This window comes from Ovis aries, chromosome 16 (genome assembly GCF_016772045.2).
Source record: "Ovis aries strain OAR_USU_Benz2616 breed Rambouillet chromosome 16, ARS-UI_Ramb_v3.0, whole genome shotgun sequence".
NCBI lineage: Eukaryota > Metazoa > Chordata > Mammalia > Artiodactyla > Bovidae > Ovis > Ovis aries.
Window position 1 is genome coordinate 3,578,331 of NC_056069.1, and position 262,925 is coordinate 3,841,255.

General features: G+C 46.9%; 1 long non-coding RNA gene across 3 annotated transcripts; it reads right to left on the reverse strand.

The window, feature by feature from the left end:
* Positions 1-123,526: 123,526 nt before the first annotated feature.
* On the reverse strand, positions 123,527-241,608 carry LOC121816785 (uncharacterized). 3 transcript variants are annotated; one of them, XR_006056474.2, is made up of 6 exons: positions 241,209-241,608; positions 201,048-201,220; positions 195,197-195,461; positions 149,194-149,449; positions 145,095-145,240; positions 123,527-126,627 (listed from the first exon to the last, which is right to left on the reverse strand). It is a non-coding gene; the product is annotated as an uncharacterized LOC121816785 (long non-coding RNA). The 3 variants fall into 3 exon arrangements; XR_009596705.1 differs by lacking the exon at positions 201,048-201,220 and having other exon boundaries at positions 149,247-149,449; positions 241,209-241,603; XR_006056475.2 differs by lacking the exon at positions 201,048-201,220 and having other exon boundaries at positions 241,209-241,603.
* Between the last annotated feature and the right edge of the window lie 21,317 nt (positions 241,609-262,925).

A 262,925-nucleotide genomic window follows, 5' to 3' on the forward strand; every position in this document is an offset into this window, starting at 1 on the left:
CCTCCGGCCTCAGTGTGTGTGAAACAACAAATCAGGAGAAATTTGACTTGACCCAAGCAGGGAAATTTCCATCCATCACAAGAGGAAAATGTTGGTGCAGCAGGGAGAGGCCCCGGGCTGGGGACAGCCCGAGGGGGCGGGGACAGGGCAGGGGGCCCAATGCGGGCTCTCGGAGGCTCCAGGGTGGGTGGGAGACACCCACGGGCTCCGGCAGCATCAGCTCCGGGGCAGCCATCAGCCGCCTGTCTCTCCCAGAGCACTGCCCCGGCCTCTTGGTGGATTCCTCTGGGGGCCTTGCCAGCCCCCTGGATGAAAGGCCCCCTCGCGGCCTCGCTCTTCCTGCCCCACCACAGGGAGCTCCCGGGCAGCCTGTTTCTTTCCTCCTCCTTGTGCACACTGTCCCACAGTCTCAAACATAAGACCTCCCTTCTAAAGCCTGACTCCTGGGCACAGCCATGGGGCTCTTTCCCAGGCCCCCAGGGGAACGTCTCATGCTTGGCTGGGAGCATCACCCTCTGGAGTCATTTTCTATGTTTCTGTGCCCCTGAGCTCACCCACCCCTGGGCTTCCCTGGTGGCTCAGACAGTAAAGAATCCGCCTGCAATGCGGAAGACCTGGGTTTGATCCCTGAGTTGGCAAGATCCCCTGGAGGAGGGCATGGCAACCCACTCCAGTATCCTTGTCTGGAGAATCCCACGGACAGAGGAGCCTGGCGGGCTACAGTCCATGGGATTGCAAAGAGTCGGACACGACTGAGGGACTAAGCGCTGAGCCCACCCCAGGCTGACTGTTCCACACAGGCCAGGCCAGGCTCTTGCAGATGCCTGTATCACCACGTGCCGACTCTACGGGGGCAGGAATCTTGCTTTATCACCCATGCTCAGCACACAGCAGGTGCTCACATTTCTCACTGGAGAAGTCCCTTGCTGCCTTGAATGGGGGTTGGCAGATGCTCAGTGGTCTCCTGTCGGCTCAGGACCTGAAAGCTTGTTGCAGCTTATGGACAGAAGATGGGATGTCAGGGCTTGAACACTAGTTCCTTCTGTTGATTGGACTTTCTGGCTCTGACTGCCTGCTCCAGGCCAGAAATCCAGCTTAGCTATAATGCTCAGCTTCAACTTATAGGCTGGCCCATTGTCTGAGTCCAGACTGCCCCCTGGGTGAATGCCCCACACTTGGGCCCCTAGTCAACTGGCCTACATCACTCTGTAGATCAATGGACGGGCTCTCCATGAATGCAGCTTTGGGGTGCTCCTGAACTTCTAAAGTCAGACATACAATAGTCACCACCCCTCCCGTACACACACCTGACCCCTCCATCTACCCACCTCTCTCCCTTTCCACAAAAAGTTCCCTCTTGACTTGAGGGCAGAACATTGTCTGAAGAGGGGAGGGGATAGTATGGAAATCAGGCACTGGAGAAGTGGGATGAGGGTGGCTCGGAGGACTTGCTCCATCGGCTTCTGAGGCTGGGAGACTCTAAACACGTCTTTCCTCAGAGGCTGCAGTATAAACGGCATGTCCAGAGACCTGGATTCTGGTCCCAGTGTTGCCATCAACTTGCTGTGTGACCTAGAAGAGGTCTTCTTCCCTCTCTGAGTCTCTATTTTTGTGTTTTTGAAAAACACTTGCTGTAGTTACTAATTATTGGTAGATTTTTTTATGCCAGCCATCGGCAGAGCTCTGTTTGTCCTCTCAACAGCACTGCATTCGTTATAGGAAATGTTGCTACTCCCTCTCTTCAGCTGTGGAACTCAGCACACAAGGTGACTTACTCGAGATCACACACTGACAAGACATAGGGGCCGAATGTGGTGCCCGACGCACAGCCATGCCATGCCATGTGGAGGGGGCTGGAGAACATCACCCCATGACCACGCATCTCTGACCTGCTTGTCAAGTCCATTTCTAGGCCTCCTCCAGGGAGCCACCCAGGCCTTGTTGAGTGGCTTCGAGGCCCCTCTTCCCCGTTCTTGCAGAGGCTCTGTGCTGACCTCCACCCCATCTCCACTGGATCCACCATTTCCTGGTGACCTGTCTTCCTGCTGGAGCCAGCAGGGGATAGCACCGGTGCTAGGGGATGTAGTGTTTTCCAAGAGAATCCATCCTATGGAATGGGGTGGGCTAGATCTCAAGGATGCGGGAGGAGGGAGCTAAGAATGGCTTACCTTCAAGTTGAAGAGAGCAAGACGTAGTTGAGGTTGAAGAGAGGGAGCAAGGTAAGGGACTCAGCAGCTGTGCCTCCCTCTGAGGACTTTGATCAGGGCCCACCCTCACTCTTCCACCTCCCCACTGAGTCCTGGTGTCTGGTCCATCAGTAGCACTCCATGAGAATCAATTTTAAATACTCCTTTCCTCTGCACTTCAAAATTATCTTCAGTAATGATTATATAATAATCAGTTCAGTTCAGTTCAGTCGCTCAGTCATGTCCGACTTTGTGACCCCATGAATCGCAGCACACCAGGCCTCCCTGTCCATCACCAACTCCCGGAGTTCACTCAGACTCACGTCCAAGGAATCCGTGATGCCATCCAGCCATCTCATCCTCTGTCGTCCCCTTCTCCTCCTGCCCCCAATCCCTCCCAGCATCAGAGTCTTTTCCAATGAGTCAACTCTTCGCATGAGGTGGCCAAAGTACTGGAGTTTCAGCTTTAGCATCAGTCCTTCCAAAGAAATCCCAGGGCTGATCTCCTTTAGGATGGACTGGTTGGATCTCCTTGCAGTCCAAGGGACTCTCAAGAGTCTTCTCCAACACCACAGTTCAAAAGCATCAATTCTTCAGCACTCAGCCGTCTTCACAGTCCAACTCTGCCATCCATACATGACCACAGGAAAAACCATAGCCTTGACTAGACGGATCTTAGTCGGCAAAGTAATGTCTCTGCTTTTCAATATGCTATCTAGGTTGGTCATAACTTTCTTTCCAAGCTGTTGTTTTAGTTCTGTTTTGATCACTAGCAAAAATAAATTTTGCTTTTAAAAGCAGTATATGAATTCAGTAACAAATTCTTGTGTGAATTAAAATTTCCACTTAGATAAAAAAAATTTACATCTCACCATTTTCCCTCAGTTTCATGTTTTCACTGTTAAATTAATTTTTATTGGAATACAGCTGCTTTATAATGTTGTGTTCATTTCTGCTGTACAGCAAAGTGAATCAGCTATATATTTGCACATGCTGGTGATTTAGTCAGTAAGTCATGTCCGACTCTTGCAACACCATGAACTGTAGCCCGCTAGTCCCCTCTGTCCATGGGACTTCCCAGGCAAGAATACTGGAGTGAGTCGCTGTTTTCTTCTCCAGGGGATCTTCCCCACCCAGGGAACAACAAACCCCAGTCTGCAGCATGGCAGGCGGTCTCTTGCTTTGAGGACATATTCTTTACTGACTGAGCTGCCAGCAAAGCCCATGTTTACAAATATTGGTGGCACTATTAGTAAAGAACTGCCTGCCAATGCAAAAGACCTCAGAGATGCAGGTTCGATCCCTGGGTTGGGAAGATCCCCAGAGAAGGGCATGGCAACCCTCTCCAGTCCTGGAGGAACCCATGGACAGAGGAGCCTGGCAGGCTGTAGTCCACGGGGTCACATGGAATTGGACAAGACTGACATGACTAATCGTGCACGCATGCCTGTTTTTTGGGATTCCTTCCCATCTAGGTCACTTCGGAGCATCAACTAGAGTTCCCTGGGCTACACAGTAGATTCCCATTAGTTATCTGTTTTATGGTGTAAAGGGCAAATGTATGGATACCAAGGGGAAAGTGGGGGTGAAAGGAATTGGGAGACTGAGCTCTACATATGCACCGTGTACACACATTTACACTATTGATACTGTATATAGAATAGATAACTCATGTATTAATTTCGGGTGCTAACCGGTCACGCAGGATGATAGAGTTGGAGCAGCTCATATTCTGTTTTTTCCCCTTTATAATTCATCTCTGCTCTCACTATTTAAACACAGGAATATACAGTGTCATGGGGGATGGAGACATGGGCTGTTCCTGAAAGGAGTCTGAATGATTCTGAAAATTTAGGTCTTAGTTTCAAAATGAACCCATGTATATTAACAGCTACATCAGGGGTGTTTTCCAAACCAACATCCCTTTAGTACACGTTAAGTCACTTCAGTCGTGTCTGACTCTCTGCGACCCCGTGGACTGCAGCCCACCAGGCTCCTCTGTCCAAGGGATTCTCCAGGCAAGAATACTGGAGTGGGTTGCCATGCCCTCCTCCAGGGGATCTTCCCGACCCAAGGATAGAACCCATGTCTTCTACCTGCATTGGCAGGCAGTTTCTTTACCACCTGAGAAGCCCATGGAGAACAGAGTGCAAATGAAAGGATCAGGGTTAAAAATGTGCTAGTATGATGCTTACCTCATGTTTACTTATTGTTAAAACTCCACAGTGACTGAAACAATTGTTTTGAACTAACACAAACAAAATTTTCTGTTTTTGAGGGAGCAGTGTTTTATCAGGGACACTGTTGAGAATTGCCCACATGTGGTGATAATAAAAAGCAGATTGACTTGTCAATTTTATTACTGCTTTTCAATTCCCTAGAGAAAATGGACCCCCTTATTTTCTGCATCCTACTAGATGTCCCTGAATCATTTTTGGTCTGCTGCTGCCTCAGCCAAAACTCTGAGTTTCCACACAGTCCCAGCACTAGGGGCCTTGTACCACGACCTTTACACTTCCCAAGAGAACTGACCAGATTCTCTGGGTCAAATGTCCCTCAGTTTGGGTTTGTGTGATATTTTCTCAAGATTGTACTTAGGCTTGCATTTTTGGCAAGAACACCCAGGGATGATTTTGGAGTCATTACTGGTGATGCTGGTCTCATTCTCTCTTTTCTTCATTTTCTTTTCCCCCCTGGTTCTTATTTTATAATGGAGTGCAATTGATTAACAATGTTGTGTTAGTTTCAGGGGTACAAAAAAGTAATTCAGCAATACACATACAGGTATCTATTCTTTTTCAAATTTATTTGAAATTGCTAATTAATTTGGAAAACCCACAGTGACCACAGGACTGGAAAAGGTCAGTTTTCATTCCAATCCCAAAGAAAGGCAATGCCAAAGAATGTTCCAACTACCACACAATTGCACTCATCTCACATGCTAGCAAAGTAATGCTCAAAATTCTCTAAGTGAGGCTTCAACAGTATGTGAACCAAGAAATTTCCAGTGTTCAAGCTGGGTTTAGAAAAGGCAGAGGAACCAGAGGTCAAATTGCCAACATCTGCTGGATCATGGAAAAGCCAGAGAATTGCAGCAATTTATCTACTTCTGCTTAATGACTATGCCAAAGCCTTTGACTGTGTGGATCACAACAAACTGTGGAAAATTCTTCAAGAGATGGAAATACCAGACCGCCTAACCTGCCTCCTGAGAAATCTGTATTCAGGTCAAGAACCAACAGTTAGAACCTGAAATGGAACAATGGACTGGTTCCAAATTGAGAAAGGAGTACGTCAAGGCTGTATATTGTCACCCTGATTATTTAACTTATATGCAGAGTACGTCATGCGGAATGCCAGACTGGATGAAGCACAAGCTGGAATCAAGATTGTCGGGAGAAATATCAATAACCTCAGATATGCAGATGACACCACCCTTATGGCAGAAAGTGAAGAGGAACTAAAGAGCCTCTTGATGAAAGTGAAAGAGGAGAGTGAAAAAGCTGGCTTAAAACTCAACAATTAAAAAACAAAGATCATGGCATCCAGTCCTATCACTTCATGCAAATAGATGGGGAAACAATGGAAACAGTGACAGACTTAACTTTTTTGGCCTCCAAAATCCCTGCAGATTGTGACTGCAACCCTGAAATTAAAAGACACTTGTTCCTTGGAAGAAAAGTTATGACCAACCTAGACAGCATATTGAAAAGCAGAGACATAACTTTGCTGACAAAGGTCTGTCTAGTCAAGGCTATGGTTTTTCCTGTGGTCATGTATGGATGTGAGAGTTAGATCATAAAGAAAGTTGAGCGCAGAAGAATTGATGCTTTTGAACTGTGGTGTTGGAGAAGACTCTTGAGAGTCCCTTGGACTGCAAGGAGATCTAACCAGTCCATCCTAAAGGAAATCAGTTCTGAATATTCATTAGATGGACTGGTGCTGAAGCTAAAATTCCAATAATTTGGCCACCTGATGCAAAGAAATGACTCACTGGAAAAGATCCTGATGCTGGAAAAGACTGAAGGAAGGAGGAGAAGGGAACATCAGAGGATGACATGGTTGGATGGCATCACTGACTTGATGGACATGAGTTTGAGGAAGCTCTGGGAGCTGGTGATGGACAGGGAAGCCTGGCATGCTGCATTCCATGGGGTTGCAAAGTCAGACATGACTGAGTGACTAACACACACACACACACACACACACACACACACACACACACACACATCACTCTAATAGCGGAAAGTGAACAGGAACTAATGAGCCTCTAGATGAGGGTCAAAGAAGAGACTGAAAAGCTGGCTTGAAACTCAACATTCAAAAAGCTAAGATCATGGCATCCAGTCCTACCCCTTCATGGCAAGTAGAAGGGGAAAAAGAGGAAGCAATGACAGATTTCATTTTCTTGGGCAAAAAATCATTGAGGCTGGTGACTTGCAGCCATGAAATTAAAAGACACTTTACATCTGTATCTCCTTTGCTGTGCATAAAGAGTCTTTTCATTTCATGGCTGCAGTGGGAGAAGGAAAGGGATGATCTGAGAGAACAGGGGTGAAACATGTGCCTTACCATGTGTAGAATGGATGACCAGTGTGAGCCTGATGCGTGGAGGAGGGTACCCAGGGCCCATGCTCTGCGACAACCTAGAGGGGTGGGGTGGGGGAGAGGGGTGGGGTGGGGGAGGGAGGTGGCAGGGGGTTCAGGGTGAGTGGGACACATGTATACCCATGGCTGATTCAGGCTGATGTATGACAAAAAGCACCACAACATTGTAAATTAATTATCCTTCAATTAAAATTTTCTTTAAAAGTTAAAAAACAACAACAAAAAATATGCTTGCTCCTTGGAAGAAAAGCTATGACAAACCTAGACAGCATATGAAAAAGTAGAGACATCACTTTGCTGACAAAGGCCCATATAGTCAAAGATATGATTTTTCTCGGCAGTCATCTACCGATATGAGAGCTGGACCATAAAGAAGTCTGAGAGCCAAAAATGGTGCTGGAGAAGACTCTTGAGAGTCCCTCAGACTGCAAGGAGATCAAACCAGTCAAGATGGTTGCTAAAGCTGAAGCTCCAATACTTTGGCCACCTGATGCAAAGAGCCAGCTCATTGGAAAAGACCCTGATGCTGGGAAAGATTGAGGGCAGGAGGAGGAGGGGACAACAGAGGACGAAATGGTTGGATGGCATCACTAATTCAACGAACCTGAGTTTGAGTAAACTCAGGGTGATAGTGAAGGACAGGAAAGCCTGGTGTGCTGCAGTTCATGGGGTCGCAGACGGAGCAAGTGAACGGCAATGACAGAATATGCTCCCTTTCTCTATCTGCACTTGCCTTTATTGCCTTCATCATTTCTCTTCCGTGTTATCAGGCAACTCAATTAACTATTTGGCATGAACATTCCTTGACTGTAGATTACATAATGCCTCCAAGTTATTTTTTTCTTAAATTCAGTTTTATAATTTATTTATAAATTCTCTGATTTTGTACACTTGAAAGGTATCAATCACTCACATAACAAAATGAAAGTAATGCTCAGCTCTTGTATGAGCAGATTTTAACAAGTTATCATGTTCCAGTTGATGTGTTTGACTGGTAATAAAGTATCATGTGTGATATAATCACTTCACTACGAAACAGCTCAATCTAGACAGGGTGATCATACTGTGAGTCTCCTAGCAGTCTCCTGGGAAGTGGGGATAATTAGCACGAAGCCACACCTTCAGTCAACCCTCCTCCCCAAGCCCAGCCTGTCACACTCCAGTCACACTTGGCTGGAAGGTCTTCAATCCCATCAGGCTTCCTCAAATTTTCCTGCCTCAACACTTGCCTAACTGCTGCCTTAACTAGAAAATTCCAACTCATGTCAAGAACCTGCTCAGCTGTCATTTATCTGTAATAGGGACAGAATTTGAGGTCCTGCTCCAGGACTGTTGGAGAGAGACTATGCTCCTCATTCTCTTTCCCAAAAGGGCTCCTTCTCATTTTCCAGGATTTTTCATCTTGCATGTCTTGTCAATCAAGAAGCCTTCCCTAACGCCCAAGTCCCAGTCTAAGGGCTCCGCTTGCGCTTTTTGTTTCCCTTCTCCTGTAGAGTCGCTGCCTATTTTCCAGTCTATTCCCACACTAGGCTGGAGAATTTCTTGCGGCAGAGACCATGTCTTTCTTGTTCACTTCTGGGCCTCTAGATCTTAGCCTAGTGTTTGACACATGAGAAGGTTGAATACGTCTGTTTTGAAAAGATAAATCCATGTCATTAATGCACATAATGATGCAATGCTTATCAAAGTGATTCTTTAAGCCTTAGTTTCTATACCTACAGAATGGTGAGAATCACATAGATCATCTTTGTAAAATGCTTGCCAGTGTGGCCAGTGTTGTGTAAGTGCTTAATAAATGGTGATGATGATTGTTATTACTCAGGAATTCCCAATAAGCTTCATTCTGCTGCAAAGCTGTCTCTGAAACGTAACTTGAGAAAGTAAGTAATAAAAGACAATAAGCATAAAATTAAGTGTCTTTGAAAATATGATCACTAATAAATATCTAGGGTTACAGGTTCACAAGCTTTGGTCAGTGGACAATTCATTATTTTGGAGAAAATAAACACTCTAGTAATGTTCTAGACACCCCATTGTGAAGAGATACTAAAAAGCTCATTCAGAAAAAGCCTTATTGAGAGTGGTCTTGGTTAGTGTCACAAAGCAGTTGTGGAAATTGAAGAACTCAAGAACTTTCATCATTTCTGAGAGACAGCTGGCTTCTTAAATCTGAACTAAGCTCTTAGTGGAAGTGCGTGGTTAAGTGAAAAGTTCATATCATGGCCCATGCCTTAAACTGTCTAATGTTGCCCCATTGCATTAAGAGAAAGCCTAGCTCTCCATCACGGCCCTTCAGAGCCTACTGATGATGCCCCTGCCCTCTTCTCCGATTAATCTCCTAACATGCCTTCTGTGCAGAAGGGATGTGCTTACCGCTAACATATCAGTTGGATTCCCCCTGGCCTCAGGGCCTGTGCGCTTGTCTTTGTGTTTTATTCCTGTCATTGCTGTCTTACCTTCCGTGTCAACTCTTCAAGGGAAACTCCAGCTTGCCCTAAGTACATCCATTTCAGACCCTCTTTTTATTACTTTTTGCATTCATCACCATCTAAAATAATACTATTATGTGAGCATTTGTTTACTGTCTTTCAGTGAGCAAAGATACATTTTGCGTCTTACTCACCTGTGTCTCTAGCACCTATAGCAATGTCTAACATACAGCTGATGCTCAGGAGATATTTGTTGACAACTGTTGCTTTTGGATGCTTTGACAGCCTCGGGTGAATTTTTCCCTGAGGAACTTGACCACCAGACTAATTCTGATCAGAGTACTCCAAGCTCATTGAAGGTATGGAAATTAAACAATGATAATAGCAATGGCCAGTGAACAATTGTTTGTTTTTATTTCCTCTTATTCTGGAAAGTAGTTGTGATAGACTAGTACTCACAGTAGAAAAATCATGAGCTAACTCTCAGGATTAGAAAAAGCTCCATTGAAACAGGAGGCTAATGTGGGAGAAAGTGAAAGGTATTCATATTTGGGACATGAATTCTGAAAAGCCACCTACAGCAATGTAACTGTAAATGTGTTCTTGAACTTCCTAGCAGCTAGAGCAAAAAGGGAAACTCAAATATTTATGTAATTCTCCATGACCAATGAAGAAAAAGCATCCCTTTTCTGTCAAGAGAATCAAAACTTTTCCTGGTGCAGAATTCTTATGAAAATTTGTCACCTGGGGCAGGTGACAAAACCACTGAGGAATAAAAGTGGACGATACCTTCAAACCAGGGCTTCCCAGGTGGCGCTACTGGTAAAGAACCCGCCTGCCAGTGCAGGAGACATAAAGAGACCTGGGTTCAGTCCCTGCATCGGAAAGATCCCCTGGAGGAGGGCATGGCAACCCACTCCAGTATTCTTGCCTCGAGAACCCCATGGACAGAGGAGCCTGGCGGGCTATAGACTACAGGGTCGCAAAGAGTTGGACACAACTGAGGTGACTTAGCTCACATGCATACCTTTAGACCACATCCTTTCTGTCTACTCAATGACTGATTGATTCCATTAGATCATTTCTTACAAAGCCTGGACACGAGGCACGACATTCAAGTGCGTTCCTGCAGTGAAACAACGGCGGTTGATTCCATTTTAATGGCACGAGCTTTGAAACCCTGTGCTGCTCTTCCCCTTTCTGAGCCTTGGCTTTCTCAGCTGAAATGTGGGAGACATGATGTTCATTCTGAACAGTGTTAGCACGTCACTGGAGAGCAAAAGAACAAGCCTATCGGTTTTCTAATTCAGCTGTTAGACTGTTATCGGAAGAAGAGCAGTGGAGACATATTCTTCCTGAATTTTGTCCAGGAGATGGGCAAACTTTTGATGAATCCGCGGGAGACTTGCCTCCTGTTGGCTAATTTCCTGGAATGCTGTTGGGGAATAGCAGCTGCAGGAAGACAAGGCTTGATTTCCCAGGGTGGGATGGTGAGGGAGGTCTCCCTTGGACATGGAGAAGAGAGGGTAATTATGTTTCATCTTCTTTTAGAGCGGATTGCTGCTGTGGGCCTGCCCACCTGGGGTCTGAGAGCCCTGGCAACTCCAAGACCAACTGTCATTTTCCCAAGTGAGAGGGTATCTTTAGCAAGCACTCCTGGAAAACTGTCACTCACACTTGGCCTGGCCCCACACAGGATCCCGGAGGAAGAGACAGAATTGGAGCAGGGACATCATCTTGTCTATTTGCCAATGTCCCAATTTCTCCAACCCTGGTTGCTTGAAGGTCTGTGTCTAGTGTTCAGGGCAGGTCAGCATCCCACCAGGTGGGGATCGTTTCCATGGCCCCAGCCCAGGCAAAGCCTTGGATTACAGGGCAGTAAAGGGACAGGCAGAGAAACACACATCTGTTAAGTGGCCACCATACACCATGTCCATTTCGACATTATTTCATCTAACTCCTCACATCAAGCCAAGAAGCTGGCCTTGCCTCCAGATGAGAAAATTGTGATTCAGAGAAGCAAAGAGGCTTGTTTGGAGACACATAGCCAGCAAGTGGTGAAGCTAGGATTTGAACCCAACTTGGAGACGCTAAAGACCTGTGCTGTTTTGCAGACGGGAGTGGAGAAGGAAGAGGGACGGAAGGCGGAGAAACAGGAAGAGGGCAAGTGAGAGCAAAAGGAAGAGGACGCTGAGGTGGGGCTGGAGGAGAGGAGAGGACACTATGGGAGGAGGGGATGCTGGAGCAGGAAGAGAAGGCAGGAGAGAGAGCAGCTGAGATGGAAGAAAAGGGGAGCAGAGCCAGGGATGGGTGTGCATCTGTCTTGCTGCTGCAACAAGCCACCACAAACTCAGTGATTAAACCAAGACAAATGCATTCTCTTACAGTGGTGGAGTCAGAAGTCTGACGTAAGAGTGAAGGTGGCCGCAGAGCTGGTCCCTTCTGGGGGCTCCCTGGGGAGCTCTGCTTCCCTGATTTTCCCAGCCTCTAGGGGTGCCAGTATTCTTGGCTTGTAGCCTCCTACCCCCATTTTCAAAGCTCTGGTCTGTGTCCAGCTTCATGTGACCTTCCCTGACTCCAACTCTCCAGCCTTCTGCTGCCCTCTTACAAGGAACCTTGTGATCATATCAGGCCCACCCAGATAACATGGGGTAATCAACCCGTCTCTAGGAGGTGCACTTAATCCTATCTGCCATATAAAGAAATCTTCACCGATTCTGGGGCTTACAGTGTGACTGAAGGAAGAAGAGGAAGATGGGGGTGGATAGAAGTTATAGGACGATGTGATGGTGGAGATGAAAGGAGAGGAGAGGGGCTGGAGGAGGATCTCAAGCCGATTCTTTCCCTCTCGGGGCCCCGGTTTGCTGCTCTGTGAGATGGGGATAACCACAGCCTGTACTCCCAGGGGTTGGGAGGACCCTATAGAGTTGTGCCATCTGGGTGCTCAGCCACGTTCTCCCCTTACCTCTCTGTCTGCCCACCTACTGCCTTCCAGGGTGCTACACCAGAATCCCCACTGTCTTGGTTCCCTTTGGAAGCCTGACCTGCCCCCGGCCCCCGCCCCCAGCCGACCGGGGACTAATACGTTGCAGCTTTAGCTTGCAGACCGCCTGAGCCTCCTGGCTCCTCTGCCCTGCTCATTCCCGGCCCAGCCCCACCCGTCACCTCCAATCACTCCAATACAAAGCATTCCGCCAGATCCATCTCAGCGGCCTCTCCCTGCCCTTGAATGCCAGCGCCTGGCTGTGAGCTCAGACCTGCGGGGATGGCTGCATGTGAACCCCAAGGGCAATTGCTCACCACCCCCTCTCCCTCAGTGGCCTTGGGGGGTTTGAAACACACCAGCCTATGCACAACACCCTCTCCTGACCATCAGCGTTCACCATTCCTCCTCCCTCCCGGTCACAGGAGAAAACCGCCATGGACATTAGCCATCAAGGATTTCCCAGAACATCACTGTTTCTTCATGGTGAGGGGACTGACACTTGTTGAGTATCTCTGCAAACCAGATCCTTTGCAGACATCAGCTCAGATAATCCTCAGAACACCCCAGGGAAGTGAGATGGCTAACGCACAGAGCAGGCATGCATCTCTCTGAAGGCACACAACCGTCTTCCTCCCTTGTCTCACCCACTATCTCTCTACCCACCCATTAGCATGGAGCGCTTTCCATGGCCAGGCACTTTATGGATGATGTACTGGGTTATGTCCCCCCGCCAAAAGAGTCCTAAACCCTGGTGCCTGTGAGGGTGATTTTATTTGGAAATAGTCTGCAGACATAATCAAGTTAAGATGAGGTCACACTAGATCAGAGTGGCCTCTACCTCCTGCTCCCCACCACTCACAGATCTGTGAACCCAGATGTGCACCAGAGTTGCCAGGGAAGCTGACTGAAATATTGGTTCCAGGACCTCACTCTGAAGATTGCAGTGCGGTTGGTCTGGGCTGGGGCCCCATGTGCTGCATTTAATAGCATCCATGGTCTTCTCTAGTGGCTCAGACAGTAAAGAATCTGCCTTTCAATGTCAACCTTAGTTCGATCCCTGGGTTCGGAAAATTCCCTGGAGAAGTGAGTGGCCATCCACTCCAGTCTTCTCGCCTGGAGAATCTCATGGACAGAGGAGCCTGGCAGGCCACAGTCCATGGGGTCGCGAAGAGTCAGACACAACTGAGCGACTAACACTTTCACTTTCGTGGGACTTCTCAAGCAGCCATATTAGGGAAATGTCACTTCTCACCACGTTCCTCCTCAGGGGTCTGTGAGTTGGGTCGTTTGGTCACAAGGAGGGAGAGACGTGGATGGGGTGGGAAGGTAGGTTGGGGTGGCAGTGGGGGGTGGCCAGGGACACGCAGGCCTGCTGTCTCCCGTCTCACAGGATCCCACTCATCTCAGCTCTACCCTGATCCCACCTCAGCACTCCAGGCCCCCAGCCTTCTGCCTTCTGGGGCCTTCTGATGGCCCTGAACTCTAGATCCAGAAGTTGTTCAGGAGGCATCTCATTCAGCCCCCATCCCCATCTTTCCCCACCGGGGCCCTAAGAGTGAGGGTTCTTACCCCACAACACATGGCCATCCCTGACAAAACTTGCTTTAAATCCAGCCCCCCTACCAACTCCCAGAACAGGAAGCCTCCACAGGCAGAAGTCAGCCCAACAAGGAGCAGACGAGGGGCCTCAGGAGGGGTGAGCAGACAAGGTGAGGGCCTGGAGGGGTGTCCACGTGCTCTGAGCATGCGGCACCCCTGCCCCGCCAGGTGCGTCCATTTCACGGACGCGCAGACAAAGCCTCAGAGGGGAGAAGAGGGAGACGGTCACTTGCCCGGGCTCTACAAGCTCGAAAGTGACTGAGTTGGGACGTGAACCCCCTTCTGCTTGCCTTTCAAGTCCCACACCTTCTCCATCTTGCCCGTTCACCTCTCCAGCCCTTCAGCCCCGTTCCCAGACCCCACCCTCCCAAATATGAAACTTATTTGCAAAGCAAGTGTTCAGCCATTGGCAGGAGGCACAGGCCTCGGAGCTCAGCTGAGCTCACCAAGAGGCATCCAGTGGGTGTTGGCAGCAGCCCCCTCTTTCCCCCCCGGCCACCATACTTCAAGAGAAATTGAAGCCACATGTTTGGAGGCCGTAAGCTGATTGCTAGACGGATGTCCCAAATAAACAGCAAAGAAGGACCTGTCACTTGGCCTCACCTTTTATCTCTGACCCATGCTCCAGCCCTCCAGAGCCTGCGACTGCCAACCCCTCTCCAAGCTTCCCCCACCCCAAGAGCTGAGGGTCACTAAGCTCTGCCTGGCTGGGAAGGGGTTCAGCAGAAGGCGGCAGGTGCAAGGGCCGAGAAAAGACAGGTTCTCCTAGGCCTTGGGGTGGGTGGCTGGGAAGAGAGCCAGCGGGGGGAAGGCTGTTCTGCAGCTGGCCTTGACCCCCTCCCACGGCCTGCAGAGTCTAGGGTCAAGCTCCCACTTGGCCCGTCAGCCCCAGCCAGTCAGGCTCAGTCCGCGACCCTCAGCCCCTCCTCTGCAGGTGGGGGTGTCTCCCAGCCCTCAGCTCTTCAGGTCCTGGAGGTTCAGGCGGCTTCTGCCAGCCGGTGGGCAGGGGCTGAGCGTGCAAAGCAGGCCCGTCTGAGAAACCCAGGTTGGGTGGGGAGGGGGGAGGGGCACCGCTGGGCCACACGGGCTGAGGGCTCGGGGTTACCAGAGCCGAGGCAACACACGTGTGTTTCAAATTTTCTTTCATGTCTTCTCAGGGCCTGCTTGCTTCCATCCCTCCCCCAGCCTCCGTGTTCTGGGCTATAATCTGTTTGGATGGGGCACAGCAGACGCACGTGGGCTGGGGGTGGGGCGCAGTGGGGGTGGGACTCACTCGGGGGTTTTGTTACCTCCCGCTGCCTGCAGACCCTCTGAGGGGCAGGGGCACTGGGATGTTAGCTCTGGAGCTCCAGCTGCAACCTGGACTCACATCCTGGCTCTGGTCCTAGCTGGTTGAGCGAACTTAGCTGTATTTTTTGACCTCTCTGGGCCTCAGTGGACTCATCTAATAAATGGGGCCTCGATGCATATTCTGACTGTGAAGCGTAAATAAAACAAGCTGACAGAGGGCAAAGCACAGACAGCCGGTCTGCTGGCACGAGTTCCCTTGCCCTTTGCGGGAGTGGGGAAGGGACAGGAAACAGGGCCCCCGGTGTGGAGACTGCGAGGCCATCAGCTCAGTATCACTCAGGCCTGAACAGGAGGGCACGCTGTCTGCAATGCCCGGCTGTCCCCTGCGTCTGCAGGTAGCACTGAGAGAGCAGGGGGCATGTGAGTCCTCAGGTGCAGCCCCTCACCCCTACTCCACCCAGAGCTGCTTTCCGCCCCATGTGGCCACACGCCCACCCAGGCCTGTCCTGCCCTGACTGTGGGCAGCTGCCGCCCCCGACACCCAGCGTCTGACGGGACACAGCTGAGCTGCTGGCTCCCATCTCAGGGACACCTCCATTTAGGGTGTGAGAAGCACAATGTCCTTCCTGTCCCCTCAACCTGGGGATATCGCTACAGATGGGGCCAATTTGCCTCCCAGGTTCCAGGCCACTCATTCTGAACCTGTTTAAGATCACAGGATCCCTGAGAATCAGATGAGAACTCTGCTCCCTGCTGCTGGGAAAGATACTCCCACAAAGCTCTTCCCACCCCATCAGGGGCTCCCTAGTGCCCTCAGAGCCTCTAAGTCAGGGAGATTCCTGCTTGGGGAATGAACCCCATTCCCCCCAGAAAGTCAGCCCTCAGTTTGAGAATCCCTGCTCTGAGCCCTTTCTCAGGAGAGACTCCAACAAGGAGGGGTCAGGAGTTCTGATGGGCAATGCCCAGGAAGGGCCGACCCACAGTCATCCCGCCCAGCAGCTGCCCTCCTGTCTGAAGGCCTCCCCTCCCCACACTTCAGGGACATCTCTGCTTCCCACATCAGAGCTAGAGGATGTGGGGAGCTCTGCGGGCCCTTTCCACCCTCGCCTGATGTTCGGGAGCACCGAGGCTCAGGGAGGCTGGCTGGGTCAGCTGAGGGCACAGGGCGTCCTCCCAGCTCACGCTCGGGTCTCGCTGTCTGAGGCCCAGGGCACACGGTGGGCAGGGGCAGGGGCCCGGCCGGCAGGGGGTCAGCCGGGCCGCAGGGACTGGGGCCAGGGGGGTGGGGGGTAGCCTCCACCCTCTCCCCACCCCTTGGCTTTTGTTTGCAACTGATGGAAAGTGGCAACTCAGAAAGCAGAGGTTTCTGGCTTTGCCAGATCATAGCTGGGAGAACAGATGGCCAATTCATCCCACCAAACTTGGCACCTCAAACAAAGGAAACAATATGTGTTTGGTTCCCTAATCTTTTCCTCAGGTTCCCAGGCAGGTGACTGGAAAGTCTGATGACAAGAAAGCGTCAACTCACTTCTCTTAGGACGCAAACCACAAACCCAGCCTGGCCATTGTTCCGCCGGCTCCCCGCCCCATCCCTCTCCCTCCTCCCTCCTCCCTCTCCGGCACTGCCAGGCCTCTCAACAGCAGCTCTGAGTCTCCCCCAGAACCAGTCCTCTGTGCAAGTGGGCTGGGGGGCACCATTTCTCCGAGCCTCACACCCTTTCTCTCTCTCTCACAGCAGCCCTACTATCAGCCCATTTACAGATGAGAAAACTGAGGCCCTGAGGGGTTAATTGACAGGCCTCGTGCTCTAGAAGTGGTAGAGCCAAGCATGGTCACAGCAGCTGCTGTGCTTTGAGCTTCTCCTGGGGCCAGGGTAGTGCCCCACTTTCTAGATTGCGGAGAGGGGGCATGGCCTGGGCTCTGGGGAGCTGGGCATGGAGACACTTCTGAGGAGAAGTCTGAAGAGGTGGCCCAGGTCTCTCGTGGAGTTCTGGAGTTGGGGAGCTAGGGGGTTCCATGGAAAGTCTTAGGGACACACCCCTACAGCTATGGGTAACTGCGCACCTACTGTGTGTCTGGCATTTGGTAGGTACTTCACATGAGCTTCCCCTAATGGGCTCTGTTTCATGTGAACAATTGTCCCGGTTTTATAGATGAAAAATCAAGAGGCAGAGAGAAACGATTTGCCAGAGCCATACACGCAGTTAAATGCCAGAGCTAGGACTCTTTCCACTGCCTCAGCTGTTTCTCTTTGCCCTCCACCCTCGCCCCAGCCCCAGCCGCAGGGCGGGTGTTAACGAGGCCGGCCTGGGAGAGGCAGGGGAAGGCCCTCGGTCCACAGGTGCCGGCAGGTCTTCCTGCGGTGGCCAGACCCAGGCCTGGCGCCACTCTGCCCCTGCCGTCTACTCTCCCCCACGTGGGGTGGCGGCTGATACCCCTCTGGGGTGGGGTGGGGGCCCCTGCACGTGTCTGGGCCCTGCCTGCCAAGACCCCGCCCTGGAGACCCAGAGTCTGTCTTTCTGGGATGGCAGTGTTCCCATCCTGGACTCTCTGGGCGGGGCAGCTGGGGCTCGGGCGGTCGCAGGGCTAGCTTGGAGGGCCGGGGAGCTGAGAGGCGGGGGGGTGGTGAGTGTGAGCCCCGGGCCGGGCGACCTGGTCTCCTCTGGACTTTTTCTCTCTCTGTGCAGGCTGGTTGGATCTTTGACTCTTCCTTCTCTGCCTCTAGGTGACTCAGGGGTCAAAGAGTTTGTGGTGTGATGGGAAGAGCCAGGAGGGGAAAGCCGGAGACTGAGTTTTGGCCCCGACTCTCCTGGGGAAGGCTGGGACGTCCTCTTCCCTCTGCGGGCTGCAAGCTGGTGACACGCCCGCCACACACAGTTCAGGGCCCAGCAGGCCCCTTAGGCCCTGGTGTCCGGCCATCCCAGAGCAGTGAGGAGCTCGGGAGACAACATTTGTCTGTTTTCTCCATTGAGAGAGCACCTGAAGAGCAGCTCCGGGCTCTCAGTGGAAAGGGATTTAAAGAGGAAAATAAATAAAGTGTGAAAGTGCGTCTTACTGACAAGCTCAAGCCCTGCTGGCTTTGCCTCTGTTCCTGCCCTGCCTCTCCATCCCCTCGGTGACTTGGGAGCTGTTTCTCCACACTGAGCCCCTTCTCACACAGTCCTCCTCTTCAATCTTCTGCTCAGGAAAGCCTGCTTCAGAATGGGGGCAGGGTCAGGGGAGATTCCAAACGAGAAGGTTGTCAACCACAAGAGGACCCCAGAAAGTGACTGAGTTCCTACCAAATGCGTCAGCAGCACAGCACCACGTTCCCTCCACCACCAGCACCCCCTCCTCCATCGCCACCATCCCCATCACCCCCTCCTCCATCGCCACCATCCCCACCATCCCCACCATCACCCCCTCCTCCATCACCACCATCCCCACCATCCCCACCATCACCCCCTCCTCCATCGCCACCATCGCCACCATCCCCACCATCACCCCCTCCTCCATCGCCACCATCCCCACCATCCCCACCATCACCCCCTCCTCCATCACCACCATCCCCACCATCCCCACCATCACCCCCTCCTCCATCGCCACCATCCCCATCACCCCCTCCTCCATCACCACCATCTCCACCATCCCCACCATCTCCACATCCCCACAACCGCCATGACCACCATCACTGCCAACAGCACCACCATCACCACCATTCACTCCACTACCATCACCCCCTCCACCACCACCATCACCACCTCTTCCATCGTCACTATCATCACCACCACCATCCCCACCACCACCATCTCCACATCCCCACCATCACCATTCCACAATCTCCACCATCTCCATTCCACCATCCCCACCATCCCCATCACCACCATCACCACCGTCTCCACCATCCCCACCATCACTACCATCCCCACCATCACCATCGTCTCCACCATCCCCACCATCTCCACCAACCCCACCATCCCCGTCACCCCAGTCACCACCATCTCCCCCATCTCCCCCATCTCCCCCATCACCACCATCACCACCATCTCCACCATCCCCACCATCTCCACCATCTCCACTGTCTCCACCATCCCCACCATCTCCACCATCCCCATCTCCACCATCTCCACATCCCCACCATCTCCACCAGCACCACCACCATCTCCACCATCTCCACATCCCCACCATCTCCACCACCACCACCATCTCCACCATCCCCACCATCTCCACCACCACCATCCCCATCACCACCATCTCCACATCCCCACCATCTCCACCAGCACCACCACCATCTCCACCATCCCCACCATCTCCACATCCCCACCATCTCCATCACCACCATCTCCACCATCTCCACATCCCCACCATCTCCATTCCACCATCTCCACATCCCCACCATCTCCACCACCACCACCATCCCCATCCCCACCATCTCCACCATCTCCACCATCCCCACCATCCCCATCCCCACCATCCCCACCATCTCCACATCCCCACCATCTCCACCAGCACCACCACCATCTCCACCATCCCCACCATCTCCACATCCCCACCATCTCCACCACCACCAGCATCTCCACATCCCCACAACCGTCTTCTAATACTATCACATTGAGTGAGTGAGTGAAAGTTGCTCAGTCATGTTTCACTCTTTGCGACTATATAGCCCATGGAATTCTTCAGGCCAGAATACTGGACTGGGTAGCCTTTCCCTTCTCCAGGGGATCTTCCCAACCCAGGGACTGAACCCAGGTCTCCTGCATTGCAGGTAGATTCTTTACCAGCTGAGCCACCAGGAACCTACTATCACATTGGGCAGTAGTATTTCAACATGGGAATTTGGGTTAGGGGAGACACAAACATTTAGAGCATAGCACGAGAAGACACAGAGACATTACTTTGCCAACAAAGGTCTGTCTAGTCAAGGCTATGGTTTTTCCAGTAGTCATGTATGGATCAGAGAAGGCAGTGGCACCCCACTCTACTACTCTTGCCTGGAGAATCCCATGGATGGAGGAGCCTGGTAGGCTGTAGTCCATGGGGTCATTAAAGAGTCAGACACGACTGAGTGACTTTACTTTCAATTTTCACTTTCCTGCATTGGAGAAGGAAATGGCAACCCACTCCAGTGTTCTCGCCTGGAGAATCTCAGGGAGAGGGGAGCCTGGTGGGCTGCTGTCTATGGGGTTGCACAGAATCAGCCACGACTGAAGTGACTGAGCAGCAGCAGCAGCATGTATGCATGTGAGAGTTGGACTGTAAAGAAAGCTGAGTGCTGAAAAATTGATGGTGGTGGAGAAGACTCTTGAGAGTCCCTTGGACTGCAAGGAGATCCAACCAGTCTATCCTAAAGGAGATCAGTCCTGAGTATTCATTGGAAGGACTGATATTAAAGCTGAAATTCCAATACTTTGGCCACCTGATGAGAAGAGCTGACTCATTTGAAAAGACCCTGATGCTGGGAAAGATTGAAGGCGGGAGGAGAAGGGGACGACAGAGGGTGAGATGGCTGGATGGCATCACCGACTCGATGGCCATGAGCTTGAGTAAACTCTGGGAGTTGCTGATGGACAGGGAGGACTGGCGTGCTGTGGTCCATGGGGTCACAAAGAGCCGGACACGACTGAGCAACTGAACTGAACTGAACTAGAAGACAACACAGATTTATTATGCGATAGTTCTGGAAGTCAGAACTTTAGATGTGCCTAAGTGGGCTAAATTTAAGGGGTAAGCAGGGCCATATTCCTTGGTAGGAGGTAGGAGTCTCTAGGGGAGAATCCATTGCCTTTCCTCATTCAGCTTCTAGAGGTTGCCCACGCTTCTTGTCTTGTGGGCCCCTTCTTCCATCATGAAAGCAAGCAATAGCCAGTAAGGTTTTCTTATGCTGCATCACTCTGAATCTCACCCCTATTTCCCTCTTTGGCTATAAGGATGCTGTGGGTATACTGGCCCACTCAGGTCACCTAGGATAATCTATCTCAGGGTGGGCTGACTGTCAACTTTAACTAACTCTTGCCATAAAACATAACATACGCACATTTTCCAGAAATGTGGATACGGGCATCTCTGTGGGCCCGTCTCCAGAACTATTACCCCTACCCCACTTCTATCAGCATCACCACCACGCTCACCACAAGTGTCTTCAACGTCACCATCATCCCCACCCCACTTCCACTGCCACCACCGTCACCATCACCAGCATCCCCCACAACCACCACCTCACTTCTACTGTTTAAGATCCCAGCTCAAATGTCACTTCCTTACAGAGGTCTTCTCAGACCACTCTAACTAAAGTAAGGCCTCCTAGAGATTCATTTTGATATAAATACACCTTGTTGCTATTTAGTCAGTCATGTCTGACCCTCTGTGACCCCATCGACTATAGCCCACCAGGCTCCTCTGTCCAGGAGGAGATCCTGGAATTCCAGGCAAGAATTCTGGAATTCTCCAGGCGAGAATACTGAAGTGGGTTGCCATTTCCTTCTCAAGGCGATCTTCCTGACCCAGGGATCGAAACTGTGTCTCCTGCATTGGCAGGGGGAGTCTTTACTGCTGAGCCACCAGGAAAGCCCCGTGCATCTAATAAACCTTAAGAACAAACGAAGAACTACTCTGAACAAAGAAGAAAGAAAAAAAATCCACAGATCATATTACAGAAAGGAAAACCCTTTCAGTAACTGATGCAAAGAAAAGATTAAGCTATCGGAACAGAGAGAAGATGTAAACAACGTGATTTTACAGAACTTGCGCTAATAGACACTTGCCGAACGTTGTTGGCAACAACAATGGCACGCTCACTCTTTTCAAGAATATGACTTCCTTCGGAGTCTTGATATTGACGTGTCAGTAGCCAACTAACTGGACTTCACTCAAACTGCCAACTGTCAGCCTTTTGCCGGGCGGTGCTGTGGTCCTCAGTTCAGAAGGACTTGAGTGTGTCCTGCGCATGCGTGCTACCAGGCTGAGTCCCGGATGCGGCAGCCGTTCCCACAGACCGCGGGGGCCTCCGTCTCTCATCCTTTCCTTCCTGGGATCCACTCCACTCCCTGAGAGTTCTGAATGCCCCAAGTGCCTTCTTCCCTGGTTCCCTCCACCGGAAAGAAGAGGAAATTTCTGTTGACGCTTCAGTCTTTCTGTGCTTCCAGCAGGACTGCTGATGCTGTCAGAGTCACGCTGCAAACACGATATCCCAACCAACCAGACAAAAAATCTGAGCCTTCCACCAAGCCATACATTCCCTCCAAGTATCAATTCTCTTCCAAAATCTGCCTGCTTTGGCTTATTGATTTTTTTTCTTTCTTTTTTTTTTTTTGGTATTTTGTCCAGAGTTTAACTGAACCAAGTCCAAGAACACTGTGATTCCAGCATGTTCAGAGCAGAAATTCCCTGGAGGGGAAATTTTTTATGTGCTAGTTTTATACAAGCTTATGTAGGTTGGACTCCTCAAGTATCATTGAACACTGTCAGACCTTATCCTCTCAGACTCTTGCACACACTCAGGAGAACAGCAGCCCAAGCTGGCATATATCTTATTGGATACATACTCTACCACGTGTGAAATAGCTAGCTAGTGGGAACCTGCTATGTAGCGCAGGAAGTTCACTTTGGTGCTCTGTGACGACCTAGAGGGGTAGGATGAGGGGTGGGTGTGAGGGAGGCCAAAGAGGAAGGGGACGCGTGCACACACACAGCTGGTTCACCTCACTGTGGGCAGAAACTGACACGACACTGTAAAGCAGTAGCAAGCCACTGACAAATAAATAAAGGCCTCCTCCTGCCCCTCTCCCGTCACGCAAACACAGACAGGGACGGTAACTCCTTGAGGGCAGGGACTTCATCCACTTTGTTCCCTGCTTCATTCAGTGCTGGGTGCAGAGGAGGCAGTCAATAACGATACACAGAACAAACACACGAATGAGCAAACGGATGGATGTATTTGAGCCAAGAGTAAGGGATTTGACCAGTCCTGAGTGCCAAGGAGGGCTTCCCTGGTGGCTCAAACGGTAAAGAATCTGCCTGCAATGCAGGAGACCCAGGTTCAAGCCCTGGGTCATGAAGACCCCCTGGAGAAGCAAATGGCAACCCACTCTAGTATTCTTGCCTGGAGGATTCCGTGGACAGAGGTGCTTGGCAGGCTACAATCCACGGGGTTGCGAAGATTCAGACACAGCTGAGTAACTGACTTCCACTTTCACTTTTGAGTGCCAAGAAAGGTGTTGCTAAAAGGGTAACATGTCACACTACTGTATATGAAGTAGATAACCGATATGGGCCTACTGTACAGCACAGAGAATTATACTCAATATTTTATAATAACCTGTAAAGGAAAAGAATCTGAGAAAAAATGTACATATGTGTAACTGAGTCACTTCGCTATTATGCCTGAAAGGAACACAGCATTGTAAATCAACTATACTTCACTGAAAAAGTTAAAATTGAAGAATAAAATAACAGGTGACTTCAGAGCTGAAATTTGGTAGTGGAGTAGGGGTCAGCGAAGTGATCGAAGAGCTGCAGGAGCAAAGCTGGACTCCGGCAGGAAAGTTGTGCATTCTGAAGACTAACCGCTAGCAGGCTAGGGAGGCTGCAGGCCAGGGTGCAGAGGAACACAGGTGAGATGCGACTGGGGCAGCAGGCGAGGCCTGAAGTCTGTCAGGAACGATGCTCTGCATTCTCAGAGGGATGGTAGCTTCTGCAGAGTGGTAACGTTTGCGATCAGACATCCATTTCCAGGCGATCCCTCTGGCTTAACGATGAAGAATGGATTGTTAGGGGTTTGGGGACAAGGAGTATGTGGCACCTACTTACGACCTGCTGTTGCCGTCCAGCAGTGGAGGGTGGAGATGGTTCTAACTGGGACTGGAGTGGTGGGTGTGGAGATGGAGAGAGGAGGACATAGTTGGGCTCTGTAAGAGTTAAAATTCCAAAGTTCTTGGGGATGGCTTAGCTTTGGGAGTGAGGAGAAGGGTGGTGCCGAGGATGCTGCCTAGCTTCTGCTTCCACGGATGGATGGCGGTGACACTGCCTCATGAGGACAAGAGCATCTTCGCGTTTAGCATTTTTAATAGCAATAGGTAACAAAAGCAATAACATACTCCAGTAATGTATTATAACTATACTATTATTATAACATATGTATTATATATTGTAATATATATCTATATTTTATCTTTCCATTATATTAATGATATCATTATATTATACTGATTATTAATTACATTAATATAATCAATATTTTTAGTATTATATTGGATTGTTTAATTATATTAAGTCATATCAATATAATATAATTATACTATATAATACATGTTAGGCACTCCGTCATGTCCGACTCTTTGCAGCTGGAGTGGGTAGCCAATACCTTTTCCAGGGAATCTTCTCAACTCATGGATTGAACTTGGGTCTTCAGTGTTGAGGCAGATTCTTTACCATCTGAGTCACCAGGGAAGCCCAATATAATACATATTATTATATAATAGACAATTTATATATTTATACATATAATGTTTATTATATTATAATATAATTTATATTATATATTATGAAAGTGAAGTTGCTCAGTCGTGTCTGACTCTTTGCAACCCGTGGACTGTAGCCCAATATATAATTATATATTATAATTATATGTAAATAATTATAATATTTATAAATAATATAATTTATATTATAATATATAATTTATATAATATATAAAATATAAATTATATATTATATTTATAATTTAAATGTATATTATATATACTAATATATAATTTACATATTATATATACACAAGTTCCCTGTCATGTCTGACTCTTTGCAACCCCATGTGCTGTAGCCTGCCAGGCTCCTCTGTCCATTGGAGTTTTCCAGGCAAGAATACTGGAGTGGGTTGCCATTTCCTTCTCCAGGGGATCTTCCCAACCCAGGAGTCAAACCCAGGTCTCTTGTGAGACCACCACCCAGGAGGCAGTGAATTAAGGATTCACACCCAGGTCTTCAGGATTTCAAAGTCTGTGGATGGACGTGCATATGGGTGGGAGGATAAACAGACACAGATGGACAGAGAATTGAGCAGATGAACAGGTGATTGAATAGTTAGATGTTCAAAGAAATGGATGATTAGGTGGTTGAGTAATGGATGGTTGGATGGATGAATGTTTACATGGGTGAATGGATGGGCAAATATGTAATGGATGGATAAATAGATGAGGAACAGGTGGATAGATGGATGGATAGATAGGTGAATTGGGGTAGATTGTTTAAAATTGGCAGGCAGATTCTTTACCACTAGTACCACCTGGGAAGATAGTATGTATTGTATTATACCTAGGTAGTGACTTAGTTTGGGTTCTTCGGAAGTCAAATCTTGGGACAGGCTTTCAGATGCAAGAAACTCACTTGGGAGGTAGAATAGCAAAGCAGGGAAGTAAGACAGGGGAGAGAAGGCAACCAGTGAAGGGCACATTATCAAGCAAGGTATCACTGTGTGAAAATGGAGCTTGACCCTGCTGGGGGAGGGGGAACTCTGGGACCCAGGAAGAATTCTTACCTCAGAGTCATCCTACCCAGCAAGGAGGAAGCGGGGCTATTTATACACCAGCTCTGTCTAGTCATTGGTTGGAGGCTGTCCTCAAGGGGTGTTGATTCCCCATTACCTCCGCCCTTCCACATGTAGGGACAGATAAGGCTCAGTGGCAAGAAAAGCCCTCAGGCAAAAAGGTTTAGGTTCTGGCAGCTGGAGGCCAGACTTGTGTGCACTGAAATGGCCAGGACTTGGTGACGTGGGAAGGGAACAGACAGCATCTGTGACTGGCAGGAGGTGGTGAAATAAGGATTCACACCCAGGTCTTCAGGATTTCAAAGTCTGTGGATGGATGTGCATATGGGTGGGTGGATAAATAGACACAGATGGACAGAGTTGAACAGATGAGCAGGTGATTGAATAGTTAGATGTTCAAAGAAATGGATGGTTAGGTGGTTGAGGAATGGATGGTTGGATGGATGAATGTTTACATGGTTGAATGGATGGGCAAATATGTAATGGATGCATAAATAGATGAGGAACGGGTGGATAGATGGATGGAGAGACAGGTGAAAAAATTAGTGTATGGGCAAATTTGGGTAGATTGTTTAAAATTGTGTCTGTGACTGAATGGATGGATAGAAAGATAAGTATATGGCAGGGTGAATGACCAGGTTTGGGAAAAGAGAGGGGCTATGACTTAGCAGAGCCTCAACAGTGGGCTTGGTTGAAGTGAGCTCAGCTAATATCACCACCATGACCCCTCCCACTGCTCCGGGAGGTCCCCAGTCTCTAAGTCTTAGAGGCCTCCCAGCTGTGGGCTCATACAGATGACCAAGCACACTAGGGAAGAAGTGAAAGGAGCAGGGCACACCCAGCATGGCAGCAGCAGAGAGTGTGGGTCAGGGGAAGCCTGCAAGATGGAACTGGAGGAATGGGTTGGAGCCCCGTGGGCCTTGTACCTAGAACAGGACTGCTTTGCCCGGAGCTGGCTGGGTGCCTGCCCAGGAGACCGCGTCAGAGGCCTGAGTCTGGCCACCCTGCCGTGTGGGTCGGGGCTGGACATGTTTGTCCCGCCACCCAAACAAGGCAATGGTTGCAGAAGGGAGGACGGCTCTCCCAGTGGGAGCAGCACTGGCTGCAACAGCTAGGGAAAGAGGTTGATATCAGGACAGGGAGTCCCTCCATCCTGGCAGAGCCGAGAGGAACCCAGGGACACCGGCTCCAGCCCAAGCACAGCTGATGGGCCCTGCTTTGCCAAGTTTCACTGCCTGGAGCACATTTTTATGACTGAGGAATAATGAGGGGCAGGCATCCTAGCCCTGGCCTTTCCCTGGTGCAGCCTCTGTGTGTGCGTCGGGGTGGGGGAGGTGGGGAGAAGTGCCTGCGCACACATACGCGTGGTTTGCATGAGTGGACATGGATGCCATCAGTGGGTCTCTACGTGGGCTTGTCTGCGTGTATATCAGGGTTGAGTCTACACCCCGGGACATTTGGCATTTCTGGGTGTGAGTGTATGAACAGGCTTGTGTGTATATGTGGATATGTTTGAAAGTAGGTAGACATGTTTACAGGGATGTGAGTGTGTTTGTGTGCATGTTGTTGCTTGTGTGTATACTTGCACATGGAGGAGCATATTGGCATTTGCATGAGCATATGTGGGTGCAAAGATATTCACATCTGTGTGTTTGTGTTTACACTTGCTGTTTGCGTGTGTGAGAACTTATGTGTATGGGTGTGGGGTGTGTGTGCATGCAAGTAGGCCTGAGGACCCACCAGGGAATGAACGTCGTGGAATAAAGGACCCCCCATCGTTGGCCACAGCCCTGTCTTTTACCATCCTCCTCCCCAACCTCATCCCTTCAGACAAATTTCAGAAGCTAATCAGTTAGTAGTTTTGGAAACATTTTAGGCTATTTCAGGCCTCAATTTTGCAGGTGCTACCTGGAAAGCCATCTTCTTCCTTTCCCCTTGCTAAAACTCTTGTTCATCTTCCAGGTCCTGGTTCCATGTCTTCTGTGCTATCTTCCTGGTCACGTTAGACTCCATCCTCTGGGTCCCCTGCTGCCTCTCAGACATCCTATTCATATGGCCTTACTCCTTGAAGGGACTGGGAGTTCCTTGAGGGTAGAGTTTTTGCCTAATTCCTTCCTGGTTCCCCGGGGTCTGGAATAGGACTTATCATGCAATGGGATGGCTGGATGAATGGGTAGATGGATAGACAGATGGATGAATAGACAGGCAGATGGCTGGATCGATGGACAAGCAGATGGAGAGATAGATGTGTGGATGGATGATGGGTGAACAGGTGGGTGGAGGGGTGAGTAAGTGCTAAACCCAGCACTTGCACTCCCCAATCCTGGATTCTGAAGCAGAGGTCTGTGCTTGTAGAGCAAGGTTGCAGCCTTTGGGCTGGCCTGCTTGCTCCTCTCTCCGCTCTGGCTCTCAGGAGGGCTGGCTCCAGACTGGCCACCTACCTTCCGGAGGAGCAGATTAGGCCTGAAGAGGCATTGCTGAGTGGCTTAAGTTAGCCCCTGTTTGTGCTCGGGGCTTTCAAAGGCTGGAAAGACGGCAGAGGAGGGGGCTGACTTCAGGCCCCACTGCTAAGTGGGCAGGGATTGTGTGCCTTCAGGCCTTGATGGCAGGCGGCTTAGGGCAGGGCCCTAGGAGTTTTGAGACAGGAAAATGGTGTTTTGTCTTGTTAATGCATTCACATGGCTTTGAACTGGAGAGTAGTCAGGTGTCCCCAGACAGCCGCTTTTGAGCTGGTCTAGGGTGGGGGCAGGGCCTAGCCAGGCCCCGGATTACAGAGGCCTTCCCAGGGGAAGGCGGCCTTTGATGGGGCCGGGTCTGTTGTCCGGAGTCTGCTTTGCTGGTGGCTGGAGCCCCTAATGAGGGGAATGGCTGTTCTGAGGCATTCCCCTGGTCCCCCTTGGGCAGCAGGCGGAGGCCTCCTTTGATGTCAGAGTCCTTAAGCCAAGTGGGGACTAATTGCCACAAGGTACAGAATATTCTGGTTGTTTGAGGGGTCTGCAACTTGCTCACAATGCCGCAGCCACCCTGGGGTGGGGGATGGAGGCAGACACTCTCTTGATGTGGGGGTGGGTTCTTTCTTTCTTTCTTTCATGCACACAGACCTAACACAGAATGGGAAACACACTATACTGCTACCGCACACACACACACACACACACACACTTTACTGTAACTGTGTAAACAGTATTATGTTTGAAAACATGTTTGTTTGTTTTTTTTTAATCAAAAAGCCAGTTTGGTGGGAGTGTTAAGGGCAAAGAGAAAAAGAAAGCAGACTCTGGTAGGCCAGTCGCGGAGAGGTCAGGATCCAAGCCCGTCTAGCCACCTGGTAGCTGGGGCAGGCCTCCGAAACTCACTGGACCCCAGCACCGTCCTCCGACAAAGGCAAGACTACGCCTGACACCAGTAGGTGCTTCTGGGTGTTCTTCCTGTCTTTCAACAGCTAAGGTGCCTGAGTTCTTAAGACAGTTCACTAACACAAGGCATCTGTTTTCCTGGCTGGAAAGGAGAGCCTGGTCAGCAGACGTCAGTTAAATCACTCTCATTTGATCAAAGAACAGGTCAAGGATGGTTTCCTTCCATTTTTAATGTTTGTGCCCACATGGTTTTCATCTCAAAGGAAGATGGCCTTCTCCCTGTATTATGCTCACTCATATTCAACCCTCACTTTGACCTTTCAATAGAATCTGGAATTATTGTGTTTCTACACTGTACCAGGCACAGGGCTAGGTGATCTATCATCTCTAATCTTCATGCTGACACTTTTTGAGATTAATAATTCCATTAGACAGATAGGGAACCCCAGACTCACAAAGACAATGACTAACCTGAAATCATCCTATGTTTGGATGGGAGAACCAGCTTTCTGGTCAACCTGGCTTCAAAGCCCAAACCCTCTCAAGCCTGTCCCAGCTGAATGTTCTGAACAAGCTTCCCAGAGCTTCATTTTCCCCATCTGGTCAATAGGAATAATGACAGTACGCACTGCTGGAATGCAGAGCCATTTAAATGAGATAAGCCCTTCCAAAGACCCTAGTGAGTGCCTGATGTAAGTGTGCGTGACAGGCGCTCAGTACATCTGCTGTGTCCCTCCACACCAACACACACACACACACACACACACACACACACACACACACACAGAGTCCCTCCAGTCTCTCGAAGCTGGAGAAAGAGCAGGTTTGGGCAAAGGGGACACAGTGTCCATCACAGTTGTTCTTGCAGTTCATGACACCCCTTTCCATGTGGTTCTAGTCTGGCTTTCTGGCCCCTGGAGATGGGTCCTCCCCTGCCCCTTCGGCGGCTGGCAGAACCCGCCCTGAGCAGCATCCTGGTGAAGGACAGAGGAGGGCCTGCCCCTCTGGCTGCTTCCCCGGTAAGCAGCTGAAAAGCAGGAGCAAGGCTCTCATGCCAGGTCAAGAGGAGCGGGTGGGGAGCCAAGGGTGCCGCGGGTGCCCCCTCCCGTTCTTCCAAGGCTGGAGGCCAGTGCAAGAGATCGTCCCTCACCTACATCCTTTTGCACAGTGAATATTTCCCACCCCCTGTAATCTGGATACAGTGACCCCCAGTTACACTTGAAAGGAGGCGTGACTTGGTACAGTTGGTAAGAGGCTGAATGGAGCCTGGTACCCAGCCTCGGCTGACTTAGCTCTCTAGACCAGGCCTCAGTCCTAAAAGTGGCTGAGAATGAACCTCAGGCGTGGCCTGCAGTCATTGCTGACTGAGATGGGCCCTTAGGGCCCCAGCCTAGAGGAGATGCCCCTTCCAAAGACCTGTCCTGAGACAGATGCCTCAGCTGGCCCAGGGCACATGGTCGCAGCCCTCCGCTCACCCACAGCTGCCCGCATCTGCCCCAGTCGCTCCAGTCCTGGAGAGGGGGAGCTGGGGTCTTCCCGAGCTTGAGACACGGGAGAGGGAAGTTCAGGAAACTCTGACACACTTCCTTTCTTCTTTTAAAAAACCAATGTGGAAATGACTTTATGGTTTCATAACAATACATGATAAATATACCGTTTTATTAGTGTTGAAAATAGTCCCCAAATGACCACTGTCCCCGGTGTCACTGAAGGGTACACACGCGCTGGGCGGTGGGGGTTGCCTCTCCCCACTTAACACGCCTTGGACATCTTTCCATACCCCCATCCCCATCACAATTTTAAATGAATGCTCACATAACATTCCCAAGGACTGTCATGGTTTCTTGAAACAGTTCCCCACTGTTGAGCATTATAGGTCATTGCCCACATGGCGTGGCGAGACATTGACCCACCGGTGCAGCTCCCCCCAAGCCTCGGTTCTGAGAAGTGGCCTTGCGGGGTTGAACACAGGCATTTGAGACACTTCTGATAGCCGCACTATCTGCCGGGGAGATCTGTAATTACACACCACTGAAGTGTCCCGAGAGCCATCCCTTCTCCCTGGGGCCCACATTAAGTTTGAACAATCACATTTTCATCTTTGGTGATCTCACAGGTAAGAGTAGTATTTATACTTTGCTTCCATATGAATGTCTTTGCTGCCTGAGTTTTCTTCATTCATTCACTCACTCAGGAAAAATGTATTGGGTGTCTAGCCTATGCTTTGTTGCTGTTATTCAGTTGCTAAGCCCTGTCCGACTCTTTGTGACCCCATCGACTGCTGCACGCCAGGCTCCTCTGTCCTTCACTATCGCCTGGAGTTTGCTCAAATTCATGTCCATTGAGTTGGTGATGCTGTCTGACCATCTCATCCTCTGCTGCCCCCTTCTTCTTTTGCTCTCAGTCTTTCCCAGCATCAGGGTCTTTTCTAATAAGTCGACTCTTCCCATCAGGTGACCAAAGTATTGGAATTCAGCATCAGTCCTTCCAATGAATATTCAAAGTTGATTTCCTTTAGGATTGACTGGTTGATCTTCTTGCTGTCCAACGGAGTCTCAAGAGATATTTCCAGCACCACAGTTCGAAAGCATGAATTCTTTGGTGCACAACCCTCTTTGTGTTCCAACCTCACATCAATACATGACTACTGGAAAAATCAAGGCTTTGACTATACCAACCGTTGTCAGCAGACTGCTGTCTCTGCTTTTTAATACACTGTCTGGGTTTGTCATAGCTTTCCTTCCAAGGAGCAAATGTCTTAAAATTTCATGGCTGCAGTCACTGTCCACAGTGATTTTGAAGCCCGAGAAAATAAAATCTGTCACTGCTTCTACTTTTTCCCCTTCTATTTGCCGTGAAGTGAGGGCACTGGATGCCATGATCTTGGTTTTCTGAATGTTGAGTTTCAACCCAGCTTTTTCACTCTTCTCTTTCACCCTCCAGAGGCTCTTTAATTCTTCTTCATTTTCTGCCATAGAGTGGTATCATCTACATATCTGGGTTGTTGATATTAATATCTCTCCCAGCAATCTTGATTCTAGCTTGTGCTTCATCCAGCCCAGCATTTCTCATGATGTACTCTGCATTTAAGTTAAATAAGCAGGGTGACAATATACAGCTTTGTTGTACTCCTTTCCCAATTTTGAACCAGTCAGTTGTTTCATGTCTGGTTCTAACTGTTGCTTCTTGACCCTTGCAGGGCAGAGGACATATTTTTAAGCAGAAAATCAAACAGATAATCTCTGCTTTTCAGCTGTATTCAGTGTTATGAGTGGTGGCTGGGGGATATGGGCTCGTGGGGGTGATGTGCCCTCCATAGTCTCGAGTGAATTTGACTCTCCTTGATATGGAAAACAATCCTTCTCAATCTTACATAAAGAGCTCCATAAATGCAGTGACTTTTTACCACACTCCCTAACCCTTCTAACCAGATTTCTCCTTGACCCCTTCCACAAACATATTTAGAGTGACTCTTGCTAAGGAGGAAAGGTGCAAGAGGTTAGCATTTCTCTGGTGAGAAAGTGTAGACGTCAGTCATCGGAGGCCTACTCTGCATGCCATTTTCTCCAAAAAGGCTCTCTGGGCTCTCCAAGATAACATCCTCTCCTTTGATAAGGATAGTGACGTAATCAAGGATGTAGTCAGGGTTTTCCCCTCCACAATAGCTGGTCAGGATTGGTCCCCTGTACCCCCAAGAGCACCAGCCCTGGGATGTGGCATGGGGCAGGCAGGTGCTGTTATGTACATATTGTTTAAGCATCTTCTAAAATTGGGAGCATCTTTCCATGACAATTGAGCATTTTCTGGGTGTTTGCTTGGATCTTCATTATGTCCACTTCACAGAGAAGGGCCAGGGGCCTGCCCAAGTTCCCAAAAGCAGGATGGACTCCCGGGCAGGACCCCCACATCATGGCCAGATTCAAACCCCACTCTTTCTTCCTTTTCTGAACTAAAACTCCTATGGGTCCCGAACTTTTCAGACACTGGAGCTTCTAGAAAGGGGTCTTATCAGGGGTGCCCTGGCCTGAAGCTTATTGGTGCGCCCAATCACAAACTGAAGCCCAGAGTTCAGCTTTGCAGATAGGCATCTGGGCAGCGCCCACAGATGGTTCTAGTTGTGACCGGCCATGGGCCAGGCTTGCCTTCCCTGCTGGCTGATGTCATGAGCTCATTAGAGCAGTGGGGTTTATTGTACGAGGCAACTGTCCAAACAATAAATTAAGCTGCACAATTTAGCACTTAATTATCCTCTCTCTCGTCTACTTCACTCTTGTTCCCTGGGTGTCTGTCTGGGCCCTCCAGCTAGATGGTAAAATCTTCCCGCGGCCTCACACCCCGCAGTCAATCCATCACGAAGCCCCGCCAGTGCCATCCCGGGAACATCTTTCAAATACTTTCCCTTCTTCACATCCCCACGGCCTTGACCTCACCAGCCCTCACTCTCTCTGCTGGATCATTGCCACGCTGATTCTTCCCACTTCAGTTCCCCTCTCTGCTCTGCCCAAGTGATATGAAAAGCTATAGAGAAAGAAGGACCGAGTTAGAACCAGGTGTCTTGAGTCTCAGTCCAGCAGAGCCAGGCCGGTCCAGTTAGACCCCTACCAGCGCCCATGCCCCTCTCCCTCCTCCTGGGACCCACTGCTTCCATTCTCCTCAGCCCTCCTGGGGCCAGGGTCTCTGCTCTCGATGAAGACCCAGAGGGCCCCCATCTGTCTGTTCTAGCTCAGCTCCCACCAAACATTTGCTACTGAATTAACAAGTGAATAAGCGCCGGGAAAGTAACCTGCCTCTCTTTATGCCCAGAGGCACCTGAAGGAATGGCTAGGTACCCATCTCAGCCCTTTCTGCCCACAGTCATCTCAGAGCCATCCTATGCGGTCAGGGTCACCCCACCCATTTTACAAATGAGGACACTGAGGTTCATAGAGGGGAAAAGATTTGCCCAAAGCTCTGCAGTTAGAAAGCAATTCTCAGCCACCCTAGGAAATAAAACATTCCCCATGTTATGTTTTTTTTTTTTTTAAGAGAGGATGTTTTCCTTCTGGTGTGTAAACAGGAGAAGGGCTCCTCGAGAACGCCGTTGTAAATATCATCACTTCTCCTCTGGGCCCTGTCAGCTTATGTTACTTTGTTTATCAACATCCCACAAGGGGTGGATCCAAGAATATGTCCTCAAGTGGGACACCAAAGAAGATGTGTGCTTATGGGGCAGGGGGTGGGGTGGGGTTGGGGGTTAGGCAGGAGGGCTTTCCGAACTCAAAGTGCCTGGCTGGGCAGGAGTTGGGAGCAGGGTCCAGGCTCGGGGTAGGGTGGGGCCGGCCCTGCCCATAATCTCCCTCCAGGGTAGAGCAGCAGGTTGGAGCTCCACGGCATGTCCCTCATTTCCATAAGGGGGAGCCTGTGCACAGGAGATTTCCTCTCAGCTAGAGGGGCCTCGGCATCCAGGGACCAGCTCTGGGAAATGGCCATCCGGGTGGCACTGCAGGCGCCTGCCCTGAGCACTGTATCCTGCCCTGGGTGGGGTTGGGGGATGCAGCCACAAGCATGTATACAGGCTGCCCCCTCCTCATTCATCCACCCAAGGAACCCAGGAAAACGAGGGGCAAGGCCCCACATGGAAAGAACACGGATTTGGAGCCAGACAGGACTGGGTCCAGACTAGCTGCATGATCTTAGGTTGCTCATCTCTCCTGGACCTCAGTTTCCTGATCTGTAAAATGGGAACAATTCCCACTTTAGGAGTTATATAGAGCAGCAACTACACAGCTTACAGCACCATACATGCTTAAAAATGAAAGGAATATTACTGGATTATTTATGCAGGTACTCATTGCCATCCTTGCCCTCCCAGGAATCTCTGCTTGTTATTCCCCAACCAAACCTTGGTGGTGATTTACACAGAGTGTAGCCTCCCTGAGACTAGACAGAGACAAGCCCTGCAGAAAGGCATCCAGGGCTTGTATTTGCAAATGCAAAACCAAGTGCTTCTCTGAACAGAAATGATGACAAAGCAAAAATGTTAAAGACTATTTTAGAAAGAGGAGAGGGAAAGAGGGCAGTTTCCGTAGCTTACTTTCTCACCAGATTCGGCAACCAGTTTCTCTTCATTCTGAGCGGAAACCTCCTGGTCCACACAGATGTTTTGGTGGGCTTGTAATCCCAGAGACTCCACCAGGTGCTGTTTTATTCCCAACTTGCTGTGGTCTTTGGTCTGACTCACTCCATCTCCGTTCATTTGGCTCCTGCCAGAAAGCAAAGCACATATTTCACGGTCTCCTCTCCCTGGGAGAAGGAATTTCTCCATCAGCCTTCCTCTGCACGCACTCACGAAGCTGTATTTGGGGCAGAAAGATGGGATGGCAAACAGTCTGCTGCCCTTTGGCTGCCTTCTTAAAATTCTTTTCTTCCCCCGGAATGAAACTAGCAGTTTCTCCCTGATTATCAAAGTAATACATGTGCATTACAAGAAATGGAGCAGTTCTGAAAAATTCAAAGGACAAAAATCAACCAGAAAAAAAAAAATCACTGGTGTGCTGCGATTCATGGGGTCGTAGAGTCGACACGACTGAGCGACTGAACTGAACTGAGCTGAACATTTTGATTTGTATTTTCAGATTTAGTTTATCCATGCACGTACCAACCTATTTACAAGGGAATCTTACAGGATACATTGTTTTTTATTCTGATTTTTTATGTCTACCTATGTGGTTTTACCTGCTTGTTGCAAATGGCTCTGTACCATTTTCTTGTATGGACAGAACACAGTTCCTTTAACTATTCCCCTATTGTTGAACACTTCGGTTATTTCTTTCTGTTTCTTCTTTTTCTGTTAACTTTCAGTTCAGTTCAGTTCAGTTGCTCAGTCGTGTCCGACTCTTTGCGACCCCATGAATTGCAGCAGGCCAGGCCTCCCTGTCCATCACCAACTCCCGGAGTTCACTCAAACTCACGTCCATCGAGTTGGTGATGCCTTCCAGCCATCTCATCCTCTGTTGTCCCCTTCTCCTCCTGCCCTCGATCCCTCCCAGCATCAGAGTCTTTTCCAATGAGTCAACTCTTCACATGAGGTGGCCAAAGTACTGGAGTGTTAACTTTAGCTGGAAATAATTCTACGTTCATAGGAAGTTGCAAAGACTATGTATGCCCAGTTTCCCCAATGGTTACGTAATAATTACACAATACCAAAATTAGGATATTGATATTGGTACAATCTGTGTGCAGTTCTTTATCATCACCTGCACAGATCTGTGCAGCCACCACCATTGCCAAGATCCAGAACTCTGCCATCACGCGATCCTTCGTAGTCAAACCCAGCTCTCTCATCTGCCTACTCTGTGAACCCTGGCAACCACTAATCTGTTCTCCATCTCTATACTTTTGCCATTTTGAGAATGCTTTACACACACACACACACACACACACACACACACACACATATATATACATTTTTCCACTCAGCATAATGCCCTTGAGATCCATTCAAGTTACTGCTTATATAAATTTTTCCCTCATATAGCTGAGCCGTATTCCATAGCATGGGTAAACCACACCTATTCACCATTTATCTATTTTAGGGCATTATTGTTGTATCTATTTTTTTCACTATTACAAATATAACTGCTATGAATATTCTTATAGAGGTTTTGTGTGGACATATTTTCATTTCCTGGAATAAATGGACATAGTACAATCACTGAGTTATTTGGTAAGTGAATGTTGAGTTTTTTTAAAAGATACTGCTAAACTATTTTCCAGAATGACTGGACCATTTTACATTTCTACCAGCGATGTTATGAGAGCTCTAGCTTCTCTCAGACATCACCAGCATTTGATATCATCCTCATTTGAAATTCTGCCTGTTGTGATAAGTATGCAGTGATATCTTACAGGGTTTTCCTGGTGGCTCAGATAGTAAAGAATCTGCCTGCAGTGCAGGAGACCCGGTCAATCCCTGGGTCGGGAAGAGTCCCTGGAGAAGGGAATGGCTACCCACTTCAGTATTCTTGCCTGGGGAAATCCACGGAGAGAGGAGACTGGCAGGCTACAGTCCATAGGGTCGCAAAGAATCAGACATTTTAATTTCTATTTTCCTGATGGCTCATGATGGAGACATCTTTTCATGGGTTTATTTGCCATCCATATGTCTTCTTTGGTGAAATGTCCCTTTATGTCTTTTGACTATTTTCTTATCAGATTATTTGTGACTGTTGAATTTTGGGTATATATATATATATATACACACACACATATCTGGTATCTATTAGGTATATTAGAATATATCTATTCTAGATATAAGTCCTTTGTCAGATATGTGGTTTGCAAATATTTTCTCCTAGTCTGTAATTTATCATCCTTCGTGGCAGATCGAAAGTTTTTCATTTTGATGAGGTCTAATTGATTGACTTTTTTTTCTTCTTTTCTACTGCAAGCTTTTGGTGTCATGTGTAAGAACTCTTCAACAAACCCCTGGTCCCAGAGATTATTTATGCTGTTTCTTTTAAAAAACATTCCTGTGTTAGAATAATGTTCTTCTAGAAGATGTATTTACCCAAATCCCCAGAATCTGTGCAGACATCACCTTACATGGCAAAGAGAACTTTGTTGATGTGATGAAGCTAAAAGTCTTTAGGGGGAGATTACCCAACTATCCAGATGGGCCCATTTTAATCACGGGGGTCCTTACATGGGAAAGAGTGAGCCAGGCAAGTTGGAGGGGGCATGAATATGGAAGCAGTCGCTGGAGAGATGATACTTCTGGCTAGAAGGGCGGTCTCTCTAAGCTGGAAGGAGCAAGGCCACAGACTCTTAGAGGCTCCAGAAAGAATGTAGCGTGCCGAACTCGTGCTGTTTTAAGCCATGAAGCCTGTGATAATTTGTTACAGCAGCAAGAGGAAGCTAATGCATACTCTCTGCTAAATATCCTTATACATAAATTTTGCATACCTTCCCAACTGTTTCCTTAGGATCATATCCTAGAATGCAGATTGGTGAGTCAAAGGGCATGTACTCATCCATGTGCGTGCTAAGTTGCTTTAGTCGTGTCTGACTCTGTGAGGCCCCATGACTGTAACGCGCCAGGCTCCTCTGTCCATGGGATTCTCCAGGTAAGAATGCTGGAGTAGGTTGCCATGCCCTCCTCCAGGGGATCTTCCCCGCCCAGGGATCAAACTCGTGTCTCGTGTACGTCCTGCACTGGCAGGCAGGTTCTTTGCCTTTAGCACCCCATTCACACCTCATCACTAGCTTTTAACTAATTACCCGTGTTCATCATTAGCTTTTAAGGATTCTCATTTTCTTGCTTCAGTAAATACTGGCTCTTACTAATATAAAACACATATTTGGAATTGCCTTGATTCTCGTGTGTGTGTGTGTGTGTGTGTGTAGGGGGAAAAGGAAAGAGGAGTAAGAAGGGGTAAATGTTTCTTCCCTAATCATCCAGACTTGTCCAGTCCAACACGGTAGCCACTAGCCAAGTGTGGTTCTTAAGCATTCAAAACATGGCTGCTTTCACTGAGATATGCTGTACGTATAAAATACACACTGGATTTTATAGTCTCTGGTACCAAGAAGAGAAAGAAAGATTCTTTAAAGATCTAGATGTAATGGATTTTGAAGACTCATTGCTTTTTCCTTCAGCTACTAACATTTGTTGAATTTGAAGACATTATGGGGTCTCCATCATGAAGCCTTTTAATCACAAGTAACTAAAAAATTTGTCATTAATATTTATGGTACAAAAAAGAATTGTTTATCACCAAAACAAAGAAGAGCCAGACCGAGTTCAGAAACACTGACTCAAAGAATGGTCATCAACACCAGGGTTCCTCTCTGTAAAAGTCAAGTGATTCAACAACTACATTATTAATATGTTTTATAAAGAGAAAAGATTTCTGTACGGTAACATGGAGTCTCACTTATGCCCTATGAAGTTAATGCAGACTAAAACTTCACTAATTAAGATTATACTAGAATTAATGAAAAATATGAATTAAGGGCTAATTTTTAAAAGAGAGAGAGAAAGAAAGAAGGAGGGAGGAAGAGAGGCAGGAAGGGTGGTAGAAGGGAGAGAAAGAGGGAGGGAGGAGGGAGAGAAGAGAAAGAAAGTAAAAGAAATCTCGAAAGTGATGTTCTGTATTGATTACACACTGAAATCATAGTATCTAGATAGAAATGAAGTTAAGTGCAATATATTAATAAAATTAGTTTTATTTGGTTCTCTTTACGTTTTCTAAACAAATGTGGCTACTAGAAAATTTTAAATTACATATGTGGCTTGTGTTTGTGGCTCATCCTGTTTCTACTGGCCAGCATGGATCCAAACCCTCGCAGCCACAGCCCTTTTTGATCAGCGGTGGGTGATGACAGTGGAGTGGGCAGGGCTGGGGGCTCAGGTCTCAGCCACCACAGGAGGGTCGGCTGAGCCCTGTGGTCCTGGTCTCAACAGCCAGTGCTCAGCCACAGACCCCACAGTGTGGTGGGGAAAACTTGGGGTCAGAGAGAACTTGGTTTGAGTCCCAGCTTCTTCCTTCAGAATCTTATTGTGTAACACTTGGAGCCTTCTCCGCTTCAGTTTCCTCATCCACAACATGGGAAAATAACTCTGTAATGTATGGAGACCCGTCCCTTATTCGACCAGCTTTAGGCTCCCCTACAGTGTGGTTCAGATTGTAAAGAATCCATCTGTAAGGCAGGAGGTGTGGATTTGATCCTTGGGTTGGGAAGATCCCACTCCAGCATTCTTGCCTGGAGAATCCCAGGGACAGAGGAGGCTGGGCTACAGTCCATGGGGTCGAGAAGAGGTGGACATGACTCAGTTACTAACACTTTCGCTTTCATTGTGTGCCAGGCACTGTTCTAGGCTCTGGCAATACAGCAGCACACACCCCAGAAGGAGCCCAGCATGGTGTGCTGACACTCAGGGAGTCCTCTTTCCTGCCTCTCTACTGCTAAAAACAATGTTCTGATGGAACAGGACATCCTGCTCACCACTTCTTATGAGCTCATTGGTTCCCTGAATTGGAGTAACAGCCCTCGGCATGGACGTGAAGTATCTTAGCCATCACTTTGTAACTTTGAGAAATTCCTTGCTTGATGAATGATAAAATGTGGTATATATACACAATGCAATATTACTCAATCATAAAAAGAATGAAATAACACCACTCGCAACAATATGAGTAGACCTAGCTATTATTATAATAATAATATAAATATTATTATGTTTCTGACTTAAGCCAAGTAAGTCAGAGACTGACAAATATCATCTGATATCACTTAGATGTGGAATCTAAAATATAACATAAATGAACAGATCTATAAAACAGAAACAGACTCAGCAGACATGGAGAATAGACAAGGGAGGTGGGGTGGGGGAGGGAAGGATTGGGAGTTTGGGGTTAGGGGATGAAAACTATTATATAGAAGATGGATAAACAACAAGATCCTGCTGTGCGGATGGGGAACAATAGTCAATATCCTGTGATAAACCATAATGGAAAAGAATATGAAAAGGAATATGTATATGTATAACTGAATCACTTTGCTGTACAGCAGAAATTAACACAATATTGCAAATAAACTATGTCAATAAAATTTTAAAAAATAAGTTCCCTGCTCTGTTCCTCATTTCCCCATCTATAAAAATGGGGATACTTACATTACTTTCCTCGTAGAGTTGCTGGGAGCATGAAGGAGGCAATATATATAGAGAGCACCACTTCCGGACCTCTGTAGATGTTCAAAGTAGTGGCTGCTAGTAGTAGGAAAAGGACTCATGTTATTATTTTCTTTGCCTTAGAATTTCAAGGATTTCAGGGCACTCCTAAGAGAAATGACCCAGAAACGAAAAGAAACATTTGGAAAGACTGCTCTTGATATGTCCTTGGGCCTTTATCCAGGTGACAAATACTAATATGTTCCTGGACATTTTGTAGTTTGTGTCAAGAAGAGCTGCCTAATCTTGGTCACTCTAAGAAGCTCAGCTTTTTTCTCTGGCTGAAAAGTGTTCCCGCTGCTGGCTACCAACCCAGGCTTCATCCCCCTGTTTCTGATGCTGTTGGTGCCCCTCCCTAGTCCCCAGGGCCCACCTCCACTGCAAACATCTGCAGTCTTCTGCCTGAGGGTTTTGTCCCAATCTATGGACTTCAAGAGATGGGAACACCAGACCACCTGACCTGCCTCTTGAGAAACCTGTATGCAGGTCAGGAAGCAACAGTGAGAACTAGACATGGAACAACAGACTGGTTCCAAATAGGAAAAGGAGTACGTCAAGGCTGTATATTGTCACCCCGCTTATTTAACTTCTATGCAGAGTACATCATGAGAAACGCTGGACTGGAAGAAGCACAAGCTGGAATCAAGATTGCCGGGAGAAATATCAATCACCTCAGATATGCAGATGACACCACCCTTATGGCAGAAAGTGTAGAGGAACAAAAAAGCCTCCTGATGAAAATGAAAGAGGAGAGTAAAAACGTTGGCTTAAAGCTCAACATTCAGAAAATGAAGATCATGGCATCTGGTCCCATCACTTCATGGGAAATAGATGGGGAAACAGTGTCAGACTTTATTTTTGGGGTCTCTAAAATCACTGCAGATGGTGGCTGCAGCCATGAAATTAAAAGACGCTTACTCCTTGGAAGAAAAGTTATGACCAACCTAGATAGCATATTGAAAAGCAGAGACATTACTTTGCCAACAAAGGTCCGTCTAGTCAAGGCTATGGTTTTTCCTGTGGTCATGTATGGATGTGAGAGTTGGACTGTGAAGAAGGCTGAGCGCTGAAGAATCGATGCTTTTGAACTGTGGTGTTGGAGAAGACTCTTGAGAGTCCCTTGGACTGCGAGGAGATCCAACCAGTCCATTCTGAAGGATATCAGTCCTGGGATTTCTTTGGAAGGAATGATGCTAAAGCTGAAACTCCAGTACTTTGGCCACCTCATGGGAAGAGTTGACATATTGGAAAAGACTCTGATGCTGGGAGGGATTGGGGCAGGAGGAGAAGGGGACGACCAAGGATGAGGTGGCTTGATGGCATCACTGACTCGATGGATGTGAGTTTGAGTGAACTCTGGGAGATGGTGATGGACAGGGAGGCCTGGCGTGCTGCAGTTCATGGGGTCGCAAAGAGTCGGACACGACTGACCGACTGAACTGAACTGAACTGATGGACTTCCCTGGGGGTTCAGATGGTAAAGCATCTGTCTACAATGCAGGAGACCCGGGTTCAATCCCTGGGTTGGGAAGATCCCCTGGAGAAGGAAAGGGCAATCCACTCCAGTCCTCTTGCCTGGAAAATCCCATGGACAGAGGAGCCTGGTAGGCTACAGTCCATGGGGTTGCAAAGAGTTGGACACGACCGAGTGACCTCACTTACTTACTTACTTACAGGAACTTGCTAGATTGATGCTCAGGGCCAGCCAGAGTGCTTAGTTCATGGCACTGGAGGTAGCCCTGAACCAGTGGGGAAGTGGATGCTGATGGAAGAATAGCTTCCTCAGTCAGGCTACCCTCAGACACATTCTGCACTGTCCTGCAGGTTTCCCGGTGGATTAAGGTCCAGGTCCTTACAGTGGCTACTGGCCTAATAAAGCACCTGCATTGCCATCTTCCATCTGTGCCCCACTTCCTCATCCTTCTGCTGACGTTTCCCTAGCAGTTCAAATTCTGCTTCTAGAAGAACCCAACAGAGATACCCTTCTTTTCAAGAAGAACCTATTTGGAATCAGTTATTTCCCCTCCTAGCGAGTCCTATCCCTTGAGGATGTTGACAGTCCTGTTTCATGCTAGCCTCATGGTCCTTGATGATAATCGGTTCAGACTGGTCAGATAATGGAGCTCTGGACAGCTCTACGTGAGGGCAGGCTTGCTGCTAGCCATAGTTTCCTCCCTCCGAAACGCTGAGCTGCAGGAGAGGACCAGTCCTCTGATGGTTGTTTCTATGCCAGGGACCGCTGCTGCTGTCTTGTTTTCACTCTGGGAATGAAGAATGGAGCTGTCAGTACAGACAGCAAAGCAGAGTCTTTGGAAGAATGTGTGCTTCTGATGACAACATCGAAGCATTGACTCAACCCACCTGAAAACCACTGAGCCTCTGAAATTCCTCTTACATGAGGTCAGGAATTTTAAGGAGATTTAAAGCCACTCTACAATTTGGGTTGGGGATTTTGTTATTTGTATCCCTAATGAAAGAATCCAAACTGCTCAGTTAATCTTAATACAATTCAGAAAGTTAGCAATTATTATTGACATCCCTACTTTGTAGATGAGCAAACAAAAGCATGCAAATTAGATGCAGATGAGAGCCCTCTCCAGATGTGGGAGGTCTTCTTGTATGTCCATACAAGGACTACATGCTTGAGAAATAGCAGGTGTTACAAATGGGAGGTCAAGTTCATGGGTTCTGTGTCAATTCCCTTTGGAAAGGGGAAGATCCTTTCACAAAGTAACAGTCCATTTCCTACTTTAAGAAATAAAATCATTAGTGAAGGCACAGCCCAGCTATCCTCCTCATTTCATACCTGAGGAACCTGAGGCTCGGAGAGGGCCAGTCTCAAGGTCTGAGGGCCAGACCTTGAGACTTGCTCAAGGTCTCATAGTTAGGCAGGTGAAACTTCAATCTTTGGTTTATCCCGGGCCTTTTCCCACCAATCCAGGCTGCTCCTACAGAGTCAGTCTGCTTTAGGCTGGAATGAGGGAATATTGTAAGAGTGCTTTACAGACAGGAATGATGCTCATCCCTCAGTTTGCCTGCCATTGTCCTCCCCTTGCTCAACCTCCATCCCACCCAACCCAGATTTAGCCAGTGCTAGTGAGCACATCACAGCCCCCACTCCCAGTCCACATTCTCTCCTTTCAGAGCCAAAAGTCCTGAGGCCATCTCCCAGAATGCTAGGTTCCCATGTGTTCCCCACCAATTAAAAAACCTACTATTTTAGAGACACTTTATTTTTGTTGTTGGTTGTCTATAATGTTTCCTATTGCTTCTTTGGCTCTTTTATTAGTAGGAACAGCAAGAAAGAGGAAAGGAAAAACCATTATTACCATCTGTAAAAAACAGGGCTGTTCTGATGCTTCCACAAGATAAAGCCTAGCGGAGAGCTTTCTCATCAGATCTGTATGGTACTATGCAATTTTTAAAGATAAAACTTGTAAGATGCTGTACTTTGGGTTGGTACCTTTTGATACCATTAGATATGAGCAAGTGGCTTGGCTTTCTCTGCTCTGTAGCCTAATTTGGAGAGGGCTTGGCTTCCCAGGTAGAGCTAGTCGTAAAGAACCCGCCTGCCCATGCAGGAGACACAAGAGATGCAGGTTCGATCCCTGGGTTGGGAAGATTCCCTGGAGGAAGGCATGACAACCCACTCCAGTATTCTTGCCCAGAGAATCCCATGGACAGAGGAGCCTAGTGAGCTACGGTCCAGAGGGTTGCAAAGCATTGGCCACGACTGAAGTGATTGAGCATGTCTGTGTTCCATGCAGGCAAACCCCCACCAATCCCGATCGATCTTACCAGAACTCTAGTATCACAGTTTTCTCCAATAGTCCAGGAGGATGTTCTTCTAGGCAAATGCAGGGAAAGTCCATCATTTCACACGGTCATTCATTTAGGACCATCAATGGTACAGCAAGTCGGAAACTAGTCAGCTCAGCCAACAGTTCCCCTCTCCTGGGGACTACTTCCTGAAGGGCTACTTGATACTGGGATGCCAGCAGGAAGCTTGGGGTTCCTGCCTTTAATGTGCTCATGCTCAGTTGGTAAGTCATGTCTGACTCTTTGCAGTCTCATGGACTGGTACCCACCAGGCTCCTCTGTCCATGGGATTCTCCAGGCAAGAATACTGGAGCGGGTTGCCATTTCATCCTCCAGAGGATCCTTCTGACCCAGGGATCGATCCCGGGTCTCCTGCGACTCCTGCATCGGCAGGCAGATTCTTTACCACCGAGCCACCTGGAAAACCATACCTGATTTTAAACCCAATTCAAATTTAAGAAGCAGGTAAATGGCGAAGGGATACGGAATGGGTTGAATGTCTGATACCCCTAAAAAATGATAGGCCCATGGTCTGTGAACCTGTGAGTGTGATCTTAATCAGGAAAAAGATCTTTGCAAATGTAGTTAAGTTAATGATCTCAAGAGGAGTGCCACTTGGATTACCCAGATGGCTTTAAATTCAACACCAGGAATCCTTGTAAGAGAAAGACAGAGGGAGATTCGAGCCTCACGGAGAAGTGGGCAGAGCGACTGCTTTGGAAAGAACAAACCCCAGCATAGGTGTTTGCTACACTTCTCGAAGGCTTAGCTATTTTGAGGTCAGGACTTTGTTTCCCACACTAGGCCTCAGCCCTACATAGCAGAGCCCGCTGTGTGGCTTTGAACACGATGGTTGCCTTCTCTGAACCTGTTTCTTCCACTGTTATAGCAGGACGACCATGGTGCCCACCAGCCAGGGCCCTGATGAGGATTCAGGAGAGAGATGGCATCAGAGTTTGGACAGCTCACAGGCCACTTCAGGACACAGACATTTTTGATTTGTCCCAAACAATTTCTTTTTCAAAACTTTGAATTTGTTACCAACCTTCAAGCACCAGGAGACTCCACACAAAAATCCCATGTGCTCTTGAGAAGTCAAAAAACTGCCAACTGAATGTCACCGTGAAATAATTGGCTGGCGCTGCCTCACAGCTGGCCTGGCAAGGACGCCTCAGTTCCCCGCATCCTCACCCCTCACTGTTATAACTGTGGGCTCCCTGCTTCATTCATTCCTCTCACCTGAATGGCCTCTGCGGGCAGCTGATTTGTAACCTCAGTGCATGGAGAGTTTCTTATAAACGGTTTGTTAATCTCATTTCTGTTTCGCAAAAGAGAAATCCCAAGCCAGCATTCTCTTTCAGGATCGTGTCTCCGGTAGGGAGAGGGACTGATGAAAACCTCTGTCAGACAGAATTTTTTACTTAATAGAATTTGTTGTAACCAGATCAGCAATCTCCTTTAATCCCAGTCCTCTGACTTGTGGAAATCTCTTTGTTACCCAGAACTAGATACAAATGATGGTACTTGTTAAAACCAGGCATGCTGGTGGAGAGAGACCTGCATTTAGACTTGTTTGTGCCAAGATTTTGATGTTCCAGTCCTTCTCTGGTTTAATAGTTAAGTAAACATTCATTTTGGATTCTGGTTCAAACCAGTTCAAAAGGCACTTTTAGGAAAAAACAACACCTTTCGTTTGCATTTTGTCACCAAAACTAGTTGTGATTTTCTTGGACTTTAAGGTTTAGAAAGTGACTCCAGTTTACGGAATCAGGCTCAAAATTTGGCTCTGCCTCCTTCTAGCTGTGTGACTTCAGGCTGTCATTTAACCTCTCTGAACCTCCATTGCCTCATCTTTAAGAGAATCAGAGTAATAACACTCCTGTCACAGGGTCGCCATAGGTATGTAAGATGACGTGTGTTAAGCTTGTAGCACAGGAGTCATAACAGAGGAGACGATTATTATTATTACAATTGACTATGTGGTTGCCTTTCTTATAGCTTGGGAAATAGAAATACAGCTTGTGAAGATTTTATTGTTCACACATTTCTGCAGAATCCTACCTTGATCTGCAAACCTCAGAAGTAATAATGATGAGCTTGATCGTAATTATAAAGGCCAATCTTTATTGGATATTTCTAGACCAGACAGAATTCTCCTCCTTCTCCCCTTCTTGTCTCTCTCCCCTTCTCTATCAATATCTTTGTCACTGCCGTGTTACTTGTACATCAACTAATGTGATATCTAGAAAGTCTAGAATGAGAAAATATTCTTCAAGCCTACAATTTGCACATCACCTCATATACTTTCTAAACGTGGGTGCCACCTGTCTGGACTCAGATCCAGAGTTGGTACATGGGGAGGGCTGTTGGCATACGGAGGAGCCAGCTCACGAGTCCTCAGCTGTTTCTCACATCGCAAGAGGTTTAGCCTTCCTAGGACCTGGTGCTAAACTCAGTCACTACAACAACCAAAACTGCCTTCCCCTGTAATTAAATGTCTTCAGAGGAGTTTGCAGAGAAGGCAATGGCACCCCACTCCAGTACTCTTGCCTGGAAAATCCCATGGGCGGGGGAGCCTGGTGGGCTGCAGTCCATGGGGTCTCGGAGTCAGACATGACTGAGCGACTTCCCTTTCACTTTTCACTTTCATGCATTGGAGAAGGAAATGGCAACCCACTCCAGTGTTCTTGCCTGGAGAACCCCAGGGACTGGGGAGCCTGGTGGGCTGCCGTCTATGGGGTCGCACAGAGTCGGACACGACTGAAGCGACTCAGCAGCAGCAGCAGCAGTAGAGGAGCTTGAGAACCACCTGATGGGAATATTCAAGCTCTCCTAGGCATGCAAATTTGGGCCAGACCCTCTATGTATCTCTCTGAATTTTCTGACCTTGGGGGGGACTAAGAGGGAGGGTATATGGGAAGAGCCTGGCATGACCCTGGCGTAGAGCAAGTGCCCGGTGCCTGGGGTGGGGTGGGGGGGCAGGCACAGCGCAGTGTAACCCAGCATCAGCAGGCCTGGGCTCCCTGCTTCCTACTGATGGTGTCTCTAAATGACAGGCCACGGTGGGGAGGTGGTTCAAACCCCTCCAGATTTCGCTCACTGTAATTGGAAGTCACTGTGGAACGAAGTCCAGTATTTAATTTGGCCTGTGTTTGACAGATCCTGTGTGCACCGCTAAGAGAGCACACACAGGGCCCGTGATACAGGGGGGATTCTTGGCCTGGACTCAGGGCAGATTGGTGGAGAAAATGTCACATTCAGTTAAGGCTGATTGGCCCTGACAGTTGTCTGGGTGAAGTTTATAAGGTACATCTAATCTGGATGCATCTGGTCATAAAAATGCAAAACAAGCCATTCCCACCCAAGTTCTGACTCCAGATGTGGGTTGATTTTCGGTGATTGACACCATATTTTTTGCAGCTGTCCCACATTTCAAATCTTTTTCTATTTAAAATATATTCATCATAATTATGGAATGCAATAAACAAACTTCAGCCTGATGACAAGCATTAAATATAAGAATGTTTCAGCTTAAAATAAATGCCATGATTTCTCAGCCCAGGATGGAGTGTTCTCCAAAGGAGCCCTGACCTTGTCACCATGAACCAGACAGAGTTATTTTCTCTCCAGTATTGACTGATATTTGGAGGCAGGCAGGGGGAGAAAAATCAAAAAAGCTATTTATATCAGATAGAAAAATGTGCGTTACCATCAGAAAGTCACCGTTGTAAGACAAAGGGGAAGAAAAGCTGGATTCAACATAATCGTGTTCGAGGACTCCCCGTTGTGCAAGCTCTCTGCAAGACAGGGTAGAGCAGGGCAGCAGCTACACCCCCTGGGGCCAGGTCCCGGGAGAGCAGCTGAGCTCCCACACTCCACACACACCCTGCTGCCTTGAGCACTGCTGTGTCACCGACCTCTCAGGGCCTCCATTTCCTCATCTAGGAAATGAAAGACAATCATAGTACTTAATTCATAGTGCAGTTATGAGAATTAAGTGAATAAAGCGTTTAGAATGATGCCTGGCATACAGCAAATACATGGTAATAGGTATCAGCAGACCTCTTCCCCAGCTCTCCTAAGGGAGAAACCCAAGGTCACCTGACTTGCACAAGGTCACAGACAGCACACGGAAAAAAGCTGGGATACAAACCCTGGGAAGTAGGTTTCATGACAAAACGTGCCTACAGAGGTCAGTTTTGTTTGTGTTAGTGTTTTTCTGTCTCCATTGAAAGCTTCCCCAAGTCTTCACTGAGGGCTGTTCTCCCTATTGCTGGCTACTCAGACATTCCAATCACATCCTGTTAAGCCTGGACAAAAGATCACCTTCTGTTTCTGTTCCTGGGGCTCATCTTTTATTTTTAATGCTCTTTAAGTAAGCCTGTAATTGAGATAGTTAAATAAACAAATGCTTAGGTTAATTATAGATGGGTCATCCTACGACAAGCTGTTGGCTCTTTCTAGCCACTTGTGGACTCCAGCCACGTCCAAAGGGTTCTCCCACAAACATCGAGGATAACTTGGTTCCTCGAGAAAAACGGGAACTACCGCACTTTGTGTCAACAATCTGCTCCTCTTTAAAATGAGGCCATAAGTCACAAACCCTCTGAGTTCCCAAAAAAGTGTCTGGAGCTAAATTTGTATCCTGACTCTGATGATTGTTCTCCTATTAAGCTGATGAGAGAATTAGCAGTGCCAGGGCCTTGTGGGGCTGTGCCCGCAGCTCGTGCCAAGATGGAAATGGCTCTGTGAGTTTCATTTCTGAGATGTGTGAAAGGTTTGTCCATCACTGGGCCCGTGGGCACATGTTCAGTATCAAAATAATGTGTGCCACCTCTCCCGGGAGATGGACGCTGGTCCTGGCAGGCCGTCTGTTTCCAGCAGGAATGAGAACTCTCCACCGGAAAGGGGGTGGCTGTGTCTCACTCCTCCCAGAGCCCTCTGGGTGGCCCCAGTGAAGCCTCTGAGCCTTGCTTTTCCTGCTAGATTCCTGTTTGGGGGAGGTAGTGTGGAACATTGGCAAGAACGGGCCCCTGAGACCCAGGTCCAAATAGAAACATCATTGATTGCACACTGGGTGAGCTGGGGTAAGCAGCCGAGCTGCCTTGCAGACTAGCTTGTGCAATGACTGCGCCTGACTTACTTGCAGAGCCGTCTTGGAGATTAGATGAGATAATATGGGACAAGGATTGGCTCGAAGTTGGCACTGAGGTTTGACCTATGGGGTCAAGAAGGTGCTTAACATGGTGCCCGGAACTGGGAAGTTTGCTTTTCCCTCTGTCGTCAGAGTGGCAAATAGGCTGTACCTCCCGTTTCGATGTCAATCGATTGGAGATGCCTGCTTGAAGTGCAGTGATTGATTTGTGATGTCTGCCACAGACTAAGAGGAAGTAGTAAGAGCTTTCCAGGCTCAGGTATCTCCCTTCTAGAGAGTAAGCTCTGAAGCTAGGAAGTGGGTCTGAAAAATAGTCTCTTAACTTGTACATGCTATTATCACCTCCTCAGACAGGGTTTCCTGTGCCCCTCCATCTCTGGTATTAAATCCTGTGGCATTATCACCTCCATTTGATGGATGTGGAAACTGAGGTCAAAAATTAAATGCATGATGTGAGCCGCTGATAAAACAAATTAGGTTCTTTAAATTATCTGTACTATCACTCCAGAAGACTTCCGCAGCCTACCATCTCCCGCTGAAATCTTGATACACGCCAAAGAGACATGGGCCCTCTGCCCTCATGCCAACCAACCAAAGACCTTGGAAAAGTCACTTAACTTTTAAAGGCTCAGTTTGCATGCATGGGTGTCAAGTCATTTAAGTTGTGTCCGACTTTTTGTGACCCCATGGACTATAGCCCGCCAGGCTTCTCTGTTTGTGGGATTCTCCAGGCAAGAATACTGGAGTGGGTTGCCATGCCCTTCTCCAGGGAATCTTCCCAATCCAGGATTAAACTCGTGTCTCTTAAGTCTCCTGCATTGACAGGTAGGTTTTTTTTTTTACCACTAGTGCCATCTGGGAAGCCCAAGGCTCAGTTTACCTATCTGCAAAATGGACATAGTAACTATCCCTTGGAAGAAAAGCTATGACATACCTAGACAGCATATTAAAAAGCAGAGACTTGGTGGGAGGGGGGTTCATGTTTGGGAACGCATGTAAGAATTAAAGATATTAAAATTTAAAAAATAAAATAAATAAATAAATAAAAAATTAAAAAAACATAGAAAAAAAATAAAGCAGACCACCTTTTCATCCTAGCTAAAAAAAATAAAAAATAAAAAATAAAAAGCAGAGACTTTACTTTGCTGACAAAGGTCCGTATAGTCAAAGCTATGGTTTTTCCAGTAGTCATGTATAGATGTGAGGTGTGTGAAAGTTGCTCAGTCATGTCTGACTTTTTGCCACTCCATGGACTGTAGTCCGTGGAATTCTCCAGGCCAGAATACTGAAGTGGATCAGTTCAGTTCAGCTCAGTTGTTCAGCCATGTCTGACTCTTTGTGACCCCGTGGACTGCAGCACGCCAGGCTTTCCTGTCCATCATCAACTCCCATAGCTTACTCAAACTCGTGTCCATCGAGTCGGTGATGCCATCCAACCATCTCATCCTCTGTCATCCCCTTCTCCTCCCACCTTCAATCTTTCCCAGCATCAGGGTCTTTTCCAATGAGTCAGTTCTTCACATCAGGTGGCCAAAGTATTGGAGCTTCAGCTTCAGCATCAGTCCTTCCAATGATATTCAGGACTGATTTCCTTTACGATTAACTGGTTGAATAGCCTTTCCCTTCTCCAGGGGATCTTCCCAACCCAGGGATCAAACCCAGGTCTCCCAAATTGCAGGCAGATTCTTTACCAGCTGAACCACAAGAGAAGCACCAAAGTGAAAGTTGCGCAGCCATGTCCAGCTCTTTGCAATCCCAGGGACTGTACAGTCCATGGAATTCTCCCGGCCAGAATACTGGAGTGCATGGCCTTTCCTTTCTCCAGGGGATCTTCCCAACCCAGGGACTGAACCCAGGTCTCCCTCATTGCAGGCAAATTCTTTACCAGCTGAGCCACAGGGAAGCCCAAGAATGCTGGAGTGGGTAGCCTATCCCTTCTCCAGAGGATCTTCCTGACCCAGGAATCAAACCGGAGTCTCCTGCATTGCAGGTGGATTCTTTACCAACTGATCCACAAAGAAAGCCCCAATGGACGTGAGAGTTGGACCATGAAGAAGGCTGAGCACCAAAGAATTGATGCTTTCAGACTGTGGTGTTGGAGAAGACTCTGGAGAGTCCCCTGGACTGCAAGGAGACCCAACCAGTCAGTCCTAAAGGAAATCAACCCTGAACATTCATTGGAAGGACCGATGCTGAAGCTGAAGCTCCAATACTTTGGCCACCTGATGCGAAGATTCAACTCACTGAAAAATACCCTGATGCTGGGAAAGATTGAAGGCAGGAGGAGAAGGGGACGACAGAGGATGAGATGGCTGGATGGCATCACCAGCTCAATGGACACGAGTTTGTGCAAACTCTGGGAGGTGATGAGGGACAGGGAAGCCTGGTGTGCTGCAGTCCATGGAGTTGCAAAGAGTCAGATATGACTGAGCGACTGAACAACAACAACTACCCCATCCTCCCAATATCAGAGGGCTGGGTAAGCATGAGGGAAACAGTGAGTATTTGGTAAATAAGGCTTGGGAAATCACTCTTCTTGCCATTATTTGTTAGAGGTGGGAAATGCTTGTTGCAGGGAGTCTTGGCAAACTTCTTTCTGGGGCCAGCAAATGGCCTGCAGACTCCCCCAGAATGCCATGTGGAGTGCTTCCATCCCGGGGGTGTCAAGGCTAGACTGACTTTGTGATGTTGGCCAAATCACTTCACCTCTCTGACCTGCAGCCTCTTTACCTGTATGATTGGATGGCTATCTTCCTGGCAAGGTTCCGTGAAGACCAGAGTCAAGTCAAAAGTCACATGGAGTGCAGAAGGCACTCAGCAAGGGCCAGGTTGCCTCTTTCTGAGGACCTGGTTGGATAACCTTGGCAGAGAATCAAGATACAGAATTTCTTTTCTTCAAAGAAATGGCAGTAAGAAATGTGTGAATATGTGTGTGTTGGCAGGGGTCGGGGAGGGGTGTGTATGTGTGCCAATTGTGTGAATGACTGTGTGTGTAGGAGGAGAGGGTTATGGAGAAATAAAATCATAGTAGGGAATAAACAACAGAACATCTTAGTGACTTGCAGATGAAAGCTTCTTTTTGCTGGATTCATTAGCCTTCTAACACCGGCTTAGCTGTGTTTGGAAAAATACTTAACTTGCCACAGGATGCCAAGTCATGACTATGTCAGAGAGTGAGTCAATTTTAGAAATCTGCATGTCCCTCTCCTAAGAGAAAATGTTCTATTGGACAAAGTGCTTGGGGCTTGTTGGTAACATCTCTTTATTCGTTCTTTGTGTGAGGATGTATGGAAGCAAATCAGGGGTTAAAGGTTTATGCAGATTCTTCTGGGAGATGGAGAGTGAGGAGGCAAAGGGAAAGAAGGAGGAAGCGAAAAGACAGACTGAAAAAATGCGAAAGAGATGGAAGCAGGGAAAATTGAGACGGGGGGCGTGAGGAGGAAGACAGAGCAGAGCGACGAGGTACAGGGAAGGGGGGCGGAGAGGAAGAGAAGGAGGCTCGAGAGTCTGACAGATGCTCAGAGCTCGGACAGACGGAGAAGCAGAGAAGAGCAGAGCGGGCCGCCCACCCCCTTTCATCTTGACTCTGCTTTGGCTCCGACAGGTTGCCATCCTCCTCTTGCAGACCGAGAAGCCTCTCGCAGGGCCCTGCCTGCCCTGCTGGCTGTAATGTTTAAATGCCCGTTTCTCAAGTGGAGCCAGATGGTGAATGTGAGCCAGCCTGCATTTGACAACCAGATGCTGGGCTCACACAAAGGGGTTCTCTGGCCTGGCTGCTGGCGGGAGCTGCCATTCGCTTCACAGACCACCATCCACTCTCCATGCCTGAGACCCAGGGACAGGCCCCATCACAGACTCGGTCACCAGGAGGGCTCCTGAGGCTGGCAGGGCCAGGCTGTAGAATCAGACAGAGCTGGGTTTGAATCATGACCCACCCCTTTCAGTGGCTCTGGGCATGTGGCTTTGAGCCTCTATTTCCTCATCTGAGAAATGGGTCTAAACCACCCCCCCAAAAAATCAGGTCTAATGAATGTGTAGAAGATTAAAGGGGAAAGAAAGTGTAAAGAACCTGGTACAGAGGAGACCAGAAGTTGTAGACTCAGGCGGAGCAGGCTGACTTCAACCTGAAAAGAGCTTCAGAGTTTTTGAATTAACAGTAAGAAAAACCAAACAAACCTAGGGGAGGACTTTCCTGGTGGTCCAGTGGTTGGGAATCCACCTGCCAATGCAGGGGACCCGGGTTAGACTCCTAGTCCAGGGAGATCCCACAGGCCAAGGAGCAACTTAGCCCATGTGCCGCGACTACTGAGCGCAAGCTCTAAAGCCCCCACGCTGCAGCTACTGAAGCCCCTACTTCCTAGAGTCTGTGCTCCAAAACAAGGAAGCCTCATATTGCTGCAACTAGAGAAAGCCTGTCACAGCAATGCCAAAAATAAATAATAAATAACATTAAAAAAATAAATCTCTGGGGAAATTAAAAAATTTAAAAAACCCCAGGAGATTTCTTTAAAAAAAAAATCCATATTACTGTTCTTTTATGAAAGAGCTTAGTACCAAAGCCTGGAAGTAGGCCTCCCTCTCTACCTCAGACTCCTACCCACTCTGTCTACCTCATCCCCCTTCCCTCAATTACAGCCCCTGAAGTCTTCGATGAATGTCCAGACTATTTCCTAGGCACCCAAGTTTTATCTGTTTGCATTTCTGCAATGGCCAACACTGTTTTTCACGGATAAAAGAAAGCAAACATCCCTGAGAGGTGAATTGTCATCTCATTTCCAGGCAAAGCTAGATGCCCAGGCTGACCCCATCACCTCCATCAACATAATCTCCATCCTCATTTCCCTGAGGGGCTGGACCCACAGGGAGAGCATCCTGACTGTCCAAGATTCCAATGAGCCGCTGCTTTTCTTTGGAAGAATATGTTTTGATTTAGTGTTTAAATAACATGGCTCTTAATCTAGTCATTATCTAGGCCTTTCCAAGAATCTAGGCATAAAGTAGGTAAAAATACATACCACTCCTCCTCACCTCAGCACCAAATGGATACATCCTGGAGCTTCCCAAGTACTGGGGACTTGCGGATCCACACTCAGAAGGATACAAGCAGCCAAGAGCAGGAAGGGGCCCGGGGCTGATGGGGGAAGTTTCCTCCCACAGGCTGAGAACTGTTGTGTCCTACAGCCAGGGACTCGGCCACCACATGCTCACTCAGAGTTTCCAACCTAGCGTGGAGAAGATAAGAGGAAAACAGCCAATGATGAGCTTCGAAAGAGACCAGCACCAGGTGCTGAGGGAGCCCTGAAAAAACACCCAACTCAGCTTGGAGGAGAGCAACTTGGCTCCTGGAGGGGTGAAGCCCAAGATAAGCCTTGAGTGATCCGTGGGATTTGGGGTGGGCAGAGGTGCAGATGAGCACTCCAGGGAGGAGATGAGAAAGATGGAGGAGGTCCGTTTGCCAGTCTGGAAAGCTTTGGGGACGCTGGAGCAAAATATGAGAATCACTGAGGAGGGATGAATGCACAGGGTCCAATAAGGAAGGCTTCGGACTGCCGTGCTGAGGGCTTGGGAGTTAAACTGGAGATGATCCCTTGGGCAGGGGGCAACCACAGATAGGTTTTTAGAACAAGAGAGGCATGAGCAGATTTACATGTTGCAGAGATGATCTTGGAGGCTGTGTGGAGGTTGCTGGAAGAGGGTGATCCTGCCTGTAGGAAAACTGCAGAGAAGACTTGTGGTGGGGGGCTGTGAGGAGGGCAGAGTGGAGGCAGGAGGTGGGGGAAATCCATGTTGCTGGAAAGCCACGAAGTCTTGGTGACAGCTGTGGAGTCCCCCAAAGTCTCTGATTTGCATAAACGCAGGGTCTCTCCAATGCTCCACCCCAACTGATGGGTGGTTAACTGAATTCATTTATCCAACAGCAAACATGTATAGATGCTGACTTTAATGAGAGCCCCAAGCTGGGTGCTAAGAGAAAGAGCGACTTCTCTTTCTATATAGACGGTTTCCGAGGGGGAAAGTCAGCATACCTCCAGTCCCAACCATGGGCAGGGTGGTTCACAGCGCAGATCCCCAGGCCCCGTCGCAGACTGTCAGAACCAGATCCTGTGTAGGTTCAGGGCAATGTGCACGCTAAGTCCTGAGGGTGGCTCACCCCAGTATGTGAGAACTCAGTCTACTGGCTTCTTGTGTGTGCGTGCCCAGTCAGGCACATCCGACTCTTCGAGACTCCCTGGACTGTAGCCCGCCAGGCTCCTCAGTCCATGGGACTGTCCAGGCAAGAATACTGAAGTGGGTTGCCACTTCCTACTCCAGCGGATCTTCCCGACCCAGGGATCGAACCCACGTCCCTTGATTCTCCTGCATTCACAGGAGCATTCTTAACCATTGCACCAAGCAGCTTTTTGTGAAAATTAAATCAGCTTGCAGTCACAGGACTGTTGGTGGCACACCCATGATTTATGGAGCAGTCCCTAGGATCAGCACTATTGGCCTGTATCCAACCATTGCAGCAAGCAGGGAGACAGTGTTACTTTCATTCCCATCTTACAGATGGGACAACTAAGAATGTGAGAGATCCGGAAGCTTGTGTGCATTGGGTAAGTCACCACTGTCCTGGACACAATAGTATCTGGTTCCCTTCCCCTTCCCTTTCACAGTAGGGGCAGGACAGGAGAGGGGCTGTGTGCAGCTATGGGCCAAGGCCAGAGGACCCCCTGAGAGAAAGTTCAAGGGCTGAAGGGGAAAGGCCACATACTCGTAGGAAATTGCAGAGAAGGGGCCACCCAGGAGGGCCTGGTAAGTTCATCGGGGCCTGCAAGCCTCAGGAGGGCTGCACAGCCTCTGCTAAGCTGTGAAATCTCAGTGGGTCGTGTTAAATCAGCCAGGCTGTGTAATTCACATGAAAGGATCACAAGCGCCGAACAGAGCTTTTTTCCCTTCTTCTTTCAAATCAGGCAGGCAAGGGGATTTGCCCATGACGAGGGATCCTAAATACCCTGAATCCTTCTGAGAGGGGGAACTGTGTCTCGGTGAGATCGAGGCTTCTTTGGCATCTTTGTGTGGAGGTACCTAGAGATGTATTTTTTAAAGCTAATAAATCATAAACCTTGTTTGAATCCCAATCCAGAACAGATGTAATACATATGGTCAGTAGACTTGGAACTGCAAATAAATATGTTTGGAGACCAAATATTTGAAAAGCAATTCTTCTTCTCCGTCTTCTCTTTCTCAAGTGCCACTGCCAAGATCGGTTCAAGGATTTGGTTCCCCCCAAAGCTGTTGCCACAGCGCTACACTCCCTCAGCGAAAGCAGAGATAGGAGAGCACCGAGGTTTTATCTTGGTTCAGGTTGATTCGTTGTGGCTGCCTGGAGTGCTGTGCTGAGAAGGGATCTCAAGCTCAGCTAGAAAGAGGGCCACGATCGACTAGCAACGTCTGTCCTAGGACCAGCAGTAGGAAGTGGAGGTTTAAGTGCCACATCGTTAGCACCCCGGTTCTGTTTTGGGGTCTGCTAGCTCTGGACTATCCGCTTCTCTAATAAGACTGTGCTTTATTTTGATTGTAGCACAGTGACAATTTTAGGGCACAAAAGAATCAGGGGCACTGGAGGGTTCTGACTACCCTTTAAATGTTAACGCCTAAGTAATATCCAAACGGTCCTCTTGCTAATTCAGCCCTCTGCCTGAAGATAGGAATCTTTAATCATCTGAAGAGTCCTGGGACACAGAGGTGACACTTTTCGCAAACAGCAGTTCTTTTGTTTATTTACCTGTGTGCTTGATTACTGCCCGCTTCTCCCCGTGGTATGAGCTTTACGAGAACCTCGACTTAGTTTGGTTCATTGGTTTATTCCTCACATCTAGCTACAAGCGCAGGACACTTAGTAGGAACTAGATAAATCTTTGCCAAATAAAGTTAATTTCTTTCTTTGCATTCCCTCTCGCATATGCTTATTTATGCCACCACCACACTGGGCTCGGCAGGGCCGGGTACATGGATCCAGATATAATAAAAGAAGTGAGAACCCTCCAGCCTGAGGAGGAAGACAAATGTATAAACTGATTATTATAAAGAAAGAAAGAAAAGAAAGTGAAATCGCTCAGCCATGTCCAATTCTTTGCAACCCCATGGACTGTAGCCTGCCAGGCTCCTTTGTCCATGAAATTTACTGGATGTATAGTATCCTGGATGCAAGCGTACTGGAGTGGGTGGCCATTTCCTTCTTCAGGGGATCTTCCTACTCTAGGGAACAAACTTGGGTCTCTCACATTGCAGGCAGACTCTTTACCATCTGAGCCACCAGCCCAATTTTTCTAAAACAGCATGAAAAAGGCAGCAATAGACGTAGGTGCTGAGACAGAGGTGACTGACATTATGGAGAGATGATGAAGTTGGAGTACAAAGAGAGATTTCATGGAGGCTTCCCATTGACCTAGGGTTTTGAAGGATGAATAGAAGTTTTCCAAACAAAATGTTTGATGTGTTCTGCTTTCTTTCATTTTTTTAAGGACGTACAAATTCTTGCCTTGTATGAGAAGGACAGTGTGATACATAATGCCTTAGTGAGAAGAGCAGTGTTCTTAAAGCGTCAGACACGTAAGTAGTTGAGTCCTGGGTCAGGTGTGTGACCTTAGGCACATCACCTGTCTTCCCTGAGCCTCAGTTTCTACACAGCAGACTGAGAATTCAGAGGGAATGGAGGCGAAATGCCTGGCACTGGCCCCAATACCCTACAGATCCTCAGGATGTGACAACTGTTCCTTAGGATGCGATTAGAAACCCATTCTTGCCCCAGTCTTTGGAGACAGACTTCGAAGCTTCCCTGGGGGCGATTCGGAGGAAGGCAGGTCTTTCTGGACCTGGTACAGTGGGATTTGGTTAAGGACATCCTTCAAGGACCTTGTTAGCAGGAGAGCCTTGTCCCCAAGGGGTCTGCAGTGAGCTTCCCTCCCCCTCCCCCCTCTCTACCCCCTGCCCTGGGGACACTGTCTTGGCGGCCTCCCTGCTCCACCCAAGGGCACGTGCAGCCTGTTTTTACAGCTTTTCACTGAGCTGAGCTGTGAGAAAATGCCAGCTTGATCCATTTTTCTTTCCTGTTCTTCAGACACGTGCAGCCAAAAACGCTGGCTCAGCAGACTGCTTCAAGTTCAGAATCTCATCATTTAAAAGACCCGCTGTCTTCAAACATAATGATAATAAAAATAACAACAATTACAGTTACCACAGATGCCAAGCTTACTCTGGGCAGGCATTTACACGCACTGTTTTGTATAAGTCTCATCAAGGCCCTGTGGCAGCTATTATTTCCTCTAAAACCATGAGCCCAAGTTCACAGACCAGGAATGACATGGCTAGAAAACCTAGGTTTTCAGTCTTCCAAACCCATACCTCCCCGTTCCCTTTAGCTGGTTTTCATTTCTTGACTGATACTTTCTCCCTTCAAAAAGATTCGAGACCACTAGTGGAAACCCAAACAGCAAAAAAGAATAAAACCAACCAAGAAAATCAGAATCAGGATAACCTGAGACAGTTAAGGAGGATGTTCCCCGCCATGGGAGGTGCCGTGTTCTAAAGGCAGCAGACTGGTCGGGTTCATCTATCGCGTCACTCAGGTCTTCTCAACCTTTAATGCTTTTTGTCTGCTTGTTCTTCCCAGGCGGCACTCGTGATGGAGAATCTGCCTGCGGTGTCAGGAGACGCAGGTTCAATCCCTGGGTCAGGAAGACCCCCTGGAGAAGGAAATGGCCATTCGGTCCAGTAGTCTCGCCTGGAGAACCCCATGGACAGAGGAGCCTGGCGGGCCACAGTCCATGGGGGTCGCGGAGTCAGACACAGCTAAGCACATGTGTGCCTGCACGTCCTACCGGCTACTGAGAAGTGCTAAGACCTGTGTTAAACATTAAGATCTCCCACTATGATTTCAGATTTGTCCCTTTTTCTTTTTGGTTTTTAGCATTTTGCTTCAAGAATTTTGTTACTCAGTGTGTGCACATTCAAAATTGTTGTGTCTCCAGTGGAATGATGCGTTTCATCCTTATGACGAAGGTATCTGGTAATGGTTCCTCCTCTAAATCCTCCACTGCTGATAACATAGTGTAGCCTGGATGGCAGGTGATTTTTTTCCATTTTTACACAATCAGCTTTTCTGGGTCCTTACAGATGGGATTCCCTGGTGGCTCAGATGGTAAAGAATCAATCTACAATGCGGGAGACCTGGGTTCGAGCCCTGGGTGAGGAAGATCCCCTGGAGGAGGGCATGGCAACCCACTTCAGTATTCTTGCCTGGAGAATCCCCATGGACAGAGGAGCTTGGTGGACTGTGTCCAGGGGGTCGCAAAGAGTCAGACATGACTGTGCGACTAAGCAGACGCACATATTTAAGATGTGTGTCTTGTAAGCAGCATATAGTTGTCTTCTTAAATCCTAGCTTGACAATCATAGTCTTTTGTTTTAATTTTATGGAGATAATAATTGATACACAGCACCACATAGGTTTTAGGTGCACAGTCAGGATCTGATGTAAGAAACGGTTCCCACAATACGCTGAGTGCGCGTTCCTTATCTCATTTAATACAAACAAGAAAAGAACAGTTTTTCCTTGTAGTGAGAACTCTTAAGGTTTACCCTCTTAACAACTTTCACATATTCAGCAGTGTCTATTACATTAACCACGCTGCACATTACATTCCGAGGGCTTGTTTATCTTGTACCTAGAAGCCTGTACATTCTGACCACCTTCATCCAGCTCCCCCCACTTCCCATAATCTTTTTAAAGGAATCTTTAGCTCATTCACCTTTAATGTCATTACCCATATGCATGCATATAGGCGCGTCACCATATTATTTATTCTCCACTTGTCCCCTCTTTTCTATAGTCTTGTTTTTGATTGATCTTTTATTATCATCATTTAAAATGTACCCTCTATTATCTCGTTAGTTACATTTCTGGTGTTCTGCAGTCCATAGGGTCACAAACAGTTGGACACATCTTAACAACTGAATGACAACAACTGTTTTTTGACGAGGGGTTCTTAGCATTTACGGTAGGCATCCTCAACTTATTTAAAGCCTAATATGTCAGTACTTTTACCATTTATGGACAATAAAATTAAGACCCTTTAACTTTAATTTATTTAAATCAAATTAAGTCTAATTTTACCCTCTTTACCGTATATGATACTGCTGTCAAAATTTTTTACATGCCTTTTAAACTCCACAAAACATCATTATTACCATTATTTTATACAAACTTCATTTAGATTTATCTGTGTATTTATTCCTTGCAGTTCAGTTCAGTTTAGCTCAGTCATTCAGTTGTGTCCAACTCCCTGCGACCCCAGGACTTCCCTGTCCATCACCAACTCCCAGGGCTTGCTGAAACTCCTGTCAATCAAGTCAGTGATGCTATCCAACCATCTCATCCTCTGTCATCCCCTTCTCATGGCTTCCATCTTTCCCAGCATCAGGGTCTTTTCCAATGAGTCAGTTCTTAGCATATAATGGCCAAAGTATTGGAGTTTCAGCTTCGGCATCAGCCCTTCCAAAGAATAGTCAGGACTGATTTCCTTTAGGACTGACTGGCTGGATCTCCTTGCAATCCAAAGGAGTCTCTCAATAGTCTCCTCCAACACCACAGTTCTAAAGCATCAATTCTTCGGCGCTCAGCTTTCTTTATAGTCCAACTCTCACACCCATACATGACTACTGGAAAAAACCATAGCCTTGACTAGATAGACCTTTGTCAGCAAAGTGATGTCTCTGCTTTTTAATATATTGTCTAGGTTGGTCATAACTTTTGTTCCAAGTAGCAAGTGTCTTTTAATTTCATGGCTGCAGTCACCATCTGGAGAGATTTTGGAGCCCAGAAAAATAAAGTGTCACTGTTTCCACTTTTTCCCCATCTATTTGCCATGAAAAGATGGGACCAATGCCATGATCTTCGTTTTCTGAATGTTGAGTTTTAAGCCAGCTTTTTCACTCTCCTCTTTCACTTTCACCAAGAGGCCCTTTAGTTCTTCACTTTCTGCCATAAGGGTGGTGTCATCTGCATATCTGAGGTTATTGATATTTTTCACGGCAATCTTGATTCCAGCTTGTGCTTCATCCAGCCCAGCGTTTCTCATGATGTACTCTACATATAAGTTAAATAAGCAGGGAGCCAATATACAGCCTTGATGTACTGCTCTTCCTATTTGGAACCAGTCTGTTGTTCCATGTGCAGTTCTAACTGTTGCTTCCTGACCTGCATACAGATTTCTCAAGAGGCAGGTCAGGTGGTCTGGTATTCCCTTCTCTTTAAGAATTTTCCACAGTTTGTGTGGTTCCCTGGTGGCTCAGACGGTAAATCGTCTGTCTACAATGTGGGAGACCTGGGTTCAATCCCTGGGTTGGGAAGATTCCCTGGAGAAGGAGACGGCAACCCACTCCAGTACTCTTGCCTAGAAAATCCCATGGATGGAGGAGCTTGGTGCAGGCTACCGTCCATGGGGTCGCAAAGAGTCGGGCACGACTGAACGGCTTCACTTCACTTCATGCAGCCAAAGCCTTTGGCTTTATCCTTTGCATTGCTTATCAATCCTTGCTGCATTTCTGTGCCTCTTTCTGGGATGATATTTCTTTTCCTTGAAAAAATCTCCTTTTACAATTTCTGTTAGTATAAATCTTTTAACAGCAAATTTTCTGTTTCTCTGGCAATGTCTTTAAGCTTCATTTTTAGAGGATATTTTCACTGGGTCTGAGTGCCATGGGCTTCCCTGGTGCCATGCTGACGGGATTTTTCTTTCAGCGCCCTCAGCATGTTATCCCATTGTCTTCTGGCTTACATCATTTCAGTTTATCTTTGTTTGCTTAAGTGTCATTTTCACTCTGCCTGATTTTATAACTTCCCATCTGTAGCTCTCATCAGTTTTCCTCTGATATAATAAGGTTTCTCTTTATATTTACGCTGCTTGGGATCTGCGGTTTGAATTTTTCCACCAGCTTTCTAAAATATTCAGTCATTTTCTCCTTAAAGATGAGTCTTTGTGCTCTCTCTACTACCCTTTTAGGACTCTAATTACATGTAGGTGAGACCTTTTCATCATATTTATGTATGTCTTATGTTCTTTTTCTGTATTCCCATTCTTTTCATCTTCATGCTTCAGTCTGGTATTTTCTATGAACCCACCTTTCGGGTCACTGAGCTTTTCTTCAGCTGTGTCTAGTCTGCTGTTAAAACCATTACCTAGCCTTAATTTTGGTAATTGTATTTTTAATTTCTAGATGTTTCCACTTGACTCTTCAGAGATTCTTGTTCTCTGGTGAAATTTTTCCCTGTGTCATTTACTTTCTTAAATATATGAATATCAATTTTTTAAACACCACGTCTGATAATTTTCATATCTGGATTACCTGTGAGTCTGTTTCTGTTACATTTTTTTTTTCTCATGGTCTTGTTATTGGTTTGCCTGATGAATTTTTATTAAATACTAGAAATACTATATAAAAATTATAGAGGCTGCAGATGATGCTATTTTCCTCTAAAGAGGATTTTCTTTACCTTCTGGTAAGTTGTTAAGTAGAAGGTCACTTTCATATAATCAGAGATTGAGATAATTCAAGGCTGACTTTAAATCTTCGTAAAGCCTGGCCTGTTTCCAGTTCACTTTTACTCCTAGGGTGTAGGTTCATATGCATCCATCTGAAAGTCAAATCAAATTAGCTCAGGAAAAAATGAATGGTTTATTGGATGAGCATTGTTACTATGGGAAGGTGGGACTGCATCTGATCCTCAAGAACGGAGAGCTGAACTTCTGCTTCTCCATCTTGCATGCCTCTCTCCCCCTGCATTCAGTTTTTACTCTCTCAGACAGGGTGTGGCTGGGGACATGGGCACTACGGACTCCCAGAGCACAGTTTCAAGATTTTCTATCTTAGAAAGACTGAGACTTGCTCCCTCTAGTCTCCAGGTCAAAAATCTCAAGTAAGAGCAATGATTGGTTCCATTTAGATCAATCATTATAGCTAGGTAGAAAGATTCCTGGGGAACACAGCCTATAACCACAAGGCCAGGTGGAGAAAGAAGCACTTCTCAAAATAATGAAAGGGGATGAGTAGTCATAAAATTATAGATGTCTAGCGCAGCTAGGCACTGTTTGATATTTTTCAGCTAAATGTGCTTTTCTTAAGGTAAAATGAAGTGAATTTCCTCTTACTGATACATACAGTATGATTATTGAAGGGTTTTCCCAGGCTTCTATCAAAAATAAACTTATCTACAGCATCTCTCGTGATAACAATCATAGTAATAACTACTATCTATACGCAGCCCAAATCTTGGTCAGGAGAGCCGTTTATACAAATCTCACGTGAACATCGGCTATCTGCTTGGAAAGAATGTATAACTATACAGATTTTCTGAGAAGATGCAGATTTAGAGGGACCTGAAGCTTACAAAATTGCCAATAAAAGTGAGGCATAAAAGTGAGCATTTATTTAGTGGAAGGAAAGCAACAACACACATTTTTTAAAAGCTGACAGATAACACGAAAATCACAAAAGTTCAGAATTTTACCTAGTATTTTTAATTAACTATGTATTACTTCTCTATAATACATTTATCCCTACATTTTTGGCTGCACATTTGATTATATATGACAAGGATGCTGGGCTTCCCTGGTGGCTCAGACGGTTGGCTCTGCCTACAATGCAGGAGATCCGGGATGAATCCCTGGGTCAGGAAGATCCCCTGAAGAAGGGAAAGGCAACCTATTCCAGTATTCTTTCCTGGAAAATTCCATGGACAGAGGAGCCTGGCAGGCTACAGTCCAAGGGGTTGCAAAAAGTTGGACATGACTGAGTAGCTAACGCTGTCACTTCACTTTCGTGGCGAGGATATAACATTATTTCCTACGGAGAGAACAGAAAGATAACCCAGTCTTCCCTCTAGCATGGTAGGCAAAATGTGTTTTTTTACTGAGAACTGAAATGTAAAAACAAGTCAATTCAGGTAAGATCATATTAGCTGTTTGTAGTGCTGCTAGAGGTTTGTACTCTACAAATTTAATAAATGATATTTCACACAGTTCCCACCAAAAGAAGAAAAAAGAATAGTGAGTTTATAATCAATACGCCACATTACTGAGCACGTTTCTAAGAAGAAAGAATTTCTATTTTAATTAGATATCTATGAAAACCAAATCTCCTGCTTAGTTTTACATGGCTGATGATTGGATGGATTTTCTGCAGACTAGCCCTTGTCGCCATATATTTCAAACTTTGCTTTTCTTCTGCTACCCACTTGCTTCTGGTGCAGAGCACTCTAAAGTGTTTGTCCCTCAGTCATGTCCGACTCTTTGCAACTCCATAGACTGTAGCCCACCAGGCTCCACCATCCATGGGATTCTCCAGGTGAGAATACTGGAGTGGGTAGCCATTCCCTGCTCCAGGGGATCTTCCTGACCCATGGTTCGAACATGGGTCTTCTGCATTGTAGGCGGATTCTTTACTAAGTCACCATGCAAAGCACTCTGGGAAACTTTCACATTTGGGAAGATGCACTCTGGCTGTGCGTCTTCATGCCGATATTCCTAGCCGTGAGAGACAGGAGTATTCACAGGGAGGCAGACACGTATTTAGAGCCCATTCATACGCTGAGATGGCCATACACAAGTGGGTTCCACTAAACTCCAGGCAAATGTAACCCACGTCGTGCTTAACTTAGCCTGATCTCCAAAATGAGCATGGCAGAGTGAGGAAGCAAGTGGGAGGAGACAGCCGTCCTTAGCCAGTAATGCCAAAGATACCTTACTCTTCTAATTTTAATAAGACATGCAAATATGTGTCCAGAGCTCCTTTCTGGTCAGAGGACCCATGTGCAAAAGGAGAGCTCTGAAACTTTAGCTTCATCAGCTCCGTATCACTGGATTGAGAAGCAACCCACTCCAGTATTCCTGCCTGGAGAATCCCATGGACAGAGGAGCATGGCAGGCTGCAGTCCATGGGGTCACAAGAGTTGGACACAACTGAAGCAGCTTAGCACGCATGTGTGTGTGTGTGTATATACATACATATGTATATATATATAATTTCCACTCTCAGATGAAGAAACGGGTTGAGAGGAAGTCATTAGTCAAAGTCATGTGGCTAAGAAATGATGACTCTGGGTAATGGCAAATGTGGTCTTTGGAAGATAGTAGAGATCTAAAGCATATTGGTTCCCTTCTCTCAATTTCCTCCCCTTCCACTGGCCTGGGAGGAAGTGGGGACACAGACATGGTAATGAGTTTGTCAAGCTCAAACTAAGAGTGAATGTCTTAGCAGCACCCAGAACCCAGGGAGCCTGGTTCCACCACTACAAACTGATATTTGTCTAGACATCAGTACAAACTAAATGGTCTTTGATGGAATCCAGAGGACTCTTGGAGGATCCACCAGGGCCACCGTGGAGAGTCAAAACTTTGGGATCCGGGCCTAAGCAACATTTCTGATCTCTCTTCTTCCTCGGCATGACTGCTGCCTCTTGTGCCAGAACGTCTCCATTTCCTGGTGGGAAGGGTCCTGGTGCATGGGTGCAGGATGCAAGACTCTCTCCACGTCACCTGCCTGTCATGTGAAGGGGAACACGTGGCCAGGAAGGGTGTGTGGGCTCTCGTACCCTGAAGACTTGGGCCTTCATCTCTTTGAAAGAGAAAATGCAGGGAAAGGCTGGAGTCAGGGAGATCACTTTCCTTTCTAAACTCTTCGTGGCATCTGTGTTTGAAAGTCAATGCTCACACATCCATTCCACCATGCCTAAGGGGTGAGCAAGAATCCAGGACAGAACCTTGAAGAGCGTCGTACCCCAGAATCATTGGAAACAGACACGCAATGCACTGTGTAGTGTTAACACGCAGGAGGTTAAGTCAAGCTCTCAAGCTCTTTGATGTATTAAATACCAGGGACTTTAACGTAATAGAACTGTAAACCTCAAATCAGAGCTAATCACACTAATTTGCTGAACTTTAAAACCAAACTGAAATGTTCATTTCTTCTTAAACTGAACCACAGATCCAAGTTGTTTTGATCTACAAATCCATCTAACAAAAGATTTGAGAGGGCTTATAAGAAATACATGCAATAAAACAAAAATCTAAGTAGATAAAAACCAGGATCGGGGGAAAAATCAAAACCAGAGGGAATATTATGACATAGATATGCAAGACCTATATAGTAATTCGAGTTCCTGAGTCCCCTGGCAGCCAAAGCAATATGGAAGATACATTAGTTACATGACATGCATCATTCCCAGAGAAAATAATTTTTAAATAGCAGTTAACTGATTTGAAACCAAACTAAATTTCAGACAGTAGGGGGGTAAATGTAACAAAATATTCTCTGATGCTTAAAGTGCTTCATTTGGTTCAAGATCCTGGTTAACAGGAATAATGGTTTCAAAAACACTAATTTCTTTCTCATTTAGTTTCTATTTTCTGCTGGCTCTCAAACTCTGCTTGCTGCTGCTGCTGCTAAGTCCCTTCAGTCATGTCCAACTCTGTGCGACCCCAGAGACGGCAGCCCACCAGGATCCCCCATCCCTGGGATTCTCCAGGCAAGAACACTGGAGTGGGTTGCCATTTCCTTCTCCAATGCATAAAAGTGAAAAGTGAAAGTGAAGTAGCTCAGTCGTGTCCAACTCCTAGAGACCCCATGGACTGCAGCCCTCTGTCCATGGGATTTGCCAGGCAAGAGTAGACATTAAAATTCCTGTTAACCCAATGTGTTCAGATTTTCCTTTTATGTATTCTTGCTTTAAGTTCTTTCAAGTTCTTGCTATATCTGTCTTGTACAGGACCTGATTGTTCTAGCAATTAAAGAATAAAACTTGCATTAACATCTCCAGGGAAAAGAGGATTCAAGAGGTTAAGTGCTGGCCTTGCACTGCAGAGTGTGGTTCCTACGCCCCAGAGGGCTCCCCTAAATTGTTCAGATAAACTGAGGAAATGTCAAGGGGGATTCTGACACTGAGTGTGACATTAATCTTTGTAGCCATTCCTCCAGATGTGCGCACATGTTCTGAGGATGCTGAACATCCAAGTTTGCTGTGGCAGCCCCTCCTCTCCAGGGATGGAGGGGGTTAGAGGAGGATGGGGGCAGGGCAGCTGGTTCAGTCCGCTTGCCTGTGTGTTCTTGAATCTTGAGCTCTTGAGAAGGTCTGTGTGCTGGCAGAGATGCTCATCTTGGTTACTTGAAATGATATGAAAAGCAATAAGAAAATGTTTAACATCTCTTGTTAAATGGAAAAGCAAATTGTAAACAATATTGGCAAGTGTGTGTGCGTGCTCACTCAGTCATGTCTGACTCTTTGCAACCCCTATAGACTCTAGCCCACCAGGCTCCTCTGTTCATGGAATTTTCCATGCAACAATAGCGGAGTGGGCTTCCATTTCCTACTCCAGGGGATCTTCCCAACCAAGGGATCAAACTCAAGTCTTCTGCATCTCCTGTGTTAGCAGGATTATTTATCACCAAGCCACCTGGGAAGTCCATTTGCAAGTGTAAAGATGGCTCTATCTATATCTACATGAAGATATAGATATAGTGAGTGTTTTCACACTTAAATGATAACAGTATATTACAAATATTATTTAAAATAATACTAGTTTTCTCTGGGTGGAAACAGTTTTACTCTTTACATTTTTCTAAGTCTCCAATAACAAATATACACTGTTTTTACAATGACAAAAAAATCCAATAGCTGTTTCTTCTATAAGACTTATACATAGTCATTTTAGGATATCCAAAATGTCTCACGTATATTTGTGGCAGAAAGCTCTCTATGCGAGTATGATGGCTCTATATTTTTTTATTCCCAGTGTCCACAGTCAGGTTGTGGCTAATATTTACTTGGGGACACAGGCACTCCAAGCAAGGGGTGCATTAATGCTTTTTAAATAGCCCCATTTTTAAGGGAGATTGGAATTTGGTCTCAGATTATCCACTTTCTCATATTGCTTCTGGGGGGCTCATATCAGTTTACAAATATCATTGAGTTCAGGAAGGAGTTTTAATACCCACTGTGTCATTGGTCCTCACCCCATCTGTCAACTGCAGAAACAAGTTAGCTTCTCTCCACGTGGCCTGCCACTCCCCAGCTCCTTCTCCATCCCCCTCTTTCTTGCTATAAGCCCTTTCCATGAATCCAGGACTTGGAAAGAAAAGCTGAGTGCAAAAAGGGCAAGAACTTTTCTTGCCAAGAAAAGAAAGCAGAGTGGGCAGCATGTGAGGGCAGCTGTGTGTATTGTGTCCAGTGTGTGTGCGTATGTGGATGTGTGTGTAAGCACGTGTGCGTGTGCAGTGTGTCTCTGTGTGTATGTGTATGCATGTGTATATATGTCTGTGGAAGTATGCGTGTAAGTATGTCTATATATCTGTTCCTGTATGGATTCATGTGCATGCTTATAAATGTGTAAAAAAGATCTGTGTGATAGAAATCCATGCGGGTAACCACTATGTCCATTTCTCCACCTCAAGGCAAAAAATAAGGTCACATATCTCTTAATGGCCAAATTAGAGCATCTTCTGAAAAAGTCCTTTTCCCCAGTGGCCCTTCTGCTATGAGCAGGTGGTCCAGGGCCTACCTGGTCCAGAAGGTAAGACCTGAGTACTATCTTCTAGAAGAGGAAATGAGGAAGTCTGACCTTGGCCTCAGCTGCAGCTGTCACCACATAGCTTTTCTGTAGAAACAGACTCTGCAGCAAAGTCTCTTGGATCCCATGTACTGTGGCAGGAACTCTCACCCACCACCCAGGAAACCAGGACTGTGTCTGGTTTTGCCTGCGGTACCCATCACTCCAGTAGCTCAGACCTGTCCAGTCAGCCTTTCTCGGTGTGGGATGGGCAGGAGTTCCAGCCTCCTGGCGGTGTGCGCCACTAGGGGTCTCTGTGCGGAAGGACGTGACACCAGTGGCTGGATCAGAAGGGGCTGTGCCCAGAAATGGCACCCTGGCCACCCTCCCCTCCCACAGTATTGTGCCCTGATTCCCAGGCTAGATCCCCTCTCTGGAGGAGGAGTTTCTCATCACATGCCCTCTCCCATCAGAAGCCTTTCCATAGCTTTGAACCTCAAAGATGAATGTCAGGGGTCTCAATCGCCTTTCTTGCAGAGACCCTCTTGGCCTATCTACAGACTTACTCATCACCTCCCACAGACCCTTGAGCACAGTGGATGGAGTAGGTGGGGAAACTGGATCCCTGGGAAAAATGAAGCCTAGGCTTCAAAAAGCTAAATAATGAGCCTCCACCCAAGTCCCAACTCAACCCCAAAGGCAAGTATCTATAAGTCTAACTTCCACATAATTCATTATAAAATTAGCGCTTTTGGTTTGAACACAAAAAAACTGTTTCTGCAGGCAACGGTACTGGTTGACAATTTTGTAAACGACAGTATTGCTTTAAAAATAATAAAATAGAATAATAAAAAAACCCACCCCCACAATAACTCCAGTACATGTATATGTGAATATCGGCCTATAATAACACTTATCATTTAATGAGCACCACGTTTGTGCCAGGCATTGTGCCAAGCCCTTCATCGGCAATGTATTCTTTTATTCTCCAAACAACCCAGTGAGTTGAAAATTCCTCCACTGCCAAAGATGAAACAGAGACTTAAAGGGGTTAAAATAATTTGTCCAAGGTCATACAGCCAAAAGTTGTATTAGTAAATCAAGCACATAAACCCGCATTATCAGATCCAAAGTGCTCATGGTGTGCCTGTGCTTTTTAATGAATAGACTTTATTTAATTCATAACCTTCATTTTTTTAAGAACAGTTGCAGATTTACAGGAAAACTGAGCAAATAGTAGAGAGAGCTCCACACTGCCCCCTCCCACCTGCGCGGTTTCCCCTCTGACACATTAGCGTCGCGCTTCCGTGATGACGAAAAAACCAACACGAGTACATTATTATGAACTAAAGTCCATAGTTTATTCTTCAGACTTTTAGAGTTTTTACCTAATGTCTTTTTCTACTCCAGGATACCACCCAGGATATCACGTAACATTTAGTCATCACGTCTCCTCAGGCTGTTCTTGGCTTTGACAGTTTCTCAGATTTCCCTTGATTTTTCTTTTTCTAATATTCATTTATTTGGCTGTGACAGGTCTTAGCTGCAGCACATGGGTTCTCTTTAGTCGCAGCATGCGGGTTCCTTCGTTGATGCAGTGTGTTGATCTGGTTCCCTGACAGGGATCAAACCCGGGCCCCTGCATCAGGAGCGTGGAGTCTTAGCCCCTGGGCCACCAGGGAAGTCCCTCACACTGTCCTTGATTTTGATGACCTGAAAGTTTTGATGATTCCTGGTCAGGGGTTTTGTTAGAAACCCCTCTATTGAAATTTGTCTGATATTTTTCTCAGGGTTAGACTGGAGTTGTAGGTCTTACAGAGAGAGACCATGGAGGTGAAGTACCATTTCCATCACGCCCTATCACAGGTGTGTGCTATCAGCATGGTTGTGGCAGCCGATGTTGGCCATGACCGCGTGGACGAAGTAGCATGCTGGCGTGATTTTGAGACCCAAGCAGAAGGGGCTCTGAGAGGTGGTATTTGCTGGTCTCTGCTCAGGGTCCTGCAAAACCTTCCAGCTGACATCATGTGTGTCCTTGGGGCAGTGTCCACACTGCTGCCTCACGGACCCCTGGATGTTAGATCCTCCACAGGCCCTCCGCAGCAGGACCAGCCCCTGTCTCCACCCTTGAGACTAGGGGGATGATCCCTGTTTGCCTCAGGTGCCCCATCACTCCCTTAATTACCACAAACATTTCAGCCTAGACACCCCAGGGGTCAAGAAGGCAGTGGCGAGGTCTTGAACTATTCTTTATTTCAGAGAGCCTCAAGACTGCCACTTAGCCCCAGACAGGGTGCCTGGGCTGTGGCCTAGAGCTGTTTCACCTCTTTATGGCTGCTTTTGTTATTTTGGGCCAATCAGGGCATCTGGCAGGCAGGTACAGCCATCTCTGATGGTTCTTACTTAATATGTGCACTTGATGGGAAAGATAAAGTCTTGCAGCCAAGTGGTACTTGGGTTTGAAGAAATAGGGTCAATTTCTCAAGGGCCCCATGTCGGTAGACAGTAGACCCTCAGGCCACATGCAGCCCATAGGCAGGACATTATTAATTTTTTAAAATAGACTTTACCTTTCAGAGAAGTCATATTTCACAGAAAAATTACGAAAAAAGTACAGAGAGTCCCCACGCACCCCCTGGCCCCTGACGCACATGGCCTCCTGCACTATCCGCACCTCCTGCCAGATTGGGATGCCACTCTGAGTGAGGCACCATTGTCACACGGAGTCCACAGTTCACAGCGCAGGTTCACTCCTGGAGCTGCACAGTCTATGGATTTGGAGAGGTGTACAGTGACATGTGTCCACCATCATAGTATCATACAGAATAGTTTCCCTGCCCTAAAAAGCCCTCTGTTCTCCACTCATCCCTCCCTCCCTCCAAAAAGCAGAGACATTACTTTACCTACAAAGGTCCATATAGGCAGCGGCCAGGAGGACCTACCCCACTCCCAAGGTCAGGGGCGGCAGCCAAGACGAGCTACCCCACCACCGAGGAGCAGTGGCTGCACGGGTGCAGGAGGGCGGAGAGGAGCTATGCCATGTTCAAGATCAGGAGGGGCGGCCAAGAGGAGCTACCCCGCATCCAAGGTGAGGGGCAGTGGCTGCGCTTTGCTGGAGCAGCCATGAAGAGATACCCCACATCCAAGGTAAGAGAAACCCAAGAAAGACAGTAGGTGTTGCAAGAGGCATCAGAGGGCAGACACACTGAAACCATACTCACAGAAAACTAGTCAATCTGATCACATGGACCACAGCCTTGTCTAACTCAATGAAACTAAGCCATGCCGTGTGGGGTCACCCAAGACGGCAGGTCAAGGTGGAGAGGTCTGACAGAATGTGGTCCACTGGAGAAGGGAATGGCAAACCACTTCAGTATTCTTGCCTTGAGAACCCCATGAACATTATGAAAAGGCAAAATGATAGGATACTGAAAGAGGAACTCCCCAGGTTGGCAGGTGCCCAATATGCTACTGCAGATCAGTGGAGAAAAAACTCCAGAAAGATGAATCAGTTCTGATGAGATGGATGAAACTGGAGCCGATTATACAGAGTGAAGTAAGCCAGAAAGAAAAACACCAATACAGTATACTAACACATATATATGGAATTTAGGAAGATGGCAATGATGACCCTGTATGCAAGACAGGGAAAGAGACACAGATGTGTATAACGGACCTTTGGACTCAGAGGGAGAGGGAGAGGGTGGGATGATTTGGGAGAATGACATTCTAACATGTATACTATCATGTAAGAATTGAATCGCCAGTCTATGTCTGACGCAGGATACAGCATGCTTGGGGCTGGTGCATGGGGATGACCCAGAGAGATGTTATGGGGAGGGAGGTGGGAGGGGGGTTCATGTTTGGGAACGCATGTAAGAATTAAAGATATTAAAATTTTAAAAAAATTTTAAAAAAAAAGAAAAATCCTAAAAAAAAAAAAAAAAAGAATGAAGGGATGGAGCCAAAGCAAAAACAATACCCAGGTGTGGATGTGACTGGTGATAGAAGCAAAGTCTGATGCTATAAAGAGCAATATTGCATAGGAACCTGGAATGTCAGGTCCATGAATCAAGGCAAATTGGAAGTGGTCAAACAGGAGATGGCAAGGGTGAACGTCGACATTCTAGGAATCAGTGAACTAAAATGGACTGGAATGGGTGAATTTAACTCAGATGACCATTATATCTACTACTGTGGGCAGGAATCCCTCAGAAGAAATGGAGCAGCCATCACAGTCAACAAAAGAGTCCAAAATGCAGTACTTGGATGCAATCTCAAAAACGACAGAATGATCTCTGTTCGTCTCCAAGGCAAACTATTCAATAGCTCAGTAATCCAACTCTATGCCCCAACCAGTAATGCTGAAGAAGCTGAACGGTTCTATGAAGACCTACAAGACCTTTTAGAACTAACACCCAAAAAGATGTCCTTTTCATTACAGGCGACCAGAATGCAAAAGGAGGAAGTCAAGAAACACCTGGGGTAACAGGCAAATTTGGCCTTGGAATGCGGAATGAAGCAGGGCAAAGACTAATAGAGTTTTGCAAAGAGAATGCCCTGGTCATAGCAAACACCCTCTTCCAACAATACAAGAGAAGACTCTACACATGGACATCACCAGATGGTCAACACCAAAATCAGATTGATTATATTCTTTGCAGACAAAGATGGAGAAACTCTATACAGTCAGCAAAAGCAAGACCAGGAGCTGACTGTGGCTCAGATCATGAACTCCTTATTACCAAATTCAGACTCAAATTGAAGAAAGTAGGGAAAACCGCTAGACCATTCAGGTATGACCTAAATCAAATCCCTTATGATTATACAGTGGAAGTGAGAAATAGATTTAAGGGCCTAGATCTGATAGATAGAGTGCCTGATGAACTATGGATGGAAGTTCATGACATTGTGCAGGAGACAGGGATCAAGACCATCCCCATGGAAAAGAAATGCAAAAAAGCAAAATGGCTGTCTGGGGAGGACTTACAAATAGCTGTGAAAAGAAGAGAGGCAAAAAGCAAAGGAGAAAAGGAAAAATATAAGCATCTGATATAAGCAGAGTTTCAAAGAATTGCAAGGAGAGATAAGAAAGCCTTCCTCAGCAATCAATGCAAAGAAATAGAGGAAAACAACAGAATGGGAAAGACTAGAGATCTCTTCAAGAAAATTAGAGATACCAAGGGAACATTTCATGCAAAGATGGGCTCCATAAAGGACAGAAATGGTCTGGACCTAACAGAAGCAGAAGATATTAAGAAGAGGTGGCAAGAATACACAGAAGAACTGTACAAAAAAGATTTTCATGACCCAGATAATTATGATGCTGTGATCACTCACCTAGAGCCACACATCCTGGAATGTGAAGTCAAGTGGGCCTTAGAAAGCATCACTATGAACAAAGCTAGTGGAGGTGATAGAATTCCAATTGAGCTGTTTCAAATCCTGGAAGATGATGCTGTGAAAGTGCTACACTCAATATGCCAGCAAATTTGGAAAACTCAGCAGTGGCCACAGGACTGGAAAAGGTCAGTTTTCATTCCAATCTCAAAGAAAGGCAATGCCAAAGAATGCTCAAACTAGCACACAATTGCACTCATCTCACATGCTAGTAAAGTAATGCTCAAAATTCTCCAAGCCAGGCTTCAGCAATACGTGAACCGTGAACTTCCAGATGTTCAAGCTGGTTTTAGAAAAGACAGAGGAACCAGAGATCAAATTGCCAACATCTGCCGGATCATGGAAAAAGCAAGAGAGTTCCAGAAAAACATCTATTTCTGCTTTATTGACTATGCCAAAGCCTTTGACTGTGTGGATCACAATAAACTGTGGAAAATTCTGAAAGAGATGGGAATACAGACCACCTGACCTGCCTCTTGAGAAACCTATATGCAGGTCAGGAAGCAACAGTTAGAACTGGACATGGAACAACAAACTGGTTCCGTACAGGAAAAGGAGTACATCAAGGCTGTATATTGTCACCCTGCTTATTTAACTTCTATGCAGAGTACATCATGAGAAACGCTGGGCTGGAAGAAGCACAAGCTGGCATTAAGATTGCTGGGAGAAATATCAGTAACCTCAGATATGCAGATGACACCACCCTTATGGCAGAAAGTGAAGAGGAACTAAAAAGCCTCTTGATGAGAGTGAAAGAGGAGAGTGAAAATGTTGGCTTAAAGCTCAGCATTCAGAAAACGAAGATCATGGCATCTGGTCCCATCACTTCGTGGGAAATAGATGGGGAAACAGTGGAAACAGTGTCAGACTTTATTTTTCTGGGCTCCAAAATCACTGCAGATGGTGACTGCAGCCATGAAATTAAAAGATGCTTACTTCTTGGAAAGAAAGTTATGACCAAACTAGATAGCATATTCAAAAGCAGAGATATTACTTTGCCAACAAAGGTCTGTCTAGTCAAGGCTATGGTTTTTCCAGTGGTCATGTACGGATGTGAGAGTTGGACTGTGAAGAAAGCTGAGCGCCAAAGAATTGATGCTTTTGAACTGTGGTGTTGGAGAAGGCTCTTGAAAGTCCCTTGGACTGCAAGGAGATCCAACCAGTTCATCCTAAAGGAGATCAGTCCTGGGATTTCTTTGGAAGGACTGATGCTAAAGCTGAAACTCTAATACTCTGGCCATCTCATGTGAAGAGTTGACTCATTGGAAAAGACTCTGATGCTGGGAGGGATTGGGGGCAGGAGGAGAAGGGGACAAGAGAGGATGAGATGGCTGGATGGCATCACTGACTCGATGGACATGAGTTGAGTGAACTCCGGGAGTTGGTGATGGACAGGGAGGCCTGGCGTGCTGCAATTCATGGGGTTGCAGAGTCGGACATGACTGAGCGACTGAACTGAACTGAACTGATGGTTTTTTCAGTAGTCACGAATGGATGTGAGTTGGACCATAAAGAAGGCTGAGGGTCAAAGAATTGATGCTTTTGAACTGTGGTGTTGGAGAAGACTCTTGAGAGTCCCTTGAGCTGTAAGGAGATCAAACCAGTCAATCTTAAAGGAAATGAACCTTGAATATTCATTGGAAGGACTGATGCTGAAGCTGAAGCTCCAAGACTTTGGCTACCTGATGGGAACAGCTGACTCACTGGAAAAAACCCTGATGCTGGGAAAGATTGGAGGTGGAAGGAGAAGCACTGACTCAATGGACATGAGTTTGAGCAAGCTTTGGGAGTTGGTGATGGACAGGGAAGCCTGGCATGCTGCAGTCCGTGGGGTTGCAAAGAGTCGGACACAACTGAGCAACTGAACTGAACTGAAACATTCATGTGCAGAATGTTTGTGGTAAAAAATGTGGGTAAATAGAAAAAAAACTGGGTAAATTACAAGGTGCACAATTCCTGGGTTGTATGGGAAGAGTATATTTAGTTTTGTAAGAAACTTCCAAACAGTCCTCCAAAGTGGCTGTATTCCCACCGGCAATGTATGAGAGTTCCCGCTGTCATGTTAGGACGATGCGACCGCACCTCTTGGCCCTGCTCTTTGTGCAGGATGAGCGTGTGACTCACACAGGGCCCATTCCAGCTGTTCCCCAGGAATTTGAAATTTGGAACTGACATGGTAGTTGTTTGGACTGCAGAGAATGGCAGCTATTGGAACAGAATCACATGAAAGGTGATGATAGGAGGAGAAGAGTCTGTGAGCTCCAAACACTGAAGCCTGCCAGGCTCCTCTGTCCATGGAATTCTCCAGACAAGAATACTGGAGTGGGTAGCCATTCCTTTCTCCAGGGGATCTTCCTGACCCAGGGATCGAACTTGGGTCTCCTGCATTCCAGGCAGATTCTTTACTCTCTGAGCCATCAGGGAAGCACCATATAGCAAGGTAACTGTACCCAATGTATTGCAGTAACCTAAATGGAAAGGAAATCCAAACAAGAAGGGATGTATGAATGCGTTTATCAGATTCACTCTGATGTACAGCAGAAACTAACGCAGTGTTGTAAAGCAACTATGTTGTTGTTTAGTGGCTAAGTTGTGTCCAGCGCTTTGCAATCCCATGGACTGTAGACCGCCAGGCTCCTCATTCCTTGGGATTTCCCAGGCAAGAATACTGGGGTAGATAACCATTTCCTTCTCCAAAAAAACCCAACTATACTCCAACAAAAATTAAGTTTAAAAACGCACTCACTCTCAAATTGTCTATGAACCGGACTCACAGGTATAGGAATCAAGATGAAACTGGCCAAGATAGCTAGGAGACCAAGAGAACAACAAAGAAAGCAGATTCTTGCAGCCAGCCGGTATGACTGGACACCACCTGGTATTCCTGTAGCCCCCTGGGATTCTCTTATTTGCCTCCCTGGGAATCTGTAAGCCCTATATTGACAGTGGCCACATCTTTTCAGGGCAAAAGCATCAGCTCTGAGAGGAGAGACAGAACCGGCAGGCAAAGACAAGAGATGTAGAGAAAGACTCCTAGCCATGCCCAGGGCCATCCCGGTATTTGGACAATAATGTCCCCCCAATCTGAGCCACGCTAAATTTGGTTAAAGGCTCCCAATACTTCTGACTTAGGCAGACCTTTCTAGCAAGAATGATCCTAAGGACAGGATATCTCTTACCATCATAGGACTTGGCACACAGTAGGCACTCAGTAGACATTTGTTGAATGACTAGATGAATGAGCAGAATCCAGCTGATAGCTTCCTGCTCCTGGGGACTGCCATCATTGGAAAGACTGGGCTTAGGAGGACTGGTGAAGAATAGGCAGAGAAGATGATGGACTTTGAGAAGCCTCCTTCGCCTAGACTCCCCACAGTTAGAGAAACTCTGCCTGTCCCAGTCAGTGAGCAGAGGCAGAGATGGCCATTGTGTGTGATGGAGAGGTGATTTCTGGGGGCAGAGGCCCTTTGCACCACTGTGCTTGGCTGGCACCTGGCACAGCGCCCAGTCCATAGTATTTGCTCACTATTAAGCAGTGAGGGCAAGAATAAGTGAGCGGGCAGCCATGAGCTCAGCCCCTCTGCATGATGAGCACGGCTTCCCATACGAGGGAGAGAGGAGCCACCTCACCCTCCAGTTGAGGGCGGCAAATTAAAAACCATTCCCACAAAGTGGGAATTAAGGGCTAAGCTCCAGTGGCTAAAGGCACAAGAAGGGACTAATTTATACTTCAACATACACTGAGAGAGGACCTTCAGTGTGGGTCTGGAGCTTAGCACCAGGGATTCAGGTATGAGTAAGATACCATCACAGTAATTATGGTCCGAGTCAGGTCCATGAATCAAGGCAGATTGGAAGTGGTCAAACAAGAGATGGCAAGGGTGAACGTCGACATTCTAGGAATCAGTGAACTAAAATGGACTGGAATGGTTGAATTTAACTCAGATGACCATTACATCTACTACTGTGGGCAGGAATCCCTCAGAAGAAATGGAGTAGCCATCATGGTCAACAAAAGAGTCCAAAATGCAGTACTTGGATGCAATCTCAAAAACGACAGAATGATCTCTGTTCGTCTCCAAGGCAAACCATTCAATATCACAGTTATCCAAGTCTATGCACCAACCAGTAATGCTGAAGAAGCGGAAGTTGAACGGTTTTATGAAGACCTACAAGACCTTTTAGAACTAACACCCAAAAAAGATGTCCTTTTCATTATAGGCGACTGGAATGCAAAAGGAGGAAGTCAAGAAACACCTGGAGTAACAGGCAAATTTGGCCTTGGAATGCGGAATGAAGCAGGGCAAAGACTAATAGAGTTTTGCCAAGAAAATGCACTGGTCATAGCAAACACCCTCTTCCAACAATACAAGAGAAGACTCTGCACGCGGACATCACCAGATGGTCAACACCAAAATCAGACTGATTATATTCTGTGCAGACAAAGATGGAGAAGCTCTATACAGTCAGCAAAAACAAGACCAGGAGCTGACTGTGGCTCAGATCATGAACTCCTTATTACCAAATTCAGACTCAAACTGAAGAAAGGGAAAACCGCTAGACCATTCAGGTATGACCTAAATCAAATCCCTTATGATTATACAGTGGAAGTGAGAAATAGATTTAAGGGATTAGATCTCATAGATAGAGTGCCTGATGAACTATGGACTGAGGTTCGTGACATTGTGCAGGAGACAGGGATCAAGACCATGCCCATGGAAAAGAAATGCAAAAAAGCAAAATGGCTGTCTGGGGAGGACTTACAAAAAGCTGTGAAAAGAAGAGAGGTGAAAAGCAAAGGAGAAAAGGAAAGATATAAGTGTCTGAATGCAGAGTTCCAAAGAATAGCAAGGAGAGACAAGAAAGCCTTCCTCAGCAATCAATGCAAAGAAATAGAGGAAAACAACAGAATGGGAAAGACTAGAGATCTCTTCAAGAAAATTAGAGATACCAAGGGAACATATCCTGCAAAGATGGGCTCGATGAAGGACAGAAATGGTATGGACCTAACAGAAGCAGAAGATATTAAGAAGAGGTGGCAAGAATACACAGAAGAACTGTACAAAAAGATCTTCACGACCCAGATAATCATGATGATGTGATCACTAGTCTAGAGCCAGACATCTTGGAAAGTGAAGTCAAGTGGGCCTTAGAAAGCATCACTATGAACAAAGCTAGTGGAGGTGATGGAATTCCAGTCGAGCTGTTTCAAATCCTGGAAGATGATGCTGTGAAAGTGCTGCACTCAATATCCCAGCACATTTGGAAAACTCAGCAGTGGCCACAGGACTGGAAAAGGTCAGTTTTCATTCCAATCTCAAAGAAAGGCAATGCCAAAGAATGCTCAAACTATCGCACAATTGCACTCATCTCACATGCTAATAAATAATGCTCAAAATTCTCCAAGCCAGGCTTCAGCAATAGGTGAACCGTGAACTCCCTGATATTCAAGCTGGTTTTAGAAAAGGCAGAGGAACCAGAGATCAAATTGCCAACATCCGCTGGATCGAGGAAAAAGCAAGAGAGTTCCAGAAAAACATCTATTTCTGCTTCATTGACTATGCCAAAGCCTTTGACTGTGTGGATCATAATAAACTGTGGAAAATTCTGAAAGAGATGGGAATACCAGACCACCTGACCTGTCTCTTGAGAAACCTATATGCAGGTCAGGAAGCAACAGTTAGAACTGGACATGGAACAACAGACTGGTGCCAAATAGGAAAAGGAGTACGTCAAGGCTGTATATTGTCACCCTGCTTATTTAACTTCTATGCAGAGTACATCATGAGAAACGCTGGACTGGAAGAAACACAAGGTGGAATCAAGATTGCTGGGAGAAATATCAATAACCTCAGATATGCAGATGACACCACCCTTATGGCAGAAAGTGAAGAGGAGCTAAAAAGCCTCTTGATGAGAGTGAAAGAGGAGAGTGAAAAAGTTGGCTTAAAGCTCAACATTCAGAAAACGAAGATCATGGCATCTGGTCCCATCACTTCATGGGAAATAGATGGGAAACAGTGGAAACAGTGTCAGACTTTATTTTTTGGAGCTCCAAAATCACTGCAGATGGTGATTGCAGTCATGAAATTAAAAGATGCTTACTCCTTGGAAGAAAAGTTATGACCAACCTAGATAGTATATTCAAAAGCAGAGACATTACTTTGTCGACAAAGGTCTGTCTAGTCAAGGCTATGGTTTTTCCTGTGGTCATGTATGGATGTGAGAGTTGGACTGTGAAGAAAGCTGAGCGCCGAAGAATTGATGCTTTAGAACTGTGGTGTTGGAGAAGACTCTTGAGAGTCCCTTGGACTGCAAGGAGATCCAACCAGTCCATTCTAAAGGAGATCAGTCCTGGGATTTCTTTGGAAGGAATGATGCTGAGGCTGAAACTCCAGTACTCTGGCCACCTCATGAGAAGAGTTGACACATTGGAAAAGACTCTGATGCTGGGAGGGATTGGGGGCAGGAGGAGAAGGGGACGACAGAGGATGAGATGGCTGGATGGCATCACGGATTCCTTGGACGTGAGTCTGAGTGAACTCCGGGAGTTGGTGATGGACAGGGAGGCCTGGCATGCTGCAGTTCATGGGATCGCAAAGAGTCGGACATGACTGAGCAACTGAACTGAACTGAGGAGAGTCCCATAAAAAGACTCATATAGTCATTTGTTCATTCATTCAGGATACCTCACCAGACTCCTGCTATGTGTAGGGAGGATGCTAGAGGCATGATAAGGAGCTAGGGTGGCTCCCTCCTCTTCCAATCATGGAAAAATCCCTCTTCCTCTCTGGGCCTCAGTTTCTCCATCTGTAAAAATCAGGTGATAAGAACGAATCTTCCAAGGATGATTCCATTTATGACTATTAAGAGATACCCATGGGTAGAGTTCAGCACAAATCTATTCCTCAATTTCCTCACCTCTGAAAATGGATTTATAGCAAACAGCACATACTCCATTGCATTTCTGAGAAACTTAAAGAATAAATGTAAATTTCTCAGGTCCGTGCCTGGCCCCCAGTCAACACTCCCTAGCCAAGAGCCTCAATCATTATCATTTTGGCACCTGTCTGTGCCGCTCCATTCGCCAAGCACTGAGCTAGGCCTCCTGGAGGGGAGCGTGCAAGACTCTCCAGTACTCGCTCTCTAAGAGTGGAGAGCGTGGAAGGAAGGAATTCAAATCCAGAGCAAGTAGGTGCATCTGGGCGCCTGCTGGGGGACAGAGCTGCACAGGAGCAAGAAAGGAGGAATGGAGGGGGGAGCCCTGGATGGGAGGCGAGCGAGTAGGGGATCAAAGGATGTCTCTGCCTGGGGGAGGGCCTGGGCCCCGCACCCCTCTCTTCCAGGAGCCCGTGGTGACTGGCTCTGGGCTGGGGGTGCCGAAAAGTGGCCTTGCGGGTAAGTCCTTCCAGCTGCGGACAGGTAATCCCTGGCCTTCGAGCAGGAGAGATGATACCCCCCGAGGGCCAGGCCTGGTCCCGCTCAGGATGCTTTCCCTGCGAAAATGCTCAGCAGCCCTGGCGCTTAGGAGTGCTCAGGTCCAGTATGAATCACTCCTTTTTGAACTTGTCTAAATGTGTTTATAAAATAAAGCTGCGGCCCAGGGCTGCTCCGGGCGGAGTGGGAAGGTAATATGTTTTTAATTGGAGAGATTGGGGGAAGGAGGCAGCGGGCCAGGGTGAGCTCAGCCCGCATGCATGCGGTTGGGCGGAGAACAATGTACGTTCACATTCCTGGACTACACGGACCGGCTCGGTGGGCAGTCCTCACGGCATCTCAGGCCATCGCGCACACACGCAGTGCGAGGTTAGCCAGGAGCCTGCGGCCAGCCTGGGACCGGGGAGCCAGAAACCCTGGGAGCGATGTCAGCTGGGTCAGAGCAGGGGTCGCCAGCTTCAGTTCACCGCAAGCCAGGCGGGAACTGGGAACCGGCAACCTGGGCGCACTGTTTGAGCAGACTTGGTGGATTGCAAGTCCGTAGCTCTTGCAAACCGGCCAGTCACCATTCGACTCTCCCTCCCCTATCACCAGATCTAATGATTTCTTGAGAGAAACCAGAAATCATATGTGGATGTGAAATCTCATTTTCAGTGTTGGCTTTATTTGGTTTTATTCTATTTTCTTACTTTGGCTTCGTGGGCCAAATAAAACAGATGTGAAGACCGTATCCTGCAGTTGCCCAGCGAAACCCCATCTTGAGACAGTGTTGTGAACCTCACTTTGTCATTTACTGGTCATTGTGACTTTAGGAAAGACACTTAGCTTCTCTGAGCTTTGGTTTCTACAACTAGAAATCCAGTATTCTAATACTACTTTTCCCAACTTTTCAAATGGTTTCCAAGTTGAGGATAAAGAAGGAAGGAAGCGATATTCACCAGGTAGCTGCTGGCATGGTGCTAAGTGATTTATGTATTTTTATTGTTGTTATTCTTTTTTTTTTTTTCAATCATCACCATGATTGTCTAGGTTAGGTATCATTCCCATTCTACAGATGAGGAAATAGAAACTTGAAGAGCTGAAACTGGAATGTTAACCAGTATTTCCAACTTTGAGAACTTGAAATCATCCTCCAAATTTAACAAACACTTGTCGTGATAAGAATGGGGAAACTGAGTCAAGAGTTAACAGTGCCCAGCCATGCCTAGTGAAGGTACCAACTATTTGGGATCTTAGCTCAGTAATAAAAATTCACCTATTCAACAGCAACATTTCTTTACAAAGTGAAATAGGCAGAGCTGTCAGGGTATAATGAAGGAAGTACTCCCCAAGCGCTTCAGTTAAGAACTTTCCAAAGGAATCTGTGACAATATATAGGAAAAGATTTGTACTCTCTAAAAGACGTATATGCTTTTACCAGTAATTCATCTTGAAGGACTCAAACCTAAAGAAATAAAAGAGCTGTGGGCAAAGATTTTCAAAAAAAGGATTCACAGAGACTTCCCTGGTGGTCCAGCAGTTAGGACTATACACTCCCAACACAGGAGCTCAGGTGTGATCCCTGGTCAGGGAACGGGATCCCACATGCCACCATTAAGACTTCTTAAGCCACGACTAAAGATCCTGCACGCCACAATGAAGATGGAAGATCTCAAGGGCCAAAACTGACTGGGTGAAGTCAAATAAATAAATTAATTTAAAAAAAAAGGAATTCACAGAAAATCAAATGTTCATCAACAATGAAATAGTTAAGTTTTATAATACCCATCCCAAGGAATATTATGTAGCCTTGAAAGATACATGTTTATGGAGAATATACAATAACATGAGAGAATGCTTATGATATGAACTTAAAACAAAATAGAATGAAAAATTAAGTAAAAAAAATATATATTATAACCAAAGAAATGCAAAGAAAAAAGACAAGAAGGAAATTCACTCCAGTGTTACTTATCTGGGTAAAGGGATTTTAATTTAATTTCCTTCTTTCTTTTTTCTGAAACTTTTAGATTTTCTCTAATGAGCGCTGAAGAATTGCTTTTGAACTGTGGTGTTGGAGAAGACTCTTGAGAGTCCCTTGGACTGCAAGGAGATCCAACCAGTCCATCCTAAAGGAAATCAGTCCTGAATGCTGAAGCTGAAACTCCAATACTTTGGCCACCTGATGCGAAGAACTGACTCTGATGCTGGAAAAGATTGAAGGCGGGAGGAGGAGGGGACAACAGAGGATGAAATGGTTGGATGGCACCACCGACTCAGTGGACATGAATCTGAGTAAACTCTGGGAGTTGGCGATGGACAGGGAGGCCTGGCGTGCTGCAGTCCATGGTGTTGCAAAGAGTCGGACACAACTGAGTGACTGAACTGAACTAATGAGCATATTGGATTTTATATTTAGAAAAGTATATAGTTTCAGGATGGAATGGGCCTCATCTCATCCAGTCTGGGAAGTACATAGGTCTGGAGCCAGGTATCACATTTATTTTAAAAATAAAAACCCAGAAAGAAACTCTAGAGAGAGAAATACCACAACATAAAGTGGTTATTACTGACTGATAGGATTACGGGTGATTTTTTTTTCTCTACTTCTTTATATTTCTATGTGTTTTTCAAACACTCTATGTTCAGATTTCTTTGAAATTGGCAATCAAAGAGACAAACCATAAAATACTCGCTTGCATTGACAACTGTTCCAAGCAGGGAGATATTCTTGGCAGGAGAGCTATACCAGAATCCAGAACTGCTCTATCTCCATTCTGGGCTTTGTACCTGTGCCCCCAGCCACCACCACCACCAATTCTGAAAGTTTTAAATCCTTTAAGTATCAATTTAAACCTAAAGAAGTATGAAATCTGGATTCTTTTGTAGCTTACAAAGAAATGACTTGACTCAAACTGTTCTTGAAATCCGTTTTCTACCGCTCTGCCAAGTTAAAATGGCCTGCTGCTGCTGCTGCTGCTGCTGCTGCTGCTGCTGCTGCTGCTGCTGCTGCTAAGTCACTTCAGTCGCTTCAGTCGTGTCCGACTCTGTGCGACCCCATAGACGGCAGCCCACCATGCTCCCCCATCCCTGGGATTCTCCAGGCAAGAACGATGGAGTGGGTTGCCATTTCCTTCTCCAATGCATGAAAGTGAAAGATGAAAGTGAAGTCGCTCAGTCATGTCCGACTCTTAGTGACCCCGTGGACTGTAACCCACCAGGCTCCTCTGTCCATGGGATTTTCCAGGCAAGAGTACTGGAGTGGGGTGCCATTGCCTTCTTCTAAAATGGCCTAGGGTGGATTATATTTAACTGAGGCAAACGGGGCTGTAATCAGGACCCTGACCTAGAGGATACGTTTCTCTGACGCAGCTCAGAGATCCAAACTTTCCACGCTTTGAGGAAGTTCCTTGCTTCCTGTATCCACCTTTTCAGGGAGCTGACCACTCTTCTGGCTTGGAAGGCCACAGCCTTGCTGAGCATCCTTGCTAAGAGGGAAGACCTTCCCATTCTCTGGTCAGAACTGCCTGGGATCCCTTGTGGGATTTACCACCCATGTTCTCTGAGATCCCCCAGGCTTTACCATCCAGAAGACCTGGAGTTGAATCCTATATGGACTTGAGCTGGTTGTTGAACATCCCTCAGGCTTCTTCCTACATCTACAGGTGGGAAAATAACATTGACTTGACCCAGTTGTTCAGAGGACCAAGCAGACACCTTGTCATAAACGCCTCGAACACAAACTATATCACCCTCCTTGCCTCTCCAGCATCTTCCTTCTTTTCCTGACTCAGGAGACTTTACTAGCCTGCTTTCAAGCACACATCTTTGGTGAATTTCAGCATGTCCGCAAATCCTCATAATTGTGCCACATAGGGCCACCCAACAACAACAACAACATTGGACCTCTACGGGAGTCACCTGGGAGAGGGCAGCACTAGCTCTTAATTCAGGCCCAGCCACGTGGCACACCTGGATCTGTTTTAAGGACTGCATTTCACATCGTCCTCAGCACGGGCAGTCCTGTGAACCAGGAGTTATAACCATCAGTTCCATTTTGCGTGCGTGCCTGTGCGTTCAGTCATGTCCGATGCTTTGTGACCCCGTGGAATGTAGCCCACCAGGCTTGCGGCATTCTCCAGGCAAAAACACTGGAGCGGTTGGCATTTCCTCCTCCAGGGGGTCTTCCTGACCCAGGGACTGAACCCACGTCTCTTGTGTCTCCTGCATTGGCAGGTGGGTTCTTTATCAGCTGAGCCCCCAGGGACGCCCCAGTTCCGCTGAACAGGATGCTGAAGCACAGCCAGTGACGTGGCCAGAGCCGCAGGCCTCCCGGCGGGGCTTCGTGTTTGTTCACGTTTCCCACCTTGTTTCTGTTTAGTCCTCCTTCCCTTCCCTTCACTGAGGATCTTCCAGGTTCACAAAAACAGAAATCTTCCTAAAACAGGAACACAAAATAAATCAGTCTCTATTCCAGGCCAGATCACCCCATTTATTTAGACTTGAGTAAGTTCTTGATTGCTATTCCTGGAACCAATCTTTCTAAAAGCCAGATAATATGAATTTCATATTTACCAAGACACCAATGGTTATTGGTCAATGGAATGGTGCCAACCTCTCTGGGGAGTTTCTAGGTCCTCTTTAATGTCCTTTTCTACTTTGGGAACTCTTGAACATTTCAAGGTTTTCTGTTTGTTTGTTTTTAAGCTGATCATCTATACCTTAATTTCAAGAAAACAAGCACATTTTAAATTAACAACTAGAAGGCAAGTTCATGAATAACCAGAGGAAGTGAAGAAAAAATAACGATCACCGTAGTGTGTGATCTTGGGCAAATTACTTAAACCTCAGTTTTCCTCATCTGTAATATAGGGGTAATAATTTCTATCTCATAGGGATGTGTGATGACTCATTCTAGTGCCATAAGTTGTGCAAAGCACAGAGACCTCTCCTATACAGTAAATGTTTAATTATGCACAACAATAATCTCTTTAATTAGGAGGAAATACCCACAGCCTTGCCTGCCTTCCTATAACTTATGGTATCTTTGCTTTTTGGCCTGGAAAAGAGAGAAGCAGCTCAAGAAGGGAGAGAAGGAAACTTGCAAGTGTAAATGAGGCTCCCTCCTCTTGCAAATTATAAACCTTTTGTATCATACCACAGGCTGAAATGCATTCCAGATGTACTGAAGAATGGAATATTTTTTAAAAAATCAAACCATAGAGGGGGAAAGATTTGAATATTTATCAGACCTCTAGGGAGAAAAGGCTGGTTAAACTTAGATGCATCAGAAAAGATCACAAAGAAAGAGATGGACAGAATTGACTACAGAAAAATGTAGCACATCTGTACATAAAAAAGGACAGGAAAATGTATGCAGTCAAAATGCCTGGCAAAGGCATCATATCTCTATTATATAAAGAGCTCATACTGTATGTATGTATATATGTACGGAGAGAGACGAGGAAGTTAGCCAGACCCTACTAGACAAATGAAAAAAGAATTCAAATAAATAATTCACAAAGGAATAAGTATATTTGAGGATAAAAGGGAGAAAGCAATTTCATTGGCAATCCAATAAATTTGTTACCACTTTTCTGTCTTCAAAGAGAACTGATTTTAAAAATGATAATAATGCCTAGTGTTAAAGAGGGTGAAGTGAAATTGGTACTCTTGCACAAAAATAAGAATGTAAATCAGCCTAAACCTTTTGAAAAAAGACATCGCATCAGGTGTTGTAAAAAATTATCTACCATACGGTTTGGGAAAAACTGGAGAAAAATGACACTGGACCCCCACCTTAAAGCACGTGAAAAGGTGGATTCCAGGTGGACTAAATACCTAAATATGAAAGGAATTACAGACGATGTAGAAGATAGTTTTATCCTGTCACTTGTTAGCTGTGTGGCCTTGGGCAGGGCTATTTTGCCACTCTGAGTCCCAGTTTCTCTTCCATTAAATCAGGGATCTAATACCCACCATACAAAGTAATGTATTAAAGCCCTTGGCACAGGTAGGTGTCTCTGACAAAAGCAGTAGATTCTTCCTGTTCTCCTGGGCGCACAACTAGATTCCCTTGCCTGGCCTCTCTTGCACTGGTATCACTGGTATGTTCGTGTGAGTGAGTCCTGGCCTCTAGAAGGTGAGTAACGATGGCGAGCGCACGTCCAGGTCCCATGCGTAACCCTATAGATCGTCTTTCCCTATGCACGGGGCGAATGGAGGGGCTCTGGGGCCGTAGATCTTCCACGGAGGATGTGCAACAAGAGACAAGGATCCTGGGTCCCTGAATCACCACCTGGAAGGCTGTTTGGCCAAGAACTGCTGATGAGACTTCACTGCACCAGATATAAATTTCTACTAGGTTAAGTCACTGGGATTTAGAGTTTCTCTTCTATCGCAGCTAGCGATGCCTACCCTAACTGACACAGAACTCAGTGATTATCACGCCAGTTGACCAACAGATTTTACTTCTGGGAATCTAGTGGTCGAGGCTCATTAAATCTGGTTCCTGGTGCAGCTCCTGGTGGGCAGCAGTGAGGTTTAATCCAGCCCCTAATTTAAAGTGCATGTGGGAGGGTTTCCAGAGAAGTGGCTAATAGAAAAATCAGGTCTGTTGGTTGACTTAAGGTCTTGCTCTAAATTGTTTAAGTTGGGTTTTTGCACTCTGAGGTTGGGATTGGCTGGAGTGTTTTGACTAGACTAGACTAGAGCTCAAAAAATATTCCAAGGATAAGCCAAAATAAAAGTAGAAAGGGGAAATATGGAAGTAATCAGATTGCCTTTATCAGCTGATAATAGTCTGTCCCAAGGCACACTGCCAAAGATTGTTAACCCTGGCCAGCCACTCACACACTCCAGGTGATCGGCCAAGACAGGGACCTGTGCCAGCTAGCCAGAGGGCAGGCGCAGCTCCGGGGCACCGAGACGCAGATAATTCCTCTGACTCAGTGCCTCCAGCCTCAATCCCCAAGATAAAACCTGGCTAAAACTCCAGTACTTTGGCCACCTCATGCGAAGAGTTGACTCATTGGAAAAGACTCTGATGCTGGGAGGGATTGGGGGCAGGAGGAGAAGGGGACGACCGAGGGTGAGATGGCTGGATGGCATCACAGACTCGAGGCACGTGAGTCTGAGTGACCTCCGGGAGTTGGTGATGGACAGGGAGGCCTGGCATGCTGCGATTCATGGGATAGCCAAGAGTCGGACACGACTGAGCGACTAAACTGAACTGAACACTGAGATGTGTGTATCGGTAGGCGTGTGTTTGTATATGTGTGTGTGTCCAACCACCTTCCTGAGGAAACCGTCTTATTGTATAACCGTCTTTACTCATTCTTGAAGGTAACTCTCTGCCGCGCGGCGTCTTCGTGGCTGTGCAGGCTTCGTCTGGTTGCTCTGAGCAGCGCTCCCCGTTGCAGCAGCTTCTCCTGCTGCAGAGCTCAGGCCTAGGACGGGCGGGCTTTAGCAGATGAGGCGCATGGGTACTGCTGCTCTGAAGCATGTGGTGTCTTCCCTGCCTGGGAGTCAAGACCTGTGTCCCCTTCATTAGCAGACAGACTCTTAACCACGGGACCACCAGGGAAATCCAGGAGACCATTTTAAATGTGGGGAAATCTTTATGCAAAAGACTGTCTAAGGCAGTATTATTTCCCCAGTGAAAAACTTCCAGAGCAACTGAAGGGCCTGCGGCAGGCACCCATCCAAGAGCCATTCTGGCCTCTTCCTCAGAAAACAGTATCCCGACGGTGCTCTGCTTCCAAAAGTGAGTCTGGGTCATTCTAAGCCAGTTTCGGCTCTTCCATTTCTTCTTTTCGGTGATTGATCTAGGACTGGACATAAGATTCTGGCCAAGGAGATGTAAGGAAAAGTTTGCTAAGGGCTTTTCAGAAAGACAAAAGGCAGAGGCACTCAGCCTTTCCTTGCACACCTCCATCCGCTTTGCACTTTGGGCCCTGCTGATGACGGTGTCATTCCTGGAGATGCTGGGCCTTGCCCTGCCGTGCTGTTATCACTCTGATCTCATGCTCTGGCTCTGACAGTCTCCTTGTCTGTGAGCTCCTTGAGGTCAGGCGCCTCTCCTGATTCATTTCTGAGCCCCCAGTGCCTGGCATAGAGTCTGACACCATGAGCTGATGGGTCAACCAGATGGATTAATAAATGCATTAACAGAGAGCCAACAAGTATGGTATTCAGTGTCATGCAAAGCAAGGAAAGACTGGGGAGCTCTCACAAGTTGGAGGAAACCAAGGCAATATGATGAGTAAGTGCAACATGGTGTCTTGGATGGGAGCCTGCAAGAGAAAGAGGACCCTAGGGAGAAAACTAGCGAAATTCAAATAAAGTCAACGCACTGTGAGTAGCTTTGTTTACAGGACATGTCAACAATCTTAGTTGAGATAAATGTTATGAAAGATGTTAACCTTAGGGGAAGCTGGGTAGAGGATTTCTGGGGACTCTCTTACTATCTTGACAGCTCTTTTGTAAACTTAAAGTTATTTCAAAATAAAAACCTAAATGCCTAAATGCTGAGGAAGGACAGAAGCTAGGATTATCTAGGGATTTTCTAAATTGGTGAATTAGCTAGGGCTTGAGAGAAGATAAAGAAACTTAGGATCAGGAACCCACAGGGAACAAATATATAATCAGGACCCAGTGGAAGGAATGTACCAGTTTTGCTGAGTTTTGACAAGCCCTCTTGTCTCACCATCTGTAAAATGGGTGAAAACCTACATGTCGGATGGGGAGTAGGTTTGATAGCTACATAGGTCTAGCTAGGACTGCCTGAAACCCCCAGGCCCAATGCTGGAGCAGTTTAGAACTTTCTGGGGTTTCTGCACATTTTCAGAGGTTTGAAGTCTTGTCATCTGCTGCCTTCTTGGCGTCCACACTCTGTGCATATGTGTGTGGCCTGAGAGCATCATCGGGCTGCTGACTTCGTCATGCGCACACACATATATACACACGTAAGTTTAGAGGAGCATCTGAATATTTGGGAATTGCAGGGTGGAGAGACACCCAACACAGCAGAACCTTCCCTTCTCTTGCTGACTCATGTCCTCACCCCTCTCCTCTCCTTCCCCTCCACTCCCCGCCTCTCCCCTCACCTCCCACCCCCACCCCCACCCCCACCCCCGACTCTGATGGGCAACCAAGCTCTCCTCTCAGAAGCACCCCGCCCTCCCCAGGACCCTCAGCATCCTACCTCCTTTGATTCAGTCAATGTTAAAACATAATTCTCTTCTTAGGAGGAATTTTGATACCAGCTATTAAAATACCATCTGCTTTCACTCCTTGGTAAATCTAAAGCCAGGGCTGTCTCCCCTTGGACTTAAGACAGCTGCGGCTTTGATCCACTGTGTCTAGACAACCTTGTGGGTCAGAATCAGTTGGAAGAAACCTGGCAAGGTAATTATGTGCTAATAACAAAGCCCTGGTATTTCACAGGATTTGAGTTAAAAATCAGAGGACTTAGTTTCTCCAAGGTTAGCCCTTGGACAATGTTATCCCTCCTCATTTGCATGCTAATGTGCTGTCTTGAGCGCGAGGGAGGGGATGAAAAGTGGGAGTCCCCCATGGGACCACGCGTGGGAGGATGCGCGTGTGTGGCCCCCGTGGAACAGGTGCACCAGGACAAGCGCCAGTTGAGGACTGCTGGGTCAGAGGATCTACTGAGATCTCTACAAATCACAAAATGCTTCAGCAAAGCTAGTGACAGAGGTTCACATATGCCTTGGAAAATAATGATGAGGTTCGTATATACGCTGGAAGAGCCCTTCACGGTGAGCTGATCTAGTGTTCACCACTGTCCTTTTACAGCCAAGGAAATTGAGGTCCATAGAGGGAAGTGACATGCCATGAGCTAATGACAGCCCTCAGCACCTTGCATCCTCTCCTTATACCTAGAGACATTCAAGTGAAAATGGGGCAGCTGACGGCTGTGGGGAGAGCTCAGTGGCTGGCCCCTAAATTTCCCCGTAAATTTCTAGGAATGTTGGGAGAAGAGCACCGTTCTTGGTCACACAGGGACAGCATTGCCCTGCCACACTTTTGCTTTCTCCTCTCATGAGAGTGTGTCTTTAAAAACATTATTAGGCTGCATCAGCTCTTAGTTGTGTCATGCAGGCACTCTAGTTATGGCACGAAGGCTTAGCTGCTTCACGGCATGTGGGATCTTACTTCCCCGACCAGGGATTGAACCCACGTCCTCTGTGTTGCAAGGCAGATTCTTAACCATCAGACCACCGGGGAAGTACCTGTGTCTTATCTGACAATTCTCGGGAGCAATAGAACCAAACACATGGAGTCAGCTAAGCCCCAGGTGGGAAAGGATGCTGTATGCTGGGACGCACTGGGATCTTGGCCATGTGGCGTCTGCTGCCGGACCTTGGCCCAGCGAGTGGGTCGGAGCAGGTCCTGCTTTCCTCGTCTGTAAACCTGAGACACTCTTGCAAGCGCTGATGTGAAAAGTGAGTCTCTCCAGCACACAGTAGGTGCTTCCTTAGACTCTCCACTGTTTGCCTCAGCCCAGAGCTCACAACTTGGCTATTTATGAGACGGGAGCCTTGCAGCTCGTTCTTCCACTTCCATAGCTGTATAAGCCGCTTTTCTTCCTTCCTTCTCCTCCCTCCAAAATCCCATAAGAAGTGAAGTCACCACAGGCCTTCTGTGCCCAGCACAAGTGTCCAGGGTAGGAGGAAGGGCACATGAATGAGTTGGATTCTTTCTTTTGTGAGAGAAGCCCACTCTGGACTACTATATTCATCTCTTGAAGCACACCCCTTCTCCCCCAAACTAACATTTAAACATCATGCCTTTCAATCCTTTGGCAGTTCATTGATATGTTAAATAGTGGTGCAACTTAGAATCAATGGCATTTTTTAGTCTATGAAGCATGGTACCTGAAGCAACCCAGGGGATGGGTTGGGTCCTGTGACTAAGCCATGGGAAGGAGCAATCACCAGGAAACACAAGGAACTTCAGGACTTTCTCTCTGTCTCCTTCCTCACTCCCTCTCACCCTCCCCAGTCCACTCCCCACTTCCCCCTTCTCCATGCCCTCTCTCCCTCACGCCTCTACTGCCCCAGCTTATGTTGGCTTCCTTCCCTCAGATCAGCTCCCCCCATAAAGCTGCAAGCATGGCCCAGGCAGTTTCAGGCTTACAGAAAAGACAGCTCTTTCCCCATCATCTCCATTAAGAAAAGTCACAGCAAGGGGCCCTGATTTGGTCACTTGCACATCCCTGGACAAATCATTTCTGAGCTTTGGCCACAGCTCAGCTTGGAAAGCGGGATGTGATAAGTGCCAGCCTCCATCAGACCCGTATGGCCAAGACTGGGTTTGAGGGCTATTCTTCTGGGCAGACCACACAAAAGAAACCAACTCTCTCAAGGCCTGGATCCACCTGCTCTATGGCAAGCAGGAGTCTGGTCCAAGAACTCCTGGTACTTTGCCTTTTGCCCTTCACCATAAAGAAGGCTGAACGCCGAAAAATTGATGCTTTCAAATTGTGGTGCTAGAGAAGACTCTTGAGAATCCTTTTGGACTGCAAAGAGATCAAGCTAGTCAGTCCTAAGGGAAATCAACCCTGAATGTTCCTGGGAAGGACTGATACTGATGATGAAGCTGCAATGCTTTGGCCACCTGATGTGAAGAGCTGACTCACTGGAAAAGACCCTGATGCTGGGAAAGATTGAAGGCAGGAGGAGAAGGGGGGTGACAGAGGATGAGATGGTTGGATGGCATTATCGACTCAATGGACATGAGTTTAAGCAAACTCTGGGAGTTGGTGATGGACAGGGAAGCATGGCGTGCTGCAGCCCATGAGGTGACAAAGAGTCGGACACGACTTGGTGACTGAAAAGCCAAGGCAACTTGGCCACTGCTGCTTTAAAACTCACTATGTCATTATTGTTATGAATCACTATGGCCCCCGTTTAGACTATTCACATACACAGGACCAGCACATGCTCCTCCGTCTGAGATGGAGGTCTCCTAATGCGATGGGCACTCACTATATTATGCTAGAAATTACTAACAGCTGATATTTACTGAGCACTTGCAATGGGTCAGGCACAGTTCGAGTATTTTGCTCATATTTAACCATTTAACCCTCAAGCCCACCCAATTGGGTAGATGCTGTTATGATTCCCATTTTGCAAGTAAGGCAACTGAGGCATGGGGAAGTTGAGTAGCTTGCAGTGGAGTAGCTTGAATTCAGAGGGGTATAGCTGGACTCTAGCATCCGTGCTTTCCACCACCACAGTGCCCTAGGGGGAAAGGGCTGAAGTGAAGCCCTGCAGGCCTATCGTTAATTCAGACACTTGCTGGATTCAAACTCCAAATGGCTACCCAGGTGACAGGACAGCAGGGGCTTGGAATCCTCAGAGTTTGTTTTTATCTTTGATAATAATCCTGGTTGGCACTGGTTTAAGAGTTTAAATTACAATCTCAGTTTTATTGTAAACAACTCATTCTGCAGCTGAGGAAACAGATGTTCAGAGAGGACAAGTAACTTGCCTAGAGACACACAGCTGGGAAAGTGGGGAGTCAAGGTTGTAACCCAGGCCTGCCTGAGTCCAGCACCTGAGCTCCAACCATGCACTTCTCCCCAGATCTAGGAACCCTCAGTCTGAGTCTGGAGTGAGGGTGTGGGGGTGCTGGTCCTTAGAAGAGCCTTTGGGAGGGTAGACTGTCTTCTGCCCACATTCCCATGCCCATTCCCAGCTTGTGAACTGCCGTGGCCTCAGGGGAGGGCTGAAAGGAGCTGTCCGTTTCCTCCCGTGCTCCTAGACCTGTCCCAGCCGGAGTCTCCAGGTGTCCAGCAACAATGCTGCCAGCACTTAGGGCAACTGTTGGGGATGCCCAGCAACAATGCTGCCAGTGCTTAGGGCAACTGTTGGGGATGCCCAGCAACAATGCTGCCAGCGCTTAGGGCAACTGTTGGGGATGCTCGTGTGCACACCGGTCCCTGGACTGTGCCACTGCCAAGACTTGTCTGTGATTTCCATAGGATTGCCTCCACGGGACCCGCACGTAATAGTCATCATAGCTACCACTTAGGAAATGCCTCACAGAGGCCAGGCACTGACTGAAGGAAATTCCCTCCTTCTTTCCAGTGACCCTTTATAATGAGCGTTCAGGAAATTGAGACTCAAGGAGGTAGAGTGGCCGAAGCTGCACGGTCAGTGGGTGGCAGAGCCAGAACTTGAACCTGAGTCTGATTGACTTCAAAATCCATGACTATAATTGCCAAGTTTATGCTGCTTCTCATCGCAGGCCAAGACAACAGAGATCCTGAAGGTACAGTCCTTATTCCCAAGAAGCTCCGAGTCCAGGAGCAGAGACACGTGAATGTACCTGAATTGCAGTTGGGTGAGGGTGGGGACGATGGATGCGAACGCTGGCCCTGAGGTTGCACAGGAGAGGGAGCTGTCATCATGGGTGATGCACCCTTTGTGACTCATGGCAAGTGACGGGAGTCCTGCTCAAACTGGCAGTGGTGGGCAGAGAGTAGCTGGCTCATATTTTAGATAAGCTCAGGGAATGGCTTCGAGCAAGGCTTGATCCAGCAACTAAAGACACCTGACAGGAATCTCTCCCCAGCTTCGGTCTGCGCTTCTTTGGCCTTGACTTTAGCTTGAACTTTAGTCTTTGTTTGACTTTAGTCTTGGAATTTGGTGGTTGTGGTTATTTGTTTATTTTCTGGCTGGGCTGTATGGCATGCAGAATCTTAGTTCCCCCTCCATGGACCGAACCCACAGCCTCTGAGGTGGAAGTGCGGAGTCGACGCCACTGAACAGCCAGGGAGGTTCCTAGAACGGAGTGTCTTTGGAGTTGCTGGAGGCATGTGCTGCTGTCTTGCACAGTCAGAGGCGGAATCACTGCTTGGCTATTGGCCAGGTCTGGGCCAACCACTCACTCGTGAACCTGAAGGAGAGAGCCAGCCTCAGCACATAGCAGCGCTGGCGCTGGAGAAGGAAGAGCAGAGGCTGAGTTGGCAGATGGGCAATGCCAGCCCGAGGTAGGTCAGGCCACGGTGGCTCACTGAGAAGGACTCCTGCAGGGAGCTTGGTCCTAAGCGACGGGCAGAGGGGCGCTGAGCAGAGCTGGGACTGGGAGGAGAGGCGCATCTCCTTCCAAGGGAACAGCCTGTGTCCGATCGTGGACGCATGAACTAAGTGTCTGGCAGCGCTGGAGGCCAGAGAGCACGCGGGGGAGCAGTGGGAAATGCAGCTGCAGGGGGCCAGGCCGGGGCCTGCAGGCCTGGGGGCCACGCTCCAGAACTGAATTGCCTGTCAGCCTCCCCGGGAAGCAAGGGCCCGATAAACAAGGGCAAGGGCTCTAGGCTGGACCTCCCGCCCTACCGGGAGGGGAGACTCCATCTCAGTGTCGTCCTCTGTGAAATGGGGAGGGTATGCCACAGTCTCTGCAGGATTGAAGGCAGATCCATGATGGGCACAGAGATGGTCCGTTGGAAGTGTTCAGAAACACAAGCCACGACTGTGGACAGGTTTCAAGCATCAGAGGGGATGGAGGCCAGGAGACCAGTGGGAAGAGGTGGATGTGATGGCTCCGTTTCTGGTGAGAGACAGAACGGCTGTGGCGAGACAGAGGACACGGGGTTGATGGGAGAGGGCCAACGGAGAGAAAATTCCACTGCACTTGGCAAAGGATGTGATGTGGCGAGAAGGAAGAATGCAGGATAAAAATAAACAAGAAGACAAAAATCTATCCTTGACCTTGGATCCCTTAACTTTTTACTTTTGAACAAATAAATTTTCTCACATAAAATTCAACCATTATCCCTAGTCTTTTTTTCTTCTTCTTCTTCTTTAAATATCTCAAAAATATATCCCTGGATGACTTGATTCCCAGGTTTGAAATCTTAGAGTTTTGTTTTTAACCTGAATAAGCTTTGAATGTCCTACCTGCTCCCACTTGCTTTGTTAGGGAAAGCGCACTGACTGAAACCACCCACCCTGGTCAGGCACCATCTGCATGAGTTATTTTACGACAGGAGGTCCTGCTAAGGAACAGGGAACGAATGAGCCACCACTAACTGGAAGAATTCAGGAAGGGTCAAAAGGAGACATCACATGTCCTACCACCTCCCAGAACGCTTCTCGCTGGCATCCATGTTGGCTGAGCAATACGTGTGCCTCAAGGAAGGGCCCTGAGTCAGAATGATTGGGCAGAGATAGCCCGGAAACTAATCCCATCTCTGTGAACCCTGAGACTGCGACAACCTGGAAACTCGTCCCATCACTATGAACCTTGAGACTGCTAGCAACATGGCAGAGCAGCCCATCGGGTCCCCTCGCCCTCCTCCTCTCTGCCCGGGCGCCTCTTCCCAATGAAGTCTCTTGCTTTCTCAGCATGTGAGTCTCCTTGGACAGGTTATTTCCGAGTTCCATACAAGAGCCCCCTTTCGGGCTTAGAAGGGGTGTCTCTTCCTGCAACAGCTTCACCTGCGAAGTTTGCGCAGTTTTTTAGGTCATGAGTGTTTTTAGGGGTTTTTTTTTGTTTTTGTTTTTTTAATGTGGACCTTTTTTTAAAAAGTATTTATTGAGTTTGCTACAATATTGCTTCTTTTTTATGTTTTTTGGTTTTTTGGCTGCAAGGCATGTGAGATCTTAGCTCCCAACCAGGGATCAAACCCACACTCCCTGCATTTGAAGGTGAGGTCTTAACCATTGAATTGATAGGGACGTCCCTAGGCCATGAATGTTTTGTGCGATGGGAACTTGGGCTTGTTTAGGTGAGTTTACAAGCAATTTTATTCACCGGGATAAATCGAAATCTCAAGTGGGTTTCCAGGACTCAAGTTCTAATGAATCCTCATCATAAAATGCAAAAGAGGAAAAAAAGGAGGATGAGGAAGTGGAGGAAGTGAGAGAAAAAGAGAAACAGCAGCAGCCATTGAGAATTCAAAAAAAAAGAAAAAGAAACTTAACCAGAAAAGCCCCTGAGCCAAAGTCTTTCACAAGAGCCATTTGATGTCTAAGTGTTAATAATAATGATGCGGAGACTTTGTACTAAACTTTGTCATTTCAAAGCCATTTTTTACAATCATTAGTTAATCAGGAAGTGAATCAGAAACATATGGATCATATTTCACTGGAATCACATGATTTTAAATCAGAGGAAAACTGCTGTAGGCAAAACAGACAATAAAAAGGGCTGAAGAATTTCTAAAAATTTTTTGGTTGTTAAGGCAGATAGTTTGATAACTGGGTGAAACGTACATGGATGCAAATAGGATCAGGTTGTTCATGGAGTTTAATGAGAACATAAACCTTGGATTTCCATTACAGCACCCAACCTTCCCTGGGTGGAAACGCTAGAGGGAAGGAAGAAATAAACAGGTATATTTACCTGTCCATGTACCCAATAAATCTCAGTGAGAATTTTCCCTGGGGAACCAGCGGCTGGGTACAACAAAGCAAATGCGCCTTAGACACGCCGATGTCAAACTGGCGCACATTTCAGGGAAGGACTCATGGCCTTTCCACGCATCGCTCTCTGCTGGCGGGATGTGGGCAGTTCCCCAGACACCTGAAGCCTGGTTATTAACGACAGAGAAAAAAGAGGACTTCATGGCAGTCCGGTGGTTAAGACTCTGTGCTTCCATTGCAGAGGGCACGGCTCAATCTCGGGTTGGGAAACTAAGATCCCACATGCCACACGGCATGGCCTAATCATAATGAAAGCAATAATATCTAAGCCTATTGAACTGTTACTGTGAGCCAGGCACTGTTCAAGAACTTGACATCATTAACTCATTTCATCTCATGTTGACCCTATGTCCTCTTTTCTCCTTTACCGGAAAGGAGGGTGGCAAGTGGTCAAGTCAGTTACTCACGATTATTGATAGTCACGTGGTGAAATGTGTCTTCACACCCAGGCAGTGGTCTCTTAAGCAGTAAGCTAGACTGCCCTCCTCGGCCTGGTGGGCATCTGGGGAGCCTTCCTCCTCTTATCACCCAGCACCCAGGGGGACACTTACAGCATCCCTTGGTTGCGTTCTCCAGGGTTGCAGTGTGCTTGCGTCTCTCCTGAGGATGGGATCTCATGGAGATACCAACTCCAAGGCCCATCCTGGAAACGCCTCGTTCCTTCCAGGCCCTGGAGAACGAGCTTGCCACTGGGCGTGGCCTCCCGGCCCCCTGCACAGAGTGGTGGACAGAATAGACAGCCCACTGTGAGATAAAGGATGCAAGAAGCCAGCACCACACACCTCCCAAGAAAGCAGCTTTCTGTTCAAAGACCAGGGTCTTCCAGGGCGAACAAGGACCTGAGCACCAAGGAAGACGCGAGGAGAGCCTGCAGGCACCTGTGCACGTTGCCCCTGCTCTTCCCTCGCTCCACTCCAGCTATGCCAGCCCCTCTTCCGTCCCCCCAAGAACCAAGCACTTTCCCCCTCCCAGCCTTTGCCAAGGCTGGCCACTCGGCCTGGAAAACCCTTCCTCAAGGTCTCCGCGCCTCAGCACAGCTGAGGAAGCTCCGCCAGCCAGCCCTGACCTCACCGTCCTAGTAGGCCCCTCTACTCTCTCGCAGCCCATAGCTTCCCCTCTCATGCCCTATCCCAGTTTGTAATTGCACGTTTATTTGCTCACTGACTTGTTGATTCTTCTCCTTTCATCTCTCCCCCACAGGAAGCAGTGTCTCTTGGCACCTCCCATAAGTGTCCAATCAAACCACACCTAGCCCAGAGCTGTGTACGGAGCCTAGACCCCACAGTATGTGCTCAAGAAATACTTAAATTGAACCAAAAAGTATTGATCAGAATCCGATCTCACAGTGTTATTCTGATGAGAGAATTTCCCCTTCTTCCTTTTCTACTTCTGGCACCTCAACCCCACGGCAGCTGGACTGGATGGAGTCCTGGGAGATGCACAAAAGAGTATTTCTTTGATTTTAATTTGACAAACATGCGGCGCTGGGAACCTGGGGCACAGAACCTGGAAGCCAGGCCCTGTCTTCAGGAGGCTCCCGTCCATTGCAAAGCGAACACTGACTTCTGCCAGCTTGAGGGAGGCACCCGAGAAAACTGCAGTGGAGCTGAGATGGATGAGCAGGACCTTTCTGGGCAGAGAAGGGGCAAGGGCATCCCAGGCAGAGGGCAGAAGAAGCAGAGGCCTAGAGGTGGGAGAGAACGTGGCATATTCAGGGAACTTCTCCTGGGTTGGCATGGCTGGCATGGAAAAAAATAGCAAGAGATTAGGCTGGAGGGAGCCAAGCCACAGCCGAACCCTCAAATGTGTCAGGGTTATGCACTGGGGACCCCCTGGAAGCTTTTCATACAGAAGTGTAGTTGGGCCCCTGCCCCGGTGGAGGGGGCAAAACAGAGGGCAGGGAGGCCGAGAGCGGGTGGGTGAACAGATCTGAGGACTATTCAGAGGTAGAGCCAACTGCATGGGGCTGAGATTCCACTTTCAGGCAGAGGAAGAAGTTGTGAGAGACTCAGGAGTCCCTGCAGGAGCACTGTCTGCAAGACCCCCTTGTCCCAGGGGCACGGGGCTCCCGCTGCAGACTCTCATCTGGATAAGCATCCTCAAGGTCTGACCCCACATTCATTGGCAAGTTTCCCGCAGCACCCAGCTCCATCCTGCCCCCCACAGAATTTCTGAAAGAGTCTCTGAATGTCCAGGCCTTCTCAATTCATCAACACCAGGGCAAAGCCGCCCAGCTCTCAGCCCCAGCAATAACTCTTGGGTTCAAGGGCTGCAGGGAGGATGATGTACTGGTTGGCAGCTGAAATGGCTGTTTCCCTCACAATATCAAACCCCAGTTCACGAGGGCGAGTGGGCAGGGCTCCAACAGCAGAAAGCCGCTTTCTTGCTCTGGGTTCGGAGCCAAGATTTAATTTTTAATTTTCAAAAACATGAGTGGTCAGACCATGGCTGGAAAATTGAAACCATCCTCTGAGCACCGCAGCATCTCCCACGAGAGCCTTCCCGATCGTAGAGCACGATGGAGCTAGGAGAAGCCACTTCTCGGGTTCCTAGCTGATGAACGGTGCAGCTTGAGGTTTTCTTCCGGGGCTGTAACTGACAATACCTGCCCAGCTTCTAATTCTCGAGCTGTGTGTGACCTCAAGCAGGAGTGCAATTCTGAGCTCCTTCAAACCTTAGTTTTCTCATCTGGTAAAAGGGAGCAGGGACATATCGCCTCACAGAGCTGTTGAGAGGAGCAGAGGATGTTAGCTCTTTAGACCTTCACTTTCTTGTCATAGATTAGGTCTATAACACGGCACAGTCTGGATTTCTCTCGGTTACACTGAGCCAAGGCTTCTAATTTTGAGGACTGAAAGTTTACACCAACGATAACGGTGCCACTCTTGCCCCATACCCTCCCCTCTTTGGCTAGGTCTAAAAGGGAATGGCTACCCACTCCAGGATTCTTGCCTAGAGAACTCCATGGACAGAGGAGCTTGGTGGGCTACACTCCATGAGGTCGCACAGAGGAAGACGGGACTGAGCAACTAATACCATTGCTATTCTGTGGAAATTTTGAAAAGAGAGGGAAGCCAGGAGGCTGTGTGATCTTTAGCAAGTTTCTGAACCCTCTGGGCCTTAGTTTATTCATATGTAAAATGGGAGCATGAATCCCCACCAACCTCATCATGTGGACTGAGAAGGGAGTTATGATTACCCAGCACTCAGGGGTGAATTCTCTGGTGGAGGGATGAGCTATGCGAGAGGCTCATGGATGCTGACCATGAGATGATAAGAGGATTTCCCTCTTTTTCCCTTTCAAGAAGGAAATGGTGCTTTGTCCCCTAGAGTATGAAGATTTCCCTGGTCCATGAGAGAGAGAAGGGGTTTTGCTGTTTTCAAAATGTTAGGATTGGAGACACTAAGAACTTGCTTGTCTGAAAGGGGTTGGTTCCAAGTGAAGGGGGTGAGATTTGCAAAGATGGGTATGTGGTGGAGGGCAGTGGGCACCACATGTAGCAGACAGGGGTTTCCTGGCCCCATGAATGGCCCCGGGGGAGTACTGTCTCCAATGAGAACAACACGTGACTGGACCTTTGGAGCAGGCCCAGCTACGTGATCTGCAGGGCCCACTGCAAAGTAAAAATGCAGATCATTCATTCAAAAGTTATTCAGAATTGCAAGATGGTGACAAGAACATTAAACCCAGAGCTGGGCCCTCTGAGCACAGGGCCACGTGCAATAGCAGAGGTCAGACACCCATGAAGGTGATCTTGTCTCGCTTTGCTGTCAGAAGCCCTTGAAGTTTCCATGCCCAGATGGCCATCGAGGAAGTTAATGTCACGAGCAGAGAAGCCCTTACCCTCCATCAGACCTGGGAACTTTGGAGAAGTGAGGAAGACCTGATGCCTGGGTCTGATGTTTGCGCTGCATGAAGTTACCAGAATTCTTCATCGCTTTAGGGAAACAAAGCTCCTCCCCACTCTGTACCCCTAAAAAGCCAAGACTGACTATGCTGCCAGCCAACTGGGGATGGAGCCAGATTTAATGTGACTTAGAACAGAGAAACGTGACCATCCTTGTGTCAGAGGGCCATGTGGCATGTGGCAAACACATCGGCTGCTCGGTCTGAATTTCATTTAATCCACAGAACAGATGGGGATGCAGAGACTCGGAGAGGTTAAGTAATTTGCCCAAGTTGTAAGACCTAGTAAGTGGTGGAGCCGAGATCGGAGCCTTGCTATTTGACTTCAAGGGTCTCTGCCTCACCACTCCACCACACCCAGGACTAAGCTAGAATGGCGGTCTTCTTTAGCCCTTGTGGTGGAACTCCCCCGCCTCCCCGGTTCGTTTTTGTCTTTCACCCTCCATCCCTCAACCTCAGCCTCTGCTGTGCTTGTGGTCTTACTGCCCGCGCCTCCAGTCCTGGCTGGAAGGGGATGGAGTGACCGGAATGATCTTCCTGGCTCCCCCGCAAGTCACCCTCCCCTTGGCACCCCACATGACTGCACGAGAGGCGGAAGGCTGGCGCCATGTCACATGTGAGGAAACCGAGGCTCCAAGAGGTGAAGTCACTTGGCCAAGGTCACTCATCCAGGATTAAACCCAGATCTGGGTGATCTCAGAGTCCAGCTATGAAAGGTAGGGTACAGTTTCTGCGGCGGTCAGGGGAAGCCCAGACTTTTTTTTGTGAATTGGAGGATAATTGCTTTACAATGTTGCGTAGGTTTCTGCCGCACATCAACGTGAATCAGCCATAGGTATGCATATCACCCTCCCTCTTGAACCTCCCTCCCACCCTTCTAGGTTGTCACAGAGCACCGAAGCCCAGACTTTTTCTCATCAGCGAATACATGTTCTCTGATGTCCTACTGTGTAGGACAATTCCGTGTTCTTCTGGCCTCAGTTTCTGCGACTATAGAATGGGAAGCATTGAGCCACTTACAAGAGCACAAGCTCTACTGTCCAACTTTCCAGTTCAAATTCCAGCATTGCTGGCTGTGTGGTCTTAGGCAAGTTACTTAACCTCCCTGTGCCTCATCTGTAGAACAGAGGTGGGGATAGTTAGGTCTCTGCCTCTTAAAGTTGCAAAGTTAGATGAGACTAAAGTGTGGGAAACACTTAGCCCAGAGCCTGGCACACGCTAGGCACTGAGGAAATGTCAGATCTTCTCATGACCGTGAAAGGTGGGCTCAGATCCTTCTCAGCTGGGGCTTAAACACCCCCTGTGCCTGGAGCCTAAAAAGTGTGGGCCAGATTCCCTGCAGCCTGGGGACAAAAGTGTGGCTGGGGGGTTGGCGCTCCCCGTGCTCACTGCTCCGGCGAGGGCACTGACGGGAGGGGCAGATGACGCCCTGAACACAAGCCTGGCCAGCGAGCCGGGAGGTGTCGCCAGGGCATGAGGTAATGGAAGACGGGCTCGCGGCAAGCGCGATGGCACATGTCATGTCTCCAGTGGCGAGCAGGAGTGACTAGGCACACCAGGAGTCTCCACTGGGGGCAGCCTGGCCCCCTTCTGGCTGCTCATCACATGTGCCTTTGTGCCCACCCTCCAGCAGGGGGCCCGGGCTGGAGCTGAGCCAGAGACCCACCCCACTAGCCCTGAGCAAGTGAGCGCCTGGTGCAGGGAGGCTCCACCCCATTTCCCCATCCTGAGAGAGAGAAAGGGAAAGGAATCAAGTCAAACTAGATGGGTGGGGTACGCCAAGACTTTCTCATAGGTCTTGCTTGCAGGTGTCTGACTCCGAGCCAGACCCTTGAGGTTCAAGAGGTAAGAGGACCTTCTCTGACCCACCAGCTGTCTGGGGCATGGAGGGTAGACAGACCTCGCAAAGTGTAGTGATGCTGTTGGTGGTGATTTGGAGGGAAGGGAATAGCAACCCACTCCAGTATTCTTGCCTGGAGAATTTCATGGACAGCGAAGCCTGGAGGGCTACAGTCCATGGGGTCCAAGAGTCAGACATGACTGAGCGACTAACACACAAAGAGAGAAAAAAGCAACCAACAGGAGGAGAGTCACAGAGGGCTTCTCAGAGGAAATGACTCCTGAGCTGGGTCTTATAGGGTGAGTAGTCGGCCAGGCAATCAGTCACAGGCTGAGTGTTCCAGGTGGAGGGCACTGTATCAGCAAAGGCAGGCAGGCATGAAACAGTGCCTACTTCCCAGTCATCTACAAGCGCTAGCTGCAAAGGACACAAGAAGGTGAGAGATGGGTGATAAGGAAGTTTGCAGGGGCCACGGAGATGTTACTTATTGGAAGCTTCCAGACATAGAGGCATCACCTTTCTGGTGCCCATTTTACAGATGAGGAATCTGAGGCTCAGGAAGGTACCGCAATTTCTCCAAGACTAACTAATAGTAAGTCGGGCATCTTAGACTGGAACCCAAATTCACCCGGTCTAAAGCTTAAGGTCTTAACTACCCTGCCCACCTCTTAAAACCCTGGGGACCCTCAAAAGCCATGGTAAGGAGTCTGGATTTTACCCTGAGAGCTGTGGGCACCTGTGGAGCCTTCAAGCAGGAGAATGAGATGGTTACATTTGCAGTTAGCAGGGCCACCATGGGATAGAGCAGAGAATGAACACGAACCATCCAGATGGCGCTAATTCAGAAAATCAAGCCAGCCCAGTGTCTACCAACCCTGGTAAACGGGGATTCCCAGGAGGCAACATCCACTTAGAGAACCCTCAGTCACCTACCTGAGCCACGCACTCACATCCAACGACCATCCCCGCATTCATTCACCGCCTCCCTCCTGGCCTCAGAGACAGTGTCTAACAAATCAGACACCTGAGAACAGTTTCAAGCAGTTTCCAGTTGCTGCTGCTGCTGCTGCTGCTAAGTCACTTCAGTCGTGTCCGACTCTGTGCGACCCCATAGACAGCAGCCCACCAGGCTCCCCTGTCCTTGAGATTCTCCAGGCAAGAACACTGGAGTGGGTTGCCATTTCCTTCTCCAGTGCATGAAAGTGAAAAGTGAAAGTGAAGCTGCTCAGTTGTGTCCAACTCTTAGCGACCCCATGGACTGCAGCCCACCAGGCTCCTCCATCCATGGGATTTTCCAGGCAAGAGCACTGGAGTGGGGTGCCATTTCCTTCTCCATTCCAGTTGTTAGGTCTGGGCACTTGTGTTGTCTTAAGAACTGAAGAAAAGTGAGTCAGTTCAGGAGTCTTGAGCTGAGTCAGTCTCAGTCTGAGAAGATGGACTTGTCCACTCCCTGCTGTTTGGCCCCTGCCAGGCTCAATTTTGGTCTCTCCCAGGCTCCTCCAGCACCTAAACCTTCATCCCTCTGAGTTTGCATGCCCGCTTCTCCCGCCAGGCTGGGTCTTACTGATTCTGTGTCTAAAGCCGGGCACATGGCTGGCGCTCAGCGTCTGCTGAGCTAATTACTGAATGAATGACCTGACGGCCAGCTCAGATGGAAGGATGCCCAAGTTAGGACTGTGGGTATGGAGGCCGCCTGGTTCAGCGTGGAGGGACTGCACGTGTGCTCAGTCGCTTCATTCGTGTCTGACTCTGTGCAACCCCGTGGACTGTAGCCCGCCAGGCTCCTCTGTCCATGGGGATTCTCCAGGTGAGAACGCTGGAGAGGGTTGCCATGCCCTCCTCCAGGTGGTCTTCCTGAGCCAGGGATCGAAGCAGCTTCTCTTATGTCTCCTGTATTGGCAGGCGGGCTCTTTACCACTGGGACTGGCCACGCCTACAGGTGAGGGAGACATGCCGGGACAAGGTGGCACCTCACTTCTTGGGTGTCTCCTCGCTCCTGGGGCGCTGCTTACTGCCATCCTGCAGGGGTCACAGAGTGTCAGCTGCCTTGCTGGTCTGAAGTAGGCACCTGCTAACCCAGGCCGTTGGTCCCTATCACAAGGGACCCATAATCTTGCCCTCCTTCATCTTGGGAGGCAGGGGGAGCAGAGGATACCCAGGGCTACTTATTCCTAGAAATGCTGGGGGTACTCAGTGCTTGAAGTGAAAAGAGTGAATTTTTCCATATTAGCAAGATGGTGAGGAATTAAGATCTGTCAGCATCTCTGATGTGCCAAACACTTTACATACCTTGCTCCTAATCTTCACACCGGCCTTATAGATGGATACTGACCTTCCCCCATTTTACAGATGAGAAGACTAAGGCTCCGAGCAGCAAAGTGGCAGGTCCCAGGCAACACGCTGAACTGATGGTCTAGCGGGTTTGGACGAGGTCCTGCCTGGCCTGCCAGTGTTGCCAGGGGGCACTTCACCTGGCTGGCCCCTGACCCTCGTGCCCCGTACCCCTTCCCCACCACAGGACAGGGGCTCCTGGGCTTTCCCACCCACTCAGGGCTCATGCGGCCCCGTCTTCGTTATGGCTGCCAAGTGCTGCGACCTGATTCGAATCTGGGGTTCTCTCCACTGCAGACCAGCAAAGGTTTTCATTGGAATGCCCCTCAGATTTCCAGACTTTGAAGATGTTTCAACAACGCAGTAAAAGGCAGGTCTTTGCCACAACAAAAGGCAGAAATATCACCGAGGAGTAAACAGAATTCCTTGGCCTCTTCAGAGCATGTGTCAACATCTCCTTTTCTTCTCCTTTCCTCTGTTTTTCTTTTCTTTTCTTTTCTGCAGATTCAAAGCCTGCTGGGGAGGGTGCCTTCCTGGCACTGATGGGGTGGGCCACGGGCTGCCCCAAGCTCAGTATCACTGCCTCAGAACAGATGCTGGGGCTTTGGTAAACTGAGAAAGCGTAAACTGCTGTGAGATGCTTTCCTGACGACAATTACCCACATGGAAAAGCCATTCACAGTCCCAGCCCCCTCGCCCTGCCCCCTGGCACACACATGTGGCGTGCCGCGGCTCCAGAAACAGGCCTTCCCAGAATGAAAATGTATGTGACAAGCACAAAACGGCTTGATTTCAACTGATGGCTGGAAATTAAATGGATTTGAAATGTACATGCTTAAAAACAATTTCGGCCGAAAGCATACCCATTTAATATTGCGTCTCTAAATGAGACCTCGCTCCCCAGGCAGGCTTGTAACGTGATGAAAACCAGCAGTCAGACCCCACCTGAGACCCCCACTCACCAAGGACACGATACCCAGGGGCAGGGTATGTATGTGAGTGTGTGTGAGCGTGTGAGCCCGTGAGTACGTGTACGAGTGCATGGTGGCATGAGTCCATGTGTCAATGTGTGTGTGACGTTGTGTGTGTGTGTTTGTGTGTCTGAAGGGATAGAATGGGGAGCAAGGCACTGCCCTTCCACATTTTTTCAAGTCAGCAAGTGTCATCTGAATTCACACCTTGAGCCTGAACAAGGGAGAGGGCAGGAGAGTGTCGGCCACTCAGAGCTTGCAGGCCGTTTGAGACACTGCAACCAAGTCAAGAAAACAGAGCAAGTCAAGACCATTTTCAGGTGCTGAACTAGAAAGGGGACGGGGAAATTAACTGATTAGCCTTAGACTGAACACTGGTGTGGAATCGTGAAGAACAGACGAGCTCCGAAACAAGTGAGCTGGATCCATCTCTATGAGTTCTTGACCGTGGGATCTAGAGCAAATCGCTTATCAAACCTGAGTCTTCTTGCTGATAAAATGTTTCTAACAGAAGGTGTTGGGTTCATGCCATGCATTCTAAACTAATGTTCATGTTATAATCCTTTTCTCTGGATGGCACCGATGGGGCAGATGTCATCTGCCCTCTTTTGGGGGGCCACACCACATTGTGTGGGATCTTCCCCAACCAGGGATTGAACCTGTGCCCCCTGCATTTGGACAGAGATTGAACCTGTGCCCCCTGCATCTGGAGCACAGTATCTTAACTGCGGGACCACCAGGGAAGTCCCGTCTGCCCATTTTAAGTTTCCCAGTTTAAATTTATTCATTTTAATTGGAGAAGAATTGCTTTGCAATATTGTGTTGGCTTCTGTCACACATCAAAATGAACCAGCCATAGGCACACGTACGTCCCCTTGCTCTCGAACTCCACTTCCATCTCCTGCCCCATCCTACCCATCTAGGTTATCACAGAGCACCAGATTTGAGCTCCCTGCCTCATACAGCGAATCTCCACTTCCATCTGCCCATTTTAGAGATGAGAAAACCAAGGCCTCCCAGCCGCACAGTGACAGAGTCAACTCTGGAACCCAGAACCATCCGGCTTCACAGTCCACCCTGTCACCTCCCCTGCTGAGGCTCTGACCTCCAGAAACACTGGTTTCAGCGACAGGAAAGCCAATTCAATGGGCAGGAAGGAGAGGCGTAGCAGAGGGGAAGAGCTTTCCCAGAGAAGAACACCATGGACCCAGACACCCAAAAGGACCTCTTTTTCAGGGTGAGGGAGGTGACTAGTCCTTCTCTGCAGAATCTGAGAAAGGTCCTGAGGTTTGAGTGGTAACCAAGACACAACACTGGGCCCTATAAAATACCATTTCATCCTGACCATATCTTCTCCCGGACCAGGGATTGTTCAGTAGCATCTGTTGGCCCCTTCCCAAGAAGAGAGGCTTCAGTTCACGGTTAGAAGTCATTACCTTTCTAATGCTCATGTCCATCAAAAACAGAATGGGTTCCCAGGGAGGGAAGGAGGCCCCCATTAACAGCTGGCCTGGGATATTGTTGGAGACCTGAAAAGATCACAGAACATGCATCTGTTCGGTAGCTGGTACAATTAAGTGTGACATTATATAACATCTATTCCAGCAGATGGCAAACATTTATTAAGCACTGACTGTATGCTAAGACCATGTGCTGTGTACAGGGTATTCAGAATTAACATAACACAATCCTTGCCTTCAAGAAGTGCCTGTTCTAACTTAATTCTCTCTCTGCCCCTCAGCCCATTTCTGATTTTCCAGTTTGTTTTGGCAATGGACCATGGTTTCCATTATCAACTGACAAACAAGGATATTGAATCTTTGGTCTTTATGATTCTTTTAAAAAAGTCTTTCGAGAAAGGCATTTCAGGTTGCTTTAGATTGTTCTTACTAGCATGAAGCCTATTTTCTTTTCCAGCAGGGCTCCTCCGTGTCAGCACTAGTGACATCTGGGGTCTGGGGCTATATAATTCTTTGTTGTGGGCAGCGGGGGCGGGAGGAGTGTCCTGTGTTAACAGCCTCCCTGGCCTCTACCCACTGGATGTCAGTAATATCCCTCTGCCCAGTGGTAACAACCAAAATGTCTCCTCAGTCATGTCCAACTCTTTGCAACCCCATGGACCACACATAGCCCGCCAGGCTCCTCTGTCCATGGGATTCTCCAGGCAAGAATACTGGAATGGGCGGCTATGCATTCTTCCAGGGGACCTTCCCAACCCAGGGATCAAACCCGAGTCTCTTATGCCTCCCGCACTGGCTTATCCACTAGCACCAATGTCTCTAGATATTGCCAAATACCCCAGGGGACAAATGGTTCTCAGTTGAGACCAACGGTTCTAAAGGATTCTCTCCAGGAATACAAGGACCAAAATAAGATCAATTAAGGAAAGTCTGGGTCCCTGCACCCCAAGAACTTTTAATCCTATAGGGCCTACACAAAGTAATCACATGGAAAATAAAGCCTCACCAAGGACCTACAGTGCCCGAGGCCTCCAGCAAAGGAGAGAGCCCTTGTTCAAGGTCAGATAGCCTGATCATCAAATCCCCTAGAAAAACCTTGGGGTTCCAATTCCAGTCTCCTCATCAGTAAATGGTATTATCATGAGCATTGGCATGAAATAGAATTTGTGCAAAGCACAAGGTAGGGACAAAGTAGGTGTCCAGTTGATGTGACTCTCCTTTTTTTTTTCTAACCCTGTCCCCACTTTTCCAGATCCTGGGGTCAGTTGCAACAAAGGCATTCAGCCAGCCCATCTCCCCTGTCCCCATCCACACCATGCAGCAAGGTAATACGGTGTCCCCTGGAGAAGCCTGGAAAACAGTTACCTCAGTATCTCCATGTTCGCACTTACAGGGTCTGGAGGAAACCCATCACCTCCCCAAGCTTCCTGTCTTTTATTCCACTCACACAGCATCCAAAAAAAGAAAAGATGGTTCCACAAGGCCAGGCTTTGAAAGCATAAAATTAACGCAAAAAGTCCTAAACTTTAGCTAGCATGGTATTGGGCGAATTTGGAGTGCTGTTTGCACTCATTTTAAACAGCTCTTGGAGGCGTTCTGAGAAACCTGTTGGGCAGTGATTTAAGGTTTCATTAGTCACTGGATGTACACGTATTGTAGAGCTCTGAGCACCATGGTTCGTGAGCAGCTGAAAACCTGAGATCAAGTGCAGGGAGGATTCTGGCTGCCAAATTTCAGGGCAGGGGAAAAAAAAAAAAAGAAATCTGGAATGTGTTTCTACTTACTGTCCATTCCAGTAAAATGAAACGGTCTCTCCTCCAAACATGTGTTACTGCTTAGGCCAGAAACTGTATATATTGGTCTAAATCCAGAATGGTCTATGTGACATATTACTCCATATGACAAAATTACTACAACCTGCATTCTCTGTAGAAACGCCTGTTGCAACAGTATAGGATGATAATTTGTTGTACAACAAAAGTACATAATAATTTCACGTCGATGTGGGCCAGGCCTTGGGATTTTCAAAGGAAAATTTCGGGTGCATACGGACCAGTGCTGGATAGGCACTCCTCCCCAAACCCCCCACCTTCACCGCCCACCCCCAGCACACACACACACACACACACACACACACACACACACACACACACACGGCTCATATGGTGTGCGATCAGGATGGGAGAAAGTGGGGCTTTATTTATAACACACCATATTCTACTTGAAAGTGACAAGAACACACACACACACAATCAAAAACCTGAAAATAAAGCCAAATGGAAATCTGGTGTTCTCATGCGTGAGGCATCAGTGGCCAGAGCGGGTTCATCTACCACCGCGGGAGGAGAAGAAAGCCAGGCATGTTCATCTTTCAGCGCTGAGCTCTTTCGAACCCGTCCGAGGCGAAGCCACGTGCATTCCTCAAGACCCCCCAAACCACAGCCTCCTCTTTGGCCCTCGTCTGGGCTAAGGTTTCGTTACGAAGCCTGGGCCGCGTTCCAAGCCTCTCATCTGTCCCTCTAAGCGGCTCCGACAGATCCCTCCGCAGTACACGGATTCTCGTCGGGATAACGTCTTGGAGAGGAACAAGCTGGAATCTGATCCAGTCAGAGTGCGTTAGCGGGAAAGCATTTCTTTATGACACTTTTCACAAAGCAAAGATTGCAAGCCGGGGAGAAATATATGACTAGAAAAATTGAATGCAGAACATAAAACAGCTCAATTGCTAATACATTGTAGTGTGACACCGTTTTTCCTGCTGTGGAAACTTCGGTTATGGGATAACGTTAAAAGGTTCTTTTCTCTCCCCTCCCTCCGTCATTCCCGAAATTCTTTCCCTTTCTTCCTTCTTTCTCTTCCTCCCTTGCTCTTCTTCTCTTCTCTTTTTTCCCTTTCCTTCCATCTTCTTTCCCAGTGGATATATTTCCAAAGTTGCGGGTGGGGGAGGGGAGTTTTCTGGGGTGCTTTTGCAAAGCCCCCTTTTCTGAATGTTCCCCCAGAGAAACAGGACACCCAAACACCACTGATTCCTCCCACATCACTTCTGAATTTCAAACCTACTGTTCTCCCAGAAAATGAGTGGGTCTCTTCTCAACACTCTGAAAGTGTTCCTATAAAGAAAAAGATCCCATAAAAGCCCTTTATGTCTCAATTACATCAAACTCTGACTTAAAGTGCATCTGCTATCAAGGGCCATGGCTTAAGCTACCGTGGCTTAAGGAAAAAGCTGCTCTCTCCAGTCAGCCTGCAAAACTCGACCTGTCTCCTGGGTTGGGTGACCGTCGAAAATCTATCTTCTTAGGGTTTTTTGGTTCAATAAAACCTGAAACATATTTTGCCTGGCATTTTTCCTCAGGATTTTTAAACCCGTGTGCACTTTATGGCAAATGAGATCCATATGGCCCTGATTTATTGATGCTTAAGCCATTAGGATGCTGTTTTGTAAGAACACTTTGATGTCCAAGGGCCGTCGAGCTGTTCAGAGGGCTTTTTCTTCTTCACAAACAGGAAGTTTTCCCTTCTCGAGGCGTACACACAGTGAGAGGCCAGTTCCCCTAGAGTGAGTGACAGTGAGCAGGAAGTGGTTCCGGCCTGTCAGGATCTGTTTGTCCCCGTGGCCACAGGATAGCCCCCAACCCTGCCCTGGGTGTGGGCTGGGAAGGGGTCTTGTGTAAGGAGCCTCGGAGCCAGGAAGGGGCCTGGCCCTGGCGCCTGGGTCATTAATGCACTGCCCACACCCCCGGGACTCCCATCCATTTCCCAGAGTGGACTCAACATGCCTTGGCATGTTTATGGCTTTTATGGGACATCAAAATAACATGTGACAAGGACGAACAGCAAAGCAGCATGACTGGGGAGCAAAGAAGGGCGGCGTTTGCCCTCCTTTCTCCTGGACTGCTGTGGGGAGGGGGACATGGGCCTGGTTCGGGGATGGGGAGGAGTCAAGAAAGGAAGTGTGGGGCAGTCTCAGGGTGGCTCCGAGGCCACCTCCAGGGCACCTGAAGACTGCGTATTTGATGTGCTGATAGGGGACTGGCCCGCAACTGACTCAGCCCCGGCTCAGCTTCACGGCTCCCAGGGCAGGGGGAGCAAGCCAGGGATTTTCCCATCAACAAACAGGCCCGGGCTGGGAAGGCCAGCTCTGCCACCTGCCAACTTCACACTTCAGAGCCTCTGTGTGCCCCTCTATCAGCAGTAATACCCAGCCCGAAGGGTATGAGAAATCATGAAAATCACCCCCGGGTCACTCCTACCTCCGAAGGATGTTTGTCACCTGTTGGCTGTGGGAGTTTCCTTCTCCCAAGAGGCCACACTCTCCTGGTCCTCACACCAGTGTGGCCAGGGGACAGATGAATGACTCAGGCATGGCCAGGAGAATGCTTTCATCTGTGATACTGAATCCTGAGCATATGACATGGGGACAGCTGAAAGTCAACTCACTGCAGCAGCCGTGGACCTGGAGACCATTTGTTTCTGTTGTGTGGTCCTGTCCAGTGATCCAGAGACACTCTTGGTTTCCACTCCCAGTCTAATCCTAGCTCTCTAGCCACCTGTTAATTCTGGGAGAGCCCGAAGTCCTTCCAGAGAGGGTCTTTTTTGTTTAGAGGGGATTTTTATTGCTTGCAGCTAACATCCTTGTAAAGTGCAAACCCTGAAGCTCAGTCCTCGCATTTATTCTGAGGTCTGCCCTGATGAGAATCCTCATGCATGCTAGTTTCTCGTCTAAACTGATTCCGCCATCTCAGCCTCCCGCCCTTTCTGCTCCCCCTCCCCCTTGCTCCCATCACCATTTTTTCACACCTTTAGCTTGTGGCCTCTCTTCTTCTCCTCCTCATGTGCAGAGGATCCTTCCTCTGTCTGTGTCTCATGCAGGACTCACTCCAGAGATGAACACATGACCTCGACCTGGACAATCAGAGAACTGGCTTCCCCTGGACATGGTCATCGGTTGAGGAATGGCACGTGACCTGGCTTGGTAGACTGTGAGCAGATCTTATATGATATTTGCTGGAACTCTTGGGAAAGTGCAGCTTCCTTTCAGCTAGAGTTGCTAAATTACTTGGTTGCAGACCTGGAGCTTCAAGGGGCAGAGATGAATACTGCAGGGGAAGGGACTACTAAAAGTGAAGCCAACTCAAGAAAGCCATAAGAGATAAAGACAATGTCTTGGTAACATTGTTTATGCCTGGATCCAGCCATGCCTGAAACTGTCACAGCCCTGGATTTGCTCAATATTTAAGCCACTTGAAGTTGGGATTTGGTCAATTACAGTGGAGACAAAGCTGATTAATACACCATCTTACACAACTGTTCACTTGGACCCCTCCTTATCAATTCCCTTGGTTCCCTTTTCTTTCTATTGTTCCCACTTAGCAAAACCTAATCCTAGATAAATCTGACTACTGGCCTTCCTGGTTCCAGCTCTCAGGCTACAGAGAGCTGCTGGGAAAGACCACGTCAGCCACAATGGAGTCACTTCAACGTCATGATCTCCAGATTCAACCCAGATCTCAGTGATGCCTTAAAATACTGCTGGTGTCCCCTGGCGAGCTCCCTCATTCCCAGGCCAGTGCAACTGTCCCAGACATTCAACTCCTCTTCCAAACCTCATCTCCGCAGTTCCCTCCTGCACTTAGCAAATGATCTTGCCTATGTTAATTAGCTCGATCGTGGTGATCATCTCACTTCTGATGTAGACATACATCAAAAAATTAAATTGCATATAGAGAATTTTATTTTTCAATTTTGCATCTATAAAGTTAACAAAAAGACCACCAGCGACTTTCTGTCCACACACCCACACATTAGCTTCACACAATTGTACCTGCAGGCACGCTTATCCTTTCCTTCCTGGCTCCTGTCTCAGCAAGACAAGTGGGCTGTTTCTTGTCCAAATCTGACCCTTTATCCCTTCTCTCTTGGCTTTGGGATCAGACGCACGTGAGCTCAATCCCAGCTCTGCTGTAAAACCAGCCACACGTGGCGATGGTCACCCGCTCGCTGGGATCTGCGGCACTGCAGAGAACCACGCAAGCACCCAGAACGACCATGCTTACGTAATTGCAACACGACTCTTCACCGTGATGTCACACCATTATCATATGACCTGTAGGTCATGTAGCAATACGGTCCTGCTGATGTGGGAACAAGTTACACCTGTAATTCAAGTTTTTATAATTATACTGCATATTTGCAGAAGGCAATGGCACCCCACCCCAGTACTCTTGCCTGGAAAATCCCATGGACGGAGGAGCCTGGTGGGCTGCAGTCCATGGGGTCGCTAAGAGTCAGACACGACTGAGCGACTTCACTTTCACTTTTTACTTCATGCTTTGGAGAAGGAAATGGCAACCCACTCCAGGGTTCTTGCCTGGAGAATCCCAGGGACGGGGGAGCCTGGTGGGCTGCTGTCCATGGGGTCGCACAGAGTCGGACACGACTGACGCAACTTAGCAGCAGCAGCAGCGGCAGCATACCACACATTTGTGTGGGAGTTTTAGAGGGTGGAGCACAGGGTGCATAGGTTGGGGCCTGAAAGACACCAACTCCAGACTTCCACCACCAGTCTCCCTAGTTTGACTCCCTGCTGGAGAGACAGAAAACCATCCCTACGCATTACTCAAGGGCATCTCCTGAAAGGGTGTTGGGAGAAACCTAAGAAGGCACATGGCCTGAACGCCCGAACCTTACATCGCCTAGTGTCTTTCACTATGACCAGCCCTCTTTGGACGTATACCACAAGCAATATCGCAGAGGCTTGCGTGTGTGTGCACACGCCAAAGCACTTATTTCACCAACCCCCAAATGCGGTATTTCAGAGAAGATTTCACATGTGTCTTGAGCAAGCCTTTCTGAGTTTGGCTGCCTCATCTGTAGGATCAGGATGAGGGCACCCTCTCCTCCAAGGGCTGTGGGCAAGATGGGAGGAGGGGACGGACTGTAGCCCTGGAAAACCCCATGGACAGAGGAGCCTGGTGGGCTACAGTCTAAGGCTGCAAAGAGTTGGACGTGACTGGGCACACACAACCAGTCTCCTACAAGCCCATTCTGGTTTCTCATCTTTTAAGTCAAAACGAAGCAGAACTCTTCACTCAGCCCACATCCAGCTAGCACGCCGTCACCCTCTGCCCTCTGCAAGCAAAAGTGCTGAGAGCACTCACCCTGCAAGCCCTATGCCTGCATTTCCTGCGAGGCTCACTGCCACCTGGTTTCTGCCTTACCTTCTCCTGCGAGGGCCCTCCTCTGGTTTACTGAGGACCCGTGGCCAGGCCCCTATTTGTATGTAGCTCGATGGCATAAATATAAAAGAAGCTGTCAGAAGACAGGGATGTGTTGGAAGAAAAAAGCCCCAGGAAGTTCAGGGCTAGGGTCTGGTGAGCAAGATGCCCCAGGGACAAAGCTCCAGGAGGTGCTGTGCAGTTCTGCAGCCCAGACATCCCACTCTCTTAACCCCAGGCCTGGCCCTGCTTCTCAAAATAATCCAATTTTAGTTTACTTTCGATCCAAAAGGATATAAAATTCACACAAACAGTAAAAAACTGTGCAGTCACTAAGAGGAATGAAATGGATGCAAGTGCTCCCTCCAACCATCTGTTGCCGTAGAAACAGAGGTCCAGGGTTACGATACCCTCTAACATTTCAAGAGAAGTTGGAAATTTAGATTTTTGTGTGAAAGAACATGACTTTAAACGTTGGCATTCAAGTCAAATTAAAACCTGTGTGTGTGTTTCCCCCAAAACATCATTAGGCTAGATTCAACCCTCATGTTGTGGGTCATAGACCTCTGGCTTGAGCTGGCTAAAGAGATGACATTCAGGGTCAGAAAGATGTAGATGTGTGTTGGGGGTGAAGAGAGAGGGGAGAGGTAAGGACACAGAGAGCAAGGAAAGGGATATATCTGGGTCCAGGGAGAGAGATCAATCCCCCAGCTGTAGTGCCCTAGGGACAGCAAGACCCTGGTATGTGGTATGATCCTACTCTCTGAGGTGCCCGTTCTCTCTGAAGACTTCATTCCCATGTGGATTTGTTAGGGGAAACACTGACCAAAAGCACCTACCCTGGCCAGACAAGACAGTAGCCATTTGCTTGAGTTATCTTACAAAAGGAGGTCATGGCAAGGAATGCAGAACTAACAAGCTCCCACCAACCAGAAGAGTTCTAGAAAGGTCAAAAGGAGAGAGGAGACACCACGTATCCTATCAACCTCCCAGAATCCTTCACACTGGAATCCATCTTGGCTGAGTGATGTGCGCTCCACCAGGAAGGACCCTGAGTCAGAGTGATTGACCAGAGTTAACCTGGAAACTAACCCCATCACCATAAAACCCAAGACTGCAAGTCACATGGTAGAACAGTCCTCCTGGGTGCCCTTACCCTCTCACTCTCCACGCAGGAGCCCCTTCCCAGCAAAGTCTCTGTCTTTGTCAGCACATGTGTCTTCTCAGACAATTCATGGCTGAGTGTCAGACAAGAGCCCACTCTTGGGCCCTGGAAGGGGTCCCCCTTCGTGCAACAGATTGGAGAAGAACATACTGGACAGGCAATGCGTGTCTCCTGGGCAATCAGTGCGAGCTGGGGTGGTCAAGGCACCAAAACTTCTCCCTAATGTAACCCAGGGGCGGGAGAGTCCCTTTAATGACCAAAGCTGAGTTTCCTGCTAAAACATCAGGATGGCACCTTTAGATCCCATTTAAAGCTAATTGGAAAAAAAAAAATAGGAAATGCTTTGTTCTTGCCTATCTGATGTTCACCTCCTCTGTGCTTTTAAATGCACTTTTTCATTTTCGTTTACATTTAGCCTTTTAGAAATTGTTTTAAAATATTTCTTCTAATTTAAGAACTATGATTCCTTACGTCTGCTCTCGTCACCACTATATCCCCTTGGTCTACACAGCAATAGAAGCAGAACACAAGCCCCGTGTGAAAGTCTAAATGTCCTCCTTTCTAAAGAGTAAAGGGGAACAGACAAAATTTATTTTAATAACATTTTATTCAGCCCAATATACCAAAAGAAATCATTTCACTGGACAATCAATATAAAAAAACCTAAAGAGATATCTCATAGCCTCTTACTTATAAGTCTTCAAAATCCATGATTTGCGTTGTGTGTTCAGTACACACATCTCTGTGTGGACTTGTGTTTGTTGTACTGTGCTTCAAACATTATCTGATCGAGCAACCATGTGTATACCTGTCTATAGCACCTATTAATATTCCCTGACACTGAAATTCTGCAGAAAATCCTTTAGAAAATGTTGATCTCACTGTACAATCATTAGTTTTTCTTTTAAATGAATGGCCTCCCCAGCCATGTGTGAGAGTACAATTTGTGAAAGCTCTTTAAACACACTACCCCCAAAATATCCCTTTTCTCCATGGCCATCAAGGTGGAAATTCCATGGATAATTGCCTTTTGAGGGGTGAAGTCCTCTTCAGGCATTGCTTATGGAAATGAGGCTACCCTTGGGAGAGGTTTGATAACATTCATTCATTCAACAAACTTCACTCCCTGGCACTTGCCATCTGCCTCTACAAGGATTAAGTCGTGTGCTACTGCAGCTGCTGACCTGCAATAACCCCTGAATGGAGTTAGGGTGGAGGGCAGAAATGAGACATTCTGTGTTTGGACAGTTGGGGGTAGGGGATTGGTAAGAACAGGTCTTCAGATAAGATATTCTTAGGAGCCAATTCTGTCAGCCTAGTTCTTGTATCTCCTCATATAGAAAAGCACTAAAATCCTTCATGGTGACGACTGCTTCTTGCAACTAGCAGAAGCTTCACAAGACTAACAGAAAACTGCAAAAAATATGTGCATGATTACATGTACTCCCTCTCCACCAAAATCACACACTCACCTTCCCCTCTGCCTCTCTGGAGCAGTTTCTCGGAGCTATCTGAAATGCTGTCTCCCGGGATGCAGTCCTCATTTTGCCCCAAATAAAACTTGACTCACAGCTCTCATGTCGTGCATTTTTCTCCATCGGAGAAAGCTGTCAACTGATTGAATCAGGCCCATCCAGCTTACCCAGAATAATCCCCTTTATTTAAAGCCAAATGATTATGGACTTTAATCACATCTATGAAATATATTCCTAGCCTAGACTGAATAACTAGAGACTGTAGCCTAGCCAAGTTGACACATCAAAAGACCATAACAGATAGCAAACAAAAGCTCTGATTCGAAACTGGGAGGCAACTTAGAGAAGCCAAAAGACACTCACCTTCAGAATCAAGCCGACCAGGTCCCCTTCTGCAACTTCTGGCTGAGTGATGTGAGTGTGGCAGAGACTATCAAGCTCTTTAGCAAAATGTCTCCTCTTCTTCCTGGGCACATAGCTAGACTACTTTTCCCAGCTTCCCTTGCAGTTAACTTTGGCCATGTGACTGAGTTCTAGCCAATGAAATATGAGCAAAGGGTGGACGCCACTTCCTGACCTCATTCATAAACTCTCTCTGGCCCTGCTCCATGCTCTTTCCCGCCTTCTTACTGGCTGGAATAGTGATGACCTCCAGGACAGATTTGAAATTTATATGTTGAAGATGGAAGCACCTCTTTTATCCTGCATTTCTGATGACAGAGAAGACTGCCACACTGGCTTGTCACATACCCAAGACTGTTAGGTGTTCAAGAAACAACCATCAGTGTTTAAGACCATGTATGATTGGTATTGGGTCTATTTGTTATAGCAATAGTGTTATACTAACCAATACACTCTGGGCAAGTTATTAGTTTTTTTGAACCTCCTTTTTTCTCATCTCAACAACAGATGGGAATATGTTATCATAAAAATGTATATTACTGCTAGAATCTCTTTTAAGACAGAACTCCTGTTACACAATACAGAGATCCACTTCTCACATAAGCATAGGCAATTCAGGGCTGATTCAGCAGTCCATGGTTCTCCGGGAACCTAGCTTCCTTCTCCCTTGTTGCTCTGCTACCCTCAGAGTATTGCTCTGTTCTGCCAGTGCCAGACGTCTCGCCTTCACGCTTGCATGCCAGCCAGGGTGTGGAGGGCACCTTTCCTTTAAGGGCAAGATATTGACATTGCACACATGTGCTCACATCCCATTGATCAGAATGTGATCCTTCTTAGCTAAAGAAGAAGAGTGGGCCATGCTGCCTTTCTTCTGGACGATGGTGTGCTCAGCTTAAAATCAGAGGTTCTGACCCTGTGAGAGAAGGGAGAACGGACACACGAGGCGACATGAAGATCTGCACAGACGCAAAGCACTCAGCTCACGGTCTGATCAGCAGGAAGGGCTCAACAGATGGCCACATAGTTATTCAACTGACCACTGAATTTTCCAGGCTTCCTTGGCCTTCCTCTCCCCTAATCACTGAGACTCTGAACCTCCTTCCATGTGCCTTTAGCTAAGACTGTTGGCAGTGCTCTCAGGCTTTCACTAAACAAGTCACGACACACCAGGCTGGGCAGGTGCCTGCCCTGCGTCCTCCACGCTGGTGTTTGCCAGTCCAGCCTGTGGCCTGGGCCCTCATCAAGCCAGGTAGGTCCCACAGGTCTTCATGACAGAGACACCGCCTCACCACTCCCTCCTCTGAGCCCAGATGTCAGCCACATGAAGTCTAATGACCTGCAGCTGGTCCTTGGGCATCTTCGGACTCCCAGAGGCTCAAGCCTGGAAGTGATAATAATTATAACAATAATTGGTACCATTTAGTGCTGGCCAGTGACCTGGGTGCCAAATTGGGGCCTTTACAAGTGCTTATTTGCACACAGGTTGTGAATGGGGAGGCATGTTCTCCACTTTACAAGTGAGGCTCAAATAAGCCGACTTGCCCGAGTCCACACAACTAATATGTGGCTGAGGCAGAATGTGAACCCAGAGCATTCTTGCCACTTATCCCTGTTCTCTAAAACATCAGTAGTGAAGGGCTTGCCGCAAACCTTGGGAGGCTTGTCACTTGCCTCCCAGCATCCACAGCCATTTTCTCCCAAAACAGCTCTGGGTTCACTTGTGTGTATGTGAGGAGAGAGGACCACATTCTCTCCACCCGCAGACCGTACGATCTGGGCAGGTTCCCACCCCCACAGCCCCAGTGTGGAGGACCGGCCCAGGACTAAGCTCATGGGTGTGTGGCCCGCCCCCAGGGCATGGTAATTGCTTCAGGAGTGGGCTTCTGGCCCAAGTGAGGGGCCTGTGACTGGGAAGGCAGCGCTGAATCAGAGAGTGTGGGAGGCTTGGCCCGGAGGCAGCCAACTTGAGAGGCCTGCCTGCAGTATGAAGGTGATGAGCACTGGAGAGCGTTTCAAGGAGAGACAGGGAGGAGGCAGGGAAGAGGCAGAACAGGGAGCTCTGGGTGTTTCCCGGATCCTCTCGCTGAGCTGCCTGAGTTGGAGTGACCTGGGCCCAAAGCCTCAGAGGCGGGACTTGAAGCAGGTCTGGCTCCGGCCCGCACACGAGGAGAAGCATGGCGGCCACGCCACCGGGGGCTCCTCTCCAGCCCGCATCCCTCTCTCCTCCGACCCTGCCCTTTCCCATTGCCTCAACTCCACCTGGAACCCCCAGGGCAGGCTGATTTATTTATGCCCTCACGGTCTGGAGCAAATGACTAGAAACTCCTTTAAACATTCAGAGTCAGCAAAATAAAAAGACATCGCATCGCCTGCACTGTTTTGGAAGCTCTGGAATGCCCTCACTAGATTGTGAAAGTGAAAGTGTTAGTCACTCAGTCATGCTCGACTCTTTGAGACCCCGTGGACTGTAGCTCGCCAGGCTCCTCTGTCCATGAAATTCTCCAGGCAAGAACACTGGAGTGGGTTGCCATTCCCTTCTCCAGGGGAACCTCCCGACCCAAGGATTGAACCCAGGTCTCTTGCATTACAGGCAGATTCTTTACCATCTGAGTACTTAAGTATTTTCCCTATAAAATGCTGGAGGGGCCATCCTAAGCTGCTGGGGGTGTGAGGAGAGGGGCAGGAAGGTACTCACTGCAGGGTTTCCAACACATCAGTGTTTGCTATCCTTTCCTGGATGCTGGAGAGCAGAGGATGAGTGAATGCAGAAAAGATTCCTGCCCTTGAGGAGCTAACAGTCTAGGGCCTCCAGGAAAACACTGTGCCTCCTTCTGTGAACAGTTCAGAAATTACCAAAAACTACTACCTTTGTCAGCCAACCCAAGTCTAGCTTCCCGTGTTAGGGCTTTGCAATGGAAGCCTTCAGCATTAGCCAGTTATGGACTGAATAGATGCCTGTCAGGCATGTGCCTGGGTGTTCAACATCAGGGAGAATTATAAGGGACATTACCTTTCAATAAACTGTTTCATAATTGGGCGTATCATACAGAGTCTCAGGAAGAAACAGATTGTGCATTCAAAAGGGTATTAAAGGGATTTCCTGGTGGTCTAGTGGTTAAGACTCCACACTGCAAGTGCAGGGGTCATGGGATCGATCCCTGGTCGGGGAGCTAAGATTTCTGTATGTGGGTGGTGCAGCAAGTTAAGAATTATTAAATGGTGTTAGAACAGCGAAGGCAATGGCACCCCACTCCAGTATGCTTGCCTGGAAAATCCCATGGATGGAGAAGCCTGGTAGGCTGCAGTCCATGGGGTCGCTAAGAGTCGGACACAACTGAGCGACTTCACTTTCATGCATTGGAGAAGGAAATGGCAACCCACTCCAGTGTTCTTGCCTGGAGAATCCCAGGGGCGGGGGAGCCTGGTGGGCTGACATCTATGGGGTCGCACAGAGTCATACACGACTGAAGTGACTTAGCAGAACAGAGCTTAAGTATGTGGGAGCCCATAAGGGAAGTTGCTACCACTCCCAGGCCAAGGAGGCAGGGGAAGAAAGGCAGGTTGGCGGAACCCGGGGAGAACCTAGCTGTGGCTTTTCCCCGGGATGAGTCTGCCCAGAGCAATGCACCTCCTGCTTCTGTGTCTGCAGCTCAGTCTTTCCCCCTGGGCTCCAGCCCACCCCAAGCTTGACAGCTGTCTCCATCTGCATCACCCACAGGCAACACAGATTCAAACTATGAAAACCAGAACTCAAAATCTGCTCCACAGATAGATGCAGCATGCATCAGGCAAAGCAGAGGGCCCCAAAATGTGAGGGGAAAACAGAAAGCATTTCAATAGATTGTTATTTCCAAAAAAAGCAGCCGAGTGTGCAAGATGTTACTATATGGCTATTTGGGGGGGAAAAAAAACCCCTGTATTTTATGCATAGTGTGACCCTTACCTCACACCACACATAAAATACAACTCTTGTAAAAGTTTAAAAAAGTTTAATTTTTGGAAAAAAAAAAAATAACAGGAGGAAATCTTTACAAATGTGGGGTAGGTAATGATTTCTTGGATGGAATAAAAGTTATGAGCCATAAACAAAGAAGTATAAATTGACTTTATCAAAATTTAAATCTTCAAAAGACACAGTTAAGAAAATTCAAAGGCAAGCTACAGATAGGGAGCAGGCATTTTCTAAATAATTATCTGGCAAAGGGCTTGTATCCAGAATATAAAAGAACTCATACAAGCAGATAATGAGACAAATAATTCAATTTTTTTTAATGAGCAAAAGTTTTTGCTTCTCAAAAGAGGGCATATGAGTTTCCAATAAGCACATATGTTGGTCATCAGGGAAATACAAATTTAAACCCAATGAGGTATCACTTCATATCTATTGAAATGGCTAAAATTAAACAAAAAAAAAGTGTGACCCTACCAGCTGTTATTAAGGATGTGGAACAATGGAAACACTCATGCTCCACTGGAAAGATAGAATGGTACAACCACTTCAGAAGAGAGTTTGGCAGCTTCTTTAAAACACTAAGTACACCATATTTAACTATATACCATACCATATAACTTTTAAAATGTTAAACCTTACCATATGATCAAGGCATTCCAAGACAACACTAATGTATGTTCTAAAAAGGCTTGTACACGAATGTTTATGAGTCTTTTCATAATAGCCCCAAACTGAAGACAACCCAAATATCCATCAACACATGAGTGGATAAACAAATTGTGGTATATTCATACGACAGAAATACTCCCGGAAATAAACACACTACAGATAGGCAACATGATGAATCTGAGAGGTTTCATGCTAACTCAAGAAACCAGACACAAATGAATATTTTCTGAATGATTCCACTTATGTGACTTCTAAAACAGGCCAACTCATTTGTAATAACAGGTATCAGATGAGTGGTTGCCTGGGGTAGGGGGCGTAGGAGCTGAGTGAGTGGGGCACGAGGGACACTCTGTAATGATGGGAGGGTCTTGACTGGGGCTACACAAAGTGTGTACGCGCCTGACAGACATCACTGAATTGTGCGCTTAAAACATGTGCATTTATATACACGGAATTTAGGAAGACGGCAACGACGACCCTGTATGCAAGACAGGAAAAAGGACACAGCTGTGTATAACGGACTTTTGGACTCAGAGGGAGAGGGAGAGGGTGGGATGATTCGGGAGAATGGCATTCTATCATGTATACTATCATGTAAGAATTGAATCGCCAGTCCACGCAGGATACAGCATGCTTGGGGCTGGTGCATGGGGATGACCCACAGAGATGTTATGGGGAGGGACGTGGGAGGGGGGTTCATGTTTGGGAACACATGTAAGAATTAAAGATTTTAAAATTAAAAAAATTAAAAAAAGAAAGAAAGAAAGAAAAAAAAAAACGTGCATTTATTGCACGCAAGTTACAGCTCCATAAAGTTGACTTCTGGGAAATTGACAGGAAAAATCAGAATGCTGTTGGACTTCCTCAAAGGGGAGATGTTTTTGAGAAAGCGCTGTCATCTTCTCAGTGCTCAGGATCTTTTGGTCTCAATCAGGACCTGCTAGAAGTCATGATTTCCTCCCCAGCCCACAAGACTTCTTCCCCTCGGTCAGACTCTGGGGGTGTATCCCTGACGACTTCCTCTGATCCTAATCACCCATTCTGACATGTGTGTGTGTGTTTCACATCACAAAGCAATTCTCCACACCAGCCAGGTGACCTAGTTCCCCTTTCTCCCCTTTGGAATGCAAATGTGATGACTGGAGCAACAAGTAGCCGTCTCATGGCCATGAAGAGATGTTGAGGATGAGAGCACGTGCTAAGAACAGCAGAGCTAAAAGATAAAGGAGAGCCTAGGATGTTGACAGTACTGTGAATATCAGTTAACTGTGAACTGCCCACTCCTGCATTCTTTCACAATAGAGAAAAATACCTATCTTGCTTAAACCAGTTATTCTGTGTCTCTCTCACAGAGAAAGCTGAAAGCAGTTCCTACCTGCTGTAGCATCCTAAACGACCTCTGGATAAAGTTTTGGATCCTTAACATGGCTTACAAGGCTCTTCACGCTCTAATCCTCTAAATTTCCATGCATGAATGTCAGTGGGCTCATCAAATTACGTGCAAAATTGTGGAAGGAGCTGTGTGCACACATGTGTAATTGTCCCTAGAAAGAAGATACAGTTTTCACCAGATTCTTGAGGGGACCAGAGACACCTGCCCCACCCACCCGCAAATGTTTTCAACCTTGTTTTAAACAGCTCCACGTAGTATACATAATCATCTTCTTTTAACATTAGGAAGCAGATTCTGAACATTCAAGCACCTTGTAAAGTGCTATACCCTGGGCAAATAAAGGCAGAAATAGTAATGAATGAGTCTGGAGAAAACGATGCCAGGAAAGAAGCAGAATGTTTCTCATGGGTGGAAGCCAGAGCAGAGTGTCTGCACTTGCACTCTGGGCCCGGGATGCGCAGGGCCTTTCCTGAGCCCTGCTAAGTCTCTCTGCCAGTATGGTTTTCATTACCGAGGGCAATCCTTTTAATGAGTTGTCTGCCTTCAGTTATGCTTAACTATAATGTTCTCCAGCTGATTTCTCAGTAATTGAGAGGCTCTGGCTTTTGAAGTCATCTCGTCAACCTGGTTTGTTGCTTTGTTCAATTTGGGGGTTACCCTTGAGAGACGCACAGCCCCCCTATCTCCAGGGTGCCTTAGAGCATGTGTTTGGAACCTCGTTCGGTGGCCACAGGCAGGCTTAACAAGCCCAGCTGATTTCGATAACCCCCGTCTTTGCTCAGATCCAGAGGAGAGTCAGCACAACTTCTGAGCACCTGGTTTGCTAAACTATTTATGGAACCTCACAGACTCCCTTTGAAAGCGTCTTCTCAGACTCTCGGGACAACATCATGAAGGATTTTGTGTTGTGGACATTTTTCTTCCTATGTTTAGCTGCCCAGGATCTGAATCTCTTTCCTGTGTTTGGGGAACTCCTTTCATGGGAATCTCAGTGAAATGCAGAGTTCACCTCCTTCACTTTCCCAGCCTCTGTTGCAGGGAACATGACCAGGGCGCTGCCAGCCGGTCCTCCATACTGTCAGATGAGGCCTGGTGATGCCAGGCAGACGGCCGGGGGGAAACCGCTGCAGGGGGAGCAGCCAGAGTGGCAGGGGCATCTCACTTCGGCGACCAGGCCTGGTGGCCCCTGCAGGGCAGTCGAGCAGTCTGTGATATCCGGAGCTCGGTGACTAGAGTGGGAAGAGGACAGGTTCTTTGGCGGCAGGGTGGCCCAGGTTCTGGTTGCCCCTGTCTTCCCCTTCACGCTGTAGATGCGGCATGCTTCTTCCACTAGGGAATGAGCAAAACAGAAACATATGCAATACATGTTTTTTTACAATATATGAAGTGGGTTGCCTTTCCTTCTCCAGAGAATCTTCCCCACCCAGGGATCGAACCCAGGTCTCCCGCATTGTAGACAGACACTTTACCGTCTGAGCCACCAAGGAAGTCCATAATACCATATATATAGAGTCACAGAACATAAGAACCAAGGAAAAGAAAAATGTCCTGATGAAAAGGTGGTATAGAAGAGTCTGAGACTGAGGCTTAAATACAGTTCTGAGCTTCCTGGTAGCCAAAGCACAAAAGAATATAAGATTAGTTATTCACATATTTTCAGGAAGGGAGGAGGGCATACCCTTCCCTTGTGTTTCGTTAACATTGATTTTTCTAAAGGAAACTTACTTATAAAGCACCATTGAGTAATATATAAGATAATGTCTGCAGTGGTGTTTTGGTGATAAATAAATTAGTGAATTTCATATGGCTATGTATGAAACTAAAGCTCAATTCGAAGAATAAAATTCTAAGACAGGAATTCTGATGGGTAATACTGATAGAAATGGACTTTTATATACTACTAAGAAGATCACACTGAACTGTGTCTTTTGGATCTCAGGCACAGTATTGTGGTTCTTACTTGATTAAATGCTCAAAATCATTATTCCACCTTGTATCAATGAGGACCTTTTCAGGAGCAAGTGATAGAATACCGAACTCAAAAGCATTTTATCCAAAGAGAGAAGTTTTGATTCGTGCTATTGAAAAGTCCTGCCTTCAGGCACAGCTAGGTCCAGGGGTTCAAATAAGGTTAAATAAGGCTGGTTTCTTGACAACTCTCAACACTTGTTGGCTTCATTCTCAGGATTCTTGTGGTGGCAAAACAGTTCCTGCAACTTTGAACCTTTTATCTGATCTGCATCATGCCCAGGGCGAGAGAAAGCTCCCTCAGGCACAGAACTTTGCCATCAGCCTCAGGAAAAAAGAAACTATTTTCTTTCCATCATCTCAGGTTTTGTCCTGAGTATATCCTTGGGCCAACAATGATGGCGAGAGGAATGTGACACCTGCCTGGCTTCAGTCTCAATCCCGTAACCTGACTACGTATCTTGAGAGCTCCAGAAGCAGAGGAAATTGATTACGAAGAGAGAAACAGCAGTGCTTCATAACGCACGCTTTCTAAGCTCATGGACCTGCTTGGAAGAAAAGGGGCTCAATCTATAAAACCAGATTACTTCCAGAAGCCAAAGAGTTTACGAATTCCTGGCAGAATTTCATTCTTTTTTCAATGACCAAATTTATCATTATTAAATTATTGGTAGAGAAGTCGCTAATTCATTTTCTAGGTGGGAAAATTAATGCGACGGGAGGGTGACGACTCATGGCCCCTCTTCCCGTGCAGCAACAACAATCTCTTATATCTCCTATTAGTTTGAAGATATTTTATATGTTTGTGTTTTTTTTACATTAGCATCTCTGAAATTGAACTTCGTGAGAGTTATTAAGTGATCCCCCCCACCCCCGGCCCTGCAGATACTCTGGTTCTCTTTGCTCTAGGAATGAGGTAGCATGCACTTCTCCTCTTGCAAAGCCCTTTGAAGTTAGACATGCCCATGTAACTCACTTAGGTCAACAGTGGGGTCTCCAAGTAGAGGGCTTGACTAGCCAGTGCACCTTGCCATTTACCCCTGAACCTGCCAAAAGATGGTGGGAGCACATGATGAGATGGAGCCTGCACCAGCTGGGATTTGTGTCATGAGCTCAATAGTGTCCCCAATATATAAATTCATATATTGAAGTACTAACCTCCAGTACCTCAGGATGGGACTGCATTTGGAAATAGAGTCTTTAAAGAGGCTATTATATTTAAATGAGGTCATTAAGTGGGTCCTCATTCAAAATGATTGATGTCTTTATAAAAAGAGGAGATTAAGGCACAGACAGACACAGGGAGAAGGTGGTTTCTACAAACCAAGGAGAGAGGCCTCAGAAGACACCCGCTCTACCTTGATCTTGAAACTGTAGACTCCAGAACTCGCAGGAAATAAATTTCTGTTGTTGAAGTCACCTGGTCTGTGGTACTTTCTTATGACAGGCAGTCCCCTGCTAGCCAAGGTAAGCAGAGCCCTCCCATCTCCTGCATTTGACATGTGACGTGAGGAAATAAGCTTTGATTGTGAAACCCATTTGAACTCTATAGTTGTTAACACAGCACAACCTACTCTGAACCAAAAAGAATGACTGGAAGTAACAAGAAGACAGGGTACAGTTTAATAGGCAGCCCTTTTTCTTTCTTAGAGACAATACAATAATCACCTTGCAACTGATATCATTTTCTATTAACTGAAACCCAATATATTCAGCACTGGATAGTTGATAAAATATGCATATATCCATCACTCTTTTGCGTTTGCACAATTACACAGTTGCAGAAGAAATTATAATAGTGAGAGTGATAATAATAATAGTTAAACCAGTCCATTCTGAAGGTGATCAGCCCTGGGATTTCTCTGGAAGGAATGATGCTGAAGCTGAAACTCCAGTACTTTGGCCACCTCATGCGAAGAGTTGACTCGTTGGAAAAGACTCTGATGCTGGGAGGGATTGGGGGCAGGAGGAGAAGGGGACGACCGAGGATGAGATGGCTGGATGGCATCACGGACTCGAAGGGCGTGAGTCTGAGTGAACTCTGGGAGTTGGTGATGGACAGGGAGGCCTGGCGTGCTGCGATTCACGGGGTCGCAAAGAGTTGGACACGACTGAGCAACTGAACTGAACTGAACTGAACTGAATGTATTCAAGCACGTACCTTGATCACAAGGTATATCAAGCTAGAATGCTGAGCACTTTCCATACTATTTGTAACCCTCTCCAAAAATCTATGAGGTATTTTATCATCCCCATTTAAAGACTAGAAAATTTAAAGAGATAAAGTGAACACCCTCCCCTCCCCATCACCCCTCATCCCAGTAAATTAGAACCAAGGTTGGACTTTCCCGGCAGTCCAGCATTTAGAACTCTGAGCTTCCGGTGCAGTGGGCGCAGGTTTGACCCCTGTCTGCTCAGGGATCTAAGAGCCTACATGCTGTGTGGCCAAAACAAACAACTCAAGCCAAGGTCACCCCGGGACTCGGTTTCATTCCAGGAGGCTGCCCATTGGTAAAACTTTTCTTTTTATTAAGAAAACATCACTTATCTTTTATTTTACAATACGTAGTACAGTTGATAGTAATATGACTTTCATTTTTCAGTTTAGTAATTTCAGCTTTCCAATGAAATCTAGGAAGCTTTCCTCCTTTATCTGACTTTATACAACTTCAAGAATCTAGATATATGGAGTTGAATGCCACATAGAAACAAGGTGGAATTTTTTCCACCTCGTATCCATAGCTCACGATATGCCATTTTAAAAATTCTGCCTGGAAAAACAACCATTCTCTACAAACTGTGGGGATGATTTATTCAATTGTTGTTATTCGTGGCTAGGAAAAACTTAGAATGCTCAAAATAAGCAAAAACATTTCAGCAGCTGCTGCAGATGCTCGTCTCCCCAACACAAAGTTGGCCTCGGACAGCAGTGATCACGCAGAAATGCCAGCCTCACACTGAAGCCATTAGGACCTTAAAAGGAGCGTGTGCTAATGGGGGTGTCCTTGTGAAAACTCTGATTACTGGGAGAGTGCCCAAGCTAATCTTTGACCCTGAAGTTAGCCCCAATCTTGATCTCCGGGGCCCCTTGAAGGCAAGATCACCCTTTCTCATGTAACTGGAGCTGCGTGGAGCAGGGAAGGATGAGGTGTTAAGAGAGTCCTAATGAGCCATGTTACAGATGTGTAAAACAGCTGGGGGGATGATGTCACTAGACTCACCCTGCCGCCTCTGCTACTTGCTGCTGTTATTAGAAACAGACACTGGAGGAGGGCACCCAGAATATGCGCCCGTCCCTTGGCGACCACTCTCTGGTCCTAATTAGGTAGGCTGGGCCCCAGCTGCTGCGCATAAACCTCACCAGGTGACTCCAAACTGCCTAGCTCTATAATCCAGATGAGCTCTGCTCCAGCCTGCGCTAGAAAAGAGGTCATCTTCAGATTTATTGTACTTGTTACATGGTAAGCCTGACCCCTGGATAGGTGGAGAGAGGAAGGAAATTCTCAGAGAAAGGATCTGAAAAGAGTACAATTCATCACAAACTCAGAAAGTGCTCAATTAAGAGTGTGATTCTTAGAGCATCGAATGTCTGGTGATGTCAGACTCTGTCACGGCTGTAAGTTTAAGATTTGTTTTCCAAAACAAACAGGAGGAATCATCCTGTCTTGTTGCTAACTCCAAACATACATTTTTCCCCTCATTAAGGCAAAACAGGAACCATTTAAATGCTCACTATGGGCCAAGCGGTTACATGCAGTGGCTCTTTTAGCAACTTTAGGAGAGATTGCTGCGAAAAAGCTGGGCTCAGAGAGATGAAGTTGCTTATCCCAAGTCACACAGCCAGCAAGTGGTGTGGAACTTGAATCCAGGCCAGCCATTCTGCAGACCATGTTTCCTGCTTCCCCAACCACATTCATCACTCCCACATTCATCCTAGGAGAGTTTCCTGGTTATACATCACCATACAACTGTTTTTCCTTTCCTCTTCCAATAATGGTAGAGTGCCTTGTGTTGTAATAACCTTCCTGTAAATAACAATACACCCTGGATGAAACAACTACTTGAAGGCAATGGAGAGTTAACAAAAGCAGGCAGAAATAAGAGGGAAGTTGACTAGGTTCTTCTCCCAAGAATATATCTCAATTTATTTAGCCCAGAGTGGCTGCAACTCAAGCAAAAAGCCTCAGTTATACTGAATTGAAGAGTTGGAGGATGGAATTTGAGGCTGCAAGAGGGTAGGAAGCAAGCGAGAAATGCTGGAAAGGAGGGAGCCACAAAGCATGAAACTTCGAAGCTCTGCATGAACGCTGCCTCGAACTCTTATTGATTCCTGAACTGTGTGTGCTGCGGGGAGGCAGAGGCGGGGGCGGGGACTTCTGGGGGAACTGTCAGTCACTCAGTCATGTCCAGCTCTCTGTGCTCCCATGGACTGTAGCCCGCCAGGTTCCTCTGTCCATGGAATTCTCCAGGCTAGAATACTGGAGTAGGTAGCCATTCCCTTCTCCAGGGGATCTTCCTGAACCAGGGATTGAACCCAGGTCTCCTGCACTGCAGACAGATTCTTTACCATCTGAGCTACCAGGGAGGCTCCAAGATTCTCAGCAAAAAGCAACAGCTAGGAAGTCGAAGAAACTGAGCAGTTTCGTTGTTGTTTATAGCAGAGGAGCCTGGATTTCTATTTTAAACTGAACCAAATCATCTGCTTGCTGGAACAAGAATCAATAGTCTTCAAAGAATGATAACTGAATGCAGAGTCTCTACAATATATTGTTCAAAATCTTCAATCTACAATAAAAAATTTCAGACAGGCAAAGAAACAGAAAAAGTGTGATTCATAGTCAAGAAAAAATAAGTCAATAGAAACTAACTCTGAGACTATCTAAATAATCGGATTAGCAGAAGAGCACTCCTAAGCAGGTTTAATAAATATGTTCAAAGATTTTAAGGAAAACATTGTATTATTATAGAACAGCCTAGGAATTTCAGTTAAGAAACTGAAATTATACAAAAAGAAATCACACAATACACACAAAGGAAAAATATTCAAATGATGACTAACTTCTCATCAAAAACAATAACATTCAGAAGACAAATAAAAGGCAACTTTAAAGTGTTGAAAGAACAAATTATTAACATAGGATTCTGTGTTAAGTAAAAGCATTCTTCAAAAATGAAGGTAAGGACCTCCCTGGTGGTGCATTTGTTAAGAACCCACCCGCCAACGCAGGGACACCTGGTCGACCCCTGGTTCTCCAACATCCCCCGTGCTGAGGAGCAGCTCCGCCAGTGTGCCACAGCTACAGAGCCTGCGCTCCGGCGCCTGCAAGCCACAGCTACGGACCCCACGTGGCCTAGAGCACGCTCTCTTCCACAAGAAAAGCCCCTGAGTGAGAAGCCCTTGCCCTGCAACTAGAGAGCAGCCCCTACTTACTGCCTCCAGAGAGAGTCTGCAACAGCAATGAAGGCCCAGTGCAGCAATAAATACATAGATACATTTTTTTTTAATTAAGGAAACATAAAAATTTGGAGGGAGAGTATCAATAAAACTGTAGAGACTTTTGTACCAATCAGCTTGAAATACAAAAATGCTAAATTAAAACTTTTTCAAGTTGAAAAGAAATGGCATCGGATGGAAATCCAGGACCACTAGAGGGCTTGAAGAGCATCACAGATAATAAATATGTAAGGATAAAAGATTATATTTTTCTTCTTTTAATTAAAAAATGTCAGTTTAAGAAAAAATAATACACTGTAGGATTTATACTGAAGCGACTTAGCAGCAGCAGCAGCATAGGCAACATATATAATAATGACATGAAAGACGGGGTAAATTAAACTATAATCTTGAAATAAAGTGGAAAATTGAACTGAAATACATTGTATGCAAAGTTGTACAATATTATATACTCTAAACTGTCTCTGATAAGTTAAGAATGCACATTCTGATCTCCGGAACAACTGCTACGAAATACAAAGAGATGTGGCTAAAAATCCAATATAGGAAATAAAATGAGATACTAAAAACAGTATTTGACCAATGCAAGTAATACAGGAGAGGAAAAGCAGAAGAATGAAAACAGATACAAAGAATACAGAAAAAAATAATTCAAACATATTGGTAATAAGATTAAATGTTAATAGACTAGAATCTTTTTTAAGAAAAGTTTCCCTAAAGGAAAGCCTGAAGCACATATAGCTTCATCAATGAATGTTAACAATTATTTAAGGAAAAGTAATATTCATCTTTTACAAATGCTTGATTTTTAAAGTCTGCATAATTCTGACACCAAAATCTGAGAAAGATATTAAAAGAAAAGAATTTTACAGAGCAATACGTCTCATAAACATAAACACAAAAATACTAGCAAATTGAATTAAGTAATATATAAACAGACTATTAATAACAACTAACTGGAATCTATCCCAAGAATGCAAGGTTGGTTTAACATTCCGTAGGCAATAAAGTAATTAAGCATTACATTAAAAAATACAAAATTATATAGTTGATGAAGAAAAAACATTTGCAAAATTTAATACCTTATTTGATGCAGTTGTAAAACTGCAGAATAAAATCAAAGTCTTACATTAAAAAAAAAGTTTAACACCCATTTTTGCAAACATTCTTAGCAAATGAAGAATAGACAACAATTTTCTCAATCTGATGAAGGTCATCTATTAAAAAATGTATAGGTAAAATCAAACTTAATGGCAAAATATTAAACACTTAGCCCTTAAAATTATAGATGTCAACTACAAACTGGCACTTACCAAGAGCACTGCCAATGACTGAACAGCAAAGGCCTTTGCCATCTGCCTCTTTGGAGACTGAGCCCCATGCTGCTATAGCTGCTGACCTTCAACAGCCCCTGAGGGAGTGCAGGGTGGAGCGAGGTACTCTGCTCCAGGGAATCTGGTGGGATAGGTCTTCAGATAGTTGGATGTTTTTAGGAACAGATTTTATGATCTCAATCCTTGCATCTCCTCATATCTAGAGAAGCACTAAATCCCTTCATGGTGACATCAGACCTTCATGACTAAAAAAGTCAGATCAGATCAGTCACTCAGTCCTGTCTGACTCTTTGCGACTCCATGAATCGCAGCACGCCAGGCCTTCCTGTCCTTCACCAACTCCTGGAATTCACTCAAACTCACGTCCATCAAGTCGGTGATGCCATCCAGCCATCTCATCCTCTGTTGTCCCCTTCTCCTCCTGCCCCCAATCCCTCCCAGCATGAGCGTCTATTCTAACAAGTCAACTCTTTGCATGAGGTGGCCAAAGTACTCGAGTTTCAGCCTCAGAATCAGTCCTTCCAATGAACACCCAGGACTGATCTCCTTTAGGATGGACTGGTTGCAGTCCAAGGGACTCTCAAGAGTCTTCTCCAACACCACAGTTCTAAAGCATCAATTCTTCGGCATTCAGCTTACTTCACAGTCCAACACTCACATCCATACATGACCACTGGAAAAACCATAGCCTTGACTAGACGGACCTTTGTCAACAAAGTAATGTCTCTGCTTTTCAATATGCTATCTAGGTTGGTCATAACTTTTCTTCCAAGGAGTAAGTGTCTTTTAATTTCATGGCTGCAATCACCATCTGCAGTGATTTTGGAGCCCCCCAAAATTAAGTCTGACACTGTTTCCACTGTTTACCCATCTATTTGCCATGAACTGATGGGACCAGATGCCATGATCTTCATTTTCTGAATGTTGAGCTTTAAGCCAACTTTTTCGCTCTCCTCTTTCACTTTCATCAAGAGGCTTTTAGTTCCTCTTCACTTTCTGTCATAAGGGTGGTGTCATCTGCATATCTGAGGTTAGTGATATTTCTCCCAGCAATCTTGATTCCAGCTTGTGTTTCTTCCAGCCCAGCGTTTCTCATGATGTACTCTGCATAGAAGTTAAATAAGCAGGGTGACAATATACAGACTTGACGTACTCCTTTTCCTATTTGGAACCAGTCTGTTGTTCCATGTCCAGTTCTAAGTGTTGCTTCCTGACCTGAATATAGGTTTCTCAAGAGGCAGGTCAGGTGGTCTGATATTCCCATCTCTTTCAGAATTTTCCACAGTTGATTGTGATCCACACAGTCAAAGGCTTTGGCATAGTCAATAAAGCAGAAATAGATGTTTTTCTGGAATTCTCTTGCTTTTCCATGATCCAGCAGATGTTGGCAATTTGATCTCTGGTTCCTCTGCCTTTTCTAAAACCAGCTTGAACATCTGGAAGTTCACGGTTCACGTATTGCTGAAGCCTGGCTTGGAGAATTTTGAGCATTACTTTGCTAGCGTGTGAGATGAGTGCAATTGTGCAGTAGTTTGAGCATTCTTTTGCATTGCCTTTCTTTGGGATTGGAATGAAAACTGATCTTTTCCAGTCCTGCGGCCACTGCTGAGTTTTCCAAATGTGCTGGCATATTGAGTGCAGCACTTTCACAGCATCATCTTTCAGCATTTGAAATAGCTCCACTGGAATTCCATCACCTCCACTATCTTTGTTCATAGTGATGCTTCTAAGGCCCACTTGACTTCACATTCCAGGATGTCTGGCTCTAGGTGAGTGATCACATCATCGTAATTATCTTGGTTGTGAAGATCTTTTTTGTACAGTTCTTCTGTATATTCTTGCCACCTCTTCTTAATATCTTCTGCTTCTGTTAAGGCCATGCCATTTCTGTCCTTTATCGAGCCCATCTTTGCAGGATATGTTCCCTTGGTATCTCTAATTTTCTTGAAGAGATCTCTAGTCTTTCTCATTCTGTTGTTTTCCTCTATTTTTTTGCCTTGATCGCTGAGGAAGCCTTTCTTATCTTTTCTTACCCTTTACCCCTTCAGTTCAGTTCAGTCGCTCAGTCATGTCCAACTCTTTGCGACCCCATGAATCACAGCACGCCAGGCCTCCCTGTCCGTCACCAACTCCCAGAGTTCACTCAGACTCGCATCCATCGAGTCTGTGATGCCATCCAGCCATCTCATCCTCGGTCGTCCCCTTCTTCTCCTGCCCCCAATCCCTCCCAGCATCAAAGTCTTTTCCAATGAGTCAACTCTTCACATGAGGTGGCCAAAGTACTGGAGTTTCAGCTTTAGCATCATTCCTTGCAAAGAAATCCCAGGACTGATCTCCTTTAGAATGGACTGGTTGGATCTCCTTGCAGTCCAAGGGACTCTCAAGAGTCTTCTCCAACACCACAGTTCTAAAGCATCAATTCTTCAGCGCTCAGCCTTCTTCACAGTCCAACTCTCACATCCATACATGACTACTGGAAAAACCATAGCCTTGACTAGATGGACCTTAGTAGGCAAAGTAATGTCTCTGCTTTTGAATATACTATCTAGGTTGCTCATTACTTTTCTTCCAAGGAGTAAGTGTCTTTTAATTTCATGGCTGCAATCACCATCTGCAGTGATTTTGGAGCCCCAAAAAATAAAGTCTGACACTGTTTCCACTGTTTACCCATCTATTTTCCATGAAGTGATGGGACCAGATGCCCTGATCTTCGTTTTCTGAATGTTGAGCTTTAAGCCAACTTTTTCGCTCTCCTCTTTCACTCTCATCAAGAGGCTTTTTAGCTCCTCTTCACTTTCTGCCATAAATTGTGGTGTCATCTGCATATCTGAGGTTATTGATATTTCTCCCAGCAATCTTGATTCCAGCTTGTGTTTCTTCTAGCCCAGCGTTTCTCATGATGTACTCTGCATATAAATTAAACAAGCAGGGTGACAATATACAGCCTTGACGTACTCCTTTTCCTATTTGGAGCCAGTCTGTTGTTCCATGTCCGGTTCTACCTGCTGCTTCCTGGCCTGCATGCAGGCTTCTCAGGAGGCGGGGAGGGTGGTCTTCACCCCTTCCTTAGCCCCATTTGCTTTACCACTTGCTTTATCATGTGTTTCCTCTCATTCCTACTCCAAGATATTTCCTTAAACAGCTGTTGTTTAGTTACCAATTTCAGTACATTTTAAATTGATATGATAGTTTTATCTAATCCAATTTTTACCTAATATTGATAAAAAATTTTATCCAATTCTAATTTTGTCAATTTTGACTCAATAATGTGCTATGTAGAATTTTTTCTCTTTATTCCAGAATCTAATCTGGGATCAGATACTGAATTTAATTGTCATATCTTTTCATTTTTGGGGGGGCTTCCCAGGTGGAACAGAGAGAGGTAAAGAATCCACCTGCCGATGAAGGAGACTCTGGTTCAATCCCTGGGTCAGGAATATCCTCTGGAGGAGGAAATAGCAACCCATTCGTGGCTGGAGAATTCCATGCACAGAGAAGCCTGGCAGGCTACAGTCCATGGAGTTACAAAGGGTCAGACATGACTGAGTACTGCTCACTGCACAGATTCAGTCTCCTTTAATTTGGAATAAAACCTTCTGCTTACACAACATTGATATTTTTAAGGAAGTCAGTTCCTTCTTTTCTAAAATAGACTTTCCCCCTGCAATTTCCTTATAGTTAGATTCAACTTTTGTATTCCAGGTGTGATGCTGTGTCCTTCTCAGGTCATTGCATCTGAAGGCACACAACGTCCATCTAGCCCTCAAAGTCGATGTCAACTTTGACCACGGGGAGAAGGTGTTCCCCAATTGCTCTATTGTATAGTTACTATTTTTCTCTTTCAATTAATACTTATCTGTGGAGAGACATCATGCAAACTTACCACTCCTCATCAAAATCCTCTCCTAGACTTAGCATCTGTTGAGTAAGTATCCTTGCCTGAATCATCTTTGCCATGATGGTTGCAGAATGATTTTTTACCTCTAGCACTGTTCACATGAATCAGTCAGTCAACAGCATTCTGCTGCAAGTCAGAGTCCTCCTTTCTTATCTATTTATTTATTATCAGTCTGGCCTAATGCATCACTGTTTCTCCATGTCTTATGGTTAATTGTTGCTCTTAATTATCTTGCTACTCAGATTGTCCCTTATTTGACCAGCAAGAGCCCCTTCAAGCTGGCTCCAGTGCTTTGTGACTTGTCCCATTGTTTTACTTTCCAGCATATCAGAATATTTCAGGCTTATCTTGTATTCACTCTATCTCAACCGTGAAATCAGCCATTTCTCTGAGGATCGCTGGTTCCTTTTAGGAAATCATGATCTGGACACAAGGTGTGCTCATTGCTCCAGCAGAGTATTTTACAGAAATCAACAGAGTGGTTCTAAAAATTCATGTGAAACTTCGAAGGGCATGAAAAAACCAAATATTGAAAGAAAAGAACAAAACTGAAGGACTTATACTACCTGACCTCAAGACTTAGTATATGTAGTAATATCTACAGTAATCATTAGGGAATAGGAATGGCAAAAAGATGACTCAGTGGAAGAGAACCAAAGTGCAGGAACAGAGCTACACATGCCCAATCAATAGGTTTTCTTTCTTAAAAAAAAGAAAGCAACAAAGCAATTGGGAAACAGGAAGTGGTTTTGATAAATGATATGGGCTTCCCTGGTGGCTCAGAGGGTAAAGTGTCTGCCTGTAATGTGGGAGATCCAGGTTCGATCCCTGGGTTGGGAAGATCCCCTGGAGAAGGAAATGGCAATCCACTCCAGTATTCCTGCCTGGAGAATTCCATGGATTGAGGAGCCTGGTAGGCTACAGTGCATGGGGTCACTAAGAGTCGGACACGACTGAGCGACTTCACTTCGCTTCACTTGATAAATGATGCTAAAACAACTAGATGTCCAAATCTTAAAAAAATAAAAACAAACAAAACCCACAACCTACCTTCTACCATATGTAAAAACTAATTTAAGATGAATTACATACCTACACATAAAAGTTAAATCTATAAAGTCTCTAGATGAAAAGAGTAGAATATCTTCCTGAACTTGGGGAAAGCAAAGATTACTTATAGCCCAGAAAGCAAAAACAATAAAAGAAAAAGTTGACAAATTAGAGTCCATCAAAATTAACACTTCTGCTTATCAGAAGATGCCATCACAGCACGTGAATAAGCAAGTGACAGGCTAGGAGAAAACATTTGCAAACCGTGTGTCTGACAAAGGATTTGTACCCAGAATACATAACACACTCCCACAACCCCAAACAAAAATATCTAACTTACTTTATTGTCAAAAGCCTTGAACAAACATTTCACAAGGAACATGGTAATGACCCTTGAGAACACAGAAAAGTTCTCAACATCATTTGCCCTCAGAGAAGTGAAAATTAAAACTACAATGAGATACCTCCACATAGCCACAAACTAGATAGCTAAACACCAGCAATTTTAAATGTTGGGTAAGATGTGAAGAGATAGACATTCTCATACATCATTATTGGAAGTATGAAATAGTACAATCACTTCAGAAAACCATCTGGCTATTTCTTATAAAGTTAATTATTAGTGAATTGTAATCCATAAAGTTGTTTACCAATCCCCCCCAAAAATATTAAAAAGATTCAGTATACGCCTACCCTATAATCCCTGGTGGTTCAGATGGTAAAGAATCTGCCTGCAACGCAAGAGACCCAATTTTGATCTCTGGGTCGGAAAGACCCCTGAAGAAGGGAATGGCTATCCACTCCAGTATTCCTGCCTGGACAATCCCATGGACAGAGGGGCCTGGCAGGCAACAGTCCCTGGGGTCACATAGAGTTGGACACGACTGAGCAACAACACTCCCTTCCTTAACACTTCCATCACTTACCTTATAATTTTACTTTTAATTTTTATCCCTTTATAATTTTACCCCAGCAATTTTACTTTTAGGTATTTATACAAAAGGAATGAAAATATATGTTCACAAAAACCCGTTTACATGAGTCTTCAAAGCAGCTTTATTCCTTGTAGCTCTAAACTGGAAATAACCCAAATGTCCATCAGGAGGACAAGGAATAAACAAATTGTGCTATATTCACGAAGTGGAATATGCTTAGCAAAGAGAAGGAACAAAAGAACCCAGACACAAAAAAATACATATCGTATAATTCCATTTCTGTGAAAATCTAGGATAGACAAAATCTACAACACGAACCTGCAAAGAAAAAAAAAATCAGAAAAGGTTTTGAAGAAATAGGTATACATATGTTTCCAATGTGGATGGGTCTATACTCCTGTAGTTTACAGACCATCACCCTCTCTGCTATTTTTGTCAAGACACTGATCAAGACCTTTTAAGTGAACAGTAACAGAAAACTGAAACTAGAATGGGCTGCAATAATAGGGAATGTATGTGAGTAAATAGTCCAGGATCAGACTGGATTCACACACGGCTTGAGTCAGTATCTTGGACACTGGAATCTATTCTGTGCCTCAGTGTTCCACTCTGCTCTTTGGGGCCTGCAGATTCCATCCACAGATGAACGGATAAAGCTGTGGTATGTATACACACAATGGAATACATTTGCAGCAACATGGGGGAACCCCGAGAGTTTCATACTAAGTGAAGTAAGTCAGAAAAACAAATATTATATGATCTCACTTATGTGTAGAGTCTAAAATACGACACCCATGAATTTATCTATGAAACAGAAACAGATTCACAGACAAGAGAATGGACCTGTGACTACCGAGGGGGAAAGGAGCGGGAGTTTGGAATCAGCAGGTGCAAACTATTGCACGTAGAATGGATAAACAGCAAGGTTCTACCATGCCGCACAGGCACCTAGTCAACCTCCTCCAAAAACCATAATGGAGAAGAATGTGAAAAAGAATGTATATATGAGGCATAACTGAGTCACTTCTCTGTACGCTAGAAATTAACACAACATTGTAAATCAAGTATACTTCAATAAAATAAATTTTTTTTTAAAGTGAAGATTAAAGAGAAAAGACAAAGGTCGAGCCTGTTTCACCTTTCCTTGATTCTAGGCTAGGTTCTTGACTTGCTTTGGACAAGAGAATGCAGCAGAAGCTATGGCCTACAGCTCTCAGACCAGGGCTCTAAGGCTTCGAGTGCTTCCAACCCCTTCTTGCTTGTTTCCTTGCTTCTCCATGAGATCAGGACTGAGCTGGCCTGTTGGAGAATGAGGCACACAGAACAGAGCCCAGCCAGCCCGTTTGTGCCTGGGGAGATCTAACCATGTGAGAAAGCCCATTCAAGATTCACAAAGGCACCCAGCTACCCAAAGCTGACCACAGAAGCACACGTGAGTCCTACCAAGCTCAGCTCAGCTCAGCTCAGACCAGCCAAACCAGCCAGCAACCCACTGACTAGTACATAACAGCAAATGCTTATTGTTCTTCACCACTGAGGTGTCAGTGATTGTTACGCAGCATTACTACGGTAATAGGTAACTGATACACTCTCCCAAAGAATAGCAGAGATTCCGAGATGGCAACCGTGAAGGATGGTGCTAAATTTGTAGAGTCATGGAGATGGGATCGGAAGTAGTGCCAGAATCTTGGTGCAAGCCAACATTGTGGAGAGACAGAAACCACAAGGAGGCAGAAAGCCTGGTCTGCTGCCTTTCAGAGAGAAACAGATGTCAGGCGGCACCACAAAGGGAGAAGCGGGAAGAGGAGTCGCCAGACCATTTTCCAGTTCCCAAAGGCCGGGCTGCACTCTGCACTTTCTTTCCATGAGAATCCCTTTTATTAATCACCCTTTCATCTGAGCTATTTAAAATGGATTTCTCTTCCTTACAGCCAGCCTTTTCCACTGCAGAGTAGATAAGTCTCAATGATCACAATCCCACTGAAAACTAAAATACTTTCACATGTACACGTGGGACCAAAATTTGCCCAGAGCTTGGCTAATGACCAGACATATCAGGATATAATTGTAGGATTTATACCCATTCCCATGATTCAAAATCACTGGGGCTTCCAGATGGGCACCGTTTTCATTCTGCTCTAGTTCACCTTCTTAAAACCAAGCCATGGAGAGTTTGGCCATCTGCTCCTCCAGACCCCTTCATCTCCAGATGTGGACAGTTGAGGCAGCCCCATAAGCCTGAACCAAAAGCCATGATTCTTAAGAAATCTAAGATTCTGTCCTATAGTATGACCATGCCCAAGAAATAGTGTAGAACCTTCCAAATCTGTGATAGCAGAGTGGTTGGTCAGGTCACCAACGAAATACGAATTCTGCATCCAGTTGCCGGATGCACATGTTCTGTCTGAGTCTGGATCTCTGCACTTCCATTAGCAGAAGACCACATGATGTAGTTTCTTTTCCCTTAATTCTCAGCTACAGATTCACCCACATGGCTCTTCTCATCATTAAGAAAGTACAATCTTGACGAGGCACTGGTGGAGCTACGGTGGGTGGTGGAGTCAACACATCAGGTCTCTCCAATCCCAAACTTCTTGGATCTGAAAAACCCCAAACTTTCCCCCTAGGAAGCTGCATGAAACTAAATGGATTCCTTAAACACCGCTCAAACTTCTTTTAAATATCCCAGCAAACTCACAATAGAAATGGTACAGATATTTACAAAATTACAGCTTCCATGGGTTTCTTCCTCCCTCACATCCTCAAATGAATCTTGGCTGCAGAGTTCCCACCTCAGGACTTTCTGATGGTCGAGGAAGAAAGGAGAGTGTGCTGGTATCCTTTTCTGACTCAAGGTAAGGGTTAAAACCCTTTTTCCCTCTCTCTGCAGGTGCCCCCTCTGGGGTAAGTGAACTCAGCTTTTCCATGTTTAGACCAAACGCCTCAAATTTCTTCCTGGCAGGTGTTCATGGGTGTGAGCAAATTAGATTTTGAAAGTATTTTTGCCACGAGTCTCAAGCCCGCAATATAGGTTATATGTTGGAAGTCCGGGGCCAGCCAGTACCACTTCTCTGAGACACTGAAAATCTGGGCTGATGAAAAGGAAAGTTAATAAATTGTGGAGTCCAGAATCAGGAAAACCCGAGTTTGAATTCAAGGGCTGCCTCTCCCCAGCGGTGCGACTGTGGGCATGCCGCTCCCTGAACCGCCCCATCCTCCCCTGGACAGCAGGTGTCCCTCACTGCCGCGTTTGGGAATCCGACAAGATGTCACATGTAAACTGTCTGGCCCGTGCTTAGGGTTTACTAAACAGTTATGTATTAGTCAGGGTTCTTGATTACAAGCTGTGTGGTAATCAAATGGAATTTATTGGAAGGCTATCAGGGGCTCAGAGAATTGGCAGAGAGCAGTGATGAAGTCTGGAACGCGGCCAGAAACCAGGAGATTGCTGGAGGCTTAAGCAACAGGGCCTTGGTAAGGTCATGGGAAGAGACGCCGGCACGCCACCGCGGCCCTGGCCTGGATGCCTCCAGCCCCTCCTCCCCGCTGTGCACCACTCACTCAAGCTGCTGGGGCCTGGAGAGGACACCTGGGTGCCCCCACCTGGGCTCCATGCCCACCCCCTGGCTGCAGCTGGAGCAGACGGAGGGAAAACCGGCACTTCTGCCTCCGTCGAGGCGGTGGGGGCAACCGCACCCCCAACCCTCGACTACACACGAGGGCAGGAGGGCGAGTCTCTCTGGGGAAATGAGGGGCTATTAGAGGGCAGGCTGGCTGCTGAAGAGCCCCAAACCCACAAATGCTCGCTGCAGGTGCTACTATTTAAACCCAGGAGAGAAGGCAGAAGCTTCTCCATGTGACCAGGGGCAGAAGTTATGCGGCATGGAGGGGGGTGTAGGCTTGGGTTTCCCACCAACTCCCTCTGCAGGGGTCACAGTGACCCGAGGAAGCTGAGAGGGGTAGTGCCTAAGCCTCCCTTGATCTTGTCTGTGACCTTGAGCAAGCACCTTCACCTGTCTGAGGGTCTATTCCGAGCAGGAAATAGCCACGAGAGTCCAAAAGACAGTCTACCGAGAATGAGAGCAGGCATACGTGGCAAACCCAGGAAGAGCCAGCAGGGCGACGGCAGTGCCTGCTGCACAGGCTTCCCGGCCCCAGAGCAGAGAAGCAGCGGGGCACACACGCTGCCTATATGATACGGGTGCGATGCCGATGTGGGCTGGGGACAGGGCACAGTCACCCACTAAGGCTGCCAAGTCCAGCCTCCTGTGGAGCCTCCAACAATAACATGCTGATATTAATGCCTCCAGGAGCCTGGGGTGTGCATTTCTTTCCTAACATAAAGATGCCTTCGCACCTAAAGCAACACTCAGTTCTGTCCTCAGAGGTTTTCCAGGGACATTGAGCAACTTACCTATTTTGCAGCCCAGAGCTTCCCATCCCACCCACCCGTGACTCTGTTGAAATGTCAGAGAAACCCCGGCCCAGCTTCGTGTAACCTGAGAGTTGCCCAGGGCAGCCACCCTACGGAAAGAGAATCTGGTTCAGTGAAAACATTCGAGACAGAGCAGACATACACATCTCTCTTTTTCTTTTTTCTGGAAGATGATTTTCCACAGTTAGCCACAAGATCCATTTTCTAAATGAGAAAATAATGGCTTGTGTGTCGCCACTGGGAGCCAAAGCATTTATCATTGATGAACTCGGCAGCATTTATTAAGTACCTGTTCTATATGGAGCACTCCATTACATGCCCGTAAGGGATGCTGGGGAAGGCACCGCAAACAGGATGTGCTCTGCCACTCACTTTCTCCTGGTTTCCAGGCTCCCCACCCTCGCTCTTTGCTTCCAACATAATACAGTGCTGACTTTGTCACGTCCTTGCTGGAAATCCTCTATGACTTTCCAGTACCTTCAGAAACCTCTTTGCACAATTTGCAGAGTCTTCCAGGACCTGATTCCTGCCTGCTTCTCCAGCTTTTCTGCCTTCCCCGTCCCTCACGACTTCTACCTGCATCTACTTATTCACTGATTTCCCATCCGTTCATTCCCCAGATACTCAATGGGCAGTCACTCCAAATCTGATACTCTGTCAGCCGCTAGGGATGCAGCTGGGGGAGACAAGAAAATGAGATCCCTTCTCTTAGGAAGCTCACCTTCTAGTGCAGTGTAGATGCCAGTGAGAGAAAGAAAGTAGGAGGGTTGCAGGCTGTGCAAAGGGCCACGTGCAATTCCCTGGTGGTCCAGTGGTTAGGACTCTGATTTCACTGCTGAGAGCCCAGGTTCACTCCTGGCTGGGGAGCTAAGAATGCACGAGATGAGAAAAAAAAAAGTGAGATGAGAAAAAAAAAAGAAGTATCAAACGATCGAACACACACACAAAATAACACAAGAGGGTGATGTGATTGAAAGTGACAGGGGAAGGACCGGGCACATTTAGCCATACGTGAGTGGAGAACCAGCCCATACGAAACACGTGCAACTCCGTGGTTGTCCAACACACGGTCTCTCCCCTGCGCATGTGCATGAGCTCTGCCTCCTCCAAATGCCCACCTCCCCGGTCCTTCTTCTGCCCATAAGGCTGACTCAGTATCATCTCTACAGGGACGCCAAGGACCAGCCCCTTCTCTCTGTTCCCCAGATGCTCTGAGCTTCTCTCCAGCTTAACTCCACTCCACTGCAACACACCTACTCTACCCCGATGCCCAGCATCCAGGGAGCGGGGCCCAGAAGTCACCCCTGCCTCGTGCGGAGAACCAGGGAGGGAGGAAAAAGCTGGAGGGGACTGAGCGGGGGCACCCAGATGGGGTCTGAGCTTGGTGAACATCAACCATTTTTCCAGCATTTTTTGTTTGATTAAATCCCAAAGGACATTTTTTTTTCCCTCCAACTCCTTTTTCCTTTAACTTTTAAGCCATATGGTTCTGATTCATTTATACTTAACTAATTACAACATTGGTTTTGTAAGAGCTATTTGATGTCCGTGAGTCTTCTGAGTCCTTTCATACAATTTTCTAACCCTTTTTACTGTGAAACCCAAAGTGGTCTTTCGCCAGCAGTAAACAGTGTCCAGTGCCAAAAGGTTACAGTTTGGTCTTAGTTTGGTCACAGGGACCAGGCCTTGTGGTTACAAGACCTTGGAATTTGGCAAAATGTGTTTTTCGACTCCCAGTGAAATTCTAAAAAGGTTTCTCAGAGAAATAATGAGAGGAGAACACATAAATAAGAAAAGCAGCTCTTAAAAAGCAAGGCCTTTCCCTTCAGAGAAGCCCTCCTGTGGTCACGGCTTCTTTCAGCCTTGCCCTAGGAACAGCGGCCAGGAGCTGGATTGCTCAAGAAAGTCTGGAGGCATTTGCCGTTTGCGATCCTGCCCTGCCTCTTAGGATCTTAGAAAGTGGCATTTGTGTAAACAGGTAGGGTTTTTATGGGGATGCCAGTGTTCTAGCCAACTTGGCAGCCAAGCCACTCTATTTTTGTTATAGGAGATGAAAGGAACCAAAACCAGCTGAGGGCCCACTGGATGCCAGTGCCCCACCATGCCAAGGGCCGACAAAGAGGAAAAAATGCAGCCCTTGCTTGCAAGGAGTTTTGCATCCAAAGCTGCAATAATGTGTAAGGGCAATTACTCTTGGTTGACCTCTTATAATATACCAGGCACTATCTTGAGTGTTTCCAGAACATTATGTGTGCTATATGTGTGAGTCGCTCAGTTGTGTCCAACTCTCTGTGACCCTATGGACTGTAGCCCACCAGGCTCATCTGTCCATGGGATTTCCCAGGCAAAAATACTAGAGTGGGTTGCCATCCCCTTCTCCAGGGGATCTTCCTGACCCAGTGATCAAACCCGGGTCTCCTGTATTGAAAGCAGATTCTTTACCACCTGAGCCACCAGGAAAGCCCTCCAGAACATTATTTCAATTGATATTTGGGATAACTTGGGACAAGGAGAGTCAGTCTCTGTGAGCATAAGTGACACAGTTGGGAAGCAGTAGAATTAGGATTGGAGCCCAGGTCAGTCTAACCCCAAAAACCATAGTTCGTGGATTACAGAAAGATGCTTATAGGGAGGCCCATGGATTCTGAGAAGGTGCATGCCGGAAATCGGGCCAAAGGTCATCACTGTAGAAAGCAAAGAATGAGGCACGGGTGGGGGAGGTGGCCTGAGGAAAGGCATGACCTAATACTGCTGAAGGCCTACAGGCGCCCCGGCCCAACAGCTCCAGGACCCCAGTCAGTCCTACCTATACCCTCATTTTCTAGAGGAAGAAACTGAGGATCACATTGCTGAGATCACTGCTCAAGGCCACACGGCCAGAAAAGAGAAATGCTAGAATCTGGACCCCATTCCGTTTGGCTCCAAGGTGCTCTCCATCACCAGTTCATCCTTCCAGATGTGGTAAGCTCCCTCTCCTGCCAGGTTGATGATCAAATCACCATCATCTGCATTCAGCTAAAATCTATGTAAAGTGGGACGGTCCAGAAGAAATTTAAATAAGACCTGTGCAAGACAACTGAAATAAATGTTAAACGGGGAAAGGAGCTCGGCCCTGAGAGAGGGATGAAATCATGGAAACCGGATTTGGAATGATTAACAATGGAAAAGATGTATGAAATGCAATCACTCCACATGGTAAGTGTGCAAAGTTTTCAACAAAAGAATGAGGAGGGAGCAGACAAGAGCCAAGTTTGGATGGAAGCTAAGTGAACAGAAAAGTAAAACTGTGAGACCAAATGTGTCTAGGTTGGTCAAAAGAGAAAGGAGTTTCCGGGTGAGTGACAATTTGTGGTTTCTTTTAGAAAAGAAAACCTTAACAGAGGCCTGCTAAGGCCCAGCCATTTTCAGGTAGGTTTATCTCATTTCACACATTTTCTCAGTTAATCTTTATAGGCTCCTTCAAAAATTCACCTAATTCTCATCTACATTTTACAGAGGAGAAAAATACAAGCTCAGAGACCTAATGGCTTTCCCAAGGTCACAGACCTTGAAAGCATAAACTGGGTCATGTCATTGTTCAGCATAAAAGCCTCTGGTGGCTTCCCATTGTTCCTAAATGAAGCATAAACATGGCACCAGGTCCTATAAAAATTGGGCCCCTGTTGGCTTCCCTTGTGGCTCAGCTGGTAAAGCATCTGCCTGCAACGTGGGATCCCTGGGTTGGGAAGATCCCCTGGAGAAAGGAAAGGCTACCCACTCCAGTATTCTGGCCTGGAGAATTCCATGGACTGTATAGTCCACGGAGTTGCAAAGAGTCGAACAGGACTGAGCGACTTTCACTGACATCTCTGACGTATCTAGAACGCTCTCCTCCCTCACTCTGAACAGTCCAGGTCCAAGTTCATTCTTCGTTTCTTGACTACACTGCTTTCTTTTCAGTGTGGGACCTTTAGATATGTTCTTTCAATGCCCACAAGAATGTTCTTCCTCTAGCTCTTGATCTGTCTGGATCCTTGGGTTGTTTAAGCTTTAGCTCAAGTGACTTTTCCTCCAAGGAGCTTTTCCTTGACTGCACAGTCCATGGAGGGCCCTCCCACTGCTCTCTTGGACAGCGCCCCATCTTTCACCACAGACTGTGTGACCAGTGTCATACTGGAGAGTCTGTCGTTTCTAGGAGTTCCACAAAGTCCCAGGATCATTAGATGACTTGTGCACTTGGCCTTGAACTTCAGCTCAGTGGAAGGAATGCTCTGATTGGCCAAGACCAGATCAAGTGATCATCCCTGACACACAGATGTGGAAGGGAGGATGAGGGGAGGAAGCAGAGTCAGTCTCCCCAGACACATGGACTCAGAGTGGAGTGGAGGTAGTTCCCCCAAGGGAAAACAGGGGGTGCCGCTAAGAGTGGGTGCTGAAGAGGCGAAAACTCCAGATGCCCTCCTGTGACAGTCTAATCCATCAAGGCAGGGGCTGCTTGAGGAGAAGCCGCCTGTTCTCCTCCTCCTCAGGAGTATAATCTGATTATAAAGGAAACCTGTAGCAGCTGAGCCTGCACAAAAGATTCTCCTAGGCCTGGTCCTTGGGGCCCCAGCTTCCTGACCCCAGGGTATGTTTATGTGGGGAAGAAGGACTCCACCCTGAGGAGCATCTGAACCAACTGAAGGGATGGGGTGATTTCTAAACAAGACAGATCCTGGGCTGGAGTTCTGATCTCCACTCCATCACGTGTCTTCTGCGTGATCCTGGGCACATCCTCTCTGAGCCTCAGCCTCCTAAGCAGTGAATATATGTCAGTAAAAATACCCACTTTGCAGGTTTACCCTGAGAATTCAATCAGTTTACATAGCAGAGGACTCCAGATAGTGACGAGTACCACATAACACTCAAGAGCCAATGATGCTGGTAATGCTGGCGATGCTGGCGATGCTGGCATTGTATAATGATGCTGGCGATGCTGGCGATGCTGGCGATGCTGGCGTTGTATAATGATGATGGTGATGCTGGTGATGCTGGTGTTGTAATGATGATGCTGGCGATGCTGGCGTTGTAATGATGATGCTGGCGATGCTGGTGATGCTGGTGGAGAAGACAACGACAGAGGAGAAAGTGGAGATCGTGATGATACTGGGGCTAGACTCCAATCTTCAGACTCATGGAAAGGACCTTTGAAAGCCATCCGAGTCATTTAACTCCTATAGGTCTCTTATACAAAACCCTAAGAGATAGGATTTGATTTTACCCAGGTTGAGGAAACTAAGGTTCAGAAGGAAGAAGACCTTGCCCAGGAAGCTCTTGGGCAGAGATGGGCATGAAGCCCAAGTCAGTTAACTGGGTTTCTCTACCAAGAGCCTGCTACCACCCAGTAGTCTGAGGGATTCTTTCAGTCTAGCAAAGTGTAAGCAGTACCTCCACACAAGCACACCCTGAATTTGTGAATTTACATCCACGCACTGGAGAAGGGGCCGCTGCATTGTGGGACCTTCATCTCTTTTTCTCTGGGCTTTTTTCTACCTTCTGTGAGCACCAGACAAAAGATTCTATTTAAAAAGAAAATACACACAAATTGTAAAAAAACACCCAGATTTCCAAGGCAATTTCACATCTGCACCGAAATTCCTCTACTTACAAACACTCACAGATAAGAACAAAGCCATGCACTAAAGAAAATGTAGGCCAACTCTGCCTGCTCCCCACAGATGGTGTAAAGCAGTCATGCGCATCCATTTTAGTCTTGGCCATCGCGTTATTCATTAGTGTTGGCTCATGAGCTGTTTAAAGAAGTGTCTTCTTACCATGAAAAGAAGAAAGTCAAAGTAAAAACATCTTTGGATACATTTTTGAAGAGCTGAAAAGAACCAAGTAGAGCTAGAGTCAATGCCAGTGTATCACTGGTTCTTTTGTAAACCTCAATTTTACACAGACACACACACTGCAGAGACTTATATATAATGTCTCTTTGGACTTAGAAAGAAATGGAACTAAACACCACCTTTTGGACGTGCGTTTGTACATGACTGCTTTCTGAATTTCTATCGGCAGCAATACCACTGAGCATTACCTTATTTTCACAAGACAACTAATGGTATTCTCTAGAGATAGCCAAGCTTAATAGCTCACTCACTGTTGCCTACGAAGCAGCCATTCCCCACCACTTCCTTCTTCCCTAGTGAAGTCTCTAACAACAGAAGTTGGAAATGGCAGATATTTTCTTAGATTCCCTTGCATATATAGTTCTGACCCATGAAATGTAAGAACTCTCTAAGGAACACCTTGATAATAAGAAACAGATATAGGAGGAGAGGCCTTGTGCTTCCTGCTTTGGATATTACCCCATGAAGATGTGACTCCTGGAGCTGCCACAGCCATCTTGGAACCATGAAGTCACAAAGACCCTGATGCTAGGAAAGACTGAAGGCAAAAGGAGAAGGGGGAGGCAGAGAACGAGATGGTTAAGACAGCATCACCGAGTCACTGGGCATGAATCTGAGTAAATTCAAGGAGATAGTGGAGGACAGAGGAGCCTAGTGTGCTACAGTCCATGGGGTCACAAATAGTCAGACACAACTCAGTGAATGAACAACAACAAAAGACAAAAATCAACAGGCTAAAGACGGCAGAGCTGAAGGACAGAAAGATGCTGGCTTCTTGATGACAAAGTTGAACTGTGAACCAAGATCCTGGGATGTTGGTGCCTGAGCTGGAGCAGAGCTCCCATCTGCAGACCTGCTGCTATACCCTGCTGCCTCCACAAACCAAAACTAATGTTAATTGAGCATTTACTAAGTACCAGACATTCTTCTGAAGCACTTCACATGTGTTATGTTTAAATCTCACAGCAATCCTATGAGATAAATCCTAACTAACCCCATTCTCCAGAAGAGGAAATTGAGGCTTAGAGGTTTTAAGCATCTTGCCTAAAACCACACAGCCAGTGTGTGACTGAGCCAGGATTTAAACTCCAGAGCTCAAACCTATAGCCACTTTGCTTTACTGTCTCACCCTCCTATTCCTTCTCTCCAGCCTAACCTCTAAGCAGACTGACAAATCGTCCGGATGTTTTTGGAAGGTACACCCGAGCTGTTTCCTGACTTGCTATTGCCCACATAATGCCTTGTATATGCTTGGGAGCCCAGATGCTTGAGCTACTAACTGCCTGAGAAATCCAAGAAGTCTTCCACGAAGAGGTTTTTCTGAGTAGATTGTTTTAAAAGATAAGTTTGAATTTGCCAAACAAATGGAATGAAGAGGGAGTGTGTACTAGTCTGAGTTCATAGTTACAAGAACAGATTATGACTTCCGCTCTTTTAAACAGGAAAGGAATTCATGAAGAGGGTGCTTGGAGCTCACAGAACTACTGGGAGGAATGGAGAACCACATTCTAAGGCACAGGGCCAAGAGGTTTGCTGTGAATCATGTCACTGCTGCTGCTAGGTCGCTTCAGTCCTGCCCGACTCTGTGAGACCCCATAGACGGCAGCCCACCAGGCTCCCCCGTCCCTGGGATTCTCCAGGCAAGAACACTGGAGTGGGTTGCCATTGCCTTCTCCAATGAAAGTGAAAAGTGAAAGTGAAGTCGCTTAGTCATGTCTGACTCTAAGCGATCCCACGGACTAGCCTACCAGGCTCCTCCGTCCATGGGATTTTCCAGGCAAGAGTACTGGACTGGGGTGCCATTGCCTTCTCCGAATCATGTCACAGTACTAGTCTAATGAAGACCTCATAATCATTGCCCCCGCCCAGCACCACAGTGCCACCACCAGGCTGGAGAGGATTCTGCAGGCCCCTTCTGCTCTGGGGAATAGCTCCTGATCTCAAGGCCAGGTCAAGTGCATCTGACTGGCAGAGCCTGGGTCACATGCCATGACCTAGCTGCAAGGGAGCCTGGGAAAGGACCTGTTGGCATTCTCAGCGCATATTCTGGAAAATGGCCTCCACACCCACCAAGACTCAGCGGAAGGGCATTCAGAAGCTGGATGGCCCAAGACACTGTCAAGCTGTCATGTGTCCACAGCAGGCAGGCATTTAAGGCAAAGGGAACAAATCTTTCAAAGGCACAGAAAGCACGTGTTGTCTTGGCTCAGAGCAATGAGATGGACACTGTGCTCCTTAGACTATATATTTAGTGCTGACTTACGCCTCCAGAGTTGCTCTCTGGGCAGCTTGCCTTTGCATTTCAGCGTCTTCTGTCTGCAAGGGTGGACTTTGTTCTTGACGGATCTCAGAAGGCCTGGAGGGGTGCCAGGGGTTCCAGAAAGATTCAACTGATCTAAGAAGAAAGAGGAGGTAACAGGAGCAGAAGGATACACCACAATGCAGAATCCTTTTGTCCAAGGCCCAGCTCCCAGGAGAGGCAATTCACAAAGGATCCTGGCACATAAAACTGCCCTTTCCGAAGACAGCAGAGCCCCACAATTCTTCTTAAAGGGCCAGCTGCTGCCTGCAGAATCCTTTCACCCCGAAACCTTCTCCAACCGCACAGAGCTCAGAGGGATGGGGGTAATGTCTTCTCTAGGTCTTTCTCCCTCTCCCAGCCAATGACAACCTGGGATAGCCTTCCCCCTTCAAATAGGAAATAGAAATCCTGCTCCAGGCTCTGGTCGCAATAAAGTCACAATGAATGAGTGTCAGAGAGTAGCAAAAACGTAGCTGGAATCAGAGCTCCCTGTTGGAAAGGCATGAGGCTTCTCTGGCCAGAGCAGCGACCCATCCTGTCTGCACTCACTCTCCTGCCTTCAAGAGCGGCAGCTGTGGGAACCTATCCTCGGAGATGTTGAGGGGACATACTCCAGACAGGCCGGTGAAGGCAGAAGTGACGGGAGGATCTTGACCTGCCCCCTTATTCCCATTCAGCCAACGTGACCCCTTGTGCAGACCCCTTTTCTCACCCCCAGATTGGAAATCTGCATGGCAGCCCGTCTGGCACCTGCGGTCACTCTCTGCCCCTCCCTCTCCCAAATCGAAACAGCAGCTCCAGGATACCTCCCAGACACATCACCTCTCTCCAGAGTAAGCCCAAAGGTTCCCTTAATGGGACCCTGGTCCCTAGTCTTACCCTCTCTAGAGTATTGCCCCAGGGTGATGGACAACATTTCTTGTGTCCTAGTAAAACACTCTTGCACAAGAAAAGTAGCTCTTTGCTCTCCGTAAGGCTGCGGTTCTCCATCTAACGCAGCTCTCACCCCCCAGCTGACATTTGGCAATGTCTGAAGACTTTTTTGGTTGTCAAACAGGAGCCGGGGGGTGCTACTGGCATCTAGTAAGTAGATACCAGAGATACTGCTAAGCACCTACTAAGATACTGCTAAGCATCCTGCAATGCACCGAACAGCCCCCACAATGGAGGATTACCCAACACCCCAAATGCCAAGGGGGCCCAGGTTGAGAAACTCTGCGTTAAGGTGAAGCTGCCCAACCCAGGTTCTGACGGCCCTTCTAAGCCTCCCATGGTCCACCACAAAGGCTTGCCCACCACAGCTTCATTCATCTTTGGCCTCCATCCCTGAATGCCCTGCCTATGTCCTTGTACATGACTTCAGGACTGGGTACCCGCTCAAGGCAGGAACACAGACGCCCCAGCCCCCAGCTACCTGCCTGAGTTCCCGAGGACGGGCTCCCTGCAGGCCTTAGAGTGCCTTGGCAGCCCTCCCAGCAGAACCAGGGAGACACAAGTTCCAGTAACCCTCTCACCATTCGGAGGGTTTCTCTTTCCAAAGAGACTGGAGACGAGCCTTCACAAGAGGGAGAGACAGGCAAGTGCCCCTCCCAGGAATCACTCTGTTTGGGAGGAAAAGATATGCTAAATAGCAACAAGACTTCAATCACACCTCCTGCCCTGAGGCCCTGTGTCACACTTCTTGCCAGGAAGGTTAGCCAAGGTTGGGGCCCACATGGCTGTATTTCAGTTCAGTGGAGGGAACTGGGACAAAGATGGCCTGAGCCATTGTCTGATTCAACACGCTCCTGGCCATTGCTCCCCTTCAGGCTGAGTACCCCAGCCAAGGGGCTGACCCCTGGCCAGAACTTGCTGCCTCTGTGCCTTTGCTCACACTGGACTCTCTCCCTGGAAGGTGTTTCAGGGGAAACTGCTAACTCTACATGCCCAGGCCCCCTATTAGCTGCTGCCCAGGGAGCATCCTCTATCCCACTGTTAGAACAATTCGAAGAATTGATGCTTTCAAACTGGTGCTGGAGAAGACTCTTGAGAGTCCCTTAGACAGCAAGGAGGTCAAACCAGTCAATCCTAAAGGAAATCAACACTGAATATTCATTGGAAGGACTATTACTGAAGCTGAAGCTCCAATACTTTGGCTGCCTGATGCAAAGAGACAACTCAATGGAAAAAGACCCTGATGATGCTGGGAAAGATTGAAGGCAAAAGTGGGGGCGGGGGGAGCAGAGGATGAGGTGGTTAGATAGGGTCACCAACTCAATGGACATGAATTTGAGCAAACTCCGGAAGCTAGCAGAGGACAGAGGAGCCTGGCATGTGGGGTCCAGTCGGATCTGACTTAGCAACTAAAGAACAACAACAAGAACCATCAGAGCATTTTGAAACATGTTTCCAGTTGGCTTCTAGTCCTAAACCCTTCACACTAATGAGTAGTGACTTTCCCAAGGGCAGTAGGTCAGCACTCCTCTTGAAACCCTCAGTGCCTGGCACAGGGCTGGGCCCCAGAAAGAACAGCTAACGGAGTAAATAAGCCATCTCTGCCCTGACCGCTCTTCCTCTTTGCCTTCTCTCAGGTTGTTCCTTCAGTCTGGAACACCCTTCCCGCCACCCACTGCATGGCCCATCTCCCCACACTAGGACGTCACTGAAATATGGCTTCACAGAGCCACTCCACCCAAGAGGCATCCCCAGTCCCGGGCCCTGGTGTGTGCCCTGCCATATGGACCAATAACAGCCATCATCTTTTCTCACAGCCTTTTCCAGGCTTCTGCACATGCTCTTCTAAGCAGCCTCTGCTTAACCACCTCCTGGATTGAGAGATGCCCTCCACTCCTCCTTTTGTAAGAAACACAACTGGTGTCCAGAGCAAGCTGCCAGGAGACAGTGCCCTTCACCTTAGGCTGCCTTCCTGACACTTATTCCGCTTCCCCTCATCCTTTCCAGCAGAGCCCACATGCCTTGAAGAGGCTGAAGATGCCAGTCACCTGCTTTCCTAGTCTGCTTTGAGGGGGCATAGGCACAATCCTGGCCAGTGTGAGCAGGGCAAACGCTGGCTGGGGGCTTCTGGGAAAAGTTTCCTCTCCCTCTCCTTTGCTGGGTGAAGTTGAGGGGTGCATGAAACCACTGCCTGATGTGGGAGCGATGCTGCACCGTGAGATGTTACTAATTATCTGCGGACGGTAGGAAGAAATCTCTGTGACCTGAGGACACTGCTGGGCCACTGCACAGCTCAGGGACTCCCTGACTCTAGACTCCTTCTTATGTGAGATAATACATGTTTTCACTATTTAACCCAGTGGTTTTCACACTGTGGGTTGTACTCCTTAATAAGGCGTGGGATTATTTTACTGGGCCATAGCCAGCATCTTCTTTTAATGGGATAGAAAAGAATCAACTAAAATAGAAAACATTAGAAAGCATCCCACAAAGTAAAGTTAAGTCGTGTTTTTGAAAATGTGCTTCAGTTCATATTCTGTGCACGTGTATGTGTGGGTACACTGAGTGGCAATGAATAATGTGTTTTCTTACTATGTCTTGAAGGATTATTAAAAGCAAAACTTAAAAGCTAGTCTTAGTGAGAATCCGTTACTTGCAGCCAAATACATCATATCCCATTCAGCCACTCTTTAGCATGCCTGTGAACGTCTGCTTACAGCTTGAGTTGTTTGTTGATTTGGATGGAGGTGAGAAGAAAATTCCAAACAATTGGAGACAATAACCATGAAATTCTAGAAGGATTATATACATGTATTAATTCATAATATCTTGCTTCTCACTTAAAAAAAATTTTTAATGAAAAAAATTATAGAACTCCAGTCTGCAAATTCAGACCCCCCTAAAAAGACTCTCCTACATCAAAACATTGGCAAATGAGCATATACGTATATGGTTTTGGCTAAAACAAAATGCTGATGGCATATACATATCATTTTGGTACCATAATTTCTTATGGTAATCAAGCTTTTTTTAATTGACTGGGCACCATTCTCTATCACATTGCCCAGGGAGCTCTATTGTTTAATATCTATGTTCTACAATCGATCATAACCCATGAGAGCAGAAAACATGACCATCTCGTCCATCACTTCATGCCCTAGCACAGTACCAAGTACACAGGAAATTCTTAATAGGTGTTGTTTCAGTGGATAAATCACTTAACAAATGAACAAACAAAACCATTGCTTTATTTTATTGGTTCATTTGATCCCCCACAAAAGCCTTGTGGGGTAGAGAGGGCTTATATATTTTTATTCTAACACTGGTGATGAATTAATTGAGGCTCACAAGAGCTAACTGCCTTAAGCCAACACTAGTACTGAGAGCCAAGTTAAGGCCCCAGAACTCTTAGCTCGTGGGGTTACTCAGCTGCAAGAGGGTTATGCTGTGAGGCCATCCCATTACCAGGGATCCTTCCTTACATTCCACTTCCAGTGCTTTGATTCTGTGATTTATTCAGAATGCTGAAGAGAAAGAATTCTCTCTCTGTTTTGCGAGTCCCATTAACATTTGGAGGGTTATTGGTGAAGTTTTATTAGGAAATTGGCTTTTTTAAGTGGGAGCCTACAGCCAGAGGCCAACATTTGTTCCCCCCAAAGGGAATGTTTCCAATTTTATAATAGCAGTTGACGGGAAAAGATTATTTCTGACAGAAATTCACTTTACAGTTGACTTTGTTGGGTCACATCTATTCAGTCAAGTAAAAGATTCCTGATCCTGAATAGTCAACCAGTTGCTATTAAAAATCTTTATATCTTTGGTTTAGCTTGTGCTTCAATTTCCTTGAGCATCTACTTTTTTATATTCTAGGACACGCATGGTTGCTTATAAAAGAACACATATAAAGTCTTCTTATTCAGGACTTCCCACGTGGTCCAGGGGTAAAGAATCTGCCTTCCAATGCAGGGGATGCTGGTTCAATCCCTGGTCAGGGAACCAAGAGCCCACATGCCAGGGGGCAACTAAGCCCGTGTGCCACAGCTAAGACCTGATGCAGCCAAATACATTTAAAACAACTTTTAAGTCCTCTTGTTCGTGTGTGCATGCTCTGTGCTCAAAAATGTGGCAAGGGGCAGGCATGAGGGAGTCTTCTTGGGTGTGGAGCCAGTTCTAGATCTTGATCCAGGCAGTGGTTTCCCAGTGTGCACACGAAAAGGCCCTCAGGTCCTTTAAGACCCGAGTACTTTGCTGTTTAAGATACACTTAAATAAAAAAGTTTTTTTTTTAATATGCTGGGTTTTAATTTTATAAAGAGCTAGAACATGGGGAATGGAACTAGCGCTTCCTAGAGCAAACCAGTTCAAGTCTACAAACATTTATTAAGTGCTTACTATGTACAGGGCTTCCCAGGGGCACAGTGGTAAAGAATCTGCCTGCCAATGCAGGAGACACAAAAGCCGTGGGTTCAATCCCTGGATCAGGAAGATTCCCGAGAAGAAAATGGCAACCCACTCCAGTATTCTTGCCTGGAAGATTCCAGGGACAGAGGAGCCTGGAGGGCTATAGTCCATGGGGTCCCAAAGAGTCAGACACGACTGAGTGACTGAGCACACACACACTATGTACAAGGCCAGGTGCCACACCTTGAATGAGACAGATTATAGTGATCATACTAATTATAAATAGTCCTTGACACAAGGTGGGTCCTCAAGAAACAGTTGTGGAATTAACCTACGAGTTAATCAACAGCTAGCACAGAGGAGTTTCCCTCCAGGTGGCATTAGCACTAAAGAACCCGCCTGCCAAGGCAGGGGATAAGAGATGTGGGTTTGATAACTAGGTTGGGAAGATCCCCTGGAGGAGAGCATGGCAATCCACTCCAGTATTCATGCCTGGAGAATCCCATGGACAGAGGGGCCTGGCGGGCTACAGTCCATGGGGTCGCAAATAGTCAGACATGACTGAGGCAACTTAGCACGCACACACAGAGGAGTTAGTTTAAAAAAGGAACAGAGATGTACTGTTTCCTGATCCAGAAGAAGGAAGACAAAACTGAATGAGCATACTGGCCCATGGGGATGATCAATCCCCATGTATATAGTTGGTCTTGATTCGGGAATATCAGCAGGCAGTCATCTCTGCGGAAAAGATTAACTTGTACCTGCTACATTCCACACCTTAACCCAGACAACGGGAACAGCAAGCTGTTCACTGTGGGAGATGAGAAAAGAGAAACCTGAGGTGGCTGCTGTGGGGCATGAGGAAGTTATCGGACATCTCGCCGTGGAAGGGTGGGAGAGAGCAGAAGTAAGAACTCAGAAGGCTGAGCAGGGCGTGAAAAGGGCAGACATCGAGCCACAGTTGCAGACTTCTCTCTTGAATAATTTGTATGAGAAGCAGAAAAATATTAGACAGTACCTGGAAATGGACGATGAGACAAAGATTATTTTATAATAAGCAGACCTGACTATGTATGCACACTGAGAAGGACCGAAGGACCGCAAACACTGGGGAGAGGTGAGGCGACGGCTGCTGAGTTACAGAGCTGACTGGGGACTTCCCTGGTGACAAAGAAGCTGCCCGTCAAGGCAGAGGACATGGCTCTGACTCCTGGTCCAGGAAGATCTCACGGGCCTTGGAGCAACTAGGACTGCAGCTACTAAGTCTGAGCAACACAACTAAGGAGCCTGTGAGCCGCAATGGAGAGCCTATGTGCTGAGGCCCAGCTAAGCCAGATAAACAAGCCAAACCAAGCGCTGGGTGAAGTGGGAGAAGGGGGGGAAGGGCCTTTGGAAAGGTTTCCATCACCTCTCAGAAATTACAACAGACTCCTCAGTGGATCCCGGTTCTCACTCTCACCTCTCCTGTTCCTGCTTCCCACACAGCCATGGTGCTCTTCCTGCAATGTAAATCCACTCACAGACCATTCCCGTCTCAGTTCAGTCCAGTTCAGTTCAGTCACTCAGTCGTGTCCGACTCTTTGCGACCCCATGAATTGCAGCACGCCAGGCCTCCCTGTCCATCACCATCTCCCGGAGTTCACTCAGACTCACGTCCATCGAGTCAGTGATGCCATCCAGCCATCTCATCCTCAGTCGTCCCCTTCTCCTCCTGCCCCCAATCCCTCCCAGCATCAGCGTCTTTTCCAATGAGTCAACTCTTCGCATGAGGTGGCCAAAGTACTGGAGCTTCAGCTTCAGCATCATTCCTTCCAAAGAAATCCCAGGGCTGATCTCCTTCAGAATGGACTGGTTGGATCTCCCGGCAGTCCAAGGGACTCTCAAGAGTCTTCTCCAACACCACAGTTCAAAAGCATCAATTCTTCGGCACTCAGCCTTCTTCACAGTCCAACTCTCTCATCCATACATGACCACAGGAAAAACCATAGCCTTGACTAGATGGACCTTAGTCGGCAAAGTAATGTCTCTGCTTTTGAATATGCTATCTAGGTTGCTCATAACTTTTCTTCCAAGGAGTAAGTGTCTTTTAATTTCATGGCTGTAATCACCATCTGCAGTGATTTTGGAGCTCCAAAAAATAAAGTCTGACACTGTTTCCACTGTTTCCCAATCTATTTCCCATAAAGTGATGGGACTGGATGCCATGATCTTCGTTTTCTGAATGTTGAGCTTTAAGCCAACTTTTTCACTCCCCTCTTTCACTTTCATCAAGAGGCTTTTTAGCTCCTCTTCACTTTCTGCCATAAGGGTGGTGTCATCTGCATATCTGAGGTTATTGATATTTCTCCCAGCAATCTTGATTCCAGCTTGTGTTTCTTCCAGTCCAGCGTTTCTCATGATGTACTCTGCATATAAGTTAATAAGCAGGGTGACAATATACATCCTTGACGTACTCCTTTTCCTATTTGGAACCAGTCTGTTGTTCCATGTCCAGTTCTAACTGTTGCTTCCTGACCTGCATACAGATTCCTCAAGAGGCAGATTAGGTGGTCTGGTATTCCCATGTCTTTCAGAATTTTCCACAGTTTACTGTGATCCACACAGTCAAAGGCTTTGGCATAGTCAATAAAGCAGAAATAGATGTTTTCTGGAACTCTCTTGCTTTTTCCTTGATCCAGTGGATGTTGGCAATTTGATCTCTGGTTCCTCTGCCTTTTCTAAAATCAGCTTGAACATCAGGGAGTTCACGGTTCACCTATTGCTGAAGCCTAGCTTGGACAATTTTGAGCATTACTTTACTAGCATGTGAGATGAGTGCAATTGTGCGGTAGTTTGAGCATTCTTTGGCATTGCCTTTCTTTAGGATTGGAATGAAAACTGACCTTTTCCAGTCCTGTGGCCACTGCTGAGTTTTCCAAATATGCTGGCATATTGAGTGCAGCACTTTCACAGCATCATCTTTCAGGATTTGAAACAGCTCCACTGGAATTCCATCACCTCCACTAGCTTTGTTCGTAGCGATGATTCCTAAGGCCCACTTGACTTCACATTCAAAGATGTCTGGCTCTAGATTAGTGATCACATCATCATGATTATCTTGGTCGTGAAGATCTTTTTTGTATAGTTCTTCCATGTATTCTTGCCACCTCTTCTTAATATCTTCTGCTTCTGTTAGGTCCATACCACTTCTGCCCTTTATCGAGCCCATCTTTGCATGAAATGTTCCCTTGGTGTCTCTAATTTTCTTGAGGAGATCTCTAGTCTTTCCCATTCTGTTGTTTTCCTCTATTTCTTTGCATTGATCACTGAAGAAGGCTTTCTTATATCTTCTTGCTGTTCTTTGGAACTGTGCATTCAGATACTTATATCTTTTCTTTTCTCCTTTGCTTTTTGCCTCTCTTCTATTCACAGCTATTTGTAAGGCCTCCTCAGATAGCCATTTTGCTTTTTTGCATTTCTTTTCCATGGGGATGGTCTTGATCCCTGTCTCCCGTACAATGTCACGAACCTCATTCCATAGTTCATCAGGCACTCTATCTATGAGATCTAGGCCATTAAATCTATTTCTCACTTCCACAGTATAATCATAAGGGATTTGATTTAGGTCATACCTGAATGGTCTAGCGGTTTTCCCTACTTTTTTCAATTTGAGCCTGAATTTGGTAATAAGGAGTTCATGATCTGAGCCACAGTCAGCTCCTGGTCTTGTTTTTGCTGACTGTATAGAGCTTCTCCATCTTTGGCTGCAAAGAATATAATCAATCTGATTTCAGTGTTGACCATCTGGTGATGTCCATGTATAGAGTCTTCTCTTGTGTTGTTGGAAGAGGGTGTTTGCTATGACCAGTGCATTTTCTTGGCAAAACTCTATTAGTCTTTGCCCTGCTTCATTCCGCATTCCAAGGCCAAATTTGCCTGTTACTCCAGGTGTTTCTTGACTTCCTCCTTTTGCATTCCAGTTCCCTATAATGAAAAGGACATCTTTTTTGGGTGTTAGTTCTAAAAGGTCTTGTAGGTCTTCATAAAACCGTTCAACTTCCGCTTCTTCAGCGTTACTGGTTGGGGCATAGACTTGGATTACCGTGATATTGCATAGTTTGCCTTAGAGACGAACAGAGACCATTCTGTCGTTTTTGAGATTGCATCCAAGCACTGCATTTCGGACTCTTTTGTTGACCATGATGGCTACTCCATTTCTTCTGAGGGATTCCTGCCCACAGTAGTAGATATAATGGTCATCTGAGTTAAATTCACCCATTCCAGTCCATTTTAGTTCGCTGATTCCTAGAATGTCGACATTCACCCTTGCCATCTCTTGTTTGACCACTTCCAATTTGCCTTGATTCACGGACCTGACATTCCAGGTTCCTATGCAATATTGCTCTTTACAGCATCGGACCTTGTTTCTATCACCAGTCACATCCACAGCTGGGTATTGTTTTTGCTTTGGCTCCATCCCTTCATTCTTTCTGGAGTTATTTCTCCACTGATCTCCAGTAGCATATTGGGCACCTACTGACCTGGGGAGTTCCTCTTTCAGTATCCTATCATTTTGCCTTTTCATACTGTTCATGGGGTTCTCAAGGCAAGAATACTGAAGTGGCTTGCCATTCCCTTCTCCAGTGGACCACATTCTGTCAGACCTCTCCACCATGACCCCCCCGCCTTGGGTTGCCCCAAAGGCATAGCTTGGTTTCATTGAGTTAGACAAGGCTGTGGTCCTAGTGTGATTAGAGTGACTAGTTTTCTGTGAGTATGGTTTCAGTGTGTCTGTCCTCTGATGCCCTCTTGCAACACCTTCCATCTTACTTGGGTTTCTCTTACCTTGGGCGTGGGGTATCTCTTCACGGCTGCTCCAGCAAAGCACAGCCTCTGCTCCTTACCTTGGACGATGAGTATCTCCTTACCGCCGCTGTTCCTGACCTTCAACATGGGATAGCTCCTCTAGGCCCTCCTGCGCCCGCGTAGCCACTGCTCCTGGGGTTGTTCCTCCCGGCCCCCGGCCCTGGCCTCGGGCATGGGTGGCTCCTCCCAGCTGCCGCCCCTGGCCTCGAGCACGAGGTGGCTTCTCCTGGCTGCCCCTGACCTTGGACGCAGGGTAGCTCCTCTTGGCCACGCTATTTACAGCCGCCAAAACCTTCTTAATCCACATATAAAATCCAAACTCCCTGCCACAAGCCCTGCATTGGATGACTCCAGCCTCCTTCTCTAAGCTCACCTCTCCAATTCCCCCTTCCTCATTTCGAACCACCATGCTGGCTCAGCTCCTGCCACAGGCCCATTTCCTTCCTGTACATGCCAGTCTCTCTTAAATGCTCCTCTCCCCCAACCTCACATGTCTGCCTCATTCTTATCTTTTGGGCCTTAGGATTCTGGTGACCAGTTCTGATGTGTGGGACACCAGCTAAGTGTGGTACAATTCAGCTCGACCCTGGCAGTACCAAGCCAGAGGTAGATAGTGACAGAACCCACAGGTGAAGGGCTCGTCCTCCAAAACTGCCCCCTCCCCCACACACGCCACAGATGTCAACTGCAAGCCCAGGTTGTTACCTGTGCTTCTGACTCACTAGCTGAAGATGGAAGATTTCCATGACCCCTTCCTTGAGTTTGCTTAATCTGCTAGAATTGCTCATAGAGAAATACATTGCTTACTTACTGGATTCCTAGTTTATCATAAATGGATAAAACACAGGAACAGTCAGATGGAAGAGATGCACAGGACAAGGCATGGGGAAGGAACATGGAGATTCTATGTCCCTTCCTGTGACCATAACTCTCCACATCTTCACAAGTTCACTAGCCTGGAAGCTCTCCTGACCTGCTGGGGTTTTATAGAGGCTTCATTACACAGGCATGATTGATTAAATCACTGGCTGCTGCATTAGTCACTCACTCGTGTCCACCTCTTTGTGACTCCAAGGGACTGTAGCCCTCCACGCGCCCCTGTCCACAGGATCTTTCAGGCAAGAATACTGGAATGGGTTGCCATTTCCTCTTCCAGGGGGTCTTCCCGGCCCAGGGATCAAACCCTCGTCTCCTGCGTCTCCTGCATTGCTGGAGGGCTCTTTACTTTAAAGAACTGAGCTGTCACTGGCCACTGGTAACTGAACTCAGTCTCCATCCTGTCTCCCCTCTCTGGGACTCAGGGTGGGAGGGGTACAAATGAAAATTCCAACCCCATGACTAGTTCCTCTAGGGGCCAGTGCCCATTCTTAGGTGATCTAGTTCAGTCACTCAGTCGCATCCGACTCTTTGAGACCCCATGCCAGGCTTCCCTGCCCATCACCAACTCCCAGAGCTTGCTCAAACTCATGTCCATCAACTTGGTGATGCCATCCAACTATCTCATCCTCTGTTGTCCCCTTCTCCACCTGCCTTCAATCTTTCCCAGCACCAGGGTCTTTTCCAATGAGTCAGTTCTTCACATCAAGTGGGCAAAGTATTGGCATCAGTCCTTACAAAGAATATTCAGGACTGATTTCCTTTAGGATGGACTGGTTGGATCTCCTTGCAGTCCAAGGGACTCTCAAGAGTCTTCTCCAACACCACAGTTCAAAAGCATCAATTCATCTGCACTCAGTTTTCTTTATGGTCCAACTCTCATATCCAAACATGACCACTAGAAAAACCATAGCTTTGACTAGATGGACCTTTGTTGGGAAAGTAATGTCTCTGCTTTTTAATATGCTATCCATGTTGGTCATAACTTTCTTTCCAAGGAGCAAGTGTCCTTTAATTTCATGGCTGCAGTCACCATCTGCAGTGATTTTGGGGGCCCCCAAAATAGTCTGTCACTGTTTCCCCATCTATTTGCCATGAAGTGATGGGACCAGATGCCATGATCTTCGTTTTCTGAATGTTGAGTTTTAAGCCAATTTTTTACTTTCCTCTTTCACTTTCATCAAGAGGCTCTTTAGTTCTTCTTCATTTTCTGCCATAAGGGTGGTGTCATCTGCATATCTGAGGTTATTGATATTTCTCCTGGCAATCTTGATTCCAGCTTGTGCTTCATCTAGCCCAGCATTTCTCATGATGTACTCTGCATATAAGTTAAATAAGCAGGGTGACAATATACAGCCTTGAAGTACTCCTTTCCTGATTTGGAACCAGTCTGTTGTTCCATGTCCAGTTCTAACTGTTGTTTCTTGACCTGCATACAGATTTCTCAGGAGGCAGGTGAGGTGGTCTGGTATTCCCATCTCTTTCAGAATTTTCCAGAGTTTGTTGTGGTCCACAGAGTCAAAGGCTTTGGCATAGTCAATAAAGCAGAAGTAGGTGTTTTTCTGGAACTCTTTTGCATTTTCCATGATCCAGAGGATGTTGACAATTTGATCTCTGGTTCCTCTGCCTTTTCTAAAGCCAGCTTGAACATCTGGAAGTTCACAGCTCACATATTGCTGAAGCCTGGCTTGGAGAATTTTGAGCATTACTTTGCTAGCATGTGCTGCTGCTGCTGCTGCTAAGTCGCTTCAGTCGTGTCCGACTCTGTGAGACCCCATAGATGGCAGCCCACAAGGCTCCCCCATCCCTGGGATTCTCCAGGCAAGAACGCTGGAGTGTGTTGCCATTTCCTTCTCCAATGCATGAAAGTGAAAAGTGAAAGTGAAGTTGCTCAGTCGTATTCGACTCTTAGCGACCCCATGGACTGCAGCCCACCAGGCTCCTCCATCCACGGGATTTTCCAGGCAAGAGTGCTGGAGTGGGGTGCCATTGCCTTCTCTGTTAGCATGTGAAATGAATGCAATTGTGCAGTAGTTCAAGCATTCTTTGGCATTGCCTTTCTTTGGGATTGGAATGAAAACCGACCTTTTCCAGTTCTGTGGCCACTGCTGAGTTTTCCAAATTTGCTGCCATATTGAGTGTAGCACTTTCACAGCATCATCTTTCAGGATTTGAAATAGCTCAACTGGAATTCCATCACCTCCATTAGCTTTGTTCGTAGTGATGCTTCCTAAGGCCCAGTTGAATTCTCAGTACAGGATGTCTGGCTCTAGGTGAGTGATCACACCATCGTGATTATCTGGGTCATGAAGATCTTTTTTGTATCTTTTTTGAAAATCTTTTTTGAAGACACAGTTCTTCTGTGTATTCTTGCCACCTCTTCTTAATATCTTCTGCCTCTGTTAGGTCCATACCATTTCTGTCCTTTACTGTGCCCATCTTTGCACGAAATGTTCCCTTGGTATCTCTAATTTTCTTTCCCATTCTATTGTTTTCCTCTATTTCTTTGAATCGATCGCTGAGGAAGGCTTTCTTATCTCTCCTTGCTTTTCTTTGGAACTCTGCATTCAATTGGGTATATCTTTCCTTTTTTCCTTTGCGTTTCAGTTCAGTTCAGTCGCTCAGTCGTGTCCGACTCTTTATGACCCCATGAATTGCAGCACGCCAGGCCTCCCTGTCTATCACCAACTCCCAGAGTTCATTCAAACTCACGTCCATCGGGTCGGTGATGCCATCCAGCCATCTCATCCTCTGTTGCCCCCTTCTCCTCCTGCCCCCAATCCCTCCCAGCATCAGAGTCTTTTCCAATGTGTCAACTCTTCGCATGAGGTGGCCAAAGTACTGGACTTTCAGCTTTAGCATCATTACTTCCAATGAATACCCAGGACTAATCTCCTTTAGAATGGACTAGTTGGATCTCCTTGCAGTCCAAGGGACTCTCAAGAGTCTTCTCCAACATCACAGTTCAAAAGCATCAATTCTTCGGCACTCAGCCTTCTTCACAGTCCAACTCTCACATCCATACATGACTACTGGAAAAACCATAGCCATGACTAGATGGACCTTTGTTGGCAAAGTAATGTCTCTGCTTTTGAATATGCTGTCTAGGTTGGTCATAACTTTCCTTCCAAGGAGTAAGCATCTTTTAATTTCATGGCTGCAGTCACCATCTGCAGTGATTTTGGAGCCCCCCAAAATAAAGTCTGACAGCACTCAACTAAAATGTTATCTTCTCAGCAATGACTTCCGTAACTAACCACTGTAAAGTAAGGTTCCTAAGGCCTCCTTGGTAGGATGTCGTAAGTAGAGGCAGGCTACGGATTTTACTGCAACAGCAGCCAACAGATGGATAATGTACAAAAATCGATTCTTAAAGACACTCCAGAAGTGTGAAAGCAGAAGACTAGAAGAGCTAAGTTCTTAATCAGGAAGAGCCCTTTTCATGTGATGGAGGTGGCCAGCCATCGTCTTACCTGGGGATATTGCCAAATATGGGCATTGGTTACGGATCAGGTTTTCCATTGGCAAAGAAAAATGAAGAAAACCGTGAAATTGTTTCGAATCCTACTAAAACAATTTAAATGTAAATTCTGGTGTATTAACACTTCTGGAATGATCGAGTAAGGGCCTTCAAAAATCTGCTACACTAAAAAAGGAATAAGAACACTGGCAAAGACCGTCAAAACTAACATTTCCAGAACTCTGGAAATTCCCAAAGGCTTGCAACAATCCAAGAAGAGAATCTTGAAAGCAGAAAGCAAGCAATGACACATCCTAAACAAGGACCCCTTAATGAGTTTAACAGATGAGCTCTCATTAGAATCTATGAAACCAGAAGATATGAGAAATGGGATAATATATTTAAAGGGCTTAGAGAAGAAAACCAACAACCAAGAATTCTATATTTGGCAGAAATATCATTTAAAAACAAGGGACAAATTAAGGCGTTCCCATATAAACAGAAGTAGAAGGAGCTTGTTGCCACTAGGACCTTTCCTGCAAGAAATGTTCAAGGGAGTCCTTCAGGTTGAAATGAAAGATAACTAGATAGTAACTTGAAGCTGCAAAAAAAGTCAATAATAAAGATAAATATTAATACGATAACAAATATAAAAGCCAGCATTGTTGTATTTTCATTTGTACCTCCATTTATTTCCTACAGGATTTGAAAATAAAGACATAAAAAAGTAATTATAAATCTGTTACTGGGAAGACAATGTATAAAGATGTCATTTGTGACGATGCAATGTGGGGGAATAGTGGAGAGTGCTACTAGACATACTAAAGGAATTCAGCAAAGTTGCAGGGTACAAGATCAACATGCAAAAACCAGTTACATTTCTAAACACTTTCAGTATATAATGTGAAAAGGAAATTAAGAAAACAATTCCATTTAAAACAGCATCTAAAAGAGTAAAATACCTAGGAATAAATCTAACATAATGGGGGAAAGTCTTGTACACTGAAAACACAAAATATTGTTGAAAGAAGTTAAAGGAGACCTAATAGGTGGGAAAATACCCCATATGCACAGCTGGGAATACAGAGTACTGCTGTGATGACGATAGTACCCAAAGTGATCTACAGAGGGAACAAACTCCCTGACACAATTCCGACACCCTTTTATTTCAGAAGTAGAAAAGCCAGTCTTCAAACTCGTATGCAGTTGCAAGAACCTTGAATAACCTAAATCATTTTTAAAAAGAACAAAGAAAACTCACACTCCTGATTTCAAACCTTATTACAAAGCTACAGTAATCAAAACAATATGGTACTGGTGTAAAGATAGAGTTATAGACCAAAGAGCTAGAATAAATATCCCCAAAATAAACCCAGATATCTGTGGTCAATTGATTTTTTGACAACGGTACCAAGTCCATTCAAAGGGAAAGAACACTCTCTGCAACAAGTAGTACTGTGCCAACTGAATTTTTGCATGCAAAAAAATTAAGTTGAACCCCTACCTCACACCATAAAAACTTAACTCAAAACAGATCAGAGATCTAAATGTAAAATCTAAAACCACAAACCTCCTAAAGTATAGAAATAAATCTTGATGACTTTGGGTTTGGCAATAATGGACTATGATAAGATACCAAAGCATGAGAAACAGAACAAAAAGTAGACTCATTAGATTTCACCAAAATTAAAAACATTTGTGTAGCAAAGACATTATTATAAGAAAATAAAAAGACAACATACAGAAGGGAAGAAAGTATCTGCAAATCATATACCTGATAAGGGTTTAATATGCAGAACACATAATGAACGCCTACAACTCAATAGCAAGAAGATAAACATCCCAGTCAAAAAATGAGCAAAGGACTTGAATAGACATTCCTCCAAGGAAAATACACTAATGACCAATAAGCACATGAAAAGATACTCAACACTGTTATTCATTAGACTAATGCAAACCAAAATCACAATGAGATACCACTTCACACCTATCAGGATGGCTATAAGCAATTTTTTAAAGTGTTGGCAAGGATGTGGAGAAATTCAAATCTGCATACATTTTTTTAAATATACATACATTTTTGATAAGAATGTAAAATGGTGTAGCACTATGGAAAACAGTTTGACGGTCCTTCAAGAAGCTAAGCATAGAATGACTATGGAGATAGTAAAAGTGAAGGTGCTCAGTCGTGCCCGATTCTGTGCGGCCCCATGGACTGCAGCCCACCAGGCTCCTCCGTCCATGGGATTTTCTAGGCAAGAGTACTGGAGTGGGTTGCCATTTCCTTCTCCAGGGGATCTTCCCAGCCCAGGGATCTAACCCAGGTCTCCCGCATTGCAGGCAGACGCTTTACCTTCTGAGCCATCAGGGAATATGGTTTGTTAATTCCATAGCTAGGTGTATACTCAAAAGAATTAAAAACAGGGACTCAAACTTCTATGTCAATGTTCATAGAAGTATTATTCATGATAACCAAAACTTGGAAACAACCCAAGGATCTATCCACAGATAAAAGGATAAACAAAATGTGGTACGTATATACAATGGAACAGTATTCAACCATAAAAAAGAATGAAATTCAGATAGATGCTACAACAGGGATGGAACTTGCAAATGTTACACTAACTTAAATAAGCCAGACACAAAAGGACAAATATCATATGATTATACTTATATAAGATATGTAGAAAAAGCAAATTCATAGAGAAGGAAAGTAGAATAGAGTTTACCAGGGAGGAAGAGAGGTGAACTGGAAGTTATGGCATAATGATTACAAAATTTCTATATGGGGTGATGGAAAGGTTTTGGCAATTAAATCTGAATGATTTTGTCACAACATTGGGAATGTAATCAAAGCCACTGAATCATACACTGAAAAATGGCTAAAATGGCATCTTTAAGTGATACATTTTTGTTGTGGTTGTTAGTCACTAAGTCATGTCAGACTCTTTGCAACCCCATGAACTGCAGCATGCCAGGCTTCCAGGTCCCAGAGGGCACACCAGTCCCTCAACTAGAGGACTCTGCCCTGGGAGCAGGAGGAAACCAGAGTTATATGGAGTCTTCCCCAAACTGCAACCCAGACTCACGTCAGCTCAGCTTGATTAGGTTAAGACGATTAGTATCCATCAATCGAGGAAAAGATGAACAAACCTTCTCTGAAGAAAGGTACCATCACCTGGACACTTACAACTTTTTAAGCACAATGTCTGATATGTAATCAAAAGTTACTCCGTATGCCAACAGACAAGACCATATGACCAAAACAAAGTTAAAAAAAATTAGAAACCATTGTGTGAACCAATACATTTCCATTTTTGCTTAAACCATTTTGAAGTGGAGTTCTGTCAGACACCATAGAAATATCCTTATCTAATAAACTCAGAGGTCTTCATTGCCCTTTCCAGTCCATTAACATCAGAGCACCCACAGCAGAATTTATACCATAGTTTTCCCTTCTACTTTATCCAAGTTTGAACTAGACAGAACACTTTAGACCAAAAGGTTCTGATTTTTCACTAAGACATTCTTGGGTTTCCATAACAAAAGTTGGTATAGATTTACATTCCCTGTCTTTTAGCAGCAATATCAATCATGGTTATCAATCTGTGTGGCGCTTTCTAATTTATGAAACACTTTACAAACATTATCAAGAGTCACAGGAGTATTTAAGGTAAATATATTAGCTACTCCTTTGGTAGATCAGTAAACCTGAGTATACGGTTATATCTTGGGTGAAGATGAAGAAGCTAAAGGCTAGAGAGTTTAGTGACTTTCCCAAGGTCACACAGAAGTAAGTGGCAGAGTGGTGTCCTGACTCCGTGGATAATGGGCCCAATAGCCCTGTATTCTAGTCCTATTTCTAGCATTCATTGGCTCTGTGACTCTGAGACAGTTACTTAACCTCTCTGTGCCTCAGCATGTTCATCTGACGTGCAAGGCTACACGTATTGCCCTTGACCTTTCCTAACATTTTTCTAAATGCATCTAGTCCATATCCCCAACTTAAAGAACTTACTATGAGGTTCCTGCTTTCCCATGTAGGTGGATGCATTGATGCCACGGAATTATGAATAAATTTTGTGTGAATGTACATTTTGTCAGGGCACATCAGAGTTCGATCACTCCACAAGTTTAAGAATCTTGTCTTAGTGCCATGCTGGAAGAGCAGCTATATACAACATGCCTTAACATGTTTCCTCCTCTCTGGTTGGATTTGCAATTGAACATGAACTTTCAATGCCTAACCCAAGGCAACGATAAATGTCCGTTGCAGACATCAGGGTCAGGGCCAATTCAAAGGACAGTTTAGGGTGGAAAGCTTTTGCTTCCCTCAATAAAATAACACTCATAATGATAGTGCCTCTAGCACTTAGCACTGATACCTCTATTTGGGTTTTGAGTTTCATTAATAATTCTGTCTGTAAGAAGGGAACAGATGTAATGATACCACCTTGCATGGTTCCGTGCAGTTCAGTTCAACAGTCAGTGCCTCGTCCCTTCTTTCACTCCCTTCAGAGGATTTGAAATTGGGAGTTTCTGAAATTTAGACTGCTGGCCATGTGGGTTTCTTATTCCTCCCTGGGGTGGAATCAGTGCAGTGAGAAGGGGACAGAGTTCTGAGCACATTTCTTCCCCACACCCCTTTCCTGTCTTCCAAAGCCCAGACTCAACAGGCAGCCCACGCATTACCCCTCCCAAGACAGCATTCCCAAGGCACAGACGGATGGCAAAAGTAGCCAGGATCCACAGCGTGGTGTTAACAAATCACATTTTCTTAATAACATACTATCCCCTCGGTCACATGCATGTTTGTGGGCATGCTGGGGACTACTAACCAAGTACAGCTGGCTTCCAGCTGACGGCCAGGACACACGTGTGAACGCATGCACACACACACACATTTAGAGGATGCCTGCTGCCAATTTCTTGCCTGGCAAACCAGAAACATTTCAGTGGTTTATAAATAAGATCCCAATCCATCTCAGGACACTTCTCAGGTTCAGGCCCATCTGGGTCAGGTGCTCACAGGGCTCTGAGCTCGTCTCCATTCACACCCATACTCCACCCCAGCATGCCTTGCACTTCCCATAATGCAGAGAGAACGCCGCAGCGCCGGAGAAACATCTGAACTGGACAGTTTCACAGGCTGCATCAGTGCCGTCTTGATTTGTTCTTTTTTTCTCTCATGTTATTGAAATGTTATTTTTTTTCCACTCACATACTACCACCTCTCACCCATTCCAAATCAACCTATTGGGAAAGATGTTTATTTTGCTTTTTCCTTGGCATAATTTAATCCCAGACAAGTGCATCTCTGATGCAGACAGTATATTCCTGGGGCATACATTTGAGATTCTGGTTAATTAGAATTACAAATGTGTCATGCAATCCTGGCCAGTTTGGAATTGGCGCCCTGACATCATGTTTATGTCCTTTTAGCCTTGCCAGCAGTTGCTAGGATTGTTGGAGGGGCAGGGGGAGTCGCTTTTCTCAGCTATAAGTTAGGATTTCATAAATAATTGGCAGTGCCTTAAAAGAAGCCTGCTCTTTACCATGAGATAATGTATGTTTTCTTTCTACTTACTTGGAGTGGGTCGTATTGGGAGCCACCCAAGTTCACTTTTAAATCATTTTTCTGCATGCCAGACGCAGCTTTTGAAGTCGTCTGCCCCAGCCCCCAGGGAAGCCAGGGCCCTGGCCTCTACCCGTAGCCCCACTATGTGCCCCGCCGCCCATAACAGGAAGTGTGTCAGAGCAGGGTGGGCACGGGGTGGGTGGGGCGGGCCCACAGGGCTCAGTTCCCCCAGACGGAAAATCCTCTGACGTGTCCTCAGTGTGCGCGTCTGGAGCTCCAGCAGGTCAGATGTCACCACTGCCTCCAAGTCTCAACACCCCTTTGTGTCTGCCCCGCTGGCCTTCAGATGCAGCACATGGCATAACAGCAGGCTTTTTCAAAGTGCAGGCCACAGGAAATCACATCTGAAGTGCCTGGCATGGAGGGTGTTTTTATACTGTTCACTTTTTCCTTTTTCTTTTCATCTGTTTTCTGCATTTTTTTTTCAGTTTGCTTTTTCTCCTTGATTTATTGTTGTATTATTCTATTTTTAAACCAAGACATACTTTCCCATCAGACTCTTTAATGTAACTCATATGAAAATTAGTGATGGGTGGACCTCAAGACGGTGCAAGGGCTGAATCCAGTAGGAACTGACTTCCCAAAGTGCAGATGCTTATCTGAATCCACACTAGCTGCTGTGATCCAGGGGAGCAGAGTGAGGAGGAGAAACAACCCTCTCTCTCACCAAGCCCCTCACTAACCAATCTGAGGCTCAATAGTGTGGGCTCCTGCCCCTTCTGCTTGAACTTGTAGCAAATAGTGTCCTTGTCCCAGTTTGTCCCCCCTTCCATGGGAAACCACGGATATTCCAGAAAGGATTATGGAATCCCCAACATCGGGAGGAAGAAAACCAGTCTGATCCAACCTAGCGTGTTCACCTGGGGATCAGTGCATGAGGGATGGATTTCAGAGCAAGATGGGATGATGGTTTAAGGGTCACACTCAGGCCTCTTTGAAGCTCCTCCACGTCTCAAGGAGACCACCTCAGCACCAAAGCCAGAGAGCCCTCAGCTGAGATTCCTGCTAGCATTGTGGTCAGGAGTGAACCTCTAATGATCTATGCCTCAGCTAGAATCTGAATGCTTTTCTTCTAGGGTTGCAAAAATAGAGCAATGGTTTGTCAAGGAAATGGCAGGGGCTCGGTAAAGTGGTAGCTGGTCTTACGATTCACAGGTCTGCTCCTATCTCCTCATTTAGTCTGAATTCGTCTCCCTTTCCCCCGAATTCCTGCTGAGAATTTGTCAGTCTCGCTTTTATTTATTTTCTGTGTGTCTTATGGGCCTCCCCTCCCCCTGCCCAAACTGGAGAGGTTAAGAAGGGTAAGGACCGCACTCCATGTGGCCTGGCAGTTAAAAACGTAAACTTTAGAGAGCAGCAGTCTGTCTTCACTGCTCATGAGCGAGCCCATGCATCCATTCAGCACAGATGCCTGAGTTCTTGCAAGTGCTGAGGATTCTGCAAAGAGCAGTAAAAGCCTGGTTCCCACAGCAGGCACCCCTGGTTCTCCCTATTTATTTCAGCCCCAGCTGCAGCAGACATTTCAAGAGCAATGTCTGAAATGGCCTCACACTGGCAGCGTCCCACCTAACAGGTGTGCTGCCTGACGCTCTACTTCTGTTCCAAGAAATTTTCTGACATCCAAATAGCCTGTTTGGACATTATGCAAATGCAGCTCAGGAGGATGAGGTTAATGCGCCAAGGGTTCCCCGCAGCCACAGGGAAACAGTGCCAGTGGAGGCCGCCTGCAGCCTCCTGGCCTTCAAGCAGACAACGCCCGGAGACCTCCGCATACTTGTCCGCAGTGCTAGGGGGATGGAGCTCCTGTGGGCCACAGCGTAGTCTTCATAGTGCTCCCACCCCCTGGTGACTTCTCTTCCCTCTCCTACTCTTCTTGCTCCCTCCCTTCTGCTTCCTCCCAAACCCTTGACCTGAATCCTTGACTCAGACTCTGCTTTCAGGAGACCCAAAGCTAAGACAATTTCTGCTCTCATAATCTTTGAAATTTAATGAGTGTAGAGAGACAATAAATTAACAATCAACAAAGAAATAAGATAGTGTTGTGCAGAGAATAGGCTGATGTCACAGAGAATGACGACGGGTCTACTTTATGTTGGGTGGTCAGGAAAGGTCTCTCTGAAGCCATAAGAAAGAGCCACCCTTGTGATGTCCAAGAAGAGCATCCAGGGCAGCCAAACAGCTGGGGTGAGAATGATGTTGGCAGAGTCTGAACACTGAAGAAGGTCAGGGTGGTCAGAGCATGTGGGTGGAAAGAGAATGGTCTAAGATAGAGGCAGAGAGGGAAGCGCAGCCAGATCACATAGGTTTGTATAAATCAGGACAAAGATTTTAAATCTTATTCCTAGTACACGAGGGAATCATTGGAGGGTATTAAGCCAGCTAGTGGGACAATATCTGATTTACATTAATTAACCTCTTTGAATCTCACTCTGTTCCTCTGTAATTATTCATAATGCTGGTGGTCATGAAGTTTTAATGAGATCACATGTCTGAGGTGCTCCGTACAAAACCTGAAATATATGTACTCCATACTAATGTTCACTATAGCTATTATTCCCGTTCTGCGTCCAGGGCCCAAAACAAAATAGATATTTATGTATTTGCTGGATGTTCAAAAATATGAATGATGGTCAGGGAAGCCATCTCATGATAGAGAATTATAGGATTCCATGGATTCAAATTCCAGCTGTGCCACTTAGGGTTAAGTCACTTCCTTCTTCGAAGACTCACCTCCTCTGCAAAAGAGGGAAATTTGTGTCTATCCCATGGGACTTTTGTGAGCGAACGCATTTAACACATATGGTAGATGCGGCTTCTGGTGGGGGTGAGGGTGTGCAGCAGCGACTGAAGCAGTTTCAGTTTTCCCAAAACTCCATATGAAAACAGTCAGAGCAACTAGCGAGCAAAATCCAAAGCCCACGAACAACATTTACAACTGAACTAAGTAAAAGTGAATGCCCGTGGACCCTAAAGACCAACAGCCTTAAGACCGATATGTCACTGACATCGGTGAGAAAGCAAGAGGAAGTAACACAGCATCTTATGGTCCTGGATACAGAAGAACCCCCACAAGAGCCTAGAAATATTCATGAGAAGGGCTTCCCAGGCGATCCTAGTGGTAAAGAACCTGCCTGCCGACGCAGGAGACCTAAGAGACACAGGTTCGATCCCTGGGCTGGGAAGATCCCCTGGAGGAGGGCATGGCAACCCACTCCAGTATTCTTGCCTGGAGAATCCCCATGGACAGAGGAGCCTGGCGGGCTGCAGTTCATAGGGTCACCAAGAGTCAGACACGACTGAAGCGACTTAGTATGCATGCACGCACACACTCATGAGAAAGTGCAGCAGGCCAATTTGAAAACAAGTTTTCAAAACAAGTTTCAGGCAATTGAAACTAGTAGAGATTTTGCTGAATCTAATAGAGCATGAGTGCTATCAAGAAGGGGCTTCCCAGACAGTACTAATGGTCAAGAATTCGCCTGCCAAGCAGGAGACCCTGGTTTGATACCTGGGCCAGGAAGATCCTCTCAAGCAGGATACCCCGGTTTGATACCTGGGTCAGGAAGATCCTCTGGAAGAGGGCATGGTAAACCATTCCAGTATTCTTGCCTGGAGAATCTCATGGACAGAGGAACCTGGCCAGCTACAGTTCATAGGGTCCCAAAGAGCTGGACACGACTGAAGCGACTTAGCACACACGCCCGTACATTATCAGTAAGGCCTAAAGAGACTGGTGGAGTTTAGCCCCTACAAATCCTCAAAATGGACCCACAGGGCTCCTTTCTAAGACAGGACCCTATACCAAGGAGAAACTGTTGGGTACGGAATCAAAATTAAACAGAACAAGAGAACACAGAGACAGGAATGAAAACATACAGATAAGGCGGGGGAGAAGAGAGTCAGGAAATCTCAAAAAAACACCACCAGATAGCTTCAAGCTATCAAAGTCTGCTAAAGTTGCATCAAAAAGAAAAAGAAGTCAATGTGAAGAGATTCCCATTTGCCAAAGACAGGGCAATTTGAGCAAGGCTAAATGTGGTAATGTACTGGAATCCATTGAATAAGTTTAAATCCATGAGTTTGTCATTATATATTTTAAAAATTAATTGGTTGATGGGTCTAGAGATTATCAAACAAAGTGAATTAAATCAGAAAGAGAAAGGCAAATACCGTATGATATCACTTATATGTGGGAATATAAAATATGACGCAAATGAAATAGATTCACAGATAGCAAAAAATGCTGTGGTTACCAAAGGGAAAAGGGGTGGGGGGAGGGGTAAATTAGGAGTTGGGATTAGAAGACACAAACAAGTATATAAAAAATAGATAAACAACAAGGTCCTGCCGTATATAGCACAGGTGACTTTATTCAATATCCCATAATAAACCGTAATGGAAAAGAATATGATAATGCATGATACTATATATATAAATAATATGAGAGTGTGATAATATACAGATAAAACTGAATCACTTTGCTGTATACCAGAAATTAACAAAACAAACCAGGAACTGAAGTAACTAACTGGCTGCTTTTGGTGGAGGATAGATAGGGACCCAGCTTACTGTCTTGCAAACTAGATAAATAAAAGGAAACAGTCAACAGTTAAGCTGTCTTTCCTGTATATATACACTTACCAGTCAGTGGATTGGGGAGGCATCTCCTTAAAATTTACTCCAGGAAATATGTTAACAGCAAAATGAGACTACTAGGTTATCACTGCTTTGCAAATCCCTAGTGAATTAATGGACATGGCACTGCCAACGTCACAAAAAAAGCAAAACCAGACAAAGTACTCGCCACCACCTGCAGTGCTGCCAAACAGATTACACCTGAGGCTGATTATCAGGCCTCCGCCAGCTGCCAATTTGTGGGAAACAGAGGGAACAAAGAAACACGTTAAACTGCACTAAGAGAATGCAGACAGCAAAGCTCTAGCGTTGAGCACACAGGTGAGCAGACCCTGGTTCTGGGACGTGGAACTCACGGGGGGAAAGGGGCACAGGGGAACCTAGAGATCACAAGCGAGAGCATCCGGCATAGAGGAGGCACTCAGCGCATGCTCACTCCTGCTGGTTGAGTGGGTGACATATTGCTCAAATGGCCGGATGAATAAGTGAGTTCCTCCAAAGTGCGGGCCTCAGCTGTCTTTGACACTGCTGCCTCCCCAGCAGCAGCACAGCACCTGGCAAATAGTAAGTGCTCAATAAAGACAAGTTGAAGGGCTGGATAGCTCCGTCTGCAGTGTCTTTCACCTGCACAGGTGAGCATCTCACTTATTCTCACAACATGCCCCACTCAGAATCCCCAAGCTTTCTGTCCTCTGGATGCCGACTGTGCTGATGACACAAACTGTCTTCCTTCTTTCTCTTCAAAAATGCCCACTTCAGCTTCTCTAGAAGCTCTCCCTGACTAGCAGAGTATGCCTGGAGCTCTCCTCCCTTTGAACCATGAAGTCCAGCCATATTCATTTTTTATACAGCAGGCTCTTCCTCCCTGGTGGCTCAGATGGTAAAGAATCTGCCCACAATGCGGGAGACCTGGGTTCAATCCCTGGGTCAGGAAGATCCCCTGGAGTAGGAAATGGCAACGCACTCCAGTATGCTTGCCTGGAGAATTCCGTGGACAGAGGAGCCTGGAAGGCCACAGTCTATGGGGTTGCAAAGAGTTGGACCGACTGAGCGACTAACACTGCTGCTTGCGCTTGTCATATTTCACCGAAGCCACTGTGATAGCCTTCCTGTGCACAACCTGAGCCGCCCAGCCCGACATCCAGGGCCCATCATCCTGATCTCTGCTACTTCCCACCACGCTGCCTTCCACCGTGGCCCTCCTGTAGCCCAGCGAGCCTGCCAGATGCGCCCTCGCGGGCCCCGGCCTGTGGCACTCTCCCCACGCCTTCCTCTACTAGTGAGTTCCTTTGTGATTTAACTCCTAGAGAAGCCTTCTTTGGAGTCCCTCTCCATGAATCTCAGGCTGAGGTGCTCTTCCACACTCCTTGGTATCTTTTATTAAGACTTAAACTATAGTGTGATAGTATGCCTGCAGGCTGCCTCTCTCAGCAGACCTGCAGCTCCCTGAAGTTCATTTGAAGTTTATTTGGGTCATTTGTCCCCATATCCCCAGTGCCCAACAGAGCATCTCAAACCTCCACCTTCCAAGTCCCCATCAGTATCCTTTTCCAAGGTCCCCGGTTGAGACAACAATGAGACACATTCAGAGCAGTACGCTCCCTTGCTCTGCCAGCTTAATAAACTCAGTTTCCCGGCCGGTCTCTGTATGGGCTTCAGGAAAACCTAAGGCAGTGTCTGGTGTTAGTGGGCACTTGGAAAAATATCTGTAGGAAGGAGAGAAGAAAGGGAGGAAGGAGACAGGGGGATGGGGGAAGAGATGGAGAGGTTATAGAAGCAGAGTGAGTACTGTGGACTGGGCACAAATAATGGATCGAAACTTTGGCATTTTGCTAGTACTAATGATTTTTCATAAGAGCACAGAGAAGGGTAATTTGGGTTGACAAATACATATTCACCTTTACCTTGGAGATAGTCAGCCACTTTCAGTTTACACTATTATTTCGGAGGCAGAAAAGAAAAAAAAAAAAAAAAAACTTGCTTATCCTGAACTGAAGGTAAATTTTATTTGAAAAAGTATTATTCTTCTGTTCATCCACTCAAACACACACACACACAACACAACTCCCTTCTCCCTTTGTGTGCAGCCTCTAACATTTTTTTTTTAATTTTAAAATCTTTAATTCTTACATGCGTTCCCAAACATGAACCCCCTCCCACCTCCCTCCCCTAGAGAGGCCGTATTAGCTATTCAGGGAATACTAGCCCTTTCCTTGGACTCAAAAAAGTATTTTATCCATTAAAATCTAACCAGGGTGTAGTAATCATAAAATCCAGCCACTCTGTTAGGAAGACGGATATCCTCAAAGATTTATGTCTGGCCGTCTCAAAGAAAATGTGTAAGATGGAGTTTTCTCAGAGACTTCCTGGCTGCACTCCACCCCACACATAATTTCTGTTTGTATAAACCTCAGATCAAAACTCAGGAAGGGTTAAGGGAAACCTTTCTGAACCACAGGTTATGTCTGCTCACCATCCTCGGTTGACCGTTTGGAATGAATTAACCAGTCCCTAACCAGCGCCCACAACTGGTGCTTGGATGGAACTAACCAAGCTCTTCAGTCCAAATGCTCAGACCATTTGGGGTCTCAGATTCCTTCCAGATTTGAGATGAGGGTCTATTCAAAGTCATTTGTATGTCCCTATAATTGTGGTGAGAGATAATGAAAACACACCACACGATTAGTCTCCAGGATATGGTGGAGACCATTGGAAACATCAGAATTCGGGAAGGGGTGGAGAAGGGGGTGTGACTATTTTGAATGAACCTGAAAGAAAATACTTCCCGAACCTTCTTTCAGAAGGCGATTTCAGTTCCAATTTTTCATAAGGTTGGAAAAAGTTAAGCAAACGAGAACTATAGACACTTGTTTATAGAAGGTTTTTCTCTTTAATTGCTGTTTTTGTTTCATGAAAGAAAAGTCCCATAAAATAAAAGCTCATTTCTGGCTCAGTGAGGCAGTGAGACTCCTGAAAATGCCACAAAAAGGCTGACTTGACTCTGGCCAGCCGAGGAGTCCCAAGGACTTGAGTGTCTATATATTTCCACAGCAAGGTATGTGCCTTTCCCACCCTCCACCCTAAAGGTCTCTCCATACATTTGAGACAGTTTTTAAAATCTGAACTGTGGGACCGTCTGGTTGCTGGCAGGCATTCCAGACAAGTGGTTTTCTAAGAAGCCAAGTTCTGGTTTGACTCTTTGATTGGAAAAGTATCTATTTCACTAAGGGTGATAGGCCCCTGGACGCATTCTCACCAAAAAACCCATAAAGCAATACTTGAAATGCCAGCAGTGAATTGTAGGGAATTCTTTTGGTTTGCCTTCAAGGACACAAAACATCACAAAGGTCTTCTCTTTGGCAGAGAGGGGGCCTGGCAACAGGGTGTGTATGGAAAGAGTCAGACGTGGGAGTCAACAGACCTAGGTTCGAATCCGGACTGTGCCACCAGCAAGCCAGTCTGACTTTCCTCTTCTGTGAAACAGGGACATTGCCCTCAGTCTCAGAGAGATGGTGGGGGCTTAGGGAGATGACATCTGCGTGATTCCTTTCACCAGGCTTGGTATGCAGGAGGTGCTTAATAAGAATGGGTTTGAAATCCACCACACCGCCATTCCAGGAGAATGATGGAGATATGCAGCCTCGGTGAGGTCACTGAGTCCCTTCCGAGACCTCCATCTGGGGTCTTCGAAGAAAAGAGAGCTTTTCACTTGATTTCATTAATCTAATTAACAGACTCATAAATCATGGAGCTGGTATAAGAGCCCAGACAGGAGGGATTCTAAAGATGGAGAAGAAGTCTCTCCCATTGGAGCTGATGCCAACAAGAGGTTGACCAGAAAGCGCATACGAAGTCTTTGCTAATAACTCAATTAGACAACTAAAGAGAGAGTAAGATTCACCAAACCACACGCCTTCAGGGCCAGGCGGGTAGCGTCTGGTAACAGCAGGAGGGTCCAGGTCCCATCTGAAGACAGTTGCCAGCACCAGGGGAGTGTCATCTCGCAGGAACGTGGGTCAGTGTGGCAAGATTGCTCATTCCTCAAGAAAAGACAGAAATCTGGATTTGAACACACAGGCTTCTACGTTTTTAATATTGACAAGCTTTTTAAAATTTAAACATCTGTCTGCGGGCCAGATGAGTAGGGAGATCACTGTGGTTTGAGGGTTTGACCAAGAAAGTGGGGCTCATGCCAGAACTCAAATAGAGCGTGGAACTTAGGCTCACTTATTTGGGTATTTACTGTGCGGACACTACTTGGGAGGTGGTGCAGCTGGGTGGTTATGGACGTGGTGTCTGATTCCTCATCTGCAAAATAAGAAAAGGGAAGTCTATTCGGAGAGTGCCTGGGAGGATTAAGTGAGATCAAGCTGGTTAAATTCTGCACAATCAAGAGCTCGGTTGTATTAGCCCTTTGTGATCCAATCACATTGGCTGTTGTCGTTGCCATTATTATCAAGAGCAGGGACAGAGGTCATATACCGACCTGACACTCTTGGTCCTAGTTCACTCTATTTAGAGAGCCCACGCTCGCCCTACCTTCACACGATGGTCCTGTGAAAATGATGACACTCCCATTTTACAGATGAGGAAACTGAGGCAGCACAGAAAAGTGAAGAACCCACAAGGGTTGCACAGAGAGTAATCTTCTGGAGGAAAGATGGGAAAGTGGGTCTCCTGGCTCCACAGCTCACCTTCCACCGCTCCACCCACGCCTACAGGACCTGCTCCATGGAGTGTCCTGGATTCCAGGATCTCCACACCCTTCAAGGTTCTTGTGGGTTCATCTCACATAGGCCCATGACACAACGTCTTTACCCTGCCCTGCCCACCATCCAACCCCATCAAAGGTTCCTTTGAACTGGGTTGCAAGGCTCATCCCCAAAGCCCAGGAAATGTCTTGGACACAGAAAAGAGTTTCATGGTGTTCCTTATAAAAGCACAACCTGTCATGCAGCTATTGTGTCAATGATTCCTCTAGTCCCAATTGCCAAAAACCCAAAACATCTTGAAACAAAAAGAAACTGGCTCCAGGTCTGCAGGAGCCTCGTTTCGGGCCTGGTCACTGTGTTTTTATTAACTTAGCCTGAGACTCCCAACTCACAGGTCGAGGCGGGTCTCCCAGCAGCGCCCCCAGCTCTCCTCAAGAGCCCCCTGGGGAGGGGTCACTGGGACCGAGGGTTCAGGGGTGAGGGCAGCCTGAACTGGGGCAGCACTCTCTGCCCACAAACATCCCAGACGGATGTTTTGGTCTCATCTTGAAGCTGTTTCCACCCGAGGCGCGGTTCAGAGGGCTGATTGCCAAGCCCGGACACTCACCCTCGGCCACGTTCATCTGGCAGACGCTGTGTGCCAGGAGTGCCATGTATTTGTAGCATCTTTACTGGGCCTTCGCATTCATGGACCCTTGGCCATCTACCTCACTCAAATTCAAATATGCGCAATCAGAGAGGGGAAAAACACACCCCGAACATATCCAAACAGTGCTGCCCTCCCTACCGAGCACTTGGGACTGCCCCTCGGAGGCTAACTCTACTGTTTGAAAGGATCTTTTAGTCCCGTATGTTCCCATAACAATTTCGACTTGTGCTCGAATGAGACACAGCAGTCTTTCCCATCGCCATAGGGAAAGGAGACTGCACTGGACTTTCCAATAGACATGTCTCCTCTTACTTTAAAACGTACATTTTTGCTATAAGTGATTCTCTTGAAGACCCTAATCTTCATATAAGACAGTAGATGTTAAGAACTCGGGCTCTGGAGGTAAATAGGCCATAATTCATATCCTACTTGTGGGATCTTGGGTGAGCCTTTTAATCTCCCTCAGTCTCAATCTCTCTCCCTCAATCTCTTACAGACTGACCAATCTGTAAAACAGAGAGTGGGCTTCCCAGGTGGCTCAGTGGTAAAGAATCCACCTGCCAATGTAGGAGACATGGGTTCAAAACCTGGATCGGGAAGCTCCCCTGGAGAAGGGAATAGGAACCCACTCCAGTATTCTTGCCTGAAAAATCCCATGGACAGAGGAGCCTGGTGGGCTACAGTCCATGGGGTTTCAAAAGAGACTGACTTGATTTAGCGAAGAAAAGAGAAAACAGAGAAAGAATGAATGCAAAGGGCTTAATTCAACAACTGATAGTAAATCTGCAACAACAGGGAGCAATTACCATAATCACTAAGGATCAAGAGTTTCAGGGACTCCCCTGGTGGTCCAGAGAATAAGACTTCACCTTCCAGTGCAGGGGGCGTGTGGTCAGTGATACCTGGTCAGGGAGCTAAGATCCCACATGCCTCAGGGCCAAAAAGCCAAAGCATGAAACAGAAGCAACACTGTAACAAAGTCAGTAAAGACTTTAAAAACGGTCCACATCAGAAAATCTTTTTGAAAGAAGAGTTTTACAAGGATTATCTTATGTTCCTTTCAAGAAACCTGTGAGGCAGTTATTTTTGTCCCCACTTGACAGATGAGGACACTGAGGCCTCCAAGGCAGAGTGTACAGCCCAAGGTCTCCCAGTGCATGAATGATGAAGGTAAGATCTATTCTCAGGACCCCTTGGCTCTACAGCCTGGGACCCTAACCACTTCCCCATCACAGCTTCTTTAAGGGAAGCCCAAGGTGAGCGTAGATCCCCCTGCATGATCACACGTGGTCATCATCCTATGCAACTTTTTTTGGCCAGAGCAGAGCTAAACCCATCCTCCTCTTTCCGGCATCTTCAGGCATCAACCAGGACTTCCAGGAAGAGCAAAGTCACAGATTTTACACTGACACCCACTGGCATCGCTCACGGCAAAGGAGATGCTCACCCTTCTGGCCCTGGAAAGACCACTTACAGGGTTCGGGGATGCCTCTACATCATCTCTACACCCGTCCTCAGGGCTCTTCTCATATCCAGCATCCTACTGCTCCTGAAACGAGTGGCTGAGCTGTCACATCCCAGAATTCTATCCCTCGGTCCATTTCCGTGGACTCAGGAGCATGCAGCCTCAGGAATTCTACACCCCCACCCCAGAGTTTCTCCCTCATCCTCCAAACCAAGTCCCAGTTTAACACACAGCTAATGGAGGTGTGCCCTCCACACTGGGATCTGTCCCAGCTCTGCTCCTGCAGGTGGCAGCTGAAGTCATGTGCGGAAGGACCCAGGTGTCTGAGCAATTTTCAGAGCCCTGTCCTTTATTCATTTGTCTGCAGACATTATCTAGACTCCACGTCTCCCAGACAGGCCACGACAGAGTGCATTACGAGGTGAGCCTGCCTTAGTTTTCCCTCCAGCTCCCCCCCCCCAACCTTTTTTTTTTTCTTCTTGGACTCAGGGCCCAACGTCTTCTGGACATATTTTTCATTTTTCCAAATATCAATTGCTCTTTTATTCCCTCTTCGAAGCAGTGAGTAATAAGAGTTGTGTCTGGTCCTGAAATTCCGACTGAAATAAATTAGCCCAATGACCAACAGGAGGTGCCTAGAACAATAACGGCGGAATATTTGGCATATTACAAAAGAGCCCCTGGATGTCGAAGTACAGTAAGTCTAGGAGCACATTACAGTGCGACGTTGCCAAAACGGGTATGCAATGAGCCATCCAGGCAGCAGAACGCCTCATAAATTAATCCCGCTTTTTTCCCCTTTTTGGTCCACTGTTCACAGTTCTCCTAGCCCTCTGGTTAATGGGGCATGCAGAGGGGTATTTTGGTGTGGCCCACATCCCCAGCAGGCAAGCATATGCCACAGCTGTGAGTAAATGTACACTTTTGTCCCCTCACTCGCCCGACGTCCCAGGTGCCACTTGCTGCAGTAACAGGAGCCGAGAGAGACAGACTTTGGCGGGAGCAGCTGTGAACAGATACGGAGCTCCTACTAGGCGCCAGGCATCAGACCAAGTTCTGGGGTTCCTGCAGAGGGCAACATGGAGACCCCTGCCCTGACGGTGCTGACAACTCAGGGGCACCCCAGTCCATCTGAGTTGGGTCTCCATCTCAGAGCAGATGGGAGCAGCAAGTAATAATTTCGTCTGCATCCCAATCCTTCTTTTCCTTGAAAGGATCCCCCACGTGTGAACCTGGGCGGGAGTAGGGGCAGGACACAGCCCTGTCCGCCACTGCAGAAGCAACAGAAGGCCAGGTCCTCCTCCCCACCTCTCGGTAGCCAGGGGCCAGGCCTGTGACAAGGCCCAATCTAGAGCTTTGAATCTTTAGGGAATGTTCCAGACACTGCAGTGGGCTGGAATAAGTTCCCCAAAGAGATCCATGTCCTAATTCCTGGCATCTGTGACTGTTACTTCATCTTGTAGAAAAGGACATTGCAGAAGTCATTAAATTCAGGATTTTGAGATAATGAGATTATCCTGGATTATCTGGGTGGGCTCCCATGCACATATCCTTACAAGAGGAAGACTGCACACACACAGAAGAGGAAGCAATGTGCCCGTGGAAGCAGAGACTGGATACAGATGCAAGCCAAGGAACGCTGGCAGCACCACAAGCTGGAAGAGACAAGGAAGAGACTCTCCTCCAGGGCCTCCAGAGGGCGTGCAGCCAGCCTGATGCCTTGGTTTCAGCCCAGAGATATGAACTTTGGACTTTTGGTCTCCAGAACTGTGAGAAAATTAATTTCTGTTGTTTCAGTCACCTACCCTGCAGCAATTTGTTACAGAAGACATAGGTAACTAATGCAGACACCAAGAGAATTTTGAATTCTTTCGTGGCTTTGGGATCCAGCATTTGCCCCATGCTGTTCTGGGTTCAGACTGTTCCTGTGACGTGCCCTGGCCTGTGGTTCCAACATCTACTCCTGTCCCTGGATCTGTAGCCTCTCCGTCTATTTTTCCAGGAGCTCCCTTTGGTCCTCTCTGCCAAACTTACCTTTTCTAAATTTAGTGAGCAGTAAAGACTTCTATTGCCTGCTTTCATAGGTAAGAACCCCCGAATAGAAAGGCTGGCATGAAAATTAGAGACAAGCCATGTTTGGGCCCAGCAGCGTGCCTGTCACACAGCTGCTGCTGCTGCTGCTGCTAAGTTGCTTCAGTCGTGTCCAACTCTGTGCAACCCGATAGACGGCAGCCCACCAGGCTCCCCTGTCCCTGGGATTCTCCAGGCAAGAACACTGGAGTGGGTTGCCATTTCCTTCTCCAATGCAGGAAATTGAAAAGTGAAAGTGAAGTCCCTCAGTCGTGTCCGACTCTTAGCGACCCCATGGACTGCAGCCCACCAGGCTCCTCCGTCCATGGAATTTTCCAGGCAAGAGTACTGGAGTGGGTTGCCATTGCCTTCTCTGGCAGACACACAGTAAGTCAGAGTTCATAAACCAATGGCCTGTGTTTCACCCATTCAGTGCTTTCCCCCCTAAAGTTGAATTTGTTACCAATACTTATGAGTCAGGAGATTTCACATAATAGACTGAATTTCTAGCTTCTCTTGAAAAACAAAGAAACAGGAGATCTTGAGACACTAGATCTTCCATTGTCCTGGCAGCAACTGGCTGGTCCTTCCAGAGGCTGCTGTTGTTTACTCACTAAGTTATGTCCGACTCTTTGCAACCCCTTGGACTGGAGCCCACCAGGTTCCCCTGGTGGACTGGAGCCCACCAGGATTCCCCAGGTTCCATGGGATTCTCCAGGCAAGAATACTGGAATGGGTAGCCATTTCCTTCTCCAGGGGATCTTTCCAATCCAGGGACAGAACCCAGGTCTCCTGCATTGCAGGCAGATTCTTTACAGTCTGAGCCACCTGGGAAGCCCCCTTCTAGACACGTATGTTATAAATGGCCACAGTCCCCACCAAGCCCTTTCATTGTCCATCCAGCCCACTCCTCTCATTTCATGCATTGTACAGTGCCTCTATGCCTCTGAGTTCGTAATTCTTGTTACACAAACAAGTCAGACCCAGGCTAGGACTGGGTGGGTTCCAGTGGAAGACCAAGGTTGGGAGGTCTTTGCCCATGATTTTTCCCAAGGTACAGTTTCTTCTACCCTCCAGCTAGCCAAAAGTGCCTCCTCCTTTATGGAGCCATCCTATCATTCTCCACACCCCAGTAGGTCCCTTCCCACTGCCATCCAGGCTTGCCTATTAGACCATGTGGATCAGTTTTCTGGATAGATTTTTCATAGGAAGTCTTTGCCTTCTGAAACTACTAGGGGAGACTTGCACTGAGTTAGCACAGAAGCAGCTTCTCAATAAACACTGGAGAAGTAAGGGAGAAAAAGGAGAGGGCAAAGGAGCCGGGAGGAGAGAGGGAGGGAGGGGAACTAACTGGGTTCCTACTTTGAACCAGACCCTATTCGGTCAGGTCATCCCAGCTGGTTCTCCCAGTAACCCCACAAGACATACATTAGTACTGGTCTCATTTTTTCAGACAACTGAGACTCAGAGACACCGTGACACCAGGGTTTGAACTCAGACGTGCTTGGGAGACATACAGAGCACTGCTTGGTCCCCGCCTGTACACACGGGGCAGACTGCTCCCTGCATATGGTGTAATTTTTCCATTAGTGATTTGCCCGGAACTCTTTTTCACCCACACATTTTCCATTCATGCGCCCCTCCTTCCCCCCATTCATTCCCACATTCACTCAGGAAGCCGAATTCCCCAGTCCGCGGCCCCTCCCTCTTTTCTCATCCCCTCCTTCTTCCCGCACTGGGTAACAAACGGAGCGCTGGCTGGCGGGGGAGGTGCAGAGACACCTCGCCCAGCACCAACCCTGCCCCAGCCTCCTGCACAACCCGCTTCTGGGCATGCGCGCTGAGGGCCGGGTAGGGCTGCCTGGCTTCCCTCTCTTCCCTGCCCCAGGAAATGACCTTCAGAACTAATCCCAAAAGTTCCCCAACTCATCACTGCTCTTCAGAGCAGTTTCCTGGAAGAATTCACTGGGTTTCTAGGAAAATGTTTCCGGTTGTCTTCTCTTAACACGAATGTAATTCGTTACATTCAATATGCCATCATTAGTTTAATGGGCAGTGCTTGAGTGTCTGCATATTCCATTTGAAACATTTCCCGGAGGTGAAACCCCAGAGGCCAGTAGCTGCCCATGCGCAAGACCATGGGGATGACACGGGTGGCCTTGTGAAGAGGTCCCAAGGCGGAGCAAGAGGTTTGACATCTGGGCCCCTTTCTTCCGATTGGCTCAGGTAGACCCCTTTCTTTTTCTGGTCCTGAGTTTTCCCATGGAAGGGGCAGTATCTCATGGCACTCAAGACCCTGGAAGCTGGAATCAGCTCCTCAGAGTTCTGATCTCAGCCCTGCTTCCCATGAGCCGTGTAACTTCGAGAAAGCTGACGCAACACTGTGAGTCTTAGGCTCCTCATCTGTAAAGTGGGGATAATAATATTACTTACCATCCAGAGCTGAAATAGTAATACAGTGAGTCAATACATATGAAGCATTTCACATAGAGTCCTGAACTCACTAATTTCTTGACTCATCTTAGTTATGGATGATGAGAAGAAGAAGAATATGCGGGAGAAGGGGGAAGAAAAAGGGGCAGAGACTGTCTGACATTTCTGGATGCCAAACTGGGATGGTCATGGAGCTGAAGAAGGAATATAGCTACTTTTGATATTTCAAAAAATTTCATGGGACTCCCACATCTACTCACCCACAATAAAACCACAAACGAGAACAAGAATGGCAACTTTCTTTGCTTTTGGCTGAAATTGCATTAACCCCTTGAGGTAAACTAAAAGACTTTGGCGTTAAATAGACCTGCACTCAGACCCCTAGCACAGTGTATAATCTTGAATAAGGAGAGTAACGTCCAGACAGACTGACGGCACCAATCTTGCAGGGCAGTTATGAGGATTAGCTGAGATAATGTATGGACAGCACTTAGCATGGGTGCTGGAACAGAGTCGATACCAGCATGTGACACCTACTACAGCTAATATCCTCCTTGGCTGCCCTGGGCCTCAGCTTCTTCATTGGTGAAATTAAAATCATACCACCTGCTTTTCTCATTCAACAAATATTTTCTGATCCAAGTACTATGAATACTTCACCAGACACAGCTCAGGGCCTCTCAGAAGCCACAGTTTGAAGTTGCTCATTATTCATCCATTCAACAGATATTTTTACTGAACATGTAGTATGTAACAGGCTGCATAATGGGATTTAGAGATAACAATGGCTAATAAAACAGACTTAATTTCCAAATACCTACAGAATCATAGCCTGGAGAAGGTGTAATAAAATAAAGTTAATGAAATACCTAGCATACAGTAGATGCTCAATGAATAAAAGTTCAGTTCAGTTCAGTTCAGTTCAGTCGCTCAGTCGTGTCCGACTCTGCAACCCTGTGAATTGCAGCACGCCAGGCCTCCCCGTCCATCACCAACTCCCAGACTTCACTCGGACTCACATCCATTGAGTCGGTGATGCCATCTGGGTGCTAATCAGAAACTTTGTATGTGTCACTTTGGGAAAGTTAGATAACCAAAATGTTAAAAATTAATGCTGTCTTAACACATGGAATTTCTTTGGTAAATGGAGGCTTTTAAAATATGAAGGGAATCCAAAGTGAAATATTTAAATATACACTTAAAACATGTATAGGACCTGTATGCTAAAACTTACAGAATGCTGATCGGAGAAAACCTAAATCAGTGGTGAGGCATACCATGTCCAGAGACTGGAAGGTACAACATAGCAGAGATGACAGTTCTCCCCCAAGAGATCCGTAGGTTCGATGCAATTCCTGTCAAAACTGCAGCTAGGAAGTTTTTTTTTTTTTTTTTCAGACAGACATCTTATTCTAAAGTTTATATGGAAAGGCTCAGGCCATAGACGTGCTGAAAATGATCTTGACAAAGAACAAAGTGGAGAAATCGCTCTACTCAATATTAAGGCTTACTGTACAGTTACAGTTAGGACAGTGGGTGTTGGTATAGGGATCGATACACAGGTCAATGGGATGAAGCAGGGAACAAGAGATAGACCCACTCAAATATGCACAATTTAGTTTTGACAAAGATGCAAAAGAAATTCAAAAGAGAAATGAAAGCATTTTTTAAAAATGATGCTGGAGCAAATGAACATCCACAGACAAAAAAAAAAAAATTAGAAATAGAAAACAGATCAGTGGTTGCCAGGAATTAGAGAGAGTGAGAGAAGGGGGCAGGGGAGGAGGCAGGCATCCAAGAGCAACACAGGACCCTACAGTTTGGAAATTCTTCTGTATGGTGGTGACTATGATAGTAGATGCACAAATCTAGCCACGTGACAGAATTATTTAGAATTTAAATGCACATACAAATGAATAGAATGAAACTGGGGAGACTAATAAGATTGGTAGATTGTATCCATGGCAATAGCCTGTGGTACCATCCGAGGAGACTGGGTAAAGGATATCCAGGCTCTCCTATACTCTTCCTTACAACTGCACGTGAATCTGTACTTCTCTCAATAAATATTTCAGTTAAAAAATGTTATCATTTTTGAATTTAAAGACTTGCATTTTGTTAAAGATTTGAAAATACAGACGAAAAAGGATCAGAAAAATCACCATCCTGAAATACAATCTTTCAGTGTGTTTCTCTTTCCAGTCTTTGTTGAAAAGCAAGTCGGGGCTAACCATCAGGGTGGTGCAGGGTGGGGGCCTGACTGTCCCCACCTTCTGTGACATCAGAACTCACGGCCTGAGAGATGCTTGGTGACCAGAAGCCAGGGAGGTGGGGGTACCCTCTTCTACCCAGGCAGCCTGACCTGAGGCCATGGTGGTCCACCAGGTGGGCAGCAGGGGCCGAGTGGCAGCCGAGAGAAGGGGAAGCCGCTGTGAGGACAGGAAGCAGGTGAGGCCAGACCAGGGGACATGGCTCTCCTCCCCTCTGGGCCCCCTTGGACGCTCCAGGCAGCCTGTGAGGCCCTCAAAGTCAGGGACAGGCTCTCAGCCTGACTCTCCCTAGAGCCCAACCTGGTGGAACCGAGTACAGGGACTCAGGAGCTCCTTCTAGAAGCCATTACTGACGCCTTATCAACTCTCACAGGGCCGGCCCAAGGAATGCCCCAGAGGGGCGTGGGAGTCTTATTTCGCTTCCTGTTGTATCCCAAGTGCCTAGGTTAGTGCTTGGTTCATAACAGGTGCTGAATGGACGAACAAATGAACCAAAATAAACAGGATACTTTACCTAAGTTGGAGACGTCCTGGAGCCTTTGTTCTAAGGGCTGGAATTCAAAACTCACATAGGATTTTGTCAAAATGGAAAATGTTAGCACTGGTGTGCACAGCCTGGGGCTTCTACTCCTCTCTCTTGCATGTCTTGACATTCCCGAGAGGCAACTGTTATGAACTTCATTTACACGTGGGTAAAGTGAGATTGGAAAGGCCAGACAGCAGAGACACACTGGGATTTGAAACCAGGTCCCCCTGATTCCAGAACCCTTAGCAAAGTGACCCTGCACTGCACTGCCTGCCAGATGGGGAAGCACAGGGAAGACAGAAAAGGCGGCGGGGACGGTCAGCTGGGCACTGCATACAGTAGGAAGCGGTAGGATTTTAGTCTGAGATTACTAAGCAGCCATTGCAGGGGTTTAAGCAGAGCAATACATGACTGACCTATATATGTTTTCAAAAGATTCACTTATACGCTTAATACACCTTTCAACTTCTTTACACTGGACCTCACTGTGAGATGGAGGCCTTGTGGGGCTCTGGCTGTGCTACAGTTTTTGCTGAAAAGTGTTCCTCTAATACCAAACCTTAGGAATGCTCCTTCTAGAAAAGTCATGTAAGTTCTGTGGTCTGAGGAACGCTGACACTCTCATTCTCCCCCCAGAGAGTCACACAGCTCCTTCACATAATGAAGACTCCAATGAGTCCTGCAGCAAGGAAATCCATGTAACTTTACCACAGTAAAGTCCCAAACTGATTCAACTACAGAGGCCTCACTTTCGTATTTTTGAAAGACCTTAGAGCATATCTCAAAATCCATTTTACAGGGACTTCTGTAGGGGACGCGGGTTCAACCTCTGGTCTGGGAGCTAAGATCCCACACGCTGAGTGGTGCAGTCCAAAAACAAAGTTCAAAAAAAAAAGTCCATTTTACAAATGAGTAAACTGAGGCTCAGAGAGAAGAAGTGCTTTGGCTCAGACTCCATTACAGCACAAGAGAAGGACTAAAACTTAATTTTAGTCCATTTTCCCTGCTTTTGACCTCACTCGGCACAAAAAAAAACAAACAAAAGCCAACTTAGCAGCAAGCATGCAGATCAAGACATCATCCTGTAAAGCACACTGACAGAGGGGTAGCTAAAGAAATGGAAGGAGGTTCAGCCCACGGGATGCTCATCAGCCCTTATAGAGAATGAGTCAGACTATGTTCTTAGATAGGGTTTCCTTGGTGGCTCAGCGGTAAGGAATTCACCTGCAGTGTAGGAGACCTAAGTTTGATCCCTGCATCGGGAAGATCCCCTGGAGAAGGAACTGGCAACCCACTCCAGCATTCTTGCCTGGGAAATCTCATGAACAGAGGAACTTGGCAGGCTACAGTCCAAGGAGCCACAAAAGAGTCAGATATAACTTAGCAACTAAATAACAACAACATGTTCTTAGATAGTCTCAGGGAATATTGTTAAGAAAAGAAAAAAGTGCCCTAATCTACAATGATTTTACATTGGGTGTCCACACCCAGGCAGTTTCTACCCAGATCAAAGTATAGAGCATTTCCAAGACTCCTCCAAGGCCCCTCGCAGCTCACACCCCGTAACCACGGTTCTGAGTTCTAGCATCACAAACGAGTTTTGCACATCCCTGAATTTCATGAATTCGTGGAGTAGAATCAGACAGTGTGCCCCTTCATGTCTGGCTTTTTTCACTTCTAGTGTGTCTGTGAGATTTGGTCACATTGTTACTATGCAATTTATTTTTATTTTTAAAGTTAACAGCAATTATAATGTTGCTAGTATATATATATTTTAAAACTATCCAGGAAAGAAACAAATTATGCAAATCTCTTTATCTTCTTTGTTTGTGGTAGCTGGTCTAAATCTTACTTCACAAACTCAGGTACCTAAGAAATGTATTATTTCAAGTCAAATTAAATCTGATTCAACCCGCATCTAGTGAGCTGGGAGGAAAGTCAATGCTGATGACTACTGTCTCTGCCTTAATCCTCTCTCCACTTCTGTTTGCCTGACTTGGTCACTATCCTAACTCACATTGTCTGTTGAAAGCAGGAGTCTCTAAATATCCTGTGCTGAGACCTCCCAGCCACGCCATCAGGAGAGGATACCAGGCCCCTCGCAGACTTAGACTCCCCTTCCGCCTTCACCCACCTCTCCAAAAGGCTCTCTCACTTTTCTCCCTCCTGGATCCTGGTATGTCCACCAAAATCTCCTAAATTATCTTGGACTGACCCAAGTGCCAGGGAGCAATGCTGTCTTTAGGAAGCCATTTCATTCCTGCATCAGAACCCCAAGGGGTAGACTTTCATTTCTGGCCTTAATACAGTAACTGGGGCCAGACTGGCCCTCACAGTCATTGTAAGCAGCCACAAAATTGACGAAAATATACAGAGCAACTATTTTCAGGTGAGGGCAAAGGACAGCACAAAAGTACAATCGCTGAGGGGAAAAAAAAGGGATGGTTGCCTCAACTCTTTCTCCACAATGGTTGCGCCAAGAGCTAGAGGGCAGATAGAGCCCAGCAGTCCTGCTGAGCTGCAGAGTCTGGGCAGGCGGAGCTGCCGGCCTCTGGAGGACAAGGCCTTGGAGGGAAAGAAGGGCTGTGCGCTGACGGCACCCCGGCTCAGGTGGGGATCGCCATGCTCCTCGGCTGTGCGCCGGGGAGTGCATGCAAAGGATTAGCTCACCCATGGCTTACCAGAGGGCAGCTGCTCCGGGGCTGAGAGCAGAGATACTGGAAAGCCAGTTGTGCTGGAGGTAGACGGAATTCTGAGCCAGCTAGAACCAAGAAACTCCTTACCACCACAGGCATCCATCTGAGAGCACGCATCTCACACGTGTGTCTGTACACACACACACACATTCTATATTCATACACTACAGTGTGACTCATCAATAACCCCAAACCCCAAAACGGGCAGATGTCTCAGAAGCATTATCCTGAGTAAAACAGCTCAACAAAAAAGAATGTGATATGTGATTTCATTGATGTGAAGTTACAGGACAGGCAAACGGAGTGACTGAGAACAAATGAGCTGTCCCCTCCTTCAGGGTCGGGGGGAGAGGGAGTTGGCCGCAAAAGCACACAAAGGAATTTTCTAGGATGATGGAAATGTTCTATGTCTTCATTGGGGTGATGCTCCACATGTATGTAGTAGTATGTGTGTGTTCAGTCATGGCCCGACTCTTTGCAACCCCCATGGACTGCCAGGCTCCTCTGTTCATGGGATTTTCCAGGCAAGAATACTGGAGTGGGTTGCCATTTCCTTTGCCAGAGGACCTTCCCAACCCAGGGATCAAATCTGTATCTCTTGCACTGGCTAGTGGATTCTTTACCTCTGAGCCACCTGGGAAGCGCAATCCACAAGTATAGACACTGTTCAGTCACAAGTCACCCTGATTGTTTGCGACCCCGTGGACTGAGTATAGTCATTACGGTGCATGTAAAATGTGCGTTTTATCATATGTGAATTATACCACAATAAAGTTTACTTTTTAAAATGCCATTTAAAACAAACAAAAAATAAACGGCAAAAGTGAGGAAAATAATGAAAATAAAGGTAAGCCTTCCTTCTCACCAGGGACAAAGGAGGGAAGACGCCAAGAAAATGTCAGCAGGTCACCCTGTTATCTAACCCCGTGGTTCTGCGGGTTTTGTAGCAAGCACGTGGGACTCAGATGAACAGAAAAAGTGAATCCCCATTCCTAGCCCTCTGTGAGGGAGGCGGGGTGCTCGTCTACCCTCCAGGGACTCACCCCCTCCTCTTCTTGCCCCCAGACGCTGTTGGCACTGCTGGTCCTGGTGCTCTATGTGGGCACAGGAATAACAGGTGAGCACTGTGGAGCACTGTGGAGGGAGGAGCCCAGAGCTCACAGAGTCGGGAGTGTAATCTGTAGCTGGTTGCACACCACGGGGACCTCCACAGCTGGCCTTCTCCCATCCTTTTCATCCCCCTGGGATGGCCAGCCAAATGTATTCCAGCTCTTGCTCCTTTATCTTGGTAAGAGGTGGTGTTCATACCTGTTTCAGGAAGAAGTTGGGAGGTGTCAGAAAGGATCAGAGAATGTAACTACCCCCAGAATCCTGTGACTTCCCAGGTAACATATTCAAGAAGGGGCATTGAGGACGTCTGAGAAGGCTTTCCATAGGTGTCACTGATGAACTGGGTCTTTGAAGGATAGGTAGGAGTTGGTCTGGTAGAGAAGGTGGGGATGGGTACTTGGGACAGAAGGAAAGCATAGCAAAGGCTAGGGGAACTTGTAGAAACCAGCACAGCAAGAGAGGTCTACAGGAAAATACTCAAGATACAACCTTGGTGTCTGCCTTTTAGGTGTTTGAATACCAGACCAGTGACTCCCCAGAAGAGCCGATCAAGGTCATGAGGACCTGGTTGAAAGAGAACCTGCATGTTTTCTTGGAGAAGCTAGAGAAAGAGGTGCAAGAGCTGGAGCGGCTGGTCCGGGACCTGGAGGAATGGCTGGATGCCCTCCTGGGAGAGGGGCACCCAGAGGAGCTCTGCTCCACCCTCAGAAATCACCTGTGAGGGCAAGGGCTGAGACCTAGGCAGGAGGCCAAGTGGAGAAGGGGGTGAATATTCTAGGAGTTCTTCTAAGAAGGGCTGAGCTGTGGCACTTGAAGTTCAAGCCAGCCAAGAAAATAAAACAGTTGAAACGCTAAAAACTGTTGGCACCACTGCTGGTCCATGAGGTGATGCTAGTGGTAAGGAACTCGCCCGCCAATGCAGGAGAAGGAAGAGGCGTGGGCTCGACCCCTGGGTCGGGAAGACCCCTTGGAGGAGGAAGCGGCAACCCACTCCAGCATTCTTGCCTGGAAAATCCCATGGACAGAGGAGCCTGGGGTCACACAGAGTCGGACAGGACTGAGCCCCAGGGCTGATGCATGCCAGCTAGGACCAGGTGAGAGACACCCTCCCGCAGAGCAGGACTCTGGCCCAACAGCAGCCTCAGAGCCAGCCACAGGGACGGGACCCTTCTCTTCCACTTCCTTGAGACACTGCACAAAGTTTCTCAGCCTCTCTGAGACAAAACTGTCTCAGTAGTAAGAATCCAGGAAACAAACTGCTTCACAGGGTTCCAGTGAGGCTGGAACGTGTGTCTGCAGTGCATGCTTGCGATACAATAGGTGCCTGATATACAGTTCTTCCTTTCTCACATTCCCTCTCCTTCCTCCTTCGAAATTAGCAGGAGGATGCTGGTCTGGAGTATAGAGACAGTATATGACAACTCCACCTTCGGACACTACTGGTATGAGCATAAGTTTTCGGAGCCCTTCTGGAGGGCAAATTGGTGAGAGCTATCCAATTCACAAATGCATTTATCCCTTGACCCAGCCATCACTTCAGGGATGTATTGCATATATATATATAGATATATATCTCCACATTGTGAAATCGCGCACTTCATTTCTAACACCAAACAAACAGAAAAAAAGGAACAGCCCAAATGAAGATGACATCAGCAGGGCACTGACAAGTACATCCAAACAATGAGATCCGCTGTAGCTGTGAAAGAGAATGGGGAGGCTTTCCTACTGATGTGGAAATGCACGCAAGATACGCCATTAAATTAAAGAAATAAGGATCTATATTGTATTGTTGATGATGACAAAGTTGTGATTGAATATGGATAAAGATTCTAGATGGATACAACAGAGGTGGAGACTGAAGGGAGTTGAATCGAGGCAAATGTACAAGAAAGGGAGGAAACTTTCCATTGCTCACTTTCACACTTTTCACTTTTCAAACTATGTGATGTTTTGCCCATTTGAATATTTTAAAAATAAAACTATCTACTATTTTGCTTGCAGACAAGGACTGGAATACAGGGTGTCTATGCAAAAATAATAATATCACTGGGCTTCCCAGGTGGCTCAGTGATAAAGAATCCACCTGCCAATTCAGGAGACACAGGTTTGATCCTTGGGTTGGAAGATCCCCTAGTAAAGGAAATTGCAACCCGCTACAGTATTCTTGCCTGGAAAATCCCATGGATAGAATGGCCTGGCAGGCTACAGTCCATGGGGTTGCAAAAGAGTTAGACATGACAGCAACTGAGCAACAACAATATCACCATGATAAAACTATCAGTGACTTCTAACTTTTTACTGTCTGCGCCGCATAGCACAGCTTGCAGAACACTAGCTCCCCAATCAGGAATCGAACCCGGGCCCCCTGCATTGGAAGTGCAGAGTCCTAACTACTGGACTGCCAGGGAATTCCCTATTGGTTTAAAATAGTGCCATGAGAGAACCTCTGCCTTTTATTTTGATTAAGCAATGAGAATGCTTGTCTAAGATTTTTCCCTTTTTCTCTTGACTTCCAGGAAGCTCAGAGTTTAGTGTCTTTGAATGGAATTATAACTGCCTGACTTTTTTAAGGTTCTTTATTTCCCCCTTCTTTTGTCTTTTTCTGTTTTTTTTTTATTTTAATGGAATTGTTATACATCTGCCAGTTATTGGGAGCACCTCAAATTGTTGGAAAGTCATAAGAGTTCCAATTAAAATAATCTCAGAGGATATCTGACTTACAAGGAAAGACATAGCAATCCATATGCCGGAGGGAATGAATCAGCTGTAACTGGGTTGGGAGAAGTCTTCGCCAATTATGGTCACAGGGTAGCCGGGGGTGAGAACCAGAATTTGTGTTTTCTCATTTGCAGCTATTTCATCCAGAGTTGTATGTGAAAGAGCTGATTGGTATTTCCTTTTATTTATGTTTATTATTACCATACAAGTTGTAGTTACAGATTCAAAATTATGTATGTTCTCTGTGTACTTTAAAGGGTCCTCAGGTAGAAATTTTACTATATACAGATTTAGCCTGGAGGCTCCCCAGGTAGCTCAGTGGTAAAGAACCCATCTGCCAGTGCAGGAGACACGGGAGATGTGGGTTCAATCCCTGCATCAGGAAGACCCTCTGGAGGAGGAAACATCAACCCACTCCAGTATTCTTGCCTGGAGAATCCCCATGGACAGAGGAGCTGGATGAGCTACAGTTCATAGGGTCGCAAAGAGTCACACAGGACTTAGCAACTAAACAACAACTAATTTCAGCCTAAGGCATATTTTAGATTCTAGCCCCTAACTAAGTTGTAATTCCATTAAACATTGCATCTCTAATATATATGTGTATATAGAGAGATGTATATGTTTATATGATATTTATACGTTATATGTATTTATATATAAAAGATAGGTTAGATGTTTGTGTATGTAATTTGGGGGGTATGTGGGGGAAAAAAAGTAAATAGAGCAGAGATCCTGGTGCTGGCTTAGTCAATAAGTCATATCCAACCCTTGCAGCCCTATGGACTATATCCTGTCAGGCTCCTCTGTCCATGGGATTTTCCTGACCCAGGGATCTAACCCAGGTCTCCTGCACTGCAGGTGGATTCTTTACCTACTGAGCCACCAGGGAGGCCAACATATACACACTACTATATATGTAATAGATAACTAATGAGGACCCATGCTATAGAATGGGAACTCTACTCAGTATTTTGTAATAACCTACATGGGAAAAGAATCTAAAAAAGAATGGAGATATATATATATATATATACAACTGATTCATTTGCTGTACCCCTGAAACTAACACAACATTGTAAATCAACTATATTCCAATAAAAATTTCTTTAAAAAGAAAGAAATATTGATTGGACCGCGCATCCACCAGCCACTGGTGAATGAGATGTTTACAGCTAACGGTGAAAACAAATGAAAAAACAAATCAGAAAAGTCAGTACCAGGCAATTTCAGAGAATAATAAATATGAGTGGAAACAAGACCACATAGCAAATCACTGTAGTTCCAGGTGGAAATGAAGATCTGGCGTGGGGGAGAAGTGCCCTGAATCAGGATGCGTTCTGAAAGTGTAATCAGCACGACATGCTGATGGATGAGAATGTGGGAGAAGGGTCTAGTTAGCTGCTTGCCAGGCCTCAGGACTGCCTCTCTTTTCAGCAGAGGAACCTGAGCCATGAGTCAGGGCAAGATGGAAGAGACAGGCTTGGTCTGGTTAAAGGGAAAGTAGCCAGTTGGAAAAATGTCATGCTGCTTAAGTACCCACATTTCTTTCCTTTGTCTCAGACACCTGGAGAATGAGGTCAGCATCACAAGAATTAAAAGCTTTTAATTAATTTTAATTGATGGTTCTCCCCCCATCTCTCTTTTACTCAATAGATTTGGCAGCCTTCCTAACATTCCCCCAGGCTCTTCTCTTTGGCCAACACTGATTCATTCGACTTTTTTAATTGGTTTGTCTTATTGGTTTTGGTCATCTTCTTTTCTGTTCTTTCACTTTATATATATTATATAATGGGAAAGGAAAACCACAATCACTCAGATAGTTCATGTTTTAAAGGTAAGAATCTGATCATCTGGACAAAAATTCGATACGGTCAAGTCCATCTGTGTGTTAGCCGTAAGTATTTCATAAGCATGTTGGGATGATTGGGAAGCAATAATAAAACGGTGATAGTTGACATTTAGAAAATGCTCCCTCTATTCCTGTTTTAGGGGCTTGATCAAATGCTATTGTTATTTCCAGTTTATAGGAGGGGAAATTGAGGCAGGGAAAGATTACATTATTGTCAAAGTAGTATCACCAATAAATGGGGAGCCAGGATTCAAGCCCACGCTGTCTGGCATCAAAGCCCCCACACTAACCCTATGGTCTTCACAGTCTCCCCTCCACTAAGCCCAGCCAAGATAATGTCTTCTCTTAAAAAGTTACCATTTTATTGTTAAGGAATCATATGCCAATTAAATTTATAAGGCAGTAAATATACCTGCATGCTACTACATGTCAGGTACATATTCTATGAGAAGTAGAAATCTCATTTCTTGCCCACATGCAGCTAGTCTGTCTACCAGGAAGTCAAGAAACAGAGATGGAGAAAATGAAATATCTACCTTGTTTTCAAAGCTGCTGGGTGAAGTGTCAAAGGCACCTAACTAATTATCAAATGAGCTATATACTTATTGACCTAAGAGTTCAGAGAAAAGATGGAGTACTTGCATTGGCGCTCACATGAAAATCTGTTAGTCCAGTTACAGAATAATGCTGAAACTTAAATTAGGCTATGGCCAAGAGGAAATCATGGGAGGAACGAGAGAAATGATAAATCATGGGTGGGGAGAGAGAGGGATTCTTCTCTCTAGAATGGGATGGGTACTACAGCCTGAACTAAACCCAAGGGTCAGATCCCAGGTCTCAGGTAAGATTTGGAGGCAACTTCCTAAAGGTCTTTGTAAGAATAAGTTTTTTTTAAAAAAAAAAAAAGGAAAAGAAAAGAAAAACGCCCTTAAGAAGGAAGGACTCAGTCTTCATTGAAATTATTCTAAGACCAGGAAGGTTCATTTCCAGTCTGCATGTCATATTTTTGATGATGTCAAATAAAAATGTGGATTTAATTTGTTTCCTTAATCCACAAATTTGTTCAACAAAATTGTGAAATGCATTAAATCCAATTTGGTCCAAATCTGGCTGTCAGAAGGATAATTGAGGGATGGAGCCAAAGAAGACGCCTTCAGGGGCTTCTGAATCCTCTCTGTTATACCCACTTCCAGGAGGAGGAGCATCCTTACCCGAAGACAGGGTCAGGGCTTTCATCCAACAGTGTGAACATCCTTCTGAGCTGAGTGGCTGAGCCTTCAACAGCCGGCCCGCAGTCAGCTGAGTGCACTTCGTCACTCAGCGCCTCAGTTTCCCGCTCTGTCGTAAGGTGCTATTGCACCTCTCTGGAGAGGCTTTTGGGACACTAAGACGACAGGATGACCATAAAGACAGTGCTAGCAAGTTTGCAGGCGCTTAGAAAAGGAACCATAGCAGAAAAGTCCAAGTGGATCCAAACTCAAGGGCCTTGGGCTTTCCTCCCACCACCCTGTCCCTCTCTGTCTCCTGCCTCTCCCTCCCTCCCTCCCCCTCTCTCCCCTCCCTCCCTCTCTCTCTCTCCATCTCTCAGCCCCACTTGCCTTTGGGCTGGCCCCATTCTCTGGCAGGCTATCCCCACTGTGGTGGCAACATGGCTTCTGGAACTCCAGGCTCTGTCACATCCTCTGCATCGCCCCAGGGGAGAAGAAATGCCTCTTCCCCGAGAGCTGTGCTCAGAGTCCTGCAGGTGAGCCTGGTGGCCCTCGGACTGGATCACCTACCGTTCCTGAGCTTCTCCTACCTTTCCTGAGCTTCCCCTCGCAGCTACGGTGAGGCAGTGCTCACATTGGCCGGACTTGCTCACATGTTCATCTCCCCTAGCCAATGATTATCCTAAGCACAGACTGAGGGGTGGGGAGCCGTGGGGCCCCAAGGGAAATCGAGGTACTATTACCAGAATGGGAGAAATCCATGCAGGAAATACAACTTAAATGCTTTGTCAAAGTACCCATGACAAAAATTTGTCATTGTCCTCACACTGCAGCAGGGTATAAAGTGTTTTCTCAGCTACCCCACCTCATGTAGATCTGAGCTCTAGACAAGACAAGTGATCTTTTATAACACCCTCATACATGCCCAACTGCCGCAGAATTTACTTCTCCTGCCTGTGAACCCAGGCAAAGCGTGCATCTGTGGAGGTGGCATGAAGACGCTGAAAGACCACGACTTTGGGGTCAAACAGCGGTCCAAGCCCTGCCTCCCCACCCCGCCCCTGCACTGCGCCCTCAGACTGCTCACTCCACCCTTCAGAGATGCCCATAAAATGGGGCTTGTCTACATATCTCCAGGGCTTTTTGAGAGGATTACGTAATACCAGCCAACTTTTAATTAGTGTTTACTATGCTCCAGGCATGGTTCTAAGTGCTTTATGGGCAGCATAAAGATTTAATCATCGCAACACATCTATGCACCAGGTCCTATCTATGTCTTCCCTGCATATGTAAGGTAACCAGCACCCAGGATGCATAACCATTCCAGGGTCACACAGTGCGTGGAGGAGTGGGGATGCAAACTCAGACAGGCAAACTCTGGGACCACATGCTGTGACCCCACCCTATGCTGCTTCCGGATTACATGAGGTAATGCGCGTGCAAGGGCTGTGTAAACCGTAACACACTATATAAATGTCACTCACTGTGACTTCTCTCCTCCCGCCTGGGCATTAAGGCCAGGAGGGGCCTCATGAGTCCACCGCTCAGGTATTTTCTCACAGCGCTGGGCGTGGCCCCTCAGCTGCACTTCCTGCAGCCTGCCGTTGACTCTGAAGCTACACCTAAAACCCACCTGATTCTTTTCATTCTCCAGCCCCAGCAAAGTGGCCTTTTACACCCCGGCATTCATCTCCTCCGCAGCCCTTAGTGAACCACAGCGACGAGCTCTGGCTACCCTGGGACAGAGCCAACATGCCCTCCGCCCACAGGGAGCCCCCGGAAGGCTGGGCGGTGAGAGGAAACGGCGGCCGGGAGGAGCTGCACGGAGAAGCGGGGCCGAGTATTAGAACCTGGCTGCTACACACTCAAGAGGAAGCGTGCGAGGAGAGCACCCAGCACAGCCAGGGCTGAACATTCTCAGCTATGGTCGCCAAATGAATTCTACTGCCCCGCGCCCTCTGACCCCGAGCTTACGACTCAATTCAGTACAACGCCCCTGTGCCCCTCGCCACGCATCCTCTGTTACTCTTGGTCTCTGCTTTATTTCTCATATCAAAACACATACTCATTAGTAGAGATGCAGTAAAAATAAAACGAATGTACGTTAAAAAAAAAAAAACAAAAAACAGGTGTATAAAGACAAAAAGCAGGTTAGTGGTTGCCAGGTGCTGGTAGGAGAAGGGAACGGGGAGTGGATGCTTAATAGGCATGGGGTTTCCATTTGGGGTGATGAAAAAGCTCTGGTACTAGACCACGGTGATAGTCGAACAACACTGTAAGTGTTCTTAATGCCACTGAACTGTACACTTTAAAACGGTGCAGACAGTAAGCAAGAGGAAGGTCCTCAACATCACTGTTCATCAAGGACATGTGTTAAAATCACCATGGGACACCAGAAGAGATAGCCCACATGGGTGAGACTGCTATAAATCTCATAAGTTGCTGATGGGGTACAATATCATGCGAACCACTTTGGAAATCAATTTGGCAGTTTATTATAAACACATGTATACCCTGTGTCGTAATGATTCCATTTTAAGTATTTACCCAAGAGAACGAAATGAATGGGCCACACACACACACACACACCACAAACACAAGACCTTGCAAAAAAATGTGCAAAGCAGCTTTATTCATAAAAGATAACAACTAAGGCACTTCCTTGGTGGTCCAGTGGCTAAGATTCCACGTTTCCAGTGCAGGGGCCCCAAGTTCTACCCCTGGTCAGGGAACTAGATCCCACAAGCCAAAACTAAGGGTTCATATGCCACAACTAAAGATCCCACGTGCCACTAAGACTGGCACAACCAAATAAACAGATATTTGTTTTAAAAGATAGCAACTGGAAATAACTCAAATGCCCAAAAATAAATTGCAATTATATTCATATAGCAGACTACTCATAAATAAAAGAATAAACTACTGATTCAGAATAAACTACTGGAATACCAGACCACCTGACCTGCCTCCTGAGAAATCTGTATGCAGGTCAGGAAGCAACAGTTAGAACTGGACATGGAACAACAGACTGGTTCCAAATAGGAAAAGGAGTACATCAAGGCTGTATATTGTCACCCTGCTTATTTAACTTACATGCAGAGTACATCATGAGAAACGCTGGACTGGATGAAGCACAAACTGGAATCAAGATTGCTGGGAGAAATATCAACAACCTCAGATATGCAGATGACACTACCCTTACGGCAGAAAGTGAAGAAGAACTAAAGAGCCTCTTGATGAAAGTGAAAGAGGAGAGTGAAAAAGTTGGCTTAAAGCTCAACATTCAGAGAACTAAGATCATGGCATCCGGTCCCGTCACTTCATGGCAAATAGATGGGGAAACAGTGGAGACAGTGGCTGACTTTATTTTTCTGGGCTCCAAAATCACTACAGATGGTGATTGCTGCCATGAAATTAAAAGACGCTTACTCCTTGGCAGGAAAGTTATGACCAACCTAGACAACATATTAAAAAGCAGAGACATTACTTTGCCACAAAGGTCCATCTAGTCAAGGCTATGGTTTTCCAGTAGTCATGTATGGATGTGAGAGTTGGACTATAAAGAAAGCTGACTGCTGAATAATTGAGGCTTTTGAACTGTGGTGTTGGAGAAGACTCTTGAGAGTTCCCTGGACGGCAAGGAGATCCAACCAGTCCATCCTAAAGGAGATCAGTCCTGAATATTCATTGGAAAGACCAATGTTGAAGCTGAAGGTCTAATACTTTGGCCACCTGATGTGAAGAACTGATTCACTGATGCTGGGAAAGACCCTGATGCTTGGAAAGATTGAAGGTGGGAAGAGAAGGGGAGGACAGAGGATGAGACGGTTGGATGGCATCACTGACTCAATGGACATGAGTTTGAGTAAACTCTGGGAGTTGATGATGGACAGGGAGGCCTGGCGTGCTGCAGTCCATGGGGTCGCAGAGTCGGATATGACTAAGCAAGTACACTGAACTGAACTGATTCACAGAACAGCCTGAGTGAGTCTCAAAAGCATTATCTTGTATGAGATAAACAAGATATGAGAATATATATTGTCTGATTCCATGGATAACTAAACTAGGGTGATAGAAATCAGGTCAGCCTTTCAGGGGAGGTGTACAAGGAAACTTTCTGGAGTGTTGAGAATAACATATATCTTAATATGACATGGTGGTTACATGGGTGTTTGCATTTGTTGCAATTTATCTGTATCTCTTTATTTATTGTATATAAATTATGCCTCAAAAACATTAAAAATAATAAAACTATACACCATCTCTATGACTCAACATTTGTATTCCTTGATGTTTAACCATGAAAAGCACATGTGCTCACAAAAAGTCATGTATAAAAATATTCAAGACAACTGTTCATAAGAGACAAAAACTGTAAATGGATTAAATATTCCAGCTAAAACATAAAGATGATTAGTCTCATCTTTTAAAATATACATTGCTAAAAAAATAAATGTAAAATGTACACTGCTTATCAGAGACACAAATATAAGGACCCAGAAAGGTTGAAATAAAAGGATGAGAAAACATATCCATAAAAACATTAAAAACACGTATATTAAAAAGGAGTTGTAAGTCTATTAATAACAGATCAAATAGATATTAAGACCAGAAGTATTATTAGACATAAAGAATAATAATTCATAAATGTAGGAACATTAATTCAATAGGAATATATAACAATCTTAAATTCAAATGAGTTTAATAATGGAGTCTCAGACAGTGTTGAGAAATAAAATCCCATAATCAGAATACAATGTTTAGAAATATGTCTCTCAGTAATTGATAATACAGATATAAAATCAATACAGCTATATTAAGACTAAATAACATGAATAATAAATTTGATTAGACTCAGACCTATTCAGTCATCTGATTTATAGCAAACATACCATTACAACATAGTGGGGGCAAACTGTCTCGTCCATAAATGGTGCTAGATAAATTGCACAAATTTATGGAAAATATGGACATCGACTCTTACCTCATACTACATCCAAGATTCTATTTCAGGCGAATCATAGACCTACATATGAAAAGTAAGACAATAAGCTGCTAGAATAAAATGTGCATAAATATTTATGACTATGGATAGACAAAGAGTTCTTAAAATATAAAGAACACTAAGCATAAAGGAAAAAAGTAGTGAATTCGACTATTTTAAAATTAGGAACTGTGTTTGTATGTGTTCAGTCGCTCAGTTGTGTCTGACTCTTTGTGACCCCACAGACTGAAGCCCACCAGGCTCCTCTGTCCATGGGATTTCCCAGGCAAGGATACTGGAGTGGGGTGCCGTTTCCTCCTCCAGGGGATCTTCCCGACCCAGGGACTGAACCCATCTCCTACACTGGCAGGCTGATTCTTTCCCACTGAGCCACCTGGGACGCCCAAAATTAAGAACTACTGTTCATCAGAAGACATTATTAGAAGAGTAAGGAACAGACAGAAGGTTGGTTGTTTTTTTTTTTTTTTTTCAAAGATATTTGCAATGCGTATCTCCTACAAAGAACCTGTATACTGAATATATAAAGAACTTCTACAAATCAGGAAGAAAAAGAGACACTTCCCCCCTTCCCATGGGAAAAGTTTTGAACAGGCATTTCACAGAAGGGTGTACCCAAGTGGCAAGTTAGTTATTCATGAAAACCTAATTAAACCACAGTGAGCTACCATCACCCACCATCAGAATGTCTACACTTTTTAAACTGGTACCAAGTGTTGCCAGGATGTAGAGCTCCTGGCATTCTCACATACTTCTGTGGGAGGGTAAATTTGCACAACTGCTCTGGAAAGCTGTTAGCAGGGCCTGCCGAAGTTGAAACATACATGTTTTATGAACACAAAATTCTACTTCAAATGTAGATTCTCAGAAGTATGTGTGTGTATTGAAAGTCATGCCCCAAAATAACATAGAACATTATTTTTAATACTTAGAAACTAGAAACCATTCAAGAGCTCATCAACAGTAGAATGGATAAACAAATAGTACTCCATACACAGATATAATGTGACTGAAAGTCAGGCACAGTTCTTCGTGACTCTATTCACATGAACTTCAGAATCAGGCAAAATTAATCTATAATGATAAGAATGTTAGAATGCTGGTTTCTTTTAGAGGGTAATGGCCAGAAGACAATACAAAAGAGACATGTGAGATGTTGGTAATTCTCTGTGTCTTGATCTGGAAGATGGGTACCTATGTGTATTCATTTCATAAAAATTTGTCAGGCTCTGCACTTAAGGTTCATTCATGAAGCTATATCATGTTATTCTTCAGTTTAAGTTGAGCAAAACATAGTATATGATTAGTGCTAAAGTTTATGATCAGTTCAGTTCAGTTTAGTCGCTTAGTTGTGTCCGACTCTGCGACCCCATGAATCGCAGCACGCCAGGCCTCCCTGTCCATCACCAACTCCCAGAGTTCACTCAGACTCACGTCCATCGAGTCAGTGATGCCATCCAGCCATCTCATCCTCAGTCATCCCCTTCTCCTCCTGCCCCCAATCCCTCCCAGCATCAGAGTCCTTTCCAATGAGTCAACTCTTCACATGAGATGGCCAAAGGACTGGAGTTTCAGCTTTATCATCATTCCTTCCAAAGAAATCTCAGGGCTGATCTCCTTCAGAATGGACTGGTTGGATCTCCTTGCAGTCCAAGGGACTCTCAAGAGTCTTCTCCAACACCACAGTTCAAAAGCATCGATTCTTTGGCGCTCAGCCTTCTTCACAGTCCAACTCTCACATCCATACATGACCACAGGAAAAACCATAGCCTTGACTAGACGGACCTTAGTTGGCAAAGTAATGTCTCTGCTTTTGAATATGCTGTCTAGGTTGGTCATCACTTTCCTTCCAAGGAGTAAGCGTCTTTTAATCTCATGGCCTAATGATCACATTTGAGTAACTTTGCACCAATTTCCACCAGCATCCTTGTGTCCCAAACGAAGCCTCCCAAATTGTGAGCATTATAACCTTCAAAGACATTCTTTAGTTTCATTTTAATTTGATTTTATCCAGCAAACCAGCAAATACAAGCTACAATGAATCTGGATAAACTGTTTCACTTTTCTACTCCTTTCTTCCCCCCAACCAAGGTGGTAGGAAAGGACAAGAAGGGAAGCTTGAGCTAAATATAATAAGCAGTACAGTTGTTCCTTGGTGTCTGTGGGGGATTGGTTCCAGGACACCCCTGCAGATACTCAAATCCATGGAGGGACTTTCCTGGTGGTCCAGTGGTTAAGACTTTGCCTTCCAGTGCAGAAGGTGAGGGCTGGATTCCTGGTCAAGCAGCTAAGATCCCACATGCCTTCCAGGCCAAAAAAATACAGAATATAAACAACTGAAGCAATACTGTAACAAGCTCAATGAAGACTTTAAAAATGTCCCACATCAAAAAAAAGTCTTAAAAAATAAGATCCATGGATACTCAATCCCTTATAATATAAAATGACACAGTATAATTGGCCCACCATATCTGTGATTGCAAAATCTACAGATGTTGGAGGACTAACTTGTACCAACAGGACTTACCACAGAGTGTCTGCATGGCAATCAAATGTTTCCCCTAAAGTAGCCTTGAAAGAAATTGGGGTTGGAGGCTCCTAAAGACATGTGACCGGAGAAGAGTCTGGGGCAGGAGGCAAGGGGTCTTGGTTTTAGCCCAGCTCTGCCTCTAGTTCATGGTGACCTTGGGCATGTCCCTTCCTCCTCTGGTATCTCTTTCTTCCACTGTAAATGAAGAGTTAGATTAGCTGGTCTCTGAGCCCTTTTCCAGTTAGACTTGGCTGTGATTACACATAATTCTGTGGGTCTGTATACACATTCTGTTTTAAGTGTTCTGTGAGGCACCTGTGGGTACATTTATATATGAGCTGAACATTGTCTTCACCAGAATTCTTAAAGAAAAATGCATTTGTTGGGGGATGTCAGCCTCCATGGCTCCAGGTGGCTCAGTGGTAAAGAAGCCATCTGCCCATGCTGGAGACACAGGTTCCATCCCTGACGCAGGAAGATCCCCTGGAGAAGGAAATGGCCACCCACTCCAGTATTCTTGCCTGGAAAATTCCATGGACAGAAGAGCCTAGTGGGCTACAGTCCATGGGGTCGCAAAGAGTCAGACACCTACACGTCAGCCTCCATAGGCACCCGAATGCGGAGGAAGCGGTGTTCTTGTCAGAGGAAAGGAGATAACTCTACTTATTTTTCCAGAGAGAAGAGAAAAGGGAAGCTATGATAGACCCACAGGATACTGGGAGGCTGTGTGGGTTTGTAGAGCAACCCTTCCCATAGCTTCGCTGTCAGTGACATCGCTAAGCACATGACAGGCTCGGGAGCAGATTTTCTTGTGAAAATTGGTGAAAGGCTTAAGTTCCCTGCACAGACCCACGTCAGCCAGTCAGTCCCAAGGCAGTACAGGCGAATGCAGGGGCCAGGAGGAAGAGGCGTATCCCGGAGCATGCACTCCACTTTCACACCAAGGGCAGGGAACGGGGCCTTCAGTTGCATTGAACCCAATCTCCAGGATGCGGGAGAGGGCCCTAGTTGACAGACGCATCATATCTTCTATAACACGAGGAAGACCGCTACGGCTATGCACCGCCTGCTGGAAACAATCCTGGGGGACAGACGCGGCTCTTCCCTCCTCCCTACCTGGAATTCCTGCTCTGGGGCTGGGCCTGCAGCCGCTGCCTCGTTGACACCCCCATCCCCACCCCCCTCCTGTGGCTGGATGAGTCGCTGAGTGTGGCAGCGGGTGTTCTGGCCATTGTACCGGCTTTGCACGCTGGAAACCATTTCCCCCTCCCCTGATTGAAAACAAGGTTGAATTCATAATTTTACAATTTTTCAAAACTGCCTAACTCCAAGTGGGGGGAAAAGGGAGCTTTCAGTAACCCCTATCCGGTAGCCAAGAATTAGCAAGGAAAACACTGCTTCCCACTTTCTAATTGATGCCTCTGCCAAGGGCCCCAGGTATGCCGGCTCCTGAACACGGGTCTTTGGGGAATTAGTCTCAGGAAACATATCCCCTAGGCCATGTGCACTTCCTGTTGCCTGCAGGACTCCCCGAGGCCTTCTTGATGCTAATTTTCTTAATACAAAACCATTCCTTTTTTTGAAATGAAAAATGACTTGTTAAACCCCTTTCAGGTCCCCTTTTTTTCCTCTGTCCTCCCAGAGAAACACATTAAAGTAAACAAACTTGAGATGTAAAATGAAAACAGGGGCCCCCGTAGCACCTGCAGGGTTTTACCAGCTCACATTACAAAGCCCTGTCTGAAGTGGCCCGAGAACTGTTTCCATTACAAATAGCCAGTTTCTCTTGAAAGTCAGGCAAAAGCCAAATTAGGCAGATTACATCAGGATCTATTTTCCTGTAGCATAAGTTCTTTGGAAACACCTGCCTGACATATTTCAGACGTGTGCCGAGGCGAGCCAGGCCCTCGGTGGTTTCCAGGGCTCGTCAGAGTCTCAACAAAAGTGGGTGTTTGGGTTTCACTGAGTAAAGCTGGGTGAGATGCCTGCATGGAATCTGAGTTGCTGCAGACTGACTTTCTGGCGCCTCCGAGGAGACATTTTAACCAGCTCTGTCCCTGCCACGCTTGGTACTGCCAAGAGAGTTCTAGAACCCAGGCAACCTGTCTGCGAACCTCTGTTGGGTGCTGGGGGGAGAGACGCTGGGGATATATGGTCACGGCCCAGATGGAGTCAGGGTGTGTCCTCACTCAGACGGAAATGCTGAAATTAGAGAAGAGAGCAGAGCCCACAGCCTGCTGGGGAGCTGAGTGAAAACACTGATGCAGACAGGTGATGCTCCGAGTCAAAGCCTGCTGAGGGGATGGGGTGAAGGAGACAGGACACCCCACACCTCCTGGCTTTCCCTAACCTCCAATTACCATTCTGCCCTTGACAACCCTCTCCCCATGGAGACTTTTTCATACATTTTTTTACTACCCAGTAACTAGGAATAATTAACTTTTTCAAATGATCAGCATTGCTTAGAAAGTGTTCAGTCAAGTGGGTTAATTAAAATCATGGTAAATCCAAAGTGGAATACTATCTAGCCATTCCAGTAAATCAGAGAGAATGACAGAGATTCTTGTGGAAAGACCTCTAAGGTACACCTACCTAGTGAGAAAAATAGAGTTGTGAAACAATAGAGATAAGATGAGCCCACTTATTTAAAAGGTGTTGTGCAGGGAGCAAAGGTATGTACATGAAAATGCACAGAACGTGGACCAGGAGAAAGGATAGTAAACTATTAACAGTGACCACCACTGGGAAAGGAGTTGGTGGGGGATAAAAGAGATGAGAGGGGGGCTTTCATATTCCCTTCAGAATATGCTAGCAATGTTTGCAATGAGAGAGGAGCCATGTAATACTTGTGTAAAGAGAATGTCCTTAATAAAATAATACAAAAAGTATAAAGCAACTGTACTCCAATAAAAATTAATTTAAAAAATACAGTGACTTAAAATGGGATGGAAATTTGAAAAAGATATAAGGCTGACTCACTTTGCTATACAGCAGAAACGAATACAGCATTGTAAAGCAATGACACTCCAGGAAAAGTTAATTTTAAAAAGTACATGTAGACACTACTGTATAGAAAATAGACAGGACTTCCTGTATAGCACAGGGAACTACTCTCAATATTTGATGATAACCTCTAAGAGAAAAGAATCTAGAGAAAAACAGATGCATATGTAGGTATACAGCTTCCCTGGTGGTTCAGAAGGTAAATAATCCAGATGCAATGCCGGAGACCTGAGTTCAACCCCTGGGTTGGGAAGATCCCCTGGAGAAGGAAATGGCAACCCACTCCAGTATTCCTGCCTGAAGAATCCCATGAACAGAGGGGCCTGGTGGTTACAGCCCATGGGTTCACAGAGTCAGGCACGACTGAGCGACTAAGCACACACACGCACACACACGTATGCAGGTGTAACTCAATCACTTTGCTGCACGCCTGAAACTAACAGAACATTGTAAATCCATTACATTTCAGTTAAAAAAGAATTGCATGTTGGGGGCAGTGAGTCAGCACTCCCATTGAGTTCCTAAACCCCAAAGACTAAAGAACCTATAAGTCCAAGTGTGCAATGGGCCCGGGGAATTACTGGATTTTCTTGCACCCTGACTGGGTCAAACACTGATGCACTTGAGAAGCACACAAGGGGAAGGGCCGGGGAAACTGTCCATCAGCAATGAGAGTGTATCTAATGGCACAGTGAGGACAGAAGCACTAAGATCCACTGGCCTGGACTGACACCCCGACTCAGCCATTCCCAGGCAATGGGACTGAGGACACCTCCCGTGACCTCTCTGTGCCTCATTTTCTTAGCCATGAGATGGAGATGAGAACGGAAGTCATCTGATTACGCGGTGGTGGGGATTAGAGTAGAGAACTCAAGTGAGGGCACTGAGCACAGGGAACGGCACACAGTGAATAAAACACGAGTTACTGTTGAAACTGGACACACTGCAAAGCTTCCTCTTACATTTACATGTTCTAAATGAACACATGATGGGATCCAAGTCAGCAGATGAACATCTCCCCTTAAATTAAGGATGCGGATTAATGCTGCCACCAGCAGAGGCAGACCACACAAGCATCCCATGTCTGAACAGAGCAGAACTGGGTCCTTTAATGCTCATCAGAGAGCTCTTTACTCTGCAGGGAGAGATCCAAGGTATGTAGACACAAGACTGCAGGGTGCCTCGGGCGAAATATTCCAACAGGTCACCCAGAAGGCCGAGAGCAGACAGCAAAGCTAGAGGGAGGCACTGAACAGGACTCTGAAGGCCGGGGGTGCAGGTCGTCTGGCAGCTGGGAGTAGGGACCTCGAGGTTCTTGAAGGAGCATGGGGAGCAGCAGAGAGGTGCTTCACCCCAGCCGGGGCACCTTGCCAGGGCGCACCAGCTGTGTGAGGAGACCAGGGTCAGACTTGCTTCAAGCCAGGAAATTACTGACCTGGAGAGCAACCGTAGACGACTGTCAAACACAGCGCGAGTCAGCTCCAACCTGCCTCCTCTCCCAACCAGCAGGAATCTGAACTTTGCAAACTCTGAAATCAGCCCCCTGGACTCCTTTGTCTCACACATCCCAGCCCAGATCGTCAGCACAATTCCCCCGGTAGGGCTTTTATGACTGGTGATGATGTAAGGAGGCAGAGAAAACACAGCTGGGCCTGCATGCAATTTACAGAGAAGGCGCTGGGGGAGCGTGTGCCTGTCCCCAAACAGCGGCCATACAGCTGCTCAGCTCCCCCCACGATGCCAAAAGTCCCCACCACCTCTCACAGAAGGAAACACGTGGTTCAGACCAATGAGACATAGCTTTCAGGTTTTAAAAAATCAGATGTAGGCATTTTAAAAGCACTGTGATGTTGGAGGTTCTCCTCCCTTGCCTCCAACATCAGTGAGTTCTCATTCTTGTTCTCATTCTTAAACTGACCCATTAAATACCACTCTCAAATCCATCGCTTTCTCGAATCCTCCGTATTGTCTCCTGGGTTGGGCTGCATCATCTCTCACTTAGAGTCTATAACCACCTTCTAACTATTCTTCCGGCCTTCAGTCTTCCTTCGTTCCTCTAATCAGTCTCCACCGAGTAGCCAGAGAGATTCTTTCAAAAAATTATATCTGTCTCTCTCTTCTCTAAAACGTTCAATGGCTCCCTATTGCTTCCAGAATAAAGCTTAAACTCCTGTATGGGTGCAGTCCATTCTTGGTATTCACAGAAGTCCTGTTCTATACTCACCACCAACAGTCAATTAGTTAACACAGAACCATTGCTCTTAGAGGAAATACAAATTTAAAGTTTTACGAGCTTTTTGTTGTCGTCATCGCTGTTGTTAACCAATAAATAAATAACTTTGTTGTGTGTTTTTCTCTTTAACTGTAATATATATTTAACATATATTACTGATTCATCATTAACATTGAACCACAGGACCATAACTCATGCCTCAATAAGCTTTTCCAATGCAAGTATTTTCTGCATAAGACACAGGATGTGATCACCCTTCTGGAGCTAGGAAAAGTAAATGGCACTACAGGACAATGCTTGGGGGCCATTTGAAACACAAAATTCGCCATCAAAAATGAGACAAGTGAACGTGGAGTCAAAGTCCCTCAGTCGTGTCTGACCCTTTGGGACCCACAGACTGCAGCACACCAGGCCTCCCTGTCCATCACCAACTCCTGGAGCTTGCTCAAACTCTTGTCCATTGAGTTGGTGATGCCATCCAACCATCTCATCCTGTGTTGTCCCCTTCTCCTCCTGCCTTCAGTCTTTCCCAGCATCAGGGTCTTTTTCAAGGAGTCAGTTCTTCACATCAGATAGCCAAAGTATTGGAGTTTCAGTTTCAACATCAGTCCTTCCAATGAATTTTCAGGACTGGTTTCCTTTAGGATTGACTGGTTTGATCTCCTTGCAGTCCAAGGGACTCTTGAGAATCTTCTCCAACACCACAGTTCAAAAGCATCAATTCTTTGGCAGTCAGCTTTCTTATGGTCCAAATGTCACATGCATACATGATTACTGGAAAAACCATAGCTTTGACAAGACTAATGTCTCTGCTTTTTAATATGCTATCTAGGTTAGTCATAGCTTTTCTTCCAAGGAGCAAGTGTCTTTTAATTTCTTGGCTGCAGTCACCATCTGCAGTGATTTTGGAGCCCCCCCAAAAAAGTGAAGTCAAAATCATTCACTCGTATCCAACTCTTTGTGACCCTATGGAGTGTAGCCCACTAGGCTCCTCTGTCTGTGGAATTCTCTAGGCATGAATACTGGAGTGCGCAGCCATTCCCTTCTCTGGGGGATCTTCCTGACCCAGGGATTGAACCTGGGTCTCCTGCATTGCAGGCTGTTTCTTTACCATCTGAGCCACCAGGGAAGCCCTCAAAATGGGACTAACATGGCGCTAAAGAGACCAAAGAAAGGGCGCTATAGTCTGAGAGCTGAAACTCAAGGCAGCATGCTGTCTTGTTAGCTCTCAGCCGTGAGTGTGACAGGGGACGGCTCCCGTTTTTCATTGCTCTCCACATGTCCAAAAACGCCACAGAAGCACTGTGAGTATTAATTTTGAGGTTGCAAATACATTTTGAGTAAGTAAATTTGCAAATATGAAGTCTCAAATAACGGAGATGAATTGCATTCTTTACCTCTGCTTGCTCAACATCTCTTTGTCCCGTTTCCACATGGAGCAGAGTGAACATTAAGGGTGAGCACACAACTACACGTCCAGTCCCAATGTCCTGTGGGCTTGGCTGCAGTGACCGGTCCAGAGAACAGCACGTGGCCGGAGCACAGTCAGTCAGAGCCCTCTCCTGGGATTTTTCTACTGGAAGTGGGAGGGAAGAGTCTTGGATTTGGGGGAAAGACTTGGAAGGATGCGGCTCTGGGCTGCTGATGACCATGCTCCTTCTTATGTGGGCCTCCTGTGGTGGGGAAGCATGTGACTGAGGTAGGGAGAGCGTGAAAGAGAGACCAGGAATTGTCAAGTCTGGGTTTCCTTTACCTCTGCCCTCAAGTCCCCAGAATCCTTCGACAAACCTTCTTTCTTGCCTCTTACAACAAAGAGTCCAGAGTAACACTGAACAGGAGGGTCTCCCCGGGCTGGTCCCATCCCCCTTCCTTTCTATCACGCTCTTACTTCAGAAGTGACATCCCATGGCACAGAAACGCTCAGAGTCCCCTGCACATGCTCCTTACCCCCACACTGGCTCAAGCTCTTCCCTCTGCCTGGAACCCACTTCCTTCACTCCCGAGCTCCGTCATCTCGTCCTTCTCTGACCTCTCAGGCCAGGCGGTCGGCCTCTTTCTTCAGGGGCTCTGTTGCACCCAGACCAGAGTTCCATCTCCTTGGGTTTCCCGCAAAGCCCAGACCCAGCTCCTCTCTTAGTTCAACACATGACCTTGAACTTACCAATTTATAGAACTTGAGCTACTGAAGGCAAAACCAGTTCACTCATCATGTAGCTGGGGTCCAGTGCCCTGAGGGTACCCAGTGGAAGTGTGGCAAACTGTTGAATTCCGGGCCTGAAGTGCCAAATCCAAGACTCTGTTGCTCCTTCTTTCCTGAGGCTAAGTGAATACTGCCGAGTTAGGGCCCCCGTAAAAGCCCTCATATCTGAATGACAACTTGCAGCTCAGAAAGCCCTTCCACACGCATGATTTCATACAAGGCTCATGAGAGCCCTGGGAGGCAGCTGTATCGTGCTTTCCCTTGGAAGAAACAGGCTCACAGAAGGAAAGTACTGCTGTCCAGATCACGCAACTAACCAGTAATGGGGCAAGACATGGAGTGCAGCCTCTGGCTTTAAGGCCAGTGCGCTCTGGACCATGAAGAGCAGTTGGACCCTTCTTTAAGTGACTCTTTGTTTGACTGACTGATGGATATGCCTGTCAACTTCGTCTCACGTGGATGAAGAATTGAGGGGAAAGTGCCACATGTGGGAGAGGAGAGTGGCCTGTCCTATGCTAGGGGGACTCACGGTGTCTTGGAGAAAGGAATACCTCTTTCTTACTAGCCCCAGTCAACAGGTACTTGGTTAAAAACTCAATAGAAAATAATATATTCAACCTTCAGGAAATATTTTCCACATGTCTTAAATAGCTGCAGGCCCTGTCCCGTTTGGTCCTCACCACCTAGTGACCAGCTCATGGTTTTGCCAAGAATGTCCCAGGTTTAAAACTGAAAGTCCTGGTAGTTCCCTAGTGATCCAGCAGTTAAGAATCTGCCTGCCAGTGCAGGGAACACAGGTTTGATCCAGGAAGATCCCGCATGCCACAGAGCAAAGAAGGCCATGGGCCACAGCCACTGAGCCCGTCCTCCAGAGCCCAGCAGCCGCACCTGCTGAAGCCTGCGAGCCTAGAGCTCAAGCTCCGCAACAAGAGAAGTCCCTGCAGTAAGGAGGCCACACACTGCAGCAACAAGCAGCCCCTGCTCACAGCAACTAGAGAAAGCCCCCCCAAAGCAACGAAGGCCCAGCACAGCCAAAAAGAACTGAATAAAAAAACTAAAAGCCCTACATCTCAGGAACTCCTTCCATCTGGGACAACCCAGGAGGGTTAGATGGGCCTCACACCTCGTGACAATGACCTCCAGGGCAGGTATTTCTCCCATGGTACAGATGAGGCAACTGAGGCTCAGAAAGGGAAACCGGCTGGCAAAGGTCGCACGTGTAATGAGCAGAGGAGCCAAGGTACAAGCCAACAGCCCTCTGATCCTAGAGCACTCCCAACCCTCAGCAAGGCCTCTCCTATCGACCATGGAACCAACCAGTCAGTCATCCGGGATGGATTAGCAAAACTGAGGTGTCGTGCAGGAAGAGTGGGCGTCAGGCCGCAAACATGACCCAGTGTGCGGAAAGGGAAACAGTGCATCTGACCACCGTTCCTTGGGCAGACATTTCTCATCTGATCTTCACTACAGTGTGTCTCCACAGGGCTTCCAGATCAGCTAGAGGAACAACAAGCTTGACAGATGTTTTCCCCACTGAATTGGCCCATGATTTGACTGTAACTGTGTCTGTACCCGATGCCAAAACAACAGGCCAATTAACCCAACTCCACTGGCCAATACAGTGGAAAGAGAAAATAAACAAAGACGGTCTTCTCAGTGAGATGACCCAGTTGAGGACTGAATCTGGCTCGTTAACTCACCACACTGACCAGCAGACTCGGTTGTATCAGGTCCCCTTAAGGCCCTTGGCAGACTCAGCCTGAATTAATTAATCGAATTAATTCAAATTAATCAGTCCTATTGGCAAGATCTATCGGTGGCTCCTACCTTCTCAACTGTAAAAGACTAGATCAGCTTGATGATGGGAGTTGTATGCTTTCCACATTATGTAAGGACTGCCCATGCTAAATGCTTGCTGGGAATCATTACTTTCAAAGTTCATTATGTAAGAGGCACTAGCTCATGCATTATGAGCAGACCAGGGTAAAAATGACATTTAAGATATTGCACAAGTTTTAGAACTGGTGGCTCTACAAATAAACAGTGATTTTTAAGAGAAGTGGGAAAAAAGAATTTATAAACCCAGTAAAGATGCAACAGGGGCCAGTGAAGATGAAAGGAAAAAACTTAAAGCTGTGGCGAGCCACCTTCTGAAGCCCTTGGAACACTCAAATCCAGAATAATTCCTCACACAGAAGAACGAAGGGGTATATTCTTAGAAATGCCAACCAACAACTTACCCTCCCCTCCTGCCCCACCCATCACCACCACTGAGCTGTTTGGATTCCATGTGTGAAGTAAGATGAAGCCAGCAAAGAATTTGACCGAAGAGGAACCCAACTGTCCATTCCTTCTCTAGCCTTTTAAGCAGACTCAACTCAGATACTTATTCCAGCTGCCCAGGGCATATTATATACCTTCCTTGCTTGCTGCACACCCAGATCACACCAGCTTGCCCATTAGAAGAGCCAACGATGAGTAAGGTGTATTAAGCACTGACCATATACCAAGCCCTGTTCTAAGCACTTTGTATACATTATCCTACATAATCCTCACCAAATTTCAAGATAACTGCTATGATCAAACTCAATTTAAAACTGAGGCACAGAGAAATAAAATGACTTTTCCCCTGGTTTCACAGTGGCGAAGTTGGGATTTGAAACCCAAGGTCTGATTCTAGAATTTTTTGTTTTGAATACCCGTTCTCCACCCCCTGGACTTTTCAGTCATTGGGGCCACACCTGACTCCCAGTTTCTGCCCCAGGTTCTCCTTATTTGGGGAGCCCCAGTTGGGAGACTGAGCTGGGACTGAGTGTGCTAGCGTGACCACAGGGTCAACCGGGTGTGTATAGCTGCAAGAGAGGGGAGGTTTCTGTAAACAGCAAAGAATCAAGGCTCAGGGGTTTGCATCTGTTTCCTTTCAAGAGAGAAGCTAAAGACAGAAGCCAAAAAGAGCTAGGTGTATATGTCAAATGCTTCAGAGAGCAAATAAAAGAAAACCCAATTCAAATCAGCTTGAGAGAGTCATTTTATCAGTTCATATAAGACTTGCTCCTTGTAAGGTAAGTTATGACAAACCTAGTCAGTGTACTAAAAAGCAGAGACATCACTTTGCCAACCAAGGTCTCTATAGTCAAGGCTGTGGTTTTTCCAGTAGTCATGTATGGATGTGAGCTGGACCATAAAGAAGGCTGAGCACCAAAGAATTGACTCTTTCGAATTGTGGTGCTGGAGAAGACTCTTGAGAGCCTCCGGGACTGCAAGGTTATCCAACCGGTCAATTCTAAAGGAAATCAACTCTGAGTATTCACTGGAAGGACTGATGCTGAACCTGATATGGCTCCAATACTTTGGCCACCTGATGTGAAGAACCAACTCATTGGAAAAGACCATGATGCTGGGAAAGATTAAAGCAGAAGGAGAAGGAGACGACATAGAATGAGATGGTTAGATAGCATCACCAACTCAATGGATGTGAGTTTGAGCAAATCCAGGAGAGAGTGAAGGACAGAGGAGCCTGGTGGGCCACAGTCCATAAGGTCACAAAGACTCGGACTCAACAACTGAACAACGAGAACAAATAAGAGCAAGTGTTGTGGAGGGTGTGGGGGGTGTATTTCAAGTTCAACTGATTCAGCGACTCAACATATCATCGAGGACCTGGGGTCTTTCAGTCTTTCCATCCACCATCCACAGTGCCAACTTCATGCCCAGGCTGGCTCCCCTGTGTCTATGAGAAGACTGTCAGCGGCAGGCAAAGCTATCATAGCCTCACAAGGATTGCTGGAGAGGAAGAGAGCCTGGCTCCCTACAGCCCTCTCATAACAGAAAGAAACTTTTTTTTTCTCAGAACACACCCTCCACACTGCCTGGAACTCATCCTGGCCCAAGCACAGAGTGAACCCCCAGAACATTGACTGGATTGGCCCCTGGAAGGTCTTTGGCTATGGGAGCTCACAGGACGCTAGGTCGTCATGCAAACAGCTTGATCTCACTCTGTGAGATCTGAGTGGCACTGATGCTGGCCATGCACTTGCTCGAGTAGGATTTGGGGACAACAAATATTACTAAAGGAACAAAAGAATCATCTAAAAGAACTGCTTGTGTGTTCACACAAGACACCCCAGGGGATTTCCAGAAATAAACAGGGAGACATTGAGGAGCCCAATGTCCTACACTGTGCGACTGTAATAAAAAGTCTATAAAAGTTGAATGCATTTGCACCATGAAACTGGAAAGCCCCAGAGAAAAATTAGGTTCCATTTGCTTTAATGACGCTTTGGGATCCACTTGTACCCTTCTACCTGACCCTCAGCCCTCTCCCAGATGTATTTGTCCCCTCTGGCTCCTTGCATCAGAGCACTTGGCAAGAGACACCCTCCACTGGCATGACCTGTTCCAGATGGTCAATTATGTTGGCTGCCCAGTCAGGGGAGAGGCTCAGACATCAATCAGCTCAATTTATTCATTAGCTTGAACAGCCCAAGAAGTGTAAAAGGAAGTTGGCTTAAGTAAATAAGTTTCTAGTCTGGCTCCAATCATTCCAATAACCCCATTTCCTCTCCCTTCAGCCTAATAGTCCTCTGCTTGGATCTACTCAGGTAGCACTTATTAGGGAAAAGTGAAGCCCAGAAAATGACGCTTGTCCTCAAAACAGGTCAGCCTCCCTGCACATTTCTTGACAGTCAGTCAACAGGTAAGGAGAACCTCAGCATCAGACGCTGGTAGATCTGATGCTCTCTGCAACACTAAGGCACTCACTCCTGTACTTGCTGATGGCTCATAACTGAGACCCACCCTGGGAGTCTCCCTTGACAAAGACTCTTTTTGACCAAACTTTAATTAGCTCCCCTAAAGCCCCCTCTAGACTAGACCTAAGCTTTGGGCCTCCATGTACGTCCATGCTGAGTCTAGTCTCACCAATAATCCTGCTAAATCAGTTAGCAAGAATCTGCCCCCCAACCCGGCACTCAATATCTGATCACCCTTGATATCTGCTCAAGTTCCTCATCCTTCACTTTGGTGTATATAAGTCTTTGGCCAGCTTTAGGAAGAATCCTTCTAGGCCAGTTTAGCAAGAATCTTCTTACCCTTGATGTCTCCTCTCAGTCACTTTCCATCTACTAACCTCCTTACCTTCTCCTGGGCTATACACCCTCATTTGTCCTTATATTCAGAGCTAAGCCTGATCTCTCTCCTATTGCAATAGCCTTGAAAGTCTTCTCTGCCTTATAAAAAATATCAGAATAATAATGTTTTTCTTTGCCACATTCAGCTAAAGGAGACTCTCATCCAGTTACACCCCCTCTGCACAGAAACCCACATTAAATGGTTGGTAGATGCAGAGCTGCCAAGGCCCAACACCCCTGCCTCAATTCAGGGTGCCTCTGAAGGGCCAGCTCAGCTTCAAAGTTCACCTTTCCATCCATCCAGTCCTGCTTCCTTCTCTCTACAGGTTCCTACTCAGGGTAGAAAGGGACTGTATTCTGAAGGAGCCAACATGGGCGAGAAGGGATCACACACTGGATGAAGGGGACAGGATGTAATTGAAAAGGGGGGAGTTTATCAGCATGGTCACATGCCCTTCATACACAGGATCTGACACCCTGGCAAGGACCCCAGGAGGAAGCACTAAAGGTGCTGCTCAGCTGCTTTTAGAACGGCTGGCTCTCAGCAAAGTAGAAGTGCTAGAGCTGCCATCACAGATGGCGGGACAGGGGATCAAAGGACTTGGAAGCGTGGGCTGGGTGTGTTCTCCAATCGCTTCTGCAGGTGAGCCTGGAGGCTGCATCTTCTGATGCAAGAGGTGGTACTGGTAACAGGGAAGATAGTATCTTTGGAGTTCAGGGTGGCTGTTCTCCCCAGGGCCAGGGCTGACGGGGGGAGACACTGCCGCAGGGCTCCATGAGAGCAAGTGGTTCACAGAGCAATCAAGGCCCGGCTGTGGTGCTAAACCCACAGAAGCCAGGTTGGAGCAACACAGTAATGAGTGGCAGGATGGGGTAGCAGCCACGGGGGCCGGCCTCCAGAGATCTCAGGAAAATGGAAAATAGAATACAGTGCCCCAGGGGCAAAACAGATGGATCCTGAAAAGGATATTTCTCAGACTATATACTTAAAAGAAATTAAGGATGATTGATCAGGAAACCGAGGGAAGCTACATCAATAAAAAGTCACAAGCTATTGCCCAGTATTCAGACCTGAAAGCTGTCAACTAGAGGAGAGTCCTCATCCTCAGGAGGAAGGACCCAGGCACATGGCAGCAAGCATAGAAGTAATGAATTCCCTAACCATTCCCCAAAGGAAACTGTAGCCACTGACTCAGTAAAATATCCAGACATTCCAAAGACCATGAGACACCAGATCGGAGCTGCAGCCACATCAGAGTCCCCAGTGAGAGCGGGGGGCAGAAGGGAGCCAGGTCACCAGAGGAGGCCCAGTCCAGGTCAGGTCCACGGTGAACCCACCTAGTGGTCATCTTCCTGGTCCTCAAGGGTTAAGTGGAATGGATACTCATCACAGTTAGGTGGATACCCACATTGCTTCCTTAATGTGTGAAGCCATCCTAGAGGGGAAATCCACTAAAATTGCCCCCATCCCTTTGCCAAGATATTAAATCACAAACAATATTACATCTCAAGCAGAGTCTTTCAGAAGACACCCTTAATGACCTAAAAGAGCAGGCATGGTGGTCCCCAAAATACTTCCATTTAATTTACCAATCTGACCCCACTCCTACAGAAACCAGATAGATTCTAGAGGATGACAGTGGACCAAACTCAATCAAGAAGTAGCTACCACAGTTGCTGGCCCAGGTGTGGTATCTTTGCTAGAGAAGACTAATGCAGTTCTGATTCACAGTGTACAACCCGGCTCCGGTAAATGTATTCTCTTCTCTCCCTGTCAAGAAAGAGTACCAAAAGCAGACTGCATTCCCACGGAACAGTCAACAGTAGAAATTTACAGTCTTACTCTAGGGCCAAATTAGCTCTATCATCCTTTTTCATAAAACAGTCCAAAGGGACCTAGACACTCTGCAGAGCATCCCACTTATAACGACGAACATGGCAGATACCATCGTGGATGTCACTGGATGAGCTGGATGAACAAGAAGTGACACGTACGTTGGAGGCCTTGACAGGACCCTTAAGCTCCAGAGTGTGGGAAAGAAAACTTGCAAAATTTCAGAGATCCTCTACATCATTGAACTTGTTAAGTCTTATGGCTTAAAGCAGGTAAGAGTAGGTATACTACTTAAGGGATCATCCCATCCAAAATAAAGAATGGCTGCTACGCTCACCTGAGCCCCTCACAGTGAGCAGAAAGATGCATCAAGGAAATGCATCCAGCATTCTGCTCATTCATTTATGTATTCATTCAACCACCAAAAACTTGTTGACAACTACTCTGGGTGACCTGCCCTGGGCCTGAGGTTGAGATGGTGTGAATTGGGAATTTTTGATGGTGTCCCCACCTGGGCCCCCAAAATGCTTGGATCCTGCCTTTATTACCACCACTATCCTCCCCCAGAGGGAACCCAAGGAGCAGAAGCGGATGAGAAACAGAGGGATCATTAGAGAAACAGCATCCCAGGCGACTCTACAAAATGCAGAGCATGCTAAAGTTCAAGGTCAAAGTAAGGCCACCTCTCCTTCTCCAGATTCTTTTAGTTACCTACGCTGTTCAAAATGCCCTCCTGGAAACACAGGGAACACTCAATAAAAATCCAGACTGTCTTGCAGAACAGAGGGTTTCCTCAGGGATCATGAGAGCTTATGAAGGCAGGTTTGGGTTTTTCCCCTGAACGGTGGATCTTTTTGAAGCTGTTTTGTGGTGTGCACATGCCCTATCCTCTCAGGATGCTCGGCCCCCAAGCGCTCTGCGCCGTCTCCATGCTTTCTGCTCGGCGGCCACTGAAACAACAAGCATCCCTCCGCTTGTACACAGTGAGCTAGAGACAGGCCGACTCCAATGGAGCTCTGCCACTTCCAAAACCATCCAGCAAGGCTAGTGGCACTGGTCCACGTTCTTCCAGGTTTCAGTGGGGACAGAGGCTGAAAATTGGTCTCTTGAAGCACCCTTGGCTGAACTGAGTGAGTTCATGAAAAGAAAAAAAAAAAACCTGGAAGAACTGCTCCAAAAAAAATTCCCATTGGGCAGCAGTGTGTCACTTCAGCCGACCTTTTCCAAAGTAGGGTAACCGTCTTTATGGAGTAAAATGCCCCAAAGCAAGGGAACATCAGGTGGTATAATGGAAAGTACAGAGGCTTTGGTGTCAGAAGGGGCCAAATTCAAATCCTAGCTCTGTCTCCATGTGGTCTTAAGCTATAAGAGCCTTGGTTCCCACATCTGTAAAGGAGGAATACTAATTGACTTCTCTGATGGATCAGAGGACAGTACAGCCGTATGGTGCCTGGAACTCAGCGGACTGCCTTGGAGTCCCTTTACCATAACTGGATTGGCTTTCATAGGATCAGAGCTTGTCAGAGTTGGAGAGGACCGGGCAGAGCTTCAGCTGAATATTTAATTCTTACAGCCCCTGGGGCTTCTGTCTTATGGCTGACCTCACCCAGAATGGGTAAAGAGGTCCCAAGGAAAGAAACCAAGATAATATTTTATTCAAAAGAAAAATGTGAGAAGGTGTCTTCTCCCACCCCAGCTTCTGAGATTTTGCCATCATCCGTGCTTGCTGTGTGAGTCTGATATATGGACCACAGCAGGAGAGCGTGACAGAGGAAGGATGGAGAGGCTGGCCCTTGGCAGCCAAGCAGGGCTCCATGACCTCCCCATATGTTGTCCCCTGAGCCCAGTGCAAGGGTATAACTCGGAGGCTGCATCTGCAAGATGGTCTGGAAACGCTTCCAAGGAGAAGAACACGGTGGAAGCAGTAGCTCTCTAAATCACTTAGGAACAGCTCATTCCCAAGTAATACAAAACTAACGAGTTAAGAGAGCATGTCGGCCCCTGAAACTGAGCAGTCCAGAGGCAGGATAAGTTTCAGCAAACTTAGTTAGCAGCTCAGTGGTGAATCCAAGAAGTTTGTTTCTTTCCATCTCTTCCCTCCGCCTTCTGCCCAAGGCTGCCTCCGCACAAGGCTTCCTCCCTTCTCGGCCACAAGGTGGCTGCTAGTAGTGGTGGCGAGGACAGCCTAGTCCACTGAAAAAAAGAGAGCTCCTTCCAGAGAGCCTCTGTGAAAGAACAACAACAAAAAAAAGGGGGGGAGAAGCTTCCTTCTCAGAAGCCCCTAGCAAATGCTTCCCTGGGACACTTGCCTATCACAAAGTCCGGGGTACTGAGCTGTGAGCACAAGCCAGGGTCCACCTCTGGGAGTGAGGACTAGGGCTGCTTTCCCTTGAATTACAAGAGATACCCGTGGACAGCACCCAGTTGAAAACTGGTGAAAACAAGATAAAAGGGGAGTGAAAGCTGGGAAGCCAATAGCAACCAATGCGCCAGACACCATCAAAAGCTTTGCCTAGCCCGGATATGGGCTTTGCAGGTGGCGTGATGGTAAAGAATCCACTTGCCAATGCAGAAGGCACAAGAGATGTGGGTTTGATCCCTGGGTTGGGAAATCCCCTTGGAGAAGGAGATGGCAACCCTCTTCAGTATTCTTGCCTGGAAAATCCCATGGACAGAGGAGACTGGTGGGCTACAGTCCAGAGGGTCACAAAGAGCTGGACACGACTGAGCACAGCCCAACAGCAGCAGCCCAGACAGGCATCAGTTCTGATTCTTCCAGCACGCCCACTGCTCTCCATTCTCCTGAAGGTAGACGAGTGAATCTGATAAGATCATCTTTCTCCAGTGTAAACGTGGCTCCTTGACTGACTAATGTCTTAGTTGGAAAAGGCTGTGGTCACCCAACTCCCTGGAATCACTGGTTTTCAAACTTTTTTTTTTTTACCAAAGAGCACTTTTGTCCATGGAGCAGTTGAGGAGGGTGTTTTAATTGCAGCAGGAAGGGGCTCCCTAGGGAAGGAGAATGCTGAACAAGCTAGGCTCTGGATCACCCTCTTCTATTCTAAGCTCACACATATAACCCTGGCACCACCTTAAAATGAGTTTCTAATACCTGTTATTATTTGCAGACTTGACCTTGGGCTTTGACCCTGCACCACATCCTACATAAATGTCAAAGCCTTCAACCTCTGCCTTCAAGAGTTCAGTTTCCTTGAACTTTCTTGTGGTCCAGTGGTTAAGAATCTACCTTTTAATACTTTGATCCCTGGTTAGGGAACTAAGATCTCACATCCCCTGGGGCAACCACTGAGCCCACGAGTCACAACAAGAGGGAAGCCCACAGGCCACAAATAAGACCCAGTGCCTGCCTCTGCCACATCCCAGCTGTGTCACCCTGGGGAGATCACTTTACTTCTCCTAGCCTCAGTTTCCTTCTCTACTAAATTGCAAGAACAAGCCACAGTTTGGACCAACAAAAACATAGCCTATCAGGGCACTGGGTTTACTGGTGCATTTGTAGAATCTGTCTATTTACTATCCATAATGGCTGGAAATGCTTGACCTGCTCAACACTCATGTTAACTGTATCCAGGCTCCTTTCTTTTCTTTTTTTTTTTTTTTTTTAAAAAAAAGCTCTTTATAAAGGGAATTAGAGGCCCCTAAAGACAGCACTTGCACTTAGTGGACTGTGAGTGGCCCCAGGCTGGTTCCCCAGAGCTCCATAATTTTCTACAGACTCTCCAAATAGGATGCTTAAAGCTAAGTTCCTACTCCATAGCTGGGTCTGCTTACAAACATGCCTGCCCCTCGGAACTGCATTCTGGGACTGCTGCTGAAAGCAGCTTTGGAGGCCTGTACAGGCCTGGGTCTTTTCATTGCTCCTTCAACCTCCTGCCTTTGGAAGCCTGGCTGGTAGACTCCACCAAGGCCCTGACAACGAGCAGAAAGCTGCCTTAAGAAAATGCATCCAGCCATTCTCTCACTCACTCATTCATTCACCAAAAGCTATTGAAAGCCACTCTGGGCAGCCTCCCCTGGGCCTGAGATTGGTGCGGGGTGGGGTGGGGGGGCTGTAAATTGGAAACTATTTGATGGTATCACCGTAGGGGACCCTAGGAATGCCTGGATCCTTCCTTTTACCACCACCATCACCACCCTCCCCCTGAGGAAACCCAAGGAGCAAGAACAGAAGAGAAACCAAGGAAGCATTTCAGAAACAGTATCTCAGCTGACTCTTATTGGCAGAGCACTCCAGACAAAATCTGAGCTCAAGGTAAGGCCACTGATCTCTATTTCAAATCTTTTTGTTGTTGTTGTCAATTTTTGGAATGCTTTAATCAACAGAATGGACATATACAAATGAATTTCAAAATGAAATCAATGCACCCAAGAGGGAGATCTAACATGAGAGTACCTACAGCTCACAATGAGAAACCGGTCAGATGGAAGAAGGCCAGAGTCCAAAGCAGAGAGTGAGGAGGGACGTGTAAGAGAGGAAGCGCCCCAGGACGGGAATATGAAGGTGTGCTCAGCGGACATCTTCAACTTCCAGACGCCCCAAGGCCTTAGTTGGTGGTTTGGGACCAACATGGTATTTGGTCACGAAGAGCAGCAGTAGAGATCGGCTGTGTCTGGAATGCGGAGGGAGGTGAGACATCTGGGGAGACTGCAGACGGTCAGTGATAAAGCGGAGGCCAGTATGAGGGCGCGGGCGCTAATAAGGCTCTGCGTCCCCTTACGGCAGGCGCCGACCAACCTGCAGCAACGTCCTAAGAAAAATAACTCAGGCCACTGCTTTAGTGGCAGATATGAAGCAGCTACAGGAAACTTCTGCGGAGGAGGTCCAGCTTATATGGAGAAAAATAGGCATTCAAGCACTGGATCATCGATAGCGCCACATTCAGAGCTGGTGGAGGAAAGGCGCTCTTTCTGGGTGACTTGCAGAAGGCATCATTTCTTCACGGAGAGGACGGCAGCATTCAGCTCTTCACAAAGTTCTGTGGGCCTTCATCTTGTCCTGCTTGGCCTTGTATTTGGAAGCGTCCCTGGGCTCACTGCTGGGACTGCTCCAATCGTCAGCTTCGGCTGTGCTCTTGTAATGGCGCCACGTGGACTTGTTAAAAACAGGAAGACTCAAATGCTTCACTTGAAAGGGCCTTCAAATAAATGACAGCATCAGTAACCATGCCTTCCATAGAATAGCATTTTAGATCTCCTTGGAAATATCTAGCATACAGACAAGAAATTGGCAAGTCATAACCAAATCCAGCCAACGGGCCGACTTGGGTACGCTCCAGCTAGGTCTCAGAGTAGTTGAATATGTGTAGTGAAAACAGCAATCTATTTTTCGGAGTGGAACCCACCACCTCGGTCACTTATCTTAGTGGATAAGTCTTTACAAGAGTAACCAGGGTTTTAACAGCTGGGTACCCCCTTTTCTATCTTCACACAGTTTGACTGTTGTTCTCGTTGAGTTCTTGAACAACTCAAAGAGCACGAGAAAGCGTGTGAGGGCGCATAAACTACCTGATTAGATGTGTTTGGAGCTTTGGCGCTGAATTCTTCAACCTCCAGCTCTGGAGCCACCAGGTAATACGGCTCACAAAGCATCTTGGCAGTTCCATGCACATCTTTCACAATGCCGGTGACATCGCAGGTGGGATCAATATTCCCGATGTGCTTCAGATATGCAGGGCCCGTGTCACCGCCAAACAGAAGTGTGTGCTGGTTAACAAGCACGTGGAAAGAGATGCAGTTGGTATGAAATCGGTCCAGAAAATACTGGGTGTTACTGCTAATGAATGGATCAAACCCAAACTTCTCCTTGTACTCAATCACTCCTTAGGCCATTGTAGGAGCCACATCATTGTGTTTATTTCTGACTCTAATTAGGATTTGTAGAAAGTTATCCAAGACCTGTGGATCTTCAGGGCTCTTATTTGCATATTCTAGAAGTTCAAGAAAACTCTGCATGTACCAGCTCTGAACCAATCCCACCGAACGGTGGTTAAGCAAGTCCTCCAGCAGAAGATTAACTTCAGGGGCACAGGAAGCTCCTTTTGTAGGAACATGTATGAAGTTTTCTCACACATATTATCTCTCCCTTGGGGATGCTAGCTCCAGAGCACCAGCAGCGGAAATCTCCTGGAAACTCGGGATTGGCAGGATGTGGACCTCTTACCATCCCTAGGCCCAGGCTGTCCTGGAAACCCAGCCAGGCTGCACAGAGCCACCCAAGCCCTCAGAGTCCACAGCTGAGGGATGAGGACCCCTAGACCAGCAAGCCCACCTAACGCCAACTCTGGGGTGGGTGGCCAGGTGGGCAGGTAACTGTCCTTGTCACCAGATGAAGCATACCCAGCCACCCTGGCCCACAGGATAGGTGTCTTGCCCTACTCAAAATCTTAATATTAAAATCATCATACTGGGGACTTCCCTGGCAGTTCAGAGGTTAAGACTTTGCCTTCCAATGCAGAGGGTGAGCGTTTCAATCCCTTCTCAGGGAGCTAAGACCCCACATGTCTCATGGACTAAAAACATATATTTATATATATGTGTATATATAACAGAAGCAATATATATATATTATATATATATAACAGAAGCAATATTGTAACAAATTCAATGAAAACCTCAAAAAATTTCCACATCAAAAAATCTTAAGATAAAATCATCATACCAATGTATACTGAGAATAAATAGAAGAAAGAGAGGGGAAGATGGGGGGAGGGAGAAAAAGAGAAACCATGAGAGAGAACCAGGCACCAAGTGAGGCCCCAAAGCGTCCTTACCACTCATAGGGATGGGGAGGAAAAGAAAGAAAAATAAGAACACCCCTGCTCCTGAGAGCCAAGCCTTGCTTATTCAGAAAGGAAGTGATGGAACTGACCTGATGGACAGGCAAAGAAGAGCATTCTGAGCTCACAGAATAGCATGTGTACAGATACCATGGGTGAAAAATCAAGGCAGGTCCAGGAGACTCTAAAGGTCTGGAGTGGCTGCAGCAGAGGTGCCAGAGAGAAGGAGAGATCGGAAGAGGGGGTCTACAGGGGCCAGACTGCAGAGGATATACTACAAACCCTACTTCTGCTATGGCCCTCAGAGCATGCTTTCCTGTCCCTACACTCTGGGTTTAGCCATGCGACTTGCTTTGACCTGTGGATGCTAGCGGACTTGACGAGAGCCAAGGCAAGACGTGTGCTTCCAAGATTAGGACTGCCCGCCTTATACTCTGGCCTGTCACCATATCAAGAATATGCTCTGAGCAACAGGCGATCTAAGAAGGAGAGACATATAGAGCAGACCTGGAACTCAGCACACAGCCTGGAGTCAAGCCCAGCTGGGCTCAGACAACATCTGCCACATTCCAGCCAACCCACAGATGCATGAGCAAGGCCAATCAACGCTTACATGGTACACCACTGAGAATTTGTGGTTATTTGTTACACAGCAAATGCTACCCAAATAAGCCTTGTGTGCTTAGGGAAGACACTCAGAATTTACCCTACATGCAGAAGTCATTTAATAATCTTATGCAGACGGTCCTCTCACAACCTTCCCTGCTAAAACATGGCGTATGAAACTTATCCCCCTCAGTTCCCAGGGCAGTGCTGGACCTGTGGAACACACACACTGAATCCTTGCTGATAAGCTGACAGGATCATGTGCTTTGGTTAATGCAGATTCCTCTGTCTGAGAAAACTTTGCCCATCTCAGCCATTTAACCAATACATTTTTTTTTTCTATTTCAAGAACTTTGTTCAAAACCTTCACGGAAGCTTCCCCAAGCTGGATTAGAAGCTCCAGAAGACAAGTGCACATGGAACAAGCTCTAGAACGGACCATATACTAGGACACAAAGCAAGCCTCAATCAATGTAAGAGTATAGAGATTAGTCCAAGCATCTTTTCTGATCACAATGGCATGAAACTCGAAATCAACCACAAAAAAATAAATGAGAAGAAAAAGATCCAGCAGATAATACATTATTGATTTGGCTTCTCCTTTTCTAGACTGAAAGCCCCTTTAAAGTGGGGACAATGTCTTTTCTCTTAGGTCCCCAGAGTCTAGGACATGGTCTGGATGGAGTTGGTGACTGGTCAGTGTTTACTGAGTGAATGAACAAATGAACTTCCTAACAGCTCCCAGCACAAAGCTGCGCCAGTGGCCCCCATGCAATGAATACTTGGTTGCCCGGCTGCCAATGTTTGTCCTACTTAATTCCCTCACCTGTTATTTCTTTCTTTTCTCATTTAGAATCACAAACTCCCTCCCTCCCTCCCTCCTACTCAGTTTCTCTTACAGTAACCTCTTTATTCCATCTTAATAATACCTAGACTATGGACAGAGTGACATAAAGGAAACCCGTGAGTCAAAACATCTATGGTAGGAAAAATACAGGTGACCTATAAAGTACTTCACCAACTTTCCTGAAGACTTCATGTTTGGACCTTATAAATCATGGGCGCCTGTCCCACACAGGCTAAGCCAGCTGTATTGCAGCAAGCTGCCCATCTTTAAGAGGCCTGGTGACACAACGCCTTGTTGATGCAGAGTATTTATACAGAATTTCCCACATCAATCTTGGTGTAAAAAAGGAGGTGATGTCATCAAGCTGTGAAACAACTATCATCTGTAGAAAATCCTAGGCAGTCTCTGGGACAGAGTCATGGTTGCTTATTTATTCACGAGTGTATGAATTGTAAGATGAACACTGAAGCTATGCTATAAAGACCAGGAGCTGCATAAATAGTCCTCCCCTATGACCCAGGAACCATTCCCCATCTAGGAATCTGTCCTAATAAAATCATCAGGGAGGTGCAGAGAAAGATGCACAAAAATTTATGTTCATAGTTTGATTCTTAGAATGGAATTTAGAAAAAAAAATACAAATAGCCTCTATTTAATACTATAGGGAGGTGGTTAAGCACACTAGATCACAGCCACAAACATAGTCTTTTGCAGCCATTAAAAATGGTCACTGGTTCCTCTCCCTTTTTCCTCTGTCCTTGATTAATTCTGTCTAGAAGCCATTAGCGGCAGGCATCCTCAGAAGGTGAGAATGGGGAGCTCCAGAGTCTGAGTGAGGCGAGAGGCATCTACAGAGTGGTCGAGTAGCAGGAGTGGCCTGCCCAGCATCGGGAAGCATGTAGTGGGTGGCCTGGCCCAGGCTGCCTCGTCAGGCAGGGGAGATGTGGGAGCAGCCTGGCATGGGGTTCAGAACTCGGGTGAGTGCAGGAGAATGTCCTCAGAAGCAGTGGCAGGGGCAGTGGGCCAGCACGGGGCATCAGAGCCAGAAGTGGCCTGCCCAGCATCGGGAAGCATGCAGCGGGTGGCCTGGCCCAGGCTGCCTCCCCAGGCATGGGAGATGTGGGAGCAGCCTGGCATGGGGTTCAGAGCTCGGGTGAGTTCAGGAGAATGTCCTCAGAAGCAGTGGCAGGGGCAGTGGGCCAGCACAGGGCATCAGAGCCTGACCAGAGTGGCAGGGGAGGGGAGACATACCCCAACACACCAGGTTAGAGCCAGAGTGATCAGGAGGTTGCCCACGTGATTGGAGGGTGAGAAGCAGCAGCAGGCATGAGACTGCAGGAGCATGAAGAAAATAAGCTAAAATAAAATATTTTAGGTTTCCCATTACTAGAGAAGAACATTAGAAATACGGAAAGGCAGAAATCTGGAATCAATCTGTGGTATTGCATTAGAGATATCAGTGTGAACTTACGGAGAAAGAAAGGCAGATAGATGACAGATGATTAGATAGGCAGATGATAGATAATTAAGCATTGTGTGTGTGTGTGTGTGTGTGTGTGTGTGTGTGTGTGTGTACATATATTCCCAACTCTGTCTTCTGAGAGCATCTAAGAGTAAAAATAGCTCAAGACAATGAGCACACCCAGCAAGCAGATCTTGGTTTCTAAACATCATTTTCCATTAAAAGGAACAAGGGGTCTGTGTAGAAATGGCTGTTCAAAGACATAATTTGCTATAGGCCTGAGCATTGCTGGATATTCTTGACTCGCTATGCTAAGGATGAATGGATCTGACCTGACCATTCCTTTCCAGGCCCACCTCAGAGTTGTGTTTGCAGTGAACAATCTCCAGAATGAATAATGTCTCCCTCGAGGATGAAGAGGAGTCTTGCTTAGTACTTGCTATAAAAGCAGTGGATTTCCTAAGCTCAGTGTTCTTCAGCTGTAATGCAAATGCCGTGCATCTATCCGGGCCATTTCACGTTGCTTCAGTTGGACTTGGGGGCAGGAAAACGGATTCAACTACGGTGATGCTCATGTTACTTCCTGTGTCATGAGTAATAAAGTCCTTTGTCTCTGACTCAGGCGTCTCATGTACTCTGCCAGTATCCATGAAAGAGAAACAGGCTGTTATTACTTGAAAGTAAGGTAAAATCAAATCCCAGACCCAACGATTACTGATTCCAGGGCTGGGCCAGGGAAAGTATGAGCCATGCCTGGAATATCTTTTACGGTGAAAATGAGAGACGACTCAGAGCAACATGGCAACATCAAAAGGGTACAAAAGGCAGCTCAAAGGAGTTCTTATTGGGCAAATCTGGGACAATTTAAACATCAGAATAAATAATGATAGTAACAGATTATAACCTACTGAACAAGGTAGGAACCCATGACTTTATACTGAGGTAAGTAAACAAAATAGACAAAGATGTACAGAAGTGTTAGAGGATTTGTGCAAAATGCTCCTCCCTTTATAAAGGATACAAGATAGGAACTCTTTGGTTTGCTTGCTTTTAAGAAACTATTCTCCATTTCCCAATATTTTGAGGGAAAATATATAGTCTGTTTCCTTAGGCCCTGAGGTCTGGATGAGAATCTCTGTCTCAGGTGTGGAGCACATGATGCTTTCCTGGCCCATCAAAGTAGGCCATGCTTTTGCCCACTGGAACTAATTCAGAAACAGGTGCTTAACCTAGCCTGTTCAATCAAAACAACCTCAAAAGGTTTGTGAGAACAAAAAAATTCTTGCTTTTCCCCATTGGGCTTGCATTTGAAACAGTGTGATTTTGGAGCTTCTCAGCCATCTGGGCACCATAAAGGAAGGCCCTGGAACTCTTGGGGAAACCATTCTGAATCTGTGAATGAACGCTGCTGCCATGTCCGGAGGCCCAGGAACGGGTGAGAATCCTTGATGTGTATGTATGTTTTTATTCCATGCCACCAAGCAATTAACCACATTCGATCCTGACACTATAAATCTGGTGAGAGCATCTGATCCCACAGAGGAAGGGCTCAGTCCTACAAAACTGCCCCAATTCTGATGCCCTTTTCAAGTCCAGGCTGTTACCTGTGTTTCTGATTAACTGGCTATAAACTGGAGTTTCCCATGAAGCCCTCCTCAGGTTCCAATGGTTGGCTAGAGTGGTTCACAGAACTCAAAGGAATATTCGCTTGCATTTACCAGCTTATTATTAAAGGACACAACTCAGGAACAGTCAGATGGAAGAAATGCATAGGACAAAGTGTGCACGTGGGAAGGGCACTGGCCTTCCACAGCCTCCCCAAGTGCAGCGCTCTCCCAGCACCTCCACAGATTCGTGACCCAGAAGCTCTCCAAACCATCCTGTAGAGTTTTTATGGAGGCTTCATTATATAGGAATTTGATTAAATTATATAGGTTTGTAAATTAAATTATATAGGTTTGGTCATTTGGTAATTGAACTGAATCTTCAGCCCCTCTCTATTCTTTGGAGGTCAGGGGACAGGAAAGTTCTAACCCTTTAATCTCCTGGTTGGTTCCCCTGGGCAACCTGCCTCCATCCTTATTTGACCTAAGTGCCTTGTGCTCAGTCATATCCAGCTCATGGACTGTAGCCGGGCAGGCTCCTCTGTCCATTGAATTCTCCAGGCAAGAATACTGGAGTGGGTTACCATTTCCTCATGCAAGGGATCTTCCCACTCAGGGATCAAACTGCCTTTAGCACCTTTCCACAAGTCGCTCATAACATAACAAAAGACATCCTTCCAATTTCTCCTTTAGGAAATTTCAAGGGTTTTAGGAGCTCCGTGCCAGAAATGGGGAGGAAGATCAAAAACATATTTATTATAAATCACAATATCCCAATATGTTTATAGACTCTACATCCTTATTGAAGTCTTCCTATAGGAGAACTCAGAAAACTTGTTTCTCTAGTCTCTTTGCACCTAGTCACAGGCCTGTATTCTGCGTGCCATCAATAAAATGTATTTATGCAGATTTTGAATATAAAGTAGCCAACCTAGGCAAAGAGAGGGTTGCTCAAAACACACTTTTCTGGTAAATGTAGCAGTAGAGGCCTCTGGTTGCCCGATGGTTGAAAAGTCACATTACCGGCACTGTATGAGCCTCAGTACTGGTAGGAGCATTAGCTACACAGAATCTGGAATCCTGACAGCAATGCATGCTATAGCACTCACCGCTTGGTCATCCCAGGGGCAACAGTTTTCTCATCATATTGATTCCCCAGAACTTTGAGGACATTATCTCTGGCAACTTAGCCTTGACCCCAACTCTTCCTCCTTGCGATAATTCTAAATTTCCCAGTATCCTTTAGTTAATCTCCTTTTCTGCTTAAGAAGATGCATTCAATCTCTGTTGTACACAACTGAAAGTCCTGTCTGATTCTTTTTAAAAATATTGTTACCAGGAGTGGGGTAACGGCAGTAACAGAACTTGAAACTTAGGAGATGAAGAACCCGCTCGTTAGCGACTGAAGCAGATGACTTTTTACGCAGTGGCTAACATCTGGTCAAACTGTCTGCTCTACCATAAGACTTCATGCCAATTGAGGTTATAGAGACAGAAGAAATAGTAGGAAAATTCCAGAATAGTCATCCATACTGACTGCTTCTTGCCATTTTTAATAAAATCCTAAAAGAGAGAGATGATCTCAGACAAGGGCGAGCCAGTCTGCAAGCAGGTGGAAGGGATACAGCTTTGCTGAGAGAGGCACTGTCTGACTGTGACCCAAAATCTCAGCTGACCAAGAATCCCATAATTGGAAGCTTTATAAGTGGAAAACGCCTAAGTAGCAACAATGAAGCTACAGCATTGGCAGAAAATGAGATCAGGGTCTCAGGTTATCGTCTGGGGCTTCCCTGGTGGCTCAGCCGGTAAAGAATCTGCTTGTGATGCGGGAGACCTGGGTTCAGTCCCTGGGTTGGGAAGATCCCCTGGGGAAGGGAACAGCTACCCACTCCAGTATTCTGGCCTGGAGAATTCCATGGACTGTATAGTCCATGAGGTCACAAAGAGTCAGGCACGACTGAGTGACTTTCACTTTCACTCTCAGGCTATTGACTAGAACCTCCCCTTAACAGTTTTCTGTCAAATAAAGGTGTGTGTGTGTGTGTGTGTGTGTGTGTGTGTGCACGCGTTCAATTGTGCCCAACTCTTTGCAACCCCGTGAACTGTATCCCATCAGGTTCCTCTGTCCATGGCAAGAATACTGGAGTGCGTTGCCATTTCCTACCTGAGGGAGTCTTTCCCACCCAGACACTGAGCCTGCGTCTCTCGCATCTCCTGCATCGGCAGGCAGAGTCTTTACTGTGCACCACCTGGGAAGCCCTTGAAGGAGGAGCGTCGACCAACACACAAAGACCAAACAAGAGGAGGCGTCTCTCCACCCAAGATTACTATTGCTAATATTGACTTATTTGGCTGCACCAGGTCTTAGCTGCAAAACGTGGGATGCTCATCGCCTCACGCGGGACCTTTGGCTATGGCCTGTGAACCCTTAGTTGTGGCATGTGGGCTCTAGTTCCCTGCCTGGACCACCAGAGAAGTCCCAAGATTACTACTGTTAATGGCCCCAAAGAATCACCCAATGAACTTAGGACTAGAGGATTAGGCAGAACACAGAGAAAGAATGGGTAAGAGATGGGACTGTTTAGGCTTACATACTACACATGTAAGCCTTACATGCTGTGGTTACTCACACATAAAGTCCCTGAAATCAAAGACTGGATTTGTATCACATTTTAAAAAATTAATTTATTTGAATTGGAGGCTAATTGCTTTACAATATTGTGGTGGTTTTTGCCATACATTGACATGGATCATCCATGGGTGCACATGTGTTCCCCATCCTGAACCCCCTCCCACCTCCCTCCTCATCCCATCCCTCAGGGTCATCCCAGTGCACCAGCCCTGAGCACCCTGCCTCACGCATCAAACCTGGACTGATGATCTGTTTCACATATGATACTATACATGTTCCAATGCTTTTCCCTCAAATCATCCCACCCTTGCCTTCTCCCACAGAGTCCAAGAGACTGTTCCTTACATCTGTGTCTCTTTTGCTGTCTCACATATAGGGTCATCGTTACCATCTTTCTAAATTCCATATGTATGCGTTAGTATGATGTATTGGTGTTTTTCTTCCTGACATTTTTGAGGGATACATATTTTCAAAACAATCTGAGGTTGGCCCTATGATAACCTGGAACTGTTAAACCCTAAAAATAATCTTTGGAAGTCAAACTCTCACAAGAAGAAATAAGCCACTAAAGCCGTGAAGCCCCCAGAAAAGACACCCACCTCAATACCTGCCTCAGATGTAACTGAGATAATAGGCAGCATCCTCTCACAACTGGACCAGATAAGCAGGTTGCCCATAATCACCTGGATTCCTGGACTTCGAGATGGATACAGTAATTGACTTTGGACTTTGGATAAAATACAGAGTATATGCCCAGAAAGAATGGTAGGTGTGGAGGTTGGGTAACTGAAAGGATGAGCGACAGCAGACATTTTTAATTGGCCACTCAACAGCCGCTGACAACTCTCTTCCTCTTCATGTCCCCCTAAGGGCACAGTTGAAAGCTATTCACCTTTCTAATCTCCTTTGCAGTTACGGGTGTAGTGACCCAGCTCTGACCACTACAAAGTAAGGGAAATCACTGGGCGGGGATTCCAGTAATGATTTTTTAAAAGAGACAGGCTCAGCTGATATAAGTAAGGCAATTTAACTTTTTCTTTTTAAAAAATATTAAAAACATTACATACAAACTTAAAGTCTCCTTTGACCATCCCTCAACTTTTGCCTCTTACCCTCCCCTCCTCTCTTGTTATCAGGTTGGTAAACCCCCTGCCAGACCATCCTCATGCATTTGAATATATTTGTATTTGTATATATTCAATACATATATGTGTGGGCATCTAATTGTGTGTATGTTGTTGTTTAGTCCCTAAATTGTGTCCGACTCTTTTGCAATCCCATGGACTGTAGCCTCTGAGGCTCCTCTGTGCATGGGATTTCCCAGGCAAGGATACTGGAGCGGGTTGCCATTTCCTTCTCCAGGGGATCTTCATGACTGAGGGATTGAACCTGCATCTCCTGCATTGGCAAATGGATTCTTTACTCCTAAGCCACCTGGGAAGCCCCTTAATAGTGTATAAATAAAATATAACATTGCTGGGGTTACATATACGGAATCATATTGACAGCATCATTGTATATCTTGCCTTTTTCATTCAACAATATGCCTTACAGATATTTTCTTGCCATACTTACAGATCTACCTCATGCTCTTCACCTGCTTCACAGTTTTCCATAGTACAGATGCTCCACAATTTATTCAGCCTTTTTTTTTTAAACTGATGGACATTGAAACCATTGAGACCATTTCCAATGTCACTATTTACTTCTTAGAAACAACACTGAAATGAAAATTCTCCAAGGCTCTTCGTGCACATGTGCAAGTATTTCTCTAGGGTAGATACTCAGAAGTGTAAGTGCGGGGTCATAGGCTATGCACATTTTTATTTTTATGTCCTTTTAAAATTTTAATAGATCCTGCCAAATTTCCCTCCAAAGTGGCAGTACAAATTTATAGTCTCTCAGCAGTGCATGAGAATTCCCCACACTCTCAACAACTTTAATTTTTTTTTTCTAATCTGATGGGTAAGAAATGGCTTCTGGTGTGTTCCCTTGCAATTTTCTGATGAGTAGCGAGTTCAGCTTTGTTTTCCTGATTCTTATCACAACAGGGGCTTGTTTTGGCCCCAGAAGCTCAGTGGGTGCAGGTCAAGGATCTGCATTATGTAAAGGAAGGGTATTTGGAGTGGACAGCACCAGTCAGGTTCTCGTGCCTTTGCTGCAGGAACTTAGGGAAGTTCACGTATCTTCCTGGTTCAAAGAGCGTGCCTGCATGCTAAGTGGCTTCAGTCGTGTACCGACTCTTTGCGACCCTATGGACTATAGACCGCCAGGCTCCTCTGTCCAGGCAAGAATACTGGATTCTCCAGGCAAGAATACTGGAGTGGGTTGGCATTCTATCCTCCAGGTTCAAAGAGCAGTGTGACAATTAAATGAGACAACACACAGAAGGGATTTAGCCCAGGGGCTGGCACAGCAGAAGCACACACTAAGCAGCTATCATTATTATTATCATGACCACCATCTCCACTCTGCGGATGCGTGACAGGTGGCTACTGACATGGCTTCCAGTGATCCCGCACCTCCTGGTATTTACCTCCCCCGCCTCCAGCCCATGTAATCGCTTCATCCTGAGTGTGGGCTGAACCTAGTGAATCTTTGCACTTACTGCAAAGATTACAGCAGAGCTGATGAGACATCACATCCATGACTAGGTCATGAAAGACTGTGGCTCCCATCTTGCTAACACACTCCTTGCTGGGACATCACATCCATGACTAGGTTATGAAAGACTGTGGCTCCCGTCTTGCTAACACACTCCTTGATGAGACATCACATCCATGACTAGGTTATGAAAGACTGTGGCTCCCGTCTTGCTAACACACTCCTTGATGAGACATCACACCCATGACTAGGTTATGAAAGACTATGGTTTCCGTCTTGCTAACACACTCCTACTGCCTTCTTCCTTTGTACACTTCGATGAAGCAAGCATCCGCGCAGGAGGGCCCACATGCCAAGGTTGGAGGGCACCCTCCAGCTCTCAGACAGTGCTAGAGAAACCAACAGCCCTTGGGAACTAAAGGCTGCCAGCGACCATGCTGGTCAGCTTGGAAGGAGACCGTTTTCCAGCCATTCCTTCTGGTGACTTCAGCCATCACTGACACCTTGACTGCTAGTCTGTAAGGGACCCCGAGCCAGAGGACCCTGCTAAGTCGCACCCAGACTCCTAAACTGTGGAAACGATGAGGTAGCAGATGCTGTGCTTTTAAGACACGGAGTTTGGGGGTAATTTGTTACACAGCAGCAGATAAGTGATACATGGCATTAGTTTCTTGAGGACCACCTTTCCTGGTCAGTAGCCTCTCTCCTAAAAACATGAGAGTCATGTACATTTAACCGCAAACAAACCTGCTCAATAGTTCTCTAAAGCAGGAAGATGTTGTGAGCTATTTCAAAGCCAAAGTTTCTGGGCATCTTCATAGCTGTTAGCTTGGTTTGCCACTCCACGCTTTCAAAGGTGGGAGGTGATGCCCTGTGACAGTCAGATGGACCTGGCTTCAAGGTCAACTCTGCTGCTTCCTTGCTGGGCCACCTCGGGCATGTCACTCCTCCTCGCTAACCCTCCATTTCCTCAACCATCAAGAGGTTTCAAAAAGAAACCTCTTTTCCCTGGGGATGCAGAGATACAGGATATTACCAAGCAGCCAACACACAGTAGGCACAGAATTATTACCCTTTCCTCCCGAGACTTTTGACCTTGAAATGTTTGCCCCTTCACACCCAGAGAAAACACTGGAAAATATGTCACTGTAATGGTCAAATCCCAGCTCTGCTGAGAAGGGAAGCCCAGATTTTTCATCACAGGATTAAGAATAAAAGTGGATACGGTATGGGAATCCATTTGAGAATGGACAGTATTGTAAGAGAGCGTTATCAAAATGTTCAGCCCAAAAGGGAAAAAGAGAGAGAAAAAGAGAAAAATTTGGAGTATTACTTAGAAGGCTGAGAGTTGATTTTTTCTTTTAACTTTCCAGTTAATCTTTTCACTCACCTTCTAGGTAATTAAGGGCTGAAAAGTAAAAGCCTGCTGGCTTTGGAGGGACCCTATCTGGGGCACTTTCCTTTATTTTTTTCCAAAAGAAATACTCTCTCTAAAACCACAAACCTGCACCTGTTTCCCCTGATTTAAAGGCCCCCAAAGTGATGTTTTCAATTAGTAGATGCCTTTCTTTCTAAACTTGATCTCAGGCCAAAGCTTTATAACTAAAACCTTTATTTTCTCTCACAGCCCTCCTCCAAACAAACAGATAAGAAAGAGAAGGAAGCATCCAATGTTTCTTACCTTTTGTTAACTTTCTAATTGTGAAAGTGCAAGCTTTTCCTTCAATGGAAGAACAAATCCTTTGAAACGAGAGCAAGCGACAGCCCCAGGCCCATTCTGGCCAGGGTTCAGACAGCCCGGCCTCAGGATGGCTTGGGAAGGACTGGTGGCGATGCCTTGAGTTTCAGCTCTGACCAAAGCCGGCTTCTGCCTGCTCCCCTCCCCAGCCAGAGCCCTGTCTAGACAGTCAGCCCCGTAGATTATTCCTGTTTCAGCTCAGTTCCTCCCTTCACCCACTCTGCAGTGATGGCGACTCACTGGAAAGGACTAGCTGTTGCTGCTGCTGCTAAGTTGCTTCAGTCGTGTCCGACTGTGTGACCCCACAGACGGCAGCCCACCAGGCTCCCCCGTCCCTGGGATTCTCCAGGCAAGAACACTGGAGTGGGTTGCCATGTCCTTCTCCAGTGCATGAAAGTGAAGAGTGAAAGTGAAGTTGCTCAGTTGCATCCGACTCTTAGCGACCCCATGGACTGCGGCCTACCAGGCTCCTCCATCCCTGGGATTTTCCAGGCAAGAGTACTGGGGAGGGAAAAGGACTAGGGGCCCTTCCAAAAAGATTCTTGTGTTCTCTGCCCTCAGGATGTTTCAGCAGGGGCAGGGGAGGAAAGAGGCACTCTCCATGTTATGAAAAATGGGTGCAGAAGAGGAATGCCCAGGGGGTCATACCTACCACCCAGCTCCTCTGTGGGTGAAGGCAGCTTTGAAAGCAATTAAGGCAGGTAACTTTTTCATAAAGAGAGGTTTTTGAGAAGTGGCAGTTGATATTTGCTTTTTTGGCTATTCTGCATTCAATAATGTGATCAGTCCAATGGCCCAAGGTTAGCATTCTCGCCACAGAAGTGGAAAGGGCAGAAGTCCCCTCCCACCAACCTGAAGCAGAGCACAGCCCTCTGGATATGGAGTGACCAGAGTTAGCAAGTAATAAGATGCCCAGTTACATTTGAGTCTCAGATAAACAACCATTTTTTGTCTTCTAAAAAAAATATTTATCTAAAATTCAAATTAACTAGGCATCCTTTGTTTTCTCCCCAGTGCCTCCTGGAAGGAATGACCCAAAGGCACAGAGTGACAGCTGGCTCATCGCGGCTCTAGCAGGGTTAAGAGTCCGGGAGGGCACATGAAGACCCAGAGCTGGCAGCTCCGTTGGTGATGACAAGTGTGCCATGGTGATAGTGCCAGCGGCATTGTATGACTGGAGCCACCACAGGGTGGGGTCTTGTCCCTGCCTCAGTTTCCTCCTTCCTGCTAAGGCACATCCCCCCACCTTCCTCCTGATTCTGAGAGCTAGCTGATAATCAACCAAGGAATTCCTTTTCTGATCATGTGTTTTTAACTATAATTTTCCAAAAGGTATCTCCTGAGCTAAAAAAAAAGAAAAAAGTTCGTGCTCTTATACTGTCTCCGGGCAATTCCTGGCTGGGGGCAGAGGCCAAGACCCCACCCTATGTGACCCCAGCCCCTCAGGACGGGCTCACCTTGTCTGTCAGGTGGGCGGCTGTCCCACTCCATCGCCCCTGACTTGGAGAGCTGGGCCAGGCTGCATAAAGGCTAGGGGCTGGCTCTAGCCACCTTCTTCACCGCTGTTTGTGGGTTCACAGGAAAGGGGTCATTTATGGGGTTGGTTTGAGTGCAACCGGGCACTGCCATCCCAACACTGGCTACACTTCATTCACCTCCGAAGGCTGCTGCTGGCAGGGCCAGGGCAGTTTCTGCACTCAATCCTCTGCCAGTAAAGAGTCCGCTAGGCCCTCTTTTGACTGACAGGTGGTCCATCAAGCCACTTGGTAAAGAATTCAGCAGGGCATAGTACCCACCCAAGGGAGGGGATCGTGCCCCTGCTGCTCATTGTTGGATTATTCCTACAGGCCCCCTGCAGCCACTGGGGACCTGTCCTCCACCCACAGACTCTGTCACCCCTCCTCTCCGTCAGCCCTTTCCTCCCTGCATCCCCCTGTTTAAAAGCAAGAGGTTTGGAGTGGCGCAAATTCTAGTTGAGCCCTGGATGTTTCACTCTTTTAGTATGATCTATCACTGTCTCTCTCTGAGCCTCAGTTTTATCATCTGTAAAATGGGGGTAATAAATGGACCTAGCTTACGGGCCACCATAAGGATGCAGTGAAATGATGCAAGTGAGGTGCTAAAGCAACGCCAGGACATCCCCTAGTCTCTGCTCAGCTCTGGCCAGAGCCCACTTCTGCCTGCTCCCCTCCCCAGCCAGAGCCCTGTCTAGACAGTCAGCCCCGTAGATTATTCCTGTTTCAGTTCAGTTCCTTCCTTCACCTGCTCTGGAGTGACGGGAACTCACCCCACCCTGGGAGGCAGAGTTAGTTAAACATGCCAGCTGTGATGGACATGTCTTCCTCACCTGGACCACAAGCCCACAGACTAGTCCCTGTAGGAGGCCACAGAGAAAAGTCTCAACCAATGCTGGACAACCATGAATTGTAATAACAGTAATCATTGCTCCCATTTATTTAGTGACCTTATGTCCAAGAACTGCAGTGGGGATCAAAATAAAATGATTAAAAAAAAAAAAAAACCTGCCCTCATGAAGTTCATGTGCTTTCTCTCAGTGCTCATTCTCACCCCATGAGGTAAGTACTACTTTTATGCCCAATTTACAGATTAGGAAATTGAGGCTCAGAGAGGGTAAGTGGCATGTGCAAGATCACTCAGCTCAGCCCATAGTCAAACTAAGAATCAAACCCAGACTCCAGAGCCCCTCCCTTTATTACTATTTGGTTTCACTCAAGCTTCATGAGAAGGTTGTGCAGTACAGATTATCTGGCACTGTCTTGCCAACGATGAGGCTAAAGGAGGCTGAGTTAAGAGAAGTCACTCACTACAAGTCACCAGGTTGACTGGACCCACAGCTCCAAGTAAATCCTGGTATTTATGAATCCATAGGCTGTGTGCCCTCATCTTGCTGCCAGCAAGAACACTTCTGAACATCCCTGGAGAAGGCCAAGGACTAGTACATGGCAGGTGCCTCAAAAACTCTCTTTCATTGAAAGAGACTCCAAGCTTGACTCAGCTGTAATGAGAGCAGGAGGGACAGAAACCACAGGAAAGTCAAGGCATCTCCTTCAGGGCCAGAAAGAAAAGGTGCTGAACCGGTCCTCACCGTATTCTACTCCTTTCTCCTCATTTTTTGGATGTCTGGTAGGGCCTGCCTGAGCCACAGCCCCTCTTGGTGCAGTCCCCACCATGAGAGTTCAGGAAGCCAAACTCAGAAGTGGCTTCCACCTGAAATCTGCTGCTCCTTTGAGTTCTTGTCTGAGCATCCGATGAAGAGATAGTCAGGCTCATTCTTCACAGCTCCATCAAGGGCTTTTCAACATGACTTCTTCCCTTCTTCAAAGCCTTGAAACCCAAACTACTTTGTTTTTACCCTGCCAGCACCACAACCTCCTCAGTTCAGTGAGTCAGTTCAGTCACTCAGTCGTGTCCGACTCTGCGACCCCATGAACCACAGCACACCAGGCCTCCCTGTCCATCACCAACTCCCGGAGTTCACTCAGACTCACGTCCATCGAGTCGGTGATGCCATCCAGCCATCTCATCCTGGGTCGTCCCCTTCTCCTCCTGCCCCCAATCTCTCTCAGCATCAGAGTCTTTTCCAATGAGTCAACTCTTCGCATGAGGTGGCCAAAGTACTGGAGTTTCAGCTTTAGCATCATTCCTTCCAAAGAAATCCCACGGCTGATCTCCTTCAGAATGGACTGGTTGGATCTCCTTGCAGTCCAAGGGACCCTCAAGAGTCTTCTTCAACACCACAGTTCAAACGCATCAATTCTTCGGCACTCAGCCTTCTTCATAGTCCAACTCTCACATCCATACATGACCACAGGAAAACCATAGCCTTGACTAGGCGGACCTTAGTCAGCAAAGTAATGTCTCTGCTTTTGAATACACTATCTAGGTTGGTCATAACTTTTCTTCCAAGGAGTAAGTGTCTTTTAATTTCATGGCTGCAGTCACCATCTGCAGTGATTCTGAAGCCCCCAAAAATAAAGTCTGACACTTTTTCTACTGTTTCCCCATCTATTTCCCATGAAGTGATGGGACCAGATGCCATGATCTTCGTTTTCTGAATGTTGAGCTTTAAGCCAACTTTTTCACTCTCCTCTTTCACTTTCATCAAGAGGCTTTTTAGCTCCTCTTCACTTTCTGCCATAAGGGTGGTATCATCTGCATATTTGAGGTTGCTGATATTTCTCCTGGCAGTCTTGATTCTAGCTTGTGTTTCTTCCAGTCCAGCGTTTCTCATGATGTACTCTGCATAGAAGTTAAATAAGCAGGGTGACAATATACAGCCTTGACATACTCCTTTTCCTGTTTGGAACCAGTCTGTTGTTCCATGTCCAGTTCTAACTGTTGTTTCCTGACCTGCATACAGATTTCTCAAGAGGCAGGTTAGATGGTCTGGTATTCCCATCTCTTTCAGAATTTTCCACAGTTTATTGTGATCCACACAGTCAAAGGCTTTGGCATAGTCAATAAAGCAGAAATAGATGTTTTTCTGGAACTCTCTTGCTTTTCCACGATCCAGCGGATGTTGGCAATTTGATCTCTGGTTCCTCTGCCTTTTCTAAACCAGCTTGAACATCAGGGAGTTCATGGTTCACGTATTGCTGAAGTCTGGCTTTGAGAATTTTGAGCATCACTTTACTAGTGTGTGAGATGAGCGCAACTGTGTGGTAGTTTGAGCATTCTTTTGCATTGCCTTTCTTTGGGATTGGAATGAAAACTGACCTTTTCCAGTCCTGAATGCTGCTGGTAAAGGCGTTTTCTCCAGCTCTGTCCTACATGGCTTTGGAGACAAGCTGAATTTCTGCCTGACTAGGAAGAGGCTGATGCCTACTCACCTCATTGTATTTCTGTATTTGCTACCTCTAGATATTGGAATGGGTGCAAATACAAGCACTCTCCTTGCAAGTTGCAATTTAATTAAGCATAGACTATCTTCATAGTTTACTTGCTGGTCCCCCTGTGTATTACTCAGGAATTAACAGAAAGTAACAGAAAATCAATTCAGCAAGTTTAAGAAAGCAAAGGAGGGGGATGGGGGTTAGGTATCATTGGTTCATGAAACTCAGCAGTCCAGGATAGTATCAGTGCAGTTTCAGGCACAGCTGGATCCAAGACCTCAAACAAGGTAGGACTCAGTCTCTCTCTCTGCATTCTTTTTTTTTTTTTTTTTTTAAGGCACCCAGAGTTGGGCAAACTCTGGGAGATGATGAGGGAGAGGGAAGCCAGATGTGCTATAGTCCATGGGGTTCTGAAGAGTCGCACACGACTGAGTGACTGAAAAGCCACAAAAAGCCACCCAGTCTACGGTACTTTGTTGTGACAGATCTAGCGAGCTAAACACAACTCTGTTCTCAGGTGGGATCCTCTCACATAGTGACAGCATGGCCTCTGCAGCTCCCCGTTTACATTCCCGACTCCACCACCTGAAAGAATCTCTTCCCCCTGGCAGATCTACAATAACAAGCAAAACCAAACCCAGAACTGAAGCTCACTGGCCTGACTGGCAGCACCCTCCTGAGCCAGTCCCTGTGGCCAGGGAGACAGAAGAGGCTGCCTGGTCAGATCTGAATCTTGTGCCCACTGGGCCTGAGAACAGGGGGAGGGGGCACTCCCCTGGGGAAGGTGAGGGCAAAGGGGAGAAGAGTGCTATTGCAGGAGGTGCCGAAACAGCAGGCATCGACTCGAACCTACCCCTACCCACAATCCATCCTCCACTGAGCTGCCTGAGTGCTTTCTTCGTGTCTGATCTGACCATCTTACTCTCCTCCTTCAATAAAGTGCCATTATCTTTCCCTGCCTGCCTTTCCCATTTGCTCCCTTGGGATGCACTTCTCCAGATGCGCCAGAGCACTTGATAGGCACCCTCATCTTTGGAGGCCTGTGTCACTGCTTCCTCTGCCTCAAAACATCCTCACTCCATCCTCAAGACCCAGATTTTGAAAATCACTCTCTCTGGGAATCCTTCCCTTTTAAGCAGACCCACTTCATTTCCAAAGCAGAGCTGGATTCCCAAGTTACATGAAGCTAGCAATGTTTACATGTTTTGTCTACTGATGTATCCCGATTAGTGAAAGTGATAGTCACTCAGTTGTGTCCAACTCTTTGCAACCCCATGGACTGTATTTTGACCAGGCTCCTCTGTCCATGGAATTCTCCAGGCAAGAATACCGGAGGGGGTTGTCATGCCCTTCTCCAGGGGATCTTCCCAACCCAGGGATCAAACCGGGTCTCCTGCATTGCAAGCAGATTCTTCGCTATCTGAGCCACCTGGGAATATCCCCAGAGCTGGATAGGATGATGGTAAAAGTCTGGACAGATTGCTGAGGGGCAAATCTGTTTGCTATGTGACCTTGGCTAAGTTAATTTATATTTGTGTGCTTCCATTTTCTCAGGACCTAGCTCCCAGGACTGCTAACAGAAATGAATGAGTTAAGACATGAAAGATACTTGGAACAGTATCTGCTACTAAGCCTAAGAAGCTTGATCACATTACCTCCTGTTGTTTAAACATGTCCCTGTTGGGAATGACCTGTCTGTTCCCCCCACGGAGCCTCTGAAGGAGGGAATGTCTGTGCAACACACTGGACCCCTGGTGCTCTGTAGGCGTGCTGTTTCCCCAGCACAGAGAAGGTGCTCGGAACTTCAAACCCCAAGTGCAGAAATGAGTGAGTGAGCAAGCAAGTGCCCACACACAGAGCAAGAGACTCCATCGGCGACAGCGAGTGGACCAGTATTCCACCTCGATCAGCAGTCTGTACAAATTCCTCCCTGCCCCTGCAAGGGCTCACCTCTGAGCAACCCCAGCCTGGCTCCTCCAAGCCACTTTCCTCCCACCCTCTTCCCCCTACTTCAGCCCAAGTTCAAGTGCAAACCACCAGGACAACCCAAAGAACGTTCATGGATAAATCACCTGATTACTAACCAGGTCCACCCACCACACCGTTAACCACTATTTTCCCTGCGAAAAGTAAATAGCACCTCCTCCCCACCACCTGACCGTGAAGCCATTAAACCCAGGAAGGGCGTGTCGCCACAGCAGCCCAGAAACAACTTGAAAGTGGAAAAATACGGTGGATTTGGTGATTCAGTGGTCATGAAGATGGCCAAAATGTTTGGTTTCAGCCCGCACGGAACCTGTCCTCGTCCCTACCTCGTCTCTTCTAGGATCAGAGCAGGCAGGGCCTCAGAAGATACCTGGACAGGTTGGAAGCCCTGTGCCCCCTGCCTCCCCAAGCGGCAAGTTTACCCAGCATTTGAGCCCCATACGCCTAGGTCTGGCCCTGGAAGTGCCCAAAGGTTCTGACCCAGACAGGCGAACTTGAACAGCGCCCCCTAGGGGAAGTCAAAGCTGGGCTTGAGAAACCAGGGAGCAAGGCCCCCAGCACTTGGGCGACACATTTGGCTCCGGCTTCTGGCAGCTCAGGCAGAAAGAGAAACACATCGGGCTTGCATAGTTTTAATTTTCCAACAACAGAAAGCATGTTCAAACCTCGGCAGAGACAACATTTTTACTGGAACCAGGCTGCAGAAGGAATGTCTTGGGGCGCTGTGGGCTTTAAGGACAGTGGGCGACAGCTCGTGGGCTCTGTAACTGAAGCTGCACTGGCTTCGCGCTGGCTCTTCGGCTCTTAGAACAGACACCTGCTGAGGCGGCATGTGGTGCCTCCCTGGGCCGGGGCCGGGCCACTGAGAGGGCACGGCACACTTCCTGCTGCCCACGGCTGCCCCGTCATCCCCTCCTTTAGCACGGAGGATGCCCGTGCTCAGGTTACCCCCTCCAGCGGTGGCGGGAAGGTGGACCCCTCCAGGGCCCGAGAGTGGGCTCCTGTCTAGCACTCAGAAACGCACTGAGGAGGCGCTGACAAAGCAGGAGGCCTTGCTGGGGAGGGCGGCCGCGGCCGCGAGCAGCAGAGCAGGGCAGACCAGAGCTCTCCGCCACGCGGCTCGCAGTCTCGGGTTTTACGGTGATGGGACTGGTTTCTGGGCTCTCTCTGGCCAATCATCTGACTCGGGGTCCTTCCTGCCGGCGCCCGCTCGGCTCAGCCAACACGGATGCCGGAGGAGGACTGTGGGAGGCGGCAGGACACGTGGCCTCCCCTTTTGACCTTGCCCACGTTCTTCCGCTTGGCGGCGCCTTGTTAGTTCTGCGTGCCTTACCTCCTCTAGGAAGATAACTCACCCAGAAGGTCACTGTGGGGTTTGGCTGGGGCGGGTGGTTTCAACCAGTGTCCTTCCCCAAACACATCCACCTATCGGTGACACCGAGACGGCAGTGTGACTCTGAGGGCTGCGGGGGTCTTCCTCCCTCGCTTCTGGAAAGTCATGGTTTGGAGAGAAGATGTTGCCCACTGGCTCCCAGCAGCCAGCCTCCCACTTCATCTTTGCTAACAGAATCCTGTTTTGGCGGGGGGTGCCCAGCCCTAGCGGGCACATGATGACTCTAAGAAAGCCAGGACACCTCCATTCCCCTATATTATACACTTATTTTCCCATCCCTTGTAACTAAGGCTGAACCTGTTTACCCAGTGCTGGTCAAAGAGATGTCTGCTACGCCTCTGGGAAAACTCTTTCCTCCCTAATGGGTGGAAGGCCCCTATTTTCAGCCTTGAACACCGCGTGTGAAGACACGATGCTATGAGCTGTGGCAGCCATCTTAGATCTATGAGGAAGTAAGGCTGGACTCTTAAAGGAAATACATGGAAGATGGCAACGTAAAGAGAGAGAGTCCTTAACTCTACCCAGTACTCTGTAATCATCTATAAGGGAAAAGAATCTTTAAAAAAAAAAACAGTGGCTATATTCACACGTGTAACTGATTGCCTTAGCTGTGCACCTGAGCAGAGTGTCCAAATGTTAACCTGAAATCATTGCACCCACTTGGGACCAATTGTCTCCTTGAAGGTATCTAGTATAAGATGTCTTTATTGCTTGTTACTGGGCTTCCCCGGTGGCTCAGAGGTTAAAGCGTCTGCCTGCAATGTGGGAGACCCGGGTTCGATCCCTGGACCGGGAAGATCCCCTGGAGAAGGAAATGGCAACCCACTCCAGTACTCTTGCCTGGAGAATCCCATGGATGGAGGAGCCTGGTGGGCTACAGTCCACGGGGTCGCAAAGAGTCGGACACGACTACTACCAGTTGATTATTCTCTCACGTGCAGCCAAATATATCCTAATTAGTACAACGGGTATACACACAACATGGGAAAATTCAGTCCTGGGAAGACCACAAGGGGTCTTGAAAATAAAGCCTGCTTTGGAATAAAGCGATTCCGGCTTTCATCTTGGGCTTCCCTGATAGCTCAGCTGGTAAAGAATCCGCCCGTTCTAGTCTGCTGTGTGTTCTTAGAAAGTCATTTTTACCTCTCTAGCCCCTGCTTCCACCTGGACTGGTGTAACGATGACAGGGACACTGGATGAGAAAGTGCTGCGCCCCCTTTCCTCCTGGTTACCAAGTTGCTGCCAGTCTCTGTTGATCACTACACTTCCTCCAGCTTCTAAAAGCAGACTTAGAAGAACATGGGAGGCATCTGATAAAGTTTCATTGAACAAAAGAATAAATTCCTATTCTGCTCTCTTATAAAATGAGGTTTCAGTGGTATATTGGTTTACTTGGGTGACTTAAACAACAGCAATGTATTGTTTTGTAATTCTGGAGGCTGGAAGCCCAAGATCAAGGTGATGCAATGGTTTCCTCTGAGGCCTCTCTTCTTGGCTGTAGACGGGCAACTTCTTCCTGTCTTCACATGCTCTTCCCTGTGTCCTCACATTCTTGGGGTCTTTCTGTGTCCAGATTGCCTTTCTTATAAGGACATCAGCCTGACTGGATTAGGTCCCGTCCTAATGACCCCATTCTAACTTAATTGCCTCTTAAAAATCCCTGTCTCCAAAGACAGTCCAATTTTGAGGTCCAGGGGGTTAGGACTTTAATGTAGGAGTTTGAGGTGGGCACAATCCATCCCATCACCATTGGTTACTGCCAAATAACCCCTCATGGTTTCTTTCAGATCTTCCCCTCATTTGGGCTCTTCAATCTGGGAATGTTTCATGAAGATTATTTTGATAAATATTATCATAATATTTCTTTGACAAATACTGGAATAACCTTTTTGGGCTTTTTTTTTTTTTTTTTTGCAAAGCACTTTCTACATCTCTGATTCCACTGTCTCCTGGGTGGTTCTCATTTTGCATATGAGAAAACAAAAGCCTAGAGAGGTCAACTGACTTTCCCAAGGTTATTGGCTAATAGTTGGATTGAAGGACAAGGAGCCAGGTCTGCCTGACGCTGAGTGCTGGCCTCGTTCCGCTCTGTCTGGTGTGTGTGTATGTGTGTATGGTGGGGGTGGTATCTTAAGGCAATGTGGGTGATGGCAGGGACGCTGGGCCTCTTTGGAGGAAGCTCTGCTCTGAGACAGCCCCTGCCATCTCCCCCACACCCACCCACCTTTCACTTCATGGTCCATCACACACCCACTTTCCCTCACACGTGTGCTCTGGTTTTGACAGGCTGTGCCTCTGCCAAGAACACCCTCCTGTACATCATCCCCACCCTCAAGATTCCCCCAGAAATGCCTACGCCCCTTGGCCTCTAATCTCATTGCATAGCCCCAGTCTCGACTGGGTACAACAGTCCAGCCAGTGACGGGCGCCCCCTGAGGCCGGGAGCCTCTCCTGTGACTGCTGGACCTACCCTCGGCGTCACGCAGCCCAGGGCAGGCCGAGTGACCCTGCCCGGCGAGTAGGCTCTGAACTGAGAGAGGGCTGTGAGAGGTGGCAGCCTGTTCCCTCTGGAAGGAAGGTTTGGGAGGAATATTTATTTTAGAAATCGGGGAAGGCAGAGTCAGCTGTGGGGCTAAAGCTTTGGGGAAGGGCTGCAGGGGATGAAGACCAGCCTCAGCAGGCAGTTATCTGAGGGGCATGGGGGGGGGGGTTCAGCTTTTCACAGACCTTCTTCCTTATCCTAGAAAAAGAAGAAGCCAGCTTTACCTCCTGTCTTTGAGCCAAAAGGAGAGAGAATCTACACCTGAGCATCCCACATGCTACTTTCTTGCCCAAGGAAGGGGGAAAGTCCTATTTTCCTGCCAAGAAGGCCTTGCTCACTTTTGGTAGAGAAATAACGACATCCAGTGGACATCCAGGTCATCCTCAGGCTCTGGTGATGGCTTCCCCAGCCGGAAGGTCTTCCAGGGCTGGGGCGACAGGAGCAGTGAGTTGAGCACTAGAAAGCTGAGCTCAGATCCTGATTCTACCTCTCAAGCTGTGTGATCCTGGGTAAGTCACTTTCCTTCTCTGGGCCTCTCTGTTTCCTCCATGAAAAACAAGGGACTCTGAAAGTCCTTTTTGTAAGTGTTTAGCAAACATGGGTCGCTGGTTATCATTAGGTTCAAGGCTGTACTACAAACTAGCCGGGCAAGCTTTGGAATCCGACAGCCCTGGATCCAAATGCCGAATTCGCGACGGAATGACCCGAAGCAACTCACCATCTCCTCGAGCACTTAGTTCTGCAAAACAGGTTCCCAGCTGTTTTCAGCCCCAAGGGTTGTTGCCAATATGAGGTCGTGCTGTGGGTGCACAGGCCACAGCATTCCTAGAATATGAGAAAGCAAACAGGCCCCCACCCAGGGGCACAGGAGGGCCGTGCAGATGGCATCACCGGCTCTTAGTGCCTGAGGAAAGCCGCTGCGAGCTTCAGGTGCCCTCAGTCCTTGAGCGGGCTCCAGCTGAAGTTCAGAGAAGCTACATGACTCACCTAAGGTTGCTCAGCCAGTTAGTGGTTACCTGCCTGAACTTTGGCGTGCCCTAATGCTGCAGTATAAAACATTTCTTTTCTCTTCCCTTCTAACTAGCTCTGTGACAGGGGACAAGTGCCTCTACCTCTCTGAGCCTCAATATTCTCATGCATGAATTAGGGCTGCAGGTCTCAGTTCTAAAAGACCGCGAGCTGTGGTTTTCACCCCTGAGCACACCTGTGAGGTACACACCATCCACGCCGCCCCCCACCGCCTGGATTCCAGCCACCCGCCCTCCTGTCCTGGCTCTTACGGCAGCCCCTGCAGCAAGCCAGCACATCTGCCTGAGAACACCATGGAACCCTGCTCCGGAGCCGGGGTCCTGCCAGCAAAGAGTTTAAACAAACAGAGCTGCGCAGAAACGAAATGGTCCGTCGGTTGTAAAGGGTTGCGCCTCATGCTTGCGCTCTCAGGTTTCATGATAATCCAAGTGATGGTTCTCCTGAGGAGGATTAGGAAGAAAATGGTTGGGGGCTCAGAGGGGAGCAGAGAAAAACAGTTGTGGACCCAAGGCAAGCCCTGCCAAGAAAGTGGCCTCAGAGGGTCACTAAATCAAAGATGGGGGGTGGTGGCTGAGGCGGAGGAGGAAAGGAAAAGTAGGGCTCTTTCCAACTCTTCTAGTACCTAAGTCAGACCTTCACCAGTGAGAGAGCTTTCCACTAAATTCGAGAAGGACTACCAGCCCCCCACAGCCCAAACACCACTGGGGTCAGAAGCTGGGAGGGGCACTTCCACAGGGAGTGGGGCAGCGAGCTCAAAGGCCTTCCAAGACCACGCAGGTAAAGCATGAAGAGCGTAAAGAGAACAGCAAACACAGGATGGCTCTCACAAAGGATGCTCAGCCTTGGTTTGGGGAAGACAACAGAGAGGTGGGGACTGGGGCGCTCATCCCTGCTGGGACCGAGCTGTCAACTCTGGCCAGTTTCTCTCAGGCGGGAACACAGGCCCAGCATTGCCAGTCTTCTGATTTTTTGCAAGAGAAGTAGGAAAGAATAAATTTTGTTTTTTAATGTGCAGGTTCTCAATTTTAAAACACTGGCAGCAAATTCAAGTTTGTTTTTTTTTAAATACTATGTGGGCCAAACAAAATATATCTGTAAGCCAAATTTGACTCAGACCATGGGTTTGCAATTTCTGAATTTTTGTGTCACGGTAAAGGCAATGGAATCTGTCTGGGTTCAAACCCCAGTTCTCCCATCTGCTGTGGGGTGAACTTGGGCAAGCCATCTAGCCTTTCCAAGTCTCAGTTACCTCATCTGTGAAATGGGTATAACAGTAGCATCTACTAAGCTGGTATTTGAGAAAATTATATGAAATGATGTCATGGAAATTCCTTGGCACAATGCCCAGCACATGGTAAGCCCTCTAGAAATGTTAGCTATTATTCATAATGCACCCAGAGGGATAAAGATAGAACAGGAGGAGTGGGCCAAGAAAACTGATCAAGCAGGTGAAACAGGGCCAAGTCTGAAAAAGCCAATCAACCATTTCCTGTCTTACTGTGTCAAGAATGGCCCTTAAGAGATTATTGTCACAAACCGACAAGAGAATTTTAAATAGGTTGGGCAGTGACCCGAAGGGTGGTGGCTCTTCACTATTCCTCCACATCCTTCCAGAATATCATCACGGTGACCTCATGAAACCTTCTAGAGTGTTGTAGAGCAAAAGAGGGTTAGGAGAGTAACCCGCAGAAGGCAAACTGATGGCTAGGCCACTGCCCAGTTTTGTGATTTTAGCTGGGTCACGGCTTCTCCCTCTGAGGCTCCACTCACCCATCTGTAAAGTAGGCTATAAGAGCTGCTGCTCAGGATGCCGGTGGGGATTAGGAACAACGCAGTGTACCATCTGATGTGAAGCTCATGTACCACCGATGGAGGCTGCTATTATTGGCTGTTGTGACAGTCTGTATGGTTAACGGGGGAACAGGAGTGCTTGCCTAACCAGATCCACTGACCTCTTTTCAGGTAACAGTCTTGGTTTTCCCGTGGGGAACCATATGTTCCTCATTCCCAACTTACTGGTTCAACTGGTGCTGGCTCCACCTGAGGCTGCAGGGACAGGCGTGTGAATCAGGCAGAGCCGATAAGAGTTGCATAGTCACCTGGGCTGATGAGAACCAGACGCAGGCTTTCATTCGAACTCTGAGGAAAGAGTAACTCCCTTTACCCCCAAACCTGCTGTAGTGAGGAGCAGGCCCGAGCTGGGGCCAGCCATCTATCGCCACGTGGGGAGAGCCTGAGAATGAAGCCAACATCAAGGAAATCAGAGCAAAGTGTTGGAAAAATTCTTGATTCTTGATAACACTGCCTAAGCACCTGGGTCCAGCTGTGCCTGAGGCTTGCACTACACTGGGTTATTCCATTACAGGAGCCAAAAAAAAAGTCCCATTTTTGTTTAGACCGTAATGAATGGGGTCTTCTGTAACTTGCAGCCAAGAACCTCAGCAGATACATGAGACTTAAAGATGAGTTAAGAAAATGCCCCAAAGGAAATTTAATTAGTTGGTAGTTCTTATAGGTTCTCAGATCATGCTCTGAGTGTGATAACACTATTCTTCTTCTGAGAGTGTGCTAATAAACTCTGAAAGCCTTTGGTCAGTCGTTTCTTAAAGCAACGGTTCTCAGCTGGGACGATTCTGCCCCAAGAGGACATCTGGCATGTCTGGGGACATCCCTGGTTGTCACAGTGGGGCAAAGGGGAGGAAACCTGCTTATGACGTCTAGAGAGTAGAGGCGAGGTATGCCGCCCAAATCCTGCAATGCACACGCTAGCTCCCCTCCCCCAGCCAAGGGTGATCCCTTCCAAACATCAACAGTGCTGAGCTTGAGAAACCCACAAGTAATACATCATCTAACATTTTACTCCCACCGGTTCTCCTCCATAACCATACCTTCCCTGGGGTCTTAAAGTACAGCACATTTGAAGACAAAACCCAGGCTGTGAGGGAACTTTCTATATTTCATGATGTTCTCTTGAGTAGGTAAATGTGACTCAAACCCCATTCAGAGAAGCTGCCCAGAGTCTACACACAGGTTACACATCGTCCCCTCCTAGGTCTGCAGCTGCCCTCCCGTCACCATAACACCCACAGCTCACGACTAGCAGATCAACGGGATGAGCAGGCACCCTCTCTGAAGACAGAGAGTCTCATCCAGCGATACCTGCACGGCCTCCCACATCCAGCAGTAATGATCAAACAAATAAGCAATAATATAAATCTCACAAATCCAATAAAGAGGACAGATAGCATTCCCTTTCTATCTGAGGAATATTTCTCAGAGTGCTACCCTCTTGATCTGTTTTCTGGGTTAAAAAAAAAAAAAAAAAGATTTCAAAATCAAACCAGTATGGGAAACACGAAAGCCTTCATTACCTTCTGGGTAATAATAGCATGTATTAGCATATTAAAGGCATATTAAGTCCTACAGTTTTTTAAAAAACCTGTTTCTCTTTCTTCAACATGGTATTCCCCAAATTCACATGAACACAGAAGCCCCATTCACTTTACAATACTTGTTTAAGAATTCATAGAATTACTGCCCCACAGGACACACACTGGGAAACAGTTCAAGGGAACTACAGAGAAAATGAAATATGAATGAGATGCACAAGCAGAGCTGGGGAAACCAAGTCATGGTGGAAATAGACCAAGACCCTCTGTCCAGAGGACTGCGCCTTCAAACTGCTCAGTATGGCTCATCCGAACCACATTTGCACATCCCTACATTTTTATGGCTTTTCCAAAAGAGGCTCTTGGGCGCTGATTGACTGTGCTAGAAAGTACAGGATTGAGAGAAAAGTCAGACTCCAGTAGATCCTGCAATGATGGGTGGGATTTGGAGAAACTACCATGGAAGAGATGATGTTGCTGTGTGAATGCCAGCCTTCCTGGATGGACAGCCTTCTCACGTGAAGGAAGATGGAGGGATTGGCCCTTTGTATCTTAAAATCTCTAAGTAATTTCAGGAACACATGAGTCCTACATAAGTCAGTTATATTGACCTGTCAAAGTTTAAAAAGGAGCAGGGCAGACACGGGAGAGTCAGGGAAGAGAGCATGGTGACCTGTGAAGGGTGAGGTCAGCCACAACTAAGTGTCCTCCTAAGGAAACCACCCACCCAAGACTGCTGGGGCGGCCAATCACTTCACAGAGAGTGCTTGAACAAGGGATGGCCACGGACTGGACGGAAGACGGGCGCCTGACCTAAGGGGAGCCCTCCATTGGCTGGCTGGTGACCTATGAGGCTCCAGTGTGAAAAACCCTGCCCAGTACTTTCAAGTAATTGAGCTGACAGACTCTGTCCTTCTGAGTTTTAAATAGGAAAACTATGGAGTGAGTTAACAAGTTGGTGGCAGAAGAAAAAGATACAGACACAGCCCCGATCGAGTAAAGATGTATGAGTCCCTGCTCTGAAGGGATCAAACAGCAAAGAGCCTGCCCCAAGTCCTGGCCCCAGAGCCAGAAGCCCAAGCCCCAGGCTGCTGACCCAGAGTCCAGCAGGGCAGCACAGGGAGCCGGCCATTCCTCACAGAGCCAGTGCCAGCCTCAGGCTGATGCCACCCAGGAAAAGGCACTGTTTTAGAGCCTGCAGTCAGGAGAACTGGGACTCTCATAGTGACAGTCAGTGTCCAAAGGCTGGCTGGGACCAGTCCTCGGCCAGGAGCCCCTTCGCCTCCCAAGGCATCTTTGGAGACTAGGACCTTTGGGACTTCACAGATTCTGCAGCCAAGACACACTACAGCCAACGTCACACCCAGGGGCTTGCACGGCTGTCCCAGAAATCACGCGGAAGGCATTGCAAAAACACAACAATACAAAACCTTGTGCATAGGAGAACAAGGTCCCAGTGCTCTTGATGTGAAGGATGGGTGACTTTTTGTAGGGGAAGGAGGTGGTCAGGTTATATATTTGTCTTAATGAAGTCATGCCAACCATGATGCAGAGAAAAACTGACTTCACTTGCCTGAATTCTGCTGCCAACAACAGCGTCCTGGAGGCATCAGGAGCAGCAGAATTAGATCACATGGCACTTACTTTCACCCCGGACTCTAGGACCTAAGCGTCACCGACCAGTGTCTCGGGGCGGGAGTGTGAGAGCCAGCGAGACTCACAGGCAGCCGGCAGGACCTCCTTGGCAACAACCCAGGAGGTCGCCTGTATGTCAGGCCGCCAAGCAAGGCTTGGGTTCAGTTCCGTCATACTCACCGAACCCCCAATTTGCGTTACACTGTCCACCGCACCCTTACATGTGTGACCCCATCTGTTCCCTCTGCAACAAATAAGTCTCTCAGCACGTATTAAAGCTACAGGATAAGGCTGTGTGTTAAGCCAGAATGGAGTGAACCTTGCAGGAAATTTAGAATTCAGGACCGAGACTTCCTGGTGGTGCCGTGGTTAAGACTGTGCGACCACTGCAGGGGCCGTGGGTTCGATCCCTGGTCTGGAAACCAAGATCTTGTGTGGCACAGCCAAAAAATAAAATGAAATTTGGGATTTACCACTTTCTTTATTCTTTTTTCCCTCTTACCTCCTGAAAGTTACTTTAAGAGCAGCATCATTGGAATGACGGAGTCTCTGCATTTAGACTTTTCTCCTGCCTCCCTCCTGGTGGCTCAGACAGTAAGGAATCTACCTGCAATGTGGGAGACCCGGGTTTGATGCCTGGGCTGAGAAGATCCCCTGGAGAAGGGAAAGGCAACCCGTTCCAGTATTCTTGCCTGGAGAATCCCACGGACAGAGGAGCCTGGCAGGAACAGTCATGGGGTCTCAAAAAGTCAGACGCTGACACTGAGTGACTGACACTCGCCTGCTTTGACCAGCTTGGCGGTTCTCAGACTCAAACTGGATGCCAGAGTCACTGCCCTGGGTCAGAGAGCACACGCTCTGCATCCTACACTGAATTCACATTTTAAAGGTTTTTAAGAGTCTGTGGCGCTATGGTTTTTCACCTTAAGCGCTCACTTTGGAATCCAAGGACTGCGAAAAGGGAGGCACTATTGTACACCCTGAGAATTTTGGAATCTACACATTTGTTCATTCAACACACCTTTATCAGAACCTGCGATCAGGGCTGGGATCACAACGATGGCCAAGGATGGATCCTGGTGTGAAGGAAATCAAAAGCCCTCTAAACCCAGGCTGGGCTGGTTCATCTCACTGAGTGCTCAGACCGGGTCTGAGAAGGAGGAGGGCTTAGACAGAAGTATCTGGTTCTTGATCATCCAATCACTGAAGAGCAAATAGGAGGATTGAATCCAAACCCTCTGATCTCCAGAGGAGTCTTCTACCCTCTCCGCTCTCCAGTCCTCAAAGGTGCACAATTTCTACATTTTAAAATTTATTTTGGCTGCACTGGGTCGCTGTTGCTGTGTGTGGGGTCTTCACTAGCGTAGCTAATGGGGGCTACTCTGCTGAGGTGTGCAGGCTTCTCATGATGGTGGCTTCTCCTGTTACGGAGCTTGGGCTCTAGGCCTGTGGGCTTCAGCAGTTACGTCTGGCACTGGCTCTGTTGCTCCAGAACATGTAGAATCTTCCCTCACCAAGGATGGAACCCATGTCCCCTGCATTGCAATGTAGCTTCTTAGCCACTGGGCCACTAGGGAAGTCCCTTGTGTGCACAGTAATAGCTATACCACCAAGGAGAAAGTGACAAGGCAGGAAATGAGTCCAGGCATAGAGGAATTAGCTCACTCAGTGGATCAGGAAGGAGGTTATTGACGAGTGCGCAAAATTAGTCACATCCCCTGAGGAAAGTGCAGGCCCAGTGGCAGGAACAGTGGGCACCGGGTTTCGTCAGCCCGGCCTCCATTCTCCTTTGTTTGTGGACCTCAGCACCTAGGCTTTCTTTCAGCGTCGACCTCCCTTCCCGTCTCAGGCTATGTGGTTTGCATGAGGCAGACCCCAACCCCTGGCTAAGGGTGGCTCTGTGATCCAGGGCTGGCCAGTCAAGAGCATCTCATTCCTCTGACCACAGCGAGGGGTTTCAGGGTGGGCACATGACCCAATCTGAGCCAAGGAGAGGAATTCTAGGGCCCTCAAGGAAGACAGAGTTTGCCCCACCAGAGATATTAAGAGACTACGATGTCCTCCAGCGGTTGCTAGGAGCCACTTGGCCACCTTACAGGGAGACAGGCTGTCTTCCAATGAGACCATGAGAGAAGAGAGTCAGGCAGGCAGGGAGAGTCCCCAGAGCAGAGGGGCCTTGGAGGCCATGCCTAAAGCCACCTCATCCCTGGGCTTATGTGTGCACACTTAGTCCTCAGTCGTGTTGACTCTCTGCGGCCCCATGCACTGTAACCCGCCAGGCTCCTCTGTCTATGGAATTGTCCAGGCAAGAATACTGGAGTGGGTTGCCATTTCCTATTCCAGGGGATCTATCTTCCTGACCCAGGGATCGAACCCATACCTCTTGTGTCTCCTGCCTCAGCAGGCGGATTCTTTACCACCAGTGCTCCCTGGCAAGCAAGAAATCCCCTTCTGTGAGGAGGCCGGTTGGAATTGGGCTTCTCTCCTTGGATCAATAGAGTGAGCAGAGTAGAAGTAGTAGTCCGAGAAGAGGTAGCGATTGAAATCATGTTGGACCTTGACATTAATATTCGTCTGGAGATACAGAAATCAAATCTACTTTGTAAAGTTTTCTTGAACACAGTTTACAGGTTGGTTGATCAGAAAGCAGGATAATAGACTCTTAAGAGCTTCCGCAGATGGACTGTTTCCGTTCTCATTTTGACAAGGAAACAGAGGCTCAGAGAGCCGAAGGACAGGGACCAGAGCTGCGAGGAGCCCCGCAGAGGGTGCGGTGCTGAGGAAGCAGTCACGGATGGGGGCTGGGCGTGTGAAGGGCAGCGCCTAGGTATGGGCCAGAAGGAAGCAGTGGGCAAGGCACCCGGCAAGGGGACTCGGGCTGGTCAGGACTTGAGGAGATCCAGCTTCAGGATCAGAGAGAACTGGGGTCACATCCTTGCTCTGCTGTTTCACTAGCAGGGTGATCTTGAAAGCCACTTCCTATTCTGTGCCGGAATGCCCAGGTTTATAAAAGGGGCTTCAGTCCTGCACTGAACTGTAAGTCACTAAGCCCTCCGATTACGAAACCCCAGAACAAACCGAGTTCCTGCTGGGCCTCAGGAAGCTTACGTTTCCGGTCAGGGAAGTCAGGAAAGACACAATTTATTCATCATCAGCCTTCCCAAGTCATCCGGTAGGCTCCAGGGGGCAAGGAGATTTGTTTCGCTACTGCCTAACTCCGTACCTACCACAAGGCAGGCCTTCAAAAAATAAGTCTTGAATGAATACGAGCAAACTAATAAAACGGCAGTTACTATAGAGTAAATAGAATGAATACATGCTGTGGCACAGAGTGACAAGGGATCGTTTACGGCATGGTCAGGGGAGGCTTCCCGGAGGAGTGGGTGTTTGAGCTGAGCCCTGAACGGTGAGGAGACAGTCGTAGGAATACCTGGGGGAAATGCCTACCAGGGAGAAGGACCAGCACCCACCGGGCTCAAATCATGACTGGAGGGAAAGCCATGCAGCTTGGTGGGAAGGTGACGCTGGAGAGGCAGGCAGGGGCGGGATCACTGCCGACCATAACAAGGCCTTTGACCCTGAACTGAACCCAGTGGACAGCCAGCAGAGTGCTCGGCAGGGCAGGGTTGTGAACCAACTTGTCCACAAAAGAGCCCCCTCTGCCTACTGTGTGGTAGACGGATTTCAGCAGGAAAGACAATAATATACGCCACACACCTGGCACACAATAGGTACTCAGTGAACAAGGTGCCTCCTTCACTACCCCCAGTGCCACATCCACAAAGGCTGGATGTGTTTGCTTATTCACTCAGCGGTGTCTGACGCTTTGAAACTCCACGGACTGTAGCCCACCAAGCTCCTCTGCCCATGGGATTATCCAGGCAAGCACACTGGACTGGGTTGTCATCTCCTCCTCCAGGGGATCTTCCTGACCCAGGGATTGAACCCCCATCTCCTGCATGACAGGCAGATTCTTTACCCCTGAACCTTCCCAACGGCCACTCCAAGCTAAGACTGTGCTCTTTATCCTCTGGGTTCAGGCTGTCTCTAGCTACCCTCTGTGTACTCTTGATGGTCACAGTAAAGCCAACAGACAGATTTGGAGGAAAATCCTCTCCCCTTTTTGGTTACAGTAACAACCCAGGAGCCAGGGAGGGGAGGTGCCGGGTGGGGGCGGGGAGTGGGAGCCTTCTGTTCAGTGTTGAGCCGTTCCCAACATACTTTTCAAACATTCGTTTGCTTTTGCCCAGTCTCCTCCGTAAGAGACATGCTTTCGGATGTGTTTTGAAAAATATTCCATATGCTAATGGAATGTCACCATCTGCCAAAGAAGGCAGAGCTGTTTTTAAAGGAAAAACTATTACAGAAATGAGGTATTCACAGAGGGGCACTAAAGAGCCCGAACGTCGCTGACCTGAGGCTGACCTGGGCCGCCTCGTGTTACCAACATGAAAAGGGAGTGAGAGAATCTGAGGCCAATTAACTTCTCTCTCTCCCCCTCCCACCCTCTTTTTCTCCCCTCCCCTTGCTGGAGACATGATGAAATTTCCTGAAACAAAAACTCGCAGTCCGTTCTATAAAACGCTTTCGCCTCTGGTGGAAAAAGCCCCGATGGTCCCTTTTATCTCCTCATTGCTGAGGTGCAGAGCTGGCCCGGCTGTACGTGCAGACGGGGCCGCGGGGAACGCTCCCAAGGCGCGAGAGAAGCGGGGCTGGGCGCGAGCGAGGCTCTCCCGGGCGCCTGAGCCCTTGCCATCGGGTCCGGGAAGCGTGGCCCGGTCTTGGAAGGAGAGGGAAGCGGGATTAGGTGTCCTGCGGCATGATTAGCGGACA